General features: G+C 45.1%; 1 protein-coding gene, 1 long non-coding RNA gene and 1 other non-coding gene across 3 annotated transcripts; 1 reads left to right on the top strand and 2 right to left on the bottom strand.

Annotated features, from left to right (window-relative positions):
* Nucleotides 1-19,264: 19,264 nt before the first annotated feature.
* On the bottom strand, nt 19,265-59,241 carry COASY (Coenzyme A synthase). Its single transcript, XM_069751925.1, has 10 exons — nt 59,108-59,241; nt 55,651-56,321; nt 51,789-52,003; nt 51,130-51,261; nt 46,589-46,778; nt 45,976-46,040; nt 40,004-40,088; nt 36,605-36,702; nt 35,999-36,145; nt 19,265-19,772 (listed from the first exon to the last, which is right to left on the bottom strand). The coding sequence occupies exons 2-10, from the start codon at nt 56,306-56,308 to the stop codon at nt 19,689-19,691; spliced, it is 1,674 nt and encodes a 557-aa protein (XP_069608026.1). The 5' UTR covers nt 56,309-56,321; nt 59,108-59,241; the 3' UTR covers nt 19,265-19,688.
* A 6,751-nt stretch (nt 59,242-65,992) lies between these two features.
* LOC138667575 (uncharacterized) lies at nt 65,993-145,434 on the bottom strand. Its single transcript, XR_011318830.1, has 3 exons — nt 145,275-145,434; nt 67,920-68,093; nt 65,993-66,163 (listed from the first exon to the last, which is right to left on the bottom strand). It is a non-coding gene; the product is annotated as an uncharacterized lncRNA (long non-coding RNA).
* On the top strand, nt 138,900-138,971 carry TRNAC-GCA (transfer RNA cysteine (anticodon GCA)). The gene has a single exon. It is a non-coding gene; the product is annotated as a tRNA-Cys (tRNA).
* Nucleotides 145,435-288,358: the final 142,924 nt, after the last annotated feature.

Genomic DNA, 288,358 nt, shown 5'->3' on the forward strand with positions numbered 1-288,358 from the left:
ATGGTAAGTCTGTTGGAAGGAAACAATGTGGCAGAAAACGCTGTACAACGAGAAGAGGAGACCGGACCCTGAGGAAGATTGTGGAGAAGGACCGATTCCAGACCTTGGGGAACCTGAGGAAGCAGTGGACTGAGTCTGATGTGGAAACATCCAGAGCCACCGTGCACAGGCGTGTGCAGGAAATGGGCTACAGGTGCCGCATTCCCCAGGTAAAGCCACTTTTGAACCATAAACAGCGGCAGAGGCGCCTGACCTGGGCTACAGAGAAGCAGCACTGGACTGTTGCTAAGTGGTCCCAAGTACTTTTTTCTGATGAAAGCAAATTTTGCATGTCATTCGGAAATCAAGGTGCCAGAGTCTGGAGGAAGACTGGGGAGAAGGAAATGCCAAAATGCCTGAAGTCCAGTGTCAAGTACCCAGTCAGTGATGGTGTGGGGTGCCATGTCAGCTGCTGGTGTTGGTCCACTGTGTTTCATCAAGGGCAGGGTCAATGCAGCTAGCTATCAGGAGATTTTGGAGCACTTCATGCTTCCATCGGCTGAAATGCTTTATGGAGATGAAGATTTCATTTTTCAGCACGACCTGGCACCTGCTCACAGTGCCAAAACCACTGGTAAATGGTTTACTGACCATGGTATTACTGTGCTCAATTGGCCTGCCAACTCTCTTGACCTGAACCCCATAGAAAAATCTGTGGGATATTGTGAAGAGAAAGTTGAGAGACGCAAGACCCAACACTCTGGATGAGCTTAAGGCCGCTATTGAAGCATCCTGGGCCTCCATAACATCTCAGCAGTGTCACAGGCTGATTGCCTCCATGCCATGCCGCATTGAAGCAGTCATTTCTGCCAAAGGATTCCCGACCAAGTATTGAGTGCATAACTGAACATTATTATTTCTTGGTTTTTTTGTTTGTTATTAAAAAACACTTTTATTTGATTGGATGGGTGAAATATGCTAATTTATTGAGACAGGTTTTTTGGGTTATCAGGAGTTGTATGCCAAAATCATCAGTATTAAAACAATAAAAGACCTGACAAATTTTAGTTGGTGGATAATGAATCTATAATATATGAAAGTTTAATTGTAATCATTACATTATGGTAAATAATGAAATTTAACACTATATGCTAATTTTTTGAGAAGGACCTGTATAACATTTAAGCATGGACAAATAGGTTTATTGACTCAAGCAGCTGATGGACTAAAAGTTATCTTCTCCAGGACCTGTGGGTAGTAGAAAGGTATTTTGTCAAAACCTGGGCCAATGATGCAGCCTTTGTCCCTGACGATTCCTATCAGGTAGGGGTTTTATAGACCAGGGCTATACTGAGATTTTCTGTAGCAATAATGATTAATTGCAAGCAACTGGATGGACTGCAGCCACCACTTAATGGTTAAAATCAATCAGCAGTGCTACAAAAAGTGGCAGTATAGGACAGGACTTGTATTGCATTTTTTTCATTTTGTTCTATCGCCACCTTGTGGTAGAACAATATGTTGCTTAGATAACAGGAATAGATTATCTTTGTGCTCTCTCAGACAATAGAAAAAAAAAATAAAAATCTACATTTTTTTTTTTTACACACCCCTGTTGAAATGGCAGGTTTTTGCTATGTAAAAAAATCATACCAAGAAAAATGGTTTCAGAACTTCACCATTAACCCCTTAACCCCTGGAGCTTTTTTAGTTTTCATTTTTCGCTCCCCTTCTTTCCAGAGCCATAACTTTTTTATTTTTCCATCAATAAGGCCATGTGAGGGCTTATTTTTTGTGGGACGAGTTTTAATTTTGAACGATACCATTGGTTTTACCATGTTGTGTAACAAAAAACAGGAAAAAAAATTCCAAGTGCTATGAAATTGCAAAAAAAGTGCAATCCCACACTTGTTTTTTGTTTGGCTTTTTTGCTAGGCTCACTAAATGCTAAAACTGACCTGCCATTATGATTCTCCAGGTCATTACGAGTTCATAGACACCAAACACGTCTAGGTTCTTTTTTTATCCAAGTGATAAAAAAAAATTCCAAAGTTTGCTTAAAAAAAAAAGTGCAATTTTCCAAGACCCGTAGCATCTCCAATTTTTCGTGATCTGGGTCGGGCAAGGGCTTAATTTTTGCGTGCCGAGCTGACATTTTTAATGATACCACTTTTGTGCAGATACGTTCTTTTGATCGCCCATTAGGCTACGTTCACACTAGCGTTCTGCTAGTGTGCGTCGCCTTAGCGTCGGGCGACGCAGCGGCGACGCACGCGTCATGCGCCCCTATGTTTAACATGGGGGACGCATGCGTTTTTGTGTGTTGCGTTTTGCAACACTTGCGTCATTTTTGCCGCTAGCGTCGGACCAAGAAAACGCAACAAGTTGCATTTTTCTTGCGTCCGATTTTCAGCAAAAAACGACGCACGCGTCGCAAAACGCAGCGTTTTTGCATGCGTTTTGCCGCGTTTTTGTGTGCGTTGTGCGTTGCGTCGCCGACGCAGCGGCGCGTAACGCTAGTCTGAACGTAGCCTTATTGTATTCTAATGCAACGTCGTCGTGGCCAAAAAAACGTAACTCTCACGTTTTGATTTTTTTCTCGCTACGTAGTTTAGCGATCAGGTTAGTCTTTTTTTTATTGATAGATTGGGCAATTCTGAACGCGGCGATACCAAATATGTCTGTTTCTTTTTTTATTGTTTCATTTTGATTGGGGCGAATGTGGGGTGATTTGAACTTTTATGTTTTTTTCCCTTATATTTATAAAAACATATTTTTTTTTTATTTTGGCATGCTTCAATAGTCTTCATGGGAGGCTACAAGCATCCACTGCTCGATTGCCTCTGCTACATAGAGGTGATCCACAGATCACCTCTATGTAGCTGAATAAGGCTACGTTCACACTAGCGTTCGGCTAGTGTGCGTCGCTTTAGCGTCGGGCGACGCAGCGGCGAAGCACGCGTCATGCGCCCCTATGTTTAACATGGGGGACGCATGCGTTTTTGCTTGTTGCGTTTTCCGACACGTGCGTCTTTTTTGACGCTAGCGTCGGACCAAGAAAACGCTACAAGTTGCATTTTTCTTGCGTCTGATTTTCGTCAAAAAACGACGCACGCGTCGAAAAACGCAGCGTTTTTGCGTGCGTTTGCACGCGTTTTTCGGTGCGTTGCGTCGCCGACGCAGCGGCACACAACGCTAGTGTGAACGTAGCCTTACAGCATTGCTATGAGCGCCGACCACAGGGTGGCGCTTATAGCAATCCGTCATCAACAACCATAGAGGTCTTGTAGTTGTGATGGCACAGAGCCGATGACCCCTGATCATGTGACGGGGTCAGCGATGAGCATATTTCCAGCCGCGCGAACGGTAGCGCTTGTTAAATGCCGCTGTCAGTGCTTGACAGCGGCATTTAACTAGTTAAAAGGAACTTGTCACCCCCAAAATGGAAGTTGAGCTAAGCCCACCGGCATCAGGGGCTTATCTACAGCATTCTGGAATACTGTAGATAAGCCCCCTATGTAACATGAAAGATGAGAAAAAGAGGTTAGATTATACTCACTCAGGGGCGGTCCCGCTGCGGTGGGCATCGCGGTCCAGTCCGGGGCCTCCCATCTTCTTTTTTTTTCAGTAAATATATTTATTGAAATTTTGGCCTCCCATTTTCTTACGATCACGTCTTCACGCTGCAGCTCCAGCGCAGGCAGGCTCGGACTGGCCCACCGGGGAACCAGAGGATCCTCCGGTGGGCCCTGGCACTGACACCTGCTGGCAGGGCCTCCCCCCGCTCCAGGGTCCCCTCCCCCGCCCGCCTTGAATACTCACCCTGCCTGCTCCAGCGATGGTCTCGGCGTCTGCACTGCAGCTCGTCCTGAACGAGCTGTCACGTGACACCGCTCATTAAGATAATGAATATGCGCATATTCATGATCTTAATGAACGGTGTCACATGACCGCTCAAGCAGGAAGAAGGTGCTGCGCCGGCGCCGCCGCCTGGAGTCGGGACAGAGCGCGAGGGATGTCGGCACGGCCGTGCAGTGGGACAGGTGAGTATGAGGGACGGAGGGACGGGGGGGATGAAGGAGGACATAAGCCGGCGCGCCGAGCAGGAGCGGGTACGGGTGCGGGTGCGGAGAGATAAGCCTGCATACAGGGGGGAATATGAGCCATGCAGGGGGGAATATGAGCCATGCAGGGGGGAATATGAGCCATGCAGGGGGGACTATGAGCCATGCATACAGGGGGGACTATGAGCCATGCATACAGGGGGGACTATGAGCCATGCATACAGGGGGGAATATGAGCCATGCATACAGGGGGGACTATGAGCCATGCATACAGGGGGGACTATGAGCCATGCATACAGGGGGGAATATGAGCCATGCATACAGGGCGGACTATGAGCCATGCATACAGGGGTGGAATATAAGCCATGCATACAGTGGGGGGGGGGGATATGAGCCATGCATACAGGGGGGGGGGGATATGAGCCATGCATAGGGGGGGGAATATGAGCCATGAATACATGGGGAGTTATGAGTCATGCATACAGGAGGGGGTAATATGAGCTATGTATATGGGATAGGAGGGAGATGAGCCATACATACAGGAGGGGTAATATGAGCTATGTATATGGGATAGGAGGTAGATGAGCCATGCATACAGGAGGGGGGTCATTATACAGTATGGAGCATCATGTGTGGCCATTATACAGTATGCAGCATCATGTGCGGTCATTATACAGTATTGAGCATCATGTGCGGTCATTATACAGTATGGAGCATCATGTGCAGCCAATATACAGTATGGAACATCATGTGTGGTGGCCGTTATACAGTATTGAGCATCATGTGTGGCCATATTTTTGTTTGCTTATAATTCTTGTATATAAAACAGTGTGATCAGCAGTGCTAAATGGCTGCGGTTGGGACGTGGATATGGGTGTGACTAGTTGTGAAATGGGTCTGGTCAGAGGCGTGGCCTAAAATTTGCCGCGGCGCACTACGCGTGCCGCAAATTTAATACCTCCTTCCCTTCAAAAGTTGGGAGGTATGGTACCACATTTGCCAGATCACGGCAAGTGCAGCAAATCCCATAGGGAATGAATGAGGCCGAACGCAGTGTTGCCATAAGTGATCCGTTACGCGGCAGATGCAGAAAAACTGCCGGATCTGCTGCAAAAGGCGACTTTCACATCAGTGATTCTTGCCAAAGTCACTGCCGATAGTGTCATACTCACCAAAAGGGGAGGCAGCGCTAAAAGTGCCTAGGGCAGCAGAAACTCTAAATACGGCCCTGGGGGGATACATTATATTCTGTGGGGGGACTGCATTATACTCAAGGTACTACATTATATTATGGGGGGCTACATCATACTATATGAGGGGTTACAGTATACTCTATGGGGGGCTGCATTATATTCTGTGGTGGGGCTGCATTATTCTCTCAGGGGACTACATAATATTATGGGGGCTACATCATACTATATGAGGGGGCTACAGTATACTCTATGGGGGGCTGCATTATATTCTGTGGTGGAACTGCATTCTCTCAGGGGACTACATTATATTCTGTGGTGGGTGGCATTACACTATATGGGGGGGGGGGGGCTGCATTATACCCTATGGGGTGCTACATTATATTCTATGGTGGGGACTGCGTCATACCTGAGAGGACTGCATTATATTTTGTGGGGTGCTGCATTATATTCTATGAGAGGGGACTGCATTATATTTTATGAGGGGGCTACATTATATTCTGTGAGGGGGCTACCCCAACCCTTGCTACATTATTAAGACGTGAACTACCTTATATTATACCCTGATATTAGCGCTTTTTACTGCACAATTGGTGGTCTTGTATCTATTTCTATGTAGCTACATAGTGGGCCCCAAGAATGATTTTCTCTGGTGGGCCCAAGGTGCTCCAGTCCGACGCTGAGCGCAGGCGTACTATGTCTGCCCTGGTGAGGGCAGAGCAAAGTACTGCAGTGCGCAGGCGCCGGAAAAGGTCAGAGAGGCCCAGCGCCTGCGCACTGCAGTACTTTGCTCTGCCCTCAACAGGGCAGACAAAGAATGCCTACACCTGAGCTGCAGCGTGAAGACAAGAAGAGAATGTCATCCTAAGAAGATGGGAGGCCCTGGGCCGGACCGCGACGCCCATCGGAACAGACCGCAGCGGGACCGCCCCTGGGTAAGTATAATTAACCCCTTTCTGACATATAACGTACTATCCCGTCGAGATGGGGTGGGCCCGTATGACCACCGACTGGATAGTACGTCATACGCGATCATCCGCGCTCACGGGGGGAGCGCAGCCGATCGCGGCCGGGTTTCAGCTATCGCAGGTGACATCCAGCACTATGTGCCAGGAGCAGTCACGGACCGCTCCCGGCACATTAACACCCGGCACACCGCGATCAAACATGATCGCAGTGTTTCGGGGGCATAGGGAAGCATCGCGCAGGGAGGGGGCTCCCTGCGTGCTTCCCTGAGACGATTGGTACAAGGCGATGTGCTCAACATGTACCGAGCGTCTCCTCCCTGCAGGTCCTGGATCCAAAATGGCCGTGGGGCTACTTCCTGGTTCTGCAGGGACAACTTCCGGGTCCAGAGCAGGCGCTGGCAACCAAGAAGCAGGGCACGCCAGATCGCTGATCTGACACAGTGCTCTGCAAAGTGTCAGATCAGCGATCTGTCACTATACAGTGATGTCCGCCGGGACAAAGTAAAAAATTTTTTTTAGATGTGTAAAAAAAATTTTAAAAAAAAATTCCTAAATAAAGAAAAAAAAAATATTGTTCCCATAAATACATTTCTTTATCTAAATAATTAAAAAAAACAATAAAAGTACACATATTTAGTATCGCCACGTCCGTAACAACCTGACCTATAAAACTGTCCCACACAGTACATACGATCCAAAGAGGATAGTGAAGAGCAAAAAACAAGCAACACGATTGGGATTTTTTCCCTGTGGTATGTGTAAGGGGTGTGCCAATATGAAGAGGGGACATTCCTTTAATTAATAACACTAGGAAATTTGACATCAGGGCCCATATCACATGCGGTACGAAAGCAGTGATTTACTACACCGAATGCCCATGTAAAAAAATTTACATCGGCATGATGAGTCGGGAGTTAAAAATTAGGGTACGAAAACATTGTTTGGACATTCATAAAGCCAAAACAGTAATTGATGACACCACTCTTAAAACCCTACCCAGGCACTTTAAGAGGTTCCAATCAGTGCAATTCAAGATTGCTCTCCTTCAAAGGGAATGATATGGTAGACTTGGGACCTAGGGGAGGAGATTTAGGGAAGAGGCTGGCTAAAAAGGAATGTCAGTGGATATACAGACTAGGGACCATAGCCCCACAAGGTCTGAATGAACGTTTTGGGTTTGGGGTCTTCTTGTAATAAGCATATTTTGCACCTTAAAAGAAGTAGTACGGTAGGGGGTTGCTACTAGTTCTTATTTGATTTAAGTCTCGTGCATGTTTTTATGTCGGTTTTAATTTTAATTTTTTATTTTAGATATACATGTTCTATCTATATGGTCCTACTTTCCACCTTGAGGTTTCTGCCCAAGCGGGTCATAGGAGGAATCAGTCAAGAATCTTTTTTTTCCTGGGGAGGAGCCTTTTGAAAAGGATTGACTACACTATAGAACAATCATGCTAAATCCTGTGGACTGTCATCCTATTGGTATAATAATCTTGTCTTGAACTTCAAAGAAAAGACTATAATTGTCATATATGGATTATGTATGTATGTATGAGCAGGCAAACTGTATATGTTAATTTGCAAATTGGTTCTATGTCCTTAAAATTTATAGGACTAAATTTCATAAGTATTTTACATATAGACTCAGGTATCTGCTGCATTTACTCCTTTAGAGCAGGGGTCCCCAACTCCAGTCCTCAAGGCCCACCAACATGTCATGTTTTCAGGATTTCCTTAGTCTTGCCCAGGTAATAATTGCATCACCTGTGCAATGCAAAGGAAATCCTGAAAACATGACCTGTTGGTGGGCCTTGAGGACTGGAGTTGGGGACCCCTGCTTTAGAGCATACATGCTAATCCACAGATATACCATCTGTCATATACATAATGGGTGCATTTTTAACATAGTTAATCTGTAATTTTTTAGCAAAAAAGACTTTTAATTCACTTTCATTTAGCACTACCACTATTAACACGTGTTAGTCCCTGATGGGGTGTCTATTATATTCACCTTTTTAGATAATATTTAGGACCTAGCCATGCCAATATTCACATAGGCCCACTAAATAAACCGTACTGTCCACAATAATAGGGAGGGATATGTCTGTTGAGTAGAAAATTTATCAGGCTTTCTATTGAAGCCATAGATCACTTTTTATAAAATATCTGGCCTAACACATTGATATGCAGGGTGTTTTCAACTGCATATTTAGTCCACAATTATAATATTATATATTATATAGGCACTACTTTTAATAATAAATTCACAGTATCACCCGCAAAAACTCTTGACATATTCCACTGCAATAATTTACAGTTTAGTATTGATTTAGCAGTCGACACGTATTGTTTAAGCATCCCAAACATAGTCCTGAGGTTTATTTGTGCGCTATTACCTCCTTTGGAGCGATTGTGACTCTCAACCTTTATGGTATACCATCAATAGCAGTGGAGCGCATGCGTTGGTCACGGACCTTTGGGGCTGACGGCTAGCGGTCAGTGGTGAGGAGTGGTACCTCCACGTCATCTTTTTGATGGCCTGGTGTTCCTGTCCGCTTGACCGTGGACCATCATCCCTTTTTACGGGTACCGTGAGGCCGGCACATGCGCCGTAGTAGACTGCGCTACACTCAGCTTTAATTATCCTTACTTCGATATGTTACCATTACCAACTGTGCACACATAACCGTCCCGGTATTTAATATAACACATATAACTTCCTGTGTCTATACGGAAGTACGGAATTAGGCTACGTTCACATTTGCGTTGTTGTGTGCTGCGTCGGCGACGCAACACACGCAAAAACGCATGCAAAACGCAGCAAAACACTGCGTTTTGTGATGCATGCGTTCATTTTTATAGCGCAAAAAAATGCAACAAGCAGCGTCCTCTGCGCCCTGACGCTTGCGCCAAAAAAACGCATGAGTCACAAAACGCAACAAAACGCATGTCCATGTTAAATATAGGGGCACATGGGTCGCCGCGGTTGTGCCCGACGCACCGCAAATGTGAACGTAGCCTTACTAGCACAGGGACGCATGCGCAGTAACGCTTCAATAGGAAACAGCTGATACACATCCTGCCAGGTAATCCCGCAACAGCAAATCAACACCGCAGAACTCACTATTTATACCGGCATGCCCCCTGCCCTGACACGCCTCCCAAAGAAGCAGTGCAAAACGCGCGTCGGGGCAGAGGGACGCCGAGAGGATTCCATGTGGCTGCATATCAGGTAGTTTAACAGCTTCATTATTATCACAGTTTGAGCTCAACAGTGCACTACTTAATACATACTGTTATAGGGGGAAGAATTCAGAGTTGTTTGTCACTGTAGAAATACCAAGGAGGTTCACATGTGGCATTTACCATTACCCCATGCTAATGAGAGACTTGCAGCACAAAAATTAGTGATATATTTACTATAGTTCAGACAGCCTTAGTTTGCAATACCCTATGGAAATGAAGTCCCTCATCATAGGACCTAGTACCTGTTTTTAATGTTATTTTCTGTTTTAATAAGGTTCATTAATGAAAGTAAAAATTTTAAAAAGTACTATTTGGGGATCTTTTTCTTACCGTCAATGGATCACCATTAGTGATAAACAGCTCAATTTTTATAGTATTAAAAAAAGTAAACAAGCCCAGGAACGGTAAAGGATCCAGCTTCCAGAGTTTAATTTTTTAACTTAATCCATTAAAAAAGTGAAAAAATATACAAACTTTCCAAAACGTTGAAGTGAACACTTTCTATAAGAATCAACGCGTTTCAAACGTTACAACATTCTTAAGGTACCTTCACACTGAGCAACTTTCCAACGAGAACAACAACGATCCGTGATGTTGCAGCGTCCTGGATAGCGATCTCGTTGTGTTTGACATGCAGCAGCGATCAGGATCCCCCGTGACATTGCTGGTCGTAGCTAGAAGTCCAGAACTTTATTTGGTCGTCAGGTCGGCGTGTATCGTTATGTTTGACAACAAAAGCAACGATGCCTGCAATGTTTTTTCATGGAGCTACCAGCGAGAATGATAAGCACGTCACTGGATCGCTCCTGCATCGTTCTGCTGTTGCCGTGTTTGACGTCTCCTAGCGACCTAAACAGCGACGCTGCAGCGATCGGCTTGTTGTCTATATCGCTGCAGCGTCGCTTAGTGTAACAGTACCTTAAGTCCTGGTTCAAAATGCGTCAGTTTTTATGAATGGTATTCAGAAAGTGAAATCTCTTTACCCCTGTACTTTACACACTCTCCCCTGCTCCAGGGCTGACTCTCTGGTGCCACCCATGGTATATGTTATTATCTGCAGCGCTGACTTCACATTGACAGCGCTACAGACAATTAGTGAGCTCAGCAGCTTATGATGTCAACTCAAGCAGAGTCACTGAGATAAGTTACTGACTGCAGCGCTGTCATCGATGTAATGATGAAGTCAGGAAAGATTTGCAGCACTTTTACATGGCAATATTTTGCATCAGTATTTGTTAACAGACTCCAGGAGTGGATCCAAAACACAGAAGAGGTGAAAGTCATTCAGTTATTATTTTTCTCGTATTTGCTCCTGTCTGGTTTTTTAGCTGACAAATACTGATGTAAAATACTGGCCAAAATACTCACTGTGTGAATGAGGCGAGGAAGCTGCTTGTAATCCTGCTGTAATACAAGTCCTTATTCCAATGATGAGTGCACATTTGCTTGTCTTCTCTGCTCCATGATATTCAGCAGAGCAGGAGCAACACCTGAGGCAAAACTGTGGCCGGCGGATGTCCGGCCCTATGACAGTGACAGGTGATGGACCCAGACTCCTAAACAAAATGAATAACACAGACGCACAGAAAATACACAAAGCATTGTATTTAGGTGTCAAACGTTCTCAATTTTATTTACATTCACATGACACCAAAAATGGCACAACCCCCAACTCACGAAGAGTCACCCTCCAGCACTCAGGAGAGGAAAAAACCCCTGTGGTGGAAACCATGGCTGGAGGATCGCCCTTCCCTTGGGCTTAGAGAGTTAGTGCCGATATATAACAGATGTAACAAGTTTTAACATTTGTACATTTTACCAGATTTACAGAGAACGATATAACAAATATAGACTATAAATGTGATAAACCAGATGTGGGAGAGATCTGGCTGCGATATCAGTCACCACATTGGTTGTTAGACCCAATTTAGTTGATCTGATTGCCCAGATAGATGAATCATTTCTTCCTTACAGATCCAGGTCCGCCACTCAAATTTAGACTTTAGGTTACAGGGATTGTTCAGAATGGATAACCCCTAATAGGAGAAATACCCCCTCCCCTTCTCCCATCCCAATTTATCACCCATTAAAGTCATAGGTGTTATGAACAGGTGATTCAGAACCACAATGGACCTAGTGGTTAAGAGCACACAAAGTGACCTGATAGTTACTAACATAGGACGAGCTCTGAGACGTGGGAACTCTGCTGACCGCAATCCCTAATCCTATCATACACACTAGAGGTAGCCGTGGATTGCGCCTAACGCTCCCTATGCAACTCGGCACAGCCTGAGAAACTAACTAGCCCTGAAGATAGAAAAATAAGCCTACCTTGCCTCAGAGAAATTCCCCAAAGGAAAAGGCAGCCCCCCACATATAATGACTGTGAGTTTGTATTTTCATCTTAACACAGAAATGAAATAGATTTAGCAAAGTGAGGCCCGACTTACTGAATAGACCGAGGATAGGAAAGATAGCTTTGCGGTCAGCACAAAAACCTACAAACAACCACGCAGAGGGGCAAAAAGACCCTCCGCACCGACTAACGGTACGGAGGTGCTCCCTCTGCGTCTCAGAGCTTCCAGCAAGCAAGAAAAACCAATATAGCAAGCTGGACAGAAAATATAGCAAACAAAAGTAACACAAGCAGAACTTAGCTTATGCAGGCCACAAGAACGATCCAGGAGAGAGCCAGACCAATACTGGAACATTGACTGGAGGCCAGGAACAAAGAACTAGGTGGAGTTAAATAGAGCAGCACCTAACGACTTAACCTCGTCACCTGAGGAAGGAAACTCAGAAGCCGCAGCCCCACTCACATCCACCAGCGGAAGCTCATAGACAGAACCAGCCGAAGTACCACTCATGACCACAGGAGGGAGCTTGACCACAGAATTCACAACACATAGGTGCTTCCATGAACTCCCAAAGGAGAGCAACTCTTTGTAGAGGGTAACAGAAGGGGATCCTGTGCTGGGCACCCCCCTCGGTTACTTTCCCATGCCCCGGGGGTGTCTAAAGCAGACAAACCCTTACCCTGCTAGAACCTCCAAATTTCACCAAGGTCAGCACATTACGTGGGGTGGTCAAGCTCAACGTCCTCAGGCGCATCAGTAATGGCGCTGATCGTGGCAGTGCGGCCTTCTATTATGGAATCTTCTTTATCACACTTGTTTATGACCTCATAATAGTTGTCATGGTTACTGCAGAGGCTATTACTGATGCAGGACCCAAGTATTAACCCTTTCATCATTGGTAATTCACTGCATTATAGAAGCAAATAACTGCACTTGTTACTAAGCAGGCGCTTATCATTATGGCTTCCCTTAGGCACCATAAGAAATACAGATTAAACGTACAAGTGTTTCAGGAGTGTTTTGCACTTTTTAAATCTAGAGATTGGATTTATAGCTAGCACTTTACACAGAAAAAATAAGGGGAAATTACTTGAAAAATAATTTTTATAGGGAATTACATTTCAAGCATTTACCTAATGTACAGTTCACATAATTACATAGGTTGTGTGAGAGAGCTCTTACTGCATGTGTTGGGGGACATTCGCTTAGCAATGGCATTCAGTCACGTAGGCACAATTTTCTCTATTAACAGTCCGTGCGGTTTATTATGCATAAACCAGGTCATGCACAGTTCATTATATACTTCATGGAACACAATAGGCACCAACATATGACATCAAGTTGCAGCTTTAACTTAGATACTTCATATACGGCTTTAACTCACAGTTCAGACGCTACACCCGCCAGCCCTCCTTGACTAGTCCCCGGGGGTGTTCGTACACCGTATAAAATTACATTTCAAGCATTTTCCTAAAGTACATAATTACATATGTTGAAAAAAGACCTAGGACCATCAAGTTCAGCCTATCTTCAAAGTTATATATTTGTATATAGCTAGACTATTTATAACTCACAATGTCACACTGTTAAAAAATCATTCAGACCTTTTTTAAATGTTGTTATAGTAACTGCTTTTAGGTCTTGTGGTCGGCATTCCAGTCTGATTGCTCTTACTGTAAAGAACCCTTTCCTATTTGGCTGCCATAATTGTCTTTCCTCCACGTGTAACAACTAGCTAATATCCGCCGAAGGGATGTTCGACTGATGCCAGATCGGCGCGCTGAATTTGCAGAATGGACAAACAAAAATTGGAACATGACCACCTGTTATAACCTAAATTACATGGGAACGGTGACAGTTTTCTTGCGTAGGGTGTCTTGCATTGAAATCTGCTGCAATGACCTGGGTACTGTGTTCACCAGACATCAACACAATTTCTATCCGCTCCTCACGTGTTAACCTCTGCGACATGTCAACGGCTGTAAACAAAGAGAAACTTGTAAATAACTCATGAAAGAATAAAATTACGTTAAAACCAAGCACAGCTCGGTGTACCACCTGTACAGTGGAAGGAGCCCACCCTGTACAGTGAAGGAAATAAGTATTTGATCCCTTGCTGATTTTGTAAGTTTAACCACTGACAAAGACATGAACAGTCTATAATTTTAAGGGTAGGATAATTATAACATTGAGAGATAGAATATGAAAAACAAAATCCAGAAAATCATGTTGTATAAATTATATGAATTTATTTGCATTTTGCAGTGAAAAATAAGTATTTGATCTTCTACCAACCATTAAGATTTCTGGCTCCTACAGACCAGTTAGATGCTCCCAATCAACATGCCTGCATTAAAGACATGTCTTACAGTCACCTTTATAAAAGACTCCTGTCCACAGACTCAATTAATTAGTCAGACTAAACTCTACAACATGGGCAAGACCAAAGAGCTTTATAAGGATGTCAGGGACAAGACGATAGACCTACACAAAGCTGGAATGGGCTACAAAACCATAAGTAAGATGCTGGGTGAGAAGGAGACAACTATTGGTGCAATAGTAAGAAAATGGAAGAAATACAAAATGACTGCCAATCGACATTGATCTGGAGCACCATGCAAAATCTCAACTTGTGAGGTATCCTTGATCATTAGGAAGGTGAGAGATCAGCCTAAACTACACGGTGGGAACTTGTTAATGATCTCAAGGCAGCTGAGACCAGTCACCAAGAAAACCATTGGTAACACATTACGTTGCAAAGGTTTAAAATCCTGCAGTGCCCGCAAGGTCCCCTTGCTCAAGAAGGCACATGTGAAGGTCCGGTTGAAGATTGCCAATGGACACCTGGATGATTCTGTGAGTGATTGGGAGAAAGTACTGTGGTCAGATAAGACAAAAATTGAGGTCTTTGGCATTAACGCAACTCGCTGTGTTTGGAGGAAGAGAAATGCTGCCTATGACCTAAAGAACACCATCCCCACTGTCAAGCATGGAGATGGAAACATTATGTTTTTGGGGGGTTCTCTGCTAAGGGAACAGGACTACTTCACTGCATCAATGGGAGAATGAATGGAGCCATGTACCGTAAAATCCTGAGTGACCCCCTTCCCTCCACCAGGACATTAAAAATGGGTTGTGGCTGGGTCTTCCCGCAAAACAATGACCCAAAACATACAGCCAAGGCAACAAAGGAGTGGTTCAAAAAGAAGAACATTAAGGTTATGGAGTGGCCTAGCCAGTCTCCAGACCTTAATCCCATAGAAAACTTAAGGAGGGAGTTGAAGCTCTGAGTTGCCAAGCAAGAGCCTCAAAATCTTAATGATTTAGAAATGATTTGCAAAGAGGAGTGGACCAAAATTCCTCCTGACATGTGCACAATCCTCATCAATCAAGTACAAAAAAAAAGAAGTCACTGCTGTGCTTGTCAACAAGGGTTTTGTCACCAAGTACTAAGTCTTGTTTGCCAGAGGGATCAAATACTTATTTCACACTGCAAAATGCAAATATATTTATATAATTCATACAATGTGATTTTCTGGATTTTATTTTTAATATTCTATCTCTCAATGTTACAATTAACCTACCCTTAAAATTATAGACTGTTCATGTCTTTGTCAGCGGGCAAACTTACAAAATCAGCAAGGGATCAAATACTCATTCCACCCACTGTATCAGCATGGCACATCTAGAATTTGTAATCTTTGTCCACTCTTGCCTACAGTAGTGCTCCAAATCTGTCAGATTCCAAGGACATCTCATGTGTACAGCGCCCTCTTCAGGTCAACCCACAAGTTTTCAATTAGATTAAGGTCTTTGCTCTGTCTGGGCAATTTCAAAATTTTGATTTTCTTCTGGTAAAGCCAATTTTCTGCAGATTTGGTGGTATTCTTAGGGTCCTTGTCATTCTGACAGGTGAAATTCCTATTCATCTTTTTAGCAGAGGTATGAAGATTTTGTTGCAAAACTAATGATTTTTGGAACAGTTCATAATTTCCTCCACCTTGAGCCCCGTTCCAGCTGCTGAAAAAGAACCCCAAAGCATAATGCTGCCTCCACCATGCTTCACGGTGGGTGTAATGTTCTTTTGGTGATGTGATATAAAGTGCTGGCTTTGTGCCAAACATACCTTTTGGAATAATGGCCAAAAAATTCAGCCTTGTTCTCATTGTCCAGTTCTAGGTAATGTTATTATTGTGCCAAATTGAAGCCACTTGATGATTCACAGTGTTCCATGATATATCTAGTTTCTTGTAAAAAAAAAAAAAAAAAAATTTATACCCTACTCCTGATACCTATAAACAGGTGATGAAGAGACCTGTGTAGTCTCGAAAGCTTGCAATTTGTTACCATCTTTTCAGTTAGCCATTAAAAGGTATCAACCACTGAGGACTCTCAATTCTAAATATTTTTCTATCCACTGGCTAACACGGTACCAAGATATATATCTTTCCTGTACCTATAAACAGTGAGATCCCTTTGTGTTGTGAGTGGTTTACAGACCATGGCTTTTGCTGTAAAATGCAAGTAAGCAAATATCAGGAATATCCTACTAGAATAGTTACATTTTATATGGAATTAATCAGAATCACTATAAAATGATAGCAGCTGTGTACTGACTTATTGAACATGAGTTTGAATCTGATTCCATCGCACGAGGTTTCATTCTTGGATGTGCTCCTTACAGGCAGCAATACAACACATAGGGTTAATGCTTCTCTTTATAGAAAAGACAATTCTGGAAACACAATCATGATGTCTTCAAGCGCACACCCTCGACATACCATTCATGCCATTCCTAGGGGTGAGCTCACGAGAGCGAGAAGAATTTGCTCTAGTGAGGAAAGTTTCCACAAGGAAAGTCATCTTATTTCTAATAGATTATTTGATAGGGGATATAAACAATCCAATATAAGACATGCATTCAGACATGTTTCCAAAATTCCACGTGCTGATTTATTGTATTCTGAAAATGAAAACGCATGTGCGGCTCCTGAAACGCAGATTACGTTTTCTACCGCTTATAGCAGTCAGTACAATAAAATTAAACAGATCATTCTTAAATATCTCCCTGTAGTCAATCAGGACAAATCTTTATGCACAATTCTTCAGAATGGATGCAGAGTAGTGGCTAGGAGAGGTTGCACACTGGGGAATATTTTGTCTCCCAGTATGGTGCGCCAGAAAAAAAATCCCACATCATGGTTATCAATAAAAGGTTTTTTCAAATGTTCTGGTAACAGATGTAATGTCTGCCAATTTGCAGACAACAAAAGAACTACCTTTTCCTCGAATCACAATGTTACTTATAATATAAAATCATTTATTTATTGTGATTCTGACCACGTTATATACTGCATAAAATGTAAGGCTTGCAACATTTGCTATATAGGTTACACCACAAGGAAAATCAAAAAAAGAATTTCAGAACACATAGCTAATATAAATAACAATAATTTAGGTTATTCTGGGGCTACAAAACATTTTATTTCTGTACATAAAGGAGACCTATCAGATTTTTCATTTTTTGGCATAGAAAGGGTTAGTCAGTCACCTAGAGGTGGAGATTGGAAGAAACAATTAGCACTGCGGGAAGCCTTTTGGATTCTGACTTTAGACACTAAGCATCCACACGGTATGAATTACAGGAATTATCTTTTTTACATATATTGAACAAACAGATTTTGCAGCAATTTAAAGTATATATTCATGCAATTTCAATGTATTTGAAATAGGAGAAAAAAAGTCTTGTTATGTGTGTTTAGCTGCAGCTTTTTTCAATGTAATTGATTGCTATGTCTGTGATTGGTTCCTTGCTATATATAAACCTGTTCATCTATATGGTATTAGTTCCTATGACTAAGGGCGCCGTGGTGCGCCACAAACGCGTCAGGCAGAGAGGGTCTCTCTCTCTCTCTTTTAATATTGTTTTTTAAAATGTTTCAATACATTTTGGATATTTTACTTACACTGGATGGACGTGCTTGATATTCCCTTTTTCTTTCTTCTATAAAATGATAGCAGCTGTGTACTGACTTATTGAACATGAGTTTGAATCTGATTGGCCAACTATGAACACAACCACATCCCTAATTAAATGAGGTTTATACTTATGCAATTATTTTAGTTTTGTTATTTTTATTTCTCCTCTCAAAATTATTTCAGTTTGATTCTCAATGGATTTGGACAGATTAATGTCACACAAAGAGTATATCCGGGACTTAAAAGGAATCTGTCACCCCAAAAATCGTATATGAGATAACCGGCAACAGGGGCTTATCTACAGCATTACAGAATACTGTAGATAAGCCCCCGATGTAACCTGAAAGATAAGAAAAACAGGTTATATTATACTCACCCAGGGGCGGTCCCGCTGCAGTCCGGGTCCGATGGGTGTCGCGGTCCGGGTCCGGCGCCTCCTATCTTCATACGATGACGTCCTCTTCTGGTCTTCCTGCCGAGGCTCTGGCGTACTTTGTCTGCCCTGTTGAGGGCAGAGCAAAGGAATGCAGTGCGCAGGCGTTGGGCCTCTCTGACCTTTCCCGGTGCCTGCACACTGCAGTACTTTGCTCTGCCCTCAACAGGGCAGACAAAGTACGCCTGCGCCAGAGCCGCGGCAGGAAGACAAGAAGAGGACATCATATGAAGATAGGAGGTGCTGGACCCGGACCTGCGACGCCCATCGGACCCGGACCGCACCGGGACCGCCCCTGGGCGAGTATAATATAACCTGTTTTTCTTATCTTTCAGGTTACATTGGGGGCTTATCTACAGCATTGCAGAATGCTGTAGATAAGCCCCTATGCCGGTGGCCTTATGTCATATACGATTTTTGGGGTGACAGATTCCCTTTAACAAAAAATTGTACCCACGTACAAACAGGCAAGTAATTGCAGCCTTCTTGCCTCTTGTGCATAGCACCTTTCTTTTCTGGCACATACCAATTCAGAAGCCTCTGTTAACGTCACGTCTACAGAGCGGAGGCTTCTTTTCTGCTCCACTCTTGTCGACGGGGCGGGACTTTAACGTCATTCTGATTGACAGCCAGATGCCCCAATCAGAATGACATCAGAAGTCACGCCCGATCACATCAGCAGATGCAGCTGAATCCCTGGTATGAGCAGTCTGTGACCTCTCTGTGCTGGAAGAGCGGCGCTGGGCACAAAAGGCAGTTAAGCTGCAATTATCCACCTGTTAGTGCTTAGGCAAAATGTTTGTTTTCCTATAACGTCCCGGATACTACCTTTAAAAGGTGAAAAAGTTCTGAAATGATTCTTCTTGATATGATTTTTTCTTTTTTTGCATGACAAAAACTGGTATTTTTACAAGAATTTCTAGACTTTTCATATCCACTGTACATACCGTTAATCATGGATATCTTACTAGCAGTCTATATCATTCTGTACTGATAATTATCTACAAATAAATCGGATGTGTCATAAACAGAACAAAAGAAATACGACTTTTAAAAATGATGCTCACTTTATTCTGAAATAACAGGCAACTGATCTGTGGGAAAATTAATTAATAAATGAAGACTCAGAGGGTTTTTCTTACTAACATTGCAGAAGAAATCCAAAGATTCCCGTACAATTAAGTTCAGTGATTAGAATTTCATATTGTAGTGTAGAATTCTAAAATGTCATTTGGTTCCTGTGATTATTTAGAACATTACAATAGGCCATGAGGATTTTTCAGTCCAGATACACATCAAACACGTAAAACAAAAAGGTAGTAAAAATAAAAAAAAAGGTCTACGGAGATGGAACTGTGAAGAGATAAAATGTCACATTTCACTGTAAAATAAGGCATGCGTCGTCCTCTGTGCCCCATCGGGCATTTTCCTGGTTCCACTGCATCACAGACTTGGCTTGGCAGATAGCAAAATTAAAATCTTGACTTTAGAAAGGGCTTGTTAATGGAAAAGTGTGGATTGATCCGCTCTTGGAGAAGATCCCAGGCCTTCTGGATCTGAATGGTAAGAAACATGAGTGAGACACTCCATACATGCCCTATGATCAGGGTGAAGAGATGGCTACGGTCACAACCACATTATCGATTTCACTTCTCATTATGCCTTTGTAGAACTTGCTCTACACATGAAGATCAACCCCTGTAAGGTGGTTTATAGGTGGAGCGTCATCATCCTGGCGTAGCTCCCGATGCTGGGATGAGCAGTGCCACACTAAGGGTAAGTTCACACAGGGCGTTTTTGCTGCTTTTTTTTTCTGCAACAAAATCTGATCTTCTTGGCAGGAAAGAAGCTGCGTCAAAAACGCAAGTTTAGGTGCGTTTTTTTTTTTTTTGAGTATTTGTTGTGTTTTTTTTCCTCTTTGTCCATGCTAATGTCCTTGGATTTTGAGCAGCAAAAGCGCAGCAAATAATGATACCTGCGTTTTTTCACCACCCATTCAAGTCAATGGCTTAAAAAAGCTGAAAACATGCAGCAAAAATGCTGAAAGACGTGACATGCTCTATGTCCAAAAAAACCGCAGCAAAGCACAAAATACTGATCATACAAGAAAAAAATCAATGTGTGTGCATGAGATTTCTGATATCTCATAGGCTTTGCTGGTTCTGTAAAAAGCAGCTGAAAATTAGCATAAAAAAACGCAGCAAAAACGCCCTGTGTGAACTTACCCTAACTCTTTAATGACGACACAAGCGGTTATTGTTTTTCAATATTACATTTTGACAAGTATAACTTTTCCATCTACACAGTCATATTAGAGTTTGTGCATTGCAGGATAAGATTTACTTTTTAATAGTCCCACTGATTAGCTTTTTACTTTCTAGGAGGAACAAGAAAAAAAAATTCTAATGATGTATACTGTATATATCTTAATTCCATTTTTCTTTTTAAGGAGTTCTATTATCAGACTTCACAATACAAACTGTAGACAATAACAATTCTCAGACCCAATGAGGCTGATGTATTTACCGGTACTTTGAAAACTCCATGTCTTAGTGCTGGGATTATCCCCCACCATCAAGGTGAGCATTTTATTAGACCAACGACATAGTGACCAGGCTCACGAATTTAAGTGTATTCAATCTCTACTAACCCAGTCTGAATGACAGCCGCAGCTTGTACTGAGCAGTATGAGAGCAGCAGGGAGAAGGCACACTGAGGAGCTATCAATCAGACTAGGAGACCCCCAGTTAAAGAGGTTGTCTCTTTTCAAAAAATACCAGCCCTTAGGTGCAGTTTTACTATGATAATGGACAAACAAGCTGGGTTTTACTCACAGTTCCCAGGTCAAGCAGTTCATTTCCGCCGCTGCTCCTGGTTTCTGTTATTGGCTGCAGTGTTGACATCAAGTCGACAGTAAGGCAACCAATCAGGGAGCTCAGCGGCTCTGAGCGGCGTGTTCTGTCTAAACGGGCAGAGTCGCTGAGCTCAGTGATTGGCTGTTGAAGTGATGTTAGTGCTGTAGCCAATATTAGACACCGGGAGCAGATGCAGAGACTCAGTGCTGGACCTAAGGACCCGGAGTAAAGCGCGTTTTTATTTACAAAAAATAACTCATGTCCAGGTGCTGGGATTTTTGTAAAAAAATTTTTAAGGGTAATACCTCTTTAAACTTTTACAAAATTACACAGCCGTTACGACATGGATTTTCAAAGTACATGCAATATTCTTATCAAGTCCAGGATATCTACCGAATTTTTCAGACTATAAGACGCACCCAAAATTTTCAGGAGTAAAATAGAGAAAAACCATATAATGCGTCAAATGGGGGTCTCTCTTACAGTCAGAATTCAGATTACCGGTGGGGAGAGGCGGTGGTGGCGCACGGTCACAGGTGGTGTTTGGAGGTGCAGGGGGATGCGGCGAGTCCCATCCTAGGATGGTAGGAAAGGGTGTTCAGCGATGCTTGGGCTCCGCTGACATATTGAGAAAACCAAAAGTGCCTGCACTTCCATGGTTTCAATGCGTTGGACTCCGGGAAAATGGCTGCTGGAGGCAGTGCATGCGCAGACTTCGATCTTGAAAGCGGAGATCTCAATCCGCGCAAGTGCTGCCTCGGTCAGCCATTTTCCACCGTCTTATAGTCCACTTGTCTTATAGTCCAAAAATACAGTAGTTAGTAATGTATGCAGTGCATATTATGAAATACATTGACTAACTAATATTAAGCTCATCCATGACAAATATATTCGAGTGGAACAGCATTAAATAAAATTTTACAATTTGTAAAAACAATTAACCCTTGGGCCATTTTCCGTTCTGTTTTTTTTTGCATTTTTGTTTTTGCTCCCCGTCTCCCTAGAGCCATAACTTTTTTTTTTCATGTGAGGGTTTGTTTTTTGCAGGACAAGTTGTACTTTTGAATGATACCATTGGTTTTAACATTTCCAGTACACGATAACAGGAAAAAATTCAATGTGTGCTGAAATTGCAAAAAAAGTGCAATCCCACAGTTTTTTTTGTTTTGTTTTTTTACCATGTTCACTAAATGCTAGAACTGACCGCCATCATGATTCTCCAGGTCATTACGAGTTCATAGACTCCAAACATGTCTAGATTCTTTTTTTATTTAAGTGGTGAAAAAAAAAATAGAAGGGCATTTTAGAAGGTGTGCCCCCCCCTCTCCACCCTGGTACATGATATATCTCGCGACTTTTCACATGATCGCCTGTTTTTCCCTTATGTATAGTGCTGTACAAAATATAGCTATGCAAAATAAATTTCCAATCCCTGCTCTAATTAGGCCAGATGAGGCACCGTGAGTGTTGTGGAGGGCCGAACAAATAGGATGAAATTAATTCTGCTTAATATTAACATAATTAATATAAAAAAAATTACCTTGACAAGCCAGCAGGTATGTCACTCTCCATAAGGAGAAGCATTACCCCTTATACCCCAGTCCAGAGCCTCTCACCTAGCCAAATCAGTTCTCATGCTTCGCACTGACGAGGGCCAACAGCCCGAAACACCGTGTCTGCGAATTGAGATACTGATTTGGCTTTTATCCTAAGTCATATTGCACGACTCGTTAAAGGGTTGATTGTGACTTGTAGGATCGCTACTTCCAACAGGTGGCGCTATATAGTTAAGTCCTCTTTTTCTCAGAAGAGGCAATTTGCATATTATATTTCCCAGAGGAGCATTGCACGGCGAATAAGCCTCCTTACCTTGACAAGCCAGCAGGTAAGTCACTCTCCATAAGGAGAAACGTTACCCCTTAGACCCCAGTCCAGAGCCTCTCATCTAGCCAAATCAGTTCTCATGCTTCACACTGACGAGGGCCAACAGCCCGAAACACTGTGTCTGCGAACTGAGATACTGATTTGTCTTTTATCCTAAGTCATATTGCACGACTTGTTAAAGGGTTGATTGTGACTTGTAGGATCGCTACTTCCAACAGGTGGCGCTATATAGTTACAGTAAGTCCTCTTTTTATCAGAAGAGGCAATTTGCATATAAAAAAAAATTATAACCCTCATTGAGCATAAGTAAGCGGACGCACCCGTATATGCAGTACGAGCCCCCACATAACCCCTATATCATAACCTACTATATACAGCACAACACAAACCACCACATCTCCCCCTATATACAGTACGAGCCCCACCATAACTCCCTATAGAAACACAAAAAAAACAGTTGCATATTACATGTGAAGCACTGCACCAAAAGGTAGTGCAATAAAAACAGACAAAAAGAACAAACTCCAAGCAATCATGTAGAAGCAGAAGTGGAGTAGAAAGGTTTAAATAGTGATTTTTATTAGCAAATTTCTTCTAGAATAACAATTTGTAAAAAAGTGTGTACAAAAAAAAAAAAGACAGGCAAACAACAGACTCGGGTGCTCCAAAACCACAACAGATCAAGTGAAGTCTTCGTAGGATGTGTTTATAGGTAAGAGCAGCACAACACCAACCCATTATGACATTTTTCTCAAATCAAGTGGACATAAATACATAGTTGGAAAGGGTACATCTTGCCTATGTGGAGAGGCTCAGGCTGTCAAGAAAAACGGACGTCAAGACCCCGGACGCATGTTTCGCATATTAGGATGACGCATTCTCAAGGGAATTAAGATCCCAGGAAGATTTCACTTAATCTGTTGTGGTTTGGATGCACCCATGGCTGCCTTTTGTTTGTCTGCCTTTTTTTGCAAAATTATTATTCTAAAATAAATTGACTAATAAAATTCACTATTTAAACCTTTCCACTCAGCGCACTCCCGTTTCTACATAACTCTCTATATAGTTAAATACTCATGCCGAAGACATGGCGAAACGCGCGTAGAGGCGGCAGGTCGGGGTCCATCCACTCTCCATATCATGTAGGTAATAGCCCACTTTATATGTTTAATTCTCTGTTTGCACAGCAGGCACTTTACTTCTTAAATGCTGCATATCATTAATAATCTCCACCTCACATGAGTATGTACTTTGCTACTTTGGAGTCCACATTGGATCTCCTTTGTTTACACTTGTATTAGCATTTTGCTTTGTTTCTTTCAGTATGGTCTTATGTGCACAATGGACTGCGTTTTCCATATGTTTTTCCTTTTATGCACTCGCACTTTGTCATTGTGCTGCCATTAGAGATTAAATTAGATTTTTTGGCTATATTCCTATCTTATTACCCCACTAGCTGAAGAGCCCGGCGTTGCCTGGGCATAGTAAATATCTGTGGTTAGTTATAGCACGTCACTTCTCTTATTTTCCCATCACGCCTCTCATTTTCCCAATCTCATCTTTAATTTTCCCCCTCACATCTCTCATTTTCTCCCTCACTCCTCTCATTCCCGCCTAACACTTGTCATTTCGACCTCACATCTGTCATTTTCCGATCACTACACTATTTTCCCTCACTCCTCTCATTTTGCACTCACACCTTTTCATTTTCACCTCACACCTCTCATTTTCACCTCAGTATATACATGTTTGTCATCTCCCTTATATATAGTATACACCTGTATGTCATCTCCTGTATATAGTATATACCTGTATGTCATCTCCCCTGTATATAGTATATACCTGCTGTGTGTCATCTCCCCTGTATATAGTATATACCTGTATGTCATCTCCTCCTATATATAGCATATACCTGTATGTCATCTCCTCCTATATATAGTATATACCTGTATGTCATCTCCTCCAATATATAGTATATACCTGTATGTCATCTCCTTCTATATATAGTATATACCTGTATGTCATCTCCTCCTGTATATAGTATATACCTGTGTGTCATCTCCCCTGTATATAGTATATATCTGTGTGTCATCTCCTTCTGTATATAGTATATACCTGTGTGTCATCTCCCCTGTATATAGTATATATCTGTGTGTCATCTCCTTCTGTATATAGTATATACCTGTATGTCATCTTCTATATATAGCATATACCTGTATGTCATCTCCTCCTGTATATAGTATATACCTGTAGGTAATCTGCTCCTGTATATAGTATATACCTGTGTGTCATCTCCTCCTGTATATAGTATATACCTGTAGGTCATCTCCTCTTGTATATAGTATGTACCTGTATGTCATCTCCTCCTTTATATAGTATATACCGGTGTGTCATCTCCCCTGTATATAGTATATACCTGTGTGATCTCCTGTATTAGACCTCGTTAACACGTTATTTGCTCAGTATTTTTACCTCAGTATTTGTAAGATAAATTGGCAGCCTGATAAATCCCCAGCCAACAGGAAGCCCTCCCCCTGGCAGTATATATTAGCTCACACATACACATAATAGACAGGTTATGTGACTGACAGCTGCCGTATTTCCTATATGGTACATTTGTTGTAGTTTGTCTGCTTATTAATCAGATTTTTATTTTTGAAGGCTAATACCAGACTTGTGTGTGTTTTAGGGCGAGTTTCGTTTGTCAAGTTGTGTGTGTTGAGTTGTGTGTGGCGACATGCATGTAGCGACTTTTGTGAGATGAGTTTTGTGTGGCAACATGCGTGTAAGCAACTTTTTGTGTGTCGAGTTGCATGTGACAGGTTAGTGTAGCAAGTTGTGTGCAGCAAGTTTTGCGCATGGCGAGTTTTGCACGTGGTGAGTTTTATGTCTGGTGCCTTTTGAGTATGTGCAAGTTTTGTGTGAGGCAACTTTTGCATGTGTTGCAAATTTTGTGCATGTGGCAATTTTTCCCCCTTGTTCACATCTGGCAGCTGTCATTTTGCCTCCAACACTTTTCCTTTCACTTTTCCCCATTATGTAGATAGGGGAAAAATAGTTTGGTGAATTGGAAAGCGCGGAGCTAAAATTTCACCTCACAACGTAGCCTATGACGCTCTCAGGGTCCAGACGTGTGACTGTGCAAAATTTTGTTTCTGTACCTGCGACGCCTCCAACACTTTTCCTTCCACTTTTTTCCCCATTATGTAGATAGGGGCAAAATTGTTTGGTGAATTGGAACGCGCGGGGTTAAAATTTCGCCTCACAATATAGCCTATGACGCTCTCGGGGTCCAGACGTGTGACTGTGCAAAATTTTGTGGCCGTAGCTGCGACGGTGCAGATGCCAATCCCGGACATACACACACACACACACATTCAGCTTTATATAGTAGATATACTATCCTGCTTTTCTTTTTGGTTGTGTTACTTTGTTTATCATTGTTGTTGGTTTTAATGGACTCTAATAAAAAAAAAAATCTTTTATGGTTGAATATACTCTCTCATTCATTTAACACCATTGATATGGTATTTTTGTGTATATATAACTCTCTATATGCAGGATGGCTCATCACAGTCCCTATATACAGTGTATGTATATACTGTATATAGGGACTACAGTATATATTTATATTATAAACACACACATACGTATTAAGGAAAAAAAAAAAAAAAAAAAAACACACTACCACAATACATGCTTGCATTGCTCCTGTTTCCCCGGCAGCCTTCTCTGGTCCCCAATGCACCACTTCTACTTGTGGCCAGTGCGTACATGCTGGCGTAATGGCGGCGCACAAAACATTGCGATGACAGCAATCTGGCCATGTGCCCCCACCTGGAGCCACGGGTAATAGGAGGTAGCCCAGATTGCCCTCATTACTCATTATAATCCACCTATGACACTAACACCCACTCACTCCTCTGCTTCCAACACCTTTAGAAGCAGTGCAGTAAGCAAGAGAACACCTGAAGTAAACCCCAGTAGCTAATAGTCTATGGATGGGGGGGAGGGGTCCCTCAAAATCAATTGTAGCTGCAGACTCAAGTCACAGAGACCAGACCCTCTCAAATTTGTCTACACATTTCCTAAATGTAAAGATGATGGCCTTAGTCCAATGTCTTGCCTATGTTCCACCGACTCCCTAATGTCTAATGAACCCAGTGACACAAACAGTAGGGAAAAACTGCCGATTTTGCACGTTTCCCACCTTCAAAGAATGGAGAGGTCTGTCATTTTTATCGTAGGTACACTTCAACTTTGAGAGACAGAATTTAAAAGTAAAAACCAGAAAATCACAGTGTATGATTTTTAATTAAATTGCATTTTATTGCATGAAATAAGTATTTAATCGCCTTCCAACCAGCAAGAATTCTGGCTCTCACAGACCCGTTAGTTTTTCTTTTGTAAGAATCACTCCTACTCCGCACCCATTACCTGTATTAATTGCACCTGTTTGAACACATTACTTGTATAAATGACACCTGTCCACACACTCAATCACACTCCAACCTCTCCACCATGGGCAAGATCAAAGAGCTGTCTAAGGACACCAGGGACAAAATTGTAGACCTGCACAAGGTTGGGATGGGCTACGGGACAATAGGCAAGCATTTCTGTGAAAATGAAAGATACACAAGATGACTGTCAATCTTCCTTGGTCTGGGGCTCCATGCAAGATCTCGCCTCGTGGGGTAAGGAGGAAACTGGATAAATGTCAATCGCCCCAGAAGTACACGGGAAGACCTGGTCAATCACCTGAAGACAGCAGGGACCACAGTCTCAAACATTACCGTTAGTAACACACTACACCTTCATGGATTAAAATCCTGCAGGGCACGCAAGGTCCCCCCGCTCACGCCAGCACATGTCAAGGTCCGTTTGAAGTTCGCCAATGACCATATGGATGATCCAGAAGAGGCATGGGAGAAGATCATGTGGTCAGATGAGACCAAAATAAAGGTTTTTGGTATCAACTCCAATCGCCATTTTTAGAGGAAGAATAATGAGTGCAACCCTAAGAACAGAAACCCAACCGTGAAGCATGGTGGGGGAAACATCATACTTTGGGGGTGCTTTTCTGCAAAGGGGACAGGACAACTGCACAGTATTGAAGGGAGGATGGATGAGATCACACATCAAGAGATTTTGGCCAACAACCTCCTCCCCTCAGTAAAAAAAGAGAGGTCTTCCAGCAACACAATGACCCAAAACACACAAAGCAACTAAGGAGTGGCTCTATAAGAAGCATTTCAAGGCCAGTCTCCAGACCTGAACCCAATAGAAAATCATTGAAGGGAGCTGAAACTCTATGTTGCCCAGCGAAAGCACCGAAACCTGAAAGATCTAGAGAATATCTGTATGGAGGAGTGGGCCAAAATTATTGCGGCATTGTCTTCAAACTTGGCCAAGAACTACAGGAAAAGTCTGACTTCTGTAGTTGAAAACAAAGGTTTCTGTACCAAATGTTAAAGGGAACCTGTCACCCCCAAAATCGAAGGTGAGCTAAGCCCACCAGCTTTAGGGGCTTATCTACAGCATTTTGTAATGCTGTAGATAAGCCCTCAATTTATCCTGAAAGATGAGAAAAAGAGGTTAGATTATACTCACCCAGGGGCGGTCCCGGTCCGGTTCTGGTCCGATGGGCATCGCGGTCCTGTCCGGGGCCTCCCATCTTCTTACGATGACGTCCTCTTCTTGTATTCACGCTGCGGCTCAGACGCAGGCGTACTTTGTCTGCCCTGTTGAGGGCAGAGCAAAGTACTGCAGAGTGCAGGCACCGGACCTTTCAGGTCCCCTTTAAGTTCTGTTTTTGTATTGTAGCAAATACATGCAAAAAATAAACCCAAACAAATCAATTATTTAAAAATCATACAATGTGATTTTCTGATTTTTTTTCCAAGATTCTGTCTCTCACAGTTGAAGAAGTGTACCTACAATAAAAATTACAGACCTCTCCATTTTTTGTAGGTGGGGAAACTTGCAAAATCGTCAGTGTATCAAATACTTATTTTCCCTTGTAAATGTGTCTCATCTGGCTTGTGGGAACAAAATTAGCACATAACTTCCACCTCTGTAACCTCACACACCATCTTTTGCTTTCTGAATTTACATAGTAATCTAGTGGGAGCATATGGGCATTTCCTCTAATGAGCAGCATCCTGTGATGTGTAATATATCATACCATACTTAAAGGCGGTAAGGGGCGGTGTGCACGGGTAGTGAAGAACCCTCCCTTGCGTGGACCTAAGAAGTTGAGTAATGTTCCACACCACCAAAGGATGAACTGTATATAATGAATGGATTATTCCCTTATGCTGACAAAAGTTGTAAACCCAAGTCAATTGGACCTGTACATATTCTAATTCATGTCTCTGGAAGCAGAAAAGGACTTTCTTACGGAAGACTACTAATTATAGAACTTTCCAGTCTCGCTACCTACGTTTTTATAACTGATTTTGCTCAAGATATATATATATATATATATATATATATATATATATATATATATATATATATATATATATATATATATATATATATATATATATATATATATATATATATATATATATATATATATATATATAATATTAGCTGAAGAGCCCGGCGTTGCCTGGGCATAGTAAATATCTGTGGTTAGTTATAGCACCTCACTTCTCTTATTTTCCCCCTCATATCTCTCATTTTCTCCCTCACTCCTCTCATTCCCGCCTAACACTTGTCATTTCAACCTCACATCTGTCATTTTCTGATCACTCCACTATTTTTCCTCACTCCTCTCATTTTGCACTCACACCTTTTCATCTCACACCTCTCATTTTCACCTCATCACCTCAGTATATACATGTTTGTCATCTCCCTTATATATAGTATACATCTGTATGTAATCTCCTGTATATAATATATACCTGTATGTCATCTCCCCTGTATATAGTATATACCTGCTGTGTGTCATCTCCCCTATATATAGTATATACCTAAATGTCATCTCCTTCTATATATAGTATATACCTGTATGTCATCTCCTCCTGTATATAATCTCCCCTGTATATAGTATATACCTGCATGTCATCTTCTATATATAGCATATACCTGTATGTCATCTCCTCCTGTATATAGTATATACCTGTGTGTCATCTCCTCCTGTATATAGTATATACCTGTATGTCATCTCCTCCTGTATATATATGTACCTGTATGTCATCTCCTCCTCTATATAGTATATACCTGTGTGTCATCTCTCCTGTATATAGTATATATCTGTGTCATCTCCCCTGTATATAGTATATACCTGTGTGTCATCTCCTCCTGTATTAGACCTCGTTCACACGTTATTTGCTCAGTATTTTTACCTCAGTATTTGTAAGCTAAATTGGCAGCCTGATAAATCCCCAGCCAACAGGAAGCCCTCCCCCTGGCAGTATATATTAGCTCACACATACACATAATAGACAGGTTATGTGACTGACAGCTGCCGTATTTCCTATAAGGTACATTTGTTGTAGTTTGTCTGCTTATTAATCAGATTTTTATTTTTGAAGGATAATACCAGACTTGTGTGTGTTTTAGGGCGAGTTTCGTTTGTCAAGTTGTGTGTGTTGAGTTGCGTGTGGCGACATGCATGTAGCGACTTTTGTGTGTGGAGTTGCATGTGACAGGTTAGTGTAGCAAGTTGTGTGCAGCAAGTTTTGCGCATGGCGAGTTTTGCGCTTGGCGAGTTTTATGTGTGGTGCCTTTTGAGTATGTGCAAGTTTTGTGTGAGGCAACTTTTGCATGTGTTGCAACTTTTGTGCATGTGGCAATTTTTCCTCGTGTGCAAGTTTTGCGTGCGGCGAGTTTTCCATGACGTGAGTTTTGCACTTGTGGCGAGTTTTGCAAGAGCCTAGTTTTTGCATGTGGCGAGTTCTGCGCGTGGCGAGTTTTGAGCGGTGACTTTTGTGTTTCGACTTATGTGGCGAGGTTGGTGTATTTGTGGTGAAATGTGTGCTGAGGGTAATATGTGTTCAAGCACGTGGTAGTGTGTGGCGCATTTTGTGTGTGTGTTCATATCCCCGTGTGTGTGGTGAGTATCCCATGTCGGGGCCCCACCTTAGCAACTGTACGGTATATACTCTTTGGCGCCATCGCTCTCATTCTTTAAGTCCCCCTTGTTCACATCTGGCAGCTGTCAATTTGCCTCCTACACTTTTCCTTTCATTTTTTCCCATTATGTAGATGGGGGCAAAATTGTTTGGTGAATTGGAAAGCACGGGGTTAAAACTTCACCTCACAACATAGCCTATGACGCTCTCGGGGTCCAGACGTGTGACTGTGCAAAATTTTGTGGCTGTAGCTGCGACGGTGCAGATGCCAATCCCGGACATACATACATATACACACACACACACACAGCTTTATATATTAGAATATATATATATATATATATATATATATATATATATATATATATATGTAGTACAGTACAGACGAAAAGTTTGGACACCTTCTCATTTAAAGATTTTTCTGTATTTTCATGACTATGAAAATTGTACATTCACACTGAAGGCATCAAAACTATGAATTAACACATGTGGAATTATATACTTAACAAAAAAGTGTGAAACAACTGAAGTTATGTCTTATATTCTAGGTTCTTCAAAGTAGCCACCTTTTGCTTTGATGACTGCTTGCTTTGCACACTCTTGGCATTCTCTTGATCAGCTTCAAGAGGTAGTCATCGGAAATGGTCTTCCAACAATCTTGAAGGAGTTCCCAGAGATGATTAGCACTTGTTGGCCCTTTTGCCTTCACTCTGCGGTCCAGCTCACCCCAAACCATCTCGATTGGGTTCAGGTCTGGTGACTGTGGAGGCCAGACCTCCACAGTCCAAACTTTTGCTCTGTGCTGTATATATTGAATAGTACAATCTCTGAAGCCACTAGCGAGGGAGCATTCACTCCCCCCCACCTCAGAATTGCAATAGCAAAATAGCTGACAGTCTGAGTCTCCTAGAATTAGACTGGTACAATCAACATGAAGTAGAAAATTAGGTATAGCTGGATAGTGACAATCTTAAATAACATGGGGACTGTTGTGAATTCTGTGGCAGAGCTCCCTCCTGTGGTCACAAGTGGTATTTCGGCTGATTCTCTCTGTGAGCTTCCGTTGGTGGAGGAAAGTGGTACTGCGGCTTCTGAGTTTCCTTCCTCAGGTGATGTGGTGAAGTCGTTAGCTGCTGCTCTATTTAACTCCACCTAGTGCTTTGATCCTGGCCTCCAGTCAATGTTCTAGTATTGGACCTGTTTCCTCCTGGATCGTTCCTGTGGCCTGCTGCTCTGCATAGCTAAGTTCCGCTTTGCTATTTTGTTTGCTGTTTTTTTCTGTCCAGCTTGTCTATTTGTTTTTTCCTGCTTGCTGGAAGCTCTGGGACGCAGAGGGTGTACCTCCGTGCCGTTAGTTCGGTACGGAGGGTCTTTTTGCCCCCTTTGCGTGGTTTTTGTAGGGTTTTGTGTTGACCGCAAAGTTACCTTTCCTATCCTCGCTCTGTTCAGAAAGTCGGGCCTCACTTTGCTAAATCTATTTCATCTCTACGTTTGTCTTTTCATCTTAACTCACAGTCATTATATGTGGGGGCTGCCTTTTCCTTTGGGGTATTTCTCTGAGGCAAGGTAGGCTTATTTTCTATCTTCAGGCTAGCTAGTTTCTCAGGATGTGCAGAGTTGCATAGGGAGGGTTAGGCGCAATCCACGGCTGCCTCTAGTGTGGTTGGAGAGGATTAGGGATTGCGGTCAGCAGAGTTCCCACGTCTCAGAGCTCGTTCTATGTTTTTGGGTTATTGTCAGGTCACTGTATGTGCTCTGACCTCTATGTCCATTGTGGTACTGAATTACCTTATCAGAACAGGAGACAGCTCCTTTTTGAAGTAAAAGACCCCGGAAGTGCCAACAAGGAGGTCTATTGTGAGTAGACAAAGGTATATAGATTGGACAGGTAATTAAGGCAGGAAAGGTCTTTTCAGAGGGTTTGATAACAAGGGTGCATATGTTTACACATAGGTTGAGAAGAGGAATAACCTATTGTGCTCCCCCAGACTTGGGGGTCTCTAAAAGAAAATAATGAATATTGGGGCTTGTATAGATCTGATAGTGATATGTGATAGGGACATACATTTTCAGCTTTTGGCCAAATCGGAGAAGATGCATATTTTTTCATAACTGTAACCCCTGCCTATAAGCCACAAATCAATAGTAGGCAGATCGCTGACAACAGCCATGTCATGTTTGGACTCTGGGTAATGGTAAAATCCTGATAAAAAAAAAATATGGCAGCGATCTCTCAAACTTCTGTTGGGAATGTAATAAAATCCTGTGTTGTTCACAGTGAATGTATCAGGGGTGTGTGTATATGTATGAGGCATGCACAGCAGGTTTCGGATGCCACTATATCCAACCCCACCAAATCGGTCTTGGAAAGAGGACCAGAGTAGCTATATGACTTCAACAAGAAATGGAAACTACAGGAGATGTTCCAGCTTCAACAGATTGAATAGAATTAAGGCAGGAACTACGGAATGCGGAGGAAGCCATGTGTGGACCCAATGGATACCAGTTGTTACTCTTCAATTACGTATGAAGTTTATTTTTGTAAGGAGCATATGGAATATGCTCTAAGGAAACTGGATGATCGGAAGCCTATCATGTCTGGTTAATTAAGATGGGGGAGGAATGTGAAGAAACCAGATTGTATCTTAATTACCCAGACAGCTACCTTTTTGCAAACCAATAAGAACTGACTTTTCATTTGTATATTGGCTTGTGGATTTAAGTGTTTATGTCTGGTGGTTCAAGAAGACAGACTTGCAAACTGATACCATTTAACATACAGTGTAAGTCTGTAATAGTGACTTGTACATAGTGTGTGTTTATCTTTGCTTATTGATGTGTGCTGATATGCTAATTGTGCATTGAATTCCAGAACTAGCTTGGTGACTTCTAAAGCAGAGAAGGAAAGACTGTGCAAATAGATTGAATGGTCAAGTAGTAATACGTAATCTCATCACCATTGTTTGCCATATCTTGATGTTGAACTAAAGGACACTGGGTAATTCTAAAAATAGCTTACATGCCTTGGGTATAAAAAGACTCAGAGATCACATCCTGGGGGAGACTGAAGTAACACAGAGCTACCAGCCAGACATTCTGCAAACCACCCCAATAGACAAGAGAACGGACTGTAGCCAATTCATCATGGCACCATCACGAGGGACACTGATCTATGATTCTATAGGAAACAACCTAGGGGTTTTCGGCTCCGGTTGGGAGGACACAGATCTGAACCATGGATATGTTTGGAGAAAGCCAGGTTTGGGACCCGCTGGTCGCCTGGTTCCGTGGAGATGGTCAGATAAGCCAGGTGGTGACTCTCGTGTCAACTGGCTTTGGATCTTGTATGGACTCTATGGACAGTTCTTCGTCATCTCCCTATGCTTGTCGTTACCCCTTCTCTGTGTGTGCATCCACAGATGGAGTAGCGACCCTGGGAGCTCTGACATCATGTCATACTGGAAATACGTGGAGACGCAGTGATATTTTATATGCGCCCATGTAGTCAAGCAATTGCAGCCATGTTGGGATTGTTCTGTTTGCCATTGTGTGCTGTGGTTCAATAAAGTATTGCCACACTGTTTTACCTTAACCCTGTGTTGTTTGTGTAGTATATTGCCCACTGGGAGATAGAGCAGGCGTTCAGTGGTATGAGGCGTGGTCCATGCAGTCTTGCTTAAGACAGCCGGGCCAGCGAACGAGAGCACCCACTGACCCCGTTTCCCTGTTACAGTTGGGATTGGAGGTGTATCTACAGCATACTCTCACGGTTAGTTCCCAATAATTGGCCTAGTAGTGGTAACAGCCTGTGGCCTCCTCCATTGATCGGTCAATTGCGCAATTGTCCGGACGATTGGGGGAACAGAGAACGGTCTACTCCAAAGATAACAGCAGGTGCACCTGCGTGACCTCCCAGGCTGAGATCCTTGACAGATATTAAGCACTGTACATTGTATATTATTTTTGTGTTAAAGCCGAAAACATTAATAGTTTGCCTTGTTGCCCTAAGAACCTAAGTGTCTTCGTAAAAACGAAGTGGCAGTTTGTGCATGTGACCTGTGTATGGCCTGCGAGCATTGAGTACATGACATTGGAAGTCATCTCCCTTTCAATAAATAGTGGCAGCATTGAGAGTCTTGGGAGTGTGGACTGGTTTGGTGTACGTTATTGTGTTCAATTTATATCCTGAATGAGAGGTGACTGAGATTAAGGTGTAAAGTGACATGGACCCCATTTAGTCCCCCTCCTAACGTCAAGAAGGAGGCTCCGTGAGGGCCTTACCGTGACATTGGATATAAAATGTATATTCACATCTACAAAAGTACTTTACAAGTCAACTTACACATTATTAGGACAATTTTCCTGGCAACACAATAGAAGAATGCAAAAGAAGACTATTTGAAGGAATTCTGGATCAAATTATCCAAGACCCTCTGGAGGCACTCTTGTGGGGAGAGGACTCTAGGGAACTCAAAATGAGTATGTATGAAGGGGACCATCTCTGACTAGAATGGTGGGAGCTCAGGGGAGGATCAATGTATAAAAGATTAGGAATCAGAGATGCCCATTTTCTGCAGTCTAGTCAGCATATAGTAAATCTATTTTGTAATGTCTTTTCAGATCACAACCAAACACAAAAATGAGTACTTTACTTTTCAATAATTACCATCATCAAGCTCCAGTAAGTCACCCTCCACGTAATCATGGTATTTGCAAAAGGTTTAAGGAAGATGTAGTTAAAAAAAAAATTATATGTAAACGTCAAAGGTTTAAACATGTCTGTCAAACTAAACAAACCACGCTAGCTTTGTGCAACCTAATTGTATTTGATGAGAGTTAAACTGTGCAGTAAAGGTGTGCCTAAGTTGAAGATATTTAAAAAAAAAAGGTAAAATTGGGCTTGTCAGAGAAATTTTGGAAAGTCAAAAGATTGGGAAGGTGAATGAGTCTACAGATTACCTGTTTCTGTGTGATCTCTGGTTCCCAAAGTGTGGACAGGACAACATTTGATGCCTTTACCCGCTCCCTATTGGACATCTGGCTTGCCAATCTGTTCTTTGCAGCTTCTTCACTGACGCCATCTCGTTTTATTATACGGGAAATAGCCTAAAGTAGCCAAACACAGAGGAGATATCACAGACTGGACAGTCAGGGGATTTATTAATAGTTTACAGACTTTAACACAAGAATATTAAGAAATTAATAATAAAACTGGATCAGACTGGCTGGTTAGCTGGCCCAAAACTGATGCATTGCTGGAGGGTAGGTTGGCATGAGTTACATGTACCATAATTACTCATTAACTAGTATTCTACAGACTGAACTTTTCATCAGTTGAAAACAGAACAAAACCACTACTTCTTTGGAGTGTTTCCTTATATACTTCATGAAACTGTTGTGTTCTGTTTCTTTGGTACAGGACACCATTTTCCTGCTATCTTAAACTCATATTGGGCTGTCTGTGGGCCACACCACCAGGAGGCAATGCGTGTGGAGGTGAGGGGGAAAAGGGTCTAAGATAAGTACTGTAATCAGAACCCTTCTATTTGGGAAAGTTACTCTTACCTCTTGTTCTGGTATAATTACGGTCCACACCTCATGAACCATTTCATTCCATCCGGCCTCCAGAAGAACAGCAGCATCCATCACACAAACTGAAATACCTGGATTAAATTAACATGCTTAGTCTCAGTGTAACATAAGACCACCATGTATTTACAACTGAATCCCATGTCACCTATGTGATGTCAGCGCGAGTGCCGTGGGAAAATTTCCTATGGCGCTCACGCTGATGTCAGAAAGGTGAAGGGAGTTCATTGAATGTGAACTCACAGGACCTATCTGACAGCACCGCGAGCAGGAGAACTTTCTCACGCTTGCGGTGCCCTCAGACAGGGAATAGCAGTTCACAGGGAAACAATGAGCACACGTTGCTCAGTCTCTCTGCTGGATGACAGGCTTTATGGTCGCATCATGCAGCTTGCCATCTAGATATAGCAGAGCTGGACCCGTCAGGGGACAAATGAATTAGCAGCATCTCTGCGGAAAGGTGAGGAATATTGTTGTTTTTTATTTTTAGCTCTTTTGCAGACAACAAGGGCATCAGAGGAATGGGTGAGGTCGTAAGCATGGTTTAATTAAGATTTATTAAAGGAGTCTCTGTTTCTTTCAATTAAAGGACTTTATTCTGGGTGTGTGCGTTTTTTTAAAATAATATTACTATGGGGTTAGTAATGGGGGCGTCTTATTGACGCTTCTCGATTACTAACCTTGGGGCTTGATGTCACCTGACAATACAAAGGTGACATCAACCTCCCCCACCATCACCCCACTTGCCACCGCTACAGGGCAAGTAGGAAGAGCAAGGCTAAGTCCCAGAATTGGCATATTTTAGAGATGCACCTTTTTTGGGGCAGCTGAGAGCTGATATTTTTAGCCTGGGGGAGTGGGGGACCAGTATCCATGGCTCCTTCCTAGTCTACTAATATCAGTCCGCAAAGCCTACGTCATTTTTTGGGGTTTTCTCCCATTTTATCCCCTTTCCGACATCAGGCGTAATAATACGCCAATGTCGGAAACCCTCCCTTTGATGTGGCTCCGGCGGTGAGCCCACATCTTTACCGCCACGTTAGCTGTTTTTAATAGCTGACATGTGCGGCTAACAGCTTCAATAGGAATCACAATCCACCTGCGGCTGTTAACCCATTAAATGCTACTGTCAAACTGCGGCATTTAACAAGTGCTTACAGCAAGCACGCCGGAAATCCCGCCCATCGGGCGCCCGTGTCACATGACCACGGGTCACCGATGGGATGGCATGACAACCAGAGCTCTCCAGCAGACCCCTATGGCCGCCACTGCCAGTCAGCAATTCTGCTACATACAGGCGACTATTGAAGCATGCCAAAGGAAAAAAAAATCATTCAAATTAAAACAAAAAAAAAAATAAAATCAAAAACACACACATATTTGGTATCACCACGTTCAGAATCGTCTGATCAATAAAAAAAAATTAACCCGATCGCTAAACGGCGTAACAAGAAAAAAAAAGTAAAAAACCCAGAATTACGTTTTTTTGGTCCCGCAACATTCCATTACAGTGCAATAACGGGCGATCAAAAGATCGTATCTGCACCAAAGTTGTATCTTTAAAATAATCAGCTCGACACGCAAAAAAATAAGCCCTCACCCAACCCGAGAAATGGAGACGCTACAGGTATCGGAAAATGGTGCAATTTTTTATTTTTTTTTCTAACAAAGTTTGGAATTTTTTTTCACCACTTAGACAAAAAAGAACCTACACATGTTTGGTGTCTATGAACTTGAACTATGACCTGGAGAATTATAATGGCAGGTCAGTTTTAGCATTTGGTGAGCATGGTAAAAAATTAAAAAAAAACCTATTGTGGAATTGCACTTTTTTGCAATTTCACCGCACTTGGAATTTTTTTTTGTTTTTGAGTACACGATATGGTAAAACCAATGGTGTAGTTCAAAAGTACAACTCATCCCACAAAAAACAAGCCCTCACATTGACGGAAAAATAAGTTATGGCTCTGGGAAGAAGGGGAGCGAAAAACAAAACGCAAAAACGAAAAAGGGCTGCGGCGTGAAGGGGTTAATATCATTTCTTACAAAAGCATGTAAATCTGACCTTACATAGAGCTACAGCTATTACTTATTAGTGTGCAAATCATCCATGTGAATGAATTAGAAGGACTTTCCTTGTAAAATAGTTCTGAAAAAATTGATGGACAGAAACTTATTTAATATCAGAGCGGGTGATCAGTCTAAAAACAGTGATGGCCAATCTTTATATATTGTTAACCTGGCCAACACCCTGCCTCCCTGCTGTTTTGAAGAGCAGCGGCTTCATGACTTACCAGGGTCAGTACTGTACTATTAAGGTACCGTCACACTAGACGATATCGCTAGCGATCCGTGACGTTGCAGCGTCCTGGCTAGCGATATCGTCCAGTGTGACACGCAGCAGCGATCAGGCCCCTGCTGTGATGTCGTTGGTCGGGGAAGAAAGTCCAGAACTTTATTTCGTCGCTGGATCTCCGGCTGACATCGCTGAATCGGCGTGTGTGACGCCGATTCAGCGATGTCTTCGCTGGTAACCAGGGTAAACATCGGGTTACTAAGCGCAGGGCCGCGCTTAGTAACCCAATGTTTACCCTGGTTACCATCGTTAAAGTAAAAAAAACAACCACTACATACTTACCTACCGCAGTCTGTTCCCGGCGCTGTGCTTCTCTGCTCTGGCTGTGAGCGCCGGGCAGCCGGAAAGCAGAGCGGTGACGTCACAGCTCTGCTTTCCGGCCGCTGTGCTCACAGCCCTGCGCTTAGTAACCCGATGTTTACCCTGGTTACCGGCATCGTTGGTCGCTGGAGCGCTGTCTGTGTGACAGCTCTCCAGCAACCAAACAGCGACGCTGCAGCGATCCGGATCGTTGTCGGTATCGCTGCAGCGTCGCTTAGTGTGACGGTACCTTAAGAAGCAGATGTGCTTGGCACTGAGGCTTTGTTACTAGATTTGAATGAAACAAACCTGCAATACCCAGCACAGTGGTAACTAAATGTAAAGTGTGATGGTGCAAACAGCAGCCTAAAAAATGAAGGGGGACTCTGCACTTCTGAAAAAAGCTTGTTAAAAAGCTGAATCAGTGAGGGTGAGAAAAGCTAGAAGCCAACAAATTGATATTGATGGTCTGGCCATCAATCCCCCCCCCCCCCCCCCACCTTTAAAAACCTGGATAACCCACTAAGCTATTCTGCAAAATAGAGCCCAGATAGAACCTTCTGTAAAAAAATTAAAATCACTGTGGTCATAGAGAGCCCAATACCTGAAATCTTACAGGTTAGCCCTTGATTTGTATTTGTGGCTAGGAAATCATGTTCAGAATGTAGCAGCTGCAAAAGATCCCAATTCTATATAGACTTCAATGACTCCGGAGTTACCTTCAGCAGCAGCTTCCTCCACAGCCTCTTTAGCAAGACTCGCTATTGCTGGCCACACAATGTCTGTCAGACGCTTCAATTGGTCCTAAATTAAATAAAAAAAGTGTTTAATTAAAGGGTACCTTCTATTTTTATTTATTTTTTCCATACTTAAACATGCTGCAGATTATTGGGGGTCAGGGCCTCAGACTCCAACCAATTGCTCAAAATGATGTTCTCACTTCTGCATGCAGCTGTTCTGAGTTCTTGTAGAAGCGCACACACAGAGCGATGTACGAGTTCAATAGAAAATCTATGGTCCCGCTTCATCAAGACCGACATTTTGCACAGCAGTCATGGTGAAGGAGAGGAGACTCTTAATTTGGCACAACTTTCAACTGCCATGCCCCACCGTAGGAAATGTACTCAGGTCAGGGACTGATGCAATTTATGCCACCTCTGGAATAAATTTGTGGGTCGCGCTCAACCACTTACCTCCACAAGAAGTTCTGAGGAATTTTCAAAAATTTGACAAACCTGGCGTAAAAAACGTCTACGAGCGGAGTAAAAATTCTGTGACATTTTAAACAGCTTTACACCACAATCTGATGAAAACGGTTTGCTGAACTAGGGCTTATGAGCTTACAGTGGCTTGCTAAAGTAATCAACCCCCACTGCCCTCTGGCCTTTTTCGTGTTTTGCTAATTCACAACCTGGAATTTCACAGTTTATATTTTTTTTTTTGGTAGGTTTGCACCAGTTCATGTAAAGAACACGCCAACAAATGTGAACATTTAGGTTTTATTTTTATTCTGAAGCAAACAACATATAGGACAAAATAACAATAACCTCAGTGTCCATAACTATTCACCCCCCTAAAGTCAGTAGAGCCTCCTTTTGTGGCAATTACAGCTGCAAGTCGCTTTGGATAAGTCTGTGAGCTTTCCAGATCTTGCCGATTCCTAAAGGCAAAACTGCTTCAGCCCCTTAACCCCTTCACGACATGCGCCGTACTATTACTGCACATCTCGTGTCTCCCCCTTTGATGTGGGCTCACCGCCGATGCGACATGTCAGCAGTTTTGTACAGCCGACATGTGAGCGCAATAGTGGCGGGTGAAATCGCGATTCACCCGCCGCTACTAACCTGTTAAATGCCACTGTCAAACGCTAACAGCAGCACTTAACTATCGCTTCCGGCCGCACAGCCATAAATGAGCGCATTGCTGACCCCCGTCACATGATCGGGGGCTCGGCGATGTGTCAGGACAGTAACCATAGAGGTCCTTGGTGATTGACATATGCCACAGCCATGGCATTGGACGTCTGGATTCTGACTGGCAGACCTCAGAGAAGCCTTTCCCAGTGACTCAGGGACAGAGGAATGGCCCCTATCTCAAGGATGTCTATCGGCTCCGACCAATGCCCCTTTCACTGACAGATGGCACGAAAACCGCGCCCCAGCCAGTAAGGCTGGTGACCGTCGTCACCACCTGCCATGGGCGAGAAGGAAGGACCGGACCTGGGGAATGAGAGGGGATGACAGCCACCACCTGAGAGACCATTAGAATCGGACGGAAGGCCGAATCGGATGATCCAGAGACAGCACAGACCTGTCCCATTGAGAAAGGATGGCCTGCTGAAGTGGTCTCAAGTGGAACAGCACAAAAGGGAATGCTTCCGATGCTGCCACCATTCGTCACAGGACCCTAATTGCTGAACGAAAGGAAGGCAGCCGAGGGCCTTGCAGAGAGTGAACTCCGTCCTGAGAATTGCCCATTTCTCCTTGAGAAGAAAAAAAACCCTTGACTGACGGGTGTCGAACAGCATGCCTAAGAAGACGAGGCGCTGACTCAGAACAAGACAAGACTTTGTTCTGTTGACCAGCCACCAGAAACAGGACAGGGAGTCGAGGACGATGGTCAGACTCTCCTTGGCCTGAGAGAGGGGCGGAGCCTTGATGAGGATGTCTTCGAGGTACGGAATGAGCACTAGGCCCCTGATCCTCAAAATGGCCATAAATGTAGCTATGATCTTTATGAAGACACTGGGAGCAGTCGCAAGACCGAGAGGCAGGGCGACAAACTGGAAATGACTCTTCTGCTCTGCGAGAAACGCAGGAAACTCAGGTGTGCTGGGAAAATCAGAACATTAAGATAGGAGTCTTGGATATCCATGGAGCACAGGAATTCCTGTGGTTCCATGGAAGCCAAAACTGAACAGAGGGACTCCATCCTGAAATGCCGCAGGCGGAACCTTCTGTTCACTAACTTAGGAACCAGGATGGGTCGAACTGCGCCGTTCTTCTTCGGCACTACAAGCAGGTTTGAATAGAAACCTGTGAAGCGTTCCTACTCTGTGACGGAAACGATAACCTCCGAACAAAGAAGAAAGGCAATGGACGCAAAGAATCCTGGGATCAGAGTAGGATATTTTAGAGGGTGGGATTCGAAGAAGCGATTCTGGGGCCGCGAAGCGAACCCCATCTTGTATCCAGAGGATACCACCTCCCTGACCTAAGCGTCCTCCACCGAGGCAAGCCAAACGACCCTGAAAAAAAAACAGGAGACGCCCGCCCAAACTGGGAGGAACGCTGGGCCCTTAGCACGAGTTATGCCAAGGAAGATCTGCCAGGTCTGGGCCTGGTGGACCTAAAATGGGAGTTGCGGGAACATCAGGAAGGGGTAGGCTTGAAGGAAGCCTTTTCTCTAGCCAGGCGAGACCGCAGTCTGTGCTAGCAAGAGGAATCTTCCGACGCCGCGAAACAGCAAAAGGGCAAAAAGGAGCTAAACTGCCATATCAGGGGAGGCAGGCGAGTCTTGGAGGGAACTCGTGCCTCCCGTGGTGTCCTTAATAATTTGTTCCAACATGTAGCCAAAGACAGGCCCCCTGGAAAGGGAGGCTGGTAAGAGACTTCTTTGAAGACAAGTCCGCCCCACCATATTGCTGGATGCCTGAGCTGCACAAGACGTGCATCTAGGGAGGCAGATACCAAATATTTCCCTGCATAGGAAATCTGGTCCGCCAGGTCAGCTAGCTCCCCCGGAAGAGCTCCAGCCGAGGTGCCCTTACAAGGCTGTTTGGTTCATCTAGCTGTGGTCCTTGAGACCCAGGTAGAGGCAATGGCCGAGGCACAAAGCAGAAGTAGCCGCTTCAAAGGCTGATTTTTCCAGCGATTCTATAATTGTATCCTTGGAATCCATGTTGGTGGACAGTCTGGGGACTGACGAGTCCACTGCCGAGGAATCAGTTCCAGTTAGCGATGAGCTCAGGGGAGAAGGGATATAGGATGCCAAGACGCTTCCCTGTCTGAAAGCATCTGGTATGGTTCACCTTTCCCCTGGCAAGTACCACAACAAATTCAGTGTGTGGGGCAAAGACCTTGGAAGATGGTTTTGACTGTCTAAACGAAACTGCCTATTCTGCGGGTTCCGTAGAGGTATCCATGATGCCTAGGGTCTGGTTGAACGCAGCAATAAGGCTTTGTACCCTATCACTTATGCTAGAGGCCTGTAGTGAAACCAAGTCTGAATCTTCCTCTGAAAACATGACCGAGGATGCCCATCTGACTCGGGAGAGGAGGATCTGGAAGACGGATCTCACCATGCCAGACCGGAGGGCGAGATGGAGCTGGAAAATGACTTAGAATTTCGCTCCTGTCTGGATCTCTTGTGACCTGTGTTGAAAAGGCTAAACGGAGAATCCTGTGACCCACTGGCAACTGCGGTCAAGCACGGACACCAGGGTTGTGACATCCTGGTGAGGTCCGCCACAGACTAACATGGAAAGAAAGCCCCCCCCAGGGATAGGGGTCTCTGTCTCACCCGGGGTAGGGACTCCTGGACGATGGGTACAGTGGAGTTGCTGCAGATGACAAGAGGAAGCAGGAGAACGAGAACGCACTCATTTTAGGATTAGGCCTAGTGAGCAGACCCATTAACTGATGCCCGAAGGTTAGGGGAACAGGTGATGCAGAGGGGAGTAATAGACTGCTAAGCAGAGCTACTCACAGCAGAAGTAGAGTCCTGTAGTCTGCTCCCGGATGTAGCTGCGACCGGCATCATGGCACAGGTCAAGGGCACCAGCAGGGAGACGGCGACATAAGGAGAATGCAGGGGACCCAGCCAGTGAAAGCGTGCGCTGGAGAAAAAGACCCGCTCTCAGAAGTCGGAGGGGGGGCGGGTTAGCCACCGGGTGCGGAGAAGCAAGATGGTGGCGATCCCAGGGCGATTGGGGAGGATGGGAGTAGTGGGCGGAGCTAGCACCCTGAGCAGGAAGAGGTAGAGAGAGAGTGACGGGCGGAGAAAACCCCGCCCGATAAAAACGGAAATGGGCGGAGTCACGGCGCCGGAAGTAGACCCGGGCAGAAGCCGGGGCCTAAATTAGAGGCCGTCGACGGAGAGGGCCGCTGCTCTGAAGAACGAGCGGTGCAGCCTGCGGAAAGGGGAACAGCGCGACAGCCACCAAGGTCGCCGCGTTGGATGACAGAGGAACGTGGCCGCCGGAGGAAGTAGGCCGCGGGGCTGCCTGTAGAGACCGCAGCGCTGGTGGGAGGAGGCAGAGTGGCCCGCCGCCGGAATAAAAGGCCGCGCCGGAGGAAAGATAGGGTGGCCCCCAGGAACAAGGAGGGGAAGAGAGGTGCCAGCAAGGATGCTGAAGTGCAGCGACGATTCCTGCCCGTGGGACCTGCTGAACAAAACAGGACAAGGCAGCCTGGTAACAGCAGTCCTTAGTATAATAAAAAGGCCCAGAGGGATCCCTCTCCTTTGATTTCCTAGCTGGGACGGGTGGGGGAAATACTCACCTCAAAACTCCCACGCCGTCCGTTACTAACCTTAAACCGAGAAAGGTGTCAGACGTCCATGGAGCTGGTGATGGACGTCCTCGTCTCCTCCAACCGACAGGCTCTGGTGGGTGAGTGGGTGGGCGACGGAGCTAAGACCGGACTTCTAAGCACGCTTATGTGCTAGGATCTTGGTCATGCTGTCGGATCTATGAGGATACGGGGTGGCAGTACACGCCGTACTCATAGTCCGTATTGTGGGATTACAGGTGTGACTGTTCACCCTGTATCCCTCCGGAAAAAACCTGAAAGAAAACGACGCACGTTGAGGTAGATAAGGGTCTAATGAAAGACCCGTGTCCACCTCCTACTGACACTAAGCTAAACTGGATATCCTACTTCCTGTCGGTAGGGTGTATACTGCAGAGAAGGAGCTTTCTTATTTGCATAGTGTCAGCCTCCTAGTGGCAGCAGCATACACCCAATGGTTCCTGTGTCCCCCAATGAGGCGATAGAGAAATCACTTTTTCACACAGGGCCCTGTAGGTTTGGATTTCTTTTTCCCTTAATAATAAAGCCCTTCATTTAAAAACTGCATCTTGTGTTTACTTGTGTGGTCTTTCACACAACTATATACGCTGACAGACCATGACACTTAGATTGCATACAGGTGGACTTCCTTTCACCAAGCGTGTGACTTCTGAATGCAATTACCTCCAGAAATGTTTAGGGGTGAAAATCCACAGGGTATCCACCACTAATGTGAATGTAATCTGGTAATGGAATATATACTGTATACTACTGACTGTACAGAGGTGATCATTAGGGTTGATCGAATAGCTTGGGAGAAGTGCTTATCCTAATAGCTATAGTGCTTCCCGAATATCTGCTTCAGAACCCGGATACCGGGAGCGCTCCTGATAATCAGGTGTCCGGAGCCGCAGCTGCATGTGTTGCGGCTGTGTGACAGTCACAACACATGCATGGAGAGGCTGTTTGATGGGCTCTCCATGCATGTGACTGTCACACAGCAGCGACACATGCAGCTGCGGAGTCGGACACCTGATTATTGGCAGCGCTCCAGGTATCTAGGTTCCCGATGCAGCTATTTTGGAAGTGCTATAGCTATTCGGATAGGCACTTATCCGAAGCGATTCGATCAACCCTAGTGATCATGTGAAATAATGATTTTCTATAGAACTTTCTTTCACCTTATTCCCAAACACTTTGCTGGCAATAGCTCTTCTGTCTATGGTCCCATCTTCACAGAGGATATCTGGTGATAAGAAATAAAGTCATGGAATAAATCACGGAATTCATGGACAACATTAAAATAAAATACATTACAGCTGCTATCACATCAATAAGTGGTGACAGCAACTACAATCAAAGTAACCAATAAAACACGGAAAGCTTCTGTCTGCAGACTTATTTATTGAAGAGGTTTTCTGTTTTCTGAAACCCCAGATCCTTGACTGCAATGCGTTTTAAAAACAGACAAATCATTCTTTACTTACCTTCCATAGGTCTAGCACAGAGTCTCGGCCATTGCAGCCATCCTAGGTGCTCAGTGTCTGAGCAGCTCATGCCGTCTAGCAGAGCTGCTGAGCTCAGTTATTGTCTGCAGTTTGTTGATGTGCTGTTAGCACTGCAGACAATAACAGCCACCAGGAGCAGCGTTGCAGACTCAACTCTGGACCCAAGAAGGGTGAGTAAAGTAAGGTCTGTTTGCTTTTTTTTTTTTTTTTTTTTTTAAACAAACTGCAGCCAAGGGACAGGGATTTTCTGAAACTTGAAGACCCCCTTTAATATTATACAATATACCTGTGCCAAACTCATCAATAACTAGCTGGTAGGCCGGTCCTTCAGGCTTGTAACTCTGGTGTCCTAACTTATCACAGTCTATTAGAGCAGCTCCCAGTTTCTCCAGTCTCTGTGCAATAGAGGACTTTCCACTGCCGCTGCCTCCCGTTAGACCGATGACATAAGGCCGGGAAGGGATGCGGAGGTTCACCTGTAGAAAGATTCCTTTTTATATATGTGAATAAAATTGTAATTTAATTACACAACTCCGAACTCCATTACTGAATACTCATGATTTCTGATGCCCCAAAACTCTTTTGCTCGAATGAAGTAGCCTTCAAGATAGAAGAGTATGGGCTTGAACAGAACTGCAGAATAAATGCATTACACAATGTTAGATGTAATGGGCCTTCACTGAAAAACTATTAGCTGACAGCCGAAAAGTTGATTTTTCCAAATATGTTGCAAAAGTGACACCAAGCTCCGTAAAGGGTATTCACGTGATATTTAGTGCTGGTGGACTCCAAATAACGTCTGTGACAAGGCCCTTTTGCTTTGTGTACATCTACTGTATACGCCGCAGTTATTTCAAACGGCCAGGAATTAACATCCATCTCCTCTCTACATACAGGTACAATCCCTGCTTCCTGTCAACTGCTGCCTATCACCCTGCAACAATTCCTTTAATGTGCCTGCTGAATGTTTGCTAAATTCATTGGTTATATTGTATTAAATACTTACTGATGCACAACCATGCTCGGGTCACAGGAGATATTATCTTGTGCAAGAGGTGTTAGAGCATATGGCAGTGCCTTTGATCATGTAACCTCCCCTGGGGTGTTGGCCAATTGCTAATTTATCCCAAATAAGGACCCACAGTCCCTCTCACCTGATCCTTTACTCTGCCCTATAAATTTAGTAGCATCTTAAGGGGTGCACGCGTGTGGGGTCAGGCACGCGCATTCCTGCTGCAAAGCATTACGCAACTAAGCATAAAGAAGCAGTTATTTCAACGGCAGCAGTCAGGACCCCACTCTATGTCAGTGTCTCTTTTGGGTATGTCTGCTGAGTAAGCACTTCTTATTACTTGGATCTAGCTTTTCTATTAACCCATCTTATTCCTTCACCATGTTTACATATGCCCTTACAGTGTTTGCTCCACTAATCCTCTCTCTCCTTCGCTATCCACAAACCCCAGCACCCTCTAACCAAGTAATCATCTCCACTGCACTCTTACCTCCTCACCTGTCATCCTCTGCTGACCTGCTTCTCAACCTCAAATCTGTCCTAATAAAACAAGTCGCCCACTCTCTTTTCTCCCACCTGCTCTCCCTTCTGCTGGCAGCATATCTCCCAACCCTGGACCCCCACAGCTCATACCTCCCATTACTCCCTATCTAATACAAACTACCGCAATCTTTCCAACATAAAACCCTTGCCCCTGACGCCCACCCCCCTGCTCCCTCTCTCTGGAGCACTCTGGAATTCCCACTCAATCTGCAATAAGCTTCATGTGATTCATGACCTTTTTCTCTCACAAGCTTGCCTTCCTCGGCCTCACAGAAACATGGCTAACACCCTCTGACACAGCCTCCCCTGCTGCGCTGTGCTACAGCGGCCTCCACTTCACCCACACCCCTCGTCACGGCAACAGACATGGTGGAGGAGTGCGTCTTCTCCTTTCTTCTAACTGCACCTTTAACCCAATCCCACCTCTACCCTCCCTTATCCTACCCTCTTTTGAAGTCCATTCTGTCAGCATCCACTCTCCCTCCAACCTCCAAGTGGCCGTCATATACCGACCTCCGGGCCCGGCCACTGCCTTTATTGACCAATTCTCCACCTGGCTTCTTCATTTTCTCTCTGCTGACATTCCCACCATCATCATGGGTGACTTCAACATCCCCACTGATACCCTTCAGTCAACAGCCTCCAAACTTCTGTCCCTTACTTCATCTTTTGGACTTACTCAGTGGTCCTCCTCAGCCACCCACACAGACAGACATACACTAGACCTGGTCCTCACCCGTCTCTGCTCTAACTTCACCACCTCCCCTCTCCCTCTATCCGACCACCATCTGCTCACTTTCTCGTCTCTGTCCTCCTCACCGGTCACCCATGTCCAACATGTGCACCTCCTCAGAAACCTTGCACACCTAGACTCCCAAACGCTCTCTGACTATCCTACCGCTGACATCCATATCCTCACTCCATGACACAGACAGCGCCACTACTTTTTACAAAGCCACTTTTGCATCAGCTATTAACACAGTCGCCCCTCTTGTTCATGGCAGAGTGCGACGTATCAATAGACCCTGGCACAATAACACCACTAAAAAGCTTCGGCAACTGTCCAGGGTTGCAGAGCAGCATTGAAAGAAAACACATTCGTAAGACGACTTCACTGCATTCAAACAGGCAACACTCACTTTTAAATCTGCTCTCACCTCTGCTAAAGAGGCCTACTTCACAACCCTCGTATCCTCCCTATTCTACAAACCCAAACAGTTATTCAAAACCTTTAACTCCTTCCTCCGCCCACCATTGCCCCCTCAAACCTCCCTCTTCTCTGCTGAGGACTTTGCCACACATTTTAAAACTAAGATCGACCAAACAAGGCAAGTCTTCATTGTTCAACCACCACAACCCCTTTGTATACCAGACCAATGCCCAAACCCCATAACCTCCCTCTCCAAGATCACTGAAGGGGGCTTAATTGTCTCCTCTCCAAATCGCACCTCACCACCTGTGCACTCGACCCCATCCCACCTCCTCCCCAACCTCACCACCACACTTATCCCATCCCTAAGCCACCTCTTCAACCTATCACCAACTTCTGGCACCTTCCCTTCTGCTTTCAAACATGCCACAATCACGCCTATTCTTAAATAGCCAACCCTCGATCCAACTGCTACATCCAGCTATCGCCCAATATCGCTGCTCCCATTCGCTTCCAAACTCCTGGAGCAGCACTTCCACGCTGAACTTTCCTCCCACCTCTCATCTAACTTGCTCTTTGACAACCTACAATCTGGTTTCCGCCCCCATCACTCAACTGAGACAGCCCTGACAAAAATTACTTATGGCCTACTTACAGCCAAAGCTAACGGACAATAATCTGTACTCCTCCTTCTAGACCTGTCCTCTGCTTTTGACACAGTTGACCACTGCGTCCTACTACAGATCCTCTCCTCCTTTGGCATCAAAGACCTCACCCTATCCTGGATCTCCTCATACCTTTCCAACCGCACATTCAGCGTCTCCCACTCCCACACTACCTCCTCATCCCACCCTTTCTCTATTGGAGTCCCCCAAGGCTCTGTTCTAGGACCCCTACTCTTCTCAATCTATACACTTGGCCTGGGACAACTCAAAGTCCCATGGATTCCAGTACCACCTTTATGCTGATGACACTCAGATCTACCTTTCTGGCCCAGACATCACCTCTCTGCTGTCCAGAATCCCGGAGTGTCTATCAGCCATATCCTCCTTCTCCTCTTGCTTCCTCAAACTCAATGTGGACAAATCTGAACTCATCATCTTTCCTCCAGCTCATAGATCTTCCATACCTGACCCATCTATCCCAATTAACGACATCACGCTTTCTCCCGTACCGGAAGTCCGCTGCCTCGGAGTAACCCTTGACTCTGCCCTGTCCTTCAAACCACACATCCAAGCTCTTTCCACCTCCTGTCGCCTCCAGCTCAAAAATATCTACAGAATCTGTCCTTTCCTCAACCGTCAATCTACTAAAATGCTTGTGCATGCCCTCATCATCTCCCGCCTTGACTACTGCAACATCCTTTTCTGTGGACTCCCTGCTAACACCCTTGCACCTCTCCAGTCCATCCTTAACTCTGCTGCCCGACTAATTCATCTCTCTTCTCGTTACTCCTTCGCAAATCTCTTCACTGGCTCCCATTCACTCAGCGTATCCAGTTCGAACTACTAATACTGACCTTCAAGGCCATCCATAGCCTGTCTCCTCCATATATCTCTGAACTAATCTCCCGATATCTTCCCTCAAGTATTCTCCGGTCCTCCCAAGACCTCCTTCTCTCCTCCACACTTATCCGCTCCTCATCAAATCGCCTCCAAGACTTCTCCTGAATATCCCCCATCCTCTGGAATTCTTTGCCCCAACACATCCGACTATCAACCACATTCGGACCCTTCAGACGGAACCTGAAAACCCACCTCATCAGGAAAGCCTACAGCCTGCACTGACCTTGCTGCCTCCTCACCACTACCGTAGCTACCGCCTCACCAACGCCGGAGCTCCTACAACCCTCAAACTATTGTCTCCATCCCCACCATCCTGTAGAATTGTAAGCCCGCAAGGGCAGGGTCCTCGCCCCTCTGTATCAGTCTGTAATTGTTAGTTTGCTTACTGTAAGTGATATCTGTAATTTGTATGTAACCCCTTCTCATGTACAGCACCATTGAATCAATGGTGCTATATAAATAAATAAAAATAGTATACTGAATATAAACAAGCCATTTAAAAGGGCATGATTAAAAAAAAAAAAATCACCTAAAATAAATGATAGGAGGATTCTTACAGAGGGGGTCTTCAGTAAGGTTCCCAGTAGACGATTCCTAAAGCTAGAAGAGCTGACTTTCTCCTCTTCATTTTCAGAATGCTTGGGGTCTGTTATTAGCTGGATCTCATGTATGGTCAATTCATCAAGCCCCTGAATAACACAAGACAGGAGTATAGGGTAGAAAAAAAAAAAAGAATAAGGTAATGTGGAAACCTTCAAGGAAATCTATCGAAAGAAACTGTCCTTAAATGAGGTTTGTGTGTTCCAAGTATTTTTTTGACAATGTTGGCAATGCCTTTTTTTCCACACATCATGATCTTTACTAAAAAATAAAATGATCAATCTTACAGTTTTCACACTGGCCAATGGAGCTTTTTTTAGATTCCTACATCCGTTCCTTTCAAAAAGTTTACAGCAGGCTCATCAGCAGAGGCAGGATTACAATGACAGGTAACACCTCTATACATATCGGATAGTACAGTATCCACCAATGACAATAGATGAGGTCACAACTCCCCACCTCTTCACAGTATCTCATTAGATACCGCAAAAGATAGGGTCAGTGGTGTAGAATTAGTAAATGGTTTTAGTGCACGCTCAAGCTTATTTAAAGGGTGAATAACCCCTTTAACAGTAACAAGCTAACATGATCGTGAAAGACTTAATGATTACCGTACATTTTCCAGACGTCTCTTATTCACTGACTGTCCTCCTCTTTGGGTCTCTTCACTGACAACAATACATTTCAGTTCTGGATCAGTGATTGAAGGCCCAAAAGGATCCGATATTCGCACTATGTCATATCCAAGAGAAGGCTTCACATCAACCAGGAATTCAGACATTTTATCTACTCTTGTCTCATATGGCTCTATCAGTTCCTTCAGTACCTTATCTGAAAGATACAAAAACATATATATCATACAAGTTACACCAAAGAACACAAATAGAAAGCACTAAGCCTTGGACATGTCAGGTTGCACATTAGACAAATGTTGGCTGAGGCTCATTCAGCTGACAGCCATCTCTTTTTACTTTCCCATGTACATGAACATTCAGCATGGACAAGTGAGCAGAGTAAGGGGGCAGTCACATTCACGAATAATGACGAGTTAGCGTTCTTAGGAATGCTCATTGCCCAATAATTGGCTTAGGTAAACAACGTGACGATCACCTGATGGACAAGTAAAATGCTGATTCATTGGATGAAATGATCAATAAGCTTAAAAATTATTATTCTCAGCAGCACATTATTCTGTGCACAGCACAGTGCTGTTCAGAACATTGACAGAATGAAGTACAGAACAAACAATTACCAATCATTTGATTTACATGTCAAGCTGGCTTGTCTAAAACAAGCTATTAAATGACTGCCAATCAGCAGTCACTTACCATTGTCATCAGTAGGTGTAAATGCACCCTAATCTGTGTGGTTGGTAGTGGCTTACCTCCTGGAGAACAAAAGGGTCTGGCGTTGTGAGTTCAAAATACCCAATTCCTATCCTTTCCCACTGGAATTATATGTCTGGGTAAAATCACGAAGCCCTCACACACATCAAACGCATGGCCAATCCCAATAGTTCTTTTTTTCATGTGTAGTTTAGAAATAGCAATTTGGCTAAAGAAAAATAGCACTGGCTTTCAAATAGTGTCGCCAGAGGTTATGTAAAATAGAGAGCTGTGATCTCAATTGGACAGGTTTTACTGGTTTGTAGACCTTTTCCAATGCCATCAGACTCATAAAGGTACCGTCACACTAGACGATATCGCTAGCGATCCGTGACGTTGCAGCGTCCTCGCTAGCGATATCGTCCAGTGTGACAGGCAGCAACGATCAGGCCCCTGCTGTGCTGTCGCTGGTCGGGGAAGAAAGTCCAGAACTTTATTTGGTCGCTGGACTCCCCGCAGACATCGCTGAATCGGAGTGTGTGCCACCGATTCAGCGATGTCTTCACTGGTAACCAGGGTAAACATCGGGTTACTAAGCGCAGGGCCGCGCTTAGTAACCCGATGTTTACCCTGGTTACCATCCTAAAAGTAAAAAAAAACAAACACTACATACTTACCTACCGCTGTCTGTCCTCCAGCGCTGTGCTCTGCACTCCTCCTGCTCTGGCTGTGAGCACAGCGGCCGGAAAGCAGAGCGGTGACGTCACCGCTCTGCTTTCCGGCCGCTGTGCTCACAGCCAGTAGAGGAGGAGTGCAGAGCACAGCGCTGGAGGACAGACGGCTGTAGGTAAGTATGTAGTGTTTGTTTTTTTTTACTTTTAGGATGGTAACCAGGATAAACATCGGGTTACTAAGCGCGGCCCTGCGCTTAGTTACCCGATGTTTACCCTGGTTACCAGCATCGTTGGTCGCTGGAGAGCTGTCTGTGTGACAGCTCTCCAGCGACCAAACAGCGACGCTGCAGCGATCCGGATCGTTGTCGGTATCGCTGCAGCGTCGCTAAGTGTGACGGTACCTTTACACAGGCTAGAATAATATAAGGTCATGAGAACTTTACATGCCCATTAGGTGCCCATACACACATGGTCAAAATTGTTGATGCCCCTCGTTTAATGACAGAAAAACCCACAATGGTCACAGAAATAACTCAAATCTGACAAAAGTAATAATAAATAAAAGATGTGGGAATTGCTTTTCAACCATGCTTCCACAGAATTAAAAAAAAAAAAAAAAAAAAATCATGAAATCGGCCTGGACAGAAATTATGGCACCCTTAACTTAATATTTTGTTGCACATCCTTTTGAGGCAATCACTGCAATCAAACACTTCCTGTAACTGTCAATGAGACTTCTGCACCTCTCGACAGGTATTTTACTCCTCAAGAGCAAACTGCTCTAGTTGTCTCATGTTTGAAGGTTGTCTTTTCCAGATGACATGTTTCAGCCCTTTCCAAAGACGCTCAATAGGATTTAGGTCAGGGCCCATAGAAGGCCACTTCAGAATAGTCCAATGTTTTCCTCTTAACCATTCTTGGGTGTTTTTAGCTGTGTGTTTTGGGTCATTATCCTGTTGCAAGACCCATGACCTGTGACTGAGACCAAGCTTTCTGACACTGGGCAGCACATTTCTCTCTAAAATCCCTTGATAGTCTTGAGATTTCATTGTACCCTGCACAGATTCTAGACACCCTGTGCCAAATGCAGCAAAGCAGCCCCAGAACATAAGAGCCTCCTCCATGTTTCACAGTAGGGACAGTGTTCTTTTCTTGATATGCTTCATTTTTCCATCTGTGAACAAAGCTGTTGTGTCTTGCCAAAAAGTTCAATTTTTGTCTCATCTGTCCATAGGACATTGTCCCAGCTTTGTGGCTTGTCAACATGTAGTTTGGCAAATTCCAGTTTGGCTTTTTTATGATTTTTTTTAAACAATGGTGTCCTCCATGGTCGTCTCCCATGAAGTCTACTTTGGCTCATACAACGTTGGGTGGTGCGATCTGACACTGATGTTTCTTGAGCTTGAAGTTCACCCTTAATCTGTTTAGAAGTTTTTCTGGGCTCTTTTGTTACCATTCGTATTATCCGACTCTTTGATTTGTCATGCGGCCACATCCATGGAGGTTAGCTACAGTCCCATGGATCAAACATTTCTGAATAATATGTGCAACTGTAGTCACAAGAACATCAAGCTGCTTGGAGATGGTCTTATAACTTTTACCTTTCACGTTTGCCTATAATTTTCATTTTAATCTCCTGAGACAACTCTTTCCTTCACCTCCTTGGGTCCATGTTGAGTGTGATACACACCATGTCACCAAATAGAACAGTGAGTATCTGTAGCCCTATATACAGGCCCACTCACTGATTCCAAGATTGTAGACACCTGTGATGCGAGTTGGCATCTACACTCACACACCTTGATTTAACATGTCCCTTTTGTCACATTATTTTCAGGGGTACCATCATTTCTGTCCAGGCCTATTTCATGAGTTTTATTTTTTTATTCTGTGGAAGCATGGTTGAAAAGCAATGTCTGACTTTCATTTGTTGATTTTCATAGATTTTTTATTTATTTTTACTTTTATCAGATTCAAGTTATTTCTGTGCCCATTGTGGGTTTTTCTGTCATTAAACGAGGGGTACCAACATTTTTGACCACATGTCCAAAAAGTTGCATTCCCATGCGGTCAGCGGGCACATCAAAATGCCGACGCATTCGCATACAGCGCATGTCCCTGCGTACCCAATGTTAACCAGCTTAGAGAAATATTGTTCGAGCTTTCTGGATGAACCACTGTTGATTTTTTTTCTACACTCGTGTGAACCTGGCCTTAAACTCAGAGTCCAGAAGACACTTATTCAGATATTCAAAGTGGTCTTGCACCAAAAGTGGTCATGACATAACGATCCCCCTGGATCCTGCGACATGCAGTACAATGAAAGTGCTGTCTGTATTCATGTTCTGCAGAATATCGGATGTCCAGACTGCAGGACCTCAGGTTCAGTTAGAAACTGGTAATTTTTTTTTTTGCAGATTCCTGCATTAAATTTGGCTTTCATGCATTGAATGTTACAATTATCAAAAAGGCTACTCACTATCCAACAGTTCTCTGTCGGCCACACCGATGAGAAGACGCCTTTCTGACAGCAGACAACAAACACTCAATAGGATTTTATGGGCATTATGTAGCCGATCGAAAGTGCCTCCAACTACGACATCGCTGTGACTCTGCAGAGGGCTTCCTTCTTCTTCTGCTTCCATAACATTAATATAATCATCTTCTAGTCCATACTCTGGATACAGTAATACTGACACGAGGTGAGGATTACAACTGTAACAGTTAGCTGCATATCGTTCTAGCTGCTGCTTGGCTGGATTGTACTGCCCACCATCACTGGTCTGGAAGTCTGTGAGGACCACCTCCGGTGGGTGAGACAGGTTCTGGACAGAGGAAAGAGTCTGCTGACTGTTGCTTTGATTTTTAATATTAGTTAACAGCACACGAACATCCAGATTCCTATGGAGATCAGCATCGGCATACACCTTGGATATGAGGCAGCAGACTTCATGGGTTGCCGGAACATAGGTAGAAGTGGGCTGAGAAGAACCGGTCAGGTGAAGTCCAGGTTGCAGGTGGATGTACAAGGTATCCTGGACAATTTTGGCAGCAGAGGCAAGAATGGGGGCCAATCTCACGGACAAGGCAGAGAGAGGAGATGTTAAGACCAGCACACCCGAGCGAAAGACAGACATTGCCGAAGATCACCTTTAAATAGAAAGAAATTGTTAAAAAGTTTATTAATTCAGTTCTTTATTTTTTTCACACATATTTAATTTAAGATATAGGCGACTTCTTTTAGAGCTTGACTTTCCCCAACAACAAAAGTTGCCTTCACGTCACGGCTGCATCAAGCAATGTGCAATTCTATGCCTGCAATGTCACACAACTTTCCATGCCGCATAGGAGTTCTAAAGGGAGTGTGTGTCATAGGTTTGTGGCCACCAACCCAACAGCAAGTTATGTAGCCAGGATATTCCAGCATTAGGTAATTAAAGGATTTATGAGGATTCAAGAGTCAATCAGCAGAGAGGCACGTGCATAGTGCAGATAAAGCCGGATATAGTTCACCTTGTTCCACTACACATGCACAGTGAGGCACTGGAGACTGGCTGCACTGGAGTAATGTATATGCATAGTGAGGCAAAATGCACTGTTCTTGGTGTCACCCAAATAATGTGCCTGCAGCCGGTGGGCATCTCTCCAAGGCAAGTTCATTTACTACTTAAGGGCTGGTACCCATCACCGTGAACAAAAATCGGTCCGATTTCAGTCCAGAAAAGTCTGACGAGTGTCATGCAAGTGTCGTCCGATTTTCATGCTGGTAGAATACGATTTTAAAACAGCTTGCCATGGTTCCTCGCAGGCGCTGGGCCTCTCTGACCTTTCCCGGGACCTGCGCATTGTAGTACTCTGCTCTGCCCTCAACAGGGCAGACAAAGTACGCCGGAGCCGTGGCAAGAAGACAAGAAGAGGACGTCATCTGATGAAAATAGGAGACACCGGACCCGGACCACCCCTGGGTGAGTATAATCTAACCTTTATTTCTCCTCATTCAGGATACATCGGGGGCTTATCTACAGCATTACAGAATGCTGTAGATAAGCCCGATGCCGGTGGCCGCATCAGGGGCTGTGTGTGTAATACTTGTGGCAACCGTCTGATCAGCGCGAGCAGTGGTGAATGTTGAGAGTTATATTCGACTGATAACAGCGATAGCAGGCGGCGGCTGATCGGACTACTACTCCCATTAGTCTACACCTGCTGCCGCTAAGGACAGCTGAACTGCGATGAACTCACTGACTTTTTCTCACAGTGCTGAGGTCTCCGCAGTTCGGCCTGGCTGGGAACAGCCTCAGTGACCGGCAGTATCCTCGATGACATCACCGCTGGTCAATGATACGATGCTGCGCTTGCAGCAGCTCATTCACCAGTGGTTCTCAGCCTGGACGGTCACATCTTGGCACCGTCCAAGTTGAAAACTATTAATCCCCAGACATGAATTATGGTGCCCGAATTTGTGGATCTATTAAATGTGTCTTTTGTGGGAGGGTGCGGGATGCTATTTTTAGGCTGGGGTCATCTGTGTACAGTCTGTATACAATGCAGTTTTTTTTTTTTTTTTTTACGGCAGCAGCTATTAACCATTTGAAGGACTATTTACAGCTTCCTATGTTACTGAATTGCAGTGTATTTGTAAAAAAAACCCTGATACAATAATGTGTTTCTGTATGGCATTAGAGTTTTTTTGCGCACCCATAGACTAGTGCAAACTGCAATTTTATTTTTGCACACACAGATTCAGTCAGAAAAGTTATAAAAAAAACGCTCAACTGCGTTCTACCATTGAATATCATTGGTCTGTAGGCTTTCTGTTTTTTCATGGACAGCACTCGGACCAAAAATATGAACCTACTGTTAGGCTGACGGGAGGAGTGCTCAGCCAAATATGATATGATAATGTGTGCAAAACTGTAAAGCGCTGCAGAATATATTAGCGCTATATAAAAATAAAGATTATTATTAGTATAAATATGGAGGCAGCACCCCCTCCAATAGTAAAAAAAAAAAATCTATAAGCCACATGGCAGCAGGAAGATGGGTCGACATTAAAATATGAAGCGCATGATTAATTGCACTATTATCTTTTCAGGAGAGCACTCCATCACGGGTTCCTGCCCTACAGCAAACAGCCTGGCCACCACTGATAGACTGCAGAGGTGGCTGGTAGCCTAGGCAACATTCAGTAAACAAAAGAATGAAAAATCTCTCCGTCCTTGAGCGCGGAGAGGACTTTTAATAAGAAGTAAACTGAAAAACTCTGTGTTCTTACAAGCACTTTTTAATTTTACCCATTCAAGAACTTGAGAAAAATCTCAAAATAAAAGTATCACTATCCGTAGAAGATAAAGCCCCCAGTGATCCGCAGTTATGACAGAAGCTCCCAGCGATCCCAAGCTCTGGGCTCTGAGAACAAAGCTCTGCAGCCCTGTCCTCAATGAAGCAGGCGTGGATGGATAACTTGCTTTTTGGAGGAATATCCCTTTAATATGGAGTTTTCTGGATAAGTTTGCTGTTATGATAATTGGATTTCCCGGATAAGGATGTAAAAAGTCCTATAAACCCCAATGCTACGTGCCTTGAGCCTGATATATATATATATATATATATATATATATATATATATACAAAAACTTCTAGAAAATTAACGCCTTCCTTATCTCTCAGCAATCACTACCACACAGGATCTGGATGTCTTTTTCAGCAGCCTTATTGCTGGTCCCACTGTAGTAAACGTCTCTTCTTAAAGGAGATGTTTTACCAAGGCTCCATAATGTGGGGCTCTGCACTATGTACAGGTGTAAGTCACAGCTACCAGCACTGGGCAGCAGGCTACGGCCATCAGCAGGCGTCATACCGGAGCCCGTCAGGGACACACATGCACACCGGTGCACCGCATATACAGAACTCGGGCCTGTGCCATCCATACGTACACTCAGGTGACTGCTCCAGAAGCCCCAGCGCCTCCTACACCACCCGGTTCTCCAGCACTTCACTCTGTGACAGGTATCTTTTTTTTTTTCTTCAATAACTTTATAACAAAATGACAAAAGTAGGCTGAGCAATGCCTGTACAGTAGTCACATGACCAGAGCCAGTTAGTAGAGGCAAAACAGTACAGCTCGTACGAGAGCAGCCTTAGGGAGGCGGCCATTTTCTCGGCGACCACTTTTCTGATGCAAGAAATTTGTGGTACGCCACAAACTGATGTTTCTCTAGTAAAGAAAGAGCTACATATAGGAATGGTATAAAGGGTGTAGAGATCCCCTGGGGCTTGCTACATGAATATTAGCGACATTGTGCTGGAAAGTGTATCTAAAAGAAGCTTCCAGGAACTGTCCTCAGCTAAGTAAGGCTACTTTCACACTAGCGTTTTTGTAAAATCCGTCACAATGCGTCGTTTTGCAGAAAAAACGCATCCTGCAAAAGTGCTTGCAGGATGCATTTTTTCCCCATAGACTTGTATTGACGACGCATTTGCGACAGATTGCCACACTTCACATCCGTCTTGCGACGGATGCGTCGTGCTTTGGCGGACCGTTGGGAGCAAAAAACGCTACATGTAAAGTTTTTTTCTCCTGACGGACCGCTTTTTCCGACCACGCATGCGCGGCCGGAACTCCGCCCCCACCTCCCCGCACCTTACAATGGGGCAGCGGATGCACCGGAAAAATGCATCCGCTGCACCCATTGTGCAATGCAGTAAACGCTAGCGTCGGAATCTCTCCCCGACGCACTATGACGGGGAGATTCCGACGCTAGTGTGAAAGAAGCCTAAGAGCTGTAGAGTAGTGTCTTAGGTACCGTCACACTAGACGATATCGCTAGCGATCCGTGACGTTGCAGCGTCCTCGCTAGCGATATTGTCCAGTGTGACAGGCAGCAGCGATCAGGCCCCTGCTGTGCTGTCGCTGGTCGGGGAAGAAAGTCCAGAACTTTATTTGGTCGCTGGACTCCCCGTGGACATCGCTGGATCGGCGTGTGTGACACCGATTCAGCGATGTCTTCACTGGTAACCAGGGTAAACATCGGGTAACTAAGCGCAGGGCCGCGCTTAGTAACCCGATGTTTACCCTGGTTACCATCCTAAAAGTAAAAAAAAACAAACACTACATACTTACCTACAGCCGTCTGTCCTCCAGCGCTGTGCTCTGCACTCCTCCTGTACTGGCTGTGAGCGACGGTCAGCCGGAAAGCAGAGCGGTGACGTCACCGCTCTGCTTTCCTGCCGCTGTGCTCACACAGACAGTACAGGAGGAGTGCAGAGCACAGCGCTGGAGGACAGACGGCTGTAGGTAAGTATGTAGTGTTTGTTTTTTTTTACTTTTAGGATGGTAACCAGGGTAAACATCGGGTTACTAAGTGCGGCCCTGCGCTTAGTTACCCGATGTTTACCCTGGTTACCGGCATCGTTGGTCGCTGGAGAGCGGTCTGTGTGACAGCTCTCCAGCGACCAAACAGCGACGCTGCAGCGATCCGGATCGTTGTCGGTATCGCTGCAGCGTCGCTAAGTGTGACGGTACCTTTACTAGAAATACACTTCACACTTCACATATATACCCTAAGTTACAGTATATATATATTACACCCACTGTTTGGCAACATTCGCTAATGCTTCTATGTCATATCAAGCTGGGTAGTTTTGTCAGTCTGAGCCTGCTTCTCTGTCTGTCTATCCCATATCTATCTATCTATCTATCTATCTATCTATCTATCTATCTATCTATCTATCTATCCCATATCTATCTATCTATCTATCTATCTATCTATCTATCTATCTATCTATCTATCTATCTATCTATCTATCTATCCCATATCTATCTATCTATCTATCTATCTATCTATCTATCCCATATCTATCTATCTATCTATCTATCTATCTATCTATCTATCTATCTATCTCATATCTATCTATCTATCTATCTATCTATCTATCTATCTATCTATCTATCTATCCCATATCTATCTATCTATCTATCTATCTATCTATCTATCTATCTATCTATCTATCTATCTATCTATCTATCAAGATTCAAGATTCAAAGAAGCTTTATTGGCAGGACCAAATACACATCAGTTTTGCCAAAGCAAGTGTATAAAGGCAATAGGGATAGGGACTGTGGGGATGTTGGGAAGGAGCTGTAGGGGAGGTGGATGGGGCAGGTCCATTGTGGGGGCTATAGTCCATGGCATAGGGGAGGTGGATGGGGCAGGTCCATTGTGGGGGTTATAGTCCATGGCATAGGGGAGGTGGATGGGGCAGATGCAGGGTGGGGGCTATAGTCCATGGCATAGGGGAGGTGGATGGGGCAGGTCCAGGTTGGGGGCTATAGTCCATGGCATAGGGGAGGTGGATGGGGGCAGATCCAGGGTGGGGGCTATAGACCATGGCATAGGGGAGGTGGATGGGGCAGGTCCAGGTTGGGGGCTATAGTCCATGGCATCATAGTTCTCTTTCTCGCAGTCTATGACATTCGCTCACATACCGCGCTGCTATCTCCACTGCGCTCTCTTCTTCTCCCAGCAGGATATATGTTTTCTCTTCCTCTTTCATGGTGATGAAGTCTGGGAAGAGATGTGCGAGTCTCCTGAAGTGAGTGTCCCTCACTGCTGAGTATTTGGAGCAGTGTAGCAGGAAGTGGGTTTCGTCCTCTATGGCCTCCTGATCACAGTGTTGGCACAGTCTTTCCTCCCTGGGCTTGTAGCTCTGCCTGTGTCGGCCACATTCGATGGCCAGACTGTGGGCGCTGAGTCTATCTATCTATCTATCGATCCCATATCTATCTATCTATCTATCTATCTATCTATCTATCTATCTATCTATCTATCTATCTATCTATCTATCTATCGATCCCGTATCTATCTATCTATCTACCTATCTATCCCATATCTATCTATCTATCTATCCCATATCTATCTATCTATCCCATATCTATCTATCTATCTATCTATCTATCTATCTATCTATCTATCTATCTATCTATCTATCTATCTATCCCATATCTATCTATCTATCTATCCCATATCTATCTATCTATCTATCTATCTATCTATCTATCCCATATCTATCTATCTATCTATCTATCTATCTATCTATCTATCTATCTATCTATCTATCCCATATCTATCTATCTATCTATCTATCTATCTATCTATCTATCTATCTATCTATCTATCTATCTATCTATCTATCTATCTATCTATCTATCCCATATCTATCTATATCTATCTATCTATCTATCTATCTATCTATCTATCTATCTATCTATCTATCTATCTATCTATCTATCTCTATCTCTGTATCTATGCCATATCTATCTATCTATCTATCTATCTATCTATCTATCTATCTATCTATCTATCTATCTATCTATCTATCTATCTATCTATCTATCTATCCCATATCTATCTATCTATCTATCCCATATCTATCTATCTATATCTGCATCTAACTTTTTATCTACAGTACAGACCAAAAGTTTGGACACACCTCATTTAAAGATTTTTCTGTGTTTTCATGACTATGAAAATTGTACATTCACACTGAAGGCATCAAAACTATGAATTAACACATGTGGAATTATATACGTAACAAAAAAGTGTGAAACAACTGAAATTATGTCTTATATTCTAGGTTCTTCAAAGTAGCCACCTTTTGCTTTGATGACTGCTTTGCACACTTTTGGCATTCTCTTGATGAGCTTCAAGAGGTAGTCACCGGGAATGGTTTTCACTTCACAGGTGTGCCCTGTCATGTTTAATAAGTGGGATTTCTTGCCTTATAAATGGGGTTGGGACCATCAGTTGTGTTGAGCAGAAGTCTGGTGGATACACAGCTGATAGTCCTACTGAATAGACTGTTAGAATTTGTATTATGGCAAGAAAAAAGCAGCTAAGGAAAGAAAAACGAGTGGCCATAATTACTTTAAGAAATGAAGGTCAGTCAGTCCGAAAAATTGGGAAAACTTTGAAAGTGTCCCCCAGTGCAGTGGCAAAAACCATCAAGTGCTACAAAGAAACTGGCTCACATGAGGACCGCCCCAGGAAAGGAAGACCAAGAGTCACCTCTGCTTCTGAGGATGTTTATCTGAGTCACCAGCCTCAGAAATCGCAGGTTAACAGCAGCTCAGATTAGAGACCAGGTCAATGCCACACAGAGTTCTAGCAGCAGACACATCTGTACAACAACTGTTAAGAGGAGACATTGTCCAGCAGGCCTTCATGATAAAATAGCTGCTAGGAAACCACTGCTAAAGACAGGCAACAAGCAGAAGAGACTTGTTTGGGCTAAAGAACACAAGGAATGGACATTAGACCAGTAGAAATCTGTGCTTTGGTCTGATGAGTCCAAATTTGAGATCTTTGGTTCCAACCACTGTGTCTTTGTGCGACTCAGAAAAGGTGAATGGATGGACTCTACATGCCTGGTTCCCACCGAGAAGCATGGACGAGGAGGTGTGATGGTGTGGGGGTGCTTTGCTGGTGACACTTTTGGGGTTTTATTCAAAATTGAAGGCATACTGAACCAGCATGGCTACCACAGCATCTTGCAGCGGCATGCTATTCCATCCGGTTTGCGTTTAGTTGGACCATCATTTATTTTTCAACAGGACAATGACCCCAAACACACGTCCAGGCTGTGTAAGGGCTATTTGACCAAGAGGGAGAGTGATGGGGCGCTGCGCCAGATGACCTGGCCTCCACAGTCACCAGACCTGAACCCAATCTAAATGGTTTGGGGTGAGCTGGACCGCAGAGTGAAGGCAAAAGGGCCAACAAGTGCTAAGCATCTCTGGGAACTCCTTCAAGATTGTTGGAAGACCATTCCCGGTGACTACCTCTTGAAGCTCATCAAGAGAATGCCAAGAGTGTGCAAAGCAGTCATCAAAGCAAAAGGTGGCTATTTTGAAGAACCTAGAATATAAGACATCATTTCAGTTGTTTCACACTTTTTGTTAAGTATATAAGTCCACATGTTAATTCATAGTTTTGATGCCTTCAGTGTGAATGTACAATTTTAATAGTCATGAAAATGCAGAAAAATCTTTAAATGAGAAGGTGTGTCCAAACTTTTGGTTTGTACTGTATGTCTATCCCATATCTTTCTATCTATCTATCTATCTATCTATCTATCTATCTATCTATCTATCTATCTATCTAAGATTTATCCATCTATCAATCTCTATTATCTATCATTATCTATCTATCTGGATCTATCTCTATCTGCATCTAACTTTTTATCTATCTATCTATCTATCTATCTATCTATCTAACTATCTATCTATCTATCTATCTATCTATCTATCTATCTATCTATCTATCTATCTATCATATATATTAATATATTTTTATCTATCTAAACTCATTAACTTTTATAGTTATTCTTTTTATGATTAATTTTTACACTCTTTATTAGTTGCACTATCGCACTGCAATACTGTAATTGTACTCTGCTGTATATTGTAAAGTTAACACTGCCATGGGGAACGTTGCCCCATAGTTATGTTGCAGGGGGTTGGGGTTGTTAATAGGCATCAGAAAGCACACCTTCCTTTTCTTAACTCTTAAAGGGAGTATCTCAGAAAGAACAACCCTCCCAAGCCATCTGTATGGGCATTTTGGTTATAGGAAGCTGAATAAAATGATACCTTGATATCTACGATCCGACGTCTTATTCCACAGAAATCCATGTTGTTCTTATTATGTAAATGAGCTGGTAAGATCTATGGGCTGGATGTAGAGCTCCCCGAGAATCTGCCTCCAGAGCTTATTTTAAATTAAAGGGGGCATTACCCGTGTGAGACATGTAGATCAGACTGTCATGTCTCATACTGGTAACACTTCCTTTCATTTAAAATGAACTCTGGGGGCAGAGTGCCAGGAAGATTTGTGTTTTAACAACTCATTTACATAGAAGCTGCTTTTATCACTTGATAGAGGGGGGATTATTAGCTCACCAAGCCATGTCATCCGACGTTCAGGGTTCGATGTGAATACTTTTCTGCCCAAGGATGACAGAAGTATTCTAGGAGTGATACCTTTATTGGCTAACCAGAAAATAATATGTTTGCATGTTGAGGGTTGAAATCTGTGTGTCCGGTGTCAGTCCTGCTGGAGAAGTTCAGCTAAAGGATTAAGGATAAGAGGAAATGAGCAGCACATCCGTCCAACGAAAAGGAAAAATGATTTCATATTTTATTAAAGATTCATTAGAAACATGGAATCCAACATGGAATCATATCCTATGACTAGGGGCGCTTAGACGCCAGAAACGCGTCAGTTTTATATATTTTTTGGATTCCATGTTTCTAATGAATCTTTAATAAAGCATGAAATAATTTGTACTTATTGTCAGAAGGATGTGCCGCTCATTTACTCTTATCTTTGAACCTTGTGCTGCGATCATAGATGACACCCACACTGTATGGTGTTAGTTCACCTCCTGAGCCTGTCCCATACAAGCAGAGCACACACCAGTTGCAAGATAAACATTGGCCCCCCAGGCTGTGCCAGCCCTAACCCTTGCTCAGGTCCCCTGTGTACTGGCACTAGCCTTGACTTTGGAGATGCTTCACATATATCCATATGAATTGATGCCTGTGTGATTATTTGACTTTAAAATGATTTAAAATCACTAGTGATTAGTGTGGCTAAAGTGGTTAATCATATCAAATAAAAAAAACATATGAATGTCAACACACATATAAAAAACAAAAACATACCGTACATTATAAGAAAGTAATAAAAGCTTCAAAGGACATTTAATTCCTGGATGAAATCCAATACACATACCATATATAAAACAATCTGAATAATGTGCCAATTTGACGTGAAACTTTATTACATCATGTACACTATATAGCACAGTAGTTCCATTAGAAATTTGTTAAATTAATCATTTTGTAACAGAAATAAATAATGCAATAAAAAAAGCTGTGTCTGGTCCATGGCAGTCTTCTTTGATGTTGATTAGTAGAAACTTTCCTGGGCCTGAAAGAAAAGAATGTATATTGTTATTCTCAGCGCCACATGTACGGTAATTAGACGTTCATTACATTTTGTGTCACTAGTGAACATGGCAATTTTTATGCCATGTTTCTAGACTTGATTTGGTATAAGGGACAGGTTTCTATCAATCTTCTGACTAAAGTTAGCTAAAGAAGAGGGTGGAGTAACCTAACCCCTAGGCTATATATATTGACACATCTGTCTGGCATAGAGTTTCATCAACCCATATACCGTACACATCCAGTTTAAAATGGATCCACGAGACTCGTCCTATTTTCGTCTGGTTTGCAAATCAGACTTGACCATTAAAACACCACTGCAGCGTTTTTTTATTTTACTGCCAGATTCATTGATGTAAAGTTCTTTGCTCCTAATAATATCCTGACCGATCGCCGTCTTCTTCTGTTCTCGGCACCGCTCCAGTCGTCTTCTGCAGTCTGTGACCTGCCAAATCGCTCCAGTGTTTGCTGGGCTCGCTGGTGGTCACACCTCAATGTAAATCTATGACAGACAGAAAGAGTCCAGAACGAGACTCCCGTTAGACTTGCATTGAGAGCCTGTGACCGTTACCTCTGATTTCTGCAGTCACAAGATGGCGGATTGAGACTGGAGCTGCGCCACGGGAAGCAGAAAATGGCGGCTGATAAGTGTATTACTAGGGGCAGGGAACATGGGTTAGTTATCACTCCAGCAGTCAAATAAAAAAAATGTGGTGCTTTAAAGGGGTTTTCCAGAATTACATGCATTTAAGTAAGAAAATAAATTGTCCCCTAAGGTTGACAACCCCTCTAAAGTCTATGGGAAGACGTAGAAAAAATGTAAAACATACTTTATATCTCAGTTTTTCTTCTGTGTTTCATCCGTCTTTTACTGATCCATTGTTAAGGGCCAATGGATAATTAAAAGTTGACCTGATTCAGTTTTTAAAAAAGGATGAGAGAAAAACGGATGCAACTCCGAGGCAATACAAATGGTATGTGAGAGAAAAACAGTCCGTTGTACACAAATATGAAAATAGACATGGATGTGTGAATGTATAGCTTAAGGCCTCACTCAGACATCAGTGCTTTTTCTGTGATTCTCTCATAGAAAATATAAAATAATTGCAAAGCTTCTCCTATCAATTACAATACATGGCTTACACACCAATGTTGTCCATGATTTTCATGGGCCCCTAGACTTATATGAGTAAATTTGATGCATCACTGGGATTAAAATCTGATATGTCTTTGTGTTTTTGTGTGGACACTCTGTTCACAAAAGAACACGGAGATGTGAATAGCCCCAAATTCAATAACCGTCTTTGTAGCACACTTGCATCCAGGCTTGGACTGGCCCACAGGAGAGCAGGAGAATCCTCCGGTGGGCCCCTCTGCAGGAGTGCGTAACCACCCTTCATATGCGCAGCACCTGGCACAATGTACTTGAATCACTATGACAAAGGCAGCATCTCATTCATTTAACAATCTGCCCAGTTCTCAGATATATACATTTATGATTGAGGATAATGTAACATTTGCATGAAGTTGTAAAGTGGGGCTTCTTAGTTGGGCACTGGTGGGCCCTTGACACCCCAGTCCGACACTCCAAGTTGCATCCGTTAACAATACAAGCTACAGAAACCTCCACCAGTTTTTTGCATGAGAAAATCTGATGAAACCCTGGTAATAAAAACAGACATATGGACCAAGAACTGATAAGAATCTGACCCAGCACAGTATATAAAGCCCCAACTTACCCACTGAGTGTCCTTCTTGGAACCACCACGCATTTGCGTCTCTAAAAGCCTGTCTTCATCAAGAAAAGAATCTCTGCTACTCCGAGGCTTCGAGGACAAGATAATGTATGAGGGAGCTGTCCTGTCTACATGGATGCCTCGTCTGCTAAAATATGCTTGCAATGCACTTAAAAACTGCAACAGAGAAACGGAAACTAGTTGGCTTTATTATCATATTCCATGAAATTGCTAAAAAATGAAAACATATGGCTAAATATATCTTACCATAAATTAGCCATGTATTATATTTGTTGTAGCACTAAGGCCACGGTCACATGTTCAGTATTTGGTCAGTATTTTACCTCAGAATTTGTAACCCAAAACCAGGAGTGGGTGATAAATACAGAAGTGGTGCAGATGTTTCTATTATACTTTTCCTCTATTTGTTCCTCTCCTGGTTTTGGCTTACAAATACTGAGGTAAAATACTGACCAAATACTGAACGTGTGAGGGCAGCCTAAGGGTGAGTTCACACTAGGTGTTTTATCAGCGTTTTTTTTTCTACCGCAAAACCTGATCTCTTAGCAGGAAAAAAGGTGCAGAAAAAAAAGCAGGTTTTTATTGTTTTTTTTGCTGCATTTTTTATGTGGTTTTGGCATGCTATATTTGTCTCTTGTGCACACTGATGAAGTTTAGTGTTGAAAAATAAGTCCTATTCCATAGACTCATGTTTTGACACAAAAAAAAAAACAGCACAACCTGATATCTGCGTTTTTGGTGCATTTTTTCAGCGTTTTTCCCACCACCCATTAATTCAAATGGGTGAAAAATGCTGAAAAAACGCTGAAAGAAGTGACATGTTCTATGTGCAAAAAACATGCAAAGCACAAAATCCTGATCACACAAAACCAAGCTGTGTGCACGAAATTTCTGAAATCTCATAGACTTTGCTGGTACTGTAAAGCGCAGCTGAAAATTTGCATAAAAACGCATAAAAAAACGCTGCAAAATAGTATGAACTTAGCCTTATAAAATATTGGTTTTTACGTTATTTTCTTTTTCATACATTTTTTATTTTATTTTATTAATACTAAAGCAGGGCTTTCCTTTGGATCTTACCTGACCTTAAAATGGAATATTTCACCAGGTATTTGCCAACCATTCTGATAGCAACAAAATGTAGAGACAGAGATCTTGATTCCATCAATGTATCACTTACTGGGCTGCTTGCTGTAGTTTTGATGAAATCATTGTTTTATCAGCAAGAGATTATCACTAGAGGACTAGAAAACCTGCTGCCATGTAGTCCATCATATTCACATATAACCTTATATCTCTGTGTAACCCCATCCCCACCACTGATTGGCAGCTTTCTGCCTATGCATAGTGTGCACAGAAAGCTGCCAATCAGTTATGGGTCGGGGTTACACGGAGCTCAGCATTCAGAGAACTGGTAAGTCTGCAGCAGAATAAACCTGATCTTATCAAAACTGCAGCCAGCAGCCCAGTTACATCAGTGGAATCAAGGTTTCTGCCCCTAGATCATTCCACTCTGCTTTGCACTTATTCACATTGAGGTCATTTTGACACACGGTTAGGTTTTACTTTTAGTGATAGTATAGGACCGTCCCGATTTGGGTACACTTTGTCGCAGTGGAATGTACCCTACGTTATTTATATGTACTGTTACGTTTTACTTGCTTACAGCAGGGTTTTTGCTAATTTTGTCTCTATCTTAGGTTTACTCTTAGAGGGGGTAGCAAAAACCTGGTGACGGATTCCCTTCAAATTTGGAGTCCTTGACCCTGGAGAAGTAGTTTTACATTTATAGGTTTTCATCTATTGAGTATGCATTTTTTATGCCGATGGATACACAAGAATTGTGTGCTAAGTACCTCAGTTCTATAATTATAGTCTATACAGCAGTCATTCATATCTTCAATGATTAGATATACACTAATACACAACATTCTGCCGCATTTCTTTGTATAAATATATCTCACATACTGGAAGAAGCATAAGTAAGCACACACTACCCAAATATAAGGGCACTTCACAAGCCTATTCTTAGCCATCCATAGATTGAGGATCCGGGAGTATTATCTGCGCACTTACCACACAATAAGTTGTTGCAGATCAATACGCACCATATATTGAGGGTTTACTTTGATGAAAGAATGAAAGGCTTCATTAATCAATTGCTGTTAAAGAGCCACCAGTGTATCCGACATAACGTTACTTAAAAGCATGATATATCATCCAGCTCTATCTTGCGATTTGCGTATAAGATCTCTAATGAATTGGAATAAAACATTTGAAGATCTAGTCCTCCTTCCATCTTATTGGTAAATACAGGTGCTTCTCACAAAATTGGAATATAATCAAAAAGTTAATTTATTTCAGTTCTTTAATACAAAAGTGAATCTCATATATTATATAGAGTCATTACAAACAGAGCGATCTATTTCATGTGTTTATTTCTGTTAATGTTGATGATTATGGCTTACAGCTTATGAAAACCCAAATGTCATTATCTCAGTAAATTAGAATAATTTACGAAAAACACCTGCGAAGGCTTCCAAGGCGTTTAAAAAGGTCCCTTAGTCTGTTTCAGTAGGCTCCACAATCATGGGGAAGACTGCTGTCTTGACCAAATCAGTCACTGACACACTCCACAAGGAGGGTAAACCACAAAAGGTCATTGCTAAAGAAGCTGGCTGTTCACAGAGTGCATATTAGTGGAAAATTGAGTGGAAGGAAAAAGTGTGGTAGAAAAAGGTTCACAAGCAACCGGGATATCCGCAGCCTTGAAAGGATTGTTACGAAAAGGCCATTCAAAATTTTGGATGAGATTCACAAGGAGTGGACTGCTGCTGGAGTGATTGCTTCAAGAGCCATCACACACTGACGTATCCAGGACATGGGCTACAAGTGTCACATTCCTTGTGTCAAGCCACTCATGACCAATAGACAATGCCAGATGTGTCTTACCTGGGCCAAGGAGAAAAAGAACTGGACTGTTGCTCAGTGGTGCAAGGTGTTGTTTTCAGATTAAAGTAAATTTTGCATTTCATTTGGAAAGCAATGTCCCAGAGTCTGGAGGAAGAGTGGAGATGCACACAATCCAAGCTGCTTGAGGTCTAGTGTGAAGCTTCCACAATCAGTGATGGTTTGGGGAGCCATGTCATCTGCTGGTGTAGGTCCACTGAGTTTTATCAAGACCAAAGTCAGTGCAGCCATCTATCAGGAAGTTTTAGAGCACATCATGCTTCCCTCTGTCGACAAGCTTTTTGGAGATGGAATTTCATTCTCCAGCAGGACTTGGCACCTGTTCACACTGCCAAAAGTACCAATACCTGGTATAAAAACGACAGTATCACTGTGCTTGATTGGCCAGCAAACTCACCTGACTTTAACCCCATAGAGAATCTACAGTGCATTGTCAAGAGGAAGAAGAGAGACACCAGATCTAACAATGTAGACAAGCAGAAGGCTGCTATCAAAGCATCCTGGGCTTCCATAACACCTCAGCAGTGCCACAGGCTGATTGCCTCCATGCCATGTCGCATTAATACAGTAATTGATGCAAAAGGAGCCCCGACCAAGTATTGAGTGCATTTACTGAATATACATTTCAGTAGGCCAACATTTCGGATTTCATAATCATTGTTCAAGCTGTGTTCTAATGTATGATCCATTAAAGGAAATCTGTCACCAAGATCAACCATCCTAAGTTGTCTATATGGGCATGTAGGTAATAGAAAGTTGAATGAAATGATACCTTGACATCTGCGATCCGATGTCTAAGGCTGCGTGCACACGATGCGGATTTAGTGCGGATCCACAGCTTTTTTTTTTTCCGTGCAGAAACGCTGCAGTTCCGCAAAGTGATTTACAGTACAATGTAAATCAATAGAGAAAAAAAATGCTGTGCTAATGGTGCGGAAAAATCCGCATAAAAACCGCTGCGGATCAAAAGAAGTAGCATGTCAATTCTTTTGTGCGGAACTGCAGCATTTCTGAACCCTTCCATTATAGAAATCCGCAGGGGTAAAAAAATGCAAAAAATCCGCACAAAATCAACATCAAATCCGCAACAAAAATGCACCAAATCCGCATAAAAAAACGCGTCAAATCCGCACCTGCGTTTTCTGCCAGGAGATGCGGATTTTGTGCAGAAAATTCTGCACCCCAATCCGCAATGTGTGCACATAGCCTTGCGAAAGTATTCGGCCCCCTGGAACCTTTCAACCTTTTCCCACATATCATGCTTCAAACATAAATGTATTTTTTTGGTGTAGAATCAACAACAAGTAGAACACAATTGTGAAGTTGAACTAAATTTTTTGGTTAGTTTAAATTTTTGTGGAAATTCAAAAACTGAAAAGTGGGGTGTGCAATATTATTAGGCCCCTTTACTTTCAGTGCCGCAAACTCACTCCAGAAGTTCATTGTGGATCTCTGAATGATCCAATGTTGTCCTAAATGCCTAATGATGATAAATATAATCCACCTGTGTGTAATCAAGTCTCCGTATAAATGCACCTGCTCTGTGATAGTCTCAGTTCTGTTTGAAGCACAGAGAGCATAATGAAGACCAAGGAACACAACAGGCAGGTCCGTGATACTGTTGTGGAGAAGTTTAAAGCCGGATTTGGATACAAAATGATTTCCAAAACTTTAAACAACCCAAGGAGCCCTGTGCAAGTATCATACCACTGCAAATCTACTAAGACCCGGCCGTCCCTCTAAACTTTTATCTCAAACAAGGAGAAGACTGATCAGAGATGCAGCCAAGAGGCCCATGATCACTCTGGATGAACTAAAGAGATCTACAGCTGAGGTGGGACAGTCTGTCCATAGAACAACAATCGTACACTGCATAAATCTGGCCTTTATGGAAGAGTGGCAAGAAGAAAGCCATTTCTCAAAGATATCCATAAAAAGTGTCATTTAAAGTTTGCAACAAGCCACCTGGGAGACACACCAAAAATGTGGACGAAGGTGGTCTGGTCAGATGAAACCAAAATCGAACTTTTTGGCAACAATGTCAAACGATATGGTTGGCGTAAAGGCTCATCACCCTGAACACACCATCCCCACTGTCAAACATGGTGATGGCAGCATCATAGTTTGGACCTGCTTTTCTTCAGCAGGGGCAGGGAAGATGGTTAAAATGATGGAAGATGGAAGAAACCAAATACAGGACCATTCTTGACAAAACCTTTTGGAGTCTGAGACTGGGACGAAGATTTGTCTTCCAACAAGACAATGATCCCAAACATAAAGTAAAATCTACAATGGAATGGTTCGCAAATAAACGTATCCAGGTGTTAGAATGGCCAAGTCAAAGTACAGACCTCAATCCAATCAAGAATCTGTGGAAAGAGCTGAAAACTGCTGTTCACAAACGATCTCCATCAAACCTCACTGAGCTCGAGCTGTTTGCCGAGGAAGAATGGGCAAGAATTTCAGTCTCTTGATGTTAAAAACTGATAGAGACATACCCAAAGCGACTTGCAGCTGTAATCGCAACAAAAGGTGGCGCAACAAAGTATTAAGTTAAAGGGGCCGAATAATATTGCACGCCTCACTTTTCAGTTTTTGAATTTCCACAAAAATTTTAAATAACCAATAAATTTCATTCAACTTCACAATTGTGTTCCACTTGTTGTTGATTCTTCACCAAAAATTTACATTTGGTATTTTTATGTTTGAAGCATGATATGTGGGAAAAGATTGAAAAGTTCCAGGGGACCGAATATTTTTGCAAGGCACTGTATTTGTAAAAAATGCAAGTTTTCTTAATAAGTAAATTAGTTGTTAAGATCTATGGGCCAGACACAGATCTCCCCGCGAATCTGCTCCAGAGCTTATTGTAAATGAAAGGAGTTGTTATCAGTGTGAGACATGTAGATTAAGAGGGCAGACTGTCAGTCTCACACTGGTAGCACCCCCTTTCATTTACAATAAGTTTTGGAGGCAGATTCTCATGCAGATCTACAGTTAGGTCCAGAAATATTTTGATAGTGACTGAATCTTTGTGATTTCAGCTCTGCAGACCATTATTTTCTGTTTAAAATGAAAGAAATTAGATGCAATTGAAGTGTAGACTTTCAGGTTTAAATAAAAGGGTTGAAAAAATAAGTCATGTGAAATGTTTAGGAATTTCAACCATTTTTCTGCAAAGCCTCCTCATTTCCGGGGCTCAAAAGTACCGTAATTGGATACATTAACTTTATCATAAATAAAAATTTCATCTTTAATACTTTGTAGTGAATCCTTTCCAGGCAATGATTGCTTGAAGTCTGGAAGTCATGGACATCACTAAACACCCAAATTCCTCCTTTGTGATGCTTTGCCAGGCCTTTACTGCAGCCGTCTTCAGTTGTAGCTGGTTTGTGAGTCTCTCTGCTTTAAGTTTTGTCTTAAGAATGTGAAATGCTTCTCAATGGGGCAGAGATTTGGTGATTAATTTCGCCATTGCAGAATATTCCACTTCTTTGCCTTAAAAACTCCTCAGTTGCTTTCACAGTATGTTTTGGGTCATTGTCCATCTGTACTATGAAGCGGCATCCAATCAACATTGCTGCATTTGGTTGGATCTGAGAAGAAAAGTATAGCCCTGTACACTTCAGAATTCATCAATATATTCATATCATCAATAAACACTAGTGACACAGTGCCATTGGAAGCTAAGCGTGCCCATGCCAGCACATTACTTTCACCATGTTGTACAGAGGATGTGGTGTGCTTTGCATCATTCATGAGCTGTTTTGCACCTTCTCAATATGTTCTTCTTCCCATCATTCTGGTACAAGTTGATCTTAGTTTCATCTGTCCAAAGATTGCTTTTCCAGGACAGGGCTGGCTTCTTTAAATGTTTTGTGGTAAAGTATAACCTGGCCTTTCTATTTTTAAGGCTGATCAATGGTTTGCACCTTATGTTGATCCCTCTGTATTTGCTTGTTTTCTTTTAGATACTGAAAAGCCTACTTCCTGGAAAGTGTTGTTCACTTGGTTAGATGTTATGAAGGGGTTTTTCTTCACCGCTGAAAGATTTTGACATCTAGGCCTTTTGGAGTTCCCAAGCTCACTAGTGCACTCTTTAGGAGTGGCCAGACTGTTGATTGGGCCACTCCTAACATTTCTGCTATCTAATGGATTTCTTCTTTTTTTTCAGCCTAGTAATGGTGTGTTTCTCTTCGATTGAGAGCTACTTTGACCACATGTGGGTTCACAACCACAGCTTCGAAATGCAAAAGCCACACATAGAATCAGTTCCAGACCTTTTATCTGCTTAATTGATGATGGTAGCCCATGCAACCCATTAAAGAACTTTTGAGATAATTTCCCAATTACTTTTGGTCTCTTTAAATAGAGACAGCTAAATATTAGAGCTGGTATTCCTAAACCCTTTCTCCAATTAGGATTTGAATACCCTCAAAATAAAGCTGAGAGTTGGCACTTTAAGCTCATATTAATCACATAACTGTATCTTGAATATGTTTACATAAACAGTTAAAATATCAAACCTTGTATCACTGTACAAATATTTCTGGTCCTAACTGTATGTCCAGTCCATAGATTTTAACAGCTCATGTACATGTAATGAAAAATGTTGATATATAATTTTATTCAACTCGCTATAACTTACATACATACATAGACAACTTAAGAGTGCTGATCTTACTGACAGATTCTCTTTAAAGGGGTTATGCTGTCAAAACAGATACGTCTGCAATCACTCTGTGTGCATGTAGACTTATGAATCCCTCCAGCACACGCACTGTGCGCTGCAGAGATTTGCCGGTTTCAGACTTGGGAACGGAGGGAATGTATGCATTTGCACATACTCCCGGCCAGTGGGCGCAGACTCACTCCATACACTTGTATTGAAACAGGAACACATGGGCTACTTGCACAGTGAACAAGTCTGTATGATCATGTTCACACACCACCAAGAAACCTGAAGACACGAAAGAGAATAGTAAAACCAAAAACACTCAGTTTGAAAAAATGTTGCAGTAATCCGCAAGTGCTAGTAAAAGATGTAAAAAACAGGGTATTTGGTTGATACGTTTTTTGCAAAAAATGTATACTAAGCTGCTCTACCAATCTTCACGGTATACCCTTATCAGAGCAGTCCTAACTAATGTATGCAATCCCTATCTGATGTATTTAAAAACCTGATCATCTGTATATAACCTGTGTGAACAGGGTTCAGAGAGGAAAAATCCATGTGTGCATACAGGGTAGAACAGCTTTTGTGCAGATAGCCCAAGAGGAGTGGTGGAACTCCCCAGTCTTGTAGACACAAGAGAACAATTATGGAAACAGGAACACATGGGCTACTTGCACAGTGAACAAGTCTGTATGATCATGTTCACACACCACCAAGAAACCTGAAGACACGAAAGAGAATAGTAAAACCAAAAACACTCAGTTTGAAAAAATGTTGCAGTAATCCGCAAGTGCTAGTAAAAGATGTAAAAAACAGGGTATTTGGTTGATACGTTTTTTGCAAAAAATGTATACTAAGCTGCTCTACCAATCTTCACGGTATACCCTTATCAGAGCAGTCCTAACTAATGTATGCAATCCCTATCTGATGTATTTAAAAACCTGATCATCTGTATATAACCTGTGTGAACAGGGTTCAGAGAGGAAAAATCCATGTGTGCATATAGGGTAGAACAGCTTTTGTGCAGATAGCCCAAGAGGAGTGGTGGAACTCCCCAGTCTTGTAGACACAAGAGAACAATTATGGAAACAGGAACACATGGGCTACTTGCACAGTGAACAAGTCTGTATGATCATGTTCACACACCACCAAGAAACCTGAAGACACGAAAGAGAATAGTAAAACCAAAAACACTCAGTTTGAAAAAATGTTGCAGTAATCCGCAAGTGCTAGTAAAAGATGTAAAAAACAGGGTATTTGGTTGATACGTTTTTTGCAAAAAATGTATACTAAGCTGCTCTACCAATCTTCACGGTATACCCTTATCAGAGCAGTCCTAACTAATGTATGCAATCCCTATCTGATGTATTTAAAAACCTGATCATCTGTATATAACCTGTGTGAACAGGGTTCAGAGAGGAAAAATCCATGTGTGCATACAGGGTAGAACAGCTTTTGTGCAGATAGCCCAAGAGGAGTGGTGGAACTCCCCAGTCTTGTAGACACAAGAGAACAATTATGGAAACAGGAACACATGGGCTACTTGCACAGTGAACAAGTCTGTATGATCATGTTCACACACCACCAAGAAACCTGAAGACACGAAAGAGAATAGTAAAACCAAAAACACTCAGTTTGAAAAAATGTTGCAGTAATCCGCAAGTGCTAGTAAAAGATGTAAAAAACAGGGTATTTGGTTGATACGTTTTTTGCAAAAAATGTATACTAAGCTGCTCTACCAATCTTCACGGTATACCCTTATCAGAGCAGTCCTAACTAATGTATGCAATCCCTATCTGATGTATTTAAAAACCTGATCATCTGTATATAACCTGTGTGAACAGGGTTCAGAGAGGAAAAATCCATGTGTGCATACAGGGTAGAACAGCTTTTGTGCAGATAGCCCAAGAGGAGTGGTGGAACTCCCCAGTCTTGTAGACACAAGAGAACAATTATGGAAACAGGAACACATGGGCTACTTGCACAGTGAACAAGTCTGTATGATCATGTTCACACACCACCAAGAAACCTGAAGACACGAAAGAGAATAGTAAAACCAAAAACACTCAGTTTGAAAAAATGTTGCAGTAATCCGCAAGTGCTAGTAAAAGATGTAAAAAACAGGGTATTTGGTTGATACGTTTTTTGCAAAAAATGTATACTAAGCTGCTCTACCAATCTTCACGGTATACCCTTATCAGAGCAGTCCTAACTAATGTATGCAATCCCTATCTGATGTATTTAAAAACCTGATCATCTGTATATAACCTGTGTGAACAGGGTTCAGAGAGGAAAAATCCATGTGTGCATATAGGGTAGAACAGCTTTTGTGCAGATAGCCCAAGAGGAGTGGTGGAACTCCCCAGTCTTGTAGACACAAGAGAACAATTATGGAAACAGGAACACATGGGCTACTTGCACAGTGAACAAGTCTGTATGATCATGTTCACACACCACCAAGAAACCTGAAGACACGAAAGAGAATAGTAAAACCAAAAACACTCAGTTTGAAAAAATGTTGCAGTAATCCGCAAGTGCTAGTAAAAGATGTAAAAAACAGGGTATTTGGTTGATACGTTTTTTGCAAAAAATGTATACTAAGCTGCTCTACCAATCTTCACGGTATACCCTTATCAGAGCAGTCCTAACTAATGTATGCAATCCCTATCTGATGTATTTAAAAACCTGATCATCTGTATATAACCTGTGTGAACAGGGTTCAGAGAGGAAAAATCCATGTGTGCATACAGGGTAGAACAGCTTTTGTGCAGATAGCCCAAGAGGAGTGGTGGAACTCCCCAGTCTTGTAGACACAAGAGAACAATTATGGAAACAGGAACACATGGGCTACTTGCACAGTGAACAAGTCTGTATGATCATGTTCACACACCACCAAGAAACCTGAAGACACGAAAGAGAATAGTAAAACCAAAAACACTCAGTTTGAAAAAATGTTGCAGTAATCCGCAAGTGCTAGTAAAAGATGTAAAAAACAGGGTATTTGGTTGATACGTTTTTTGCAAAAAATGTATACTAAGCTGCTCTACCAATCTTCACGGTATACCCTTATCAGAGCAGTCCTAACTAATGTATGCAATCCCTATCTGATGTATTTAAAAACCTGATCATCTGTATATAACCTGTGTGAACAGGGTTCAGAGAGGAAAAATCCATGTGTGCATACAGGGTAGAACAGCTTTTGTGCAGATAGCCCAAGAGGAGTGGTGGAACTCCCCAGTCTTGTAGACACAAGAGAACAATTATGGAAACAGGAACACATGGGCTACTTGCACAGTGAACAAGTCTGTATGATCATGTTCACACACCACCAAGAAACCTGAAGACACGAAAGAGAATAGTAAAACCAAAAACACTCAGTTTGAAAAAATGTTGCAGTAATCCGCAAGTGCTAGTAAAAGATGTAAAAAACAGGGTATTTGGTTGATACGTTTTTTGCAAAAAATGTATACTAAGCTGCTCTACCAATCTTCACGGTATACCCTTATCAGAGCAGTCCTAACTAATGTATGCAATCCCTATCTGATGTATTTAAAAACCTGATCATCTGTATATAACCTGTGTGAACAGGGTTCAGAGAGGAAAAATCCATGTGTGCATAGAGGGTAGAACAGCTTTTGTGCAGATAGCCCAAGAGGAGTGGTGGAACTCCCCAGTCTTGTAGACACAAGAGAACAATTATGGAAACAGGAACACATGGGCTACTTGCACAGTGAACAAGTCTGTATGATCATGTTCACACACCACCAAGAAACCTGAAGACACGAAAGAGAATAGTAAAACCAAAAACACTCAGTTTGAAAAAATGTTGCAGTAATCCGCAAGTGCTAGTAAAAGATGTAAAAAACAGGGTATTTGGTTGATACGTTTTTTGCAAAAAATGTATACTAAGCTGCTCTACCAATCTTCACGGTATACCCTTATCAGAGCAGTCCTAACTAATGTATGCAATCCCTATCTGATGTATTTAAAAACCTGATCATCTGTATATAACCTGTGTGAACAGGGTTCAGAGAGGAAAAATCCATGTGTGCATACAGGGTAGAACAGCTTTTGTGCAGATAGCCCAAGAGGAGTGGTGGAACTCCCCAGTCTTGTAGACACAAGAGAACAATTATGGAAACAGGAACACATGGGCTACTTGCACAGTGAACAAGTCTGTATGATCATGTTCACACACCACCAAGAAACCTGAAGACACGAAAGAGAATAGTAAAACCAAAAACACTCAGTTTGAAAAAATGTTGCAGTAATCCGCAAGTGCTAGTAAAAGATGTAAAAAACAGGGTATTTGGTTGATACGTTTTTTGCAAAAAATGTATACTAAGCTGCTCTACCAATCTTCACGGTATACCCTTATCAGAGCAGTCCTAACTAATGTATGCAATCCCTATCTGATGTATTTAAAAACCTGATCATCTGTATATAACCTGTGTGAACAGGGTTCAGAGAGGAAAAATCCATGTGTGCATACAGGGTAGAACAGCTTTTGTGCAGATAGCCCAAGAGGAGTGGTGGAACTCCCCAGTCTTGTAGACACAAGAGAACAATTATGGAAACAGGAACACATGGGCTACTTGCACAGTGAACAAGTCTGTATGATCATGTTCACACACCACCAAGAAACCTGAAGACACGAAAGAGAATAGTAAAACCAAAAACACTCAGTTTGAAAAAATGTTGCAGTAATCCGCAAGTGCTAGTAAAAGATGTAAAAAACAGGGTAATTGGTTGATACGTTTTTTGCAAAAAATGTATACTAAGCTGCTCTACCAATCTTCACGGTATACCCTTATCAGAGCAGTCCTAACTAATGTATGCAATCCCTATCTGATGTATTTAAAAACCTGATCATCTGTATATAACCTGTGTGAACAGGGTTCAGAGAGGAAAAATCCATGTGTGCATACAGGGTAGAACAGCTTTTGTGCAGATAGCCCAAGAGGAGTGGTGGAACTCCCCAGTCTTGTAGACACAAGAGAACAATTATGGAAACAGGAACACATGGGCTACTTGCACAGTGAACAAGTCTGTATGATCATGTTCACACACCACCAAGAAACCTGAAGACACGAAAGAGAATAGTAAAACCAAAAACACTCAGTTTGAAAAAATGTTGCAGTAATCCGCAAGTGCTAGTAAAAGATGTAAAAAACAGGGTATTTGGTTGATACGTTTTTTGCAAAAAATGTATACTAAGCTGCTCTACCAATCTTCACGGTATACCCTTATCAGAGCAGTCCTAACTAATGTATGCAATCCCTATCTGATGTATTTAAAAACCTGATCATCTGTATATAACCTGTGTGAACAGGGTTCAGAGAGGAAAAATCCATGTGTGCATACAGGGTAGAACAGCTTTTGTGCAGATAGCCCAAGAGGAGTGGTGGAACTCCCCAGTCTTGTAGACACAAGAGAACAATTATGGAAACAGGAACACATGGGCTACTTGCACAGTGAACAAGTCTGTATGATCATGTTCACACACCACCAAGAAACCTGAAGACACGAAAGAGAATAGTAAAACCAAAAACACTCAGTTTGAAAAAATGTTGCAGTAATCCGCAAGTGCTAGTAAAAGATGTAAAAAACAGGGTATTTGGTTGATACGTTTTTTGCAAAAAATGTATACTAAGCTGCTCTACCAATCTTCACGGTATACCCTTATCAGAGCAGTCCTAACTAATGTATGCAATCCCTATCTGATGTATTTAAAAACCTGATCATCTGTATATAACCTGTGTGAACAGGGTTCAGAGAGGAAAAATCCATGTGTGCATACAGGGTAGAACAGCTTTTGTGCAGATAGCCCAAGAGGAGTGGTGGAACTCCCCAGTCTTGTAGACACAAGAGAACAATTATGGAAACAGGAACACATGGGCTACTTGCACAGTGAACAAGTCTGTATGATCATGTTCACACACCACCAAGAAACCTGAAGACACGAAAGAGAATAGTAAAACCAAAAACACTCAGTTTGAAAAAATGTTGCAGTAATCCGCAAGTGCTAGTAAAAGATGTAAAAAACAGGGTATTTGGTTGATACGTTTTTTGCAAAAAATGTATACTAAGCTGCTCTACCAATCTTCACGGTATACCCTTATCAGAGCAGTCCTAACTAATGTATGCAATCCCTATCTGATGTATTTAAAAACCTGATCATCTGTATATAACCTGTGTGAACAGGGTTCAGAGAGGAAAAATCCATGTGTGCATACAGGGTAGAACAGCTTTTGTGCAGATAGCCCAAGAGGAGTGGTGGAACTCCCCAGTCTTGTAGACACAAGAGAACAATTATGGAAACAGGAACACATGGGCTACTTGCACAGTGAACAAGTCTGTATGATCATGTTCACACACCACCAAGAAACCTGAAGACACGAAAGAGAATAGTAAAACCAAAAACACTCAGTTTGAAAAAATGTTGCAGTAATCCGCAAGTGCTAGTAAAAGATGTAAAAAACAGGGTATTTGGTTGATACGTTTTTTGCAAAAAATGTATACTAAGCTGCTCTACCAATCTTCACGGTATACCCTTATCAGAGCAGTCCTAACTAATGTATGCAATCCCTATCTGATGTATTTAAAAACCTGATCATCTGTATATAACCTGTGTGAACAGGGTTCAGAGAGGAAAAATCCATGTGTGCATACAGGGTAGAACAGCTTTTGTGCAGATAGCCCAAGAGGAGTGGTGGAACTCCCCAGTCTTGTAGACACAAGAGAACAATTATGGAAACAGGAACACATGGGCTACTTGCACAGTGAACCAGTCTGTATGATCATGTTCACACACCACCAAGAAACCTGAAGACACGAAAGAGAATAGTAAAACTAAAAACACTCAGTTTGAAAAAATGTTGCAGTAATCCGCAAGTGCTAGTAAAAGATGTAAAAAACAGGGTATTTGGTTGATACGTTTTTTGCAAAAAATGTATACTAAGCTGCTCTACCAATCTTCACGGTATACCCTTATCAGAGCAGTCCTAACTAATGTATGCAATCCCTATCTGATGTATTTAAAAACCTGATCATCTGTATATATCCTGTGTGAACAGGGTTCAGAGAGGAAAAATCCATGTGTGCATACAGGGTAGAACAGCTTTTGTGCAGATAGCCCAAGAGGAGTGGTGGAACTCCCCAGTCTTGTAGACACAAGAGAACAATTATGGAAACAGGAACACATGGGCTACTTGCACAGTGAACAAGTCTGTATGATCATGTTCACACACCACCAAGAAACCTGAAGACACGAAAGAGAATAGTAAAACCAAAAACACTCAGTTTGAAAAAATGTTGCAGTAATCCGCAAGTGCTAGTAAAAGATGTAAAAAACAGGGTATTTGGTTGATACGTTTTTTGCAAAAAATGTATACTAAGCTGCTCTACCAATCTTCACGGTATACCCTTATCAGAGCAGTCCTAACTAATGTATGCAATCCCTATCTGATGTATTTAAAAACCTGATCATCTGTATATAACCTGTGTGAACAGGGTTCAGAGAGGAAAAATCCATGTGTGCATACAGGGTAGAACAGCTTTTGTGCAGATAGCCCAAGAGGAGTGGTGGAACTCCCCAGTCTTGTAGACACAAGAGAACAATTATGGAAACAGGAACACATGGGCTACTTGCACAGTGAACAAGTCTGTATGATCATGTTCACACACCACCAAGAAACCTGAAGACACGAAAGAGAATAGTAAAACCAAAAACACTCAGTTTGAAAAAATGTTGCAGTAATCCGCAAGTGCTAGTAAAAGATGTAAAAAACAGGGTATTTGGTTGATACGTTTTTTGCAAAAAATGTATACTAAGCTGCTCTACCAATCTTCACGGTATACCCTTATCAGAGCAGTCCTAACTAATGTATGCAATCCCTATCTGATGTATTTAAAAACCTGATCATCTGTATATAACCTGTGTGAACAGGGTTCAGAGAGGAAAAATCCATGTGTGCATACAGGGTAGAACAGCTTTTGTGCAGATAGCCCAAGAGGAGTGGTGGAACTCCCCAGTCTTGTAGACACAAGAGAACAATTATGGAAACAGGAACACATGGGCTACTTGCACAGTGAACAAGTCTGTATGATCATGTTCACACACCACCAAGAAACCTGAAGACACGAAAGAGAATAGTAAAACCAAAAACACTCAGTTTGAAAAAATGTTGCAGTAATCCGCAAGTGCTAGTAAAAGATGTAAAAAACAGGGTATTTGGTTGATACGTTTTTTGCAAAAAATGTATACTAAGCTGCTCTACCAATCTTCACGGTATACCCTTATCAGAGCAGTCCTAACTAATGTATGCAATCCCTATCTGATGTATTTAAAAACCTGATCATCTGTATATAACCTGTGTGAACAGGGTTCAGAGAGGAAAAATCCATGTGTGCATACAGGGTAGAACAGCTTTTGTGCAGATAGCCCAAGAGGAGTGGTGGAACTCCCCAGTCTTGTAGACACAAGAGAACAATTATGGAAACAGGAACACATGGGCTACTTGCACAGTGAACAAGTCTGTATGATCATGTTCACACACCACCAAGAAACCTGAAGACACGAAAGAGAATAGTAAAACCAAAAACACTCAGTTTGAAAAAATGTTGCAGTAATCCGCAAGTGCTAGTAAAAGATGTAAAAAACAGGGTATTTGGTTGATACGTTTTTTGCAAAAAATGTATACTAAGCTGCTCTACCAATCGTCACGGTATACCCTTATCAGAGCAGTCCTAACTAATGTATGCAATCCCTATCTGATGTATTTAAAAACCTGATCATCTGTATATAACCTGTGTGAACAGGGTTCAGAGAGGAAAAATCCATGTGTGCATACAGGGTAGAACAGCTTTTGTGCAGATAGCCCAAGAGGAGTGGTGGAACTCCCCAGTCTTGTAGACACAAGAGAACAATTATGGAAACAGGAACACATGGGCTACTTGCACAGTGAACAAGTCTGTATGATCATGTTCACACACCACCAAGAAACCTGAAGACACGAAAGAGAATAGTAAAACCAAAAACACTCAGTTTGAAAAAATGTTGCAGTAATCCGCAAGTGCTAGTAAAAGATGTAAAAAACAGGGTATTTGGTTGATACGTTTTTTGCAAAAAATGTATACTAAGCTGCTCTACCAATCTTCACGGTATACCCTTATCAGAGCAGTCCTAACTAATGTATGCAATCCCTATCTGATGTATTTAAAAACCTGATCATCTGTATATAACCTGTGTGAACAGGGTTCAGAGAGGAAAAATCCATGTGTGCATACAGGGTAGAACAGCTTTTGTGCAGATAGCCCAAGAGGAGTGGTGGAACTCCCCAGTCTTGTAGACACAAGAGAACAATTATGGAAACAGGAACACATGGGCTACTTGCACAGTGAACAAGTCTGTATGATCATGTTCACACACCACCAAGAAACCTGAAGACACGAAAGAGAATAGTAAAACCAAAAACACTCAGTTTGAAAAAATGTTGCAGTAATCCGCAAGTGCTAGTAAAAGATGTAAAAAACAGGGTATTTGGTTGATACGTCTTTTGCAAAAAATGTATACTAAGCTGCTCTACCAATCTTCACGGTATACCCTTATCAGAGCAGTCCTAACTAATGTATGCAATCCCTATCTGATGTATTTAAAAACCTGATCATCTGTATATAACTTGTGTGAACAGGGTTCAGAGAGGAAAAATCCATGTGTGCATACAGGGTAGAACAGCTTTTGTGCAGATAGCCCAAGAGGAGTGGTGGAACTCCCCAGTCTTGTAGACACAAGAGAACAATTATGGAAACAGGAACACATGGGCTACTTGCACAGTGAACAAGTCTGTATGATCATGTTCACACACCACCAAGAAACCTGAAGACACGAAAGAGAATAGTAAAACCAAAAACACTCAGTTTGAAAAAATGTTGCAGTAATCCGCAAGTGCTAGTAAAAGATGTAAAAAACAGGGTATTTGGTTGATACGTTTTTTGCAAAAAATGTATACTAAGCTGCTCTACCAATCTTCACGGTATACCCTTATCAGAGCAGTCCTAACTAATGTATGCAATCCCTATCTGATGTATTTAAAAACCTGATCATCTGTATATAACCTGTGTGAACAGGGTTCAGAGAGGAAAAATCCATGTGTGCATACAGGGTAGAACAGCTTTTGTGCAGATAGCCCAAGAGGAGTGGTGGAACTCCCCAGTCTTGTAGACACAAGAGAACAATTATGGAAACAGGAACACATGGGCTACTTGCACAGTGAACAAGTCTGTATGATCATGTTCACACACCACCAAGAAACCTGAAGACACGAAAGAGAATAGTAAAACCAAAAACACTCAGTTTGAAAAAATGTTGCAGTAATCCGCAAGTGCTAGTAAAAGATGTAAAAAACAGGGTATTTGGTTGATACGTTTTTTGCAAAAAATGTATACTAAGCTGCTCTACCAATCTTCACGGTATACCCTTATCAGAGCAGTCCTAACTAATGTATGCAATCCCTATCTGATGTATTTAAAAACCTGATCATCTGTATATAACCTGTGTGAACAGGGTTCAGAGAGGAAAAATCCATGTGTGCATACAGGGTAGAACAGCTTTTGTGCAGATAGCCCAAGAGGAGTGGTGGAACTCCCCAGTCTTGTAGACACAAGAGAACAATTATGGAAACAGGAACACATGGGCTACTTGCACAGTGAACAAGTCTGTATGATCATGTTCACACACCACCAAGAAACCTGAAGACACGAAAGAGAATAGTAAAACCAAAAACACTCAGTTTGAAAAAATGTTGCAGTAATCCGCAAGTGCTAGTAAAAGATGTAAAAAACAGGGTATTTGGTTGATACGTTTTTTGCAAAAAATGTATACTAAGCTGCTCTACCAATCTTCACGGTATACCCTTATCAGAGCAGTCCTAACTAATGTATGCAATCCCTATCTGATGTATTTAAAAACCTGATCATCTGTATATAACCTGTGTGAACAGGGTTCAGAGAGGAAAAATCCATGTGTGCATACAGGGTAGAACAGCTTTTGTGCAGATAGCCCAAGAGGAGTGGTGGAACTCCCCAGTCTTGTAGACACAAGAGAACAATTATGGAAACAGGAACACATGGGCTACTTGCACAGTGAACAAGTCTGTATGATCATGTTCACACACCACCAAGAAACCTGAAGACACGAAAGAGAATAGTAAAACCAAAAACACTCAGTTTGAAAAAATGTTGCAGTAATCCGCAAGTGCTAGTAAAAGATGTAAAAAACAGGGTATTTGGTTGATACGTTTTTTGCAAAAAATGTATACTAAGCTGCTCTACCAATCTTCACGGTATACCCTTATCAGAGCAGTCCTAACTAATGTATGCAATCCCTATCTGATGTATTTAAAAACCTGATCATCTGTATATAACCTGTGTGAACAGGGTTCAGAGAGGAAAAATCCATGTGTGCATACAGGGTAGAACAGCTTTTGTGCAGATAGCCCAAGAGGAGTGGTGGAACTCCCCAGTCTTGTAGACACAAGAGAACAATTATGGAAACAGGAACACATGGGCTACTTGCACAGTGAACAAGTCTGTATGATCATGTTCACACACCACCAAGAAACCTGAAGACACGAAAGAGAATAGTAAAACCAAAAACACTCAGTTTGAAAAAATGTTGCAGTAATCCGCAAGTGCTAGTAAAAGATGTAAAAAACAGGGTATTTGGTTGATACGTTTTTTGCAAAAAATGTATACTAAGCTGCTCTACCAATCTTCACGGTATACCCTTATCAGAGCAGTCCTAACTAATGTATGCAATCCCTATCTGATGTATTTAAAAACCTGATCATCTGTATATAACCTGTGTGAACAGGGTTCAGAGAGGAAAAATCCATGTGTGCATACAGGGTAGAACAGCTTTTGTGCAGATAGCCCAAGAGGAGTGGTGGAACTCCCCAGTCTTGTAGACACAAGAGAACAATTATGGAAACAGGAACACATGGGCTACTTGCACAGTGAACAAGTCTGTATGATCATGTTCACACACCACCAAGAAACCTGAAGACACGAAAGAGAATAGTAAAACCAAAAACACTCAGTTTGAAAAAATGTTGCAGTAATCCGCAAGTGCTAGTAAAAGATGTAAAAAACAGGGTATTTGGTTGATACGTCTTTTGCAAAAAATGTATACTAAGCTGCTCTACCAATCTTCACGGTATACCCTTATCAGAGCAGTCCTAACTAATGTATGCAATCCCTATCTGATGTATTTAAAAACCTGATCATCTGTATATAACCTGTGTGAACAGGGTTCAGAGAGGAAAAATCCATGTGTGCATACAGGGTAGAACAGCTTTTGTGCAGATAGCCCAAGAGGAGTGGTGGAACTCCCCAGTCTTGTAGACACAAGAGAACAATTATGGAAACAGGAACACATGGGCTACTTGCACAGTGAACAAGTCTGTATGATCATGTTCACACACCACCAAGAAACCTGAAGACACGAAAGAGAATAGTAAAACCAAAAACACTCAGTTTGAAAAAATGTTGCAGTAATCCGCAAGTGCTAGTAAAAGATGTAAAAAACAGGGTATTTGGTTGATACGTTTTTTGCAAAAAATGTATACTAAGCTGCTCTACCAATCTTCACGGTATACCCTTATCAGAGCAGTCCTAACTAATGTATGCAATTCCATAATTGTTCTCTTGTGTCTACAAGACTGGGGAGTTCCACCACTCCTCTTGGGCTATCTGCACAAAAGCTGTTCTACCCTGTATGCACACATGGATTTTTCCTCTCTGAACCCTGTTCACACAGGTTATATACAGATGATCAGGTTTTTAAATACATCAGATAGGGATTGCATACATTAGTTAGGACTGCTCTGATAAGGGTATACCGTGAAGATTGGTAGAGCAGCTTAGTATACATTTTTTGCAAAAAACGTATCAACCAAATACCCTGTTTTTTACATCTTTTACTAGCACTTGCGGATTACTGCAACATTTTTTCAAACTGAGTGTTTTTGGTTTTACTATTCTCTTTCGTGTCTTCAGGTTTCTTGGTGGTGTGTGAACATGATCATACAGACTTGTTCACTGTGCAAGTAGCCCATGTGTTCCTGTTTCCATAATTGTTCTCTTGTGTCTACAAGACTGGGGAGTTCCACCACTCCTCTTGGGCTATCTGCACAAAAGCTGTTCTACCCTGTATGCACACATGGATTTTTCCTCTCTGAACCCTGTTCACACAGGTTATATACAGATGATCAGGTTTTTAAATACATCAGATAGGGATTGCATACATTAGTTAGGACTGCTCTGATAAGGGTATACCGTGAAGATTGGTAGAGCAGCTTAGTATACATTTTTTGCAAAAAACGTATCAACCAAATACCCTGTTTTTTACATCTTTTACTAGCACTTGCGGATTACTGCAACATTTTTTCAAACTGAGTGTTTTTGGTTTTACTATTCTCTTTCGTGTCTTCAGGTTTCTTGGTGGTGTGTGAACATGATCATACAGACTTGTTCACTGTGCAAGTAGCCCATGTGTTCCTGTTTCCATAATTGTTCTCTTGTGTCTACAAGACTGGGGAGTTCCACCACTCCTCTTGGGCTATCTGCACAAAAGCTGTTCTACCCTGTATGCACACATGGATTTTTCCTCTCTGAACCCTGTTCACACAGGTTATATACAGATGATCAGGTTTTTAAATACATCAGATAGGGATTGCATACATTAGTTAGGACTGCTCTGATAAGGGTATACCGTGAAGATTGGTAGAGCAGCTTAGTATACATTTTTTGCAAAAAACGTATCAACCAAATACCCTGTTTTTTACATCTTTTACTAGCACTTGCGGATTACTGCAACATTTTTTCAAACTGAGTGTTTTTGGTTTTACTATTCTCTTTCGTGTCTTCAGGTTTCTTGGTGGTGTGTGAACATGATCATACAGACTTGTTCACTGTGCAAGTAGCCCATGTGTTCCTGTTTCCATAATTGTTCTCTTGTGTCTACAAGACTGGGGAGTTCCACCACTCCTCTTGGGCTATCTGCACAAAAGCTGTTCTACCCTGTATGCACACATGGATTTTTCCTCTCTGAACCCTGTTCACACAGGTTATATACAGATGATCAGGTTTTTAAATACATCAGATAGGGATTGCATACATTAGTTAGGACTGCTCTGATAAGGGTATACCGTGAAGATTGGTAGAGCAGCTTAGTATACATTTTTTGCAAAAAACGTATCAACCAAATACCCTGTTTTTTACATCTTTTACTAGCACTTGCGGATTACTGCAACATTTTTTCAAACTGAGTGTTTTTGGTTTTACTATTCTCTTTCGTGTCTTCAGGTTTCTTGGTGGTGTGTGAACATGATCATACAGACTTGTTCACTGTGCAAGTAGCCCATGTGTTCCTGTTTCCATAATTGTTCTCTTGTGTCTACAAGACTGGGGAGTTCCACCACTCCTCTTGGGCTATCTGCACAAAAGCTGTTCTACCCTGTATGCACACATGGATTTTTCCTCTCTGAACCCTGTTCACACAGGTTATATACAGATGATCAGGTTTTTAAATACATCAGATAGGGATTGCATACATTAGTTAGGACTGCTCTGATAAGGGTATACCGTGAAGATTGGTAGAGCAGCTTAGTATACATTTTTTGCAAAAAACGTATCAACCAAATACCCTGTTTTTTACATCTTTTACTAGCACTTGCGGATTACTGCAACATTTTTTCAAACTGAGTGTTTTTGGTTTTACTATTCTCTTTCGTGTCTTCAGGTTTCTTGGTGGTGTGTGAACATGATCATACAGACTTGTTCACTGTGCAAGTAGCCCATGTGTTCCTGTTTCCATAATTGTTCTCTTGTGTCTACAAGACTGGGGAGTTCCACCACTCCTCTTGGGCTATCTGCACAAAAGCTGTTCTACCCTGTATGCACACATGGATTTTTCCTCTCTGAACCCTGTTCACACAGGTTATATACAGATGATCAGGTTTTTAAATACATCAGATAGGGATTGCATACATTAGTTAGGACTGCTCTGATAAGGGTATACCGTGAAGATTGGTAGAGCAGCTTAGTATACATTTTTTGCAAAAAACGTATCAACCAAATACCCTGTTTTTTACATCTTTTACTAGCACTTGCGGATTACTGCAACATTTTTTCAAACTGAGTGTTTTTGGTTTTACTATTCTCTTTCGTGTCTTCAGGTTTCTTGGTGGTGTGTGAACATGATCATACAGACTTGTTCACTGTGCAAGTAGCCCATGTGTTCCTGTTTCCATAATTGTTCTCTTGTGTCTACAAGACTGGGGAGTTCCACCACTCCTCTTGGGCTATCTGCACAAAAGCTGTTCTACCCTGTATGCACACATGGATTTTTCCTCTCTGAACCCTGTTCACACAGGTTATATACAGATGATCAGGTTTTTAAATACATCAGATAGGGATTGCATACATTAGTTAGGACTGCTCTGATAAGGGTATACCGTGAAGATTGGTAGAGCAGCTTAGTATACATTTTTTGCAAAAAACGTATCAACCAAATACCCTGTTTTTTACATCTTTTACTAGCACTTGCGGATTACTGCAACATTTTTTCAAACTGAGTGTTTTTGGTTTTACTATTCTCTTTCGTGTCTTCAGGTTTCTTGGTGGTGTGTGAACATGATCATACAGACTTGTTCACTGTGCAAGTAGCCCATGTGTTCCTGTTTCCATAATTGTTCTCTTGTGTCTACAAGACTGGGGAGTTCCACCACTCCTCTTGGGCTATCTGCACAAAAGCTGTTCTACCCTGTATGCACACATGGATTTTTCCTCTCTGAACCCTGTTCACACAGGTTATATACAGATGATCAGGTTTTTAAATACATCAGATAGGGATTGCATACATTAGTTAGGACTGCTCTGATAAGGGTATACCGTGAAGATTGGTAGAGCAGCTTAGTATACATTTTTTGCAAAAAACGTATCAACCAAATACCCTGTTTTTTACATCTTTTACTAGCACTTGCGGATTACTGCAACATTTTTTCAAACTGAGTGTTTTTGGTTTTACTATTCTCTTTCGTGTCTTCAGGTTTCTTGGTGGTGTGTGAACATGATCATACAGACTTGTTCACTGTGCAAGTAGCCCATGTGTTCCTGTTTCCATAATTGTTCTCTTGTGTCTACAAGACTGGGGAGTTCCACCACTCCTCTTGGGCTATCTGCACAAAAGCTGTTCTACCCTGTATGCACACATGGATTTTTCCTCTCTGAACCCTGTTCACACAGGTTATATACAGATGATCAGGTTTTTAAATACATCAGATAGGGATTGCATACATTAGTTAGGACTGCTCTGATAAGGGTATACCGTGAAGATTGGTAGAGCAGCTTAGTATACATTTTTTGCAAAAAACGTATCAACCAAATACCCTGTTTTTTACATCTTTTACTAGCACTTGCGGATTACTGCAACATTTTTTCAAACTGAGTGTTTTTGGTTTTACTATTCTCTTTCGTGTCTTCAGGTTTCTTGGTGGTGTGTGAACATGATCATACAGACTTGTTCACTGTGCAAGTAGCCCATGTGTTCCTGTTTCCATAATTGTTCTCTTGTGTCTACAAGACTGGGGAGTTCCACCACTCCTCTTGGGCTATCTGCACAAAAGCTGTTCTACCCTGTATGCACACATGGATTTTTCCTCTCTGAACCCTGTTCACACAGGTTATATACAGATGATCAGGTTTTTAAATACATCAGATAGGGATTGCATACATTAGTTAGGACTGCTCTGATAAGGGTATACCGTGAAGATTGGTAGAGCAGCTTAGTATACATTTTTTGCAAAAAACGTATCAACCAAATACCCTGTTTTTTACATCTTTTACTAGCACTTGCGGATTACTGCAACATTTTTTCAAACTGAGTGTTTTTGGTTTTACTATTCTCTTTCGTGTCTTCAGGTTTCTTGGTGGTGTGTGAACATGATCATACAGACTTGTTCACTGTGCAAGTAGCCCATGTGTTCCTGTTTCCATAATTGTTCTCTTGTGTCTACAAGACTGGGGAGTTCCACCACTCCTCTTGGGCTATCTGCACAAAAGCTGTTCTACCCTGTATGCACACATGGATTTTTCCTCTCTGAACCCTGTTCACACAGGTTATATACAGATGATCAGGTTTTTAAATACATCAGATAGGGATTGCATACATTAGTTAGGACTGCTCTGATAAGGGTATACCGTGAAGATTGGTAGAGCAGCTTAGTATACATTTTTTGCAAAAAACGTATCAACCAAATACCCTGTTTTTTACATCTTTTACTAGCACTTGCGGATTACTGCAACATTTTTTCAAACTGAGTGTTTTTGGTTTTACTATTCTCTTTCGTGTCTTCAGGTTTCTTGGTGGTGTGTGAACATGATCATACAGACTTGTTCACTGTGCAAGTAGCCCATGTGTTCCTGTTTCCATAATTGTTCTCTTGTGTCTACAAGACTGGGGAGTTCCACCACTCCTCTTGGGCTATCTGCACAAAAGCTGTTCTACCCTGTATGCACACATGGATTTTTCCTCTCTGAACCCTGTTCACACAGGTTATATACAGATGATCAGGTTTTTAAATACATCAGATAGGGATTGCATACATTAGTTAGGACTGCTCTGATAAGGGTATACCGTGAAGATTGGTAGAGCAGCTTAGTATACATTTTTTGCAAAAAACGTATCAACCAAATACCCTGTTTTTTACATCTTTTACTAGCACTTGCGGATTACTGCAACATTTTTTCAAACTGAGTGTTTTTGGTTTTACTATTCTCTTTCGTGTCTTCAGGTCTCTTGGTGGTGTGTGAACATGATCATACAGACTTGTTCACTGTGCAAGTAGCCCATGTGTTCCTGTTTCCATAATTGTTCTCTTGTGTCTACAAGACTGGGGAGTTCCACCACTCCTCTTGGGCTATCTGCACAAAAGCTGTTCTACCCTGTATGCACACATGGATTTTTCCTCTCTGAACCCTGTTCACACAGGTTATATACAGATGATCAGGTTTTTAAATACATCAGATAGGGATTGCATACATTAGTTAGGACTGCTCTGATAAGGGTATACCGTGAAGATTGGTAGAGCAGCTTAGTATACATTTTTTGCAAAAAACGTATCAACCAAATACCCTGTTTTTTACATCTTTTACTAGCACTTGCGGATTACTGCAACATTTTTTCAAACTGAGTGTTTTTGGTTTTACTATTCTCTTTCGTGTCTTCAGGTTTCTTGGTGGTGTGTGAACATGATCATACAGACTTGTTCACTGTGCAAGTAGCCCATGTGTTCCTGTTTCCATAATTGTTCTCTTGTGTCTACAAGACTGGGGAGTTCCACCACTCCTCTTGGGCTATCTGCACAAAAGCTGTTCTACCCTGTATGCACACATGGATTTTTCCTCTCTGAACCCTGTTCACACAGGTTATATACAGATGATCAGGTTTTTAAATACATCAGATAGGGATTGCATACATTAGTTAGGACTGCTCTGATAAGGGTATACCGTGAAGATTGGTAGAGCAGCTTAGTATACATTTTTTGCAAAAAACGTATCAACCAAATACCCTGTTTTTTACATCTTTTACTAGCACTTGCGGATTACTGCAACATTTTTTCAAACTGAGTGTTTTTGGTTTTACTATTCTCTTTCGTGTCTTCAGGTTTCTTGGTGGTGTGTGAACATGATCATACAGACTTGTTCACTGTGCAAGTAGCCCATGTGTTCCTGTTTCCATAATTGTTCTCTTGTGTCTACAAGACTGGGGAGTTCCACCACTCCTCTTGGGCTATCTGCACAAAAGCTGTTCTACCCTGTATGCACACATGGATTTTTCCTCTCTGAACCCTGTTCACACAGGTTATATACAGATGATCAGGTTTTTAAATACATCAGGTAGGGATTGCATACATTAGTTAGGACTGCTCTGATAAGGGTATACCGTGAAGATTGGTAGAGCAGCTTAGTATACATTTTTTGCAAAAAACGTATCAACCAAATACCCTGTTTTTTACATCTTTTACTAGCACTTGCGGATTACTGCAACATTTTTTCAAACTGAGTGTTTTTGGTTTTACTATTCTCTTTCGTGTCTTCAGGTTTCTTGGTGGTGTGTGAACATGATCATACAGACTTGTTCACTGTGCAAGTAGCCCATGTGTTCCTGTTTCCATAATTGTTCTCTTGTGTCTACAAGACTGGGGAGTTCCACCACTCCTCTTGGGCTATCTGCACAAAAGCTGTTCTACCCTGTATGCACACATGGATTTTTCCTCTCTGAACCCTGTTCACACAGGTTATATACAGATGATCAGGTTTTTAAATACATCAGATAGGGATTGCATACATTAGTTAGGACTGCTCTGATAAGGGTATACCGTGAAGATTGGTAGAGCAGCTTAGTATACATTTTTTGCAAAAAACGTATCAACCAAATACCCTGTTTTTTACATCTTTTACTAGCACTTGCGGATTACTGCAACATTTTTTCAAACTGAGTGTTTTTGGTTTTACTATTCTCTTTCGTGTCTTCAGGTTTCTTGGTGGTGTGTGAACATGATCATACAGACTTGTTCACTGTGCAAGTAGCCCATGTGTTCCTGTTTCCATAATTGTTCTCTTGTGTCTACAAGACTGGGGAGTTCCACCACTCCTCTTGGGCTATTTGCACAAAAGCTGTTCTACCCTGTATGCACACATGGATTTTTCCTCTCTGAACCCTGTTCACACAGGTTATATACAGATGATCAGGTTTTTAAATACATCAGATAGGGATTGCATACATTAGTTAGGACTGCTCTGATAAGGGTATACCGTGAAGATTGGTAGAGCAGCTTAGTATACATTTTTTGCAAAAAACGTATCAACCAAATACCCTGTTTTTTACATCTTTTACTAGCACTTGCGGATTACTGCAACATTTTTTCAAACTGAGTGTTTTTGGTTTTACTATTCTCTTTCGTGTCTTCAGGTTTCTTGGTGGTGTGTGAACATGATCATACAGACTTGTTCACTGTGCAAGTAGCCCATGTGTTCCTGTTTCCATAATTGTTCTCTTGTGTCTACAAGACTGGGGAGTTCCACCACTCCTCTTGGGCTATCTGCACAAAAGCTGTTCTACCCTGTATGCACACATGGATTTTTCCTCTCTGAACCCTGTTCACACAGGTTATATACAGATGATCAGGTTTTTAAATACATCAGATAGGGATTGCATACATTAGTTAGGACTGCTCTGATAAGGGTATACCGTGAAGATTGGTAGAGCAGCTTAGTATACATTTTTTGCAAAAAACGTATCAACCAAATACCCTGTTTTTTACATCTTTTACTAGCACTTGCGGATTACTGCAACATTTTTTCAAACTGAGTGTTTTTGGTTTTACTATTCTCTTTCGTGTCTTCAGGTTTCTTGGTGGTGTGTGAACATGATCATACAGACTTGTTCACTGTGCAAGTAGCCCATGTGTTCCTGTTTCCATAATTGTTCTCTTGTGTCTACAAGACTGGGGAGTTCCACCACTCCTCTTGGGCTATCTGCACAAAAGCTGTTCTACCCTGTATGCACACATGGATTTTTCCTCTCTGAACCCTGTTCACACAGGTTATATACAGATGATCAGGTTTTTAAATACATCAGATAGGGATTGCATACATTAGTTAGGACTGCTCTGATAAGGGTATACCGTGAAGATTGGTAGAGCAGCTTAGTATACATTTTTTGCAAAAAACGTATCAACCAAATACCCTGTTTTTTACATCTTTTACTAGCACTTGCGGATTACTGCAACATTTTTTCAAACTGAGTGTTTTTGGTTTTACTATTCTCTTTCGTGTCTTCAGGTTTCTTGGTGGTGTGTGAACATGATCATACAGACTTGTTCACTGTGCAAGTAGCCCATGTGTTCCTGTTTCCATAATTGTTCTCTTGTGTCTACAAGACTGGGGAGTTCCACCACTCCTCTTGGGCTATCTGCACAAAAGCTGTTCTACCCTGTATGCACACATGGATTTTTCCTCTCTGAACCCTGTTCACACAGGTTATATACAGATGATCAGGTTTTTAAATACATCAGATAGGGATTGCATACATTAGTTAGGACTGCTCTGATAAGGGTATACCGTGAAGATTGGTAGAGCAGCTTAGTATACATTTTTTGCAAAAAACGTATCAACCAAATACCCTGTTTTTTACATCTTTTACTAGCACTTGCGGATTACTGCAACATTTTTTCAAACTGAGTGTTTTTGGTTTTACTATTCTCTTTCGTGTCTTCAGGTTTCTTGGTGGTGTGTGAACATGATCATACAGACTTGTTCACTGTGCAAGTAGCCCATGTGTTCCTGTTTCCATAATTGTTCTCTTGTGTCTACAAGACTGGGGAGTTCCACCACTCCTCTTGGGCTATCTGCACAAAAGCTGTTCTACCCTGTATGCACACATGGATTTTTCCTCTCTGAACCCTGTTCACACAGGTTATATACAGATGATCAGGTTTTTAAATACATCAGATAGGGATTGCATACATTAGTTAGGACTGCTCTGATAAGGGTATACCGTGAAGATTGGTAGAGCAGCTTAGTATACATTTTTTGCAAAAAACGTATCAACCAAATACCCTGTTTTTTACATCTTTTACTAGCACTTGCGGATTACTGCAACATTTTTTCAAACTGAGTGTTTTTGGTTTTACTATTCTCTTTCGTGTCTTCAGGTTTCTTGGTGGTGTGTGAACATGATCATACAGACTTGTTCACTGTGCAAGTAGCCCATGTGTTCCTGTTTCCATAATTGTTCTCTTGTGTCTACAAGACTGGGGAGTTCCACCACTCCTCTTGGGCTATCTGCACAAAAGCTGTTCTACCCTGTATGCACACATGGATTTTTCCTCTCTGAACCCTGTTCACACAGGTTATATACAGATGATCAGGTTTTTAAATACATCAGATAGGGATTGCATACATTAGTTAGGACTGCTCTGATAAGGGTATACCGTGAAGATTGGTAGAGCAGCTTAGTATACATTTTTTGCAAAAAACGTATCAACCAAATACCCTGTTTTTTACATCTTTTACTAGCACTTGCGGATTACTGCAACATTTTTTCAAACTGAGTGTTTTTGGTTTTACTATTCTCTTTCGTGTCTTCAGGTTTCTTGGTGGTGTGTGAACATGATCATACAGACTTGTTCACTGTGCAAGTAGCCCATGTGTTCCTGTTTCCATAATTGTTCTCTTGTGTCTACAAGACTGGGGAGTTCCACCACTCCTCTTGGGCTATCTGCACAAAAGCTGTTCTACCCTGTATGCACACATGGATTTTTCCTCTCTGAACCCTGTTCACACAGGTTATATACAGATGATCAGGTTTTTAAATACATCAGATAGGGATTGCATACATTAGTTAGGACTGCTCTGATAAGGGTATACCGTGAAGATTGGTAGAGCAGCTTAGTATACATTTTTTGCAAAAAACGTATCAACCAAATACCCTGTTTTTTACATCTTTTACTAGCACTTGCGGATTACTGCAACATTTTTTCAAACTGAGTGTTTTTGGTTTTACTATTCTCTTTCGTGTCTTCAGGTTTCTTGGTGGTGTGTGAACATGATCATACAGACTTGTTCACTGTGCAAGTAGCCCATGTGTTCCTGTTTCCATAATTGTTCTCTTGTGTCTACAAGACTGGGGAGTTCCACCACTCCTCTTGGGCTATCTGCACAAAAGCTGTTCTACCCTGTATGCACACATGGATTTTTCCTCTCTGAACCCTGTTCACACAGGTTATATACAGATGATCAGGTTTTTAAATACATCAGATAGGGATTGCATACATTAGTTAGGACTGCTCTGATAAGGGTATACCGTGAAGATTGGTAGAGCAGCTTAGTATACATTTTTTGCAAAAAACGTATCAACCAAATACCCTGTTTTTTACATCTTTTACTAGCACTTGCGGATTACTGCAACATTTTTTCAAACTGAGTGTTTTTGGTTTTACTATTCTCTTTCGTGTCTTCAGGTTTCTTGGTGGTGTGTGAACATGATCATACAGACTTGTTCACTGTGCAAGTAGCCCATGTGTTCCTGTTTCCATAATTGTTCTCTTGTGTCTACAAGACTGGGGAGTTCCACCACTCCTCTTGGGCTATCTGCACAAAAGCTGTTCTACCCTGTATGCACACATGGATTTTTCCTCTCTGAACCCTGTTCACACAGGTTATATACAGATGATCAGGTTTTTAAATACATCAGATAGGGATTGCATACATTAGTTAGGACTGCTCTGATAAGGGTATACCGTGAAGATTGGTAGAGCAGCTTAGTATACATTTTTTGCAAAAAACGTATCAACCAAATACCCTGTTTTTTACATCTTTTACTAGCACTTGCGGATTACTGCAACATTTTTTCAAACTGAGTGTTTTTGGTTTTACTATTCTCTTTCGTGTCTTCAGGTTTCTTGGTGGTGTGTGAACATGATCATACAGACTTGTTCACTGTGCAAGTAGCCCATGTGTTCCTGTTTCCATAATTGTTCTCTTGTGTCTACAAGACTGGGGAGTTCCACCACTCCTCTTGGGCTATCTGCACAAAAGCTGTTCTACCCTGTATGCACACATGGATTTTTCCTCTCTGAACCCTGTTCACACAGGTTATATACAGATGATCAGGTTTTTAAATACATCAGATAGGGATTGCATACATTAGTTAGGACTGCTCTGATAAGGGTATACCGTGAAGATTGGTAGAGCAGCTTAGTATACATTTTTTGCAAAAAACGTATCAACCAAATACCCTGTTTTTTACATCTTTTACTAGCACTTGCGGATTACTGCAACATTTTTTCAAACTGAGTGTTTTTGGTTTTACTATTCTCTTTCGTGTCTTCAGGTTTCTTGGTGGTGTGTGAACATGATCATACAGACTTGTTCACTGTGCAAGTAGCCCATGTGTTCCTGTTTCCATAATTGTTCTCTTGTGTCTACAAGACTGGGGAGTTCCACCACTCCTCTTGGGCTATCTGCACAAAAGCTGTTCTACCCTGTATGCACACATGGATTTTTCCTCTCTGAACCCTGTTCACACAGGTTATATACAGATGATCAGGTTTTTAAATACATCAGATAGGGATTGCATACATTAGTTAGGACTGCTCTGATAAGGGTATACCGTGAAGATTGGTAGAGCAGCTTAGTATACATTTTTTGCAAAAAACGTATCAACCAAATACCCTGTTTTTTACATCTTTTACTAGCACTTGCGGATTACTGCAACATTTTTTCAAACTGAGTGTTTTTGGTTTTACTATTCTCTTTCGTGTCTTCAGGTTTCTTGGTGGTGTGTGAACATGATCATACAGACTTGTTCACTGTGCAAGTAGCCCATGTGTTCCTGTTTCCATAATTGTTCTCTTGTGTCTACAAGACTGGGGAGTTCCACCACTCCTCTTGGGCTATCTGCACAAAAGCTGTTCTACCCTGTATGCACACATGGATTTTTCCTCTCTGAACCCTGTTCACACAGGTTATATACAGATGATCAGGTTTTTAAATACATCAGATAGGGATTGCATACATTAGTTAGGACTGCTCTGATAAGGGTATACCGTGAAGATTGGTAGAGCAGCTTAGTATACATTTTTTGCAAAAAACGTATCAACCAAATACCCTGTTTTTTACATCTTTTACTAGCACTTGCGGATTACTGCAACATTTTTTCAAACTGAGTGTTTTTGGTTTTACTATTCTCTTTCGTGTCTTCAGGTTTCTTGGTGGTGTGTGAACATGATCATACAGACTTGTTCACTGTGCAAGTAGCCCATGTGTTCCTGTTTCCATAATTGTTCTCTTGTGTCTACAAGACTGGGGAGTTCCACCACTCCTCTTGGGCTATCTGCACAAAAGCTGTTCTACCCTGTATGCACACATGGATTTTTCCTCTCTGAACCCTGTTCACACAGGTTATATACAGATGATCAGGTTTTTAAATACATCAGATAGGGATTGCATACATTAGTTAGGACTGCTCTGATAAGGGTATACCGTGAAGATTGGTAGAGCAGCTTAGTATACATTTTTTGCAAAAAACGTATCAACCAAATACCCTGTTTTTTACATCTTTTACTAGCACTTGCGGATTACTGCAACATTTTTTCAAACTGAGTGTTTTTGGTTTTACTATTCTCTTTCGTGTCTTCAGGTCTCTTGGTGGTGTGTGAACATGATCATACAGACTTGTTCACTGTGCAAGTAGCCCATGTGTTCCTGTTTCCATAATTGTTCTCTTGTGTCTACAAGACTGGGGAGTTCCACCACTCCTCTTGGGCTATCTGCACAAAAGCTGTTCTACCCTGTATGCACACATGGATTTTTCCTCTCTGAACCCTGTTCACACAGGTTATATACAGATGATCAGGTTTTTAAATACATCAGATAGGGATTGCATACATTAGTTAGGACTGCTCTGATAAGGGTATACCGTGAAGATTGGTAGAGCAGCTTAGTATACATTTTTTGCAAAAAACGTATCAACCAAATACCCTGTTTTTTACATCTTTTACTAGCACTTGCGGATTACTGCAACATTTTTTCAAACTGAGTGTTTTTGGTTTTACTATTCTCTTTCGTGTCTTCAGGTTTCTTGGTGGTGTGTGAACATGATCATACAGACTTGTTCACTGTGCAAGTAGCCCATGTGTTCCTGTTTCCATAATTGTTCTCTTGTGTCTACAAGACTGGGGAGTTCCACCACTCCTCTTGGGCTATCTGCACAAAAGCTGTTCTACCCTGTATGCACACATGGATTTTTCCTCTCTGAACCCTGTTCACACAGGTTATATACAGATGATCAGGTTTTTAAATACATCAGATAGGGATTGCATACATTAGTTAGGACTGCTCTGATAAGGGTATACCGTGAAGATTGGTAGAGCAGCTTAGTATACATTTTTTGCAAAAAACGTATCAACCAAATACCCTGTTTTTTACATCTTTTACTAGCACTTGCGGATTACTGCAACATTTTTTCAAACTGAGTGTTTTTGGTTTTACTATTCTCTTTCGTGTCTTCAGGTTTCTTGGTGGTGTGTGAACATGATCATACAGACTTGTTCACTGTGCAAGTAGCCCATGTGTTCCTGTTTCCATAATTGTTCTCTTGTGTCTACAAGACTGGGGAGTTCCACCACTCCTCTTGGGCTATCTGCACAAAAGCTGTTCTACCCTGTATGCACACATGGATTTTTCCTCTCTGAACCCTGTTCACACAGGTTATATACAGATGATCAGGTTTTTAAATACATCAGATAGGGATTGCATACATTAGTTAGGACTGCTCTGATAAGGGTATACCGTGAAGATTGGTAGAGCAGCTTAGTATACATTTTTTGCAAAAAACGTATCAACCAAATACCCTGTTTTTTACATCTTTTACTAGCACTTGCGGATTACTGCAACATTTTTTCAAACTGAGTGTTTTTGGTTTTACTATTCTCTTTCGTGTCTTCAGGTTTCTTGGTGGTGTGTGAACATGATCATACAGACTTGTTCACTGTGCAAGTAGCCCATGTGTTCCTGTTTCCATAATTGTTCTCTTGTGTCTACAAGACTGGGGAGTTCCACCACTCCTCTTGGGCTATTTGCACAAAAGCTGTTCTACCCTGTATGCACACATGGATTTTTCCTCTCTGAACCCTGTTCACACAGGTTATATACAGATGATCAGGTTTTTAAATACATCAGATAGGGATTGCATACATTAGTTAGGACTGCTCTGATAAGGGTATACCGTGAAGATTGGTAGAGCAGCTTAGTATACATTTTTTGCAAAAAACGTATCAACCAAATACCCTGTTTTTTACATCTTTTACTAGCACTTGCGGATTACTGCAACATTTTTTCAAACTGAGTGTTTTTGGTTTTACTATTCTCTTTCGTGTCTTCAGGTTTCTTGGTGGTGTGTGAACATGATCATACAGACTTGTTCACTGTGCAAGTAGCCCATGTGTTCCTGTTTCCATAATTGTTCTCTTGTGTCTACAAGACTGGGGAGTTCCACCACTCCTCTTGGGCTATCTGCACAAAAGCTGTTCTACCCTGTATGCACACATGGATTTTTCCTCTCTGAACCCTGTTCACACAGGTTATATACAGATGATCAGGTTTTTAAATACATCAGATAGGGATTGCATACATTAGTTAGGACTGCTCTGATAAGGGTATACCGTGAAGATTGGTAGAGCAGCTTAGTATACATTTTTTGCAAAAAACGTATCAACCAAATACCCTGTTTTTTACATCTTTTACTAGCACTTGCGGATTACTGCAACATTTTTTCAAACTGAGTGTTTTTGGTTTTACTATTCTCTTTCGTGTCTTCAGGTTTCTTGGTGGTGTGTGAACATGATCATACAGACTTGTTCACTGTGCAAGTAGCCCATGTGTTCCTGTTTCCATAATTGTTCTCTTGTGTCTACAAGACTGGGGAGTTCCACCACTCCTCTTGGGCTATCTGCACAAAAGCTGTTCTACCCTGTATGCACACATGGATTTTTCCTCTCTGAACCCTGTTCACACAGGTTATATACAGATGATCAGGTTTTTAAATACATCAGATAGGGATTACATACATTAGTTAGGACTGCTCTGATAAGGGTATACCGTGAAGATTGGTAGAGCAGCTTAGTATACATTTTTTGCAAAAAACGTATCAACCAAATACCCTGTTTTTTACATCTTTTACTAGCACTTGCGGATTACTGCAACATTTTTTCAAACTGAGTGTTTTTGGTTTTACTATTCTCTTTCGTGTCTTCAGGTTTCTTGGTGGTGTGTGAACATGATCATACAGACTTGTTCACTGTGCAAGTAGCCCATGTGTTCCTGTTTCCATAATTGTTCTCTTGTGTCTACAAGACTGGGGAGTTCCACCACTCCTCTTGGGCTATCTGCACAAAAGCTGTTCTACCCTGTATGCACACATGGATTTTTCCTCTCTGAACCCTGTTCACACAGGTTATATACAGATGATCAGGTTTTTAAATACATCAGATAGGGATTGCATACATTAGTTAGGACTGCTCTGATAAGGGTATACCGTGAAGATTGGTAGAGCAGCTTAGTATACATTTTTTGCAAAAAACGTATCAACCAAATACCCTGTTTTTTACATCTTTTACTAGCACTTGCGGATTACTGCAACATTTTTTCAAACTGAGTGTTTTTGGTTTTACTATTCTCTTTCGTGTCTTCAGGTTTCTTGGTGGTGTGTGAACATGATCATACAGACTTGTTCACTGTGCAAGTAGCCCATGTGTTCCTGTTTCCATAATTGTTCTCTTGTGTCTACAAGACTGGGGAGTTCCACCACTCCTCTTGGGCTATCTGCACAAAAGCTGTTCTACCCTGTATGCACACATGGATTTTTCCTCTCTGAACCCTGTTCACACAGGTTATATACAGATGATCAGGTTTTTAAATACATCAGATAGGGATTGCATACATTAGTTAGGACTGCTCTGATAAGGGTATACCGTGAAGATTGGTAGAGCAGCTTAGTATACATTTTTTGCAAAAAACGTATCAACCAAATACCCTGTTTTTTACATCTTTTACTAGCACTTGCGGATTACTGCAACATTTTTTCAAACTGAGTGTTTTTGGTTTTACTATTCTCTTTCGTGTCTTCAGGTTTCTTGGTGGTGTGTGAACATGATCATACAGACTTGTTCACTGTGCAAGTAGCCCATGTGTTCCTGTTTCCATAATTGTTCTCTTGTGTCTACAAGACTGGGGAGTTCCACCACTCCTCTTGGGCTATCTGCACAAAAGCTGTTCTACCCTGTATGCACACATGGATTTTTCCTCTCTGAACCCTGTTCACACAGGTTATATACAGATGATCAGGTTTTTAAATACATCAGATAGGGATTGCATACATTAGTTAGGACTGCTCTGATAAGGGTATACCGTGAAGATTGGTAGAGCAGCTTAGTATACATTTTTTGCAAAAAACGTATCAACCAAATACCCTGTTTTTTACATCTTTTACTAGCACTTGCGGATTACTGCAACATTTTTTCAAACTGAGTGTTTTTGGTTTTACTATTCTCTTTCGTGTCTTCAGGTCTCTTGGTGGTGTGTGAACATGATCATACAGACTTGTTCACTGTGCAAGTAGCCCATGTGTTCCTGTTTCCATAATTGTTCTCTTGTGTCTACAAGACTGGGGAGTTCCACCACTCCTCTTGGGCTATCTGCACAAAAGCTGTTCTACCCTGTATGCACACATGGATTTTTCCTCTCTGAACCCTGTTCACACAGGTTATATACAGATGATCAGGTTTTTAAATACATCAGATAGGGATTGCATACATTAGTTAGGACTGCTCTGATAAGGGTATACCGTGAAGATTGGTAGAGCAGCTTAGTATACATTTTTTGCAAAAAACGTATCAACCAAATACCCTGTTTTTTACATCTTTTACTAGCACTTGCGGATTACTGCAACATTTTTTCAAACTGAGTGTTTTTGGTTTTACTATTCTCTTTCGTGTCTTCAGGTTTCTTGGTGGTGTGTGAACATGATCATACAGACTTGTTCACTGTGCAAGTAGCCCATGTGTTCCTGTTTCCATAATTGTTCTCTTGTGTCTACAAGACTGGGGAGTTCCACCACTCCTCTTGGGCTATCTGCACAAAAGCTGTTCTACCCTGTATGCACACATGGATTTTTCCTCTCTGAACCCTGTTCACACAGGTTATATACAGATGATCAGGTTTTTAAATACATCAGATAGGGATTGCATACATTAGTTAGGACTGCTCTGATAAGGGTATACCGTGAAGATTGGTAGAGCAGCTTAGTATACATTTTTTGCAAAAAACGTATCAACCAAATACCCTGTTTTTTACATCTTTTACTAGCACTTGCGGATTACTGCAACATTTTTTCAAACTGAGTGTTTTTGGTTTTACTATTCTCTTTCGTGTCTTCAGGTTTCTTGGTGGTGTGTGAACATGATCATACAGACTTGTTCACTGTGCAAGTAGCCCATGTGTTCCTGTTTCCATAATTGTTCTCTTGTGTCTACAAGACTGGGGAGTTCCACCACTCCTCTTGGGCTATCTGCACAAAAGCTGTTCTACCCTGTATGCACACATGGATTTTTCCTCTCTGAACCCTGTTCACACAGGTTATATACAGATGATCAGGTTTTTAAATACATCAGATAGGGATTGCATACATTAGTTAGGACTGCTCTGATAAGGGTATACCGTGAAGATTGGTAGAGCAGCTTAGTATACATTTTTTGCAAAAAACGTATCAACCAAATACCCTGTTTTTTACATCTTTTACTAGCACTTGCGGATTACTGCAACATTTTTTCAAACTGAGTGTTTTTGGTTTTACTATTCTCTTTCGTGTCTTCAGGTCTCTTGGTGGTGTGTGAACATGATCATACAGACTTGTTCACTGTGCAAGTAGCCCATGTGTTCCTGTTTCCATAATTGTTCTCTTGTGTCTACAAGACTGGGGAGTTCCACCACTCCTCTTGGGCTATCTGCACAAAAGCTGTTCTACCCTGTATGCACACATGGATTTTTCCTCTCTGAACCCTGTTCACACAGGTTATATACAGATGATCAGGTTTTTAAATACATCAGATAGGGATTGCATACATTAGTTAGGACTGCTCTGATAAGGGTATACCGTGAAGATTGGTAGAGCAGCTTAGTATACATTTTTTGCAAAAAACGTATCAACCAAATACCCTGTTTTTTACATCTTTTACTAGCACTTGCGGATTACTGCAACATTTTTTCAAACTGAGTGTTTTTGGTTTTACTATTCTCTTTCGTGTCTTCAGGTTTCTTGGTGGTGTGTGAACATGATCATACAGACTTGTTCACTGTGCAAGTAGCCCATGTGTTCCTGTTTCCATAATTGTTCTCTTGTGTCTACAAGACTGGGGAGTTCCACCACTCCTCTTGGGCTATCTGCACAAAAGCTGTTCTACCCTGTATGCACACATGGATTTTTCCTCTCTGAACCCTGTTCACACAGGTTATATACAGATGATCAGGTTTTTAAATACATCAGATAGGGATTGCATACATTAGTTAGGACTGCTCTGATAAGGGTATACCGTGAAGATTGGTAGAGCAGCTTAGTATACATTTTTTGCAAAAAACGTATCAACCAAATACCCTGTTTTTTACATCTTTTACTAGCACTTGCGGATTACTGCAACATTTTTTCAAACTGAGTGTTTTTGGTTTTACTATTCTCTTTCGTGTCTTCAGGTTTCTTGGTGGTGTGTGAACATGATCATACAGACTTGTTCACTGTGCAAGTAGCCCATGTGTTCCTGTTTCCATAATTGTTCTCTTGTGTCTACAAGACTGGGGAGTTCCACCACTCCTCTTGGGCTATCTGCACAAAAGCTGTTCTACCCTGTATGCACACATGGATTTTTCCTCTCTGAACCCTGTTCACACAGGTTATATACAGATGATCAGGTTTTTAAATACATCAGGTAGGGATTGCATACATTAGTTAGGACTGCTCTGATAAGGGTATACCGTGAAGATTGGTAGAGCAGCTTAGTATACATTTTTTGCAAAAAACGTATCAACCAAATACCCTGTTTTTTACATCTTTTACTAGCACTTGCGGATTACTGCAACATTTTTTCAAACTGAGTGTTTTTGGTTTTACTATTCTCTTTCGTGTCTTCAGGTTTCTTGGTGGTGTGTGAACATGATCATACAGACTTGTTCACTGTGCAAGTAGCCCATGTGTTCCTGTTTCCATAATTGTTCTCTTGTGTCTACAAGACTGGGGAGTTCCACCACTCCTCTTGGGCTATCTGCACAAAAGCTGTTCTACCCTGTATGCACACATGGATTTTTCCTCTCTGAACCCTGTTCACACAGGTTATATACAGATGATCAGGTTTTTAAATACATCAGATAGGGATTGCATACATTAGTTAGGACTGCTCTGATAAGGGTATACCGTGAAGATTGGTAGAGCAGCTTAGTATACATTTTTTGCAAAAAACGTATCAACCAAATACCCTGTTTTTTACATCTTTTACTAGCACTTGCGGATTACTGCAACATTTTTTCAAACTGAGTGTTTTTGGTTTTACTATTCTCTTTCGTGTCTTCAGGTTTCTTGGTGGTGTGTGAACATGATCATACAGACTTGTTCACTGTGCAAGTAGCCCATGTGTTCCTGTTTCCATAATTGTTCTCTTGTGTCTACAAGACTGGGGAGTTCCACCACTCCTCTTGGGCTATCTGCACAAAAGCTGTTCTACCCTGTATGCACACATGGATTTTTCCTCTCTGAACCCTGTTCACACAGGTTATATACAGATGATCAGGTTTTTAAATACATCAGATAGGGATTGCATACATTAGTTAGGACTGCTCTGATAAGGGTATACCGTGAAGATTGGTAGAGCAGCTTAGTATACATTTTTTGCAAAAAACGTATCAACCAAATACCCTGTTTTTTACATCTTTTACTAGCACTTGCGGATTACTGCAACATTTTTTCAAACTGAGTGTTTTTGGTTTTACTATTCTCTTTCGTGTCTTCAGGTTTCTTGGTGGTGTGTGAACATGATCATACAGACTTGTTCACTGTGCAAGTAGCCCATGTGTTCCTGTTTCCATAATTGTTCTCTTGTGTCTACAAGACTGGGGAGTTCCACCACTCCTCTTGGGCTATCTGCACAAAAGCTGTTCTACCCTGTATGCACACATGGATTTTTCCTCTCTGAACCCTGTTCACACAGGTTATATACAGATGATCAGGTTTTTAAATACATCAGATAGGGATTGCATACATTAGTTAGGACTGCTCTGATAAGGGTATACCGTGAAGATTGGTAGAGCAGCTTAGTATACATTTTTTGCAAAAAACGTATCAACCAAATACCCTGTTTTTTACATCTTTTACTAGCACTTGCGGATTACTGCAACATTTTTTCAAACTGAGTGTTTTTGGTTTTACTATTCTCTTTCGTGTCTTCAGGTTTCTTGGTGGTGTGTGAACATGATCATACAGACTTGTTCACTGTGCAAGTAGCCCATGTGTTCCTGTTTCCATAATTGTTCTCTTGTGTCTACAAGACTGGGGAGTTCCACCACTCCTCTTGGGCTATCTGCACAAAAGCTGTTCTACCCTGTATGCACACATGGATTTTTCCTCTCTGAACCCTGTTCACACAGGTTATATACAGATGATCAGGTTTTTAAATACATCAGATAGGGATTGCATACATTAGTTAGGACTGCTCTGATAAGGGTATACCGTGAAGATTGGTAGAGCAGCTTAGTATACATTTTTTGCAAAAAACGTATCAACCAAATACCCTGTTTTTTACATCTTTTACTAGCACTTGCGGATTACTGCAACATTTTTTCAAACTGAGTGTTTTTGGTTTTACTATTCTCTTTCGTGTCTTCAGGTTTCTTGGTGGTGTGTGAACATGATCATACAGACTTGTTCACTGTGCAAGTAGCCCATGTGTTCCTGTTTCCATAATTGTTCTCTTGTGTCTACAAGACTGGGGAGTTCCACCACTCCTCTTGGGCTATCTGCACAAAAGCTGTTCTACCCTGTATGCACACATGGATTTTTCCTCTCTGAACCCTGTTCACACAGGTTATATACAGATGATCAGGTTTTTAAATACATCAGATAGGGATTGCATACATTAGTTAGGACTGCTCTGATAAGGGTATACCGTGAAGATTGGTAGAGCAGCTTAGTATACATTTTTTGCAAAAAACGTATCAACCAAATACCCTGTTTTTTACATCTTTTACTAGCACTTGCGGATTACTGCAACATTTTTTCAAACTGAGTGTTTTTGGTTTTACTATTCTCTTTCGTGTCTTCAGGTTTCTTGGTGGTGTGTGAACATGATCATACAGACTTGTTCACTGTGCAAGTAGCCCATGTGTTCCTGTTTCCATAATTGTTCTCTTGTGTCTACAAGACTGGGGAGTTCCACCACTCCTCTTGGGCTATCTGCACAAAAGCTGTTCTACCCTGTATGCACACATGGATTTTTCCTCTCTGAACCCTGTTCACACAGGTTATATACAGATGATCAGGTTTTTAAATACATCAGATAGGGATTGCATACATTAGTTAGGACTGCTCTGATAAGGGTATACCGTGAAGATTGGTAGAGCAGCTTAGTATACATTTTTTGCAAAAAACGTATCAACCAAATACCCTGTTTTTTACATCTTTTACTAGCACTTGCGGATTACTGCAACATTTTTTCAAACTGAGTGTTTTTGGTTTTACTATTCTCTTTCGTGTCTTCATACACTTGTATTGAACTGAGGCAGCACCCCAACCAGTGATGCGGGCAGCAAATGGACATGACCGACTAGAGGGCAGGGCCTTGTTCAATACAAGTGTATGGAGCGCGAGGCTGGGTTCCAATTGGGGGTATGTCTATCCCATACATACCCATCGTTCCCAAGGTCTGGATCTGGCGAATCCTTGCATCGCACATTGCGTGCACTGGGGTATTCATATGACTGCACACTTATTGGTTTTGACTGGACAACCCCTTTAAATATCCCAAGTGTAATAAGTTGTTGATGTCTACATCATGACCTGTTCATTAACCAAGAACTGTTATAAATAAATTAAATGGGTATTTCTATCTTGCGCACTTATAGCATATGCACAGAATATGCCATAAGTATATAAAGTAGATGTGGACCCTACCATTGGGACCTTCATATATTTAAAGAATGGGGCCCTAATGGGAATTGCTGTCAGTGGAGAATTGGTATTAATTTGCATGGGAATTTCACAGTTGCCTGCAATGTGGATATGCCATAACTACACCAGATAAGAATACCCATTTAATGATTCCCCTAGCTCTCTTAAGGGAGAATTGAGTTGCCCGATATGTGTAGCCTGCAGGTTATGATGCTCAGGCTCTTATTCTATTGCCCCCCCCAAAAAAAAAATTGATATGAAAGGGAAAATCTTTTAGGACAAGGAATAAAAATATAGTCATCCATAAGAAAAGCAAACATAAATGATAAAATTCACCACATTTTGCTGTGAATATATGTTGCCCATAGGCAAGACTGCAGGACAAGACTACACAATAGCTTTTGCAGCTGCATAGAAATATATTTTTAATTATTTGAGATGATTTGGAGAAATTTAGAGAAATTAGTTGCAATGTGTCGTATCCTATTAAAAATAATTTGCGTCAATCACTGTTTCAAAATTGCTGATTTATAGATATTCTTGTGTTGTAGACTAACATAGCTATATCAGCAACAACATAAAATATATCATAAATTACCTCCAAGAGTCTGGAAATGAAAGGACTTTTCATCAATTCTGAGATAAGACAAAACTATAAATTCCATGTATCAGGAAACTGGTCTACAGAGATGATGCAAAATTGCATGGTTTTAAATGAACTCAGTGAACCCTTCCAACTATTTCACCCCATGAGTAGTGTTGAGCATTCCGATACCGCAAGTATCGGGTATCGGCCGATATTTGCGGTATCGGAATTCCGATACTGAATTCCGATACTTCCCGCGTATCGGATACCGGAATCGGAAGTTCCCAGAATTCAAATTGAACGCAGCAGCCAATGAGGAATGAATGAAAGTGTGGGCACATCCTGTTTAGCATGGTGGGCATGTAAGTACTGGCAAGGCTTGGATTGGCTGCTGAAATGATGTCACTCTGCACTATAAAAAAGCGCTGCCGCCATTTTGCGCTCACTCTGCTGTGATTTCAGTTAGGGACAGGACGCTGTGTTCTAACTGAGGGCCAGTTGAGCTAGCTAATTGCTTTATTTTCCTTTCCAAAGGCTAATTTAGCAAAACGCTGTGTGTTCTTCACTGTTCACCTTGCTCTTGCCTTGCAGCGCTGTTTTAACAGCGTTCTGCAAGGTCTCTGTGTGTGTGTGTGTGTGTGTGCAGCTCACTCTGTAGTCTGTGTGCAGCCATATACCCGGTTGTATTCAGCTCAGGGGGGGTTCACACTGCCTCACACAGTTGTTCTTTTTTGCTCTTAGTGCAGCCTGCTGCACATTTTTTCTCAAATTTCCTATTAGTGTTTTTCCACCAGTCTCCAGCTCTATTGTGGAAAAACACTACATAGGATAACCTAGAGGGGGGTTTTTGGGCCTTGCAGCGCCGTTTACGGCTGTCTGCACGGTCTCCGTGTGAGCCCAGCTCGCCCTGTAGTCTGTGTGCAGCCATAGCCGGTTGGATTCAGCTCAGGGTTCGTTACTGGCTCATACCTTGAGAAAAATTTTCCTTTTTTTCAAATAGTGCAGCCTGTTTAAAATTTGAAAAAAAAAATTCCTATTAGTGTCTTTCCACTCGTATCCAGCTAAATAGTGGAAAAACACTATATAGGATAACCTAGAGGAGGGTTTTTTGGCCTTGCAGCGCCGTTTACGGCTGTCTGCACGGTCTCCGTGTGAGCCCAGCTCGCCCTGTAGTCTGTGTGCAGCCATAGCCGGTTGGATTCAGCTCAGGGTTCGTTACTGGCTCATACCTTGAGAAAAATTTTCCTTTTTTTCAAATAGTGCAGCCTGTTTAAAATTTGAAAAAAAAAAAAAATTCCTATTAGTGTCTTTCCACCAGTCTCCAGCTCAATTGTGGAAAAACACTACATAGGATAACCTAGAGGTTTTTTTGGGGGCCTTGCAGCGCCGTTTACGGCTGTCTGCACGGTCTCTGTGTGAGCGCAGCTCGCCCTGTAGTCTGTGTGCAGCCATAGCCGGTTGGATTCAGCTCAGGGTGCGTTACTGCCTCATACCTTGAAAAACAATTTCCTTTTTTTCAAATAGTGCAGCCAGTTTAAAATTTGAAAAAAAAAATTCCTATTAGTGTCTTTCCACTTGTATCCAGCTAAATAGTGGAAAAACACTATATAGGATAACCTAGAGGAGGGTTTCTTGGCCTTGCAGCGCCGTTTACGGCTGTCTGCACGGTCTCCGTGTGATTTAAACTAGCTCTGTAGCCCGATCTGCACCAAAAAAAAGGTTAAGTTCACCAAACACAACTTACACTTGTGTAGGCCACATTTGAAAAATAATAAAGTTTAGTCCACAATTTACAACATTAGTGTTTCTTACACCTGTTAGGAGGAGCATTACAGGAATAAGCACACTAAGGCCTTAGTACTTTTCTGCTTATCTTTATCTGTCAACCAAGATGAAGAGGGCAGGGAGTAAGGCACGTGGGCGTGGGCGCGGAGCAGGGAGAGGAGCAGGGAGAGGACGTGGTGATTCTGTGCCTGCTGCGGGCGCCGGTGACTCGTCGTCACTCAGTTTCAGCAGGGAACAGTCCTTCATGCGCAGCTTTGTCGGAGAGCGCCGTGCACCGCTGCTGCGTGAAGACCAAATTGAAGCCGTTGTCGGGTGGATGGCAGCTAACGCCTCGGCATCGACTTCAGTTAGTGCCACATCCTCTCAGGCACAGAGCACTGGAGAGCAGCCATCTGTCTCTTCACCACCTGCCAAATTGGCCAGGCAGTCAGAGAGCCCAGGACAGGAGCCGTCTCTACTTCTGTTCTCTGAATCTCTTGGCTTGGAAACAGGGGGCCAGCCAAGCAGCATTGGAGAAATGGAAGAAGAGGCAGTGTGCAGTGATGCCCAACACCTTTTTCTCTCTGACTCTGAAGAGGCAGGTGGGCCAGTGCCTCCGGTTACCACAGCGCAGTACGCATCTGATGATGAAACTCAGGTGCCGCTTTCTCGTGCGTACTGTGCTGCTGAGACTACCCAGGAGGAGCAGTTGGTGGCAGAGGGTAGTGGAGATGATGAGGTCCTTGACCCATCGTGGCGTGAGGAACAGGAAGGTGGTGGGAGCAGCTCAGAGGAAGAGCTTCCTCTTACGGGCCAAAGAGGGAGAGGGAGGGGGAAGACTGCGGAGCCTGTAGCCTCCACTTTGGCACCCGTTAGGAGCCTGTCTCTTTCCAAAGCCAAAAAGGGCGCTCCCAAGACTTGCAGTGCCTGGTCCTTTTTTGACACAGTTGCAGATGACATTTGTTTTGTCAAATGCAAGCTGTGTCATCATAAAGTAAAAAGAGGGAAAAATGTCAGCAACCTCAATACCACAAATATGTGGAAACATGTGCGGACCAGGCACGCGGTGGAGTTACAGAAACACACTGAAGATGTAGGCCAACCAACAGCGGCAGCTACCACCTCTTCAGCTCGTGTTGCCTCTTCCTCCAGCTCACGCACAGCTGGTTTGGCTTCCTCCCAGAGACCTTGTGTAATTCCACCCACAGCACCACCTTCCCAGTCATCCTCACACTCCCAGTCTACTCTACAGCCATCGGTAGTACAGGCATGGGAGAAAAGGCGGGCATTCTCGGCCAACCACCCCCGAGCACAGGCTCTGAATGCAGGCATTGCCAAACTGTTGTCCCTGGAAATGCTCTCGTTCAGGCTGGTGGAGACTGACAGCTTCCGTGACTTGATGGCATTGGCAGTCCCACAGTACAAGGTGCCCAGCCGCTTTTACTTCAGCAGGCAGGCTGTCCCTGCCCTGCACAGGCATGTTGAGGCAAACATAAAACATGCGCTACTGAACGCCGTCAGTAGCAAGGTCCACCTCACCACCGATGCGTGGACCAGTCAGCATGGACAGGGGCGATATGTTTCCCTCACTGCCCATTGGGTTAATGTTGTTGAGCCAGGTACAGATCGTGCGAGTGGCGCAGGACGTGTCCTGCCCACTCCAAGGATTGCAGGAATCCAGTCTGTACGCATCGACTCCTCCTCTTACACCAGTTCCTCTGATTCCTCTCTGCAGGATCCGTCACAGTCCACCCCCACATGGACCCGTGAACGTTTACCTATGACCGACATGAGCACAGCCGTGGCCAAACGTCAGCAGGCCGTCTTGAAACTAGTTTCATTGGGGCATCGAAGCCACACAGCGCAGGAGCTCTGGAATGCCATAAAGCAGGAGAGTGATGTGTGGTTACTGCCAGCGAATCTCCAGCCAGGCATGGTAGTGTGTGACAATGGCCGAAATCTGGTGGCAGCTTTGGCCCTTGGCAACCTCACTCACATCCCATGTCTGGCACATGTGCTCAATTTGGTTGTGCAGAGTTTTCTGAGGGACTATCCGGATCTTGATGCCCTGCTGCACAAGGTCCGCCTAGAGTGTGCTCACTTGCGGCGTTCCAGCTTGGCCAGATCCCGCATTGCTGCTCTGCAGCGCCGATTCCGCCTTCCGGAACACCGCATCATATGTGACCTACCTACCCGGTGGAATTCCACGTTACATATGTTGGAGCGGTTGTGTGAGCAGCAGCAAGCAGTTATGGAGTACCAGCTGCATCAGGCGCAAAGAAGTCGCAGTCAGCGCCGATCAGACTTCACAACCACAGAGTGGGCCACTATGAAGGACGTCTGCCAGGTTTTGCGTCCTTTTGATTATTCCACGCGGATGGCAAGTGCAGATGATGCACTAGTCAGCATGACTGTCCCCCTTATCTGCCTGCTTCAGCAAACTTTGCAAGGGTTAAGGGATGATGTGGTGGAAGAGGTGGAGGATGAGGAGTCACCTTTTCCATCAGCTTCTGGAGAGTCAGCGCCACGTGGTTCCTCACAAAGGGGTACGCAGGGGCCAATTTGTGAGGAGGATGAGGAGGAGTCAATGGAGGAGGAAGAGCTCCGTCCAGAGGAGGGAGCGACACAATTGTCCAGTGGTCAGTGTGTACAGCGAGGGTGGGGTGATGACGAGCGGGCAGAGATCATGTCTCAAGCAGGGGACAGCGTTTCTGGGCCGGTTGGCACTCTGCAGCACATGGTGGATTTCATGCTGCAGTGCCTGAGAAACGACCGCCGCATCGACCACATTCTCAACATGCCTGATTATTGGGTGTTCACCCTCCTCGATCCTCGCTACCGGGACAACGTCCAAAACCTCATCCCTGCGTTGACCCGGGAGCGTAAATTGCGGGAGTACCACGACACACTGGTGAATTCCATCATCTTCTCCTGTCCAACTGAGAGGAGTGCTGCTAGTGCTTTACAAAGCAGCTCAGTGCGTCGAGGCAGTGGGGGAGGCTCTGCCCAAAGAGGGAGCAGAAGCAGTGCCTCTGCCCAAGGCAAGCCCAGTATGGCACAACTCTGGCACACTTTTGTGTGCCCGCCCCAAATGTCTACACCATCACCGGCGGCTCCAGTCAGCAGGAGGCAACGGTTCCGTCAGATGGTGACAGACTACATGGCTTGCCCTCTTACTGTACTCCCAGACGGCTCTTCCCCGTTCAAGTTTTGGGTCTCTAAGCTGGATACATGGCCAGAGCTAAGCCAGTATGCATTGGAGGTGCTGGCTTGCCCTGCGGCTAGTGTCTTATCGGAACGTGTCTTTAGTGCCGCAGGTGGTGTACTAACAGACCGTCGCATGCGACTATCCTCCGATAACGTTGACCGGCTTACTTTCCTGAAAATGAACCAGGCCTGGATCTCGCAGGAATTTGCCACTCCTCTGCCTGATTAAGTAATTGGGTGTCATCCAGGTCTCCTGCTGTGTTCATCTTTCTACCACCTGAACTGCTATTCCTGGGCTCCAACACCGCCAGTTGCGGCTCAGAAGTGCAGGCTGCACAGTAAAAACATACGACCCAGTGTTATTGGGTTTCAGTAACGTCAGCTGATCCCCAGCTGTGTAGCCGGCAATGTGTCCTGCGACCGCCACGCTGGCACAACAACCTAAATGTAAGGGAACCTCTCCCCCCCCCCCCCCGTCGTTTGTTACTGAAAGAGCCATCTTGTGCAGCAGTAATGCTGCGCAAGGAAAAGGTAGCTCTTTTTTTTTAGCTCTTTGCACACGCAGAACTTAACACTTATAAAATGTGTTCACTGATACCGTTATACCGTCCCGGAGCTGGGACTTTCCTTCGTAATGTGACGCAGCACAGCCGTCATTCCTACCCCCTTGGTGCCATGCGCTGCCTCCTCAGCGTTGTTTTAAGCTGTCACGGAGCCTGCGCTGTTCTGTTATCCCTTGGGCATGCCCTATTTGCGCTGCCTGTCTTCTGACATAATTTGGTGTCAGGCTGGCTGCGCCTGTGCGGCCGCGGTGCCCGAGATCCCGCCTCGCAGTGTCTTCTGATTGAGTCACACTGCGGGCCTGGGATCCATGGGCATGCGCAGTGCATATCTTCCCCTCGGGCTCTCGCTCATTTCCCTCCGCCTTCTTTAGACTGTGCGCCGTCAGCTGATCCCTAGCATGCCACGGCCGTGACACCGCACAGTCTGAAGAAGAGGGAAGGAGGGGAGTGAGAGTCGAGGTTATGCACTGTGCATGCCCATGGTTCCAAGGCCCGCAGTGGGATTACGTTAGATGAGACTGCGAGGTGGGATCTGGAGCAGCGTGGACGCACAGGCACTGACAGCCTGACACCAAATTATGTCAGAAGACAGGCAGCGCTAATTGGGCATGGCCAAGGGCTAACAGAACAGCGCAGGCTCCGTGGCAGCTTAAAACAACGCTGAGGAGGCAGCGCACGGCATCAAGGGGATAGGAATGACAGCTGTGCTGTGTCCCATTACGAAGGAAATTCGCACCTCCGGAACGGTTTAACGGTATAAAGGGACACATTTTTAGTGTTTACTTCGGTGTTTGCAAGGAGCATAATTAAAAGAGCAACCTTTTCCTTTTGCATCCTTAGTGCTGCACAACATGGCTCTTTCAGCTACAAACGTCTTGGGGGGGGGGGTTAAAGGTTTCCTTTCAACTTGCTCCAATCAGGCTTCGGCCTACACTCTGTTCCTCTGCTCCTCCTGCTGTCCCTGGGCTCTAACACCGCCAGTTGGTGCCTGGAAGTGCTGTGTGCACAGTCAACAGTCGCTCCTCTGTTATTGGGGTTCAGTAACGTCAGCTGATCCCCAGCTGTGTGTGCGGCAATACCTCCAATCTGCTCCTCCTGCTGTCCCTGGGCTCTAACACCGCCAGTTGGTGCCTGGAAGTGCTGTGTGCACAGTCAACAGTCGCTCCTCTGTTATTGGGGTTCAGTAACGTCAGCTGATCCCCAGCTGTGTGTGCGGCAATACCTCCAATCTGCTCCTCCTGCTGTCCCTGGGCTCTAACACCGCCAGTTGGTGCCTGGAAGTGCTGTGTGCACAGTCAACAGTCGCTCCTCTGTTATTGGGGTTCAGTAACGTCAGCTGATCCCCAGCTGTGTATCCGGCAACGTGTCATGCGACCGCCACGCTGGCACAACTAAAATGTAAGGGGACCTGTCCCCCCCCCCCCCTAGGCGTTTGTTACTGAAAGAGCCACCATGTGCAGCACTAATACTGCACAAGGGAAAGGTCGCTCTTGAAATTATGCTCCTTGCAAACGCTGAACTACACACTCATGTAATGTGTCCCCTCACACCGTCCAACCGTCCCGGAGGTGGGACTTTCCTTTGTAATGTGACGCAGCACAGCCGTCATTGCTACCCCCTTGGCACCGTGCGCTGCCTCCTTAGCGTTGTTTGATTCCGTCATGGACCCTGCGCTGTTATGTTATCCCTTGGCCATGCACAGTTTGCGCTGCCCGTCCTCTGACATCATTTGTTGTCGTCCTGGCTGCGCCTGTGCGTCCACGCTGCCCGAAATCACACCTCGCAGTGTCGTCTAATGTGATCCCACAGTGGGCCTGGTATCCATGGCCATGCGCAGTGCATATACTAGCCTCTCACTCCCCTTCTTCACGCTTCTTCAGACTAGGCGGCGTCAGCTGATCCCTAATAGCATGCCACGGCCGTGACGCCGCACAGTCTGAAGAAGCAGGAAGGAGGTGAGTGAGAGGCGATGATATGCACTGCGCATGCCCATGGATCCCTGGCCCGCAGTGGGACTACATTAGATGACACTGCAAGGTTGGATCTCGGGCAGCTTGGACGCACAGGCACTGCCAGCCTGACACCTACATGATGTCAGAAGACGGGCACCGCTAACTGTGCATGGCCAAGGGATAACATTACAGTGCGGGCTCCGTGACAGAACCAAACAACGTTGAGGAGGTGGTGCACGGCACCAAGGGGGTTGGAATGACGGCTGTGCTGTGTCACATTACAAAGGAAAGTCCCACTTCCGGGATGGTTTGACGGTGTGAGGGGACACATTATATGAGTGTGTACTTCAGCGTTTGCAAGGAGCATAATTTTCGGAGCCACCATTTTCCATGTGCAGTATTACTGCTGTACAAGATGGCTCTTTCAGCAACAAATGCCTGGGGGGGGGGGTTAAAGGTTCCCTTTCAACTTGCTCCACTGCAGGCTTCGGCCTACACTCTGCTCCTCTTTGATTCCCTGGGTTTCAACACTGTCAGTTGCCACCTGGAAGTGTTGTCTACACAGAAAAAAACACTAGGTGATGTGTCAGTGGGGTTCAGCACCGCCAGCTGTTCCCCTGCTGTGTAGTCGGCAACGTGTCCAGCACAAGCCACGCTGGCACAACAGAACAAAAGCTGCCACCAGTGCAGGCTTCGGCCTACACTCTGCTCCTCTCCTCCTCCTGCTGACCCTGGGCTCAAACACCGCTAGTTTTTGCCCGGAAGTGCTAGCTGCACAGAGAAAAACACCAGCCAATGTGTTAGTGGGGTTCAGCAACGCCAGCTGTTCCCCTGCTGTGTAGCCGGCAAAGTGACCTGCAAACGCCATGCAGGCACAGGAACTGAAATTAAAAGGGAACCTGGCCCCACCCCCCCAGGTGTTTCTATGTATAACAGCCACCTAGTACAGCAGTACTGCTGCATTTGTACAAGGTGGCTGACTTTTTCTCCTTGCCCACGTGGAACTCAACACGTACAAAATGTGTCTCATTGAGACCATTCCACTGTCCCTGAGGTGTGACTTTCCTTTGTAATGATACGCAGCACCCCCCTTGGTAGCGTTTCCCGTCTTTTGTCATCATGGTTAGCTGGCTGCGCCTGTGCATCCGCCCTGCTAGAAACAACGCCCCTCGTTGTCATATTTATTTTGTCAGCGAGGGTGTGGTTTATGGGCACGAGCAGTGCATATGTTCGCCTGTCTTAACTCATCTCCTTCCGCCTTCTTCAGACTGTGCGGCCTCCTGGCCGTGGTAGGCGATAAGGGATCAGCTGAGGCCGCCCAGTCTGGAGCAGGTGTAAGGACATGTGTAAGCGGCAAACCTATTTACTGCACAAGGCCACGAATCCCAGCCACGCAGTGTGATTTTTTGAAAACACACTGTGGGTCTGGGATTCATGTCCATCGCTAACCGCAACGGCCGACATGAAATGAGGTCAGAAGACAGGAAGCGCTCACAGCGCATGGCCAAGGGATCACAATAGCGCAGACTCCTGTACAGCAAATAACAACGCTCAGGAATCTGCGCCCAGTACCTAGGTGCAAATTTTGACACCTGTGCTGCGTCTCGTTAAAAAGACAAGTCACGCCTCCACAACTGTTTGACAGTATAATGGGCTAAATAGTGTACGTGTTTTAGTCAGCGTGTGCAAGGAGCAAAACAAATAGAGCAACCTTTTACTTGTGCAGCATTAATGCTGCACAAGGTGTGGCTCTTGTACCTTGCAACACCTGAGGGGGGGGTTAAAGGTAACCTTTGAAATTGGTTCAACTAGGCTTCGGCCTACACTCTGCTCCTCTACTCCTCCTGCTGACCCTGGGCTCAAACACCGCTAGTTTTTGCCCGGAAATGCTAGCTGCACAGAGAAAAACACCAGCCAATGTGTTAGTGGGGTTCAGCACCGCCAGCTGTTCCCCTGCTGTGTAGTCGGCAACGTGTCCAGCACAAGCCACGCTGGCACAACAGAACAAAAGCTGCCACCAGTGCAGGCTTCGGCCTACACTTTGCTCCTCTCCTCCTCCTGCTGACCCTGGGCTCAAACAACGCCAGTTTCTGCCCGGACATGCTAGCTGCACAGAGAAAAACACCAGCCAATGTGTTAGTGGGGTTCAGCACCGCCTGCTGTTCCCCCGCTGTGTAGCCGGCATCGTGTCCAGCACAAGCCACGCTGGCACAACCGACCAAAAGCTGCCACCAGTGCAGGCTTCGGCCTACACTTTGCTCCTCTCCTCCTCCTCCTGCTGACCCTGGGCTCTAACACCGCTAGTTTTTGCCCGGACATGCAATCTGCACAGAGAAAAACACCAGTCAATGTGTCAGTGGGGTTCAGCAACGCCAGCTGTTCCCCTGCTGTGTAGCTTGCAACGTGACCTGCAAACGCCACGCAGGCACATGAACTGAAATTGAAGGGAGCCTGCCCCCCACCCACAGGTGTTTCTATGTATATCAGCCACCTTGTACAGCAGTACTGCTGCATTTGTACAAGGTGGCTGACTTTTTCTTCTTGCCCACGTGGAACTCAACACGTACAAAATGTGTCTCATTAGAGACCATTACAATGTCCCTGAGGTGTGACTTTCCTTTGTAATGACACGCAGCACCACCCTTGTTAGCGCTGCCCGTCTTTTGACATCATTGGTTAGCTGGCTGCGCCTGTGCATCTCCCCTGCTCGAAACAACGGCCCTCGGTGTCTTATTTTTTTGGACAGCGAGGGTGTGATTGATGGGCATGTGCAGTGCATATGTTTGCCTGTGTTCACTCATCTCCTTCCGCCTTCTTCAGACTGGGTGTCCTCATGGCCGCGGCAGGCGATAAGGGATCAGATGAGGCCGCCCAGTCTGAAGCAGGTGTAAGGACATGTGTGAGCGGCAAACATATTTAGTGCACCAGGGCACGAATCCCAGCACCGCAGTGTGATTTTTTAAAAACACACTGTGGGTCTGGGATTCATGTCCATCGCTAACCGCAACGGCCGACATGAAATGAGGTCAGAAGACAGGAAGCGCTCACAGCGCATGGCCAAGGGATCACAATAGCGCAGACTCCTGTACAGCAAATAACAACGCTCAGGAATCTGCGCCCAGTACCTAGGTGCAAATTTTGACACCTGTGCTGCGTCTCGTTAAAAAGACAAGTCACGCCTCCACAACTGTTTGACAGTATAATGGGCTAAATAGTGTACGTGTTTTAGTCAGCGTGTGCAAGGAGCAAAACAAATAGAGCAACCTTTTACTTGTGCAGCATTAATGATGCACAAGGTGTGGCTCTTGTACCTTGCAACACCTGAGGGGGGGGTTAAAGGTAACCTTTGAAATTGGTTCAACTAGGCTTCGGCCTACACTCTGCTCCTCTACTCCTCCTGCTGACCCTGGGCTCAAACACCGCTAGTTTTTGCCCGGAAATGCTAGCTGCACAGAGAAAAACACCAGCCAATGTGTTAGTGGGGTTCAGCACCGCCAGCTGTTCCCCTGCTGTGTAGTCGGCAACGTGTCCAGCACAAGCCACGCTGGCACAACAGAACAAAAGCTGCCACCAGTGCAGGCTTCGGCCTACACTTTGCTCCTCTCCTCCTCCTGCTGACCCTGGGCTCAAACAACGCCAGTTTCTGCCCGGACATGCTAGCTGCACAGAGAAAAACACCAGCCAATGTGTTAGTGGGGTTCAGCACCGCCAGCTGTTCCCCCGCTGTGTAGCCGGCATCGTGTCCAGCACAAGCCACGCTGGCACAACCGACCAAAAGCTGCCACCAGTGCAGGCTTCGTCCTACACTTTGCTCCTCTCCTCCTCCTCCTGCTGACCCTGGGCTCTAACACCGCTAGTTTTTGCCCGGACATGCAATCTGCACAGAGAAAAACACCAGTCAATGTGTCAGTGGGGTTCAGCAACGCCAGCTGTTCCCCTGCTGTGTAGCTTGCAACGTGACCTGCAAACGCCACGCAGGCACATGAACTGAAATTGAAGGGAGCCTGCCCCCCACCCCCCCAGGTGTTTCTATGTATAACAGCCACCTTGTACAGCAGTACTGCTGCATTTGTACAAGGTGGCTGACTTTTTCTCCTTGCACACGTGGAACTCAACAAGTACAAAATGTGTCTCATTACAGACCATTACAATGTCCCTGAGGTGTGACTTTCCATTTTAATGACACGCAGCACCCCCATTGTTAGCGCTGCCCGTCTCCTGACATCATTGGTTGGCTGGCTGTGCCTGTGCGTCCCCCCTGCCCGACACAACGCCCCCCGTTGTCTCATATATTTTGACTGCGAGGGTGTGATTGATGGGCACGAGCAGTGCATATGTTCCCCTGTTTTCACTCCCCTCCTTCCGCCTTCTTCTGACTGTGCGGCCTCATGGCCGCGGCATGCGATAAGGGATCAGCTGAGGCCGCCCAGTCTGAAGCAGGTGTAAGGACATGTGTGAGCGGCGAACATATTTACTGCACAAGGCCACGAATCCCAGCACCGCAGTGTGACTTTAGGAAAAGCCACTGTGGGTCTGGGATTTATGGCCATCGTTAACCGCACCGGCCAACATGAAATGAGGTCATGAGACGGCCTGCACTAACAGGGTATTGCCAAGGGATAACACAAGAGCGCAGTTTCCTGTACTGCAAATAACAACGGTAAGGAATCTGCGCACAGCACCTAGGTGTAAATTTGTACACCTGTGCTGCGTCTCCTTAAAAAGACTAGTAGTCACGCCTCCACTACTGTTTGACAGTATAATGGGCTAAATAGTGTACGTGTTTAATTCAGCGTGTGCAAGGAGCAAAATTAAATAGAGCAACCTTTGACTTGTGCATCATTAATGCTGTTCAAGGTGTGGCTCTTGTACCTTGCAACACCTGAGGGGGGGGTTAAAGGTAACCTTTGAAATTGGTTCAACTAGGCTTCGGCCTACACTCTGCTCCTCTACTCCTCCTGCTGACCCTGGGCTCAAACACCGCTAGTTTTTGCCCGGAAATGCTAGCTGCACAGAGAAAAACACCAGCCAATGTGTTAGTGGGGTTCAGCACCGCCAGCTGTTCCCCTGCTGTGTAGTCGGCAACGTGTCCAGCACAAGCCACGCTGGCACAACAGAACAAAAGCTGCCACCAGTGCAGGCTTCGGCCTACACTTTGCTCCTCTCCTCCTCCTGCTGACCCTGGGCTCAAACAACGCCAGTTTCTGCCCGGACATGCTAGCTGCACAGAGAAAAACACCAGCCAATGTGTTAGTGGGGTTCAGCACCGCCAGCTGTTCCCCCGCTGTGTAGCCGGCATCGTGTCCAGCACAAGCCACGCTGGCACAACCGACCAAAAGCTGCCACCAGTGCAGGCTTCGTCCTACACTTTGCTCCTCTCCTCCTCCTCCTGCTGACCCTGGGCTCTAACACCGCTAGTTTTTGCCCGGACATGCAATCTGCACAGAGAAAAACACCAGTCAATGTGTCAGTGGGGTTCAGCAACGCCAGCTGTTCCCCTGCTGTGTAGCTTGCAACGTGACCTGCAAACGCCACGCAGGCACATGAACTGAAATTGAAGGGAGCCTGCCCCCCACCCCCCCAGGTGTTTCTATGTATAACAGCCACCTTGTACAGCAGTACTGCTGCATTTGTACAAGGTGGCTGACTTTTTCTCCTTGCACACGTGGAACTCAACAAGTACAAAATGTGTCTCATTACAGACCATTACAATGTCCCTGAGGTGTGACTTTCCTTTTTAATGACACGCAGCACCCCCATTGTTAGCGCTGCCCGTCTCCTGACATCATTGGTTGGCTGGCTGTGCCTGTGCGTCCCCCCTGCCCGACACAACGCCCCCCGTTGTCTCATATATTTTGACTGCGAGGGTGTGATTGATGGGCACGAGCAGTGCATATGTTCCCCTGTTTTCACTCCCCTCCTTCCGCCTTCTTCTGACTGTGCGGCCTCATGGCCGCGGCATGCGATAAGGGATCAGCTGAGGCCGCCCAGTCTGAAGCAGGTGTAAGGACATGTGTGAGCGGCGAACATATTTACTGCACAAGGCCACGAATCCCAGCACCGCAGTGTGACTTTAGGAAAAGCCACTGTGGGTCTGGGATTTATGGCCATCGTTAACCGCACCGGCCAACATGAAATGAGGTCATGAGACGGCCTGCACTAACAGGGTATTGCCAAGGGATAACACAAGAGCGCAGTTTCCTGTACTGCAAATAACAACGGTAAGGAATCTGCGCACAGCACCTAGGTGTAAATTTGTACACCTGTGCTGCGTCTCCTTAAAAAGACTAGTAGTCACGCCTCCACTACTGTTTGACAGTATAATGGGCTAAATAGTGTACGTGTTTAATTCAGCGTGTGCAAGGAGCAAAATTAAATAGAGCAACCTTTGACTTGTGCATCATTAATGCTGTTCAAGGTGTGGCTCTTGTACCTTGCAACACCTGAGGGGGGGGTTAAAGGTAACCTTTGAAATTGGTTCAACTAGGCTTCGGCCTACACTCTGCTCCTCTACTCCTCCTGCTGACCCTGGGCTCAAACACCGCTAGTTTTTGCCCGGAAATGCTAGCTGCACAGAGAAAAACACCAGCCAATGTGTTAGTGGGGTTCAGCACCGCCAGCTGTTCCCCTGCTGTGTAGTCGGCAACGTGTCCAGCACAAGCCACGCTGGCACAACAGAACAAAAGCTGCCACCAGTGCAGGCTTCGGCCTACACTTTGCTCCTCTCCTCCTCCTGCTGACCCTGGGCTCAAACAACGCCAGTTTCTGCCCGGACATGCTAGCTGCACAGAGAAAAACACCAGCCAATGTGTTAGTGGGGTTCAGCACCGCCAGCTGTTCCCCCGCTGTGTAGCCGGCATCGTGTCCAGCACAAGCCACGCTGGCACAACCGACCAAAAGCTGCCACCAGTGCAGGCTTCGTCCTACACTTTGCTCCTCTCCTCCTCCTCCTGCTGACCCTGGGCTCTAACACCGCTAGTTTTTGCCCGGACATGCAATCTGCACAGAGAAAAACACCAGTCAATGTGTCAGTGGGGTTCAGCAACGCCAGCTGTTCCCCTGCTGTGTAGCTTGCAACGTGACCTGCAAACGCCACGCAGGCACATGAACTGAAATTGAAGGGAGCCTGCCCCCCACCCCCCCAGGTGTTTCTATGTATAACAGCCACCTTGTACAGCAGTACTGCTGCATTTGTACAAGGTGGCTGACTTTTTCTCCTTGCACACGTGGAACTCAACAAGTACAAAATGTGTCTCATTACAGACCATTACAATGTCCCTGAGGTGTGACTTTCCTTTTTAATGACACGCAGCACCCCCATTGTTAGCGCTGCCCGTCTCCTGACATCATTGGTTGGCTGGCTGTGCCTGTGCGTCCCCCCTGCCCGACACAACGCCCCCCGTTGTCTCATATATTTTGACTGCGAGGGTGTGATTGATGGGCACGAGCAGTGCATATGTTCCCCTGTTTTCACTCCCCTCCTTCCGCCTTCTTCTGACTGTGCGGCCTCATGGCCGCGGCATGCGATAAGGGATCAGCTGAGGCCGCCCAGTCTGAAGCAGGTGTAAGGACATGTGTGAGCGGCGAACATATTTACTGCACAAGGCCACGAATCCCAGCACCGCAGTGTGACTTTAGGAAAAGCCACTGTGGGTCTGGGATTTATGGCCATCGTTAACCGCACCGGCCAACATGAAATGAGGTCATGAGACGGCCTGCACTAACAGGGTATTGCCAAGGGATAACACAAGAGCGCAGTTTCCTGTACTGCAAATAACAACGGTAAGGAATCTGCGCACAGCACCTAGGTGTAAATTTGTACACCTGTGCTGCGTCTCCTTAAAAAGACTAGTAGTCACGCCTCCACTACTGTTTGACAGTATAATGGGCTAAATAGTGTACGTGTTTAATTCAGCGTGTGCAAGGAGCAAAATTAAATAGAGCAACCTTTGACTTGTGCATCATTAATGCTGTTCAAGGTGTGGCTCTTGTACCTTGCAACACCTGAGGGGGGGGTTAAAGGTAACCTTTGAAATTGGTTCAACTAGGCTTCGGCCTACACTCTGCTCCTCTACTCCTCCTGCTGACCCTGGGCTCAAACACCGCTAGTTTTTGCCCGGAAATGCTAGCTGCACAGAGAAAAACACCAGCCAATGTGTTAGTGGGGTTCAGCACCGCCAGCTGTTCCCCTGCTGTGTAGTCGGCAACGTGTCCAGCACAAGCCACGCTGGCACAACAGAACAAAAGCTGCCACCAGTGCAGGCTTCGGCCTACACTTTGCTCCTCTCCTCCTCCTGCTGACCCTGGGCTCAAACAACGCCAGTTTCTGCCCGGACATGCTAGCTGCACAGAGAAAAACACCAGCCAATGTGTTAGTGGGGTTCAGCACCGCCAGCTGTTCCCCCGCTGTGTAGCCGGCATCGTGTCCAGCACAAGCCACGCTGGCACAACCGACCAAAAGCTGCCACCAGTGCAGGCTTCGTCCTACACTTTGCTCCTCTCCTCCTCCTCCTGCTGACCCTGGGCTCTAACACCGCTAGTTTTTGCCCGGACATGCAATCTGCACAGAGAAAAACACCAGTCAATGTGTCAGTGGGGTTCAGCAACGCCAGCTGTTCCCCTGCTGTGTAGCTTGCAACGTGACCTGCAAACGCCACGCAGGCACATGAACTGAAATTGAAGGGAGCCTGCCCCCCACCCCCCCAGGTGTTTCTATGTATAACAGCCACCTTGTACAGCAGTACTGCTGCATTTGTACAAGGTGGCTGACTTTTTCTCCTTGCACACGTGGAACTCAACAAGTACAAAATGTGTCTCATTACAGACCATTACAATGTCCCTGAGGTGTGACTTTCCTTTTTAATGACACGCAGCACCCCCATTGTTAGCGCTGCCCGTCTCCTGACATCATTGGTTGGCTGGCTGTGCCTGTGCGTCCCCCCTGCCCGACACAACGCCCCCCGTTGTCTCATATATTTTGACTGCGAGGGTGTGATTGATGGGCACGAGCAGTGCATATGTTCCCCTGTTTTCACTCCCCTCCTTCCGCCTTCTTCTGACTGTGCGGCCTCATGGCCGCGGCATGCGATAAGGGATCAGCTGAGGCCGCCCAGTCTGAAGCAGGTGTAAGGACATGTGTGAGCGGCGAACATATTTACTGCACAAGGCCACGAATCCCAGCACCGCAGTGTGACTTTAGGAAAAGCCACTGTGGGTCTGGGATTTATGGCCATCGTTAACCGCACCGGCCAACATGAAATGAGGTCATGAGACGGCCTGCACTAACAGGGTATTGCCAAGGGATAACACAAGAGCGCAGTTTCCTGTACTGCAAATAACAACGGTAAGGAATCTGCGCACAGCACCTAGGTGTAAATTTGTACACCTGTGCTGCGTCTCCTTAAAAAGACTAGTAGTCACGCCTCCACTACTGTTTGACAGTATAATGGGCTAAATAGTGTACGTGTTTAATTCAGCGTGTGCAAGGAGCAAAATTAAATAGAGCAACCTTTGACTTGTGCATCAATAATGCTGTTCAAGGTGTGGCTCTTGTACCTTGCAACACCTGAGGGGGGGGGTTAAAGGTAACCTTTGAAATTGGTTCAACTAGGCTTTGGCCAACACTCTGCTCCTCTACTCCTCCCGCTGACCCTGGGCTCAAACACCGCTAGTTTTTGCCCGGAAATGCTAGCTGCACAGAGAAAAACACCAGCCAATGTGTTAGTGGGGTTCAGCACCGCCAGCTGTTCCCCTGCTGTGTAGTCGGCAACGTGTCCAGCACAAGCCACGCTGGCACAACAGAACAAAAGCTGCCACCAGTGCAGGCTTCGGCCTACACTTTGCTCCTCTCCTCCTCCTGCTGACCCTGGGCTCAAACAACGCCAGTTTCTGCCCGGACATGCTAGCTGCACAGAGAAAAACACCAGCCAATGTGTTAGTGGGGTTCAGCACCGCCAGCTGTTCCCCTGCTGTGCAGCTTGCAACGTGACCTGCAAACGCCACGCAGGCACATGAACTGAAATTGAAGGGAGCCTGGCCCCCACCCCCAGGTGTTTCTATGTATAACAGCCACCTTGTACAGCAGTACTGCTGCATTTGTACAAGGTGGCTGATGTTTTCTCCTTGCCCACGTGGAACTCAACACGTACAAAATGTGTCTCTTTGAGACCATTCCACTGTCCCTGAGGTGTGACTTTCCTTTCTAATGATACGCAGCACCCCCCTTGGTAGCGCTTCCCGTCTTCTGACATCATTGGTTGGCTACTTGCGCCTGTTCGTCCGCCCTGCCTGAATAAAATGCTCCTCGTTGTCTTAATTATTTTGACTGCGAGGGTGTGATTGATGGGCACGAGCAGTGCATATCTTCGCCTGTCTTAACTCATCTCCTTCCGCCTTCTTCAGACTGTGCAGCCTCATGGCCGCGGCATGCGAGAAGGGATCAGCAGAGGCCGCCCAGTCTGAAGCAGGTGTAAGGACGTGTGTGAGCGGCCAAAATATTTACTGCTCAAGGCCACGAATCCCAGCACCGCAGTGTGGCTTTATGAAAAGACACTGTGGGTCTGGGATTTATGGCCATCGTTAACCGCACCGGCCAACATGAAATGAGGTCATAAGATGGGCAGCGCTAACAGGGCATTGCCAAGGGATAACACAAGAGCGCAGACTCCTGTACAGCAAATAACAACGCTCAGGAAGCTGCGCCAAGCACCAAGGCGTTATTTTGGACACCTGTGCTGCGTCTCATCAAAAAACCAAGTCACGCATCCACTACAGTTTGACTGTAGAATGGGGTAAATTGTGTATGTCTTTCATTCAGCGTGTGCAAGTAGACAAATTAATAGAGCAACCTTTCACTTGTGCAGCATTAATACTGCACAAGGTGTGTCTCTTGTACTTTGTAACACCTGAGGGGGGGGTTAAAGGTTTCCTTTGAAATTGGTTCAACTAGGCTTCGGCCTACACTCTGCTCCTCTCCTCCTCCTCCTGCTTCAACACGGGCTCTAACATCGCTAGTTTTTGCCCGCAAGTGCTAGCTGCACAGATAAAAACACACGCCATTGTGTTAGTGGGGTTCAGCAACGCCAGCTGTTCCCCCAGTGTGTAGCCGGCAAAGTGTCCTGCAAACGCAACGCAGACACAAAGCTGCCTCCAGTGCAGGCTTCGGCCTACACTCATCTCCCCCTGCTTACCCTTTGCTCCAACACCGCTAGTTGGGGCTCTAGGAAGACAATCTTTAATAGGCAAGGCAACGCATCCGGGTTCCAGCACCGCCAGCTGGTTCTCGGCAGTGTTCTTGTCACAGGTACTCCCTCGTGCCAAGCCTGGTTTCAGCACCGTCAGCTGTTTCCGGGTTGTGTCAACTTCACTGAGACGCCTATGCTTGCCCCGTCGTGGGGCGGTCGAGTTAGCCAACTCCAGGGTGCCTCCAGTTTAGGAGCTTCCTATGTGGGCTGCGTGAACTGGTAGTCAAGGCTGGTTCTGTAGTGCCAGTAGGCCCAGCTCCCCCTGTAGGACTGTTGGGGTTCGGTAACTGCGGCTGCCTCGCGGCCTAGCTGTTCTCTCCTCTCCTGTGGGCCTTCGGGTCCACCACCTGGTTCCAGCACCGTCAGCTGGTTCCGGGCCGAGCCTTTGGCTTAGGTGCCTCCTCCTGGGTATCCGAGTTCCGCCAACGCCAGGCGGTCCTTGGTAGTGCTTTTAAGCGCGGGCACCTACAGCTTAGTAACCGGGTTCCAGCACCGTCAGCTGGTCCTCGGTCGTGCCATTGGCTCTTGCACACTGGGGCAACGCATCCGGGTTCCAGCACCGCCAGCTGGTTCTCGGCAGTGTTCTTGTCACAGGTACTCCCTCGTGCCAAGCCTGGTTTCAGCACCGTCAGCTGTTTCCGGGTTGTGTCAACTTCACTGAGACGCCTATGCTTGCCCCGTCGTGGGGCGGTCGAGTTAGCCAACTCCAGGGTGCCTCCAGTTTAGGAGCTTCCTATGTGGGCTGCGTGAACTGGTAGTCAAGGCTGGTTCTGTAGTGCCAGTAGGCCCAGCTCCCCCTGTAGGACTGTTGGGGTTCGGTAACTGCGGCTGCCTCGCGGCCTAGCTGTTCTCTCCTCTCCTGTGGGCCTTGGGGTCCACCACCTGGTTCCAGCACCGTCAGCTGGTTCCGGGCCGAGCCTTTGGCTTAGGTGCCTCCTCCTGGGTATCCGAGTTCCGCCAACGCCAGGCGGTCCTTGGTAGTGCTTTTAAGCGCGGGCACCTACAGCTTAGTAACCGGGTTCCAGCACCGTCAGCTGGTCCTCGGTCGTGCCATTGGCTCTTGCACACTGGGGCAACGCATCCGGGTTCCAGCACCGCCAGCTGGTTCTCGGCAGTGTTCTTGTCACAGGTACTCCCTCGTGCCAAGCCTGGTTTCAGCACCGTCAGCTGTTTCCGGGTTGTGTCAACTTCACTGAGACGCCTATGCTTGCCCCGTCGTGGGGCGGTCGAGTTAGCCAACTCCAGGGTGCCTCCAGTTTAGGAGCTTCCTATGTGGGCTGCGTGAACTGGTAGTCAAGGCTGGTTCTGTAGTGCCAGTAGGCCCAGCTCCCCCTGTAGGACTGTTGGGGTTCGGTAACTGCGGCTGCCTCGCGGCCTAGCTGTTCTCTCCTCTCCTGTGGGCCTTCGGGTCCACCACCTGGTTCCAGCACCGTCAGCTGGTTCCGGGCCGAGCCTTTGGCTTAGGTGCCTCCTCCTGGGTATCCGAGTTCCGCCAACGCCAGGCGGTCCTTGGTAGTGCTTTTAAGCGCGGGCACCTACAGCTTAGTAACCGGGTTCCAGCACCGTCAGCTGGTCCTCGGTCGTGCCATTGGCTCTTGCACACTGGGGCAACGCATCCGGGTTCCAGCACCGCCAGCTGGTTCTCGGCAGTGTTCTTGTCACAGGTACTCCCTCGTGCCAAGCCTGGTTTCAGCACCGTCAGCTGTTTCCGGGTTGTGTCAACTTCACTGAGACGCCTATGCTTGCCCCGTCGTGGGGCGGTCGAGTTAGCCAACTCCAGGGTGCCTCCAGTTTAGGAGCTTCCTATGTGGGCTGCGTGAACTGGTAGTCAAGGCTGGTTCTGTAGTGCCAGTAGGCCCAGCTCCCCCTGTAGGACTGTTGGGGTTCGGTAACTGCGGCTGCCTCGCGGCCTAGCTGTTCTCTCCTCTCCTGTGGGCCTTCGGGTCCACCACCTGGTTCCAGCACCGTCAGCTGGTTCCGGGCCGAGCCTTTGGCTTAGGTGCCTCCTCCTGGGTATCCGAGTTCCGCCAACGCCAGGCGGTCCTTGGTAGTGCTTTTAAGCGCGGGCACCTACAGCTTAGTAACCGGGTTCCAGCACCGTCAGCTGTTCCTCGGTCGTGCCATTGGCTCTTGCACACTGGGGCAACGCATCCGGGTTCCAGCACCGCCAGCTGGTTCTCGGCAGTGTTCTTGTCACAGGTACTCCCTCGTGCCAAGCCTGGTTTCAGCACCGTCAGCTGTTTCCGGGTTGTGTCAACTTCACTGAGACGCCTATGCTTGCCCCGTCGTGGGGCGGTCGAGTTAGCCAACTCCAGGGTGCCTCCAGTTTAGGAGCTTCCTATGTGGGCTGCGTGAACTGGTAGTCAAGGCTGGTTCTGTAGTGCCAGTAGGCCCAGCTCCCCCTGTAGGACTGTTGGGGTTCGGTAACTGCGGCTGCCTCGCGGCCTAGCTGTTCTCTCCTCTCCTGTGGGCCTTCGGGTCCACCACCTGGTTCCAGCACCGTCAGCTGGTTCTCGGCAGTGTCTTTTGCTCTTGTACCTTCTGCTCCCCATCCTGGTTCCAGTACCGTCAGCTGGTTCCGGGCAGAGCCTTTGGCTTAGGTGCCTCCTTCTGGGTATCCAAGTTCCACCAATGTCAGGTGGTCCTTGGTAGTGCTTTCAGGCACGGGTACCTCCTGCTTAGTAACCGGGTTCCAGTAACGTCAGCTGGTCCTTGGTAGTTCCATTGGCTCTTGGACATTCGGCTACCCATCCGGGTTCCAGTACCGTCAGCTGGTTCTCGGCAGTGTCTTTTGCTCTTGTACCTTCTGCTCCCCATCCTGGTTCCAGTAACGTCATCTGGTTCCGGGCAGAGCCTTTGGCTTAGGTGCCTCCTTCTGGGTATCCGAGTTCCGCCAACGTCAGGCGGTCCTTGGTAGTGCTTTTTAGCACGGGTACCTCCTGCTTAGTAACCGGGTTCCAGTAACGTCAGCTGGTCCTCGGTAGTTCCATAGGCTCTTGAACCTTCGGGTAGCCATCCGAGTTCCAGTTCCATCAGCTGGTTCTTGGCATTTTCTCAGCCTTCTTGTACCTTCTGCTACATTTCCAAGTTGAAGACCCTAACGTCGACAACCCGGAAGACCACCCCGATGACGACGACCCGGAAGACCACCCCGATGACGACGACGACGACGACGGCGGAGACGACGACGGCTGAGACGACGACGGCGGAGATGACGACACTGGAGACGAAGACCCTGGAGACGACAACATGGAAGACCGAGAAGCAGAAGAACAAGAGGCTGCAGAACAAAGAGCAGAAGAACATTAAGCATAAGACTTAATATCAGAGCAAAAGATATTATCTAAATTATATGCAGAAGAAGACTAAGCAGTGTATGGGGGTGAGTCCGTTCCTCCTCGTGGTGCCCCTGGATAAAGCCTGATGCTGCAGGCCAAACTGAACGCGGACAAATGTAACTTTTGTGACTGGCAGAACGGAAGGTGTAATCTTCCAACTTTTATAGATAACAACTACGGGAATGCCTGTCACAAATGAGAATATGATGAAGAAGTAGAATAGGAAGAATAATAACAGTGGAATAAAAAGAATATGTAGAATAGGAAGAATAATAATAGTTGAAGAAAATGAATATGAAGAATGTAATAAAAAAAAAAAATAGGTAGAAGATGAAGAAGAAGATGAATAAGGTGAAGAAGTTGATGTCAAGGATGCTGATGATGATGAAGATGAAAGTGTGGGAAAAGAAAAAAAAAAAAGAAAAAAAAGAAGGGGAAGGGCGTGGAATAGTGAAACATCAATATCTGACAAAATAAAAAAAATTTACATACTCAATATCTTTTTCAATCCGAACGTCTTTAAAAAAAAAAAAAAAACATGCTATTCTATTTGATTGGACTAATCCTCATTGCCTTTAATGTCTCCGCCACCTCCCCCATACATCCTACATTATTCTTAGTTGTTTTCCTTCAGGTAGAATGAACCTACAAGGAAAGAAAGGGTTTATTTTAATTCCGATATTTTGGTCCCATTGACTTGCATTGGGATCGGGTATCGGTATCGGCGATATCCGATATTTTTTGAATATCGGCCGATCCAAACCGATACTTTCCGATATCGGAAGGTATCGCTCAACACTACCCATGAGATTACCGTGCATTGGACCTTAGTCTCAGCCCATATTGTACTTTTGCCCTTAAAATGCTTAGAACACTTTGCCTCCAAAGGTTTAATATGTCACGAGAAACTCTGTTACATGATTTGTCAGCCTGGAGATATTTTTTTCTATTATGTAAGACTTAACAAACATTACAGAACTTGTAGGCCAGACTTCATCATTACTTTGAAGCATTGGCATCACATTTTCAGCATATGTCCTGGACTTTTCATTCAGATGTCCGGGGTTCCTCAGTGTTTAGGATCCGAGTTTTATCACACATGTGGCCAGTGTTTCAGTTTTTACCAACAGCGTTTTCATCAGTGTTTTTCTTGTATGAAAAAAAAAAAATAAAGATTCTCTTATCCATTACAATATTTATCACAGACACACGGATTCTACGCTTCTAGGCAGGGTCCGCAAAAAACATGAGCTAGTGAAGAGCCCCACAGACCATAATGGGTACATGTTGTATCCATGAAATACGCAGATAGAACTTGTACATGAAAAAAAGATATCTGAATGAGGACTTACTGTCATCATGTTGCTGACCCATAAATCTTGTTTTGGCCTAGGCCTGTACACATGCTACACCTGTCTACATCACTATCTTCATAGACTTCTTCACACAGGATGGAAACATCCAATTCAAATTTACCTGAAAATGTTATCAAAAATTCACTGGAAATCCACAACAAAATCCACACGAGGTTTATGCAGATTTGTTGATTTCATGACTAAGGCCGAAGTCACACTTGCGTGTGCAATGCGAGAAACTCCCGCTAGTCTCTCGCATCAATACCCGACAGTGCCACCGGCACTTGGGACCGGAGCGTTCAGCTTCATGTATTTCTATGTAGCCGTATACTCTGGTCCCGAGTGTCGGCAACAGTGGCGGGTATTGATGCGAGAGACTTGTGCAAGCTTCTCGAATTGCACACGCAAGTGTGACACCGGCCTAAAAGAGGGAAAATCCACAATAAAAAATGTTTAACCTATTATAACTGTAACGCCGCAAAATTTTTGTATAAAAAGCTATAGCAGCATGCAGATGAGATTTGTTCAGATCTCATTCACTTTACTTCCTCAGCTTCTTCAGTATTCTACAGTCTCATTGACATCTGTTACACACCTGCCCCAGTCCATTAAAGTTTCTTGTGTTCCACGTCAGGCTTTGCAAGTAACCCGGCAAGCTCCCATGTGTTGCGGTTCCTAGGCCTTATAGAGGCCTCCTACAATACATATATGTAATGTATTAAGAGTTTCTAGTAACACTTTTAGTTTGTCTGTGCACCTGTTTGTGGTTTCCAGTAACACTCCTGCCTTTCAGTGGTCTTCAGGACTTCACCTGTTTGTCTATGGTTTCCTACTTTCAGTGGTCTTCAGGACTTCACCTGTTTGTCTGTGGTTTCCAGTAACACTGCTGCCTTTCAGTGGTCTTCAGGACTTCACCTGTTTGTCTGTGGTTTCCAGTAACACTGCTGCCTGTCAGTGGTCTTCAGGACTTCACCTGTTTGTCTGTGGTTTCCAGTAACACTGCTGCCTGCCAGTGGTCTTCAGGACTTCACCTGTTTGTCTGTGGTTTCCAGTAACACTGCTGCCTGCTAGTGGTCTTCAGGACTTCACCTGTTTGTCTGTGGTTTCCAGTAACACTGCTGCCTGCCAGTGGTCTTCAGGACTTCACGTGTTTGTCTGTGGTTTCCAGTAACACTGCTGCCTTTCAGTGGTCTTCAGGACTTCACCTGTTTGTCTGTGGTTTCCAGTAACACTGCTGCCTGCCAGTGGTCTTCAGGACTTCACCTGTTTGTCTGTGGTTTCCAGTAACACTGCTGCCTGCCAGTGGTCTTCAGGACTTCACGTGTTTGTCTGTGGTTTCCAGTAACACTGCTGCCTGCCAGTGGTCTTCAGGACTTCACCTGTTTGTCTGTGGTTTCCAGTAACACTGCTGCCTTTCAGTGGTCTTCAGGACTTCACCTGTTTGTCTGTGGTTTCCAGTAACACTGCTGCCTGTCAGTGGTCTTCAGGACTTCACGTGTTTGTCTGTGGTTTCCAGTAACACTGCTGCCTGCCAGTGGTCTTCAGGACTTCACCTGTTTGTCTGTGGTTTCCAGTAACACTGCTGCCTGCTAGTGGTCTTCAGGACTTCACCTGTTTGTCTGTGGTTTCCAGTAACACTGCTGCCTGCCAGTGGTCTTCAGGACTTCACGTGTTTGTCTGTGGTTTCCAGTAACACTGCTGCCTTTCAGTGGTCTTCAGGACTTCACCTGTTTGTCTGTGGTTTCCAGTAACACTGCTGCCTGCCAGTGGTCTTCAGGACTTCACCTGTTTGTCTGTGGTTTCCAGTAACACTGCTGCCTGCCAGTGGTCTTCAGGACTTCACGTGTTTGTCTGTGGTTTCCAGTAACACTGCTGCCTGCCAGTGGTCTTCAGGACTTCACCTGTTTGTCTGTGGTTTCCAGTAACACTGCTGCCTGCCAGTGGTCTTCAGGACTTCACGTGTTTGTCTGTGGTTTTCAGTAACACTGCTGCCTGCCAGTGGTCTTCAGGACATCACCTGTTTGTCTGTGGTTTCCAGTAACACTGCTGCCTGCCAGTGGTCTTCAGGACTTCACCTGTTTGTCTGTGGTTTCCAGTAACACTGCTGCCTGCCAGTGGTCTTCAGGACTTCACCTGTTTGTCTGTGGTTTCCAGTAACACTGCTGCCTGCCAGTGGTCTTCAGGACTTCACGTGTTTGTCTGTGGTTTCCAGTAACACTGCTGCCTTTCAGTGGTCTTCAGGACTTCACCTGTTTGTCTGTGGTTTCCAGTAACACTGCTGCCTGCCAGTGGTCTTCAGGACTTCACCTGTTTGTCTGTGGTTTCCAGTAACACTGCTGCCTGCCAGTGGTCTTCAGGACTTCACGTGTTTGTCTGTGGTTTCCAGTAACACTGCTGCCTGCCAGTGGTCTTCAGGACTTCACCTGTTTGTCTGTGGTTTCCAGTAACACTGCTGCCTGCCAGTGGTCTTCAGGACTTCACCTGTTTGTCTGTGGTTTCCAGTAACACTGCTGCCTGCCAGTGGTCTTCAGGACTTCACGTGTTTGTCTGTGGTTTCCAGTAACACTGCTGCCTGCCAGTGGTCTTCAGGACTTCACCTGTTTGTCTGTGGTTTCCAGTAACACTGCTGCCTGCCAGTGGTCTTCAGGACTTCACCTGTTTGTCTGTGGTTTCCAGTAACACTGCTGCCTGCCAGTGGTCTTCAGGACTTCACCTGTTTGTCTGTGGTTTCCAGTAACACTGCTGCCTTTCAGTGGTCTTCAGGACTTCACCTGTTTGTGGTTTCCAGTAACACTGCTGCCTGCCAGTGGTCTTCAGGACTTCACCTATTTGTCTGTCGTTTCCAGTAACACTGCTGCCTGCCAGTGGTCTTCGGGACTTCACCTGTTTGTCTGTGGTTTCCAGTAACACTGCTGCCTGCCAGTGGTCTTCAGGACTTCACCTGTTTGTCTGTGGTTTCCAGTAACACTGCTGCCTGCCAGTGGTCTTCAGGACTTCACCTGTTTGTCTGTGGTTTCCAGTAACACTGCTGCCTGCCAGTGGTCTTTAGGACTTCTCGTGTTTGTCTGTGGTTTCCAGTAACACTGCTGCCTGCCAGTGGTCTTCAGGACTTCACGTGTTTGTCTGTGGTTTCCAGTAACACTGCTGCCTTTCAGTGGTCTTCAGGACTTCACCTGTTTGTCTGTGGTTTCCAGTAACACTGCTGCCTGCCAGTGGTCTTCAGGACTTCACCTGTTTGTCTGTGGTTTCCAGTAACACTGCTGCCTGCCAGTGGTCTTCAGGATTTCACCTGTTTGTCTGTGGTTTCCAGTAACACTGCTGCCTGCCAGTGGTCTTCAGGACTTCACCTGTTTGTCTGCGGTTTCCAGTAACTTTGCTACCTATCAGTGATCTTCAGGGCTTCATCTGTTTGCCTGAGACTTCCAGTAACCCTGCTACCTGTCAGTGGTCTTCAGGACTTCACGTGTTTGCTTGCTGATTCCATGATATTTAGACTTTCTAGTTACTCCGGAGTTCTGTCTGCTACTTGTTCCCGGTCTTCTAGGACCTCTGCTGCATGTCTGGCGTTTTCTAGGACATCTACTAGCCGCCTACGGTTTCCACGGAATTTAGATTTTCTTGTTACTCTGGATTTTTGTCTGCTACCTGTCTGTGGTCTCCAGGACCCCTCTAAGACTTTTGGTTTGCCTCAAGTAACTTTATTATTTGTTTCCCACATGCAACACCGGCCTGCTGCACCGATGGATTATAGAGGATCCCCCTAAACTAGTGTGTTTGCTTTCTGTAACAATATCTCAAACATAAAATAAAACATTATTTGCATATAAATTATATCACATCGTGCCACTAAAACACCTGGCAATTTATGGTTTGACATATGCACACAAACAATTTTGTGAGCTTATTATTGGTAGCCTATTGCTTCTAAAATAGGGACAATTATACTTTGCCTGAATGATGGTTTCTAAAGCATGCTATGTAAAGCTGGGTAACTATAGGATAGCAGAAGTTGCCATTGCACCTGGGTCTTAAAACCTAAGCGGGTATGAGGTTTCCACCCTATATGAGGATTTCATTGATGTGAATGTTGGACACCCTGTTACAGAATTTATAATGGGAATTTCCATTACCACAAATCCCCATAGTGTCAGACGCTAATAACATAACATAACAATGCCAGCTACAGACCTCCATGAAAGAGCACATCAACATGCCCCAATAATTGGCAACAGGTGATGACCACTTGTCATGTAATAGATACAATCTGTGGATAGTGTCATAGGTGAATTCCTCTCCTACCTAACTTTTGTTTCTCACTTTCCAAAAAATGTGTAGACCTTTGTGCCTTTGGTCACTGTACAGTCGTTTTCCTATGAGAATCATCCATGCTGCTAAGTGTAAAATGCAAACATTGCCAAGTAGATGCAAAGGTGACTCATATTGGTTACACCTAACCTGTTTGTCAAGGAAAGGCACAGGTAGGGGGTATAGCTCAGTGGTAGAGCATTCGACTGCAGATCGAGAGGTCCCTGGTTCAAATCCGGGTGCCCCCTTCGTATTTTTTGTCTTTAGTCTCGTATTACTTTCATTGACACCAAGCTTGCCTATAGATAAATAGCTAAGAATTCGTAAGTAGACAGCTGCAGTATTGATTTTTTTACAGCTTGCTTCTTTTTACTGGCATCTTTTTGTATTTCTTTAAATCAGTGGAATGGCTTGCCCCGGAGGTAGTAATGACGAAGGCAAAAGAAGGGGATGTCAGTATTTTGAATTATAAAGAAATGATAAAATTAATAATAACTCTGATTATTTTTTTCACTATGCAGCACAAATGTTGTGTGTTGCTAGATCTACTATGCCATACTATGCTATGGTAATCAAAATACAAAACAAACCCCTGCATAAAATCAGTGGCATAGCGTGTGATGCCAGTGCTGGGGCAAGACAACTATTTTCCACACCTTAGTCCAAAAAAAGAAAAAAGGTGGCACTCACCATCCAATTAAAACAGTCCTTTATTTAGTTTCAATAAATTTTATTTAAATGCTAAAAGTTAAACAATGTATAACTGTTCAGAAATGATCTCCTTCGCAGAGGAGATAAAAAACTTTTTAAACATAAAGAAACAATGAACATATAATACCAGACTTACATATGGGGGGACAGGACTATAACAAGGGGTCAGTAACATTGATGGAAACAGATAGGCAACCCACAGTTTTTCATAGTTGTGACATTGGTAGAATAACATTTTACATCCACGTCAGCAGAAGAGATTTTTTAAGTCGATTGTCGAAAGACAAGCATAAGGGTTAGCTTAGAAAAAGTAACATCGCAAACCAGTCAAGTTCATTAGAGGTATATTATCCAGTTTTTACGATGCTCAGGCGATCTTCAACTTGATAATCTTCATGTCAGGTACTGTCATAGAGATAGGGTGAAAGCCTGACTCAGTTGAACGTTGGGATCCAAATCTAGCCAAGGAGTCCACATTTGAAATAAGGTATTCCATGTGTCATCTCTAGTGGCTTGTATGCGCTCATATAATAAAATTGCATTCATCCTGTCACGAACTAGAGATATGGAAAGTGAAGGGGATCTCCATTTTGCAGCTATATGGATTTTAGCAGCCATACATAATAGACTCGTCAACCTATGCAAGCCATTAGAGAAACTCGGGTACTTCGCCCCCAGTAAGAAAACAGAAGGGTCGAGTCGGATTGCCCTACCGAACATATGTTGCCCTATAAGTTTCACCTCTTTCCACAAATCTGATACCACTGAGCAACTCCACCAGATATGTTTAATATCTCCTGGGGGGTTGCAGCCCCTGAAACAGCTATCTGAAATATTTGGGTAGATGGTGTGGAGATTTGTCGGGACATGATATGTTCTGTGAAGAACTTTAAGAGACGTTTCTACAAGAGAAGTCTGATGGCTGCCCTTCGATAAAGTATCACAGCATCGCCGCCATTCGTCCACTGACAACGTAATCCCTAAGTCCTCCTCCCATTGCCGCATATATTTTAATTTTTCTTCTCCATGTTGGATGTTAATAGAGGAATACAGTAAAGAGATTGTTCCTCTTCCCAGGGGATCATTTAGGCATTTTTGTTCAAAGCCAGAGGTGTTGAAGTAGTTTTATGTGATAAAACTTGTCCAGCGAAGTGAAAAATTTGATTTAGACGTAAGGCCTCTCTGGCTGGTGGTTCATGTTTCTGAATGAATTCCTGTCTAGTAAGTAATATGTTAATTGGAGAACAGAGGTGTTTTAGCGTGGTGATTCCTCTCAAAACCCACCACGAAAAGTGGTGAGGTTCGAAGCCAGGCATGAACATTGGGTTATGAAAAAAGGAAGTCAGCAGGGAGGGTTTAGTTTGTAGGCTAAATTTAAATCTCTCCTTCCTCCAAAGAATTAGAGAGTGGGCAGTAAAGGGGGCAGAGATAAAAAGACTTTGTGGAAGTTTCTCTGTGGTCCATAGAAGGGCCGATAATGAGAATAATAATTTCTTATTAGAAACAACTCCAATGTGACCCATCTAGGCTTATTATTTTGTGAGCAAATGCTAGACAATTGAGCTATCTGAGCAGATTTCAAGTATAGTGCAAAATTAGGTAATGAGCGACCCCTTGCATTCTATGGAGAAACATAGTTTTTTGTGAGATTCTAGGTCTCTTACCCTGCCAAATAAACCTAGAAATCAGAGTATGAATATTATGAAATACCTTGGATCGGATCGCAATGGGAAGTGAGCGGAACAAATACAGAAAACGAGGTAATGATACAGTATCATCTTAATGGCATGTAATCTTCCTAGCCAGGACAGCGTCATAGAAGATTATCTAGTTAAGTCAGCTTGGAAGTTCCGTATTAAGGGGGTATAGTTCCATTTGAAAAGGGTTGACTTATTAGACGTAAGGTTAATTCCAAGATAAGTCAGAAAGTGCTCTTTTTTTGTAAATCCAAATTGGGAGAGTTTGTAACTCTTTAGGGGTGTTTATGAATAATGCTTCAGATTTTTCTATGTTGATCTTAAGGCCAGATATTGATTTGAAATCATGAAGGAGAGAAAATAGATTAGGAAGCGTAGTAAGAGGACTGGTCAGAGCTACAAGGGGGTCGTCTGCGAATAGGCTGACTTTATATTGGTCTCCAAGATTAGTGGGTCCTAGTATGTTGGGATTATTTCTTACTAGATGGTATCCAGATTCTAACGCATCGGGTATTCTAGAATATGTATGTAGTTTATTTATGAAGATTTTAGAATAATACATTGAATACACAGGATTGGGATTGCGCCTGTCGCTGATTGTTCGCGGCCGGCCACGTAGTATATAGCACAGCCACGTAGTATATAACAGCCCATGTAGTAAATAGCACAGCCACATAGTATATTGCACAGCCACGTAGTATATAGCTCAGCCCACGGAGTATATAGCACAGCCACGTAGTATATAGCTCAGCCCACGGAGTATATAGCACAGCCCACGGAGTATATAGCACAGCCACGTAGTATATAACACAGCCCACGGAGTATATAGCACATCCCACGGAGTGTATAACAGCCCACATAGCATATAACACAGCCACGTAGTTTATAACAGCCCACATAGCATTTAACACAGCTCATTTAGTATATAACAGCCCACGCACATAGTGTATAACACAGCCCACGTAGTGTATAACACAGCCCACTTAGTGTATAACACAGCCCACGTAGTATATAACACAGGCCACGTAGTGTATAACATAGGCCATGTAGTGTATAGCACAGGCCACGTAGTATATACTGTAGCACAGCCACGTAGTATATTGCACAGCAACGTAGTATATTGCACAGCCCACGTAATATATTGCACAGCCCACGTAGTACATTGCACAGCCCACGTAGCACATTGCACAGCCCACGTAGTATATTGCAAAGCCCACGTAGTATATTGCACAGCCCACATAGTATATAGCACAGCCCATGCAGTATATTGCACAGCCCACATAGTATATTGCACAGCCCACGCAGTATATTGCACAGCCCACGTAGTATATTGCACAGCCCACGTAGTGTATTGCACAGGCCACATAGTATATAGCAATGTGGGCATCATATCCCTGTTAAAAAAAGAATTAAAATAAAAATAGTTATATACTCACCTTCCGTTGGCCACCGGATCCAGGCGAAGCGTTTACCGATGCTTCTTGCACGCTCCGGTCTCAAGAGTGCATTGCGGTCTCACGAGATGAAGACGTAGCGGTCTCGTGGGACCGCTACGTCATCATCTCGCGAGATCGCAATGCATGGAGCGGTTACCGGAGCGTCGCGAGGAGCAGGAAAGGCCTGTTCTGGATCCGAGGGGCCGACAGACGGTGAGTATATAACTATTTTTTATTTTTTATATTATTTTTAACATTAGATCTTTTTACTATTGATCCTGCATCGGCAGCATCAATAGTAAAAAGTTGGTCACACAGGGTTAATAGCAGCAATAACGGAGTGCGTTACACCGCGGCATAACGCGGTCCATTAACGCTGCCATTAACCCTGTGTGAGCGCTGACTGGAGGGGAGAATGGAGCGGGCACTGACTGCGGGGAGTAAGGAGCGGCCATTTTGCCACCGGACTGTGCCCGTCGCTGATTGGTAGTGGCTGTTTTGCCGCGACCAATCAACGACTTGGGATTTCCGTTACAGACAGACAGAAAGACAGACAGAAAGACGGAAGTGACCCTTAGACAATTATATAGTAGATGGCTTCCGCTAAGAGTTCCATAGCCAATGCGAATAAAGCTGGAGATAATGGGCATCCCTGTCTTGTTCCACATTGGATATTTATAGGAGTGGGATGAGTTGAAGGGAGCTTTAGATAGGCTGTAGGGTTATCATATATTAGTCGATGGTAAGAAATGAGTTTAGAAGAAATGCCAAACTTGGACAGTACCGTGAAAAGATAGGGCCATGCTAATGTATCTACAGCTTTTTCAATATCTAAAGCTAACATTAAAAGTGGTTTTTGATAATAATTTGCTGATTGGATAATATTCAGATTCTTTCTAATAGTGTCTGGGCCTTGCCTCGTGGGTATAAAACCAACTTGGTCACGGTGAATGAGGGTGGGTAATATTCTATTAAGCCTATCGGTGATAATAGATGTAAAAAGTTTGAGATCTACATTAACTAGTGACATGGTTCTATAGTTTTTAGTCAATAAATGGACTCTTTTTGGCTTAGGGATCACAGTCACATGAGCCACATAGAACTCAGGTGGCATCTGGGAACTATTTAATAGTAAAGTACATAAATTCTTTATATTGGGCGTAAGTAATTCACTAAATTTTTTATCATAGAGTGCCGTAAGACCATCGGGGCCAGGGGCCTTTCCTTTTTTTAGATTTTTTGATTACTAAATTTATTTCTTCATCAGAAACATCTGATTGGAGTTGTTGGGCTAAAGACTCAGTAATCTTAGGGAGCGAGAGATCGTCTAAAGGTACCGTCACACTAAGCGACGCTGCAGCGATACCGACAACGATCCGGATCGCTGCAGCGTCGCTGTTTGGTCGCTGGAGAGCTGTCACACAGACCGCTCTCCAGCGACCAACGATTCCGGTAACCAAGGTAAACATCGGGTTACTAAGCGCAGGGCCGCGCTTAGTAACCCGATGTTTACCCTGGTTACCATCCTAAAAGTAAAAAAACAAACGCTTCATACTCACCTTCCGCTGTCTGTCCTCCGGCGCTGGGCTTCTCTGTACTGGCTGTGAGCACAGCGGCCGGAAAGCAGAGCGGTGACGTCACACACGCCGATCCAGCGATGTCAGCAGGAGTCCAGCGACGAAATAAAGTTCTGGACTTTATTCAGCGACCAACGATCTCCCAGCAGGGGCCTGATCGTTGGTCGCTGTCACACATAACGATTTCATTAACGATATTGTTGCTACGTCACAAAAAGCAACGATATCGTTAACAATATCGTTATGTGTGAAGGTACCTTAAGGCTGTATTTATTGTATGGATGACGTGGGCGAGGGTGGACAACTCTTTGGAGAAACAATAAGAAAGAGACAAAAAGGGGGAAGACGAAGACACTGAACAAGTAAAAAATAACATTACACAAAACCAAATGGGCTGAAAGCCCTGAACGTATAGTGATCTGGAATTCCATATTAAGGGGAAGTCCAAAGGTCACTACAGTTGGGCAGCACGTATTCTACCCCGGGAGCCAATCCCCTAAAGGTACCGTTACACTAAACGATTTACCAACGATCACGACCAGCGATACGACCTGGCCGTGATCGTTGGTAAGTCATTGTGTGGTCGCTGGAGAGCTGTCAAACAGACAGCTCTCCAGCGACCAACGATGCCGAAGTCCCCGGGTAACCAGGGTAAATATCGGGTTACTAAGTGCAGGGCCATGCTTAGTAACCTGATATTTACCCTGGTTACCATTGTAAATGTAAAAAAAAAAAACACTACATACTCACATTCCGGTGTCTGTCACGTCCCTCGCCGTCAGCTTCCCGCACTGACTGTGAGGGCCGGCCGTAAAGCAGAGCACAGCGGTGACGTCCAGTGTGCTCGACCTAGGGAGAGCTAACAACTTGCCAGTTCAATCAAATCAAGCCCAAGTGGGGTCACCAGAAATTATGAATATCTGTGTGATATCACTATACTAGGAGGAAGAAAAAAAAAGGGGGGGGGCAGGAGGGACAAGTACGTCTCCCCACCCTTCCTCCTCCCTCCCCCTCCCCCCCAATTTCAATTAGATTCCGGCTTCTCAAAATCAATATGAGTCTTAGGGGTCCACATGTGATAAAGATCAGTCATTAGTACTAGAACAGTAGGAAGCAGATGTCTAGCTTACGATCAGTCAAGTAGCACGTGCGTTCTGGCTCCTTGTCCTAGGAATAGTTTTCCATTCCCTTGTCGGTCGTGACTTGCCTTGTGGTAAGGGTAGTATGGTGTCCGAGATTGAGAGTCCGGCTTGCTCAAGGGCTTGTTTACATTGTTCCAGGGAACAGCATGTGAAGGATTTATTATTATGAGAGAAAAAGAGAGCAAAGGGGAAACCCCAGCGATATTTGACTTGCGCAGCTTGCAGGGCAATTGTAACTGGTTTTAGGGCTCTCCTTCTGGAGAGTGTGGCTGGAGCAATGTCTGCAAAGAGGCGGACTGAGTTCGGTAGTCCAGGTAGATTAGATATTTCTCGAGCTACTGTAAAGATTAGATCCCGGGAGTCCTCGTGGTGTAACTTTAATACCACATTTCTGGGAAGATCATTGAATCTCGGTTTACCTAGAGCCCTGTGTATCCTGGTAATACGGAGCAAAGATGGGTCTGTATCTGGGAGCAATGCTGTAAATAATGCAGTGGCTGTATCTTTAAGGGCTAGAATATTTTCAGGAAGGCCACAAATGCGCACATTGCCCCTACGAGATCTGTTTTCGTAATCTTCGCATTTTAATTCAAGCTCATTGATGCACTCTGTATGTTGTTTTAGGATCTCTTGATCTTCCTCTAATGCATCTGCTGTTGCATCCATTTTTTCCTCTAAATCTGAGGTACGTTGTATAATGTCTTGCAGCTGAGAGGAAATATTTTGCAGAGCTGTAGAAAGTTCAGAGCGAAAGGTCTCTTGTAGGGATTTAGTTAATGCTGCTGTGGATATGGTTATGTCTGCCCGGGTTGAAATATCGTCAGGGTCTGTGCCGCTGTCTAACTGTGACACGGAGGCAGGAGAGGGAATAGCTGCGGCGGTCATCTTGGAATTGTTACCGCTCACAAGGAGCTCGGTAATTGGCCGGCTTATCGGCTGTACTGTGCCTTCTTTGGCATTTCAGACCCCGAGACTCAAGGAGGTGAGAGGGATCCACAGGAGGCTAGCGCTGAACGGGGTTAAAACAGGCTGGTCGGGTTGCGGAGCTCAGCAGAGCATGTTTGCAACCGCCGAGATCTGCGCATGCACCCTAAAACAGTCCTTTATTTAATCTATAAAACAGGTACAGCGGGAGAGGAGCGGAAACCTTCTGTGGACGACTGGCATTTTGTTCTGCATGCGCCTCAACGGGTCCTGGGTGTGGCACTGGACAACCCCTTTAAAGTGTAGTTTAAGTGATGCAGAAAAATTATTATGTGTTACTAGATGGTGGCCCGATTCTAACGCATCGGGTATTCTAGAATATCCATGTCCACGTAGTATATTGCACAGCCCACGTAGTATATTGCCCAGCCACGTAGTATATTGCCCAACCACGTAGTATATTGCCCAGCCACGTAGTATATTGCCCAGCCACATAGTATATTGCCCAGTCATGTACTATATTGCCCATCCACGTAGTATATTGCCCAGTCACATAGTATATTGCCCAGTCATGTAGTATATTGCTCAGTCACGTAGTATGTTGCCCAGTCACGTAGTATATTGCCCATTCAAGTAGTATATTGCACAGCGACGTAGTATACAGCACAGAGCCACGTAGTATACAGCACAGACACGTAGTATATTGCCTAGTCACGTAGTATATTGCCCAGCCAAGTAGTATATTGCACAGCGACGTAGTATACAGCACAGAGCCACGTAGTATACAGCACAGACACGTAGTATACTGCCCAGTCACATAGTATATTGGCCAGTCACGTAGTATATTGCCCAGCCACGTAGTATATTGCACAGTGATGTAGTATACAGCACAGAGCCACGTAGCATATTGCCCAGTCACGTAGTATATTGCCCAGTCACGTAGTATATTGCCCAGTGACGTAGTATATTGCCCAGCCACGTAGTATATTGCCCAGCCACATAGTATATTGCACAGCGACGTAGTATACAGCAAAGAGCCACGTAGTATACAGCACAGACACGTAGTATACTGCCCAGTCACATATGTAACAGGTTAAAAAAGACTTAAAATAAAAAATAAACATATACTCACCATCCGAGGGCCCCTTGTAGTCCTGGCGCTTGTGTGCGGTGCACGCGGCAGCTTCCGGTCCCAGGGTTGGTATGAGCGCAGGACCTGTGATGACGTCGCGGTCACATGACCGTGACGTCATGGAAGGTCCTTCTCACATAGCATCCTTGCCACCGGAACCTGCCGCTTGCACTGCCGAGGAGAGGACGCAACGGCGGAGGGTGAGAATAACCTTTTTCTTTTTATTATTATTTGTAACATTAGATCTTTTTACTATTGATGCTGCATACGCATCATCAATAGTAAAAAGTTGGTCACACAGGGTTAATAGCTGCGTTAATGGAGTGCGTTACACCGTGTTCCATTAACGCTGGCATTAACCCTGTGTGAGGGCTGACTGGAGAGGAGTATGGAGCAGGGAGGAAGGAACATCCGCCTCCTCGCCAGGACACTGTTGTGTGTCGGCACCTTACCCTGGACCATCCTAGCGGACGTGACCCCTGCACCACCGATGGAAATGCTATACAGATGAACCCACGCCATACCAGTGTTTTATTTCAAGGCTAATGTCCGGAAACCTCTTCCATATCTCTTCTGCTCTTACCAAACTACACTTGCTGTGCCGGGACCCTAGAACTTGACGGGTTTACCCATACGGACATACCTATGCTGCATGCCCCTGCCTTCTACAGTCCTTCCATGTAGTTCTATGGAACCTGTGTTGCGTTAGGACCTTAGCCGAAGTCTACACTGGACCATTGCACTACTCATAATTTAACCATTAAGCATCCGCTGGCATCCATCTGGCACTACTCTGTGATCAAGGCCACTGTGTGGCCGAAACGTCAGAGAATTTGAATTGTTGCCTTGTTACGTCCTCAATTTTCTTGCATCTTGAATAAAACTTTCACTTCAGCAAAATTGACTTGTCCTGGCGTGTGCAGTGATTCATTTACCTCACAAAACACGTCCTCCTGCTCATCATACAGCACCACTATCCTAGCCAAAGTCCTAACAAAAGCATTAGTGGAAACGCGATCATTTACAGAACTGTGACCGAATTTTGACGACTTTAAGGAAAAATGCTCAGGAATCCGAACACAAATCCGAATGAGCTTCGTTTGTGCCAAATTTGAGATTGGCTAATGTTTTCCGAACAAGTTCGCTCATCTCTACTTGTAAGCTCCTTGCCTAGGAGACCAAATACAAAGGATTTTTAATAATAAGTAAATTGCTAAATTGCTTGTTTTTTACAAGCAGTTTACAATTTTTAACCAGTCATGATCATGAATCAACTCCTTTAAACATGTTCAGAATTGTTATTAATTTTTTTGTGATTTTCCATGTCAACCTATATTTTAGAAAAATCGTGAAATATTGCAGTTTGTACTGTCACCACTGTAGGGTGTTTGCTCATTTTGTTTCAATCCAAGGCAATCACTGTGACTACTGAGTCTCATAATAGGCTGTACAGATTACCTCTCAGCAGTCATCTCATTATCATCAAAGACAGGGTTACAATGATGAATATCACCTATAAATAGATAACACAGGACATACCATTCCCTATAAGTGATGGATTAAGCACTTCCTAGCCCCTCACATCCACAATCACACACACCCACCCATTGCCCCTGCACAATAACTAGTCACAGAAGATGGCTAGTAAACTTTTGTGTAGAAGTCTGTCTCCTGACTATTGTTTCCTATGGTTCATATGTGGGTGCTGTAAATCATATGTAAATGATGTCATCAGCAGCTCAGGCAAGATGTGTGCTGTGCAGAAAATAAAATAAAATCTACAATAATAAAATAAAAAGATTTATTTTTATTAGGATTACTTTTACAGGGGTCATCAATATCAAATTGGTAGCAGTGCACAGGGTCGTAACTTAAATCTTATAGACCCCAATGCAAAAGCTAGCCCCTAAGCTTCAGTGCTTGCGTGCGATTGCAACCCCTGCACCTATTATAGTTACACCCCTAGGGGTCCATCATCTGGAATCCCTACTGATCAGCTCTCCACAGCTAGTGTGGTTTAATGTAAGCATTGAATGATTCAGAACAGCACAGATCCGTTCACTGTGTAGTGGCCGATTCAGGTTCTGCAGCTCAGCTCCTATCAGCCTCTAAAGGAGCTGAGCTTCAGTACTTGGGAACGGCCACTACACAATGTTCAGAGCTGTGCTGTTTTGCCTGTTCACATCTGGCTGGAGATTAAAACCACTGATTAGTTGGTGACCGGGTGTTGTACCTCTACAAATCTGATATTGATTACCTATCCCAGGTCACTGAATATAGTAAGCCTGTAATACCTCTTTAAGTAAATTTATTAGTAGACAAACAAAACACAGACATATATAATTTACTCACCAGGTCTCTGTTTTCTGACAAATCCAATGCATTTAGTCGCTCATTATGCAAAGATCGACTCTGGACACAGAACATCAGACAAAATACGCCCAACATGGAGGGATTCATTTTTTGACTCTCACCTGTGTGCAACATGAATTGATATTAACAACCAGGGCATCATGCATCAAGACTAAATTTAGTGATATGCATCCTCATTTAATAACACCACTAAAAAACAAGAATATATAAATATAGTACATGTTGCTACATATATGGAAGACCAGGATGGTCCATTGATAGAACAGACTGCCAATCCATACTACACAGACCTGTGTAGGTCTTTCCCAATCAAGCACCTCTGCCTGTCTCTTAATAAGACACTAAGGCCACGTTCACATGTTCAGTATTTGGTCCGTAATTTACATCAGTATTTGTTAGCCAATATCAGGAATGGAACAATCAGAGTAAAAGTATAATAGAAACACGTCACCACTTCTGTATTTATCACCCACTGCTGGTTTTGGCTTAAAAATACTGATGTAAAATACTGACCAAATCCTGAACATTTGAACGTGGCTGTCAAGGAGTGGACACCGGAGGGGGTCACTCGGAATCCCCCCACTGCCACCAATTTGTCAAAGATTGCAGCCGGGGGGGGGGTGTTATCTCAGATCCACCCGTTGTATCTTTGAAGCGAACAGCCTCTGCTGCCCTTATCGTCTGGACAGTTATGCGATTGACGATCAACGGAGGAGACCACAGACTGTTTCCACTAATAGGCCAGTTATCAGGAAACTATCAGTGAGCATATGGTATATACCCTAAATACAGTCACTTCAAGCTCCATAACCACAGACTACTCGCTACCACCTCCAGTCATTTATGCGGGCTGACCGGAGGCCTAGTTCTGGTAGCGTATGGCTTCATGGGTGTGTGTTACAGAACAAAAGGAACATAACTATTACATTTTAAATTTAATCCAAACATAGGCAGTGTTTATAAAAAAAATTACAAAATATTTTACAAAGTGGACAAATCAATACAGCATATACAATTACATAAAATAAAACGGATAAAACAAAAGAAACATTCTACACCAATCACAGATATGATTCGGCCTAGTGTAGGAAAGCGTTTTGTTTGAAGAACGTCCAGTGGAGGGAATCATGTATCATGCATACACCAAAGTATACAGTTGTGCTCAAACGTTTACATACCCCAGCAGAATGTTTGCTTTCTTGGCCTTTTTTCAGCAAAACTTTTTCTCCACTCATGGTTAGTGGTTGGGTGAAGCCATTTATTGTCAAACTACTGTGTTTTCTCTTTTTAAATCATAATGACAACCCCAAACATCCAAGTGACCCTGATCAAAAGTTCACATACCCTGGTGATTTTGGCCTCCAACATCCACAAAAGTTGACACAAATGAGTTTGAATGGCTACTAAAGGTAACATCCTCATCTGTGACCTATTTGCTTATAATCAGTGACTGAGTTTCTGAGATCCAGACAGACTCTTGCATCTTTCATCCAGCCACTAACATTTCTGGATTGTGAGTCATGGAGAAAATAAAATAATTGTCAACAGATCTACAGCAAAAGGTAGTTGAACTGTATAAAACAGGAAAAGGATACAAAAAGATATCCAAAGAATTGATAATGGCTGTCAGCAGCGTTCAAACTGTGATTAACAATGGAAAATCAGGGGCTCTGTAAAAACAAAACCACGGTCAGGTAAACCAACAAAAATGTCATCCACAACTGCCAGGAAAATTGTTCGGGATAGTTATTAAGGTCGAAGGAAGACATTAAGTCCATCTAGTTAAACCCATAGCCTAACCTAACATGCCCTAACATGTTGATCCAGAGGAAGGCAAAAAAAAAACCATGTGGTAAATAGTAAGCTCCACTTTGGGGAAAAAAATTCCTTCCTGACTCCACATACGGCAATCAGACTAGTTCCCTGGATCAACGCCCTATCAAGGAATCTATATATATACCCTGTAACATTATACTTTTCAAGAAAGGTATCCAATCCCCTCTTAAATTTAAGTAATGAATCACTCATTACAATATCATACGGCAGAGAGTTCCATAGTCTCACTGCTCTTACAGTAAAGAACCTGCGTCTGTTATTATGCCTAAACCTTCTTTCCTCCAGACGTAGAGGATGCCCCCTTGTCCTTGTCTCAGGTCTATGAGTAAAAAGATCATCAGAAAGGTCTTTGTACTGTCCCCTCATATATTTATACATTAAAATAAGATCACCCCTTAGTCTTCGTTTTTCCAAACTAAATAGCCCCAAGTGTAATAACCTATCTTGGTACTGCAGACCCCCAGTCCTCTAATAACCTTGGTCTCTCTTCTCTGCACCCGCTCTAGTTCAGCTATGTCTTTCTTATACACCAGAGACCAGAACTGTGCACAGTATTCTAAGTGTGGTCGAACTAGTGACTTGTATAGAGGTAAAATTATGTTCTCCTCATGCGCATCTATGCCTCTTTTAATGCATCCCATTATTTTATTTGCCTTTGTAGCAGCTGCCTGACACTGGCCACTGAACATGAGTTTGTCATCCACCCATACACCCAGGTCTTTTTCATTGATGGTTTTGCCCAGAGTTCTAGAATTAACCTCTTCATGACCCAGCCTATTTTGACCTTAAAGACCTTGCCATTTTTTGCAATTCTGACCAGTGTCCCTTTATGAGGTAATAACTCGGGAACGCTTCAACGGATCCTAGCGATTCTGAGATTGTTTTCTCGTGACATATTGGGCTTCATGTTAGTGGTAAATTTAGGTCAATAAATTCTGTGTTTATTTGTGATAAAAACGGAAATTTGGCGAAAATTTTGAAAATTTTGCAATTTTCACATTTTGAATTTTTATTCTGTTCAACCAGAGAGTTATGTGACACAAAATAGTTAATAAATAACATTTCCCACACGTCTAATTTACATCAGCACAATTTTGGAAACAAAATTTTTTTTTGCTAGGGTTAAAATTTGACCAGCGATTTCTCATTTTTACAACGAAATTTACAAAACCATTTTTTTAGGGACCACCTCACATTTGAAGTCAGTTTGAGGGGTCTATATGGCTGAAAATACCCAAGAGTGACACCATTCTAAAAACTGCACCCCTCAAGGTGCACAAAACCACATTCCAGAAGTTTATTAACCCTTCAGGTGCTTCACAGCAGCAGAAGCAACATGGAAGGAAAAAATGAACATTTAACTTTTTAGTCACAAAAATGATCTTTCAGCAACAATTTTTTTATTTTCCCAATGGTAAAAGGAGAAACTGAACCACGAAAGTTGTTGTCCAATTTGTCCTGAGTACGCTGATACCTCATATGTGGGGGTAAACCACTGTTTGGGCGCACGGCAGGGCTTGGAAGGGAAGGAGCGCCATTTGACTTTTTGAATGAAAAATTGGCTGCACTCTTTAGCGAACACCATGTCACATTTGGAGAGCCCCCGTGTGCCTAAAAATTGGAGCTCCCCCACAAGTGACCCCATTTTGGAAACTAGACGCCCCAAGGAACTTATCTAGATGCATAGTGAGCACTTTAAACCCCCAGGTGCTTCACAAATTGATCCGTAAAAATGAAAAAGTACTTTTTTTTCACAAAAAAATTCTTTTAGCCTCAATTTTTTCATTTTCACATGGGCAACAGGATAAAATGGATCCTAAAATTTGTTTGGCAATTTCTCCTGAGAACACCGATACCTCCCATGTGGGGGTAAACCACTGTTTGGGCACATGGTAAGGCTCGGGAGGGAAGGAGCGCCATTTGACTTTTTGCATGAAAAATTATCTCCAAAGTTAGCGGACACCATGTCGCGTTTGGAGAGACCCTGTGTGCCTAAACATTGGAGCTCCCCCACAAGTGACCCCATTTTCGAAACTGGACCCCCCAAGGAACTTATCTAGATGCCTAATGAGCACTTTAAACCCTCAGGTGCTTCACAAATTGATCCGTAAAAATGAAAAAGTACTTTTTTTCACAAAAAATTTCTTTTCGCCTCAATTTTTTCATTTTCGCATGGGCAATACGATTAAATAGATCCTAAAATTTGGGCAATTTCTCCCGAGTACGCCGATACCTCATATGTGGGGGTAAACCACTGTTTGGGCACACGGCAGGGCTCGGAAGGGAAGGCGCGCCTTTTGACTTTTTGAATGGAAAATTAGCTCCAATTGTTAGCGGACACCATGTCGCGTTTGGAGAGCCCCTGTGTGCCTATGCATTGGAGATCCCCCACAAGTGACCCCATTTTGGAAACTAGACCCCCCAAGGAACTTATCTAGATACATACTGAGCACTTTAAACCCCCAGGTGCTTCACAGAAGTTTATAACGCAGAGCCATGAAAATAAAAAATAATTTTTCTTTCCTCAAAAATGATTTTTTAGCCTGGAATTTCCTATTTTGCCAACGGTAATAGGAGAAATTGGACCATAAATTTTGTTGTCCAGTTTGTTCTGAGTACGCAGATACCCCATATGTGGGGGTAAACCACTGTTTGGGCGCACGGCAGGGCTTAGAAGGGAAGGCACGCCATTTGGCTTTTTAAATGGAAAATTAGTTCCAATCATTAGCGGACACCATGTTGCGTTTGGAGAGCCCCTGTGTGCCTAAACATTGGAGATCCCCCACAAATGACCCCATTTTGGAAACTAGACCCCCAAAGGAACTAATCTAGATGTGTGGTGAGCACTTTGAACCATCAAGTGCTTCACAGACGTTTATAACGCAGAGCCATGAAAATTAAAAAAAAAATTTATTTTCTCAAAAATGATTTTTAGCCCGCAATTTTTATTTTCCCAAGGGTAACAGGAGAAATTTGACCCCAAAAGTTGTTGTCCAGTTTCTCCTGAGTACGCTGATACCCCATATGTGGGGGTAAACCACTGTTTGGGCACATGCTGGGGCTCGGAAGTGAAGTAGTGACGTTTTGAAATGCAGACTTTGATGGAATGCTCTGCGGGCGTCACGTTGCGTTTGCAGAGCCCCTGATGTGGCTGAACAGTAGAAACCCCCCACAAGTGACCCCATTTTGGAAACTAGACCCCGAAAGGAACTTATCTAGATGTGAGGTGAGCACTTTGAACCCCCAAGTGCTTCACAGAAGTTTATAACACAGAGCAGTGAAAATAATAAATATTTTTCTTTCCTCAAAAATAATTTTGTAGCCCAGAACTTTTAAATTTTCCCAAGGGTAACAGGAGAAATTTGACCCCAATATTTGTTGTCCAGTTTCTCCTGAGTACGGTGATACCCCATGTGTGGGGGTAAACCACTGTTTGGGCACATGCCGGGGCTCGGAAGTGAAGTAGTGACGTTTTGAAATGCAGACTTTGATGGAATTCTCTACCGGCATCACGTTGTGTTTGCAGAGCCCCTGATGTGGCTAAACAGTAGAAACCCCCCACAAGTGACCCTATTTTGGAAATTAGACCCGGAAAGGAACTTATCTAGATATGTGGTGAGCACTTTCAACCCTCAAGTGATTCACAGAAGTTTATAACGCAGAGCCGTGAAAATAATAAATACGTTTTCTTTCCTCAAAAATAATTTTTTAGCCCAGAATTTTTTATTTTCCCAAGGGTTACAGGAGAAATTGGTCCCCAAAAGTTGTTGTCCAGTTTCTCCTGAGTACGCTGATACCCCATGTGTGGGGGTAAACCACTGTTTGGGCACACGTTGGGGCTCAGAAGGGAAGTAGTGACTTTTGAAATGCAGACTTTGATGGAATGGTCTGCGGACATCACGTTGCATTTGCAGAGCCCCTGGTGTGCCTAAACAGTAGAAACCCCCCACAAGTGACCCCATTTTGTAAACTAGACCCCCCAAGGAACTTATCTAGATATGTGGTGAGCACTTTTAACCCCCAAATGCTTCACATGCTTTACAACGCAGAGCCGTGAAAATAAAAAATCATTTTTCTTTCCTCAAAAATGATGTTTTAGCAAGCATTTTTTTATTTTCTCAAGGGTAACAGGAGAAATTGGACCCCAGTAATTGTTGCGCAGTTTGTCCTGAGTATGCTGGTACCCCATATGTGGGGTATGGGGTATGTTTGGGCACACATCGGGGCTCGGAAGTGAGGGAGCACCATTTGACTTTTTGAATACAAGATTGGCTGGAATCAATGGTGGCGCCATGTTGCGTTTGGAGACCCCCTGATGTGCCTAAACAGTGGAAACCCCTCAATTCTAACTCCAACACACCCCTAACCCTTATCCCAACTGTAGCCGTAACCCTAATCACAACCCTAACCCCAACACACCCCTAACCACAACCCTAACCCCAACACACCCTAACCCTAACCACAACCCTAATTCCAACCCAACACTAACCCTAAGGCTATGTGCCCACGTTGCGGATTCGTGTGAGCTTTTTCAGCACCATTTTTGAAAAATCCACGGGTAAAAGGCACTACGTTTTACCTGCGGATTTACCGCGGATTGCCAGTGTTTTTTGTGCGGATTTCACCTGCGGATTCCTATTGAGGAACAGGTGTAAAACGCTGCGGAATCCGCACAAAGAATTGACATGCTGCGGAAAATACAACGCAGCGTTTCCGCGCTGTATTTTCCGCACCATGGGCACAGCGTATTTGGTTTTCCATATGTCTACATGGTACTGTAAACCTGATGGAACACTGCTGCAGATCCGCAGCCAAATCCGCACCGTGGGCACATAGCCTAATTCTAAAGGTATGTGCACACGCTGCGGATCCGCAGCAGTTTCCCATGAGTTTACAGTTCAATGTAAACCTATGGGAAACAAAAATCGCTGTGCACATGCTGCAGAAAAACTGCACGGAAACGCAGGGGTTTACATTCCGCAGCATGTCACTTCTTTCTGCGGATTCCGCAGCGGTTTTACAACTACTCCAATAGAAAATCGCAGTTGTAAAACCGCAGTGAAATGCGCAGAAAAACCGCAGTAAATCCGCGATAAATCCACAGCAGTTTAGCACTGCAGATTTATGAAATTCGCTGCGAAAAAATCCGCAGAGGACCAGAATACGTGTGCACATTCCTAACCCTACCCCTAACCCTACCCCTAACCCTACCCCTAACCCTAACCCTACCCCTAACCCAGGTTCTAACTCCAACCTTAGTGGGGGAAAAAAAAAAAATTATTTATTTTATTATTGTCCCTACCTATGGGGGTGACAAAGGGGGGGGGGTCATTTACTGTTTTTTTTTATTTTGATCACTGTGAGGTTTTATCACAGTGATCAAAATTCACTCTGGAACGAATCTGCCGGCCGTCAGATTTGGCGGGCGCACTGCGCATGCGCCCGCCATTTTGGAAGATGGTGGCGCCCAGGAAAGAAGACGGACGGACCCCGGGAGGCTAGGTAAGTATAAGGGGGGGGGGAGATCAGGGCACGGGGGGGTGCGTCGGAACACGGGGGAGGGGTGTGGATCGGAGCATGGGGGTGGGATCGTAACACGGGGGGTGGATCGGAGAACGGGGGGGTGGATCGGAGAACGGGGTGGTGTATCGGAGTGCGGGGGGGTGGATCGCAGTGCGGGGGGTGGATCGGAGTGCAGGGGGGTGGGATTGGAGCACGGGGGGTGGGATTGGAGCACGGGGAAGCGGACAGGAGGACGGGGGAGCGGAGCAAAGGAAGGAGGGGAGCGGACCAAAGATCGGAGGGCTGGGGGGGCGATCGGTGGGGTGGGGGCACATCAGTGTTTCCAGCCATGGCCGATGATATTGCAGCATCGGCCATGGCTGGATTGTAATATTTCACCAGTTTTTTAGGTGAAATATTACAAATCGCTCTGATTGGCAGTTTCACTTTCAACAGCCAATCAGAGCGATCGTAGCCACGGGGGGGGGGGGTGAAGACACCCCCCCTGGGCTAAAGTACAACTTCTCCTGTCCCTGCACGCCGGTTGAAATTACAGTTAACCCTTTCACCCGGCCTGCAGGAACGCGATTTCGCCATGACGCATACGCTGCGTCATGGGTCGGAATGGCACCGACTTTCATGACGCAGCGTATGCGTCAAAGGTCGGGAAGGGGTTAAGCGCATAGTTATACATCTTATTACTTCTACCCAAGTGCATGACCTTAGATTTATCCCCATTAACGCTCATTTGCCATTTATGAGCCCAAGCTTCTAGTTTACATAAATCATCCTGTAATATAAAATTCTCCTCCTCTGTATTGATTACCCTGCAGAGTTTAGTGTCATCTGCAAATATTGAAATTCTGCTCTGAATGCCCCTTACAAGGTCATTAATAAATATGTTAAAAAAAAAGGGCCCAATACTGACCCCTGTGGTACCCCACTGCTAACCGCGACCCAGTCCGAGTGTGCTCCGTTAATAACTACCCTTTATTTCCTATCCCTGAGCCAGCTCTTAACCCTACTTACACATATTTTCCCCTATTCCCATTATTCTCATTTTATGTATCAACCTTTTGTGTGGCACCGTATCAAAAGCTTTTGAAAAGTCCATATACACTACGTCCACTGGGTTCCCTTGGTCCAGTCCGGAACTTACCTCTTCATAGAAGCTGATCAGATTAGTCTGAAATGAACGGTCCCTAGTAAACCCGTGCTGATACTGGTTCATGAGGTTATTCCTCTTCAGATACTCCAGTATAGCATCCCTTAGAATGCCCTCCAGGATTTTACCCACAGTAGAGGTTAAGCTTACTGGCCTATAATTACCGAGTTCAGTTTTTGTCCCCCTTTTGAATATTGGCACCACATTTGCTGTACGCCAGTCCTGTGGTACAGACCCTGTTCTTATGGAGTCTTTAAAGATTAAAAATAATGGTCTATCAATGACTGTACTTAATTCCTGCAGTACTCGGGGGTGTATCCCATCCGGGCCCGGAGATTTGTCAATTTTAGTGATTTTTAGACGCCGACGTACTTCCTGCTGGGTTAAGCAGGTGACATTTAATGGGGCATTTTTATCACTAGTCATTTTGTCTGCCATGGGATTTTCTTGTGTAAAAACTGATGAAAAAAACTCATTTAGCATATTGGCTTTTTCCTCATCCTCATCCACCATTTCACCCAGACTATTTTTAAGGGGGCCAACGCTATCATTTTTTAGTTTCTTACTATTTACGTAGTTAAAGAATATTTTGGGATTATTTTTTACTCTCCATGGCAATGAGTCTCTCTGTCTCAATCTTTGCTGCCTTGATTTGCTTTTTACAGATTTTATTTAATTTTTTGTATTTATTTAATGCCTCATCACTGCCTACTTCCTGTAATTCTCTAAATGCTTTCTTTTTGTCACTTATTGCGCCCCTTACAGCTCTATTTAGCCATATTGGTTTCCTCCTATTTCTAGTATGTTTATTCCCATACGGTATATACTGTGCACAGGTCCTATCCAGGATGCTAACAAATGTCTCCCATTTTCTTTGTGTATTTTTATGTCTCAGGATATCGTCCCAGTTAATTGCACCAAGATCCTCTCTCATCCGTTGGAAATTTGCCCTCCTGAAGTTTAGTGTCCTTGTAACCCCTCTACTACACATCTTATTAAAGGATACATGAAAACTTATTATTTTGTGATCACTATTCCCCAAGTGACCCCCAACCCTTATATTTGCTATGCGGTCTGGCCTGTTGGTTAGTATTAGGTCTAGCAGTGCCCCCCTTCTTGTTGGGTCCTGAACCAGTTGTGAAAGGTAATTGTCGCTCATAGTTGTCAGAAAACGATTACCATTGCTGGAACTGCAGATTTCAGTTCCCCAATCTATTTCAGGGTAGTTGAAGTCCCCTATAATAATGACTTCTCCTTGAGTCGCAGCTTCATCTATTTGCTTTATGAGGATATTCTCCGTTGCTTCCATTATTTTTGAAGATTTATAACAAATTCCTATCAGTAATTTATTATTTTTCCCCCTCCCCTTATCTCCACCCACAGGGACTCTACATTTTTATTAGATTAACCTATATTATCACGCCGGATGGGTTTTAAGGACGATTTTACATATAGACACACCCCTCCCCCTCGCCTATCCATTCGGTCATTTCTGAACAGACTATAACCCTGCAAGTTAACAGCCCAGTCATGGCTCTCATACAGCCACGTTTCAGATATCCCCACCATGTCATAATTATGCTCCAACAACATTAATTCTAATTCGTCCATTTTGTTGGCAAGGCTTCTGGCATTAGTATACATGCACTTAATGTTCCTCTCTGTACCTCTATTCTTTCTTAAATTATTAACTGTTCTAACCCCACCCCCTATGCCACCGCCACCCCCATCTTCCTTTTTTGTGCCCAGGTCTCTATCTGCACTATCTTCCCCTCCTATAAAATGAATATCCTTCCCCCAATCCCTAGTTTAAACACTCCTCCAACCTTCTAGCCATTTTCTCCCCCAACACAGCTTCCACCTACCTCTAACTTTGTCATTTGTGCCAATGTGCACCATGACCACTGGGTCCTCACCAGCCCCTCCCAGTAATCTGTCCACCCGATCAGCGATGTGTCGGACTCGAGCGCCAGTTAGGCAGCACACCGTTCGACGATCCCTGTCTTTGTGACAGATTGCGCTATCTGTTCCCCTAATAATTGAGTCCCCCACTACCAGCACCTGTCTGGCCTGTCCTGCTCTCCTATTTCCTTCCTTACTGGAGCAGTCACTCCTCCGGCTTTCAGAGGACATACCTTGCTGCAGCAGTGCTACCCCTGTACTGGCACCCCCTTCATCTGCCAACTTTGCAAACTTATTGGGGTGTACCAGATCAGGACTAGCCTCCCTGGCACTCTTCCCTCTACCCGGCCTTCTAACTGTCACCCAGCTTGCTACTTCACCATCCTGCAGCTCCATCCTACCATCCCCCACCTCATCTATCCCATTGAGCATCTGCTCAGTGAGCAGAAGACTCCTTTCCATGTTGTCAATGGATCTCAGTGTTGCCAGCTGCACATTTAGATCCAGAATCTGGGCTTCCAAATGCACAACGTGCTCACATCTCGCACAGCAGTATGCACCCTCGACTGGCTGATCAAGGACTGCATACATGTGGCAAGATGTGCACTGGATGGCATTAACAATAGTGGAGCACATTTCCTAATGGGGATTGCACCAGACAGAACCGTTAAATAAAAGAAAAAAAAAAATGTATTAATAAAATACAGACAGCAATTCAGTAATTCCTCCCTTGGAAACTCCCTGAATCCAAGGTCACTGAATCACAAGTCACACTTACCGCCGTTCACACTTACGCTCAGGTCACACTTAGCTCATTCACACTCGCTAAGCTGAAGATTTAAAGATTTTTTTTTCTTTTTCCCCTCAGCTGCAATCCACCTTGCTGTTCAATGCACTGCAAAAAAGGACTTGAGCCCCAAACAGCTGCCTCTTATAAACCCCTAAATAACATCAGCTGAAATACAGGACTCTCTGAAAACTAGCGGTGAGGCTGTTTCAAGATGCACAATAAGGAGGCACATGAAGAAAAATGGACTGCATGGTCGAGTGGCCAGAAGAAAGTCATTACTGCGCAAATGCACAAAGTGTCTCACCCACAATATGCAAAACAGCACACAGACAAGCCTCAAAACTTCTGGAACAAGGTAATTTGGAGTAATGAGACCAAAATTGAACTTTTTGGCCACAACCATAAACGTTACATTTGGAGAGAGGTTAACAAGGCCTTTGATGAAAGGAACACCTCTTATGATCCGGTGGTTTGGACAAATAATGAACCTGATAGTTACTGATAATAAGGACGAGCTCTGGGACGTGGGAACTCTGCTGACCGCAATCCCTAAACCTATCAAAACACACTAGAAATAGCCGTGGATTGCGCCTAACGCTCCCTATGCAACTCGGCACAGCCTAAGAAACTAGCTAGCCCTGAAGATAGAAAAATAAAGCCTACCTTGCCTCAGAGAAATTCCCCAAAGGAAAAGGCAGCCCCCCACATATAATGACTGTGACTAAAGACGAAAATACAAACACAGAGATGAAATAGATTTAGCAAAGTGAGGCCCGACTTACTGAACAGACCGAGGATAGAAAAGGTTACTTTGCGGTCAGCACAAAAACCTACAAAAGACCACGCAGAGAGTGCAGGGAAAAATACCTTCCGCACTGACTCACGGTGCGGGAGGCGCCCCTCTGCGTCCCAGAGCTTCCAGCAAGCAAGGAATATTGACAAAAGCAAGCTGGACAGAAAAAATAGCAAACAAGCAAAATAGCACAGAGGAACTTAGCTTCTGCTGGAGCAACAGGAACTCAGAACGATCCAGGAGCGAACTGGAGCCATAGTACAATATTGACAGCTGGCATGGGGCAAAGATCTAAGTGGAGTTAAATAGAGCAGCCCACTAACGAATTAGCCTCGTCACCTGTGGAAGGAAACTCAGAAACACCCACAGGCACCAGAGAAAGTCCATGGACAGAACCAGCCGAAGTACCATTCATGACCACAGGAGGGAGCCTGACAACAGAATTCACAACAGTACCCCCCCCTTGAGGAGGGGTCACCGAACCCTCACGAGAGCCCCCAGGTCGACCAGGATGAGCCAAATGAAAGGCACGAACCAGATCGGCCGCATGAACATCAGAGGCAAAAACCCAGGAATTATCCTCCTGAGCATAACCCTTCCACTTGCCCAAGTACTGGAGTTTCCGTCTCGAAATACGAGAATCCAAAATCTTCTCCACCACATACTCCAACTCCCCCTCAACCAACACCGGAGCAGGAGGGTCAACGGATGGAACCACAGGCGCCACGTATCTCCGCAACAACGACCTATGGAACACATTATGGATGGCAAAAGAATCTGGAAGGGCCAAACGAAATGACACAGGATTGATAACCTCAGAAATTTTATACGGACCAATGAAACGAGGCTTAAACTTAGGAGAGGAAACCTTCATAGGAACATAACGAGACGACAACCAAACTAAATCCCCAACACGAAGTCGGGGACCCACACAGCGCCGGCGGTTAGCGAAACGTTGAGCCTTCTCCTGTGACAATGTCAAATTGTCCACCACATGAGTCCAAATCTGCTGCAACCTATCCACCACAGTATCTACACCAGGACAGTCCGAAGACTCAACCTGCCCTGAAGAGAAACGAGGATGGAAACCAGAATTGCAGAAAAACGGCAAAACCAAAGTAGCCGAGCTGGCCCGATTTTTAAGGGCAAACTCAGCCAATGGCAAAAAGGACACCCAATCATCCTGATCAGCAGAAACAAAGCATCTCAGATATGTTTCCAACGTCTGATTAGTTCGTTCGGTTTGGCCATTTGTCTGAGGATGGAAAGCCGAGGAAAAAGACAAATCAATGCCCATCCTAGCACAAAAGGATCGCCAAAACCTCTAAACAAACTGGGAACCTCTGTCCGAAACGATGTTCTCCGGGATGCCATGTAAACGAACCACATGCTGGAAAAACAATGGCACCAAATCAGAGGAGGAAGGCAATTTAGACAAGGGTACCAAATGGACCATCTTAGAAAAGCGATCACAAACCACCCAAATGACTGACATCTTTTGAGAGACGGGGAGATCCGAAATAAAATCCATAGAAATATGCGTCCAGGGCCTCTTCGGGACCGGCAAGGGCAAAAGCAACCCACTAGCACGAGAACAGCAGGGCTTAGCCCGAGCACAAGTCCCACAGGACTGCACAAAAGAACGCACATCTCGTGACAAAGACGGCCACCAAAAGGATCTAGCCACCAAATCTCTGGTACCAAAGATTCCAGACACCAAACAATGAAGCTCAGAGATAACTCTACTAGTCCATTTATCAGGGACAAACAGTTTCTCTGCTGGGCAACGGTCAGGTCTATCAGCCTGAAATTTTTGCAGCACCCGCCGCAAATCAGGAGAGATGGCAGACAAAATTATCCCCTTTTTTAGAATACCTGCCGGCTCAGAAACACCCGGAGAGTCAGGCACAAAACTCCTTGACAGGGCATCAGCCAGTGGCGTAGGAAGGGGGGTGCGGGGGGGGCGGTCCGCCCCGGGCGGCACAATGCGGGGGGCGGCCGGCGCTGCAGGAGAAGAAAAAAAAAAAAAAAAAAAAAAGACGCCCCTTTAAATCTTCGGGCGGCGCCGTCCGCCGCCACGACCAGGGCCAGCTCCCCCCACCACCGGACCCCGCCCCCCGCTCTATACTCACCTCTCCTGGTTCCTGCGGCGCCGGCAGCTGCAGCGTCCTCTGACTCTGCGACGTCTCAGAGCAGAGGGCGCGATGACGTCACTACTGTGTGCGCCGCTCTGCCTCTCTGTCCTGAGCGTCGCAGAGCCGGAGAGACGCTGACTGGCTGCACCGGACCTGCGCTAGGAACGGGAGAGGTGAGGATTTTACTTTTTTTTTTTTTTCTTTATGTCTGACTGTCTGGGGCTGGGGCAATGCTGGACACACTGGGGCAATACTGGAGACCATGGGGCAGATTGCTGGACACACTGGGGCAGTACTGGAGACCATGGGGTAGAATGCTGGACACACTGGGGCAGTACAGGAGACTATGGGGCACATTGCTGGACACACTGGGGCAATACAGGAGACCATGGGGCAGATTGCTGGACACACTGGGGCAATACATGAGACCATGGGGCAGATTGCTGGACACACTGGGGCAATACATGAGACCATGGGGCAGATTGCTGGACACACTGGGGCAATACAGGAGACTATGGGGCAGATTGCTGGACACACTGGGGCAATACTGGAGACCATGGGGCAGATTGCTGGACACACTGGGGCAATACAGGAGACCATGTGGCAGAATGCTGGACACACTGGGGCAATACAGGAGACCATGGGGCAGATTGCTGGACACACTGGGGCAATACTGGAGACCATGGGGCAGAATGCTGGACACACTGGGGCAATACAGGAGACCATGTGGCAGAATGCTGGACACACTGGGGCAATACAGGAGACCATGGGGCAGATTGCTGGACACACTGGGGCAATACAGGAGACCATGTGGCAGAATGCTGGACACACTGGGGCAATACAGGAGACCATGGGGCAGATTGCTGGACACACTGGGGCAATACAGGAGACCATGGGGCAGATTGCTGGACACACTGGGGCAATACTGGAGACCATGGGGCAGAATGCTGGACACACTGGGGCAATACAGGAGACCATGTGGCAGAATGCTGGACACACTGGGGCAATACAGGAGACCATGGGGCAGATTGCTGGACACACTGGGGCAATACTGGAGACCATGGGGCAGAATGCTGGACACACTGGGGAAATACTGGAGACCATGGGGCAGAATGCTGGACACACTGGGGCAATACAGGAGACTATGGGGCAGATTGCTGGACACACTGAATACTGGAGACCATGGGGCAGATTTCAGGACACATTGAGGCAATGCTGGAGACCCTGGGCAGACTTCTGGACATACTGGGGCAATACTGGAGACCATGGGGCAGATTGCTGGACACACCGGGGCAATACTGGAGACCATGGGGCAGAATGCTGGACACACTGGGGCAATACAGGAGACCATGGGGCAGATTGCTGGACACACTGGGGCAATACTGGAGACCCTGGGGCAGATTTCTGGACACATTGAGGCAATGCTGGAGACCCTGGGGCAGATTGCTGGACACACTGGGGGTAATATGCTGGACACACTTGGGCAATGCTGGACACTGGGGGTAATATGCTGGACACACTGGGGCAGACTGCTGGACACACTGGGGAAAGGCTGGACACTGGGGCAGATTGCTGGACACACTGGGAGCAGTGCTGGACATACTGGGGCAGATTGCTGGACACACTGGGGGTAATATGCTGGACACACTGGGGCAGATTGCTGGACAACATGGGGGTAATATGCTGGACACACTGGGGCAGATTGCTGGACAACATGGGGGTAATATGCTGGACACACTGGGGGCAGGACTTGAGGCATGGGCAAAATGTAGATACGGGGCATGATTGGAGACACGGGGCAGGATTGGATCATGGGACAGGACGGATACGATGGAGGCTGGTGGGGCAGGATGTGGAGATCATATGGGGTAGAATGGATACTCATGAGGGCAGGATGCGAGGACATATGGCTGGAGCCAGGAATGAGAAACGGGGCCAGGGTGGGGAATATTATTACCATAGGGGCTAATTAAGGGATATTATTACTGCAGTGATGTATTTATTTTATTTTTTGAGTATACTGTTTTAAATGGGGGGGGCGGTCCTGTTACTGTGCAGAGTGACACTATATCACCTTTTTTTCTTCATGTGATGTAATGTAGAAGTTGTGAAAAATTAAGTAATGTGTTCTGCAAGCGGAGCTCGAGATAACTGTGTTATTTCCTGCAGAAATGAGTCCTGGCTGGAAGGAATGATGGCGGTCTGTGCTGGATGAAAGATGAAGGACTTCACCTAGAGACGTCACTGGTGAGTCAGTGTTACCTATACACTGACACTATACACTGTATACTATATAGAGGTCCTGTGTATAATGTCACCAGTGATCTCTGTATTACCTCTACACAGACACTGCATACTAAGTACAGATCTCCTGTGAATACTGGCACTTATGGTGATAGTATTGTGGGTTTTTTTTTATTACTGATCAGTATTGTAGTATTCAGTCACTATGTGGTGGTAATATGTGGTCTGGAAATGGTGTTGTGGTATTTGTCCCTTGTATGTAGTATTATTCGGTCACTATGTGGCCTGGTCATGGTGTGGTGGTATTAAGTCACAGGTGTGGCATGTGGGGGTGACACCATTAGGCCCAGTTTAAGTTCTACAAAACAGGAAAACTGTTTTTGGTAACCTTTGTGTGTATTGAGCCGGGGGGGGGGGGGGGCGCCAAACTCGGGAACAGCCCCGGGCGGCAAAAGCTCTAGCTACGCCTCTGGCATCAGCCTTCACATTCTTAGAGCCTGGAAGGTACGAAACCACAAAATCAAAACGGGAGAAAAACAACGCCCATTGTGCCTGTCTCGGATTCAACCGTTTGGCAGACTCAAGATAAGTCAAATTTTTGTGATCTGTCAAGACCACCACGCGATGCTTGGCTCCTTCAAGCCAATGACGCCACTCCTCGAATGCCCACTTCATGGCCAACAATTCTCGATTACCAACATCATAATTGCGCTCAGCAGGCGAAAACTTTCTAGAAAAGAAAGCACATGGCTTCATTCCCGAGCCATCAGAACTTTTTAGCGACAAAACAGCCCCTGCCCCAATCTCAGAGGCATCAAGCTCAACCTGAAACGGGAGCGAAACATCTGGCTGGCACAACACAGGGGCAGAAGAAAAACGACGCTTCAATTCCTGAAAAGCATCCACGGCCGCAGAAGACCAATTAACCACATCAGCACCCTTCTTGGTCAAATCAGTCAATGGTTTAGCAACACTAGAAAAATTAGCGATGAAGCGACGATAAAAATTAGCAAAGCCCAAGAACTTTGCAGGCTCTTCACAGATGTCGGCTGAGTCCAATCATGAATGGCCTGGACTTTAACAGGGACCATCTCGACAGTAGAAGGGGAAAAAATGAACCCCAAAAATGAAACCTTCTGAACTCCAAAGAGACACTTTGACCCCTTCACAAACAAGGAATTAGCACGAAGGACCTGGAACACCATTCTGACCTGCTTCACATGAGACTCCCAATCATCTAAAAAGACCAAAATATCATCCAAATACACAATCAGGAATTTATCCAGGTACTCTCGGAAGATGTCATGCATAAAAGACTGAAATACTGATGGAGCATTGGAAAGCCCGAATGGCATCACCAGGTACTCAAAATGGCCCTCGGGCGTATTAAATGCTGTTTTCCATTCATCGCCCCGTTTAATACGCACAAGATTATACGCCCCTCGAAGGTCTATCTTGGTAAACCAACTAGCCCCTTTAATACGAGCAAACAAGTCGGACAGGAACGGCAAAGGATACTGAAATTTGACTGTAATTTTATTAAGAAGGCGGTAATCAATACAAGGTCTCAAAGAACCATCCTTCTTGGCCACAAAAAAGAACCCTGCTCCCAACGGTGATGACGATGGGCGAATATGGCCTTTCTCCAAGGATTCCTTTATATAACTCCGCATAGCGGCGTGTTCTGGCACAGATAAATTGAACAATCGGCCCTTAGGAAACTTACTACCAGGAATCAAATTAATTGCACAATCGCAATCCCTATGAGGAGGTAGGGCACTGGCTTTGGGCTCATCAAATACATCCTGATAATCCGACAAAAACTCTGGAACTTCAGAAGGAGTAGAAGACGAAATTGACAAAAATGGAACATCACCATGTACCCCCTGGCAACCTCAGCTGGACACAGACATAGATTTCCAGTCCAATACTGGATTATGGACCTGTAGCCATGGTAACCCTAAAACGACCACATCATGCAGATTATGTAACACCAAAAAACGGATATCCTCCTGATGTGCAGGAGCCATGCACATGGTCAATTGGGTCCAGAACTGAGGCTTATTCTTGGCCAAAGGCGTAGCATCAATTCCTCTCAATGGAATAGGATGCTGCAAGAGTTCCAAGAAAAAACCACAGCGCCTAGCATACTCCAAGTCCATCAAATTCAGGGCAGCGCCTGAATCCACAAATGCCATAACAGAGTAGGAAGACAAAGAGCAAATCAGAGTAACGGACAATAGAAATTTTGACTGTACCGTACCAATGATGGCAGACCTAGCGAACCGCTTAGTGCGCTTAGGACAATCGGAGATAGCATGAGTGGAATCACCACAGTAAAAACACAGCCCATTCTGACGTCTGTGTTCTTGCCGTTCAGCTCTGGTCAAAGTCCTATCGCACTGCATAGGCTCAGGTCCATGCTCAGATAATACCGCCAAATGGTGCACAGTTTTACGCTCACGCAAGCGCCGATCGATCTGAATAGCCAAAGACATAGACTCATTCAGACCAGCAGGCATGGGAAATCCCACCATGACATCTTTAAGGGCTTCAGAGAGACCCTTTCTGAAGATTGCTGCCAGGGCACATTCATTCCACTGAGTGAGCACAGACCACTTTCTAAACTTCTGACAATAGATCTCTGCTTCATCCTGACCCTGACATAGAGCCAGCAAGATTTTCTCTGCCTGATCCACTGAATTAGGTTCGTCATAAAGCAATCTGAGCGCCAGGAAAAACGCATCAATATCACGTAATGCCGGATCTCCTGGCGCAAGGGAAAATGCCCAGTCTTGAGGGTCGCGTAACAAAGAAATAATGATCCTTACTTGTTGAGCAGGATCACCTGAGGAGTGAGGTTTCAAGGCGAGAAACAATTTACAATTATTTTTGAAATTCAAAAACTTAGCTCTATCACCAAAAAACAAATCAGGAATAGGAATTCTAGGCTCTAACATTGGATTCTGAACCACAGAATCTTGAATTTTTTGCACACTTATAGTGAGATTATCCATCAAAGAAGACAGACCTTGAATGTCCATGTCTACACCTGTGTTCTGAACCACCCAGAGGTAAAGGGGAAAAGTGAGACAGAACACGCTGCAAAGAAAAAAAAATGGTCTCAGAGCTTCACTTATCCCTCTATTGAGATGCATCAATACTTTTGGCCAGCTGTACTGTTATGATCCGGTGGTTTGGACAAATAATGGACCTGATAGTTACTGATAATAAGGACGAGCTCTGGGACGTGGGAACTCTGCTGACCGCAATCCCTAAACCTATCAAAACACACTAGAAATAGCCGTGGATTGCGCCTAACGCTCCCTATGCAACTCGGCACAGCCTAAGAAACTAGCTAGCCCTGAAGATAGAAAAATAAAGCCTACCTTGCCTCAGAGAAATTCCCCAAAGGAAAAGGCAGCCCCCCACATATAATGACTATGAGTAAAGACGAAAATACAAACACAGAGATGAAATAGATTTAGCAAAGTGAGGCCCGACTTACTGAACAGACCGAGGATAGAAAAGGTTACTTTGCGGTCAGCACAAAAACCTACAAAAGACCACGCAGAGAGTGCAGGGAAAAATATCTTCCGCACCGACTCACGGTGCGGGAGGCGCCCCTCTGCATCCCAGAGCTTCCAGCAAGCAAGGAATATTGACAAAAGCAAGCTGGACAGAAAAAATAGCAAACAAGCAAAATAGCACAGAGGAACTTAGCTTCTGCTGGAGCAACAGGAACTCAGAACGATCCAGGAGCGAACTGGAGCCATAGTACAACATTGACAGCTGGAATGGGGCAAAGATCTAAGTGGAGTTAAATAGAGCAGCCCACTAACGAATTAGCCTCGTCACCTGTGGAAGGAAACTCAGAAACACCCACAGCACCAGAGAAAGTCCATGGACAGAACCAGCCGAAGTACCATTCATGACCACAGGAGGGAGCCTGACAACAGAATTCATAACAAACACCATTCCTACTGTAAAGCACGGCGGTGGATCGCTGATGTTTTTGGGATGTGTGAGCTACAAAGGCACAGGAAACTTGGTCAAAGTTGAAGAAAAGATAAATGCACATGTTATCAGCAAATACTGGAGGTAAATTTGCACTCATCATCCCGGAAGGTGCGCATAGGACGTACTTGGATATTCCAACATGACAACGATCCAAAACACAAGGCCAAGTTGACCTGTCATTTGCTACAGCAGAACAAAGTGAAGGTTCTGGAGTGGCCATCTCAGTCTCCTGACCTCAATATCATTGATTCACTCTGGGGAAATCTCAAGTGCGCAGTTCATGCTAGACAGCCCAGGAATTTACAGCAACTGGAGGCTTCTTGCCAAGAAGAGTGGGCAGCTTTACCATCTGAGAAAATAAAGAACCTCATCCACAACTACCACAAAAGACTTCAAGCTGTCATTGTTGTTACAGGGGACAATACATGGTATTCAGAAATGGGGTATGTGAACTTTTGATCAGGGTCATTTGGATGTTTTGGGTTGTCATTATGATTTAAAAAGAGAAAACACAGTAGTTTGACAAAAAATTGCTTCACCCAACCACTAACTGTGAGTGGAGAAAACGTTTTGGTGTTATCATTCATATTCTCTGAAAAAAGGAAAAGAAAGCAAAAATTCTGCTGGGGTATGTAAACTTTTGAGCACAACTGTATCTATAAGAACACAGATCGTAAAGTGTCTTGACCTTTTATAAGCATCTGAGTTACACTTACACACTCACCTCGATGACCTCATATTGGCCGGGATGTCCTCAGCTCTTGCGGATCTTATGAATTTCCCAATGTATGTGATAACGTGATTCCTGATGATTGCAGAAGTTCAAAATCTCCACCATATTTTTTATCTGGAATTTATCGTTAACCAGAGATCAAACAGGACATGGCTGTTGTCAGTTATCTGGCTTCTATGGATTTGTGGCTTATAGGCAGGGGTTGCAGTTATGAAAAACATGCATTTTCTTCCTTGATTCATTCTGAAGCTGAAAATATGTGTCCCATCACTATTGGATCTATACGGATTCCAATATTTCTAACGTTCTTTTGGAGACATACATCTGGGACAATGTACAGCCTTACCTCACAGGACATAGCAGTGTCAATGTGGACAAAGCCTCTTCCATTTTGCTATCTATGTGTAAACACAAGTACCTTTGTTCCAACTATCTGAAAAGACCTTTTCCTGTCTTAATTATTTGTGCAAACTATAACTCTTTGTCTCACACAGGAAATACATCCTTCTTGGCACTGCAGGGGTCCTTTATTTCCAAAAGGGACTGTCTGCATGTCAATTACGATGGTTAACTTCACACTATATCTACACCTTTATATTCATTGTACAGTTTATTCAAGAGACTCAGACTGTCAGCAAATTTCTTCTTCACTGGCAATCTATATGAGAGGGAAGGAGAGGGGGCGAGTTCCTCCTTCACTAGGGTCTTATAAATTTTAATATTTTCTATGACAGTGCCATAATTGGCTGGACAGGAGGCCTATTCAGTCTTTCATGTATCTGTCAGCAATTGTTCATACAATTTTGTATGAATGCAGGTCAGGATCCAACTCCTCTACAGTTCTGACTAGGGTTGAGCGACCTTGACCTTTTTAGAGTCGAGTCGGGTTTCGCGAAACCCGACTATCTCAAAAGTCGAGTCGAGTGGAATCGGCCGATTATCGCGAAAAGTCGGGGATCGGCCGAAACACGAAAGCCAATGCAAGTCAATGGGGGAGCATAGTCGGCAGTGAGTGGAGGCCAGGAAAACACCTACAGTGCCCATTTTAATGGCAAAAACAACCATTCTTGTTACTGAAGCTTGTCAATCTTAATTTACCTTATAATAATATTAAGGCATTGGAAATTGGGGGTAATTTGGCTAAAGTTGTGGGGGGTAGGGCTGGTTCAAGTATTTAGTGGGCCCAGGAAATCTGGACCACGTCACGGCAGTGGAGCACGGAGAGGTAACTATTTAAACTTTGCAAGTGCTGTGATCCTGAGCAAGCAGGGGGGGCCCACTCGTTGGCATTGGCACTGGCACAGGGCCCCTCAAAGTACAGCGGTGTGTTTGCACGGCGGGGGCGCCTCCCACCGGCAGCAACACTTTTGCGTACTATGAGAGGCCCTGTGCCAGTGACGTCGCCAACTAGTATTCCTCCCCCCACCTGATGAAGGAACCTGCACTTTCATCTGCACCTTCCTCTTTGTCCCCGTGTAAGGTGGTATGGTATGCGGGAAGAGGAACCTGACTTTCAGCAGGGTCAAAATCTTGCTGTGTAGCGTGCACGGGGAATTTTGCGTTATGGGTCAATCTACCAGCAGACTCATCCATCACTGGCTGGGCAATGGGCAGGATGAGGAGGAAACACAGATATAGGCCCAAAGAATAAAGTTGGCTAAATGCAGTTCAAAATTGGTAACACAGGACTAACCAGGGGGCATTGCAGTGGAGGACAACTGGAATGAGAGGCTGACACAGAGAGTAGGCCCAAATCAGTAAGTAGTCGAAATGCAGTTCAAAATTGGCAACCGTAGTAAACAGGTGGCACAGCTTTGTTCAGTGGAGGAGAACAGCAAGGAGTGGCAGACACCGATAGTAGGCCCCAACCCAACTAGTAGGCCAAATGCAGTCTAACAACTACTTAACGAGAGCCTGAAAATGGAATTTCAGGACAGGAAACCAGGAGAACAGCAAGGAGTGGCAGACACCGATAGTAGGCCCCAAACCAACTAGTACGCCAAATGCAGTTGTTCCATTTAACCACAATTTAATGAGAGCCTGAAGATAGAAGTTCAGGAAAGGCAACCTGGAGAACACCTTGGAGTGTAACACACCATCTCTCTACACCCCATACCCAATTTGTAGGCCTAATGCAGCGTAGTTTCCAACAACTACTAAACGAGAGCCGGAAGATCGAAGCTCAGGAAAGGCAACCTGGAGAACACCTTGGAGTGGAACACACCATCTCTCTACACCCCATACCCAATTTGTAGGCCTAATGCAGTGTAGTTTCCAACAACTACTAAACGAGAGCATGAAGATCGAAGCATTGGCGAGGAAACCTGGGGAACACCTTGGAGTGGAACACACCATCTCTCTACACCCCATACCCAATTTGTAGGCCTAATGCAGTGTAGTTTCCAACAACTACTAAACGAGAGCATGAAGATCGAAGCATTGGCGAGGAAACCTGGGGAACACCTTGGAGTGGAACACACCATCTCTCTACACCCCATACCCAATTTGTAGGCCTAATGCAGCGTAGTTTCCAACAACTACTAAACGAGAGCCGGAAGATTGAAGCTCAGGAAAGGCAACCTGGAGAACACCTTGGAGTGGAACACACCATCTCTCTACACCCCATACCCAATTTGTAGGCCTAATGCAGTGTAGTTTCCAACAACTACTAAACGAGAGCCGGAAGATCGAAGCTCAGGAAAGGCAACCTGGAGAACACCTTGGAGTGGAACACACCATCTCTCTACACCCCATACCCAATTTGTAGGCCTAATGCAGTGTAGTTTCCAACAACTACTAAACGAGAGCATGAAGATCAAAGCATTGGCGAGGAAACCTGGGGAACACCTTGGAGTGGAACACACCATCTCTCTACACCCCATACCCAATTTGTAGGCCTAATGCAGCGTAGTTTCCAACAATTACTAAACGAGAGCCGGAAGATCGAAGCTCAGGAAAGGCAACCTGGAGAACACCATGGAGTGGAACACACCATCTCTCTACACCCCATACCCAATTTGTAGGCCTAATGCAGTGTAGTTTTCTACAACTACTAAACGAGAGTCGGAAGACCGAAGCAATGTGGACGAAACCTGGGGAACACCTTGGAGTGGAACACACCATCTCTCTACACCCCATACCCAATTTGTAGGCCTAATGCAGCGTAGTTTCCAACAACTACTAAACGAGAGCCGGAAGATCGAAGCTCAGGAAAGGCAACCTGGAGAACACCTTGGAGTGGAACACACCATCTCTCTACACCCCATACCCAATTTGTAGGTCTAATGCAGCGTAGTTGCCAACAACTACTAAACGAGAGCATGAAGATCGAAGCATTGGCGAGGAAACCTGGGGAACACCTTGGAGTGGAACACACCATCTCTCTACACCCCATACCCAATTTGTAGGCCTAATGCAGCGTAGTTTCCAACACCTACTAAACGAGAGTCGGAAGACCGAAGCAATGTGGACGAAACCTGGGGAACACCTTGGAGTGGAACACACCATCTCTCTACACCCCATACCCAATTTGTAGGCCTAATGCAGTGTAGGTTCCAAGAGCTACTAAACGAGAGCCGGAAGATCGAAGCTCAGGAAAGGCAACCTGGAGAACACCTTGGAGTGGAACACACCATCTCTCTACACCCCATACCCAATTTGTAGGTCTAATGCAGCGTAGTTTCCAACAACTACTAAACGAGAGCATGAAGATCGAAGCAATGGAGAGGAAACCTGGGGAACACCTTGGAGTGGAACACACCATCTCTCTACACCCCATACCCAATTTGTAGGCCTAATGCAGTGTAGTTTCCAACAACTACTAAACGAGAGCCGGAAGATCGAAGCTCAGGAAAGGCAACCTGGAGAACACCTTGGAGTGGAACACACCATCTCTCTACACCCCATACCCAATTTGTAGGCCTAATGCAGTGTAGTTTCCAACAACTACTAAACGAGAGCATGAAGATCGAAGCATTGGCGAGGAAACCTGGGGAACACCTTGGAGTGGAACACACCATCTCTCTACACCCCATACCCAATTTGTAGGCCTAATGCAGTGTAGTTTCCAACAACTACTAAACGAGAGCCGGAAGATCGAAGCTCAGGAAAGGCAACCTGGAGAACACCTTGGAGTGGAACACACCATCTCTCTACACCCCATACCCAATTTGTAGGTCTAATGCAGCGTAGTTTCCAACAACTACTAAACGAGAGCATGAAGATCGAAGCAATGGAGAGGAAACCTGGGGAACACCTTGGAGTGGAACACACCATCTCTCTACACCCCATACCCAATTTGTGGGCCTAATGCAGTGTAGTTTCCAACAACTACTAAACGAGAGCCGGAAGATCGAAGCTCAGGAAAGGCAACCTGGAGAACACCTTGGAGTGGAACACACCATCTCTCTACACCCCATACCCAATTTGTAGGCCTAATGCAGTGTAGTTTCCAACAACTACTAAACGAGAGCATTAAGATCGAAGCAATGGCGAGGAAACCTGGGGCACACCTTTGGTAGGCAGACACCGTTAGTAGGCCCTACCAAAGTTGTACCCCCAATGCAGTTTTAAAATTCCTAGAGGCTGAAAACAAGACTATTGACGCTCAGTTTTTTTCAAAGGAACACAGCTGAATTGAGTGGCGCAGACAGACTGTTGTGAATTCTGTGGCTGAATTCACTCCTGTGGTCACAAGTGGTACTGCAGCTTCTGAGCTTCCTCCCTCAGGTGTTCTGGTGAGCTCGTTAACTGCTTCATTACTTAACTCCGCCTGATGCTGCTATCCTTGCTCCTTGTCAATGTTTCAGTGTTGGATCTGAGCTTCTCCTGATTGTTCCTGTGACCTGCTGCTCTGTTTAGCTAAGTGCTTTTTGCTTTTTTGGTTGCTTTTTTTCTGTCCAGCTTGTCTTTTGTTTTGCTGGAAGCTCTGAGACGCAAAGGGTGTACCGCCGTGCCGTTAGTTCGGCACGGTGGGGTTTTTTTTGCCCCCTTTGCGTGGTTTTGCTTTAGGGTTTTTTGTAGACTGCAAAGTTCGCTTTACTGTCCTCGCTCTGTCCTAGAATATCGGGCCCCACTTTGCTGAATCTATTTCATCCCTACGTTTTGTCTTTTCATCTTACTCACAGTCATTATATGTGGGGGGCTGCCTTTTCCTTTGGGGAATTTCTCTGGGGCAAGTCAGGCCTATTTTTCTATCTTCAGGCTAGCTAGTTTCTTAGGCTGTGCCGAGTTGCTTAGGTAGTTGTTAGGCGCAATCCACAGCCGCTTTTAGTTGTGTTTAGGATAGGATCAGGTGTGCAGTCTACAGAGTTTCCACGTCTCAGAGCTCGTTCTTGTATTTTTGGGTATTTGTCAGATCACTGTGTGCGCTCTGATCGCTAAGCACACTGTGTTTCTGGATTGCCTTCATAACACCTGTCATTAGCAAACATAACAACAGACACAGGTAGTAGGACTTAACCCAAAAATGTGGCTCACTGCAGCTTAAAAAAGTTACAGGGGTACACAAGCAGCAGTGCTCTGGGCAGTGGAGGACAATTTCAATAGTGGACCGCAGACAGACTTTGTACGCCTACTATTAAAAAAAGGATGCTCTATGCAATTAAAAATAGGTTCCAGGGGTCCACGGGCAGCAGTGGTGTGGTCAGTGGACGAGTATTGGAAGGAGGGACCGCAGACAGGCGTAGTAGGCCTAACATAACAAAATTAGGCTGTAGACACTGTAAAATTGGTTCCAGGGGTACACGGGCAGCAGTGGTGTGGTCAGCGGAGGAAAATTGGAATTAGGGACTGCAGACAGACTTTGTAGGCTGTCCCCTGTGGACCATGCATCCAACACATTAACCCAGTGCGCCGTAATGGACACGTAACTTTTTGTGGACATGCCTACTGGTCCATGCGTCTCTTGTCAGGTGCACCTTTCTACTGTTTGATTGCCTGAGTGCTATGACAATGCAGACTTTTTCATGCCGGTGGAGGGCTGGGATGGCTTTTCTCGCAAAAGAAATGTCGACTGGGTAGCTTGAACCGTTGCACAGCGTAGTTCATCTGGGCTTTCTAAATATAAAACAAAGAAAAAAGGAGGCTACATGCACTTTCAGCTGGGTTCCAGGGGTACACGGCCAGCATTGGTCTGGTCAGTGGAGAACTATTGGAAGGAAGGACCGCAGACACGCTTCGAAGGCCTAACATAATAACAGATGGCTGTAGGCAATTTTAAATTGGTTCCAGGGGTACACGGGCAGCAGTGGTGTGGTCAGTGGAGGCCTAGTGGAAGGAGGGACCGCAGACAGGCATCGAAGGGCTAACATAATAACACATTACTGTTGGCAATTTTAAATTGGTTCCAGGGGAACACGGGCAGCAGTGGCCTGGTCAGTGTAGTAGTAGTAGAAAGAACGGACCGCAGACAGGCATCGAAGGCCTAAAATAAAAAAATTGGGCTGGCTGTAGGCAATTTTAAATTGGTTCCAGGGGTACACGGGCAGCAGTGGTGTGGTCAGTGGAGGCCTAGTGGAAGGAGTGACCGCAGACAGGCATCGAAGGCCTTACATAATAACACATGGCTGTAGGCAATTTAAAATTGGTTCCGTGGGTACACGGGCAGCAGTGGTGTGGTCAGTGGAGGCCTAGTGGAAGGAGTGACCGCAGACAGGCATCGAAGGCCTAACATAATAACACATTGCTGTTGGCAATTTTAAATTGGTTCCAGGGGAACACGGGCAGCAGTGGCCTGGTCAGTGTAGTAGTAGTAGAAAGAACGGACCGCAGACAGGCATCGAAGGCCTAAAATAAAAAAATTGGGCTGGCTGTAGGCAATTTTAAATTGGTTCCGTGGGTACACGGGCAGCAGTGGTGTGGTCAGTGGAGGCCTAGTGGAAGGAGTGACCGCAGACAGGCATCGAAGGCCTAACATAATAACACATGGCTGTAGGCAATTTTAAATTGGTTCCGTGGGTACACGGGCAGCAGTGGTGTGGTCAGTGGAGGCCTAGTGGAAGGAGTGACCGCAGACAGGCATCGAAGGCCTAACATAATAACACATGGCTGTAGGCAATTTTAAATTGGTTCCGTGGGTACACGGGCAGCAGTGGTGTGGTCAGTGGAGGCCTAGTGGAAGGAGTGACCGCAGACAGGCATCGAAGGCCTAACATAATAACACATGGCTGTAGGCAATTTTAAATTGGTTCCGTGGGTACACGGGCAGCAGTGGTGTGGTCAGTGGAGGCCTAGTGGAAGGAGTGACCGCAAACAGGCATCGAAGGCCTAAAATAAAAAAATTGGGCTGGCTGTAGGCAATTTGAAATTGGTTCCGTGGGTACACGGGCAGCAGTGGTGTGGTCAGTGGAGGCCTAGTGGAAGGAGTGACCGCAGACAGGCATCGAAGGCCTAACATAATAACACATGGCTGTAGGCAATTTTAAATTGGTTCCGTGGGTACACGGGCAGCAGTGGTGTGGTCAGTGGAGGCCTAGTGGAAGGAGTGACCGCAAACAGGCATCGAAGGCCTAAAATAAAAAAATTGGGCTGGCTGTAGGCAATTTTAAATTGGTTCCAGTGGTACACGGGCAGCAGTGGTGTGGTCAGTGGAGGCCTAGTGGAAGGAGGGACCGCAGACAGGCATCGAAGGCCTAACATAATAACAGATGGCTGTAGGCAATTTTAAATTGGTTCCAGGGGTACACGGGCAGCAGTGGTGTGGTCAGTGGAGGCTTAGTGGAAGGAGGGACCGCAGACAGGCTTCGAAGGCCTAACATAACAAAATAGGGCTGTTGGCAATTTAAAATTGGTTCCAGGGGTACACGGGCAGCAGTACAATGGTCAGTGGAGACCTAGTGGAAGGAGGGACCGCAGACAGGCTTCGAAGGCCTAACATAAAAAAATAGGGCTGTTGGCAATTTAAAATTGGTTCCAGTGGTACAAGGGCAGCAGTACAATGGTCAGTGGAGGCCTAGTGGAAGGAGGGACCGCAGACAGGCTTCGAAGGCCTAACATAAAAAATAGGGCTGTTGGCAATTTAAAATTGGTTCCAGGGGTACACGGGCAGCAGTACAATGGCCTTGTGGAAGGAGGGACCGCAGACAGGCTTCGAAGGCCTAACATAACAAAAATGTCAATACAATGGTATTGTCAGTGCCAGGCATTGAAGGATGTCAGCGCATAGACTAAACATTGGTGGAGCTGTGAGAGATAATTTTGCAAGTGGTAGAGCACTGTTTGAGCTGGGGGGGGGAACTGTCTTGTGGCCGGCGGTACAGGCCCAGGGCCCCTCATATTACAACGGTGTGTCTGACGTTGGGTGCGCACCACCACCACCGCCAGAGACACTTTATTGTACTATGAGGGACCCAGTGGCAGTGCCGTCGACCAAAAGCGGGCACACCCACCTCTTCAGACAAACAGCACTCTCACGGGTGCTGGCGCCAAGTGGCGATACCACGGCCCCGTGTGGGGAGTTTGGCCATTTAGTGAGGTGTAAACATGTCGTATGCTGGACAATCAGGTGCAGAAAATTACGAGATTGGAAAAGTCATTCAGAATAGTCCACAGGCAAGACCTTTTCATAGGAAAGCTAAGTGTCAGCCGGGCAAGGTGGGGCAAAAGATTTCGAAATCCAGTTGTGGTTCATTTTAATGAAGGTTAGATCATCTACATTTTGGGTAGCCAGACGAGTCCTTTTTTCTGTTAGTATTGAACCTGCAGCACTGAATACTCTTTATGATAGGACACTAGCTGCCGGGCAAGCAAGCTCCTGCAATGCATATTCTGCCAATTCTGGCCAGGTGTCTAATTTGGATGCCCAGTAATCAAATGGGAATGATGGTTGAGGGAGAACGTCGATAAGGGATGAAAAATAGTTTGTAACCATACTGGACAAATGTTGTCTCCTGTCACTTTGAATTGATGCTGCAGTACCTGTCCTGTCTGCGGTCATAGCAAAATCACTCCACAACCTGGTCAGAAAACCCCTCTGGCCAACGCCACTTCTGATTTCTGCCCCTCTAACACCTCTGGTCTGCTGGCCCCTGCAGCTCGTGTGAGAACGATCACGGGCGCTGTGTGCAGGGAATGCCAGAAGCAAACGGTCAACAAGAGTTGATTGTTTGGTTGCTAATATTATTTCCAAGTTGTCATGTGGCATTATATTTTGCAATTTGCCTTTATAGCGAGGATCAAGGAGGCAGGCCAACCAGTAATCGTCATCGTTCATCATTTTAGTAATGCGTGTGTCCCTTTTGAGGATACGTAAGGCATAATCCGCCATGTGGGCCAAAGTTCCAGTTCTCAAATCTGCGGTTGTGCTTGGTTGAGGGGCAGTTTCAGGCAAATCCACTTCACTTGTGTCCCTCCAAAAACCAGAACCCGGCCTTGCCGCGCCAACAATTTCCAGTGGCCCCGGAAAAGCTTCCTCATTAAAAATATAATCATCCCCATCATCCTCCTCGTCCTCCTCCTCCTCTTCGCCCGCTACCTCGTCCTGTACACTGCCCTGGCCAGACAATGGCTGACTGTCATCAAGGCTTTCCTCTTCCTCAGCTGCAGACGCCTGATCCTTTATGTGCGTCAAACTTTGCATCAGCAGACGCATTAGGGGGATGCTCATGCTTATTATGGCGTTGTCTGCACTAACCAGTCGTGTGCATTCCTCAAAACACTGAAGGACTTGACACATGTCTTGAATCTTCGACCACTGCACACCTGACAACTCCATGCCTGCCATCCTACTGCCTGCCCGTGTATGTGTATCCTCCCACAAAAACATAACAGCCCGCCTCTGTTCGCACAGTCTCTGAAGCATGTGCAGGGTTGAGTTCCACCTTGTTGCAACGTCTATGATTAGGCTATGCTGGGGAAGGTTCAAAGAACGCTGATAGGTCTGCATACGGCTGGAGTGTACGGGCGAACGGCGGATATGTGAGCAAAGTCCACGCACTTTGAGGAGCAGGTCGGATAACCCCGGATAACTTTTCAGGAAGCACTGCACCACCAGGTTTAAGGTGTGAGCCAGGCAAGGAATGTGTTTCAGTTGGGAAAGGGAGATGGCAGCCATGAAATTCCTTCCGTTATCACTCACTACCTTGCCTGCCTCAAGATCTACAGTGCCCAGCCACGACTGCGTTTCTTTCTGCAAGAACTCGGACAGAACTTCCGCGGTGTGTCTGTTGTCGCCCAAACACTTCATAGCCAATACAGCCTGCTGACGTTTGCCAGTAGCTGCCCCATAATGGGAGACCTGGTGTGCAACAGTGGCAGCTGCGGATGGAGTGGTTGTGCGACTGCGGTCTGTGGACGAGCTCTCGCTTCTGCAGGAGGACGAGGAGGAGGAGGATGGGGTGCGAACGGCTACAGCCAACTGTTTCCTAGACCGTGGGCTAGGCAGAACTGTCCCAAAATTGCTGTCCCCTGTGGACCCTGCATCCACAACATTCACCCAGTGTGCCGTGATGGACACGTAACGTCCCTGGCCATGCCTACTGGTCCATGCATCTGTTGTCAGGTGCACCTTTGTGCTCACAGATTGCCTGAGTGCATGGACGATGCGCTCTTTAACATGCTGGTGGAGGGCTGGGATGGCTTTTCTGGAAAAAAAGTGTTGACTGGGTAGCTCGTAGCGTGGTACAGCGTAGTCCATCAGGGCTTTGAAAGCTTCGCTTTCAACTAACCGGTAGGGCATCATCTCTAACGAGATTAGTCTAGCTATGTGGGCGTTCAAACCCTGTGTACGCGGATGCGAGGCTAAGTACTTCCTTTTTCTAACCATAGTCTCATGTAGGGTGAGCTGGACTGGAGAGCTGGAGATCGTGGAACTAGCGGGGGTGCCGGTGGACATGGCAGACTGAGAGACGGTGGGAGATGGTATTGTTGCCGCCGGTGCCCTAGATGCAGTGTTTCCTACTATGAAACTGGTGATTCCCTGACCCTGACTGCTTTGGCCTGGCAAAGAAACCTGCACAGATACTGCAGGTGGTGCGGAAAATGGTGGCCCTACACTGCCGGAAGGGATGTTGCGTCGATGACTAGCTTCATTGGCCGAGGGTGCTACAACCTTAAGGGACGTTTGGAAGTTAGTCCAAGCTTGCAAATGCATGGTGGTTAAATGTCTATGCATGCAACTTGTATTGAGACTTTTCAGATTCTGCCCTCTGCTTAAGGTAGTTGAACATTTTTGACAGATGACTTTGCGCTGATCAATTGGATGTTGTTTAAAAAAATGCCAGACTGCACTCTTTCTAGCATCGGATACCTTTTCAGGCATTGCAGACTGAGCTTTAACCGGATGGCCATGCTGTCATCCAACAGGTTTTGGCTTTGCCACGCGTTTTGGGCAAGATACGGGCCCGGCAGATGGAACCTGTTGCGATGTTGATGCCTGCTGCGGCCCCTCCTCCTCCGCTTCAGAACTGCTGCCACCTGCACCCTGTTCCCCCAATGGCTGCCAATCGGGGTCAAGAACTGGGTCATCTATTACCTCTTCTTGTAGCTCGTGTGCAACTTCGTCTGTGTCACCGTGTCGGTCGGTGGTATAGCGTTCGTGATGGAGCAACATAGTCTCATCAGGGTCTGATTCTTGATCATTACCCTGCGAGGGCAATGTTGTGGTCTGAGTCAAAGGACCAGCATAGTAGTCTGGCTGTGGCTGTGCATCAGTGCACTCCATGTCAGATTCAACTTGTAATGGGCATGGACTGTTAACTGCTTCACTTTCTAAGCCAGGGACGGTATGTGTAAAGAGCTCCATGGAGTAACCCATTGTGTCGCCTGCTGCATTCTTCTCTGTTGTTGTTTTTGCTGAAGAGGACAAGGAAGCGACTTGTCCCTGACCGTGAACATCCACTAACGACGCGCTGCTTTTACATTTACCAGTTTCACGAGAGGAGGCAAAAGAGCTAGAGGCTGAGTCAGCAAGATAAGCCAAAACTTGCTCTTACTGCTCCGGCTTTAAAAGCGGTTTTCCTACTCCCAGAAAAGGGAGCGTTCAAGGCCTTGTGTAGCCAGACGACGAACCTGGCTCCACAGCTCCAGACTTAGGTGCAATATTTTTTTTCCCACGACCACCTGATGCTCCACCACTACCACTACCCTCATTACCAGCTGACAATGAACGCCCCCGGCCACGACCTCTTCCACCAGACTTCCTCATTGTTTTAAAAACGTAACCAAACTAACGGTATTTGTTGCTGTCACACAACTTACACGGTGAGCTATAACTTCAGTATAATTTTGCTACCCCTTTACAGGTGGGTGAGACCGCAAGGAAAATCAGGCACAATGTTACACACTCTGTTTTTGATGGCAACAAATGAGAGAGATGCCACACACGCAGGACTGTCACTGAAGCACAAATGTAAATATTAATCTCCCACTGATTTGTTTTTTTTTTGTTTTTTTTCAGGGAGACTTTAGAAAAAAAAATAATAGAATAAAATGATTTTTTAAGGAAGAATTTAGAAACCAAATAAAATAAAATGATTTCTTCAGGGAGAATTTAGAAAACAAATAAAACAAAAAATAGGCTTTCTATGGCCCACTGAGTGAGAGATGACGCACACAGGAGTCAGGAGTGGCACACAAGCCCAGAGGCCAATATTGTTCTCCCAATGATTGATGTAGTGATTTTTTCAGGTAGATTTTGGAACCCAAATCAAGCTAAAAAAATAATAGGCTTTCTATGGCCCACAATTGGAGAGAGAGAGAGAGAGATGGCACACCCAGGAGTCAAGACTGGCACACAAGCAGAAAGGGCAATATTAATCTCCCACTGATTTGATTTTTTTTTTTTTTTTCAGGGAGACTTTAGAAAAAAAAAATAATAAAAAAAAATGATTTTTTCAGGAAGAATTTAGAAACCAAATAAAATAAAACGATTTTTTCAGGGAGAATTTAGAAAACAAATAAAACAAAAAATAGGCTTTCTATGGCCCACTGAGTGAGAGATGACGCACACAGGAGTCAGGAGTGGCACACAAGCCCAGAGGCCAATATTTATCTCCCACTGATTGATTTAGTGATTTTTTCAGGTAGATTTTGGAACCCAAATCAAGCAAAAAAAATAATAGGCTTTCTATGGCCCACAATTGGAGAGAGAGAGAGAGAGATGGCACACCCAGGAGTCAAGACTGGCACACAAGCAGAAAGGGCAATATTAATCTCCCACTGATTTGATTTTTTTTTTTTTTCAGAGAGACTTTAGAAAAAAAAAAATAATAAAAAAAAATGATTTTTTCAGGAAGAATTTAGAAACCAAATAAAATAAAACGATTTTTTCAGGGAGAATTTAGAAAATAAATAAAACAAAAATAGGCTTTCTATGGCCCACTGAGTGAGAGATGACGCACACAGGAGTCAGGAGTGGCACACAAGCCCAGAGGCCAATATTTATCTCCCACTGATTGATTTATTGATTTTTTCAGGTAGATTTTGGAACCCAAATCAAGCAAAAAAAATAATAGGCTTTCTATGGCCCACAATTGGAGAGAGAGAGAGAGATGGCACACCCAGGAGTCAAGACTGGCACACAAGCAGAAAGGGCAATATTAATCTCCCACTGATTTTTTTTTTTTTTTTTTTTTCAGGGAGACTTTAGAAAAAAAAAAATAATAAAAAAAAATGATTTTTTCAGGAAGAATTTAGAAACCAAATAAAATAAAATGATTTTTTCAGGGAGAATTTAGAAAACAAATAAAGCAAAAAATAGGCTTTCTATGGCCCACTGAGTGAGAGATGACGCACACAGGAGTCAGGAGTGGCACACAAGCCCAGAGGCCAATATTGTTCTCCCAATGATTGATGTAGTGATTTTTTCAGGTAGATTTTGGAACCCAAATCAAGCTAAAAAAATAATAGGCTTTCTATGGCCCACAATTGGAGAGAGAGAGAGAGAGAGAGAGAGAGAGAGAGATGGCACACCCAGGAGTCAAGACTGGCACACAAGCAGAAAGGGCAATATTGATCTCCCACTGATTTGATTTTTTTTTTTTTCAGGGAGACTTTAGAAAAAAAAATAATAAGAAAAAATGATTTTTTCAGGAAGAATTTAGAAACCAAATAAAATAAAACGATTTTTTCAGGGAGAATTTAGAAAACAAATAAAACAAAAAATAGGCTTTCTATGGCCCACTGAGTGAGAGATGACGCACACAGGAGTCAGGAGTGGCACACAAGCCCAGAGGCCAATATTTATCTCCCACTGATTGATTTAGTGATTTTTTCAGGTAGATTTTGGAACCCAAATCAAGCTAAAAAAATAATAGGCTTTCTATGGCCCACAATTGGAGAGAGAGAGAGAGATGGCACACCCAGGAGTCAAGACTGGCACACAAGCAGAAAGGGCAATATTAATCTCCCACTGATTTGATTTTTTTTTTTTTTTCAGGGAGACTTTAGAAAAAAAAAAATAATAAAAAAAAATGATTTTTTCAGGAAGAATTTAGAAACCAAATAAAATAAAACGATTTTTTCAGGGAGAATTTAGAAAACAAATAAAACAAAAAATAGGCTTTCTATGGCCCACTGAGTGAGAGATGACGCACACAGGAGTCAGGAGTGGCACACAAGCCCAGAGGCCAATATTTATCTCCCACTGATTGATTTATTGATTTTTTCAGGTAGAATTTAGAACCCAAATCAACCAAAAAAATAAATAGGCTTTCTATGGCCCACTATTTGTGAGAGAGATGGCACGCTCAGGACTGGCACACAAGCCCAGAGGCCAATATTAATCTCCCACTTTTTTTTATTTTTTCAGGGAAAATTTATAAACCCAATAAAATAAATAATAAATAGGCTTTCTATGGCCCACTATCTGAGAGAGAGAGATGGCACGCTTAGGACTGGCACACAAGCCCAAAGGCCAATATTAATCTCCCTTTTTTTTTTCAGGGAGAATTTATAAAACCAAAAAAAATAAAAATAAATAGGCTTTCTATGGCCCACTATTTGTGAGAGAGATGGCACGCTCAGGACTGGCACACAAGCCCAGAGGCCAATATTAATCTCCCACTTTTTTTTTTTTTCTTTTCAGGGAAAATTTATAAACCCAATAAAAAAAATAAATAGGCTTTCTATGGCCCACTATCTGAGAGAGAGAGATGGCACGCTTAGGACTGGCACACAAGCCCAAAGGCCAATATTAATCTCCCTTTTTTTTTTCAGGGAGAATTTATAAAACCAAAAAAATAAAAATAAATAGGCTTTCTATGGCCCACTATTTGCGAGAGAGATGGCATGCTCAGGACTGGCACACAAGCCCAGAGGCCAATATTAATCTCCCACTTTTTTTTTTTTTCTTTTCAGGGAAAATTTATAAACCCAATAAAAAAAATAAATAGGCTTTCTATGGCCCACTATCTGAGAGAGAGAGATGGCACGCTTAGGACTGGCACACAAGCCCAAAGGCCAATATTAATCTCCCACTGATTGATTTATTGATTTTTTCAGGTAGAATTTAGAACCCAAATAAAGCAACAAACAAAAATAGGCTTTCTATGGCCCACTGAGTGAGTGATGATGCACACAGGAGTCAGGAGTGGCACACAAGCCCTGAGGCCAATATTTTTCTCCCACTGATTGATGTAGTGATTTTTTCAGGTAGATTTTGGAACCCAAATCAAGCAACAAAAATAAATCGGCTTTCTATGGCCCACTGAGTGAGAGATGGCACACACAGGAGTCAGGAGTGGCACACAAGCCCTGAGGCCAATATTTTTCTCCCACTGATTGATGTAGTGATTTTTTCAGGTAGATTTTAGAACCCAAATCAAGCAAAAAAATAAATAGGCTTTCTATGGCCCACTGAGTGAGAGATGGCACAGACAGGGATGGCACTCTAGCAGAAATGCCAATCTTAATCTCCCACAAAAAAAAAAAAAAGGAACTGTCCTTCAATTACTATCTCCCTGCAGTAATCTCAGCCAGGTATGGCAGGCAGCAATAAGGAGTGGACTGATGCACAAATTAAATAAAAAGTGTGGACAAACAAACAAGATAGCTGTGCAGAAAGGAAGGAACAAGAGGATTTGTGCTTTGAAAAAAGCAGTTGGTTTGCACAGCGGCGTACACACAGCAATGCAGCTATCAGGGAGCCTTCTAGGGCAGCCCAATGAGCTACAGCGCTGAGGAAAAAAAAAAAAATGTAGCTTCCACTGTCCCTGCACACCGAAGGTGGTGTTGGACAGTGGAAATCGCTACAGCACAAGCGGTTTGGTGGTTAATGGACCCTGCCTAACGCTATCCCTGCTTCTGACGAAGCGGCAGCAACCTCTCCCTAAGCTCAGATCAGCAGCAGTAACATGGCGGTCGGCGGGAACGCCCCTTTATAGCCCCTGTGACGCCGCAGACAGCAAGCCAATCACTGCAATGCCCTTCTCTAAGATGGTGGGGACCAGGACCTATGTCATCACGCTGCCCACACTCTGCGTTTACCTTCATTGGCTGAGAAATGGCGCTTTTCGCATCATTGAAACGCGACTTTGGCGCGAAAGTCGCGTACCGCATGGCCGACCCCGAACAGGGGTCGGATCGGGTTTCATGAAACCCGACTTTGCCAAAAGTCGGCGACTTTTGAAAATGAACGACCCGTTTCGCTCAACCCTAGTTCTGACCCTTTGGTTTCTTCACATCCCACTTACCTCCCTGCTAGCTGCACTCTTTGCACAAGTCCTGCCTATTTTCCTTTAGCTACACCCCTGCTCAGGCATCATGAAGCATGAAAAGACTGCACGAAATATGATGCAGCTTCTGAATAAAATATACACAACTAATTTCGAAAAAGGAATATTTAGCTGTTAGAGACAATTGAGCATATTTATCAATGACATTGTGATAATTTGCTTGCCGAATGACAGTCAGCCTAAACCAGGAAGTAACCACATACATGTGGTTACTTTCTGATGAAGAAGTAATTTTAACTTTGAAACTTGTCAAATAAACAACAATTCTTAGTATTCCACAGAAATCCTTTCTACATTGATGGCAACAGTCACTTGCTGACTCATGGGTCTGCTGCAGCTGTCACTTACATTCTATGCTCTTACAACGGATACATCAGGTTAGTATAATCTGATAAAGACTAAATTAAGTCTATTGAATAAGACCATATTTGCGCTAATTTCTCCCACAGCTTTATCGTTAGTCAGCCTGAAAGACACAGGCAAAATATTTGAAGAAATGGGAGTGTGAGACTTTATATCGGCATGGATGAAAATACACCAACTTTTGTGCTAGTACTTACAGTGGGTACAGAAAGTATTCAGACCCCTTTAGATTTTCACCCTTTGTTTCACTGCAGCCATTTGGTAAATTCAAAAAAAGTTCATTTTTTTTCTCATTAATGTACACTCTGCACCCCATCTTGACTGAAAAAAAACAAATGTGGACATTTTTGCAAATTTATTAAAAAAGAAAACTGAAATATCACATGGTCATAAGTATTCAGGCCCTTTGCTCAGACACTCATATTAAGTCACATGCTGTCCATTTCCTTGTTGTGATCCTCCTTAAGATTTTTCTACTCCTTCATTGGAGGCCAGCTGTATTTAATTCAACTGATAGGACTTGATTTGGAAAGGCACACACCTGTCTATATAAGACCTCACAGCTCACAGTGCATGTTAGACCGAATGAGAATCATGAGGTTAACCCCTTCATGACCCAGCCTATTTTGACCTTAAAGACCTTGCTGTTTTTTGCAATTCTGACCAGTGTCCCTTTATGAGGTGATAACTCAGGAACGCTTCAATGGATCCTAGCAGTTCTGAGATTGTTTTTTCGTGACATATTGGGCTTCATGTTAGTGGTAAATTTAGTTCAATAAATTCTGTGTTTATTTGTGATAAAAACGGAAATTTGGCGAAAATTTTGAAAATTTCGCAATTTTCACATTTTGAATTTTTATTCTGTTAAACCAGAGAGTTATGTGACACAAAATAGTTAATAAATAACATTTCCCACATGTCTACTTTACATTAGCACAATTTTGGAAACAAAATTTTTTTTTGCTAGGAAGTTATAAGGGTTAAAATTTGACCAGCGATTTCTCATTTTTACAACGAAATTTACAAAACCATTTTTTTAGGGACCACCTCACATTTGAAGTCAGTTTGAGGGGTCTATATGGCTGAAAATACCCAAAAGTGACACCATTCTAAAAACTGCACCCCTCAAGGTGCACAAAACCACATTCAAGAAGTTTATTAACCCTTCAGGTGCTTCACAGCGGCAGAAGCAACATGGAAGGAAAAAATGAACATTTAACTTTTTAGTCACAAAAATGATTTTTCAGCAACAATTTTTTTATTTTCCCAATGGTAAAAGGAGAAACTGAGCAACGAATGTTGTCCAATTTGTCCTGAGTACGCTGATACCTCATATGTGGGGGTAAACCACTGTTTGGGCGCACGGCAGGGCTTGGAAGGGAAGGAGCGCCATTTGACTTTTTGAATGAAAAATTGGCTGCACTCTTTAGCGGACACCATGTCACGTTTGGAGAGCCCCCGTGTGCCTAAAAATTGGAGCTCCCCCACAAGTGACCCCATTTTGGAAACTAGACACCCCAAGGAACTTATCTAGATGCATAGTGAGCCCTTTAAACCCCCAGGTGTTTCACAAATTGATCCGTAAAAATGAAAAAGTACTTTTTTTTCACAAAAAAATTCTTTTAGCCTCAATTTTTTCATTTTCACATGGACAACAGGATAAAATGGATCCTAAAATTTGTTGGGCAATTTCTCCTGAGTACACCGATACCTCACATGTGGGGGTAAACCACTGTTTGGGCACATGGTAAGGCTCGGAAGGGAAGGAGCGCCATTTGACTTTTTGAATGAAAAATTATCTCCATCGTTAGCGGACACCATGTCGCGTTTGGAGAGACCCTGTGTGCCTAAACATTGGAGCTCCCCCACAAGTGACCCCATTTTGGAAACTGGACCCCCCAAGGAACTTATCTAGATGCCTAGTGAGCACTTTAAACCCTCAGGTGTTTCACAAATTGATCCGTAAAAATGAAAAAGTACTTTTTTTTCACAAAAAATTTCTTTTCGCCTCAATTTTTTCATTTTCACATGGGCAATAGGATAAAATGGATCCTAAAATTTGTTGAGCAATTTCTCCCGAGTACGCCGATACCTCATATGTGGGGGTAAACCACTGTTTGGGCACACGGCAGGGCTCGGAAGGGAAGGCGCGCCTTTTGACTTTTTGAATGGAAAATTAGCTCCAATTGTTAGCGGACACCATGTCGCGTTTGGAGAGCCCCTGTGTGCCTATGCATTGGAGCTCCCCCACAAGTGACCACATTTTGGAAACTAGACCCCCCCAAGGAACTTATCTAGATGCATACTGAGCACTTAAAACCCCCAGGTGCTTCACAGAAGTTTATAATGCAGAGCCATGAAAATAAAAAATAATTTTTCTTTTCTCAAAAATGATTTTTAGCCTGGAATTTCCTATTTTGCCAATGGTAATAGGAGAAATTGGACCACAAATGTTGTTGTCCAGTTTGTCCTGAGTACGCAGATACCCCATATGTGGGGGTAAACCACTGTTTGGGCGCACGGCAGGGCTCAGAAGGGAAGGCACGCCATTTGGCTTTTTAAATGGAAAATTAGCTCCAATCATTAGCGGACACCATGTCGCGTTTGGAGAGCCCCTGTGTGCCTAAACATTGGAGATCCCCCACAAATGACCCCATTTTGGAAACTAGACCACCAAAGGAACTAATCTAGATGTGTGGTGAGCACTTTGAACCCTCAAGTGCTTCACAGAAGTTTATAACGCAGAGCCATGAAAATAAAATAAAAAATTTCTTTTCTCAAAAATGATTTTTTAGCCCACAATTTTTTATTTTCCCAAGGGTAACAGGAGAAATTTGACCCCAAAAGTTGTTGTCCAGTTTCTCCTGAGTACGCTGATACCCCATATGTGGGGGTAAACCACTGTTTGGGCACATGCTGGGGCTCAGAAGTGAAGTAGTGACGTTTTGAAATGCAGACTTTGATGGAATGCTCTACGGGCGTCACGTTGCGTTTGCAGAGCCCCTGATGTGGCTAAACAGTAGAAACCCCCCACAAGTGACCCCATTTTGGAAACTAGACCCTGAAAGGAACTTATCTAGATGTGAGCACTTTGAACCCCCAAGTGCTTCACAGAAGTTCATAACATATAGCAGTGAAAATAATAAATACGTTTTCTTTCCTCAAAAATAATTTTTTAGCCCAGAATTTTTTAATTTTCCCAAGGGTAACAGGAGAAATTTGACCCCAATATTTGTTGTCCAGTTTCTCCTGAGTACGGTGATACCCCATATGTGGGGGTAAACTACTATTTGGGCACTTGCCGGGGCTCGGAAGTGAAGTAGTGACGTTTTGAAATACAGACTTAGATGGAATGCTCTACGGGCGTCACGTTGCGTTTGCAGAGCCCCTGATGTGACTAAACAGTAGAAACCCCCCACAAGTGACCCCATTTTGGAAAGTAGACCCCGAAATGAAATTATATAGATATGTGGTGAGCACTTTCAACCCCCAAGTGCTTCACAGAAGTTTATAACGCAGAGCAGTGAAAATAATAAATAGGTTTTCTTTCCTCAAAAATAATATTTTAGCCCAGAATTTTTTATTTTCCCAATGGTTACAGGAGAAATTGGACCACAAAAGTTGTTGTCCAGTTTCTCCTGAGTACGCTGATACCCCATGTGTGGGGGTAAACCACTGTTTGGGCACACGTCGGGGCTCGGAAGTGAAGTAGTGACTTTTGAAATGCAGACTTTGATGGAATGGTCTGCGGACATCACGTTGCGTTTGCAGAGCCCCTGGTGTGCCTAAACAGTAGAAACTCCCCACAAGTGACCCCATTTTGGAAACTAGACCCCCAAGGAACTTATCTAGATATGTGGTGAGCACTTTCAACCCCCAAGTGCTTTACAGAAGTTTATAACGCAGAGCCGTGAAAATAATAAATACGTTTTCTTTCCTCAAAAATAATTTTTTAGCCCAGAATTTTTTATTTTCCCAAGAGTTACAGGAGAAATTGGACCCCAAAAGTTGTTGTCCAGTTTCTCCTGAGTACGCTGATACCCCATGTGTGGGGGTAAACCACTGTTTGTGCACACGTCGGGGCTCAGAAGGGAAGTAGTGACTTTTGAAATGCAGACTTTGATGGAATGGTCTGCGGGCGTCACGTTGCGTTTGCAGAGCCCCTGGTGTGCCTAAGCAGTAGAAACCCCCCACAAGTGACCCCATTTTGGAAACTAGACCCCCCAAGGAACTTATCTAGATATGTGGTGAGCACTTTGAACCCCCAAGTGCTTCACAGACGTTTACAACGCAGAGCCGTGAAAATAAAAAATCATTTTTCTTTCCTCAAAAATGATGTTTTAGCAAGCAATTTTTTATTTTCTCAAGGGTAACAGGAGAAATTGGACCTCAGTAATTGTTGCGCAGTTTGTCCTGAGTATGCTGGTACCCCATATGTGGGGGTAAACCACTGTTTGGGCACACGTCGGGGCTCGGAAGTGAGGGAGCACCATTTGACTTTTTGAATACAAGATTGGCTGGAATCAATGGTGGCGCCATGTTGCGTTTGGAGACCCCCTGATGTGCCTAAACAGTGGAAACCCCTCAATTCTGACGCCAACACACCCCTAACCCTTATCCCAACTGTAGCCGTAACCCTAATCACAACCCTAACCCCAACACACCCCTAACCACAACCCTAACCCTAACACACCCCTAACCCTAACCACAACCCTAATTCCAACCGAACCCTAACCCTAAGGCTATGTGCCCACGTTGCGGATTCATGTGAGATATTTCCGCACCATTTTTGAAAAATCCGCAGGTAAAAGGCACTGCGTTTTACCTGCGGATTTTCCGCGGATTGCCAGTGTTTTTTTGTGCGGATTTCACCTGTGGATTCCTATTGAGGAACAGGTGTAAAACGCTGCGGAATCCGCACAAAGAATTGACATGCTGCGGAAAATACAACGCAGCGTTTCCGCACGGTATTTTCCGCACCATGGGCACAGCGGATTTGGTTTTCCATATGTTTACATGGTACTGTAAACCTGATGGAACACTGCTGCGGATCCGCAGCCAAATCCGCACCATGTGCACATAGCCTAATTCTAAAGGTATGTGCACACGCTGCGGAAAACGCTGCGGATCCGCAGCAGTTTCCCATGAGTTTACAGTTCAATGTAAACCTATGGGAAACAAAAATCGCTGTACACATGCTGCAGAAAAACTGCACGGAGACGCAGCGGTTTACATTCCGCAGCATGTCACTTCTTTCTGCGGATTCCGCAGCGGTTTTACAACTGCTCCAATAGAAAATCGCAGTTGTAAAACCGCAGTGAAATGCGCAGAAAAACCGCGGTAAATCCACAGCGGTTTAGCACTGCGGATTTATCAAATCCTCTGCGGAAAAATCCGCAGAGGACCAGAATACGTGTACACATCCCGAACCCTAACCCTACCCCTAACCCTACCCCTAACCCTACCCCTATCCCTAACCCTACCCCTAACCCTACCCCTACCCCTAACCCTACCCCTAACCCTAACCCTACCCCTAACCCTACCCCTAACCCTACCCCTAGCCCTAACCCTACCCCTAACCCTACCCCTAACCCTACCCCTAACCCTACCCCTACCCCTAACCCTAGTTCTTACCCCAACCTTAGTGGAAAAAAAAAATTCTTTATTTTTTTTTTTGTCCCTACCTATGGGGGTGACAAAGGGGGGGGGTCATTTATAATTTTTTTTATTTTGATCACTGAGATATAATCTATCTCAGTGATCAAAATTCACTCTGGAACGAATCTGCCGGCCGGCAGATTCGGCGGGCGCACTGCACATGCGCCCGCCATTTTGGAAGATGGCGGCGCCCAGGAAAGAAGACGGACGGAGATCGGGAGGCTCGGTAAGTATAAGTGGGGGGGGAGATCAGGGCACGGGGGGGGCGTCGGAGCACGGGGGGGTGGATCGGAGCATGGGGGGGGTGGATCGAAACACGGGGGGGTGGATTGGAGCACGGGGTGGGGGATCGCTGTGCGGGGGGGTGGATCGGAGCACGGGGGTGGATCGCTGTGCGGGGGGGATCAGAGTGCGGGGGGGTTTGATTGGAGCACGGGGGGTGTGATTGGAGCACGGGGGGAGCAGACAGGAGGACGGGGGAGCAGAGCACAGGACGGAGGGGAGCGGAGCACAGATCGGAGGGCTGGGGGGGCGATCGGTGGGGTGGGGTGGGTGCACATAAGTGTTTCCAGCCATGGCCGATGATATTGCAGCATCGGCCATGGCTGGATTGTAATATTTCACCAGTTTTTTAGGTGAAATATTACAAATCGCTCTGATTGGCAGTTTCACTTTTAACAGCCAATCAGAGCGATCGTAGCCATGGGGGGGGGGTGCCACCCCCCATGGGATAAACTACCACTCCCCCTGTCCCTGCAGATCGGATGAAATGGGAGTTAACCCTTTCACCCGATCTGCAGGGACGCGATCATTCTGTGACACAGCATATGCGTCATAGGTCGGATTGGCACCGACTTTCATGACGCATACGCTGTGTCACAGGTCGGGAGGGGGTTAAAGGAACTGGAACTCAGAGACTGAATTGTGGCAAGGCACAGATCTGGCCTAGGTTACAAAAGAATTTCTGCAGTACTCAAGGTTCGGTGGCTTCCATAATCCTTAAATGGAATAAGTTTGGGACCACCAGAAGTCTTCCTAGACCTGGCCGTCCAGCCACACTGAGCAATCGTGGGAGAAGAGCCTTGGTGAGAGGGGTACAGAAGAACCCCAAGATCACTGTGGCTGAGCTCCAGAGATGCAGTAGGGAGATGGGAGACAGTTCCACAAAGTGAACTATCACTGCAGCCCATCACCAGTCGGGCCTTTATGGCAGAGTGGCCTGGCGGAAGCCTCTCGTCAGTACAAGACATATGAAAGCCCACATAGAGTTTGCTAAAAAACACATGAAGGACTCCCAGACTATGAGAAATGGTCTGATGAGAAGAAGATAGACATTTTTGGTGATAATTCTAAGAGGTATGTGTGGAGAAAACCAGGCACTGCTCATCATCTGCCCAATACAATCCCAACAGTGAAACATGGCGGTGGCAGCATCATGCTATAGGGATGTTTTTCAACTGCAGGGAAATGATGACTGTTGTCATTGAAGGAAACATGAATGCGGCCAAGTACAGAGATCTCCTGGATGAAAACCTATTCCAGAGTGCTCTAGACGTCAGACTTGGCCAAAGGTTAACCTTCCAACAAGACAATGACCCTAAGCATGCAGCTAAAATAACAAAGGAGTGGCTTCAGAACAACTCTGTGACCATTCTTGACTGGCCAAGGCAGAGCCCTGACCTAAACACAATTGAGCATCTCTGGAGAAACCTGAAAATGGCTGTCCACCAACGTTCACCATCCAACCTGACGGAACTGGAGAGGATCTGCAAGGAAGAATGGCAGAGGATTCCCAAATCCAGGTGTCAAAAACTTGTTGCATCATTATCAAGAAGCCTCACAGCTGTAATAGCTCAAAAGGGTGCTTCTACTCAATACTGAGCAAAGGGTCTGAATACTTATGACCATGTGATATTTCAGTTTTTCTTTTTTTTTAAATTTGCAAAAATGTCTACATTTCAGTTTTTTTTTCAGTGAAGATGGGGTGCAGAGCAGGGCGGGCTGGTGCAAAAAAGCAACCCTGCCACACAAACCCTACCAGCCCACATACTATAACACTCCTCACTCCGATCAGTGAATTTTGCTTTACTTTGTCGTGCCCCTCACTCTCTTAACCCCTTACCGGCATCGGACGTACTATACCGTCCGATGCCGGCTCCCCTGCTTTGATGCAGGGCTCCGCGGTGAGCCCGCACCAAAGCCGGGACATGTCAGCTGTTTTGAACAGCTGACATGTGCCCGTAATAGGCGCGGGCAGAATCGCGATCTGCCCGCACCTATTAACTAGTTAAATGCCACTGTCAAACGCAGACAGCGGCATTTAACTACCGCTTCCGGCCGGGCGGCCGGAAATGACGTCATCGCCGACCCCCGTCACATGATCGGGGGTCGGCGATGCTTGTGAATGGTAACCATAGAGGTCCTTGAGACCTCTATGGTTACTGATTGCCCGTCGCTGTGAGCGCCACCCTGTGGTCGGCGCTCACAGCACACGTGCAATTCTGCTACATAGCAGCGATCAGCAGATCGCTGCTATGTAGCAGAGCCGATCGTGCTATGCCTGCTTCTAGCCTCTCATGGAGGCTATTGAAGCATGGCAAAAGTAAAAAAAAAAAGTTTAAAAAAATGTGAAAAAAATAAAAAAAACATAAAAGTTTAAATCACCCCCCTTTCGCCCCAATCAAAATAAATCAATAAAAAAAATATCAAATCTACTCATATTTGGTATCGCCGCGCTCAGAATCGCCCGATCTATCAATTAAAAAAAAGTATTAACCTGATCGCTAAACAGCGTAGCGGGAAAAAAATTCGAAACGCCAGAATTACGTTTTTTTGGTCGCCGCGACATTGCATTAAAATGCAATAACGGGCAATCAAAAGAACGTATCTGCACCAAAATGCTATCATTAAAAACGTCATCTCGGCACGCAAAAAGTAAGCCCTCAACCGACCCCAGATCACGAAAAATGGAGACGCTACGAGTATCGGAAAATGGCGCAATTTTTTTTTTTTTTTTTTAGCAAAGTTTAAAAAAATAACCTAGTCATGTTTGGTGTCTATGAACTCGTAATGACCTGGAGAATCATAATGGCAGGTCAGTTTTAGCATTTAGTGAACCTAGCAAAAAAGCCAAACAAAAAACAAGTGTGGGATTGCACTTTTTTTGCAATTTCACCGCACTTGGAATTTTTTTCCCGTTTTCTAGTACACGACATGCTAAAACCAATGATGTCGTTCAAAAGTACAACTCGTCCCGCAAAAAATAAGCCCTCACATGGCCAAATTGACGGAAAAATAAAAAAGTTATGGCTCTGGGAAGGAGGGGAGCGAAAAACGAACACGGAAAAACGAAAAATCCCCTGGTCATGAAGGGGTTAAAGGAGATATTGGAAGAACCACATGTGAATGCCACCACAGTGCGTATGATCGACCACAGCTGCACTTATATGGTGCTCTACAGAGCTCCGATTTTCAGGATCATGGGGGTCCCAGCAGTCGGATCTCCAGCAATTGGAAAGTTATCCCCTCTCCAGAGGAGAGGGGATTACTTGGGATAATCCATTTAAACAGCTTTTCCAATATTTTACTTTTATTTGGCCATAGTAATATTGAAAATACTAAACCAATATTGACCCTCCCAAAGTCCAATGTCGCCTCTTCGACAACAGGACAGGAGAAATGGTACTGTGCAGTGCATACAGGGCCGGCTCCAGGTTTTTGTGGGCCCCCGTTGAAAGAGTCTCAGTGGGCCCCTTTAACACATACCACAATTCATAATGCACAGATACAGAAGAGAGATATGTGTACGGTACAATGCCAAAGATTTCACTTCTTACATTACATGAGTGATAGCTATTGTACATTCTACAATAGGTCATAAATCAGACAGTATAGTCCTCCACACAGTATTATGGGTACCACATAGTGCTCCATACAGAATAATGAGCCCAATATATTGCTCCATACAGTATTATGGGCACCACATAGCGCTCCATACAGTATTCTGGGCACCACATAACCCTCCATACAGAATAACATGCCCCATATATTGCTCCCTACAGCATTATGGGAATCACATATTGCTCCATACAGTATAATGAGCCCCATATATTGCTCCATACAGAATAATTAGCATCATATATTGCTGCATACACAATAATAAGCCCCATATATTGCTCCATACAGTATTATGGGTATCACATATTGCTCCATACAGTATAATGAGCCCCATATATTGCTCCATACAGAATAATAAGCCTTATATAATGCTCCATACAGTATTATGGGTACCACATAGTGCTCCATACAGTATAATGAGACCCATGTACAGTACAGACCAAAAGTTTGGATACACCTTCTCATTTAAAGATTTTTCTGTATTTCCATGACTATTAAAATTGTACATTCACACTGAAGGCATCAAAACTATGAATTAACACATGTGGAATTATATACTTAACAAAAAAGTGTGAAACAACTGAAATTATGTCTTATATTCTAGGTTCTTCAAAGTAGCCACCTTTTGCTTTGATGACTGCTTTGCACACTCTTGGCATTCTCTTGATGAGCTTCAAGAGGTAGTCACCGAGAATGGTTTTCCATAGGGTTGAGCGAAACGGATCGATCATTTTCATAAATCGGCGACTTTTAGGCAAAGTCGGGTTTCATGAAACCCGAACCGATCCTACAGTGGGATCGGCCATGCGGTACACGATCAGAGCGCCAAAGTCGCGTTTCATATGACGCTGTCACCGCCGTTTTTCATCCAATGAAGGAGGACGCAGAGTGTGGGCAGCGTGATGACATAGGTCTCGGTCCCCACCATCTTTGAGAAGGGCATGGCAGTGATTGGCTTGCTTTCTGTGGCATCACAGGGGGTATAAAGGGGCGTGCACGCCGACCGCCATCTTACTTCTGCCGATCTGAGCATAGGGAGAGGTGTTGATGCAGTTAGTCAGAAGCAGGGACAGAGTTAGGGAGGAAATATAAACCCCCAAACCGCTTGTGCTGGAGCGATTTTCACTGTCCCACACCACCTTTTTGTGCAGGGACAGTGGAGGTCGTATTTTAGTGCAGCAGCTGCATAGCTGTGTGCACGGTGCTGTGCAAACCAACTGCTTTTTTAAAAGCAAAATTCCTGTTGCTCCTTTCTGCACAGTTACCTATCTTGTTTATTTGTCCACATTTTTGTGTTAAGCAGTCCTTTTTATTGCTGCCATACTTGTCCTGAGCTCATTGTAGGGAGCTTGTTATTTTTTTCATTTATTTATTTTTTTAAATAATAATTCCAGCCACTTTCTGGCACGTTCACAGTGTTGTGTTATACCACTGGGCCAGAGTTGTGGTTCTGTGTCTCCCTCCCCCCCCCAAAAAAAAGGGAGATTAAAATTCGCACACAGTGTATATTCTGCTGTACTGCTAGTGTGTCGTATATATCAGGCAGCCACTTTCTGCCACGTTCATAGTTTACTGTTAAGCCACTGGGCCAGAGTTGTGCTTCTGTGTCTCCCCCCCAAAAAAAAGTGAGATTAAAATTCGCACACAGTGTATATTCTGCTGTACTGCTAGTGTGTTGTATATATCAGGCAGCCACTTTCTGCCACGTTCATAGTTTACTGTTATACCACTGGGCCAGAGTTGTGGTTCTGTGTCTCCCCCCCCCAAAAAAAAAGGGAGATTAAAATTCGCACATAGTGTATATTCTGCTGTACTGCTAGTGTGTCGTATATATCAGGCAGCCACTTTCTGCCACATTCATAGTTTACTGTTATACCACAGGGCCAGAGTTGTGGTTCTGTGTCTCCCCCCCCAAAAATGAGGAAGTCTGGTGGAAGAGGCCGTGGGCGGGGGTTGTCAGCTGGTACTGATGGTGGTGCTGCATCTGGTGGTAGTGGCAAAAGCACAGTAGCACCTAAGGCTGGAGGTGTTGAGCCTGCGTCATCGTCTGGCTACACAAGGCCTCGAAGTCTCCCTTACCTGGGAGTAGGAAAACAGCTTTTAAAGCCGGAGCAGCAGGAAAAAGTTTTGGCTTTCCTTGCTGACTCAGCCTCTAGCTCTTTGGCCTCCTCTTCCCAAAGTTCAAAATGTCACAGCAGCCAGTCGTAAGTGGATGCTCCCGGTCAGGAACAAGACGTTTCCTTGTGTCTTTCTCCCAAACCAAAAGTGAAGGGTGCGTCAGGCGACACAACAGGTTACTCCATGGAGCTCTTTACACATACCGTGCCTGGGTTAGAAAGGGAAATTGTACCCTGCTCATTAAAAGAAGAATCGGACATGGAGTGCACTGATGCACAGCCACAGCTAGATTATGATGCTGTTCCATCGAGTCAGATCACTACATTGCCCTCACAGTTTGCTGAGCCAGAATCTGACCCTGATGAGACTATGGTGCCCTGTCCCGAACGCTATAGCACCTTACACGGTGACACTGAGGAAGGTGCACATGACATTGAGGAGGAGGAGGTGATAGATGACCCAGTTGTTGACCCAGATTGGCAGCCATTGGGGGAAGAGGGTGGCGCTGCCACTAGCTCAGAAGCGGAGGAGGGTTATCCACAGCAGCACCAATCTACATCGCAACAGCTGTCATCTGGCAGGCGCGTATCAGGCAAAAAACGTTTGACAAAACCAGTTTTAGGACAGCGTGGCCATCCTGTGAAAGTTGCACAGCGTGCAATGCCTGAAAAGGAATTCCATAGTAGGAAGAGTGCAGTGTGGCATTTTTTTGACCAAGATCCTAATGATCAGTCAAAAGTGATCTGTAAAAAATGCTCAAAGACCTTTAGCAGAGGGAAGATTCTTAACAATTTAAATACAACGTGCATGCATAGACATTTAAACAGCATGCACTTGCAAGCCTGGACTAACTACCTAACATCCCGTACCGTTGGTGCACCAGGTCTGAATGAACGTAGTCAGCACTGCAACATTGCTTCCCTCACTGTAAGCCCACCGGTTAGGACACCAGCAGCAAATGTGGAGGGATCGTCGCTAGGCCAAAGCAGTCAGGGAGTCAGAAGGTTATTGGTAGGAAGCACTGTATGTAGGCGAACATCACCAACTCACTCTCAATCTGCCATGTCCACAACCACCACCACCGCTAGTTCCACCATAGGCAGCTCTCCAGTCCAGCTCACCCTAGAAGAGACTCTTGTTAGGAAACGAAAGTACTCATCCTGTCATCCGCGTACAAAGGGTTTGAACGCCCACATTGCCAGACTTATCTCGTTAGAGACGATGCCCTACCGGTTGGTTGAAAGCGAAGCTTTCAAACAGGGGTGGATTAAGGGTAGCCAGGGCCCCGGGCTGTTCAGACACTGTGGGCCCTCCCCCCCGGTCATGTGACGGGGGTCATGTGACGGGGGTCATGTGACGGGGGTCATGTGATGGGGGTCATGATATACCCAAACCAGATTATTCCAGAAAAATGGCCGGGCCCTACTCTACTGTAACCTATTAAATATTTGTTAGAATCTGCAATACAATTTAGGTATATTTTGACCAATAATATCACATACAAGGAACAAATACCACCGCACCATGACCAGACCACAAATTACAACCACAGTGATCGAATAATATCACATACAAGGAACAAATACCACCGCGCCATGACCAGACCACAAATTACAACCACAGTGATCGAATAATATCACATACAAGGAACAAATACCACCGCACCATGTCAAGACCACATATTACCACCACTTGGTGACCAAATATCACATACAAGGGACAAATACCACAACACCATTTCCAGACCACATATTACCACCACATAGTGACTGAATACTACAATACTGATCAGTAAAAAACAACAACACAATACTATCACAATAAGTGCCAGTATTCACAGGAGATCTGTACTTAGTATGCAGTGTCTGTGTAGAGGTAATACAGAGATTACTGGTGGTATTATACACAGGACCTCTATATAGTATACAGTGTATAGTGTCAGTGTATAGGTAACACTGACACACCAGTGACGTCTCTAGGTGAAGTCCTTCATCTTTCATCCAGCACAGACCGCCATCATTTCTTCCAGCCAGGACTCGTTTCTGCAGGAAATAACACAGTTATCTCGAGCTCCGCTTGCAGAACACATTACTTAATTTTTCACAACTTCTACATTACACCACATGAAGAAAAAAAGGCGATATAGTGTCACTCTGCACAGTAACAGGACCGACCCCCATTTAAAACAGTATACTCAAAAAATAAAATAAATACATCACTGCAGTAATAATATCCCTTAATTAGCCCCTATGGTAATAATATTCCACATCCTGGCCCCGTGTGTCTCATTCCTGGCTCCAGCCATATGTTCTCGCATCCTGCCCTCATTAGTATCCATTCTACCCCATATGATCTCCACATCCTGCCCCATATGTCTCCATCGTATCCATCCTGCCCCATGATCCAATCCTGCCCCATGTCTTTCATTCTGCCCTGTGTCTCCAATCATGCCCCGTGTCTACATTCTGCCCATGCCTCCAGTCCTGCCCCCAGTGTGTCCAGCAATCTGCCCCAGTATGTCCAGCATATTGCCCCAGTGTCCAGCAATCTGCCCCAGTGTCTCCAGCATATTGCCCCCAGTGTGTCCAGCATTGCCCCCAGACAGTGTGTCCAGCAATCTGCCCCAGTGTCCTCCAGCAATCTGCCCCAGTGTCCTCCAGCAATCTGCCCCAGTGTCCTCCAGCATTGCCCCAGTGTCCTCCAGCATTGCCCTCAGTGTGTCCACCGTTATAAAAACAAAAACAAAAAAAAAACAAAACAAAGTCTCCTCACCTGTCCGCGCTCCAGCGATGAGCTCCCTCCAACAGAGCACACTCGCCGGTGACTGACAATGACGTCAGACACCGGCGACGTGTGTGCCTGCGGCCGACATCAGCCGCCAGCCTCCAATTGGCTGGCGGCTGCTGTTAAACCGCCGCAGCACCGGAAGGGGCCCGGTGAGCAGATGAGAAGGGGCCCGATGCGGCCGCCGGCATTCACAGATGATTATCAGAGGGTCAATCTGTGCGGTAGCCCAGGGCCCCCCCAGACCACTGGGCCCTGGGCTACCGCCCATATTGACCCTCTGATAATCCGCCCCTGCTTTCAAAGCCCTTATGGCCTACGCAGTACCACGCTATGACCTACCCAGTCGCCACTTCTTTGCGAGAAAAGCCATCCCAGCCCTCCACCAGCATGTCAAAGATCGCATTGTCCATGCACTGAGGCAGTCTGTCAGTGGGAAGGTGCACCTCACAACAGATGCATGGACCAGTAGGCATGGCCAGGGACGTTACGTGTCCATCACGGCACACTGGGTTAATGTCGTGGATGCAGGGTCCACAGGGGACAGCAATAGTGGGACAGTTCTGCCTAGCCCACGATCTAGGAAACAGTTGGCTGTAGACGTTCGCCACCCCACCTCCTCCTCCTCCAGAAACGAAAGCTCATCCACAGAGCGCTGTCGCACGACCACTCCATCCGCAGCTGCCCGTGTTGCACACGAGGTGTCCCATTACGGAACAGCTAGTGGGAAGCGTCAGCAGGCTGTGTTTGAAATGAAGTGTTTGGGTGACAACAGACACACCGCGGAAGTTCTGGCCGAGTTCTTGCAGCAAGAAACTCAGTCATGGCTGGGCATTGTACATCTTGAGGCAGGCAAGGTAGTCAGTGATAATGGAAGGAATTTTATGGCTGCCATAGCCCTTTCACAACTCAAACACATACCTTGCCTGGCTCACACTTTGCACCTGGTGGTGCAGTGCTTTCTTAAAAATGATCCAGAGTTACCAGCCCTGCTCCTGAAGGTGCAAAGACTTTGCTCGCACATCCGCCGGTCGCCCGTACACTCCAGCCGTATGCTGAACCATCAGCGATCGCTCAATCTTCCACAGCACCGCCTAATTATCAACGTTGCAACAAGGTGGAACTCCACATTGCACATGGTTCAGAGGCTGTGTGAACAGAGGCGTGCTGTCATGTATTTGTGGGAGGATACGCATACACGGGCAGGCAGTTGGATGGCAGACATGGAGTTGTCTGGTGTGCAGTGGTCCAAGCTACAAGACTTCTGTCAAGTCCTTCGGTATTTCGAGGAATGCACACGGCTGGCAAGTGCAGACGACGCCATCATAAGCATGAGCATCCCACTTATGCGTCTGCTGATGCAAAGTTTGACGCACATCAAGGAGCTGGTGTCTGCAGCCGAGGAGGAGGGAATCCTTGATAACAGTCAGCCATTGTCTGGTCAGGGAACTGTCCAGGACGAGGTGGCGGTCGAAGAAGATGAGGAGGAGGATGATGGGGATAACTATGTATGGGAGGAGGATGCTTCTCAGGGGCCTCTTGAAACTGGTGGCGTTGCAAGGTCAGGTACAGGTTTCTTGCGGGACACTTGTGATGTGGATTTCCAAGAAAGTGCTCCTCAACCCAGCAGGACCAGTGAATTGACACCAGGAACATTGGCCCACATGGCTGAGTATGCCTTGCGTATTCTAAAAAGGGACCCCCGCATTGTCAAAATGATGACCGATGACGATTACTGGTTGGCCTGCCTCCTGGATCCACGCTATAAAGGGAAAATGCAAAACATCATGCCACATGAGAACCTTGAGCAAATATTGGCTACCAAACAAGCAACTCTTGGAGACCGTTTGGTTCAGGCATTCCCAGTACACAGAGGTTGTGATGGTCCTCACACTTGCCGTAGGGGGCAACATGGCAGAGGTGCTAGAGGTGCAGAAATCCGAAGTGGCATTGGACAGAGGGGTTTTCTGACAAGGTTATGGAGTGATTTTTCAATGACCGCTGACACAACAGGGACTGCTGCATCTATTCAAAGTGACAGGAGACAGCATTTGTCCAGTATGGTTACAAACTATTTTTCATCCCTTATCGATGTTCTCCCTCACAGGTCATTCCCCTTTGATTACTGGGCATCTAAACTAGACACCTGGCCCGAATTGGCAGAATATGCATTACAGGAGCTCGCTTGCCCTGCTGCCAGTGTGCTTTCAGAAAGAGTCTTCAGTGCTGCTGGTTCAATACTGACCAAAAAAAGGACACGTCTGGCTACCCAAAATGTAGATGATCTAACCTTCATTAAAATGAACCAATCATGGATTGCCAATTCTTTTGCCCCACCTTCCCCTGCTGACACGTAGCTTGGGTGATAAATGAATCGCTTTTGCCCTCCTCTTACTGACTTTGCCAATTCCTCCATTTGCAGCTGCTGAATGTCCACCATAGGCCATTTTTATAGCTCCCTAAATGGGCTGACCCCCCCCCCCACAGGACCGTGGTCACCACTTGGCGCAAGCACCCGTGCAAGTGCCGTTTGCCTGGACAGGTGGGTGCGCCCACTCTACCTCTACTAAACAAAGCTGAGTTTGAATCTACAGGCTTTCGGCCTCTATCAACAATATGAAACTGCATTTGGCCTGGTTCTTGGTTTGGGCCTAGTGACGTCTGCTGCTGCCTCTTGGTTTCCTCAAAGAAACAAAGCTGAGTTTGAATCTACAGGCTTTCGGCCTCTATCAACAATATGAAACTGCATTTGGCCTGGTTCTTGGTTTGGGCCTAGTGACGTCTGCTGCTGCCTCTTGGTTTCCTCAAAGAAACAAAGCTGAGTTTCAATCTACAGGCTTTCGGCCTCTATCAACAATATGAAACTGCATTTGGCCTGGTTCTTGGTTTGGGCCTAGTGACGTCTGCTGCTGCCTCTTGGTTTCCTCAAAGAAACAAAGCTGAGATTCAATCTACAGGCTTTCGGCCTGTATTTAGAATTTGAAACTGTATTTACCCTACTAGTTTGGTTGGGCCCTACTAACAGTGTCTGCTGCTGCTTGTTGTTGTCCTCCACTGAACAAAGCAATGCTGCCTGTTTACTCCTGTTACCAATTTTTTTCTGCTTTTAGCCTCCTTTTTTATTTTGGGCCTATATCTGTGTTTTCTCCTCATCCTGCCTATTACCCAGCCACTGCTTGATGGGTCTGCTGGTACATTGACCCAGACCACTACATTCCCCTTGCACTCTACACAGCCAGAATCTGACCCTGCTGAAAGTCAGGTACCCCTTCCCGCATACTATACCACCTTACACGGGGACAAAGAGGAAGGTGCATATGAAAGTGCAGATTTCTTCATCAGGTGGGGGGGCATACTCGTTGGCGACGTCACTGTCACAGGGCCCGTCATAGTACGCAAAAGTGTCACTGCCGGTGGGAGGCGCCCCCGCCGTCAAACACAACGCCGTACTTTGAGGGGCCCTGTGTCAGTGCCAATGCGAACGAGTGGGCCCCCCTGCTTGCTCTGGATCACAGCACTTGCAAAGTTGAAATACTTACCTCTCCCTGCTCCACCGCCATGACGTATTCCACATTTCCTGGGCCCAAGAAAAAATTGAGCCAGCCCTCCCCCCCCCCACAACTTTAACCAAATGACCCCCAATTTTCAATACCTAACTATTATTATAAGGTTAATTAAGATTGACAAGCTTAAGTAACAAGAATTGATGTTTTTGACATTAAAATGGGCTCTGTAGGTGTTTTTCTGTCCTCCACTCACTGCCGACTTTTATTCCCCATTGACTTGAATTGGGTTTCGTGTTTCAGTCGGCCCTCCGACTTTTCGCTATGATCGGCCGATTTCACCCGACCCGACTTTTGACAAAGTCGGGTTTCACGAAACCCGACTCGATCCTGAAAAAGTAAAAGTCGCTCAACCCTAGTCTTCCATCAATCTTGAAGGAGTTCCCAGAGATGCTTAGCACTTGTTGGCCCTTTTGCCTTCACTCTGCGGTCCAGCTCACCCCAAAGCATCTCGATTGGGTTCAGGTCTGGATGACTGTGGAGGCCAGGTCATCTGGCATAGCACCCCATCACTCTCCTTCTTGGTCAAATAGCCCTTACACAGCCTGGAGGTGTGTTTGGGGTCATTGTCCTGTTGAAAAATAAATGATGGTCCAACTAAACGCAAACTGGATGGCATAGCATGCCGCTGCAAGATGCTGTGGTAGCCATACTGGTTCAGTATGCCTTCGATTTTGAATAAATCCCCAACAATGTCACCAGCAAAGCACCCCCACACATTACACCTCCTACTCCATGCTTCACGGTGGGAAGCAGGCATGTAGAGTCCATCCGTTCACCTTCTCTGTGTCGCACAAAGCCATGGTGGTTGGAACCAAAGATCTCAAAATTGGACTCATCAGACCAAAGCACAGATTTCCACTGGTCTAATGTCCATTCCTTATGTTCTTTAGCCCAAACAAGTCTCTTCTGCTTGTTGCCTGACCTTAGCAGTGGTTTCCTAGCAGCTATTTTACCATGAAGGCCTGCTGCACAAAGTCTCCTCTTAACAGTTGTTGTAGAGATGTGTCTGCTGCTAGAACTCTGTGTGGCATTGACCTGATCTCTAATCTGAGCTGCTGTTAACCTGCGATTTCTGAGGCTGGTGACTCAGATAAACTTATCCTCAGATGCAGAGGTGATTCTTGGTCTTCATTTCTTGGGGCGGTCCTCATGTGAGCCAGTTTCTTTGTGCGCTTTGTAACACCACTGGGTTAATACCTTATTCTTCGGCGTTACTTTTGCATGTCTCTGCTTTAACCCTTGCTCCTCTCCCCCTAACTTGCAGGGATATTGTAGTTTGTTACCTGTATGGACGCTGCTCAGTTCCCTGCCACCGCTGCGTAGCTGTACATGTGCTGTGATGTCTTTGCTCTGTTGCATGGCCACTCGCATGTGCGGTCCCTGGCTATCGCGGTGGAAGCTAGCCACGGCTTGCGAGGTCCTCTGCAGCTGTGCCTGACTTTCCACGTGTGTCCAGGCTAGCAGTCGCTGCCAGGTGCCCTAGGCCACAGTTCCTGTGCTGATTGTGCTGTAATGGTATCTGTTTGTGCTTAGGGTGCGCACGGCCACACCTACCCTGCTTTTATTAGGGTTTGAGTGTGCACCTGTGTTGCTTCCTCAGCCTATTGCTGAGGAGCAGCTCCTATATAAACTCCGTCTTTCCTATAGGGCGTTGCCAGAGCATTGTGTTTCTGTGTCTGGCCTTGTGAGGTATCCCGCTCCCGTTCTGTCTGCAGTATGTTCTGGGAGAGCTGATACCTGTCTACCGCCTGCTCTGGGGGCAGAATACCCAGATCCGTTAGTATCTTGTTTTGTACGCCTGTTCTGGGGGCAGAGTACCCAGATCCTGCCTGCTCTGGGGTCAGAATACCCAGATCCATTAGTATCTTGTTTTGTCCGCCTGTTCTGGGGGCAGAGTACCCAGATCCCGCCTGCTCTGGGGGCAGAATACCCAGATCCGTTAGTATCTTGTTTTGTTTGCCTGTTCTAGGGGCAGAGTACCCAGATCTGTCTTTCCTGGAGGCTGTATATCCAGATCTGTTTGTGTCTTGTTTACCCGCCTGTTCTGGGGGCACAGTACCCAGACCCGCCTATCCTGGAGGCTGCATATCCAGTACCTGTTCCTGTCTGAACTGTGTCCATTGTGTTATGTTCCTGAAGTCCTTTTGTGTCTGACACCCCGCACCCAGTGACTGAACTTTCAGGGCTCATCTTTTAAAGATGGAGTCCAATGTTCTTGCTGAGCTCTTACTATTCTGTGCTCAGCCTTCCATGCGGTGCTAACTCCGTCTGGCCCAGTTCCAGTCCGGCGGTGCTTGCACCATCACGCTTGAGTTCCTTCCTAGGTCCGATGCCCGGAGCCTGACGGCCGTAGCTAGGAACCTGATGACCACCGCTACCGGGTCCTGTGCCATCTGTGTCCCTGCCGATGACCGGGGCTGCCACGCCAGTGTCCCAGATGTCTATCCGGTATTCCCGATGTCCCGCCTGTATCTGATGTCCTGATGTCCTTCCTGTGTCCGATGTCCTGATGCCCTGGGCTTCCACGCCAGTGTCCCAGCCGATGACCTGGGCTGCCACGCCAGTGTCCCAGATGTCTATCCTGTGTCCGATTTCCTGTTGTCTTGCCTGTGTCCTGATGTCCTGAGGCCCACCCTGTGATGATGTCCTTCTGGGATCGGTGTCTGATGTTCTCCTGCTGAGCCTGTGCTACGCCTGAGGCCTGAGAGAGAGGCCATCCTAGTATGCCCGTGCCAGATGACCCTGGACTGTATCAACATCAACCCATGATGACTCCTGCATTCGTCTGACGTCTTTCCAAGGTGTCCTGCCTAGGTCCTGATGTCCTGCCTGTGTCCGATGTCCTGACTGTCTCTGATGTCCTGATGTCCTGCCTGTGTCTGATGTCCTGATGTCCTGCCTGTGTCTGATGTCCTGCCTGTGTCTGATGTCCTGCCAATGTCCTGATGTCCTGCCTGTCTCTGATGTCCTGATGTCCTGTCTGTGTCCGATGTCCTGATGTCCTGCCTGTGTCCGATGTCCACCCACATCCACCCTGTGATGACGTCTGTCCTGGGTCTGTGTCTGATGTTCTCCTGCTGTGCCTGTGCTGTTCCTGTGGCCTGAGAGAGAGGCCGTCCTAGTAAGCCCGTGCCAGATGACCCTGGACTGCATCAACCTGTAATGACCCTTGCCATCAACAGAAGTCCATCTGAGGTCGGTGTCTGATGTTCTCCTGCTGAGCCTCTGCTGCGCCTGAGGCCTGAGAGAGAGGCCGTCTGTTATGATCAGGTGACCTTGGAGCAGCATGAATAACTTTCACTGGAGTAGGCGGTAACTATACTGACCGCAAACCCTGATCTTAACACCGCTACTAGAAGTAGCCGTGGGGTGTGCCTAACAAAACCTAGACACCTCGACACAGCCGGAGGACTAAATACCCCTATAGATGGAAATAGGAATTTCTACCTTGCCTCAGAGCAGAACCCCATAGGATAGGCAGCCCCCCACAAATATTGACTGTGAGTAGTAGAGGAAAAGACACACGCAGGCAGGAAACAGGATTTAGCAAATGAGACACACACTAGCTAAATAGGAAAGGATAGGACAAGATACTAAGCGGTCAGTATTAAAAATCCTTCCAAAAATATCCACAGCAGAAAATACAAAAACTCCACTGTCATGATATGTACTTTTGCCCTGTCCTGTATTTGAATAATATGCCATTTGATGTATATAACTGTTCTCTGGTTTCTATTAGCTGTAATTCATGTATTTTCTTGTGCTGGGAGTTCACCTGTAACAATATGTCTCCTTCCCCCAATACTTGCAGCCCTCAGCTCTAATGTAATTAAGCTTTGTCAACATCACTAGTGGAGGAATAGCCATTCTTCCTCACAGCAGGTGGCTAGTCAAATGTACATACTACATAGACTACGTGGAGCCCACCAGTCTAGAATCTTCTGGTGGACCCAACCATTGAATAGAAGGTGTGACCCCTACCCGCCTTCATGGGCGGATCCCAGGAGCTCAGACAATCCATTCTTATTTTGAGATCAGATGTGAGTTGATCCTTGAAGGAGAAGGAGTGGGGATTCTTAGCTGAGGCAAGACCCCATGTCCATCTGTGACTGCGGAAGCGAATGGGGCGAGACTTGAGCTGAGGACATATCTCGTCGCTCGTGGGATTGTTTTGGGATCCCTTGGACTCGTGTGAACTATTGCTTTGTTAGCTGGCACAAGGATTATCGGGAGGTGCCCCCGAACCTGTTCTGTTGGACTAATTGTGGACTCTACAACAACCAAAGAAGAAAACGAGGGAAGCAAATGTCAAAAAATAACAATATATATTTATTACATAGATGTACAACACAATAAAACAATTTCCACATATATAACCTAAATCACAAAAGATACATACTGTCCTCAGCGAGATACACATGCAGTATAGGACTGTATCACAAACGGTCGTGCAAGGCACCCTCACTAAGTCTCCAAAAACAATATAGACAGAGGCACAGATAGAAAAAACTGTTAGACGACTCTGGATATACGCGACCATGGGTCATACATAATAGGTAGAAAAGAATACTGCGTACCCAAAGAAAGCCATATAGGCTATAGGAAAGTAATTAGGTAAAAAGACCTATATAGCACAATGGCAGCTATCCTAATAAAGTGCAAACAGTGCTTAATATAGCAGCCATTGCTAATGCTATTCTACAGAGCCTACCTGTGCTCAAGGGGTAAATCCCCATATATCAAACAGCATATCAAAAGGAGAAAAGGATGCAATACATGACCTGTGTGTGCAGTCCTGTGTGCCCCAACGCACGTTTCGCGTATAGCTTCTTCCGGGGGAGTGTATGTGTGGTTTAATGCAGGAGGGTTTTTATAGCTGATCTTTCATTAGTGGCAGCGGCGTTGTAATGGCGCTCACATGGCTGGTCCGGGCCACAGCGTATGCGCAGATCAGCGTTGCACGTCACCAACGCTGATCTGCGCATACGCTGTGGCCCGGACCAACCACACATACACTCCCCCGGAAGAAGCTATACGCGAAACGTGCGTTGGGGCACACAGGACTGCACACACAGGTCATGTATTGCATCCTTTTCTCCTTTTGATATGCTGTTTGATATATGGGGATTTACCCCTTGAGCACAGGTAGGCTCTGTAGAATAGCATTAGCAATGGCTGCTATATTAAGCACTGTTTGCACTTTATTAGGATAGCTGCCATTGTGCTATATAGGTCTTTTTACCTAATTACTTTCCTATAGCCTATATGGCTTTCTTTGGGTACGCAGTATTCTTTTCTACCTATTATGTATGACCCATGGTCGCGTATATCCAGAGTCGTCTAACAGTTTTTTCTATCTGTGCCTCTGTCTATATTGTTTTTGGAGACTTAGTGAGGGTGCCTTGCACGACCATTTGTGATACAGTCCTATACTGCATGTGTATCTCGCTGAGGACAGTATGTATCTTTTGTGATTTAGGTTATATATGTGGAAATTGTTTTATTGTGTTGTACATCTATGTAATAAATATATATTGTTATTTTTTGACATTTGCTTCCCTCGTTTTCTTCTTTGGTTGTTGCTTTGATTGTGGGAAGAGTCAAATGAATAGGCCTGGTTTTGATATATGAAATATTAATTGTGGACTCTGTAGATCTACCTGCATGTGTTGTTCCAGCATTCTTGATAATAAATCTGTTGAATCATCCCTTGGCCTGTTGCCCCTTCTTGCTCTGCCGTACACCCCGTCACATCCACCATCTAACTAAAGATGTGGAGCGTATATTTGCAACTCCAGAGAATCCAACAAGACTGAGAAAACACTGACACAGTCTAAGCTGGACAAGAGAAAAACAAATGAATAGCACAGAATATAAGCACACTGCATGTGTGCCACAGAAACAATAACCAGACACTTATCTTTGCTGAATTGGCAGCTAAGCAGTAGAAGCCAGAAAGTGATCCAACACTTCACAAGAAACATTGACAACTGGCAAGGGCTAATGAATCCTGCACACCTAAATATCCCAGCCAGAACTGCAATCAGCAGATACACCTGGCCAGGACTGCGACTCAGAGACAACTGCATTCCCACCTACAACCACTGGAGGGAACCCAAGAGCAGAATTCACAACAGTACCCCCCCCCCTTGAGGAGGGGTCACCGAACCCTCACCTTGGCCCCCAGGACGATCAGGATGAGCCAGATGAAAGGCACGGACCAAATCAGCAGCATGGACATCAGAGGCAAAATCCCAAGAATTATCCTCCTGGCCATAACCCTTCCATTTGACAAGGAACTGAAGCCTCCGCCTGGAAAAACTAGAATCCAAAATCTTCTCAACCACATACTCCAACTCTCCATCAACCAACACAGGGGCCGGAGGATCAACAGAGGGAACAACGGGCACCACATATTTCCACAATAAAGATCTATGGAAGACATTATGGATAGCAAAAGAGGCCGGAAGCGCCAAACGAAAAGACACCGGATTAATAATCTCAGAAATCTTATAAGGGCCAATAAACCGAGGCTTAAACTTAGGGGAAGAAACCTTCATAGGAACATGACGGGAAGACAACCAGACCAGATCCCCAACCCGAAGCCGTGAACCAACACACCGATGACGGTTAGCAAAACGTTGAGCCTCCTCCTGAGACAACACCAAATTGTCCACCACATGAGCCCAAATCTGCTGCAACCTGTCAACCACAGAATCCACACCAGGACAGTCAGAAGGCTCAACCTGCCCAGAAGAAAAATGAGGATGAAAACCAAAATTAGAAAAGAAAGGCGAAACCAAAGTAGCCGAACTAGCCCGATTATCAAGGGCAAACTCGGCCAATGGCAAGAAGGCCACCCAATCATCCTGATCAGCCGACACAAAGCATCTCAAATAAGTCTCCAAAGTCTGATTAGTTCGCTCGGTCTGGCCATTTGTCTGAGGATGAAATGCAGAAGAAAAAGACAAATCAATGCCCAGCCTAGCACAAAAGGCCAGCCAAAACCTAGAAACAAACTGGGAACCTATGTTGGATACAATATTCTCCGGAATACCATGCAAACGAACCACATGCTGAAAAAACAACAGAACCAAATCCGAAGAGGAAGGCAATTTAGGCAAAGGCACCAAATGAACCATCTTAGAGAACCGGTCACAAACAACCCAGATAACAGACATTTTCTGGGAGACCGGAAGATCAGAAATAAGATCCATCGAAATATGCGTCCAGGGCCTCTCAGGGACTGGCAATGGCAAAAGCAACCCACTAGCACGGGAACAACAATGCTTGGCCCGCGCACAAGTCCCACAGGACTGCACAAAAAAACGCACATCACGCGACAAAGAAGGCCACCAAAAGGACCTACCAACCAAGTCTCTGGTACCAAAAATGCCAGGATGACCAGCCAACACGGAACAGTGAACCTCAGAAATCACTCTACTAGTCCATCTGTCAGGAACAAACAGTTTCCCCACAGGACAGCGGTCAGGTTTGTCAGCCTGAAATTCCTGAAGAACCCGTCGTAAATCAGGGGAAATGGCAGAAAGGACCACCCCTTCTTTCAGAATACCGACCGGTTCTAAGACCTCAGGAGAATCAGGCAAAAAACTCCTAGAGAGGGCATCAGCCTTAATATTCTTAGAACCCGGAAGGTACGAGACCACGAAATCAAAACGGGAAAAAAACAAGGACCATCGAGCCTGTCTAGGATTCAGCCGTTTGGCAGACTCGAGGTAAATCAGATTCTTATGATCGGTCAAGACCACAATAAGGTGCTTAGCTCCCTCAAGCCAATGTTGCCACTCCTCAAACGCCCACTTCATAGCCAACAACTCTCGATTGCAGACATCATAATTGCGTTCAGCAGGCGAAAACTTACGGGAAAAGAAGGCACACGGTTTCATCAAGGAACCAACAGGATCCCTCTGAGACAAAACAGCCCCGGCCCCAATCTCCGAAGCGTCAACCTCAACCTGAAATGGAAGAGAAACATCCGGTTGGCACAACACCGGAGCAGAAGTAAAACAATATTTAAGCTCCTGAAAGGCAGAGACAGCCGCAGAGGACCAATTCGCCACATCAGCGCCTTTCTTTGTCAAATCGGTCAAGGGTTTAACCACGCTGGAAAAATTAGCAATGAAACGGCGATAAAAATTTGCAAAACCCAAAAATTTCTGAAGGCTCTTCACGGATGTGGGCTGAATGCAATCATGAATGGCCTGAACCTTAACCGGATCCATCTCTATGGACGAGGGAGAAAAAATAAAGCCCAAAAAAGAAACCTTCTGCACCCCAAAGAGACACTTAGACCCCTTCACAAACAAAGCATTGTCACGAAGGATCTGAAATACCATCCTGACCTGTTGCACATGAGACTCCCAATCATCGGAAAAAATAAAAATATCGTCCAAATATACAATCAAGAATTTATCAAGATAAGTCCGGAAGATATCATGCATGAAGGACTGAAAAACAGATGGAGCATTAGAGAGTCCGAATGGCATCACAAGGTATTCAAAATGGCCTTCGGGCGTGTTAAACGCAGTTTTCCATTCATCACCCTGCTTAATACGAACAAGACTATATGCCCCCCGAAGGTCAATCTTAGTAAACTAACTAGCTCCCTTAATCCTAGCAAACAAATCGGAAAGCAAAGGTAAAGGGTATTGAAACTTGACCGTGATCTTATTCAAGAGGCAATAATCAATACAGGGTCTCAAAGAACCATCTTTTTTAGCAACAAAAAAGAACCCCGCTCCCAACGGTGAAGAAGATGGTCGAATATGCCCTTTCTCCAAAGACTCCTTAATATAGCTCCGCATGGCGGTATGTTCAGGCACAGACAGGTTGAAAAGTCGACCCTTAGGAAACTTACAGCCTGGAATTAAGTTAATAGCACAATCGCAGTCCCTGTGCGGTGGAAGGAAACTGGACTTGGGCTCATCGAATACATCCTGAAAATCAGACAAAAACTCTGGAATTTCAGAAGAGGAAGAAGAGGAGATTGACATCAAAGGAACATCATTATGAACCCCCTGACAACCCCAACTAGTCACAGACATGGACTTCCAATTCAACACAGGATTATGTACCTGCAACCACGGAAAACCCAGCACGATAGCATCATGCAAATTATGCAACACCAGAAATCGACAATCTTCCTGATGGACTGGCGCCATGCGCATGGTCACCTGTGTCCAAAACTGGGGCTTATTTTTAGCCAAGGGTGTAGCATCAATGCCCCTTAAAAGGAATAGGGTTCTGCAAAGGCTGCAAGGGAAAACCACAACGCTTGGCAAACTCAAAGTCCATTAAATTCAAGGTGGCGCCTGAATCCACAAACGCCATGACAGAAAATGATGACAATGAGCAGATCGAGGACACAGATAACAAAAATTTAGGTTGTACAGTACTGATGGTAAATGAACTAGCGATCCTCTTTGTCCGCTTAGGGCAGACAGAAATGACATGAGAAGCGTCGCCACATTAATAACAATAACAACACAACCTATTCTGACGTCTGAAACCTTGTCATTCCGTTCTAGACAGAATCCTATCACACTGCATAGGCTCAGGAATTTGCTCTGAGGATAACGCCACAGCGCGCACAGTTCTGCGCTCCCGCAAGCGCCGGTCAATCTGAATGGCCAGAGACATAGAATCACTCAGACCGGAAGGCGTGGGAAACCCCACTATAACATCTTTAACGGATTCAGCATCGTTATTCCATTTAGTCAACACCGACCATTTTCTGAATTTCTGACAATACAATTCTGCCACCTCTTGACCCTGAGACAGGGCCAACAAGGTCTTCTCAGCTTGATCCACAGAATTAGGTTCATCATATAACAATCCCAAAGCCTGAAAAAAGGAGTCTACATCAAGCAAAGCCGGATTCCCAGATTCCAGGGAAAATGCCCAATCCTGCGGGTCGCCACGCAGCAGGGAGATGACAATTTTAACCCGCTGAATAGAATCACCGGAGGATCGAGGTCTCAAAGCAAAAAACAGTTTACAGTTGTTTTTAAAACTCAAAAAAATTGGACCTGTCACCAAAAAAACAAATCAGGAGTAGGAATCTTCAGTTCTAAAACAGGAGTCTGAACAATATAATCAGAAATACCCTGTACCTTAGCAGCAAGCTGGTCCACACGAGAAGCTAATTCCTGAACATTCATGCTAGCACAAGGCTCTTCAGCCACCCAGAGATAAAAAGGGAGGAGAAGACAAAGTAGACTGAAGAAAAAAAAAATGGCTCAAGACCTTTCTTCCCTTCTTCTGAGATGCATTTAACTCATTATTGGCCAGTTGTACTGTTATGATCAGGTGACCTTGGAGTAGCATGAATAACTTTCACTGGAGTAGGTGGTAACTATACTGACCGCAAACCCTGATCTTAACATCGCTACTAGAAGTAGCCGTGGGGTGTGCCTAACAAAACCTAGACACCTCGACACTGCCGGAGGACTAAATACCCCTATAGATGGAAATAGGAATTTCTACCTTGCCTCAGAGCAGAACCCCAAAGGATAGGCAGCCCCCCACAAATATTGACTGTGAGTAGTAGAGGAAAAGACACGCAGGCAGGAAACGAGATTTAGCAAATGAGGCACACACTAGCTAAATAGGAAAGGATAGGACAGGATACTAAGCGGTCAGTATTAAAAATCCTTCCAAAAATATCCACAGCAGAAAATACAAAAACTCCACCATCTAACTAAAGATGTGGAGCGTATATCTGCAACTCCAGAGAATCCAACAAGACTGAGAAAACACTGACACAGTCTAAGCTGGACAAGAGAAAAACAAATGAATAGCACAGAATATAAGCACACTGCATATTTGCCACAGAAACAAAAACCAGACACTTATCTTTGCTGAATTGGCAGCTAAGCAGGAGAAGCCAGAAAGTGATCCAACACTTCACAAGAAACATTGACAACTGGAAAGGGCTAATGAATCCTGCACACCTAAATATCCCAGTCAGAACTGCAATCAGCAGATACACCTGGCCAGGACTGCGACTCAGAGACAACTGCATTCCCACCTACAACCACTGGAGGGAACCCAAGAGCAGGATTGACAACAGCCGTCCTAGCATGCCCATGCCAGATAACCCTGGACTTCATCAACCCGTGATGTCCTCCTGCCTTCGTCCGACGTCTGAAACGTGTACCCTTCCTAGACGTGTGGAATCGGGATCCTGACATCATTATGTTCTGTTATGTACTGTGCTATCATTTAAGTAAACTTTGTTTCTTCATACCTGAAGTTGTGCGGTGTAGTCTAGTTCTGCATATCGTCATCTTGTTTACATGCTCAGCTGCCACAGACCCTGCTCACTGCCCTTCCCTAGTCTGGGTAGGTCCAGGTAACTCTATGTGGTCCAGTGGGTCCACATTGCGTTCCTTTTGGGACGCTCGCCCCATGTCGCTATGTCTGGCGACGTGGAGGCGTCTGCTCGGCTGCGTCTGCGGTCACAGCAGTAACACGCTTGATGGTTTTTGCCACTGCACTTGGGGACACTTTCAAAGTTTTCCCAATTTTTCGGACTGACTGACCTTCATTTCTTAAAATAATGATGGCCACTTGTTTTTCTTTACTTAGCTGCTTTTCTCTTGCCATAATACAAATTCTAACAGTCTATTCAGTGGGACTATCAGCTGTGTATCCACCAGACTTCTGCACAACACAACTGATGGTCCCAACCCCATTTATAAGGCAAGAAATCCCACTTATTAAACCTGGCAGGGCACACCTGTGAAGTGAAAACCATTCCCGGTGACTACCTCTTGAAGCTCATCAAGAAAATAAAAAGATTGTGCAAAGCAGTCATCAAAGCCAAAGGTGGCTACTTTGAAGAACCTAGAATATAAGACATAATTTCAGTTGTTTCACACTTTTTTGTTAAGTATATAATTCCACATGTGTTAATTCATAGTTTTGATGCCTTCAGTGTGAATGTACAATTTTCATAGTCATGAAAATACTGAAAAATCTTTAAATGAGAAGGTGTATCCAAACTTTTGGTCTGTACTGTATTGTTCCATACTGAATAATGAGCCCCATATATTGCTCCATACAGAATAATGAGGCCCATATATTGCTCCATGCAGTATAATGAGCTAAATATGATGCTCAAAACAGTATAATGCGCCCCATATAATACTCTGTACAGTATAATGAGCCCCATACCTTGCTCCATACAGAAAGGGCCAATATAATGCACTATACAGAATACAGTTATATGAAAAAGTTTGGGCACCACTATTAATCTTAAGCTTAATGTTTTATAAAAATTTTTTTTTTACAACAGCTATTTCAGTTTCATATATCTAATAACTGTTGGACGCAGTAATGTTTCTGCCTTGAAATGAGGTTTATTGTACTAACAGAAAATGTGCAATCTGCATTCAAACAAAATTTGACAGGTGCATAGGTATGGGCACCCCACCAGAAAAGTGACATTGATATTTATTAGATCCTCCTTTTGCAAAAATAACAGTCTCTAGTCGCTTCCTGTAGCTTTTAATGAGTTCCTGGATCCTGGATGAAGGTATTTTTGACCATTCCTCTTTACAAAACAATTCCAGTTCAGTTAAGTTTGATGGTCGCCGAGCATGGACAGCCCTCTTCAAATGATCCCACAGATATTCAATGATATTCAGGTCTGGTGACTGGGATGGCCATTCCAAAACAGTGTAATTGTTCCTCTGCATGAATGCCTGAGTAGATTTGGAGCGGTGTTTTGGATCATTGTCTTGCTGAAAGATCCATCCCCTGCGTAACTTCAACTTTGTCAAAGATTCATGAACATTATTGTCAAGAATCTGCTGATACTGAGAGGAATCCATGCGTCCCTCAACTTTAAAAAGATTCCCGGTGACGGCATTGGCCACACAGCCCCAAAGCATGATGGAACCTCCACCAAATTTTACTGTGGGTAGCAAGTGTTTTTCTTGGAATGCTGTTTTTTGGCCGCCATGCATAACGCCTTTTTGTATGACCAAACAACTCAAACTTGGTTTCATCAGTCCACAGGACCTTCTTCCAAAAAGAAATTGGCTTCTCCAAATGTGCTTTTGCATACCTCAGCCGACTCTTTCACATCACTCTCCCATACAGCTTCTCCTTGTGCAAAGTGCGTTGTATAGTTGACCGATGCACAGTGACACCATCTGCAGCAAGTTGATGCTGCAGATCTCTGGAGGTGGTCTGAGGATTGTCCTTGACTGATCTCACCATTCTTCTTCTCCGCCTTTCTGATGTTTTTCTTGGCCTGCCACTTCTGGTCTTAACAAGAACTGTACCTGTGTTCTTCCATTTCCTTACTATGTTCCTCACAGTGGAAATTGACAGGTTAAATCTCTGAGACAGTTTTTTGTATCTTTCCCCTGAACAACTATGTTGAATAATCTTTGTTTTCAGATCATTAGACAATTGTTTTGAGGAGGCCATGATGCCACTCTTCAGAGGAGATTCAAACAGGAGAACAACTTGCAAGTGGCCACTTTAAGTAGCTTTTCTCATGATTGCATACACCTGGCTATGAAGTTCAAAGCTCAATGAGGTTAGAAAACAAAAAAAAAGTGCTTTAGTAAGTCAGTAAAAAGTAGGTAGGAGTATTTAAAACAAGAGAATGATAAGGGTGCCCATACTCATTCACCTGTCAAATTGTGTTTAAATGCAGATTACACATTTTCTGTTAGTACAATAAACCTCATTTCAAGGCAGAAACATTACTGTGTCCAACAGTTATTAGATATATGAAACTGAAATAGCTGTTGCAAAAAAAACAACAATTTTTATAAAACCTTAAGCTTAAGATTAATAGTGGTGCCCAAACTTTTTCATATAACTGTATGATGGGCCCCATATAATGTTCCAAGCTCCAAACAGAATGGGCCCATATTATGCCCATACAGTATATAATGGGCCCCATATATTGCTCCAAACTCCAAACAGAATGGGCCCCATATAATGCTCCATATATAATGGGCCCCATATGAGGTTTCATATATAATGGGCCCCACATGAGGCTCCATATATAATATGCCCCATATGAAGATCCATATATAATGGGCCCCATATGAAGGTCCATATATAATGGGCCCATATGATGCTCCAGTATATAATGGGCCCCACATTATGCTTCAGTATAATGAGCCCCATAGGATGCTCCATATAATGCTCCAGTGTATGATGGGCCCCATATATTGCTCAAAACATTTACTAAACCCCCCCAAAAAACTGAAATCCTCACCTCTCCTTGCTTGCCGCTGCTCTGCTCCAGACTCCTCAGCGTCGACGTCTTCCGGCTTTCTGCACTGTGACTGTTCAGGCAGAAGACGCACAGACGTGATGTCACTGCACCCTCTGACCTGAAATGTCATAGTCAGAAGATGCCGTAGCGGAGTAACAGGAAGAGGTAAGTATTGCAAGTGCTGGGGCCTTGAGAAAGCGGGGGAGTGGTGGACTCTTTATTAGCCCATGTGGCAACATTTCAGTTCCTCCGCAGAGAGTTTTGTTATGGATCTGAAACGTTGCCACATGAGCTAATAAAGAGTCCGCCACTTTTTCACAAGTTATTGGAGTGATTATTATATACTAGATGGCAGCCCGATTCTAAAGAATCGGGAGTCTAGAATCCATATATACTTTATTTATTCAAATGTAAGAATAATACAATTAATAAATAATAGTAAGAAAGAACAAAAATAATAGGCAGTATATGGAGAAAACACTAAACAAAAGTTCAAAATTGGTGTGAAAATGTCACTGAACCACTTCACAACTAAATATATATAGTTTTGGTAAATGGTATTATCATTTTTTTGACGAAATTCGGCAGGAGCTTGAAGAGCAACGTCACTGGGCCCGCCTCCACGCAGTAGAAACTTGCTGTGAGGTAAAAATTCAAAAATCACACCAAAATGGCGGGCGGAGTGTGTCACAGTACGGCACGTTTCTGATTGGTCGCTCGCAGCAGGCGGCAACCAATCAGACACTGGACACTGTTGACGTCACTTATCTCCGGACATTAGCTCCGGACATTAGCTCCGGACATTAGCTCCGGACAGGAAGTTGGCACAAATTGCAGGAAGTAGTATTCTAGGCAATTATATATTAGATATCGTATATCTATATACTGTGATGCAGTGACCCCTGTGGCAGCTAGGGGGCACTGTGTGTGCTCCTTGGGATATGCATGGAGGCATATTTGTTGTTATAATCGTGGTGAAACAGTGACTGGCAGTGTTGTGAATGGCCGATATGTGTCGCAGAGGGAGTCTGCGCGGTAAGTCTGATGTAATGTTGTGGTTCTGGGACCTGTAGTCCCTCAAGAGTGTGTATATGGATGGTGTAGTTGTAAGGGAGACTTACTAGGCTAGTTGTTTGAGATAGGCGGGACAAACTAGCCACACATCCACACTCCCACCCAGGGGAGTGGTTAAGGGTATATAATGTGACCAGGGTGTGGGTCACATGTTCCTGTGTGGTTCCAGTGTTTGGACCTGAGTGGTGAAGGTCCTGGAAGTATGTGTTGGATTTCCTGGGGGTAGGAATCATGAAGAGCACATGCTAATGGTGCAAGGTCCTGGATTTCCTGGGAGTAGGAATCCCGAAGAGCACATGGTGGGGCTTCAGACCTGGTGGCCTGGGGTGTTGGACTAACATCCTGAATAGCACCCGGACAGGTCACATGCCTGGGGTGTTGGACGAGGTCCTGAATAGCACCTGGACAGGTCACATGTGCGGTTCATGTGTTGGAAGTCCTGGGAGTAGGAGTCCTGAAGAGCACATGCTGGTGTGTTGGGAGGTTCTGGGAGTAGGACCGGATCCGTGAATAGCGCACAGTGACTGTGGTTTTGGATGGTCTGTGTTGGGGAAGCTACCGTCCTCCGGTGTGTCTGGACTGACTAAGATATGCCGCCCTGGCAAGTTGTGATCCCTGTGAGGCAGCTTTCCCGGAGGAGTGGACTGACAAGGAGTCAGCAGGTGGAGCAGGAGCTCCAGTCAGGTACCTATACAGACTGTTGGTGCTTGTGATGTTCCATGAACTGTGTGGTCTCCCACAGTGACTGAATGGAGTGAGGTTCGGCGTGTTTAGAGACCACAATCCAGTGTCATGTGCGCTGTATGTGACTTGGGACATTGGTGAACTATGCGGCGTACAGACACCCATGGTAACTGGGCGAAGTGAGAGGTCCAGCATGTTTAGTGTCCGTGAGACAAAGCCGTAAATGAAGTGTTTAGGATAAAGCTGCACGTTAATATCACCAGTTGGTGCCTGTTGTGTTATGAAATGTATAATATGAACTGTGCACAACCCGGTTTATGACACTTTAATAAACCGTATAAACTGTGTTTAAGCGAAAAATCGTGCCTGACTACGTTATTCCCATGCCAAGCGAGTGTCCCCCAATACACTCAGTGAGAGCAGTCTTACAATACATATATATATACACATAATAAGACCAGATACTGAGAATTACACCATGTATACAGGACAGGAGAAGTATACACAGCATGCTCACCTCCACAATATATATAGTGGTAAGGAATATAGAGTGGAGCTGTGTATATAGTATATAGTGTAGAGATGTGCCAGTGTACATAGGGTGGACTCCACACTATATACTATATACACAGCAGCATACTATATAAACATCTGTACATTATATATATATATATATACAACTCTACATTATACACTATATTAAGACAGCATTATACTATGTTATGTTGCATACATCATATAGGTGACTGCTGTATATACATTATATAGGTGATACTGACTGCTGTATATGCATTATATAGATGATACTATGACTGGCATGTATAGTCGCAATTTCACATATGTAACATATATACAGTAGTATCACCCGTATATTGTATTTATAAGTCACAGTATCCCTTGTATAATGTATATAGACTGCTGTATATGCATTATATAGGTGATACTGTGATTACACAGATTTAGCAGCCAATATCACCTATATAATGTATATACAGCAGAGTCACAGTATCACCTATATAATGTATAAACAGTAGTCTATATACATTATATAGGGGATACTGTGACTACAATAAATTCAATAAATGGGTGATACTGCTTTATACAGTATATGTTACGTGATACTGCGACTATACACACCAGTCACAGTATCACCTATATAATGTGTGTAGACTGCTGTATATACATTATATACATGATACTGTGATTATACACAGATTTAGCAGCCAATATCACCTATATAATGTATATACAGTAGAGTTGCAGTATCACCTATATAATGTATATAGCAGAGTCGCAGTATCACCTATATAATGTATACAAAGAAGTTTATATACAGTATACAGGTGATAGTGCAAGTGCTGTACACACATAAAACAAAGTTTCCATATTGAGACTCACCTAAATCGTTGAGATGGGGAAAGGAAGAACAGCTGAAGCGCGTCCATCGTCGGGCGTGCACGGGAGCAGGTCCCTGGCTCAGATGGTGAGTAGAGCAGGAAACAAAAAAAATGGGGATATGCAGCACTGGGAGGGACAGGCATCTCTGGGGAGGCACATAGATCACCAGGGGTGGCATGAAGATCACCGAGATCACAGAGGGAGCACAAAGATCACAGTTGGGCACAGAGATCACTGTGGGGTGGCACGAAGATCACAGGGGGCACAGAAATCATAGGAGGGCACATTGCTGGAGGGCACAGAGATCACGGAGATCATATGGGGCACAAATATCACAGGGAGGTACATAGTAGTGGGCACAGAGATCACAGGGGGGCAGAAAGCTGGGAGCCGCAGAGATCAAAAGGGTGCATATAGCTGGGGGGCACAGAAATCACAGGGGGGAATATAGATGGGGGCACAGAAATCACAGGGGGGCATATAACTAGGGGCACAGAAATCACAGGGGGACGTATAGCTGGGGGGGCAGAGAGATTACAGGGGAACAGATCACAGGGGGCACATAGCTAGGGGCACAGGAATCACAGGTGGCACAGGGATCATAGCGGGACATATAGCTATGGGGCACAGAGATCACGGGAGGCACAGAGATCACGGGAGGCACAAAGCTGGGGCGACAGAGATCACAGGGGGGCACAGAGATTATATTGGGGTTCATAGCTGGGGGACACATAGCTGAGGGGCACAGATCACCTGCAGACAGGCACTGAGCTGCCGGCACAGAGATCGCTCTGAACTCTCTGGCAGCAGCTCCTCTTCTCGCTCAGGATGATGGAGAGCATTGCAGACTCTGGGGACCTGCCCGCGGGCCGCATCTGGCCTGCGGGCCAGAGGTTCCCCACCCCTGATTTCTATTGCAGAGCTGCCAGCCCATCGGGCATCTGCTGATTAGCAATCCGGGCCTGGTGCAGAGTGTTCGTTAATGAGAAAAAAATGAACTTTATTGAATTTACCAAATGGCTGCAATGAAACAAAAAGTGAAAAATTTAAAGGGGTCTTAATACTTTCCATACCCACTGTATGCTCTATTATATGGTATTTGTGTAAGATGTCATAGTGCGTAGACTGAGTTCTCATGTCCAGTAATCATCCTTTTGAAACTGACCCAGTAAGCGAAAAAAACAAATCCTTTTAAAATGGGGAATAAAATGGATGGTTATTTAACGGATCCGTTTTCCATAGACTTCAATGTTAAAAAACTGATCCAGTTACAATTTGCTGCTGTATCTACTCTACAGTGGCATGTAAAAGTTTTGGAAACCCCTGGTCACTCTGCTATTGTGAACAGGTAAACAAGTTGAAGATAAAACGATTTCTAAAAGGACTAAAGTTAAAGATCACAAATTTCCTTTGTATTTTAGGCAAATTACAAAAAGGAAAATGGGCCAAAGCAAAAGTGCTCAGATAACTTTCACCAAGGTTTCAGGCTTTAATTAACCTGTTAGGCTATGTGCGCACGTTGCGGATTTTCTGTGTAAAATTCTGCGCAGTTTTTGCCTCTGTTGGCAGAAAACGCAGTTGAAAATCTGTGTGGTTTTGATGCGGATTTGACGCGGATTTTCATACGGATTTTCTTGCGTTTTTGTAAATCCATAGAACTAAATAAAGATATATTATTAAAAAAAAGAGTTGTGATGTAATTTCCTTGTTCAACCTCTTCAGCCAGATACCCTCATTAATATTAAATAAAGACACACACATACACACCAGCCTATGTAGGAGCATTACCATAATTAACCTACATATACTGTAGCAAAAAAGCAACTGTCAGAAATCTGCATGAAATGCAATATCTGTTTGTTTTTTTTTAAATTGCACGTGCTCCCGCATAATTTTAATAACTAGCAGAGGGAAAGCCAATGGTTGAGGGCAGATGTTCTGGGAAGGAGTCAATAGCCATAAGCCATAAAGGTTCCCACGCTATTAATATCAGCTCACAGCTGTTTGCTTAGCCTTTACTGGCTAGTTTAGAGGGGAAACACAGAAAAAAATTGACATGGGGTCCCCCTATAAAATTGAACCAGCAAAGGCTAGGCAGACAGCTGCGGGCTGATATTAATAGCCTGGGAAGGGGCCATGGACATTGGCACCACCCAGGCTATAAACATCAGCTCCCAGCCATCCCAGAAATGGCACATCATATAGATGCGCCAGTTCTGGCACTTAACCTCTCTCTTTTCACTTGCCCTGTAGCAGTGGCAAGTGGGGTTCATATTTGTGGGGTTGATGTCACCTTTGTATTGTTAGGTGCTATCAATCCCACAGGTTTATAGGCGTCTATAAGACACCTATCCATTACTAATCCTATAGTTACATGGTAAATAAAGACATGGCCAGAATAAAGTCCTTTATTTGAAATAATCACACAGACTCCTTTATTGAATCTTAATTTACCATACTTACTGAACACCTAGTCCCCAACGCCCTCATATCCTGCAACAAAAATAAAATAATAAACCAACATATAATACTATATGTCTAACATAGTTTGTTACTGAGTGTCCCACGACGATCTCACGTGTAGAGCAGTCACATCAGGAGATATGACTGCTGTACCCGGCCTCCGGCGATACACTGTCTGGAGGTAATCGCTCAGGCAGTGCATCACTGAGAGTTCACAGGAGTTCATCAGCTCTGCTGCTCTCACGGTACCACTGGGTGAGAATTTTCCTCACGCACGGTACCATAAGTGACAGCAGCGGAGCTGATCAGGTGATGAACTCTGGTGAACTCTTGCGGTGGCTCAGTGATACAATGTGGGAGTGATTACTTCCTGTCAGTGTGTCACTGGAGACTGGGTAGAGCGGTCACATCTCCCGATGTGACTGTTCTACACGTGAGTAATAGAACGAATGGAGGGCACCACCACTAATATATCAGATAGAGACAAACCCCGAATCTACCACTGTCATGCCATTCTGTCTGTTTCTGGTTTTTGGCATGACAATGCATATGTTTGCTTTAACCCTTTACTCTTTTCCCCCTAATTTGAGCTAGGATATTGTTGGCTTTTACTTGAATGGAGCATTCTCAGTTCCCTGCTTTGCTGCGCAGTCGTACATGGGCATTTAGGTATTTGCCCTGCTGCATACCTTCCTCATGTGCGGTCCCTGGTTGCTGCTGTGAAGCTGTCCGCGGGTTGCGGCTGGTGCATGACTTTCCACGTGGCTCAGTGTATGCAGTTTCAGTCAGGTGCCCTGAGCCTCAGAACCTGCACTGTTGGTGCTGTAATGGTTTCTGTTTGTGCTTAGGACGTGCGTGGCCACCCCTCCCCTGCTTTTATCAGGGTTAGGGTGTGTACTTCAAATGCTGTCCCCAGCCAATTGCTGAGGGGCAGCTCATATACAAAGCTCCCCTGCCCTATGGGCGGGGCCTGAGCTACACTCACAAAGCTCTTGAACTTTGCTATGTGTGTTTGTGTTCCTGCACCTCTCCTATCTATGTTTTGGTACCAAAGTTCTTGCCTTTATTCCTGTTTTGTCCTGTTCTGGCGCATGTCCTGGAGGCGGTATATCCAGGCCCGAATCTGTACCTGTCCTGTACCTGAACCTGTCTGAACTGTGTCTGCTGTGATTATGTTCCTGGAATCCCTCTGCATCTGGAGCCTCACTCCCAGTGACTTTGAGTCTCTTGAAACCGGTGTTTCTGCTGAGCATCTACTACTCTGTGCTCTGACTGCCATGCGGTGTTAACCCCATCTGGCTCATGTCCAGTACGGCGGTGTCTGCACCATCACGCTTGAGTTCCTTCCTAGATCCTATGCCCGGAGCCTGATGACTGCAGTCTGGAACCTGATGACCGCTGTCTGGAGCTTAGAGCCTGATGTCTCTGGAGGTGCCTGTAGGTCATGTCGGATGTCCGGAGCCGAACGACTCCTGTCTGATGTCTGCTGGTGACCCTGGGTCCAGATGTCCTGATGTCCTGCCAGTATCTTGATGACCTCATGGACCCTGATGCCTGATATCCTGTCTGTTCCCTGATGTCCTGATGTCCTCCCTGTGTCTCATATCCTGATGTACCTGATTTCCTGGGCTGCCATGTCAGAGTCCCAGGCGATGACCTGGGCTGCCACGCCAGTGTCCCAGATGTCTATCCGGTATTCATGTGTAATGAGGTCTTTCCTGAGTCCAGATGTCCTATTTGTATCCTGATGTCTTGCCTGTACCCTGATGTCCCCATGTACCCTGATGTCCTGCCTGGGTCCTGATGTCCCGCCTATCTGTGCCTCGGTGATCCGTTGGTGCCTTGGGGTCCACTGGGTGGTACCCTTCTGAGGTGTGGAATCGGGAGCCTGACATCATCATGTTTTGTTTATGTACTGTGTGACTTTACTTTAGTAAACTTTACTTTCTCTATACCTGAAGTATCGGTGTAATCGAGTCCTACGTGTGTTTTTCCTTAGAACCTGATTCCCATAGGGAAAAATGATGTACTAGTCCATAAAATTACCATAAATCTTTATTTAACACATTAAAATACATGAAAAAACCTAAACCAGGTGCGTGTCAGTTAACAATAAGAAACAATAAACACCAAGGGCCCCACCCCCACCGGTACCCCACCATAAAGGAGCTAAACCATTGCACCCTTTACCAGAGTAATAATATAATGAACAATGTTCCTATATCTATTGTGTATCACAACTATGGTCCGCTGCGCACAATCCCTCAAGCAGAGCCTGCATAAGCTACTCATGTGACTCCTAATACCGGCCTAAAATATATATAATATCCGTACCGGCGCAAAGCACACGGTCACACTCGAATCACCGGGGAGAATCCCCCGCAGGGAATAAGGTCCGGTACCAACTATAGGAGATGTCGACCTAACAGGCCTCTCAACCGGGAATAAAGATCTCTCTAATACTCACATAATTGCAAGGTGCACAGCAAGTGGGGAACCAGGGGGGGTGAGTGCCCGCCCCAACGCGCGTTTCGGTCCCGTCCTTCGTCAGGGGGCTTCGTCCTGACGAAGGACGGGACCGAAACGCGCGTTGGGGCGGGCACTCACCCCCCCTGGTTCCCCACTTGCTGTGCACCTTGCAATTATGTTAGTATTAGAGAGATCTTTATTCCCGGTTGAGAGGCCTGTTAGGTCGACATCTCCTATAGTTGGTACCGGACCTTATTCCCTGCGGGGGATTCTCCCCGGTGATTCGAGTGTGACCGTGTGCTTTGCGCCGGTACGGATATTATATATATTTTAGGCCGGTATTAGGAGTCACATGAGTAGCTTATGCAGGCTCTGCTTGAGGGATTGTGCGCAGCGGACCATAGTTGTGATACACAATAGATATAGGAACATTGTTCATTATATTATTACTCTGGTAAAGGGTGCAATGGTTTAGCTCCTTTATGGTGGGGTACCGGTGGGGGTGGGGCCCTTGGTGTTTATTGTTTCTTATTGTTAACTGACACGCACCTGGTTTAGGTTTTTTCATGTATTTTAATGTGTTAAATAAAGATTTATGGTAATTTTATGGACTAGTACATCATTTTTCCCTATGGGAATCAGGTTCTATGTATATGGATGTGTCCTTGGTATAAGGTCTCCACATGGGGTGGTGGTATGATTAATTAAATCAGTAAATACACGGGAAATATTTATCATCCCCCCCAATATGTGGTATTGGTGTTGGTCGGCGATTTGTGTGTTTTTCCTTGTCCACATGCTCAGCTGCCACAGAACCCCGGTCGCTGCCCTCCCCTAGTTCGGGTAGGCGGGTCCCCCTCTGCGGTTTAAAGGGTCCGTATTTCATCCCCGGGGGACGCACGCATGGTTGGTTGGCTTGGGGGTGTCTATGGGCTGGGCCGCATCTGCGGCTGCAGCTGATCGTGACAACCACAACATGAAAAAACCACAAACCAATCAATAGAAAAAGGCATGTTGTAATGGAGATCAACGGGACAATAACAAGAAGTACCAAATATAACTTTTTATTAGAGAACAATGAACAAGTATAAATATTAAAAACACTTAAAAGGCAAGAAAAATGCCCACAATGACAAAAAGGGAAAATAGCATGCCCCACAGACTAGAATGTATTTTGGCACCTGAAAAGTGAAAAAGGGAGGAAAAGAACCTTCCCCACAATACACACAATTATTGCTAAGCGGATTATGCAAGTAATTCCGTTAACATAAATATGGAGACAAATCCCCCCTGATTTTACCTCGTACACATAGAGCTACAATAAGCTGCATAGTTTGGTCAATTCTGTGCAAAATAATTATCACAATGGGAGGGTCACCACCATCACCTATTTCTCTATAACATGAGAGAATAATCACTAATTTGCAGGCAGGAACTACTAACCAAACCATCAATGTAAAATGCTATCCCCCTTTACAGACAAAGGGCTCCAGGACACTATAAAGGGGACCATAATAGACCACCAAAATGTAAGTCAGAGTTGTCCCAGCCAAAGCCTGTATAGGAAAAAGAGCACCATACTCATGTGTGTCAGTCAAATGTAGAAGTCCCCAAATATAGTCGAGGTGTCCTCAATTAGACCATCAGTCAATCCCGTCAGTCAAGGTGCCAAGAAATCCGGGGGGCTATGCAGTCCAACGCATATCGCCACACAAGGTGGCTTCGTCACAAAGCGGCCCCATACAGACCCTTGCCCCATATAGTGCTGCACAAACGTTATGGCCCCATAAGATGCCCCATACAGACACTTGCCCCATATAGTGCTGCACAAACGTTGATTATGGCCCCATACAGACATTTGCCCCATATAGTGCTGCACAAATGTTATGGCCACATAGATGCTCCATACAGACACTTGCCCCATTATAGTGCTGCACAAACGTTATGGCCCCATAAGATGCTCCATACCGACATTTGCCCCATATAGTGCTGCACAAATGTTATGGCCCCATAGATGTTCCATACAGACACTTGCCCCATTATAGTGCTGCACAAACGTTATGCCCTCATAAGATGCCCCATACAGATACTTGCCCCATATAGTGCTGCACAAACGTTATGGCCCCATAGATGCTCCATACAGACACTTGCCCCATTTGCTGTTGCTGTGATAAAAAAAATAAATCACATACTCACTTCTTCGTCGCTCAGGCCCCCGGCACTTTCAATATTCACCTGACTTTGTTCCAGCGCGGCTCCATCTTCAGCGTCTTCTGCACTGAAGTTCAGGAGTTCAGGCAGAGGGCGCGCACCATCTACATCACCGCGCCCTCTGACCTGAGCGTCACTGCAGAAGACGCTGAAGATGGAGCGGTGCCCAGAACGGGGAGCAGGTGACTATCGCGCACAGCTCCCCATTATACTCACCTGCTCCAGGCGCTGTGCAATCCCTGCTTCCCCGACGCTGCTGCTTCTCCCTGTACCGACGCTGCTGCTTCTCCCTGTACTTCCTGTACCGTTACCGCTCATTACAGTAATGAATTCATTACTGTAATGAGCGGTACCATGTGACCGCTCAGTACAGGAAGAAGCTGGGGTACCGGGCAGCCAGGGACCGCACCAGGAGCAGGTGAGTATAATTAGACAGCCCCCGCTCCCCCTCCCCTGCTGACCCCTGGGTACGACTCGAGTATAAGCCGAGAGGGAGACTTTCAGCCCCCAAAAATGGGCTGAAAATCTCGGCTTATACTCGAGTATATACGGTAATACTGTATGGCCACTTTACACTCAGATGTAATTGTCACCAGAAAAGAAAATATAGCAAAAGTTTAGACTGCAGCTTTATTATTTTCATACATGCAACTTCATTTCTATAACTTTTCAGAAGATGTATTTGCATGTATAATGAATTAATAATTTTAACTGTAGTGAATAAAAAATAACAAACGTAAATAAAATCAATCATGGAATCTTCCATGCACCCTAGTTATAAAATTGTTTTATTAATTAATTTGTGATGAATAACTACAAAAATATTAATATTTTACAAATGCATTAAGAAATATTAATTGGATAATAATCCTTATTATGTACTTAGACATTATTTGCAAGGCTAAACAGATATTGCACAATTTACTCTACATATAATATTATTGCTATAATATAACTTATGACTATTGTGTCTCTTCTATTTGCAGCCTCCTGATAGGTATACTGTACATCTAATTAAAGGTTTAGTCACTCACCTGCAGTTCTCTTTATTGCAGAAGGAACTTGCACACTCTCGGAGGTTTTGCCTTGCATCCCTTTATATATCCCTTAGCCAGTAAACTGGAGGATGGAATCAAGAAAAAGGTGGGAGGGAGTGGAAAAAGGGGGTGTACACCTGTTTTCTCTGTCCATCATATCAGACTTATATGTGCCTTCCAATTTATGATCATGGAATTTATTCAATCAGTTTTGTGTCCATATAAATATATATCATTTGTACTTTTCTTATCTTTCTGGAAAATATGATCTTATTTTTTTCACCTTGCATAGTAGATGTCACTGTATTTGCAGTAATATCCTTGCTAGTGAAATTTCAGCTTTTCTCTATGAAGATTTTATCTTCTAGTCTTAAATTTTACACCAAATTTACTGTTAATGATCAAGTGATAACAAGATGTTGGCATTTGACAGTCAATGCCAAGATGGCAAGTTGGCAGGTTGCACCTACTAAATCTTCAGAATACTACGTATGACCTCCTTACAATAGGGTCCATCGTTTTTCTTAAACCTTGATCCACATCACACTTTTGATGGACTTCCTTCATGCCTTTCATTCATCAAGAATCCATGTGGTCTGCTGTTGGCTAACAAGCCTCTATGGTGCTCCAACCAAATCGACAATTGTCCCAGTATAGCATCACAGATTCATGTTGCTTAACAATGGAATTGACTGTAGCTCTTAGTGGACATGGTAAAAGCTAGGGTCACTAATATATTAATTTACAGTAGTTTCCTCAATATCATGGATCAGCTTCCTCAACATCTTAGGCACCACATCTACTCCTTAAGCTTTACGATTCATAAAAAGGCATTACGCAACTTTTGTATATTTCCTAAGATGTGTTCTTCAGTGGTTGCTACTGAGTCGCCCGTCAGGGCCGTGGGGTACTCGGTACCGGGTCCGTTACTTAAAGGGATGTGTCGCGGCGACCAGGTTCGTGGCCCTGGGCGCCCATGTTAAAGGGAAGGTTTTTAAAGGGATTTGCAAAATAATAAATGTTCTTGACGCCACCTGTGGTTCTTGGTCAGAGGTGACCGACACTGCTTAAAGGGGTCCTCTGGGGGCGATGGTGCTGCAGCAAAGATGGTGTCGCTTCCCACAGGTGAATCGGTGTCCCCAGGGCTCCTGGTGTATTTGGCAGGGATGGTGAATGCCGCAAATAATTGGAGGACACAGGGTTGCAGTCTTTACCTGGTTTACTGAGATGGAATTCAGCCTCAGTCCAGGGTACCGGTAACAGGTGTAGCTGGAGTCCAGGCAGCCTGGAAACAGGTGGAAATCCCCTTGACAGGTCAGTTTGGGAGCCTTTCACTATGCACTGGTCTGTGGTCCCTTGCTGCTTGTAGCTCTCTAACAAGGCCCTTTTTCTTCGCTGTCCAGGGACAGTACCTGCACAGTAGGCAACTTGAGCAGTCTCTCTTGGGTCTCTGTTCACGGTGACTCTGGACCCTGAATGCTGCTGTACCTCAGGTATTATGTGGGCACGTCCCTTTTAGTTTCCTGCTCTCCAGTTCTGCCGTGGGGCTTGCAGTCCCCCTCAGCCTCGGGCTCTCAGTACTGTTGTGAATTCTGTGGTCAAGCTCCCTCCTGTGGTCATGAGTGGTACTTCGGCTGGTTCTGTCTATGAGCTTCCTCTGGTGGATGTGAGTGGGGCTGCGGCTTCTGAGTTCCCTTCCTCAGGTGACGAGGTTAAGTCGTTAGGTGCTGCTCTATTTAACTCCTCCTAGTTCTTTGTTCCTGGCCTCCAGTCAATGTTCCAGTATTGGTCTTGCTCTCTCCTGGATCGTTCTTGTGGCCTGTCTGCCCTGCATAAGCTAAGTTCTGCTTGTGTTACTTTTGTTTGCTATTTTTTCTGTCCAGCTTGCTATATTGGTTTGTCTTGCTTGCTGGAAGCTCTGGGACGCAGAGGGAGCACCTCCGTGCCGTTAGTCGGTGCGGAGGGTCTTTTTGCGCCCTCTGCGTGGTTGTTTGTAGGTTTTTGTGCTGGCCGCAAAGCTATCTTTCCTATCCTCGGTCTGTTCAGTAAGTCGGGCCTCACTTTGCTAAAATCTATTTCATCTCTGTGTTTGTATTTTCATCTTTACTCACAGTCATTATATGTGGGGGGCTGCCTTTTCCTTTGGGGAATTTCTCTGAGGCAAGGTAGGCTTATTTTTCTATCTTCAGGGCTAGCTAGTTTCTCAGGCTGTGCCCGAGGCACCTAGGTGTGGTCAGGAGCGCTCCACGGCTACCTCTAGTGTGGTGTGATAGGATTAGGGATTGCGGTCAGCAGAGTTCCCACGTCTCAGAGCTCGTCCTATGTTATTAGTAACTATCAGGTCACTTTGTGTGCTCTTAACCACCAGGTCCATTGTGTTTCTGAATCACCAGTTCATAACAGTACTGGAGGCCCAAAGTACTAATGCTTCTCAATAGAGGGAAAAGAGAAGTTCTGAGACCATTTTTTTTTCTCTGCACTGTGTTTTGTCTTTCTTTTCCCCTAGACATTTGGGTGGTTCAGGACACAGGTGTAGTGATGGACATTAAAGGTCTGTTTTCTTGTGTGGATCATCTCACTGCAAGAGTACAAAATATTCAAGACATTGTGGTTCAGAATTCTATGTTAGAACCAAGAATTCCTATTCCTGATTTGTTTTCTGGAGATAGAGCTAAGTTTCTGAGTTTTAAAAATAATTGTAAACTGTTTCTGGCTTTGAAACCCCGATCCTCTGGTGACCCAGTTCAACAAGTTAAGATCATTATTTCTTTATTACGTGGCGACCCTCAAGACTGGGCATTTTCCCTTGCGCCAGGAGATCCTGCATTATGTAATATTGATGCGTTTTTTCTGGCGCTCGGATTGCTTTATGATGAACCTAATTCAGTGGATCAGGCAGAGAAAAATTTGCTGGCTCTGTGTCAGGGTCAGGATGAGGTAGAGATATATTGTCAGAAGTTTAGGAAGTGGTCTGTGCTCACTCAATGGAATGAATGTGCGCTGGCAGCAATTTTCAGAAAGGGTCTCTCTGAAGCCCTTAAGGATGTCATGGTGGGATTTCCTATGCCTGCTGGTCTGAATGAGTCTATGTCTTTGGCCATTCAGATCGATCGACGCTTGCGTGAGCGTAAAACTGTGCACCATTTGGCGGTACTACCTGAGCATAAACCTGAGCCTATGCAATGTGATAGGACTTTGACCAGAGCTGAACAGCAAGGACACAGACGTCGGAATGGGCTGTGTTTTTACTGTGGTGATTCCACTCATGCTATCTCCGATTGTCCTAAGCGCACTAAGCGGTTCGCTAGGTCTGCCACCATTGGTACGGTACAGTCGAAATTTCTTTTGTCCGTTACTTTGATCTGCTCTTTGTCATCCTATTCTGTCATGGCATTTGTGGATTCAGGCGCTGCCCTGAATTTGATGGACTTGGAGTTTGCTAGGCGCTGTGGGTTTTTCTTGGAGCCCTTGCAGTATCCTATTCCATTGAGAGGAATTGATGCTACGCCTTTGGCCAAGAATAAGCCTCAATACTGGACCCAGCTGACCATGTACATGGCTCCTGCGCATCAGGAGGATATTCGCTTTTTGGTGTTGCATAATCTGCATGATGTGGTCGTGTTGGGGTTGCCATGGCTACAAGTCCATAACCCAGTATTGGATTGGAAATCAATGTCTGTGTCCAGCTGGGGTTGTCAGGGGGTACATGGTGATGTTCCATTTCTGTCTATTTCGTCATCCACCCCTTCTGAGGTCCCAGAGTTCTTGTCGGATTACCGGGATGTATTTGATGAGCCCAAGTCCAGGGCCCTACCTCCGCATAGGGATTGCGATTGTGCTATCGATTTGATTCCTGGTAGTAAGTTTCCTAAGGGTCGACTGTTTAATTTGTCTGTGCCTGAGCACGCCGCTATGCGGAGTTACGTAAAGGAATCCTTGGAGAAGGGTCATATTCGCCCGTCGTCGTCGCCATTGGGAGCAGGGTTCTTTTTTGTGGCCAAGAAGGATGGTTCGTTGAGACGTTGTATTGATTACCGCCTTCTAAATAAAATCACAGTCAAATTTCAGTACCCCTTGCCGCTGCTGTCTGATTTGTTTGCTCGGATTAAGGGGGCTAGTTGGTTCACCAAGATAGATCTTCATGGTGCGGATAATCTTGTGCGTATTAAACAGGGCGATGAATGGAAAACAGCATTTAATACGCCCGAGGGCCATTTTGAGTACCTGGTTATGCCATTCGGGCTTTCTAATGCTCCATCAGTATTTCAGTCCTTTATGCATGACATCTTCCGAGAGTACCTGGATAAATTCCTGATTGTATACTTGGATGATATTTTGGTCTTCTCGGATGATTGGGAGTCTCACGTGAGGCAGGTTAGAATGGTGTTCCAGATCCTGCGTGCAAATTCTTTGTTTGTGAAGGGGTCAAAGTGTCTCTTTGGTGTTCAGAAGGTTTCATTTTTGGGTTTCATTTTTTCCCCTTCTACTATCGAGATAGACCCTGTTAAAGTTCAGGCCATTTATGATTGGACTCAGCCGACATCTCTGAAGAGTCTGCAAAAGTTCCTGGGCTTTGCTAATTTTTATCGTCGCTTCATCAATAATTTTTCTAGTATTGCTAAACCGTTGACTGATTTAACCAAGAAGGGTGCTGATGTGGTCAATTGGTCTTCTGCTGCTGTGGAAGCTTTTCATGAGTTGAAGCGTCGTTTTTCTTCTGCCCCTGTGTTGTGCCAACCGGATGTTTCGCTCCCGTTCCAGGTCGAGGTTGATGCTTCTGAGATTGGAGCAGGGGCTGTTTTGTCGCAAAGAAGTTCTGATGGCTCAGTGATGAAGCCATGTGCCTTCTTTTCCAGGAAGTTTTCGCCTGCTGAGCGTAATTATGATGTTGGCAATCGAGAGTTGCTGGCCATGAAGTGGGCATTCGAGGAGTGGCGTCATTGGCTTGAAGGAGCTAAGCATCGCGTGGTGGTCTTGACTGATCACAAGAACTTGACTTATCTTGAGTCTGCCAAACGGTTGAATCCTAGACAGGCTCGTTGGTCGCTGTTTTTCTCCCGTTTTGACTTTGTGGTTTCGTACCTTCCGGGCTCTAAAAATGTGAAGGCGGATGCCCTGTCTAGGAGTTTTGTGCCCGACTCTCCGGGTTTGCCTGAGCCGGCGGGTATTCTCAAAGAGGGGGTAATTTTGTCTGCCATCTCCCCTGATTTGCGGCAGGTGCTGCAAAAATTTCAGGCTAATAGACCTGACCGTTGCCCAGCGGAGAAACTGTTTGTCCCTGATAAATGGACGAGTAAAGTTATCTCTGAGGTTCATTGTTCGGTGTTGGCTGGTCATCCTGGAATCTTTGGTACCAGAGATTTGGTGGCTAGATCCTTTTGGTGGCCATCTCTGTCACGGGATGTGCGTTCGTTTGTGCAGTCCTGTGGGATTTGTGCTCGGGCTAAGCCCTGCTGTTCTCGTGCCAGTGGGTTGCTTTTGCCCTTGCCGGTCCCAAAGAGGCCCTGGACACATATCTCTATGGATTTTATTTCGGATCTCCCCATCTCTCAAAAGATGTCGGTCATTTGGGTGGTTTGTGATCGCTTCTCTAAGATGGTCCATTTGGTACCCTTGTCTAAATTGCCCTCCTCCTCTGATTTGGTGCCATTGTTTTTCCAGCATGTGGTTCGTTTACATGGTATTCTGGAGAACATAGTTTCTGACAGAGGTTCCCAGTTTGTTTCGAGGTTTTGGCGAGCCTTTTGTGCTAGGATGGGCATTGATTTGTCTTTTTCCTTGGCTTTCCATCCTCAGACAAATGGCCAAACTGAACGAACCAATCAGACCTTGGAAACATATCTGAGATGTTTTGTTTCTGCTGATCAGGATGATTGGGTGTCCTTTTTGCCGTTGGCTGAGTTCGCCCTTAATAATTGGGCCAGCTCGGCTACTTTGGTTTCGCCGTTTTTCTGCAATTCTGGTTTCCATCCTCGTTTCTCTTCAGGGCAGTTTGAGTCTTCAGACTGTCCTGGTGTGGATACTGTGGTGGATAGGTTGCAGCAGATTTGGACTCATGTAGTGGACAATTTGACATTGTCCCAGGAGAAGGCTCAACGTTTCGCTAACCCCAGGCGCTGTGTGGGTCCCCGACTTCGTGTTGGGGATTTGGTTTGGTTGTCGTCTCGTTATATTCCTATGAAAGTTTCCTCTCCTAAGTTTAAGCCTCGTTTCATTGGTCCGTATAGGATTTCTGAGGTTCTTAATCCTGTGTCTTTTCGTTTGACCCTTCCAGCTTCTTTTTCCATCCATAATGTATTCCATAGGTCATTGTTGCGGAGATACGTGGCACCTGTGGTTCCATCCGTTGATCCTCCTGCCCCGGTTTTGGTTGAGGGGGAGTTGGAGTATATAGTGGAGAAGATTTTTGATTCTCGCATTTCGAGACGGAAACTCCAGTACCTGGTTAAGTGGAAGGGTTATGGTCAGGAAGATAATTCCTGGGTCTTTGCCTCTGATGTTCATGCTGCCGATCTGGTTTGTGCCTTTCATTTGGCTCATCCTGGTCGGCCTGGGGGCTCTGGTGAGGGTTCGGTGACCCCTCCTCAAGGGGGGGTACTGTTGTGAATTCTGTGGTCAAGCTCCCTCCTGTGGTCATGAGTGGTACTTCGGCTGGTTCTGTCTATGAGCTTCCTCTGGTGGATGTGAGTGGGGCTGCGGCTTCTGAGTTCCCTTCCTCAGGTGACGAGGTTAAGTCGTTAGGTGCTGCTCTATTTAACTCCACCTAGTTCTTTGTTCCTGGCCTCCAGTCAATGTTCCAGTATTGGTCTTGCTCTCTCCTGGATCGTTCTTGTGGCCTGTCTGCCCTGCATAAGCTAAGTTCTGCTTGTGTTACTTTTGTTTGCTATTTTTTCTGTCCAGCTTGCTATATTGGTTTGTCTTGCTTGCTGGAAGCTCTGGGACGCAGAGGGAGCACTCCCGTGCCGTTAGTCGGTGCGGAGGGTCTTTTTGCGCCCTCTGCGTGGTTGTTTGTAGGTTTTTGTGCTGGCCGCAAAGCTATCTTTCCTATCCTCGGTCTGTTCAGTAAGTCGGGCCTCACTTTGCTAAAATCTATTTCATCTCTGTGTTTGTATTTTCATCTTTACTCACAGTCATTATATGTGGGGGGCTGCCTTTTCCTTTGGGGAATTTCTCTGAGGCAAGGTAGGCTTATTTTTCTATCTTCAGGGCTAGCTAGTTTCTCAGGCTGTGCCCGAGGCGCCTAGGTCTGGTCAGGAGCGCTCCACGGCTACCTCTAGTGTGGTGTGATAGGATTAGGGATTGCGGTCAGCAGAGTTCCCACGTCTCAGAGCTCGTCCTATGTTATTAGTAACTATCAGGTCACTTTGTGTGCTCTTAACCACCAGGTCCATTGTGTTTCTGAATCACCAGTTCATAACACAGTACCCGGTTTCTGCGCTCAGCTTAAAGAGGCCCAGTAGCGGTCTTTCTCTAGCTCCTAAGTACCTCTTTGCTCCTTTACTGTCTGCTACCAACTGTCAACTGTCTGGTTGTCTGCCTAGGAGCTGCGTAGCAACTGACTCATCCTCCCGACCAGAGAGGGCAGCTCCCCTCAAGTCGGTATAGAGCTCCCCCTTCTGGCCTGGAGTCAGAATGTGTTGCATGTAAGGTTACCTGCCAAAGGGATTCCTCCTGTCTCCAGGCATGGTATTACCCTCCCTGAGAGGAAGGCAATACCATTGTGGTACCTGAACTCTTCCCCCCCCCGTTAAATCCAGTACTCCCGGACTGGGAAAAGGAAACATAAACAACAGGTTACAAAGGTGTAAAACATTTTGAAATACATAAAACAGGTTTAAACTTATTCCTCCCTTATGGGAGGCATTTGTGGCTTAAACGTTGCTAACATATTTACAAAAGTACAACTGGTCTTACACCAGGGTGTCCTTGTTCATTAGCAACAGTACCGATGCGGGGGATCCATCATAAACCCCTAACGTAGGTCTTGGGTGGGCTACAAGGCATATCCAGACCCGGTGTTCGCCACGCCAGACGGTTTTAGCTTCAGGTCTGTGAAGTAACAAGGCTCTACCCATGCCGGCAATGTGGGCAGAACCAGGGTGCACCTTGAGGGTGCCAAGAATGTACAATAACAGTTTTTGGCAATTCACTGTCCATTACCCTATTGTCCGTTTTAAACCTGCAACAAGAGTAAGCAAACATTTTTAAAACAGATAACAATTATTGAAAGCAGTCCCTGTAAGGGGTTGGGATGTGACCTCTGGTACTACGGGTAGATCTGCGTAGTTCCTGGTCTAACATGTCTGCTGTTGTGACCCCACTAGTGTCTGTGCTACTTGTAGGCCTGCATCGTTTTGGTAAAGTGGGCAAACGTCTGCAACTTCTTAGATTCACCATGGGTCTGACAGATTCACCGATAGCAGAGGGAGGATTCTCTTGTTCCACTGCTGGGGTGACGTTTGCTGCTTGAGCCAGCTGAGGTAAAGTCTCTTCTGTCTCAGGATGGTCTTGAATCACATTTTGTTCTGGTATTTCCAGCTGGGGAAAAGTCAAGACAGGTATCACTATGATCTGATGTACTTGAGTCCAAGACTGGGGAAAATCTCCAAGAGCGGTATGGATCCTCTTTTCTTCTTCTACCATTGGTTGAGTAGTACTTGGATCTTTGTCTTTGTCTCTCAATTTGTCAGGGCATACTTTGAGATGATATCTAGATACTGCAGTCGATGTTTCTCCTCCTTCTTTGCTGATTAGACAGACTTTAGTATTGTCAAAGTTGGACGGTAAGATAGTATATGGTTCTGCTTCCCACTGATCATCGAGTTTGTGCATTCTCCTTTTTTGCTTTAACACTTGTTCACCTGGTGACAAGGGAAATGCAGGGGCATGTTGGTTATAGTCTCTCTCTTGTTTTTGTCTTGCCAGAGACAAGCTTCTTACTACACACTCTTGTACTTGGCGGTATTTCTCTTGTTGCTCGGTATCCCAATCTGTATCTGTTGAGGTTGTTTCTGGGGTTAGAACTCACATGTCTAGATCAACAGGTCATTTGCTTGATCTTCCTCTCATCAGGTATGCAGGATTACAGTTGGTGGAATTCACTAGGATGTGATTGTACAAATCTACCAAATCAGGCAACTTCTCTGGCCATAAGTCAATCACTACTTGGTTCTTTTTTTCACACATTCCGTTGGTTTGTGGGTGGTTCTGATCTTTTTGCATCCGTACAGGTTGCAGAATTCTTGAAACACTTCCGCTTCAACGGCTGGGCCTTGATCAGTGAGTACCTTCTCTGGGTATCCGTGTGGTCGGCAAAAGTGTTGCTGGAAGGCTTTGGCTGCAGTCTTTGCTGTCTGATCCTTGACAGGCACGACTACAAGGAATCTGGAATAATGGTCCACAATGGTCAGAGCATAGACATAACCTGACAGGCTTGGTGTTAGCTTCATGTGGTCTAAAGCTACCACTTCAAGTGGCTGTTTGGTGACTATGGGCTGTAGGGGAGCCCTCTGGCTGTCACGGTCCTTTCTGCGCAGGTTGCATGGGCCACACTCTCGCACCACTTTTCAATGGCTTTTCTCATGCCAATCCAGCAAAACCTTCCACAAAGTAGGATCTCTAACTTCTTCCATCCAAAGTGTCCTGCTCCATCGTGGTACGCTTCCAGAACCATTGGCGCATCTTGTCTTGGGACCACTATCTGCCAGACCAGCTTGTGAGTGCGTGGGTCAATATTACTCTAACACTGGACTAGGGAGCGAATCGGCTTGCATCAGCAGCTCCTTGACCAGACTGACTGATGGGTCACTGTCCTGTGTTTCGGCCCATCCATGATGAGGCAATGGGTTCAGCACAGCTTCTTGCTTGTCCTTATGCCTGTTACTCACATAATGGGAATACTGAGTCGCCCCAGGGAGATGGAAAGCTGGTAACTCTATTTCTTCGAGTTCTTCCGAATGGGGAATCTTCTCCCATCTCTGGTAAGTTAGGCATCCTGGACAGCGCATCGGCATTGGCATTCTTGTGCCCTGCCCGGTACTTGATGGTGAATTCATAATTGGACAATCGGGCCATCCATCACTGCTCCAAAGCACCTAGTTTTGCCGTCTCCAGGTGTGTTAGCGGATTGTTGTCCGTGAAAACTGTGAATCTTGCGGAAGCCAGGTAGTGTTTGAACCGCTCTGTTACCGCCCAGACTATGGCGAGGAACTCCAGCTTGAAGGAACTGTAGTTCTCGGGGTTCCTTTTGGTGGGATGAAGTTTCCTGCTGGCGTAGGCAGTTACCCTTTCTTTGCCTTTTTGTACCTGGGACTGTACTGCTCCCAATGCCACATTGCTGGCATCCGTGTACAGCACAAACGGTTGATTGTATTCTGTGAGAGCCAACTTCAACCTAGTGAAGGATCCTTCCAGCCTGTCGTTCCAGTCAAACGAGGTATTCTTACCCTTGGCTATCTTAGATTGGCCCACTAACAGGTCTTGTAGTGGTGTGGCTATCTTGGTGAAGTCTTTAATAAATCTTCTGTAATAGCCTACCAAGCTTAGGAACTGTTGGACTTCATGGAGATTACTGGGTTTCATCCAGTTCTTGATCACAGAGACCTTGTCTGGGTCTGGGGCTACTCCTTCGGCGCTTACCACATGGTCCAGGTACTGCACTTTTGGCTTTAACAGATGACATTTGGAAGGTTTTACCTTTAGGCCAAAGTTGGACAGAGCATCGAACACCTCAGCCAGGTGCTTCAGGTGGTCCTCATATGTCTTGGAGAAGACGATGACATCATCCAGGTGCAGCAAGACGGTTTCGAAATTCTTGATAGACAGCACTCCTTCATCCTCTGGAATGTTCCTGGTGCGTTGCACAGTCCGAAGGCAAGTAGTTAAATTCAGAGAGACCCATTGGTGTTGTGAAGGCTGTCTTTTCCTTATACGCCTCTGCTACAGGAACCTGCCAATACCCACTAGTGAGATCCAAGGTAGAGAAATAGTTATCAGATTTTAAAGCAGCTAATGACTCCTCAGTTCTGGGTAATGTGTAGGTATCCTTATGTGTAATGCAGTTTATCTGCCTGTAAGCAACACACATCCTCATTGTACCATCTTTCTTCCTGACGAGGACTAATGGAGCTGCCCAGGGGCTACAACTATCTCTGATTACCCCAGCCTCCTTCATCTCTCGTAACATACTTTTGCCACATTGGTAGTGAGCTGGAGGTACTGGCCGGTACCTCTCTTTAATGGGCGGATGATTTCCATGGGGATGTGATGTTGAACCCCTTTTACTTGTCCAAAATCTAGTGGGTGTTTCCTGAATACCCGCTCATACTCATGGACCACCCGGTAAGCCCCTTCAGTCAGTCAGTCAGTGCTCACGTGTAATTTTTTACACCAATCTTCTAATTGTCCTGCAGAGCCATTGTCCTCCACCTGGTTGGACGGGACCAAGGTTTCTGTTGCCTGTATTGCATTATTATCAACAGTAAACAGTTTGGCAAGTGTGGCATATCTGGTTAAGTGGACCTCTTTCTCTCCACAGTTAAGGACACGTACTAGTACCCTTCCCTTGCGGACATCAACCTCCCCTCTGGCTGTCAAGATTGTGGGCCTACTATCTGAATACACAGGTTCCACCAGGGCCTGGTAGTCTTTACCTCTGAAACCTATTGCTGCCCGACACCATATTAACATTTCACTCCTGGGGGTATTGCAATGGGGATCGGATCACTCACTGTGACACATCCAATTTCTCCACCAGATAATTCTACCTGTTGTCTCTGGACCAGAGCTCTGATTTTTTTTCTGTAGAACACGTTGCTCACTGGAACTAGCAGTTTCGGCCACCTGTTGTAACAAGACAATAATCTCGGCAAGATAATTTTCAATGACATTAGTACCAATGGTCATCATAGGGTTACATGCACATCGATCAATATCAACAATCACCATTCCTTGGGTCTTCAATTCTACCCGCCCCACCTTAATGGTGACCTGTTTGTACCCCACCTGTGGCAAAGGATGACCATTACTGGTAACTATTGTTAAATCACTATCTGGGCCACGAGTAATGTCTGTGTCAGCCCAGTACCGTTTATATAGAATGTAAGGCATAGTCATCACCTGAGAACCAGTGTCCAATAAAGCGTTCATCGGGATGCCGTCGATCACAATGGGGAGGACTGGTTGTCCTCCGACGTACTTGGCTCGGCAACTTTGTGGGCCTGGTTGTCTTATTCCTGGGGGTTGGCCCTCTGCCCCAGGGGTCGCTCGTTTAAATGACTGTACCTTGCAATATGTCCTGCCTGGTTGCAGCGGCGGCAGATGGTCGTGCATCCTGATGATAGCAGTCGTTATCTTTTCTTCTGGTCGGAGGAATCCTCTTCGGTCTTCGCCAGGGGACGGCCTCAGGGCTGGCAGCCAGCTTGATCTTTTCTTTCGGAGATTTCTGCAGGGACTGCACGGTCCTGGCTAGTGCAGCTACGCTTTTTGTCAGTTCCTGTACCTGGAGGTGTATGATGCCACCTCCTGGTGGTACATGAGGGTTGAACGCCTAGGGGGCACTGTGCGGCTGGGCTGAGGTTCGTGCAGCACCCGGATGGCCCTGTCTTTAAATTGCGCAAAGTCCAGGTCAGGGTTTTGCAAAGCCAGGATGCGTAGCTGGACAGGAGTCTCTCAATGAACTGCTCCTTTAAGAGCTTGTCTCCATTCTGTACGCTGTTAGTGTCAACTTGTTTGACGGCCTGCAGTGCCTCCTGTAGATTAAGGACATAGCCCCGTATGCTATCCCGTGTTCTCTGCTTGCACCCGAAAAACTTAATTTTGATTTCTGCAACGGTGCAGGTGTCAAAGGTGATTTTAAGTTTGGCAAAGATTTGCTGCACAGTCCCTTTTTCTATATCTGACCAGGATTTTACCTCTCTTAGGGCTGTGCCAATTAGTTGGCCAATTAGAATGCTGTCCTTTTGATGCTCTGTCAGAGGATATGGATCGCCCCCAGACACAGGGCCACGGGGTACTCGGTCCGGGGTTGTCACGGTGGCTAGACCCGGCCAGTGACCCTGCTAAGGGGCGTCCAATAGAAGGGTGATGGTGCGCAGAGCGAGGAATAACGAGGACACAGGGTTGCAGTTTCTTTACCTTTTACTGAAGGTTCCAGGATCCTCAGTCCAGGACACTGTCTACAGGGCTGTCTGAGACCGGCCGGTCCGAAGGCACATCCAGAGTTCCCTTTGCAGGTGGAAATCAGTGTCTACCCACTAGCGCCTGTGTGTTGTAGTGCTTCCCTGCTGAACATTCAGGATAGTCCTCACAACTTCTGTCCTCGTTCTTTCTAGATCTTTCTCTTCTCCGTCCCCCAGGTATGTTATGGCTAGGACGCACATTATTGACAGGTAGGCCTGGAGTTATTCTGGAACCCTAGTGTCGCTCCTCTCCCACAATTGCCTCCTATGTCCTTCTTAGGTGTTGTATGGTAGACAGCCAACCTGTAATTAACTGTCCTGCTGCTGTTTGAAGTAATGCTTGGAGACAGTTACTTCCTCGGTGCGCCGGCCACCGGCTATGCGCCTCAGTAGGATGTTGCCGTTCTCGGGGCACGACTCCTTCTGGCTCTCCTATGTACTTGATTTCGTTTTCTCACTGTCCACAATATCCTTCGCTTTGTGTCCTTTCTTTAGATACCGCCGCAAGGTAGTGCAGGCGCGGTTCCATAACAATCTGTCCTTTCGCTAGGTACCTGCCAGATTTCCCAGTTCTGACAGGTCCTCCCTGGAACTCTCCCAGGCTTCGTTCTGCCTAACTTCCTGTCCAACCCCTAGTTTTACCAATGTGAGGAGTGGCCCAATAAATAAAGCCTTTTACTCCCCCTAGTGGCCGGAGTGTGAAGTGTAATGTGTACTGGTGATACCTGGTCGGTAGAACTCCTTTAGTGCAGTCAGAAGTACCATCACTCCCCTTAGTGGCAGAGCAACGTTACTCCAACGACCAGATCTCTGGGGCGCTGCACTCCCCCCCGGTTAAATCCAGTACTCCCGGACTGGGAAAAGAAGAATAACAATACATGTTAATAGAAAACACACAAAAATTCTTATATATATACTATGAACAAATAAATATAACAGTGCTTTCCGTTATGGAAGGTAAGGACGCTTGAACATTGCAAAAGATTGGTCATGCACAGTCCATGACTCCCAGTTCTGTAGGTGCAACCATAGAATAGCAGGGACCCCGGGTAAACAAAGGGGCCCCTGTGAAAGTTTTGGAGTGATTCACTGTCCATCACACCATTGTCCATTTTTAACCTATAACACAGATATTTACACAAGCATTTTCAACCAAATAGCAACTATCGTTAATATCGCCAAGGTCTATAACGAAGTGGAGTCTGATTCTTGGTGCTACGCGTGGACCTCCGCAGCGCAGGGGTTGCTACTGGCCTGACAGGGCCCGCTACTCTTGCTATCGCTATTGTAGTGCACTGTCTTCTAGCTACACTTCTAGTGAGTCTGGGCAGCACTGGCATACTGGAGTCCTCAGTGCTACCGCTAATAGTGGTGGGCATGGCAGATTCACCGATGACAGAGGGAGGACCCGCTAGTTTGACCATTGGCATCGCATCTTCTGGCGGGTCCAGCTGCCCTGGCACCACATTTAGTTCTGGCGGTCTCAGTTGACGGAACGTTAGGACAGGTACCACAGTGGCCTGATTTATTTGAGTCCAGGACTGGGGAAAATCGCCAAGAACAGTGTGTATCATCTTCTCTTCTTCCACGGGCGGAGAAGTCCTGGGATCTATTTCCCCATCTTTCAGCTTATCAGGGCATATTTTCAGGTGGTCTCTGGATATGGCCGCTGAGGTCTCCCCTCCATCCTTACTGATGAGACAGACCTTTGTATTGTCGAAGTCGGAGGGGAGAATGGTATACGGTTCCGCTTCCCATTGATCATCAAGCTTGTGTAGTCTCCTCTTTCTTTTGAGTACTTGCTCACCAGGTGCCAATGGAGCCGCGGGAGCATGCTGGTTGAAGTCCCTCTCTTGCTTCTGTCTGGCCTGAGCGAGACTCTTTTCCACACATTCCTTTACTTTGTGGTACCTCTGCTGCCTCTCGGTATCCCAATCCGCATCTGGTGATATATCTTCGGGGGTCAGAACCCCCATGTCCAGATCGACGGGTAACTTGCTAGACCTTCCTCGCATCAGGTACGCTGGGGTGCAGTTGGTGAAATTCACCGGAATGTGGTTAGTAACATAGTAACATAGTAACATAGTTAGTAAGGCCGAAAAAAGACATTTGTCCATCCAGTTCAGCCTATATTCCATCATAATAAATCCCCAGATCTACGTCCTTCTACAGAACCTAATTGTATGATACAATATTGTTCTGCTCCAGGAAGACATCCAGGCCTCTCTTGAACTCCCCGACTGAGGTTGTTTATGTCTACCAAGTCTGGTAACTTTGTAGGCCACAAGTTCCGCTCCTCTACAGGTAAGGTTTTCAGTAAGTCGATCACCACTTGATTCATCTTCTCACACATCCCATTGGTCTGTGGATGGTATGGCGTGGTTCTGATCTTCTTACACCCGTACAAATTGCAGAACTCCTGGAACACCTCCGCTTCAAATGCCACCCCTGATTGGTCAACACCTTCTCTGGGTACCCATGGGGTCGACAGAAGTACTGCTGGAAGGTTTTGGCAGCCGTCCTAGCCGTCAGATCTTTGACTGGTACGACTACCAGGTATCTGGTATAGTGGTCCACAATGGTGAGAGCGTAGATATACCCTGACTGGCTAGGTGTTAGCTTTACGTGATCCAGCGCGACCAACTCGAGCGGCCGTTTGGTGATGATGGGCTGCAAGGGAGCCCGTTGGCTGTCACGATCCTTCCGGCGTAGGCTACAGGGGCCACACTCTCGACACCACCTCTCGATGGCCTTCCTCATGCCGATCCAGTAGAACCTCCCACGGAGTAGCCTCTCCAGCTTCCTCCATCTGAAGTGTCCTGCCCCATCGTGGTACGCTCCCAGGACCATGGGCACATCTTGTCTGGGGACCACAATCTGCCACACTAATTCGTGAGTGCGAGGGTCGATGCTCCTTTGGCACAGCTTGCCATCGTGAAGAAACAGTTTGCCCCTCTCCTTCCACAACTGTAATGTCTCCGGTGGATCATCCGGGCCAGGATGCAAACCTGCCTGCGTCAGGAGCTCTTTCACCCGACGGACCGCAGGGTCACCATCCTGGTTCGCTGTCCACCCGTGGTGGGGCAGGGGATTCAACGGGGCGCCCTGTTTGTTTCTGCGCCTGTTCTCCACCTGATGGGAACACTGAGTTGCCTTGAGACGATGGAAAGCGGGCAGCTCCACTTCTTCAAATGCTTCTGGGTCTTCCTCCGTTTCGAGTAGGTGAGGCATTCGGGACAATGCATTGGCATTCGCATTCTTGTGCCCCGCCTGGTACTTGATGGTGAAGTCGTAATTGGACAACCGGGCCATCCACCGCTGCTCCAAGGCGCCGAGTTTCGCTGTGTCCAAGTGCGTAAGTGGATTATTATCCGTGAAGACGGTGAATTTCGCTGAGGCCAGATAGTGCTTGAACCTCTCCATCACGGCCCAAACAACTGCGAGGAACTCCAGCTTAAAGGAACTGTAGTTGTCTGGGTTCCTTTCAGTGGGGCAAAGCTTCCTGCTGGCATAAGCGATTACTCGTTCCTTGCCCTTCTGGACCTGGGACAGCACCGCTCCCAGCCCCACGTTGCTGGCGTCTGTATACAATACAAACGGTTGGTCATATTCCGGGTAGGCTAGTACTTCCTCTCCCGTTAGTGCCGATTTTAAGCAAGTGAACGATCCTTCCAGTCCGTCGTTCCAATCCAACGGGGTATTCTTACCCTTGGGTTTCTTGGGCTGGCCCACCAACAGGTCTTGCAATGGTGCGGCCTTCTTGGTGAAGTCCTTGATAAACCTCCGGTAGTAACCCACCAAACCGAGGAACTGCCGGACCTCATGAAAGTTACTGGGCTGCGGCCAGTCCTTGATCACCGTGACCTTGTCGGGGTCTGGGGCCACTCCTTCGGCACTCACCACATGGCCCAGGTACTGTACTTTGGGTTTGAGCAGATGGCATTTGGACGGTTTCACCTTTAAGCCAAAGTTGGACAGCGCTTCAAATACCTCGGCCAGGTGCTTCAGATGGTCTTCATAGGTCTTAGAGAAGACAATGACATCGTCCAGATACAGCAGCACGGTCTCAAAGTTCTTGTGTCCCAAACAGCACTCCATCATCCCCTGGAACGTCCCCGGGGCGTTGCACAATCCGAAGGGCATGTAGTTGAACTCGCAGAGACCCATCGGCGTCGTGAAGGCTGTCTTTTCCTTGTCCGCCTCTGCCATGGGAACCTGCCAATACCCACTGGTGAGATCTAAAGTAGAGAAGTAATTAGCAGACTTTAACGCAGCCAAGGACTCCTCTATCCTAGGCAGGGGGTATGCGTCCTTATGTGTAATGCGGTTTAATTGCCTATAATCCACACACATCCTCATGGTGTCATCTTTCTTCCTAACGAGGACTAACGGAGCTGCCCAGGGGCTACAGCTGTCTCTCACTACCCCAGCCTCCTTCATCTCTCGTAACATGTCCTTGGCACACTGATAATGAGCTGGGGGTACAGGACGGTATCTTTCTTTTATGGGTCGGTGATCTCCGGTGGGGATGTGATGTTGAATCCCTTTTACCCGCCCGAAATCAAGGGGGTGTTTGCTGAATACCCGCTCTTACTCGTGAACCACCCTGTAGGCCCCCTGTATCTGGTGAGATGGAGTAGCAATAGTGCCCACATGTAATTCCTGACACCAATCTTTCGGTTGCTCTGCAGAGCCGTTGTCCTCCGCCGACTTAGACGGAGCCAAGGGCCCGGGTGCGTGTATCACACTATTATTAACAGTAAACAGCTTGGCAAGTGTGACATATTTGGATAGGTGGACTTCCTCCTCCCCGCAGTTAAGAACATGCACTGGCACCCTCCCCTTGCGGACATCAACCACCTCTCTGGCTGTCAGGAGGGTAGGCCTATTCTCTGAATAAACAGGTTCTACCAGGGCCTGATAGTCCTTACCCCCGAGGCCTATGGCTGCCCGACACCATATTAACATTTCATTCCTGGGGGGTATTGCAATGGGATTCGAATCACTCACTGTGACCCGGCCAATTTCACCACCAGTCAACTCCACTTGCTGTCTCCGCATTAGGGCTCTGATTTCTTTCTGCAAAGCATGTTGTTCACTGTGACCAGCTGTCTCTGCTACTTGCAGCAACAAGATAATAACTTCTGCAAGACAATTTTCTATGACATTAGACCCGATGGTCATCATGGGGTAACGTTCACGTCAGTCAATATCAACAATGACAATTCCTTGGGCCTCCAATTCTACCCGCCCCACCTTAATAGTGACCTCTTTATATCCCACTTGCGGCAGTGGCTGACCATTGCTAGCTATTATGGTGAAATCATCATCAGGGGCACGGGTAATATCAGTGTCCTCCCAATAACGCCTATACAGAATGTAGGGCATAGTCGTCACCTGGGAACCGGTGTCCAGCAAAGCGTTCATGGGGATACCGTCAATCACGATGGGGAGAACTGGTCGCCCCCCGATGTATTTGGCTCTCCAATTTTGCGGGCCTGGGCGTTCTACTCCTGGGGGTTGGCCCTTGGCCCCAGGGGTTGCTCGTTTAACTGACAGTACCTTGCAAGATGGCCCACCTGGTGGTAGCGGCGGCAGATAGGTCGTCCATCCTGATGAAAATGATAGTTGTCTCTGCCTCTGGACGATGGAACCCTCCTTGGTCGTTGCCAAGGGACATCCTCCGGTCGGGAAGCCAGCTGGATCTTCTCCTTGGGGGCCTCCTGTAGGGACTGGATGGTCCAGGCTAGGGCAGCAACGCTCCAGGTCAGTTCCTGTACCTGGAGGCGCAGTCCTACAGGGGAGTCATCTTTCAGGATCTGGGCATCGGCCTCGGCGGAGACAGGTACGTCCGGCGCCACCTCCAGGTGGTATATGAGGGCCTGCCGCCTGGAAAGTGTGGCACGGCTGGGCTGCCGCTCCGGTAGCGCCTGGATAGCTTTATCTTTGAATTGCGTGAAAGTCAGATCTGGATTCTGGAAAAAACAAAATCCAGCTCACCATACCGACATTCCCAAGAGCTCGGAGCACGGAACCGCTGTGTCAGGGCGTGGACGAACAGGAAAGAGAAGGAGATCCAGCTCAACGCTCAGCGTTGAGCTGGATCTCCTTCTCTTTCCAGATCTGGATTCTGCATGGCCAGGAAGTGTAGCTGGGCCCTTTGGTTACTGCACAGGAGCCCTTGGACGAACCGCTCTTTCAGGAGTTTATCTTCATCTTGCATGCTGTTTGGGTCACTTAGCTTGATGGCCCGCAGCGCCTCCTGCAGATTAAGGGCATAGTCCCGTAAGCTATCCTGTGGCCGCTGATTGCACTCATAGAACGTCAATTTAATTTCCGTAGCGGTGCGGGTGTCAAAGGTGGCTTTAAACTTGGCAAATACTTGTTGCGCAGTTTTCTTGTCCGCAGCGGGCCAGGACTTTACTTCCCTCAATGTCGCTCCAAAGAGTTGGCCGATTATCATATGAACCTTCTCAGGCTCCGTCAAGGGATAAAACTCGAGCAGGCTACAAATCCCCTCTTTAAAGTCAGTTAACGTATGAGCTTCTCCAAAGTATCGCGGGAGCCAGGCGGCCCCTGGTAGGTACGGCATAGAGAAGGGCATTATGGCTGCTGTAGCGGCGGCAGTATCCGGCTGGTTGGTGGGAGCGGTAAGCCCCGCGGCCTCTAGCGGTGATACCGGGTTTGTGTCTGCGCTTACCGCAGAATCCGGAAGTGTTCCCGGGTCTGCAGCTGTGGCCGCCACCTCCGCTCCTCTGGAATCTGACATGGCCGTTCCTTCCCCTTGCTAATCTGTCAGGGTCGGGGTTCTCCTTCCAGGGTCGGCGCCTCACCGCGTCTTCCGCTCCGCGCGTTTTTCCAGCTGGCTCCACCCACGAAGCTATGGCTCCTCCCTTCGCGCTCCACACGGCGCGGCAATGGCGGATTTTTGGCGGCAAATAGCAATACGCAGTCTTTGCAATAAGTCACAGTTCAATCACAGTTCCAAGGCACACATGACCTGATTCCTCAGGCTTAAGTAGATCCTGTTCGTGACGCCAAGTTGGATCGCCCCCAGACACAGGGCCACGGGGTACTCGGTCCGGGGTTGTCACGGTGGCTAGACCCGGCCAGTGACCCTGCTAAGGGGCGTCCAATAGAAGGGTGATGGTGCGTAGAGCGAGGAATAACGAGGACACAGGGTTGCAGTTTCTTTACCTTTTACTGAAGGTTTCAGGATCCTCAGTCCAGGACACTGTCTACAGGGCTGCCTGAGACCGGCCGGTCCGAAGGCACATCCAGAGTTCCCTTTGCAGGTGGAAATCAGTGTCTACCCACTAGCGCCTGTGTGTTGTAGTGCTTCCCTGCTGAGCATTCAGGATAGTCCTCACAACTTCTGTCCTCGTTCTTTCTAGATCTTTCTCTTCTCCGTCCCCCAGGTATGTTATGGCTAGGACGCACCTTATTGACAGGTAGGCCTGGAGTTATTCTGGAACCCTAGTGTCGCTCCTCTCCCACAATTGCCTCCTATGTCCTTCTTAGGTGTTGTATGGTAGACAGCCAACCTGTAATTAACTGTCCTGCTGCTGTTTGAAGTAATGCTTGGAGACAGTTACTTCCTCGGTGCGCCGGCCACCGGCTATGCGCCTCAGTAGGATGTTGCCGTTCTCGGGGCACGACTCCTACTGGCTCTCCTATGTACTTGATTTCGTTTTCTCACTGTCCACAATATCCTTCGCTTTGTGTCCTTTCTTTAGATACCGCCGCAAGGTAGTGCAGGCGCGGTTCCATAACAATCTGTCCTTTCGCTAGGTACCTGCCAGATTTCCCAGTTCTGACAGGTCCTCCCTGGGACTCTCCCAGGCTTCGTTCTGCCTAACTTCCTGTCCAACCCCTAGTTTTACCAATGTGAGGAGTGGCCCAATAAATAAAGCCTTTTACTCCCCCTAGTGGCCGGAGTGTGAAGTGTAATGTGTACTGGTGATACCTGGTCGGTAAAACTCCTTTAGTGCAGTCAGACGTACCATCACTCCCCTTAGTGGCAGAGCGACGTTACTGCAACGACCAGATCTCTGGGGCACTGCACTTATACTTCAAATAGGCTGCAGAGCCTTTCCTTAAAGTCACTGAGTGTGTGGACTTCCCAGAATATTGTGGAAGCCAGGCCGCTCCTGGTATATAGGGCATGGATAGGGGCATTATGGGAGCAGTTACTGCGATGGGGTCCGGCCGGCTGGCAGGAGCTGCGGGCACTGCGGGGCCTGGGGGCATCATGGATCCTGCGGCTGTGACTGCCGCCAATTTTTCTCCCGGGTCAGACATGTCCCCTTGCTAACCTTATAGAGGCCAGGCGTTTCTCTTCCGGAGACTGTAGCGGTTCCTCCGGTGCGTGGTCTGAAGCAGTTCCTCTTGTCAGCGGTCAGGCTCTTCTCCCGACCCTCCATCCAGGGCTGTGCAGCGTCTTCACTTGCGCTGTTGCTGCACATCGTCCTCACTTGCGGCTCTCACTTCAGGCTCCGCCCACAATGGCACACCCTTCTTTTCCTGCGCTCCTTCTGATAGCTGTTCGCGGTTATTTTTAAAACAAAGTGGGCCCACCATGTGACGCAGTGATGGCGGCAGTTATGGTGTGACGCAGTTATGGCGGTGTTTTGATGGTGATGTTTTAGAAACCCATTAAAGTCTCTGGCATACAACTTATTAAAGTCTCTCTTTTAAGTACAGTCGCTTAGGCGCACAAGACCCACTTCAAAGGGTCAGTCCATCCTGTTTGTGATGCCAAAATGAGTCGCCCGTCAGGGCCGTGGAGTACTCGGTAAAGGGTCCATTACTTAAAGGGATGTGTCGCGGTGGTGACCCGGTCTGGGGCCCTGGATGCCCATGTTAAAGGGAAAGTTTTTAAAGGGATTTGTAAAATAATTAATGTTCGTGACGTCACCTGTGGGTCTTGGTCAGAGGTGACCGACGCTGCTTAAAGGGGTCCTCTGGGGGCGATGGTGCTGCAGCAAAGATGGTGTCGCTTCCCACAGGAGAAGCAGTGTCCCCAGGGCTTCCAGTGTATTTGGCAGGGATGGTGAATGCCGCAAATTATTGGAGGACACAGGGTTGCAGTCTTTACCTGGTTTACTGAGATGGAATTCAGCTTCAGTCCAGGGTACCGGTAACAGGTGTAGCTGGAGTCCAGGCAGCCTGAAGACAAGTGGGTCTCTGTTCATGGTGACTCTGGACTCTGATTGCTGCTGTACCTCAGGTATTATGTGCGACAGTCCCTTTTAGTTTCCTGCCTTCCGGTTCTGCCGTGGAGCTTGCAGTCCCCCTCAGCCTCGGGCTCTCGGCACCCGGTTTCTGCGCTCAGCTTAAAGAGGCCCAGTAGCAGTCTTTCTATAGCTCCTAAGTACCTCTGTGCTCCTTCACTGTCTGCTACCAACTGTCAACTGTCTGCTTGTCTGCCTAGCAACTACCTAGCAACTGACTCATCCTCCTGACCAGAGACAGCAGCTCCCCTCAAGTCGGGTGTAGAGCTTCCCCTTCTGGCCTGGAGTCAGAATGTGTTGCATGTAAGGTTACCTGCCAAAGGGATTCCTCCTCTCTCCAGGCATGGCATTACAATCCCCGAGAGGAAGGCAATACCACGGTGGTACCTGAACTCCTGGGGTGCCACACTACTACTCTATTACAACTCTATTATCACATAATAATGTCCAAAAGTATTAAACCCATGTAATGTTTGGGTTAATGTACCCCTTTAAATAATAAATTAATCACAAAATTGTCTCCAAAAGGAAATTAATGCAATGGTAACCCAAGGTACTTATGGCTAAAAAGTAATTTTTATTGATACAACAATATTAAGAAAGTGTTAAAAAGGTGCCAGGTCATTAAAAGAGGGACCAGATACCATGGGGTACCACATAACACAAGCCATTTAAAAAATAGCAAAACCCAACACAATGAAATATATAGTAGATAGGGAAAAAGAATTCCTCAAGAAAAATTCCCAAAGTTTAAACTGCAAATATACTGCTCAAAAAATTATAGGGAACACTAAAATTCCACATCCTAGATATCACTGAATTAAATATTCCAGTTGTAAATGTTTATTCATTACATAGTGGAATGTGTTGAGAACAATAAAACCTAAAAATGATCAAATCACATCTAATATCCCACGGAGGTCTGGAGTTCGAATGATGCTCAAAATCAAAGTGGAAATGCCTCAAGACAAGGAAATAATGCTCAGTAGTGTGTGTGGCCTCCACGTGCCTGTATGACCTCCCTACAACACCTGGACATGCTCTTGATGAGGCCTCTTGAGGGATCTCCTCCAAGACATGGACTAAAGCATCCGCCAACTCCTGGACAGTCTGTGGTGCAATGTGACGTTGGTGGATGGTGCGAGACATGATGTCCTAGATGTGTTCAACCGGATTCAGGTCTGGGTAACGGGCAGGCCAGTGCATAGCTTCAATGCCTTCATCTTGCAGGAACGGCTGACACACTCCGGCCACATGAGGTTTGGCATTATCATGCATTAGGAGGAACCCAGGCCCAACCGCACCAGCATATGGTCTCACAAGGGGTCTGAGGATCTCATGTCAGTACCTAATGGCAGTCATGCTACCTGTGGCGAGCACATTGAGGGCTGTGCGGACCTCCAAAGAAATGCCACCCCACACCATTACTGACCCACTGCCAAACAGGTCATGCTGAAGGATATTGCAGGCAGCAGATCTCTCTCCACAGCGTCTCCAGACTCTGTCACGTCTGTCACATGTGCTCAGTGTGAACCTGTTTTAATCTGTGAAGAGCACAGGGTGCCAGTGGTGAATTTGCCAATCCTCATGTTCTGTGGCAAATGCCAAGTGTCCTGCATGGTGTTGAGCTGTGAGCACAACCCCCATCTGTAGACGTCGGGAACTCAGACCATCCTCATGGAGTCGGTTTCTAACCGTTAGTGCAGACACATGCACATTTGTGGCCTGCCTTAGGTCATTTTGCAGGGCTCTGGCAGTGCTCCTCCTGTTCCTCCTTGCACAAAGGCTGAGGTAGCGGTCCTGCTGCTGGGTTGTAGCTCTCCCTCGGCCCCCTCCACATCTCCTGGTGTACTGGCCTGTCTCCTGGTAGCGCCTCCAGCCTCTGGACACTACGCTGACAGACACAGCAAACCTTTGCACTGCAGTGTAGCATAGAGGGTGGCAGGTCTCTATGTCTCTTTACATAGCACTTACGCACTTTATCTCCCACGCAAGCTAGTCCCCTGATGATCCAGCTTGAAAGAAACACGTTGGGACATCCAAATAGGGAGAGTGCAGGGCATGTTATATTTTAGGGGTAGCTGTGGACTGCCCTTGTAAGGGCGAGAGCTTGGGGATTCAGCTTTATTGATAGCCCCTTAGGAATCGACAGGGCATTGTCACCTGATGCTGTTGTAGGATGGACTCTTCCACTCCAGCAAGTTTTGGCTCCGCCTTACCTGTCCTCGGCAATTGGTGAGATTGTTCCAATATTGATATATCTGTTAACTCTCTTTACCATTTGACCTTACCCCTGCTTCATTTTTTGTGATACCTGCTGATATTTATGCAACCAGGGTTACCTATTTATTCGTTTTGCACCTTATACGTGATGCTACATGTGCGCATCATTATCATTAAATAAGGTACCTTGGGCTAAGTGATAATACATTTAGCCACTGCTAGTGTTGTTCTCACTAATCCTTAGGAGTACTAGCCTGTGTATGGTATATTCCTTAATAGGTCACACCATATTGTACTTTTAATATTTTATAAAAAATGGTGACACTTTTTTGATTTTTATTATATAACACATTAAAATTTATGTTTTAAAATTCCTGCTTATGCTATGTTCCCAGCATCATGTGGGCCCATTATACAGTATGGAGCATCATGTGAGGCCATTATACAGTACGGAGCATTATGTTTGGCCATTATACAGTATGGAGCATCATGTGTGGCCATTATACAGTATGGAGCACTATGTGTGGCCATTATACAGTATGGAACACTGTGTGGCCATTATACAGTATTGAGCATAATGTGTGGCTATTATACAGCATGGAGCATCATGTGTGACCATTATACAGTATGGAGCATTATGTGTGCTTATTATACAGTAGGGAGCACTGTGTTGCCATTATACAGTATGGAGCACTGTGTGGCCATTATACAGTATGGAGCACTGTGTGGCCATTATACAGTATGGAGCATCATGTGTGACCATTATACAGTATGGAGCACTGTGGCCATTATACAGTATGGAGCATCATGTGTGGCCATTATACAGTATGGAGCACTGTGTGGCCATTATACAGTATCGAGCATCATGTGTGGCCATTATACAGTATGGAGCACTGTGTGGCCATTATTGTTATGACCTGGTGGTCAGGACAACAATGGACCTGGTGGTTAAGAGCACACGGAATGACCTGATAGTTACTGATAATATAGGACGAGCTCTGGGACGTGGGAACTCTGCTGACCGCAATCCCTAATCCTATCACACACACTAGAAATAGCCGTGGACTGCTCCTAACGCTCCCTATGCAACTCGGCACAGCCTAAGGAACTAGCTAGCCCTGAAGATAGAAAAATAAAGCCTACCTTGCCTCAGAGAAATTCCCCAAAGGAAAAGGCAGCCCCCCACATATAATGACTGTGAGTAAAGATGAAAATACAAACACAGAGATGAAATAGATTTAGCAAAGTGAGGCCCGACTTACTGAACAGACTGAGGATAGGAAAGGTAGCTTTGCGGTCAGCACAAAAACCTACAAACCTACAAAAAGACCACGCAGAGGGCGCAAAAAGACCCTCCGCACCGACTCACGGTGCGGAGGCGCTCCCTCTGCGTCCCAGAGCTTCCAGCAAGCAAGACAACAAACAAAATAGCAAGCTGGACAGAAAAATAGCAAACCAGAGAAAAACAAGCAGGCACTTAGCTTCTGCTGGGAAGACAGGTCACAAGAACGATCCAGGAGTGAACAAGACCAATACTGGAACATTGACAGGTGGCATGGAGCAAAGATCTAAGTGGAGTTAAATAGAGCAGCCAGCTAACGAATTAACCTCGTCACCTGTGGAAGGAAACTCAGAAACACCCACAGCCATCAGAGGAATTCCATGGATAGAACCAGCCGAAGTGCCATTCATGACCACAGGAGGGAGCCCGACAACAGAATTCACAACAGTACCCCCCCTCCCCCTTGAGGAGGGGTCACCGAACCCTCACCAGAGCCCCCAGGCCGACCAGGATGAGCCAAATGAAAGGCACGAACCAGATCGGTAGCATGAACATCAGAGGCAAAAACCCAGGAATTTTCTTCCTGACCATAACCCTTCCACTTGACCAGGTATTGGAGTTTCCATCTCGAAATACGAGAATCCAAAATCTTCTCCACCACATACTCCAACTCCCCCTCAACCAACACCGGGGCAGGAGGATCAACGGATGGGACCACAGGCACCAAATATCTCCGCAATAAGGACCTATGGAACACATTATGGATGGCAAAAGAAGCAGGAAGGGCCAAACGAAATGACACAGGATTGATAATCTCAGAAATCTTATACGGACCAATGAAACGAGGCTTAAACTTAGGAGAGGAAACCTTCATAGGAACATAACGAGACGACAACCAAACCAAATCCCCAACACGAAGTCGGGGACCCACACAGCGCCGGCGGTTAGCGAAACGTTGAGCCTTCTCCTGGGACAATGTCAAATTGTCCACCACATGAGTCCAAATATGCTGCAACCTATCCACCACAGTATCTACACCAGGACAGTCTGAAGACTCAACCTGCCCTGAAGAGAAACGCGGATGGAAACCAGAATTGCAGAAAAACGGCAAAGTAGCCGAGCTGGCCCGATTATTAAGGGCGAACTCAGCCAACGGCAAAAAGGACACCCAATCATCCTGATCAGCAGAAACAAAGCATCTCAGATATGTTTCCAAAGCCTGATTAGTTCGTTCGGTTTGGCCATTTGTCTGAGGATGGAAAGCCGAGGAAAAAGACAAATCAATGCCCATCCTAGCACAAAAAGATCGCCAAAACCTCGAAACAAACTGGGAACCTCTGTCAGAAACGATGTTCTCCGGGATACCATGTAAACGAACCACATGCTGGAAAAATAATGGCACCAAATCAGAGGAGGAAGGCAATTTAGACAAAGGTACCAAATGGACCATCTTAGAAAAGCGATCACAAACCACCCAAAAGACCGACATCTTTTGAGAGACGGGGAGATCCGAAATAAAATCCATAGAAATATATGTCCAGGGCCTCTTCGGGACCGGCAAGGGCAAAAGCAACCCACTGGCACGAGAACAGCAGGGCTTAGCCCGAGCACAAGTCCCACAGGACTTCACAAAAGAACGCACATTCCGTGACAAAGACGGCCACCAAAAGGATCTAGCCACCAAATCTCTGGTACCAAAGATTCCAGGATGCCCAGCCAACACTGAACAATGAATCTCAGAGATAACTCTACTAGTCCATCTATCAGGGACAAACAGTTTCTCCGCTGGGCAACGGTCAGGTCTATCAGCCTGAAATTTTTGCAGCACCCGCCGCAAATCAGGGAAGATGGCAGACAAAATTACCCCCTCTTTGAGAATACCCGCCGGCTCAGGAACACCCGGAGAGTCAGGCACAAAACTCCTTGACAGGGCATCAGCCTTCACATTCTTAGAGCCCGGAAGGTACGAAACCACAAAATCAAAACGGGAGAAAAATAACGACCATCGAGCCTGTCTCAGATTCAACCATTTGGCAGACTCAAGATAAGTCAAATTCTTGTGATCTGTCAAGGCCACCACGCGATGCTTGGCTCCTTCAAGCCAATGACGCCACTCCTCGAATGCCCACTTCATGGCCAACAACTCTCGATTACCAACATCATAATTGCGCTCAGCAGGCGAAAACTTTCTAGAAAAGAAAGCACATGGCTTCATCACCGAGCCATCAGAACTTCTTTGCGACAAAACAGCCCCAGCTCCAATCTCAGAAGCATCAACCTCAACCTGAAACGGGAGCGAAACATCTGGCTGGCACAACACAGGGGCAGAAGAAAAACGACGCTTCAACTCTTGAAAAGCCTCTACAGCTGCAGAAGACCAATTGACCACATCAGCACCCTTCTTGGTCAAATCAGTCAACGGTTTAGCAACACTAGAAAAATTAGCGATGAAGCGCCGATAAAAATTAGCAAAGCCCAGGAACTTTTGCAGGCTCTTCACAGATGTCGGCTGAGTCCAATCGTAAATGGCCTGGACTTTAACAGGGTCCATCTCGATAGTAGAAGAGGAAAAAATGAACCCCAAAAATGAAACCTTCTGAACTCCAAAGAGACACTTTGACCCCTTCACAAACAAGGAATTCGCACGAAGGACCTGAAACACCATTCTGACCTGCTTCACATGAGACTCCCAATCATCCGAAAAGACCAAAATATCATCCAAATACACAATCAGGAATTTATCCAGGTACTCTCGGAAGATGTCATGCATAAAGGACTGAAATACTGATGGAGCATTGGAAAGCCCGAATGGCATAACCAGGTACTCAAAATGGCCCTCGGGCGTATTAAATGCTGTTTTTCATTCATCGCCTTGTTTAATACGCACAAGATTATACACCCCTCGAAGATCTATCTTGGTGAACCAACTAGCCCCTTTAATACGAGCAAACAAATCAGACAGCAACGGCAAAGGATACTGAAATTTGACTGTAATTTTTTTGAGGAGGCGGTAATCAATACAAGGTCTCAACGAACCATCCTTCTTGGCCACAAAAAAAGAACCCTGCTCCTATCGGTGATGACGACGGGCGAATATGGCCTTTCTCCAAGGATTCCTTTATATAACTTCGCATAGCGGCGTGTTCTGGCACAGATAAATTGAACAATCGGCCCTTAGGAAACTTACTACCAGGAATCAAATTAATTGCACAACCGCAATCCCTATGAGGAGGTAGGGCACTGGCTTTGGGCTCATCAAATACATCCCGATAATCCGACAAAAACTCTGGAACTTCAGAAGGAGTGGAAGCCAAAATAGACAAAAATGGAACATCACCATGTACCCCCTGGCAACCCCAGCTGGACACAGACATAGATTTCCAGTCCAATACTGGATTATGGACCTGTAGCCATGGCAACCCCAAAACGACCACATCATGCAGATTATGCAACACCAGAAAGCGGATATCCTCCTGATGTGCAGGAGCCATGCACATGGTCAATTGGGTCCAGTACTGAGACTTATTCTTGGCCAAAGGCGTAGCATCAATTCCCCTCAATGGAATAGGATACTGCAAGGGCTCCAAGAAAAAACCACAGCGCCTAGCATACTCCAAGTCCATCAAATTCAGGGCAGCGCCTGAATCCACAAATGCCATAACAGAATAGGATGACAAAGAGCAAATCAGAGTAACGGACAATAGAAATTTAGACTGTACCGTACCAATGGTGGCAGACTTAGCGAACCGCTTAGTGCGCTTAGGACAATCGGAGATAGCATGAGTGGAATCACCACAGTAAAAACATAGCCCATTCCGACGTCTGTGTTCTTGCCGTTCAGCTCTGGTCAAAGTCCTATCACATTGCATAGGCTCAGGTTTATGCTCAGATAATACCGCCAAATGGTGCACAGCTTTACGCTCACACAAGCGTCGATCGATCTGAATGGCCAAAGACATAGACTCATTCAGACCAGCAGGCATGGGAAATCCCACCATGACATCCTTAAGGGCTTCAGAGAGACCCTTTCTGAAGATTGCTGCCAGGGCACATTCATTCCACTGAGTGAGCACAGACCACTTTCTAAACTTCTGACAATATATCTCCGCTTCATCCTGACCCTGACACAGAGCCAGCAAGATTTTCTCTGCCTGATCCACTGAATTAGGTTCGTCATAAAGCAATCCATGCGCCAGGAAAAACGCATCAACATCACGCAATGCCGGATCCCCTGGCGCAAAGGAAAATGCCCAGTCTTGAGGGTCACCACGTAACAAAGAAATGATGATCTTTACTTGTTGAACAGGGTCACCTGAGGAGCGAGGTTTCAAGGCAAGAAACAATTTACAATTATTTTTGAAATTCAAGAACTTAGATCTATCACCAAAAAACAAATCAGGAATTGGAATCCTAGGCTCTGACATCGGATTCTGAACTACAAAATCTTGAATGTTTTGTACACTTAGGCCGGCGTCACACTTGCGAGTTTTACGGACGTAAGAGCGCAGAATCTACGTCCGTAAAACTCGCAAAAAATACGGCACAATTATTCTCTATGCCCCTGCTCCTATTTGCCGTATTTTACTGATCAGTATTATACGGCTTTCTACGGCCGTACAAAATCGCAGCATGCTGCGTTTGTCACCGTACTGCGCAAGAAATACGCCAATGAAAGTCTATGGAAGCGTGAAAAATACGGATTACACACCGACAAGCAGTGTGACTTGCGAGAAATACGTAGCGCTGTTAGAGAGAAAAGCCGGCAATTCAGTGCGGTGTACAGTAAAATCACACTGACAGCTTACAGTCCAATAGGTAGAATAAATGTGTACACATAGAATAGGTATATATATATATATGTCAGTGAGACACATATATGTATATATATTAATATTTATTCCAGCGCTATACAGCTTGAAAGCCGGTAATTCAATTACCGGCTTTTTCTTTCTCCTTCCTAAAACCCGACATGATTTGAGACATGGTTTACATACAGTAAACCATGTCTTCTCTCCATTTTTTTTGCAGATTCCACACTACTAATGTCAGTAGTGTGTATCTGCAAAATTTGGCCGTTCTAGCTCTTAAAATAAAGGGTTAAATGGCGGAAAAAATTGGCGTGGGCTCCCGCGCAATTTTCTCCGCCAGAGTAGTAAAGCCAGTGACTGAGGGCAGATATTAATAGCCTGGAGAGGGTCCACGGTTATTGGCCCCCCCCTGGCTAAAAACACCTGCCCCCAGCCACCCCAGAAAAGGCACATCTGGAAGATGCGCCTATTCTGGCACTTGGCCACTCTCTTCCCATTCCCGTGTAGCGGTGGGATATGGGGTAATGAAGGGTTAATGCCACCTTGCTATTGTAAGGTGACATTAAGCCTAATTAATAATGGAGAGGCGTCAATTATGACACCTATCCATTATTAATCCAATTGTAGTGAAGGGTTAAATAAAACACAAACACATTATTTAAAATTATTTTAATGAAATAAAAACAATGGTTGTTGCAGTATTTTATTCAACGCCCAATCCAGTCACTGAAGACCCTCGTTCTGTGAGTAAAAAAACATAATAAACCAACAATATACTTACCCTCCGCAGATCTGTAACGTCCAACGATGTAAATCCTTCTGAAGGGGTTAAAACATTTTGCAGCAAGGAGCTGTGCTAATGCAGGCTGCTCCTCGCTGCAAAACCCCAGGGAATGAGGCTAAAAATAGATCAATGATCTATATTTAGCTTCATTTGCGGTGAGGCGCCCTCTGCTGGCTGTTCATAGATCGTGGGAAGCTTTCTAGGTAATTTCCCACGATCTATGAACAGCCAGCAGAGGGCGCCTCACCGCAAATGAAGCTAAATATAGATCATTGATCTATTTTTAGCCTCATTCCCTGGGGTTTTGCAGCGAGGAGCAGCCTGCATTAGCACAGCTCCTTGCTGCAAAATGTTTTAACCCCTTCAGAAGGATTTACATCGTTGGACGTTACAGATCTGCGGAGGGTAAGTATATTGTTGGTTTATTATGTTTTTTTACTCACAGAACGAGGGTCTTCAGTGACTGGATTGGGCGTTGAATAAAATACTGCAACAACCATTGTTTTTATTTCATTAAAATAATTTTAAATAATGTGTTTGTGTTTTATTTAACCCTTCACTACAATTGGATTAATAATGGATAGGTGTCATAATTGACGCCTCTCCATTATTAATTAGGCTTAATGTCACCTTACAATAGCAAGGTGGCATTAACCCTTCATTACCCCATATCCCACCGCTACACGGGAATGGGAAGAGAGTGGCCAAGTGCCAGAATAGGCGCATCTTCCAGATGTGCCTTTTCTGGGGTGGCTGGGGGCAGGTGTTTTTAGCCAGGGGGGGCCAATAACCGTGGACCCTCTCCAGGCTATTAATATCTGCCCTCAGTCACTGGCTTTACTACTCTGGCGGAGAAAATTGCGCGGGAGCCCACGCCAATTTTTTCCGCCATTTAACCCTTTATTTTAAGAGCTAGAACGGCCAAATTTTGCAGATACACACTACTGACATTAGTAGTGTGGAATCTGCAAAAAAAATGGAGAGAAGACATGGTTTACTGTATGTAAACCATGTCTCAAATCATGTCGGGTTTTAGGAAGGAGAAGGAAAAAGCCGGTAATTGAATTACCGGCTTTCAAGCTGTCTAGCGCTGGAATAAATATTAATATATATACATATATGTGTCTCACTGACATATATATATATATATACCTATTCTATGTGTACACATTTATTCTACCTATTCTACTGTAAGCTGTCAGTGTGATTTTACTGTACACCGCACTGAATTACCGGCTTTTCTCTCTAATATATGTGTCTACTGACACATATATATATATATATATATATATATATACGTATATATATATATATATATATACATATATATATATATATATATATATATATATATAGACAGTATATATATATTTTCTTTTCTTTTTGGGACACATGGATCACTTCTATAGCGGTATGTTGGTTTTGCTAGCCTGCGAGAAAACCACGCAGTACGGATGCCATACGGATTACATACGGAGGATGCCATGCGCAAAAAACGCTGACACACCCTGCCTACGGAGGAGCTACGGACCACTTTTTTCGGGACTTTTCAGCGTATTACGGCCGTAATATACGGACCGTATTGTTTTACGCTGTGTGTGACGCCGGCCTTATAGTGAGATTATCCATCAAAGAGGACAGACCTTGAATGTCCATTTCTACACCTGTGTTCTGAACCACCCAGATGTAAAGGGGAAAAGAGAGACAAAACACACTGCAAAGAAAAAAAAATGGTCTCAGAACTTCTCTTATCCCTCTATTGAGATGCATTAGTACTTTGGGCCACCTGTACTGTTATGACCTGGTGGTCAGGACAACAATGGACCTGGTGGTTAAGAGCACACGGAATGACCTGATAGTTACTGATAATATAGGACAAACTCTGGGACGTGGGAACTCTGCTGACTGCAATCCCTAATCCTATCACACACACTAGAAATAGCCGTGGATTGCTCCTAACTCTCCCTATGCAACTCGGCACAGCCTAAGGAACTAGCTAGCCCTGAAGATAGAAAAATAAAGCCTACCTTGCCTCAGAGAAATTCCCCAAGGAAAAGGCAGCCCCCCCACATATAATGACTGTGAGTAAAGATGAAAATACAAACACAGAGATTAAATAGATTTATCAAAGTGAGGCCCGACTTACTGAACAGACCGAGGATAGGAAAGGTAGCTTTGCGGTCAGCACAAAAACCTACAAAAAGACCACGCAGAGGGCACAAAAAGACCCTCCGCACCGACTCACGGTGCGGAGGCGCTCCCTCTGCGTCCCAGAGCTTCCAGCAAGCAAGACAACAAACAAAATAGCAAGCTGGACAGAAAAATAGCAAACCAGACAAAAACAAGCAGGCACTTAGCTTCTGCTGGGAAGACAGGTCACAAGAACGATCCAGGAGTGAACAAGACCAATACTGGAACATTGACAGGTGGCATGGAGCAAAGATCTAATTGGAGTTAAATAGAGCAGCCAGCTAACGAATTAACCTCGTCACCTGTGGAAGGAAACTCAGAAACACCCACAGCCATCAGAGGAATTCCACGGATAGAACCAGCCGAAGTACCATTCATGACCACAGGAGGGAGCCCGACAACAGAATTCACAACACATTATACAGTATGGAGCATCATGTGTGGCCAATATACAGTATGGAGCACTGTGTGGCCATTATACAGTATGGAGCATCATGTGTGGCCATTATACAGTATGGAGCACTGTGTGGCCATTATACAGTATGGAGCATCATGTGTGGCCATTATACAGTATGGAGCATCATGTGTGGCCATTATACAGTATGGAGCACTGTGTGGCCATTATACAGTATGGAGCATCATGTGTTGCCATTATACAGTATGGAGCACTGTGTGGCCATTATACAGTATGGAGCACTGTGTGGCCATTATACAGTATGGAGCATCATGTGTGACCATTATACAGTATGGAGCATGTGTGGCCATTATACAGTATGGAGCATCATGTGTGGCCATTATACAGTATGGAGCACTGTGTGGCCATTATGCAGTATCGAGCATCATGTGTGGCCATTATACAGTATGGAGCACTGTGTGGCCATTATACAGTATGGAGCATCATGTGTGGCCATTATACAGTATGGAGCACTGTGTGGCCATTATACAGTATGGAGCATCATGTGTGGCCATTATACAGTATGGAGCACTGTGTGGCCATTATACAGTATGGAGCATCATGTGTGGCCATTATACAGTATGGAGCATCATGTGTGGCCATTATACAGTATGGAGCACTGTGTGGCCATTATACAGTATGGAGCATCATGTGTGGCCATTATACAGTATGGAGCACTGTGTGGCCATTATACAGTATGGAGCATCATGTGTGACCATTATATAGTATGGAGCATCATGTGTGGCCATTATACAGTATGGAGCACTATGTGTGGCCATTATACAGTATGGAGCATCATGTGTGGCCATTATACAGTATGGAGCACTATGTGTGGCCATTATATAGTATGGAGCATCATGTGTGGCCATTATACAGTATGGAGCATCATATGTGACCATTATACAGTATGGAGCATTATGTGTGCCCATTATACAGTATGGAGCACTGTGTGGCCGTTATACAGTATAGAGCATCATGTGGGGCCATTACACAGTATGGAGCACTGTGTGGCCATTATACAGTATGGAGCATCATGTGGGGCTCATTATACTGTATGGATCAATATATGGGCCGTGTTATTCTGTATGGGGCGCTGTGCGTTGCCCACAATACTGTATGGAGCAATATATGGGGCTCATTATACTGTATGGAGCAATATATGGGGCTCATTATTCTGTAAGGAGCACTGTGGTGCCCAGAATACTGTATGGAGGACTATACTGTCTGTTTTATGACCTATTGTAGAATATGCAATAGTTATCACTCATGTAATGTATGGGGGGACTGTATATGAGATGGGAGCCCTACAGGGGGGCTGTACTGTATATGTGTTTGGGGGGGGGGGGAGGGCGCCATTTTGAAGTTCGCCTCAGGCAGCAGTGTGGCTAGGTTCACCCCTGAGCATGTGAAATTGATTGTCAAACAGTGTTGCTTCCTAAGTGGAAATTTGATTTCACAGAAGTTTGATTTACTTGGAGTTATATCCTGTTGTTTAAGTGTTCCCTTTATTTTTTGAGCAGTGTATATAGACAATTCAATGGAATAAGATATATAATGATACCTAAAATTTTTGCAAAGTAAAGCAGCTAACTGTAGAGGCAGGCTGGATGAAATAGCAGTCACAGGAGGCTGGACCTATGCTAACATGGGTTGTGATGAAGGCACATGCCGCATTTAGACAACAGAAGGTCCAGTAACCTGGATACTGTGGACTCACTAAGGCTGATGATAGTATAAATGTGCTCCACACTACTAGCAAATCAGGTACACATAATGTAAAAGTGATTGGGCATATTTTAGCTGTGGTGTGCACGTGAATAACCCGGGCGTCCCTTTGCCCCGATGCGCGTTTTGCACTGCTTCTTCGGGAGGCGTCAACCTAGCACCTTTCTTTTTAACACTTTTTTAATATTGTTGTATCAATAAAAATTACTTTTTAACCATAAAGTACCTTGGGTTACCATTGCATTAACTTCCTATTATAACTGTAATATATAAATTACAATAGATTTAAGGCTATTCAGTTCATTCAATAATAACATAAATTGACTGCAGACTTGAGTACCAAGTCTGGACAGCCTCTTTCATTTTGATCTTGACCATTTTTATATTTACTGAAAACTACCTGCGTAGGTAAAAAAAGCACAAGTTTGGCCACGTTTTTGCCAAAAGTACCGGTAACTATGCTTTTCTCATGTACAATTACCCTACCATCCTCCCTTAGATTTCCTCCCAGTGAATTCTCTACTTACATCAATGTTCGTTTTCTCCTGCATCCCAGATGAAAACCACTGTGGCATGTGAAGTGCAGTGGCAAATTTAAACAACACCTTCCCTGTGTTGTGGTATAAAAAAGGCTGGGGAGGTGTGATTTATAATTATTACCACATTCCCCATGCCACTTTAGAGTCGATCTGGGAGCCAGGAGTAAAGAATGCCAATTTCATCAGCTCAAGCACTGGAAGGCAGATGTAGGGCAACAGGGTGACTTTGCATGTAAAATGTATAGTCACTTTTCAGTCCTAGGCCATAAGATTGCTTTAAAAGGATTTTCAACTATAATGATATTGGTGGGCGGCTGGACCTCTTCAGATGAAGTGTTACTAGCTCTGTCAGCAGACAGATGTAAACTCACATACACCGTCCCTGTACAAACTCTTTACAACTTCATCCTTATCAACCCCTCTGTTCTCTCCTCTCCAATGTACAGTACTCACGCTCTTTTCTAAACTGCACAGATCCATTCAGTCCCACCATACGACAAAAGAGACACTCTCACAAATCACTTAACCATCTTCTCACTCTTTCTATCCCCTCATACTATGCTCTGTCCTCCCTCCTCCACTGCATCTAGCTTACTCTAACAACAATATTCAACCCCTCTCTCTTCCGGTATCTTTCCCTCCTCCTTTAAAAATGCTAGCATACATCAATTACTTAAAAAAAACATCCTTTGTCCAAAACTATGCTGCTAACTATAGACCTTTCTCTAATCTTCCCTTCATCTCTAAACTCCTGGAACACTTGATCCACTCCTGTCTTATCCGCTATGTTTCAGATCACTCTCTTCAATCCGGTTTCCGCTCTTTACACGCTACTGAAACTGCCCTGACTAATGTCTCTAATGATCTACTAACAGCTAAATCTAATGGTCACTCACTACTCCTTACTCATTCTCCTGGATCTCTGCAGCATTCGACACTGTGGATCACCAGCTCCTCCTCACTATGCTCCGCTCCATTGGCCTCAAGGACACCGTTCTCTCCTGTGGACAAACAATCAATAGATTTGGTTTCCAGTACCATCTCTTTGCTGATGACATCCAATTAAACATCTCTACTCCTGACATCACGCCTGCATTATTACAAAACACCACTGATTGTCTTACTGCTGTCTACAGCATCATGTCCTCCCTCAACCTGAAACTGAATTTGTCAAAAACCGAACTCCTTGTGTTTCCTCCCTCCACTAACCTACCTATGCCCGACTTTGCCATTTCCGTACGTGGCACTACCATTACCCCCAGCAACATTCTCACTGTCTTGGGGTCATACTTGATTCAGATCTTTCATTCACCCCCACATCCGATCACCGGCTCGCTCTTGTCATCTACACCTCAAAAACATTTCTAGAATTCGACCCTTTCTTACTATAAAAACTCTCACTGTTTCTCTTACAGGAAAGATAAATATCTTGGTACCGTGTTAGCCAGTAGATAGAAAAATATTTAGAATTGAGAGTCCTCAGTGGACTGAGGACTCTCAATTCTAAATATTTTAATGTTTCTCTTATTCATTCTCATCTGGACTATTGTAACTCTCTACTAATAGGTCTGCCTCTTACTAAACTTTCCCCTCTCCAATCTGCCTTGAATGCTGCAGCCAGGATCATATTCCTCACCAACCGCTATACAGATGCCTTTACCCTGTGCCAGTCATTGCACTGGCAGTGGTTACCCATCCACTCCAGAATTCAATATAAATTTATCACTCTCACCCACAAAGCTCTCCACTGTTCAGCACCATCCTACATCTCCTCCCTTGCCTTAGGCTAGGTTCAGATTGCGTTAATGGGACCGCGCTAACGAACAGCGTTGCACAGCGAAATTAACGCCGTGCAATGCGTCCGTTAGCGCGCCCATTGGCAGCAATGGGAACGTGCATCGCTAGCGCGTGCCATTTTCGGCACGCGCTAGCGATGTGCCGGTGTTTTGTGACGCGCCTCAGACGCTGCTTGCAGCGTCCGCGGCGCGCCCGAGGTCCGTTCCCCGCTCTCGCAGATCGGGGATCTGCGAGAGTGGGGACGTTAAACACGACCCCGAAAAAGACATTGCGTTAGCGCAATCCGCTAGCGCTTAGCGCTAAACGGATTTCCCTAACGCAATCTGAACCTAGCCTTTGTCTACCACCTTTCCCATGTCCTTCATACTGCTAATGACTCAATATTAACATCCTCAATAATCTGAACCTCCCACTCCCATCTCCACTTCTCATCTGCTGCACCAATTCTTTGGAATGCACTCTCGTTCTCTCAATTCGACTAATTCCCAATTACCACAGTTTTAAGCATGCCCTATAAACGTATTTCTTTAGACTGTCCTACTGCCTCAATATATTTATCTAACTATCCCTGTATTGCCCATTCAAAATTTTCTTCAAAACCAGGACCTTTGTATCATCTGTACTCACACCCTTCATGCATTCAATAGCCCTCTGTGTCTCTACTCTTACCCATGCTGGTTGGTTACCAGTTCATGCAGCATTACATGAACACCCTATTTATTACATTGATGGCCGGATTGTACAATGAAAGCAATTGTTTCAATCCACCTTTCGTGTCTCTCCTATTTCCTCTATAGATGATAAGCTTGTGAGCAGGGCCCTCACTCCTCTTGGTATCTGTTGATTTATGTGATTATTATTATTCTGTAATGTCTTTTATTGTGCAAGTCCCCTCTAAAATGTAAAGCCCTTCGAAATGTATTGTGCTATAGAAATAAAATTATTATTATTTTAGTGTAAGGATCAGACCACTACCACTCATCACACTGTTTAGAGGCCTCTACTTAAGAAATTGTTTGCGACCAGGTGTTTTGCAGAGGCATTGTTGGTATGCAATTCATTACAGTGCTGAGCCATATTCCACAGCTGTTCTAAGCAAGAATATGGAAAGACCACTCAGTTAAGAGAAAAGACAGTCCTTCAGTACTTGAAGACATGAAGGTAGGTTAATCTGGAAAATTGCTAGAACGTGAAGGCGTCTTCAAGAGCAGTCATAAAAGATAAATGAATATGCAATGAAACTGACTCTTATGAGGACCATTCCAGCAAAGGAAAACCAAGAATTACCTCTGCTGCAGAGGATAAGTTCATCAGTTAGCCTCAGAAACCTCTCGTTGACAGCACCTCAGATAGCAGCTATCATAGATGATTCGAAGGCATCAAGTAGTACTCACATCTCAAAGGGAGACTGGGAAAAACAGACCTTTATGATCTAATTGCCAGTGAAAAAAACTCTACTGAGAAACGCAGACAAAAAGAGACTTGTTTGGTCCAAGTGTAAGGAAAAGGAAGTGCTGCCCACCCTCGCAAAGATGTGTTGTGATATAATGCATTGTACTGTTTAAATCTGATTTTTTATGTTTTACTATTTGCATGTACTTAGTTGGGGAATAGATAGAGTTAACAATTGGGACTAGCCCAGAATGGGTTTTGTGGGAAGACAGAAGATAACATCCTGATAGTAAGTCAGTTGGGGCCGAGTGTTCAGTAGAGACTGACTTAAGGTCCGACAGTTCACATTTGTTTTTCTTTAACTTGATAAAGGCATTGGTACGGCGTTGAAAAGTGTTGTGAATAAAAAACCTTATTCTCATCATCATGAGAATTGATTTACTCTAGTTGCGCAGCCTACTTAAGTGGTCATCCAACTGGATCCAATATGGAGCGCCCCCAGACACAGGGCCACGCGTTTCGGTACCAGGCCTCTCTGATTCGGTTCTGAGGCTGTCACGGTGGCTAGACCCGGTCCGCGACCCTGCTAAGGGGCGTCCAATGAAAGTAGTAAAGCAGTCTGTCAGTGGTTCGTGACGCCACCTGTGGTGTTCGGTCAGGGTGACCGACGCTGCTTGGGGTCCGCTGGGGTGATGGAATGGCAGCTGGATGGTATACCTTCCCACAGGTGAAGTATGTCCCCAGGGCTTCCCAGTAAGGTGGATGGTGATGGTGTGAGGTACAGTCAATAATGAGGACACAAGGTTGCAGTCTCTTTACCTCTTTACTGAAGGCTTCAGGATCCTCAATCCAGAGTACGTTTAACAGGGCTCTCAGAGACCGGCCGGTCCGATGGGTACATCCAGAGTTTCCTTCGCAGATGGAAATCGTTGCCTACCAATAGCGCCTGTGTATTGTAGTCCTATCCTGCTGAGCATTCGGAATAGTCCTCACAACTGCTGTTCTCGTTCGTTCGTTCTCTACAGCTCTCTCTCTCGTTCTTTGGTTCCAGATGTTACTAGTTTCTAACGTCCCCCAGGTATGTTATGGCTAGGATGCCACCCATATGACGGGAAGGCTTGGAGGTCTTCCGGGACCCTAGAGACGCCCCTCTCCCAATGTTGCCCCCTATGTCTTCGTAGGTGTAGTAAGGTAGACAGCCAACCTATGACTAACTGTCCAGCGGAGTTTGAAGTAAGGCCTGAAGTCAGTTACTCCTACGGTGTTCCGGCCACCGACTACGCGCCTCAGTAAGATGTTGCCTCTCTCTCTCTCGGCACGACTCTTACTGGCTCTCCTTTGTGCTTGATCTCGTTTACACGGTTCCACAATATCCTTCCCTTCGTGTCTCTTTCTTAGGATACCGTCGCAGGGTGTGCAGGCGCGGTTCCGTTACGTTCTGTTCGCTAGGCACCTGCCAGGTTCCCACGCCTGACAGGGGCCCCCCTGTGCCTTCTCCCTGCCACGGGATGTTGCCTGAATCCAACCCAGTCAGCTTCTGACTAACTTCCTACCCAGCCCCTAGTTTTACCAGTGTGAGGAGTGGCCCAATAAATAAAGCCCTTTTCTCCCCCTAGTGGCTGGAGTGTGAATTGTAATGTGTTCTGGTGATACCTGGTCAGGAGAACTCCTTAGTGCCATCAGACGTACCGCTACTCCCCTTAGCGGCAGAGTGCCATACTGCAACGACCAGGTCTCTGGGGCGCTGCAAATATCTCATGGAGTATTTATCCACCAGACACGGGGCAGCAGCTGTTTTTTTCATGCCTGCATAGGTGTTGTGTTGTGCCTATTACAACTCCATCAGGTGAATGTAACCCGCACTCTCCTCATAGGGTATTTCCCACTTCTAGATTTATTCGCGGTCTCACAGTTGGCAGACTGACATGTGATAGTGTGTTGTGTGAGAAGAGGGAAGACTACAGGACATCAGATAATACAGCCTAAAGGCCCCTTCACATTAAGCGACGCTGCAGCGATACCGACAACGATCCGGATCGCTGCAGCGTCGCTGTTTGGTCGCTGGAGAGCTGTCACACAGACCGCTCTCCAGCGACCAACGATGCCGGTAACCAGGGTAAACATCGGGTAACTAAGCGCAGGGCCGCGCTTAGTAACCCGATGTTTACCCTGGTTACCATGCTAAAAGTAAAAAAAACAAACACTACATACTTACCTAACGCTGTCTGTCCTCCAGCGCTGTGCTCTGCTTCTCTGCTCTCCTCCTGTACTGTCTGGGAGCCGGAAAGCAGAGCGGTGACGTCACCGCTCTGCTTTCCGGCTCACAGACAGTACAGGAGGAGAGCAGAGCACAGCGCTGGAGGACAGACGGCTGTAGGTAAGTATGTAGTGTTTGTTTTTTTTTACTTTTAGCATGGTAACCAGGGTAAACATCGGGTTACTAAGCGCGGCCCTGCGCTTAGTTACCCGATGTTTACCCTGGTTACCAGTGAAGACATCGCTGGATCGGTGTCACACACGCCGGTCCAGCGATGTCAGCGGGAGATCCAGCGACGAAATAAAGTTCTGGACTTTATTCAGCGACCAACGATCTCCCAGCAGGGGCCTGATCGTTGGTCGCTGTCACACATAACGATTTCATTAACGATATCGTTGCTACGTCACAAATAGCAACGATATCGTTAACGATATCGTTATGTGTGAAGGTACCTTAAGGACCTGGGAAACGTGAAGTGTTATATGATGGAGAGACTTGACAAATTGGAACCCAGGCCAGAGAGGCCATCTAAATGTTATCCAGAACATAACCCAGGAGAATTAGAAGGTCCACTTAAAGGGAATTGAGCGAGAAGGAATTGTACCAGCAGGAATTTAATGAATAGTTGTCTACAGTGAAAGGGAACTCAATTGTATGTATTGAAAGGAAGCAATGGTCACCATATTGGGACTTAATTCTATTATGGAGAACAGTGGACTTTCAAGATTCTGGTGAGGAGTCGCATGGACATACCTCAAGTAATGGGGTAATCATTTGTCAGTTGGGAACTGAGAGTAACTTGACCCGTGCAGTCCCCTCTGTGGAAGGCAAAGTCTCCCATAATCGTTTGCTGGATTGTCACGAGATGCATGAGTGTGAAGAGCTAGAGAAATGAAATGATATTAAATGTAAATGCAAAGTGCCCATGCCTGCTTAAAGCAAGAGAAACCTTTGTGAAAAATCATGCCTATTAAGAAAATTATATAGTTCTTGTCAAGTTCATGGTCAGTCAAAACAAGTTTAATGTTGGTCTTTGGTCTGCCTCAATTTGTTCACCAATATCAGGCCCTGGCCTACCCTATGTAGTGGTACCATGCAGTCTGCAGAGGTGTATCGCCCAGGTAAGAGGAAGAACACACAAACAGCCTGGACCCCCATTTTCATGTAGTGTGACATGACGTGGAAGACGAGTACTTTGCCAATGGCTACTGCTCTGTGCCACTTTACACAAGCAACACAAGGACTGAACATTAGATCAATGGAAATCTGTACTGTGGTCTGATGAGTCAAAATCAGAACATTTTGCTACCAACCAACATGTCTTTGTACAATGCAGGAAAGGTGAGCCGATGGCTTCTACATGTGTGGTTTCCACTGTGATGCATGGAAGGAGATGTGTTATGGTGTGGGGGTGCTTCGCTGGTGACACTGTAGGTCTTTTATTACAAATTCATGGACCACTTATCAGCATAGCTACCACAGCAATCTGCTGCCATCTCATCTGGTTTGCACTTAGTGGGAGCATCCTTTGTGTTGCCACATGGCCTCCACATGCACCCGACCTCAACCCAATTAAGATTGTTTAAGATGAGTAGGACCGAAGAGTGAAGGCAAAGCAGCCAAAAAGTTCTCAGCAACTCTTGTAGCTCTTTTAAGACTGTTGAAAAGTAATTCTATGTGAGGACCTGCTGAAGCTGCTTGAGTGAATGCACAGGGGGTGTAAAACTGTCATTAAACTAAAAGGGGGGGATTACAGAATCACATAATTCTGACTTCTTACATGTGTTATGTTACTCCTTGTTTCCTAAAGGACCCTCCTTGTTCTGGTACGGGTACCTAATCTGTGTACTAGGCTGTGCTACTATTTTTCATATGATAGCATCAATATTGTAGGTGCTGCAGGAACTGTGCTTAATAGCAGAGCAATCGTGACTGCTCAGTGCTGCACCCCAACCTGATGACAAATGAAGCCGAGAGCAGTGCATTTATAATGTTGCTTTTCTTTCACTGCTCAGTGCTAGTTATGACACGGACATGATCTGGATGCTAATTATAATTTCTTACCTTGCTCCTCCTTAGATTGGGAATCTTGACGAATTCCATTTATTAGATATTGTGCAATACTTTAATACACCTGCAGGGGAGCTGTAGTGGAACAATTATTCTATGTCTAGAGCAGAATATGCAATAACTCATTGTAAACTAGTCAATGTAGTATTAATAAACTATAAGACTGATGTCCCTGGGTCAGCCTATTTTTTTTGTCTTTTAATGCACTTTACTTCAAAGCACACAGTCACTATAATAGTGTGAACAGGCATGATAGACATTAAATAGCTGAAATCAAACAGCAAACTTTAATTAGTGGCCTTTTCTAGAGCACAAGACTTCTCGAGTATGTGTTATAGCAGCCATGATCAATGATTTTACTGATACAAGTATAGCAAATAAAGGAGGTATTTGATAGCCTTATTAGTTATATTGATTTAAATAAGTATTTTCATTGTAAAGTAGTGAGGCGGTATGCCCTTACCATTAATTAAACAACTGCAAAGAATTCAGTATAATAAGCAACAGCAACATTTTTAGAAACTGAGAACAAAAAAACATCAATAATACATTAGAGAAAAATCTTTCTGTCCTAACAATTTCGATAGGCACATTCTCTACGTATGGGAGCAGCCAAGTCTCGCTTAACGATGCCAGTGAAATCAATGATTGGACATGTTGAATTTTGATACCGGGTCCTTTTGCTACTAGAGGTGTCTCAGTAGAGCTTTCATCTGTATAGAGAGAGGAGAGAGACAGAAACCAGAATAGTGCTAATGACGCACCGCCTTGTGAGATGCAGGGCCTAATATCTCCGAGGATGGTTCAGTCACGGTGACTCCGATGGCTCTAACAATCCCTAGGTTAGGTGGCAATTATAAAGGGGGAGACGACGGATATATGAGACTGTGAGTTATGTTGATGCCCGCAAGGGATGAGGCTGCTGACGAAAGAAGCATACTTCGGGGTCTTGTGCAAACTTGAAAGATGAACTCTACTGAAGACTTGTAACAATCCTTATATTTTTCAATATAACAGTCGTGGGTAGCCGATAAAATTTTTCTTGCAATTGCAACGGTCAAAGCCTTTTCTCGGTCCCGGCCTTGGGAGGATGGTGGCAACTTTTCATTTGACTAACTGTGCTGCATGAAGGGGGAGGATCAAACTGACCTTAATCAGATCGGAGTATCCAGGGAATCTGCTGCGCAGTTCTGCAGTTCCTTCTCTTGTCTCAGCACTCTGTTGCATACCTCCCAACCGTCCCTCATTGTGCGGGACTGCCCCGGATTTCATGCTTGCCCCGTCTGTCCTGCCCGGGACGCAGAGAGTCCCGCAGACAGAACAGTTGATGCTGCTGTCACACGCCCCCTTTTGTTAGGCCACGCCCCTTCCCCGTCGGTGTGTTCCTGAGTCTTCCAGTCTGCCACTGCCTCACAGTTCAGAGAGAGGGGACACCTGAGGTGACATGACACAGCCTGGGTGTCGGCGGCAATGTAAGCAGCAGACCATGAGAGGACTGGAGACTGCTAATGGGAGAGATGCAGAGAGATCAGTGAGTAGTGGATGTCACAGAGATGACTCACTCCGTCCAGTGCATTGTGGAGGAGGAGCAGCTGCAGCTCCCTGGGAGATAGTGACAACACATCAATGTGGCTGCTTTATTTCCACAGGCATAAAAGTGCTAAGCCCCTATGACAGTCAGTCACTGTATCATCATGTGCTAATTACAAGCTGCAGCTCCGCTCGGTGCACACACGCGGCTGAGGCTCCGCTCAGTACACTTCGTACACAGACACACACGCGGCTCCGCTCGGTGCACCTCGTACACACACGCGGCTCCGCTCGGTGCACCTCGTACACACACGCGGCTCCGCTCGGTGCACCTCGTACACACACGCGGCTCCGCTCGGTGCACCTCGTACACACACGCGGCTCCGCTCGGTGCACCTCGTACACACACGCGGCTCCGCTCGGTGCACCTCGTACACACACGCGGCTCCGCTCGGTGCACCTCGTACACACACACGGCTCCGCTCGGTGCACCTCGTACACACACGCGGCTCCGCTCGGTGCACCTCGTACACACACGCGGCTCCGCTCGGTGCACCTCGTACTGTGAAAGGTGTACGGAGCCATATGTACGAGGTGTACGGAGCACAGCCGCGTGTGTACGAGGTGTGCGGAGCAGCATGTGAAAGGTGTACGGAGCGGAGTCGTGTGTAAGAGGTATACGGAGCCATGTGTACGAGGTGTACAGAGCACAGCCGCGTGTGTACGAGGTGTATGGAGCACAGCTGCGTGTGTACGGAGCGGAGCAGCATGTGAAAGGTGTACAGAGCGGAGCCGTGTGTACGAGGTGTACCGAGCAGCATGTGAAAGGTGTACGGAGCGGAGTCGTGTGTAAGGTATACGGAGCCATGTGTACGAGGTGTACAGAGCACAGCCGCGTGTGTACGAGGTGTATGGAGCACAGCCGCATGTGTACGGAGCGGAGCAGCATGTGAAAGGTGTACATAGTAACATAGTAACATAGTAACATAGTTAGTAAGGCCGAAAAAAGACATTTGTCCATCCAGTTCAGCCTATATTCCATCATAATAAATCCCCAGATCTACGTCCTTCTACAGAACCTAATAATTGTATGATACAATATTGTTCTGCTCCAGGAAGACATCCAGGCCTCTCTTGAACCCCTCGACTGAGTTCGCCATCACCACCTCCTCAGGCAAGCAATTCCAGATTCTCACTGCCCTAACAGTAAAGAATCCTCTTCTATGTTGGTGGAAAAACCTTCTCTCCTCCAGACGCAAAGAATGCCCCCTTGTGCCCGTCACCTTCCTTGGTATAAACAGATCCTCAGCGAGATATTTGTATTGTCCCCTTATATACTTATACATGGTTATTAGATCGCCCCTCAGTCGTCTTTTTTCTAGACTAAATAATCCTAATTTCGCTAATCTATCTGGGTATTGTAGTTCTCCCATCCCCTTTATTAATTTTGTTGCCCTCCTTTGTACTCTCTCTAGTTCCATTATATCCTTCCTGAGCACCGGTGCCCAAAACTGGACACAGTACTCCATGTGCGGTCTAACTAGGGATTTGTACAGAGGCAGTATAATGCTCTCATCATGTGTATCCAGACCTCTTTTAATGCACCCCATGATCCTGTTTGCCTTGGCAGCTGCTGCCTGGCACTGGCTGCTCCAGGTAAGTTTATCATTAACTAGGATCCCCAAGTCCTTCTCCCTGTCAGATTTACCCAGTGGTTTCCCGTTCAGTGTCTAATGGTGATATTGATTCCCTCTTCCCATGTGTATAACCTTACATTTATCATTGTTAAACCTCATCTGCCACCTTTCAGCCCAAGTTTCCAACTTATCCAGATCCATCTGTAGCAGAATACTATCTTCACTTGTATTAACTGCTTTACATAGTTTTGTATCATCTGCAAATATCGATATTTTACTGTGTAAACCTTCTACCAGATCATTAATGAATATGTTGAAGAGAACAGGTCCCAATACTGACCCCTGCGGTACCCCACTGGTCACAGCGACCCAGTTAGAGACTATACCATTTATAACCACCCTCTGCTTTCTATCACTAAGCCAGTTACTAACCCATTTACACACATTTTCCCCCAGACCAAGCATTCTCATTTTGTGTACCAACCTCTTGTGCGGCACGGTATCAAACGCTTTGGAAAAATCGAGATATACCACGTCCAATGACTCACCGTGGTCCAGTCTATAGCTTACCTCTTCATAAAAACTGATTAGATTGGTTTGACAGGAGCGATTTCTCATAAACCCATGCTGATATGGAGTTAAACAGTTATTCTCATTGAGATAATCCAGAATAACATCCCTCAGAAACCCTTCAAATATTTTACCAACAATAGAGGTTAGACTTACTGGCCTATAATTTCCAGGTTCACTTTTAGAGCCCTTTTTGAATATTGGCACCACATTTGCTATGCGCCAGTCCTGCGGAACAGACCCTGTCGCTATAGAGTCACTAAAAATAAGAAATAATGGTTTATCTATTACATTACTTAGTTCTCTTAGTACTCGTGGGTGTATGCCATCCGGACCTGGAGATTTATCTATTTTAATCTTATTTAGCCGGTTTCGCACCTCTTCTTGGGTTAGATTGGTGACTCTTAATATAGGGTTTTCATTGTTTCTTGGGATTTCACCTAGCATTTCATTTTCCACCGTGAATACCGTGGAGAAGAAGGTGTTTAATATGTTAGCTTTTTCCTCGTCATCTACAACCATTCTTTCCTCACTATTTTTTAAGGGGCCTACATTTTCAGTTTTTATTCTTTTACTATTGATATAGTTGAAGAACAGTTTGGGATTAGTTTTACTCTCCTTAGCAATGTGCTTCTCTGTTTCCTTTTTGGCAGCTTTAATTAGTTTTTTAGATAAAGTATTTTTCTCCCTATAGTTTTTTAGAGCTTCAGTGGTGCCATCCTGCTTTAGTAGTGCAAATGCTTTCTTTTTACTGTTAATTGCCTGCCTTACTTCTTTGTTTAGCCACATTGGGTTTTTCCTATTTCTAGTCCTTTTATTCCCACAAGGTATAAACCGCTTACACTGCCTATTTAGGATGTTCTTAAACATTTCCCATTTATTATCTGTATTCTCATTTCTGAGGATATTGTCCCAGTCTACCAGATTAAGGGCATCTCTAAGCTGTTCAAACTTTGCCTTCCTAAAGTTCAATGTTTTTGTGACTCCCTGACAAGTCCCCCTAGTGAAAGACAGGTGAAACTGCACAATATTGTGGTCGCTATTTCCTAAATGCCCAACCACCTGCAGATTTGTTATTCTGTCAGGTCTATTAGATAGTATTAGGTCTAAAAGTGCTGCTCCTCTGGTTGGATTCTGCACCAATTGTGAAAGATAATTTTTCTTGGTTATTAGCAGAAACCTGTTGCCTTTATGGGTTTCACAGGTTTCTGTTTCCCAGTTAATATCCGGGTAGTTAAAGTCCCCCATAACCAGGACCTCATTATGGGTTGCAGCTTCATCTATCTGCTTTAGAAGTAGACTTTCCATGGTTTCTGTTATATTTGGGGGTTTGTAACAGACCCCAATGAGAATTTTGTTACCATTTTTCCCTCCATGAATTTCAACCCATATGGACTCGACATCCTCATTCCCTTCGCTAATATCCTCCCTTAAAGTGGACTTTAGACAAGACTTTACATAGAGACAAACCCCTCCTCCTCTCCGATTTTTACGATCCTTTCTAAACAGACTGTAACCCTGTAAGTTAACTGCCCAGTCATAGCTTTCATCTAACCATGTCTCGGTTATTCCCACTATGTCAAAGTTACCTGTAGATATTTCTGCTTCTAGTTCTTCCATCTTGTTTGTCAGGCTTCTGGCGTTTGCGAGCATGCAGTTTAGAGGATTTTGTTTTGTTCCAATCTTCTCACTGTGGATTGTTTTAGAAATGTTCTTACCTCCCTTCTGAGTATGTTTTCCTGGGTCGTCTTTGTTCGAGTCTAATGTTTTTCTTCCCGTCCCCTCTTCTTCTAGTTTAACGCCCTCCTGATGAGTGTAGCGAGTCTTCTGGCGAATGTGTGTTTCCCAGGTTTGTTGAGGTGTAGTCCGTCTCTGGCGAGGAGTCCATCGTACAAGTAATTCACACCGTGGTCCAGGAATCCGAATCCTTGTTGTCTGCACCATCGTCTTAGCCAGTTGTTTGCATCAAGGATCCTGTTCCATCTCCTGGTGCCATGCCCATCTACTGGAAGGATAGAAGAAAAAACTACCTGTGCATCCAGTTCCTTTACTTTCTTCCCCAACTCTTCAAAGTCCTTGCAGATTGTCGGTAGGTCCTTCCTTGCCGTGTCATTGGTGCCAACATGTATCAGAAGAAATGGGTGGACGTCCTTGGAGCTGAAGAGCTTTGGTATCCTATCGGTCACATCCTTGATCATCGCACCTGGAAGGCAGCATACTTCTCTTGCAGTTATGTCCGGTCTGCAGATGGCTGCTTCTGTGCCTCTCAGTAGTGAGTCTCCCACCACCACCACTCTTCGTTGCTTCTTGGCTGTACTTTTTGCTGTCACTTGTTGCTGTGTGCCCTTTTCTTTTTTGCTTGCTGGTATTGCTTCATTCTTAGGTGTGCCATCTTCATCCTCTACAAAGATTTGATATCGGTTCTTCAGTTGTGTGGTTGGTGATTTCTCCATGGTCTTCTTGCTTCTTTTGGTCACATGCTTCCACTCATCTGCTTTTGGAGGTTCTCTGACACTTTTTGCACCTTCTGTGACCAGTAGAGATGCTTCTCTTCTGTCTAGAAAGTCTTCATTCTCTTTGATGAGTTTCAAAGTTGCTATTCTTTCTTCCAGACCCCGCACCTTTTCTTCTAAAAGGGCCACTAGTCTACACTTCTGACAGGTGAAATTGGATTCTTCTTCTGGTCGATCTGTGAACATGTAGCACATGCTGCAGCTCACCATGTAGGTTGTCACATCTGCCATGTTGCTCCTAGATCCTGCTGACTTGCTGTGTGTTTTCCTTCTTGTGTAATCTACTCAGCCAAGCTCTCTTGCAATAATGTCCTACAGGCAAAAATTCTTACGGCGCGCGGTTTGGTGATGCTTTCGAAGCAGCTGGTCCCGGCTGTACCCAACGATCTTCTAGCTTAGGGAGACTTCGCTTCTCCCAGAAGGCACCTGGAATATGCAAATTAGCCTCCTGAAGCTTGAATCCCTGGTTTGGTGATGCTTTCGAAGCAGCTGGTCCCGGCTGTACCCAACGATCTTCTAGCTTAGGGAGACTTCGCTTCTCCCAGAAGGCACCTGGAATATGCAAATTAGCCTCCTGAAGCTTGAATCCCTGGTTTGGTGATGCTTTCGAAGCAGCTGGTCCCGGCTGTACCCAACGATCTTCTAGCTTAGGGAGACTTCGCATCTCCCAGAAGGCACCTGGAATATGCAAATTAGCCTCCTGAAGCTTGAATCCCTGGTTTGGTGATGCTTTCGAAGCAGCTGGTCCCGGCTGTACCCAACGATCTTCTAGCTTAGGGAGACTTCGCTTCTCCCAGAAGGCACCTGGAATATGCAAATTAGCCTCCTGAAGCTTGAATCCCTGGTTTGGTGATGCTTTCGAAGCAGCTGGTCCCGGCTGTACCCAACGATCTTCTAGCTTAGGGAGACTTCGCTTCTCCCAGAAGGCACCTGGAATATGCAAATTAGCCTCCTGAAGCTTGAATCCCTGGTTTGGTGATGCTTTCGAAGCAGCTGGTCCCGGCTGTACCCAACGATCTTCTAGCTTAGGGAGACTTCGCTTCTCCCAGAAGGCACCTGGAATATGCAAATTAGCCTCCTGAAGCTTGAATCCCTGGTTTGGTGATGCTTTCGAAGCAGCTGGTCCCGGCTGTACCCAACGATCTTCTAGCTTAGGGAGACTTCGCTTCTCCCAGAAGGCACCTGGAATATGCAAATTAGCCTCCTGAAGCTTGAATCCCTGGTTTGGTGATGCTTTCGAAGCAGCTGGTCCCGGCTGTACCCAACGATCTTCTAGCTTAGGGAGACTTCGCATCTCCCAGAAGGCACCTGGAATATGCAAATTAGCCTCCTGAAGCTTGAATCCCTGGTTTGGTGATGCTTTCGAAGCAGCTGGTCCCGGCTGTACCCAACGATCTTCTAGCTTAGGGAGACTTCGCTTCTCCCAGAAGGCACCTGGAATATGCAAATTAGCCTCCTGAAGCTTGAATCCCTGGTTTGGTGATGCTTTCGAAGCAGCTGGTCCCGGCTGTACCCAACGATCTTCTAGCTTAGGGAGACTTCGCTTCTCCCAGAAGGCACCTGGAATATGCAAATTAGCCTCCTGAAGCTTGAATCCCTGGTTTGGTGATGCTTTCGAAGCAGCTGGTCCCGGCTGTACCCAACGATCTTCTAGCTTAGGGAGACTTCGCTTCTCCCAGAAGGCACCTGGAATATGCAAATTAGCCTCCTGAAGCTTGAATCCCTGGTTTGGTGATGCTTTCGAAGCAGCTGGTCCCGGCTGTACCCAACGATCTTCTAGCTTAGGGAGACTTCGCTTCTCCCAGAAGGCACCTGGAATATGCAAATTAGCCTCCTGAAGCTTGAATCCCTGGTTTGGTGATGCTTTCGAAGCAGCTGGTCCCGGCTGTACCCAACGATCTTCTAGCTTAGGGAGACTTCGCTTCTCCCAGAAGGCACCTGGAATATGCAAATTAGCCTCCTGAAGCTTGAATCCCTGGTTTGGTGATGCTTTCGAAGCAGCTGGTCCCGGCTGTACCCAACGATCTTCTAGCTTAGGGAGACTTCGCTTCTCCCAGAAGGCACCTGGAATATGCAAATTAGCCTCCTGAAGCTTGAATCCCTGGTTTGGTGATGCTTTCGAAGCAGCTGGTCCCGGCTGTACCCAACGATCTTCTAGCTTAGGGAGACTTCGCTTCTCCCAGAAGGCACCTGGAATATGCAAATTAGCCTCCTGAAGCTTGAATCCCTGGTTTGGTGATGCTTTCGAAGCAGCTGGTCCCGGCTGTACCCAACGATCTTCTAGCTTAGGGAGACTTCGCTTCTCCCAGAAGGCACCTGGAATATGCAAATTAGCCTCCTGAAGCTTGAATCCCTGGTTTGGTGATGCTTTCGAAGCAGCTGGTCCCGGCTGTACCCAACGATCTTCTAGCTTAGGGAGACTTCGCTTCTCCCAGAAGGCACCTGGAATATGCAAATTAGCCTCCTGAAGCTTGAATCCCTGGTTTGGTGATGCTTTCGAAGCAGCTGGTCCCGGCTGTACCCAACGATCTTCTAGCTTAGGGAGACTTCGCTTCTCCCAGAAGGCACCTGGAATATGCAAATTAGCCTCCTGAAGCTTGAATCCCTGGTTTGGTGATGCTTTCGAAGCAGCTGGTCCCGGCTGTACCCAACGATCTTCTAGCTTAGGGAGACTTCGCTTCTCCCAGAAGGCACCTGGAATATGCAAATTAGCCTCCTGAAGCTTGAATCCCTGGTTTGGTGATGCTTTCGAAGCAGCTGGTCCCGGCTGTACCCAACGATCTTCTAGCTTAGGGAGACTTCGCTTCTCCCAGAAGGCACCTGGAATATGCAAATTAGCCTCCTGAAGCTTGAATCCCTGGTTTGGTGATGCTTTCGAAGCAGCTGGTCCCGGCTGTACCCAACGATCTTCTAGCTTAGGGAGACTTCGCTTCTCCCAGAAGGCACCTGGAATATGCAAATTAGCCTCCTGAAGCTTGAATCCCTGGTTTGGTGATGCTTTCGAAGCAGCTGGTCCCGGCTGTACCCAACGATCTTCTAGCTTAGGGAGACTTCGCTTCTCCCAGAAGGCACCTGGAATATGCAAATTAGCCTCCTGAAGCTTGAATCCCTGGTTTGGTGATGCTTTCGAAGCAGCTGGTCCCGGCTGTACCCAACGATCTTCTAGCTTAGGGAGACTTCGCTTCTCCCAGAAGGCACCTGGAATATGCAAATTAGCCTCCTGAAGCTTGAATCCCTGGTTTGGTGATGCTTTCGAAGCAGCTGGTCCCGGCTGTACCCAACGATCTTCTAGCTTAGGGAGACTTCGCTTCTCCCAGAAGGCACCTGGAATATGCAAATTAGCCTCCTGAAGCTTGAATCCCTGGTACGAAGCGGAGTCGTGTGTAAGAGGTATACGGAGCTATGTGTACGAGGTGTACAGAGCACAGCCGCGTGTGTACGAGGTGTATGGAGCACAGCCGTGTGTGTACGGAGCGGAGCAGCATGTGAAAGGTGTACGGAGCGGAGCCGTGTGTACGAGGTGTACGGAGCAGCATGTGAAAGGTGTACGGAGCGGAGTCGTGTGTAAGGTATACGGAGCCATGTGTACGAGGTGTACAGAGCACAGCCGCGTGTGTACGAGGTGTATGGAGCACAGCCGCATGTGTACGGAGCGGAGCAGCATGTGAAAGGTGTACGAAGCGGAGTCGTGTGTACGAGGTGTACGGAGCCGTGTGTACGAGGTGTACGGAGCACAGCCGCGTGTGTACGAGGTGTGCGGAGCAGCATGTGAAAGGTGTACGGAGCGGAGTCGTGTGTAAGAGGTATACGGAGCCATGTGTACGAGGTGTATGGAGCACAGCCGCGTGTGTACGGAGCGGAGCAGCATGTGAAAGGTGTACGGAGCGGAATCGTGTGTAAGAGGTGTACGGAGCCGTGTGTACGAGGTGTACGGAGCACAGCCGCGTTTGTATGAGGTGTACGGAGCACAGCCGCGTGTTACGAGGTGTACGGAGCTGAGCCGGGTGTGTACAAGATGTACGGAGCGGAGCAGCATGTGAAAGGTCTACGGAGCGGAGTCGTGTGTGTAAGAGGTTTGCGGATCAGAGCAGAGTGTTAAAGGTGTATGGAGCCGAGCCACGTGTGTACGAGGTGTACAGTGCAGAGCCACATGTGTATGAGGTGTGCAGAGCAGAGCCATGCGTGCTCAAAGTATACGGAGCGTGTGCAATGTGTATAGAGCGGAGCCGTGTGTGTACGAGGTGTACGAAGTAGTGCCGTGTGTGTACGAGGTGTACGGAGTAGTGCCGTGTGTGTACGAGATGTATGGAGCGGAGCCGTGTGTGTAGGAGTAGCTATGTGTGGCCATTATACGGTACAAAGTATCATGTGCGGCCAATATACAGTATGGAGCATCATGTGTGGTCATTATACAGTATGGAGCATCATGTGTGGCTATTATACAGTATGGAGCATCATGTGCGGTCATTGTACAGTATGGAGCATCATGTGTGGCTATTATACAGTATGGAGCATCATGTGCGGTCATTGTACAGTATGGAGCATCATGTGCGGCCATTATACAGTATGGAGCATCATGTGTGGCTATTATACAGTATGGAGCATCATGTGTGGTCATTACACAGTATGGAGCATCATGTGTGGCTATTATACAGTATGGAGCATCATGTGCGGTCATTGTACAGTATGGAGCATCATGTGTGGCTATTATACAGTATGGATCATCATGTGTGGCTATTATACAGTATGGAGCATCATGTGTGGTCATTATACAGTATGGAGCATCATGTGTGGCTATTATACAGTATGGAGCATCATGTGCGGTCATTGTACAGTATGGAGCATCATGTGCGGCCATTATACAGTATGGAGCATCATGTGTGGCTATTATACAGTATGGAGCATCATGTGCGGTCATTGTACAGTATGGAGCATCATGTGCGGCCATTATACAGTATGGAGTATCATGTGTGGCTATTATACAGTATGGAGCATCATGTGCGGTCATTGTACAGTATGGAGCATCATGTGCGGTCATTGTACAGTATGGAGCATCATGTGCGGTCATTGTACAGTATGGAGCATCATGTGCGGTCATTATACACTATGGAGCATCATGTGTGGCTATTATACAGTATGGAGCATCATGTGCGGTCATTGTACAGTATGGAGCATCATGTGTGGTCATTGTACAGTATGGAGCATCATGTGCGGTCATTGTACAGTATGGAGCATCATGTGCAGCCAATATACAGTATGGAGCATCATGTGCGGCTATTATACAGTATGGAGCATCATGTGCGGTCATTATACAGTATGGAGCATCATGTGCAGCCGATATACAGTATGGAGCATCATGTGCGGCCATTATACAGTATGGAGCATCATGTGTGGCTATTATACAGTATGGAGCATCATGTGCGGTCATTGTACAGTATGGAGCATCATGTGCAGCCAATATACAGTATGGAGCATCATGTGCGGTCATTATACAGTATGGAGCATCATGTGGGGCCATTATACAGTATGGAGCATCATGTGTGGCTATTATACAGTATGGAGCATCATGTGTGGCCATTATACAGTATGGAGCATCATGTGCAGCCAATATACAGTATGGAGCATCATGTGCGGTCATTATACAGTATTGAGCATCATGTGCGGCCATTATACAGTATGGAGCATCATGTGCGGCCATTATACAGTATGGAGCATCGTGTGCGGCTATTATACAGTATGGAGCATCATGTGCGGTCATTATACAGTATGGAGCATCATGTGTGGCCATATTTTTTTGTTTATAATTATTCTTTATGAACAGTTTGATCAGCAGTGCTAAATGGGTGTGGTTGAGACGTGGATATGGGTGTGACTAGTGAATGGGTGTGGTCAGAGGCGTGGCCTAAAATGTGCCGCGGCGCGCAGCAGACTTTGTCCCTCTTTCCCATCTTCAAAAGTTGGGAGGTATGCTGTTGCTGTAAGACATGGGTACTCTGAATAGGGTGCTATTTGTACACCCCGCTTGTCCCAATCCAGGAGCCCCAATTTTCTACCTCCTCTCGCCACCAAAACCGTCCATAAAGTGCTGTTTGTCCCGCACGCACCACCTCCAACTGACACTTATCTTCAAATCAGAAAAAACACTTTGCAATGCCAAACTAAGGCAGAAGAGGACAGTATAGTACTACAAGTTGTAATACCAAAACAAGGCAGGAGAGGGCAGCATAGAATTAAATAGTTTACCTTCTCCCAAGGCAAGACAAGGAGCCAGTGTAGCAAGTGTAATCATGTAAGGAATAGACAACACACTTACCATATGATATATAACATACATTAGTAATGGCTTTCGTGGTCACTACACTAACAGTTAATAAAAGTTATCTGAAGCTTTTGGCTGGGGTCACACTTGCAACTGCAATGCGAGAAATTCGCGCGAGTTTCTCGCCTCAATAAACGGCACTGCCGCCGGCGGTTCGGACCGGAGCGTTCAGCTGCATAGAAATATGCAGTCTCGAGTGCCAGCGGCAGTTTCGGGTATTGAGGTGAGAGGCTCGCACAAGTTTCTAGCATTGCAGTTGCAAGTGTGACCCCGGCCTTTATCTTGGATTCTCCTCAATCACTGAGATGAAGATTTGCGCTGTGCATCATTGTTTTGTTGTATAACCCAGATTTAGCTAATTTGT

The sequence above is a fragment of the Ranitomeya imitator genome, chromosome 2 (assembly GCF_032444005.1).
Source record: "Ranitomeya imitator isolate aRanImi1 chromosome 2, aRanImi1.pri, whole genome shotgun sequence".
NCBI classification, from domain to species: Eukaryota; Metazoa; Chordata; class Amphibia; order Anura; family Dendrobatidae; genus Ranitomeya; species Ranitomeya imitator.

Coding starts and splice junctions, on each gene's coding strand:
- COASY (XM_069751925.1), bottom strand. CDS start 56,308: ATGTCTGTCTTTCGCTCGGGTGTGCTGGTCTTAACATCTCCTCTCTCT. Junction 36,703..40,003: donor GGAGGAAGCTGCTGCTGAAG/GTAACTCCGGAG, acceptor AATTTAATCCAG/GTATTTCAGTTTGTGTGATG. Junction 19,773..35,998: donor CAGAGATCACACAGAAACAG/GTAATCTGTAGA, acceptor CTTACCATTCAG/ATCCAGAAGGCCTGGGATCT.